Source organism: Molossus molossus, unplaced genomic scaffold (genome assembly GCF_014108415.1).
Source record: "Molossus molossus isolate mMolMol1 unplaced genomic scaffold, mMolMol1.p scaffold_m16_p_10, whole genome shotgun sequence".
NCBI classification, from domain to species: domain Eukaryota; kingdom Metazoa; phylum Chordata; class Mammalia; order Chiroptera; family Molossidae; genus Molossus; species Molossus molossus.
In genome coordinates this window covers 89207738-89496095 of record NW_023425345.1, presented here as the reverse complement: position 1 = coordinate 89496095, position 288358 = coordinate 89207738, and the positions used below count along the sequence as shown (strand labels likewise).

The following is a 288358-nucleotide window of genomic DNA, read 5'->3' as shown; positions in this document are numbered from 1 at the left end:
CCTCCTCCCAATCCCCTACCCTCCCCACCCCGCCCCATTCCCAGCATTGTTGTCCATGTCCATTGGTTACACATCCATGCATATAAGTTCTGTGGTTTATCTCTTCCTTCCTCCCCCACCCCCTTTTCTGAGGTTTGCTAGTCTGTACCCTATTTCTACGTCTCCAGGTTTATTTTGTTCATCAGTTTGTTTTGTTATTTAAAAAGAGTAATGGGCCCTGGCCGGTTTGGCTCAGCGGTTCGAGCGTCAGCCTGCGGTCCAGAGAGACCTGGGTTCGGTTTCCGCTAAGGGCACGTACCTCTGTTGCGGTTTGTCCCCAGCCCTGGTTGGTCGTGTGGGTGGCAGCCACTCGATGTGTCCCTTTCATATTGATGTTTCTCTCTCTCTCTCTCTTCTTCTCCCTCCCTCCCACTCTATCTGAACAAAAAATGGAAAAATGTCCTCAGGTGAGGATTAAATAAATAAATAAATAAATAAATAAAATAAAAAGAGTAATGGACTCTGGAAAAAAGGGACCAGGTTAAGAAGTTGCAGGACAGGATACGTTATTGTAAAGTCTTAACTTCTTCATTTTTCCCATGTTAAGTACTAATTAATAAATGTTTTAATGTTAAAATAAGTGCGGGGGGGGGGTGGATAATTGATCTGTCTTTAAAGGAAATGTTTCAGAATGTCAAAGCCTTCTCAAATAGTCAGGAATCAGCCCGTGGAAACTTCTGGAAACTGACATTCTGTAACATCCCTACTCAGACTACAAGAGGAGAAAAAGTTTCTCCATCGGTGGAGCCCGTGGACTCCTAGACAGGTGGAGCCCCCCCCACCCCCCACCGCTGAATGCCCTCCCAGCACCTCCACCGGTGGCCCACCTTCAGCACGTCTTTGCATTGTCTTGACATGACCTCGCCAAGTGGAGTAGTTGGACAGGACTTGAATGTTTTGGTTTGTTCTCTGCCCAGCTCCTTATTCAACATTAACCCTGCTTTCCTGGAATACTACACTTAGTCTTATCTCTAATTCAAAGAATTAAGAAAACAATATCTCCATATCTTTAAGACCATGATATTTGTTTTACATGTGAGTCATAGTTTTTACTGTTTTTTGGGGTTTTTTTTTGTTTTTTAACGCATTTTACCGATAAGACAAGCAGACACCTTGATACTGAAGGTGTGCAGAGGGCACATTTCCAGGGCTGAATTAGGGGAAATCAAAAACTTCAAGCTGTGTTTGTTTTTCTCCACCAAGTGAAACTAGAGGTGATTTAAGCCATGCATGGAGATCAGGATGCAAGACAGAACCTGTGGAACAGATAAGAAAGAGAATCCCCCAGTCCTCTTGCCAGCCGCCCCAATGGTGTTACAACATTAGCATTCAGCTCCAAGGTGGCCACACGGGTCCTTTTCCCACCTCCACATTCCTGTCTCCATCTCCTCTTTCCCACATTCCTCTGCCACAGCAATCCTAGGTCTGTAGTACTGAGTGTTCAGTGTGTGTGTGTGTGTGTGTGCGCGCGCGCGCGTGCGTGTGTGTGTGTGTGTGTGTGTGTGTGTGTGTGTGTGAAGGAACCTGATGCTGGAAGATGTAAGGGAAGAAATGAAAGGGATGCGAAGTTTTCAGGCTGCAGACATACTGGAGCCATGTGGAGAATGACATGCAGTCACATTTGAAAGGCAAGCTGCCCGGCACTTCAGCATATCACTGACTCATCTCTGGGAATTCCCAGAGGTGTCTTATATGTGTTTATGACCAGTCCCTCTTCCTCTCCTCTGGTTCTCTCATCAAGATGTTTGCTTCTTTGGCTCAATTAACACCTATAAAATGGAAGTGGTAATTACCCCATCATTCTGTTCCTTCGTTCCTCCCTACTGAACACTCAGTATCTTTCAGACCTAGGATTGGGCATGACAGAGGGATGTGGAAAAGAGGGGATGGTCACGCTCCTCTGGGGGTACAATGGTTGCAGTCACTGAGCATGTCAGGAAATAAGCTCCAGCAAACCAAGGCATTATGGTCACTATCACAGTGTAGTCCTCCAGGATGAACATGGGTAGCATCAGCAAGCCTGTGGGTAGAGTCCACCATTTCTGGGGCTGTGTCTTATTTGTCTCTGTATTGCTAAAGTTCAGTACAGTTGCTGGCAAAATACGTGTTGTGAGATGAGGGAGCATTCAATGCCGAATAATAACAACAGTAATTAGCATTTCTTGAGCATGTGCCATGGGGCTATACCATATAATTACTTAACACATTTACTCTTCCCAACAATCCTCTAAGGCTGGCACTATTATCCTTTCCATGTTAGGCATGAGGAAACTAAGCCTCAGAGAAGTTAAGTAACTCGCCCAAGGTTTCAGTGTGTGTCAGTGATGCCAGCGGACCTGGGCTGGCCGACGGGAGCTCATGCATGGAGCCCTCTGCTGCACCCTGGGACGGAGTATCTGCATTGCAGTGTCTGCATTGCAGGGTGGCTGTGAGCAGGACCGGTGCTGTGCGGGATGGAGCACACAGTCGGCCCTCTGTCCTGTCCCCAGGGAAGGCAGTGTGCCTGGCTGAGGGCTCAGGCTGCCTTGCCCAAGGTGAGGGCCCGGCTCCATAACCGACACTGTCCAGAAACAGATCATGGTTGCTGAAGACAGGCTGGAGCGAGAGGAGAAGGAATTCCGGTTTGAGACAGAAGAGGAAAAACAGCAATAAAATGAGAAATCACAGCTTTGCAGGCAATGGAATATATTTCTCAGAGATTAAAATGTCACAAGGAGTACACGTCAGTTCCAGAACTTGGAAAATGGTTTTTCCATCATAATTACTCCTCACCACCAATACAGAGGACTATTTCCCTTCCTGGGGAGGAACTTGCCCCACTCACTGTCTGTCAAACCTTCTGCAAACCTCAAAAATTGCCTCTTATGTATTCCTAGTTTAACAATGGCCTATGCCAAAGGGCACTTACCATGTACTAGCAACCTAGAGCTTATTACTCCTTCAATAACCCTCTGCGATCCGCACCATCCATTCCAGCCTCACCTTACAGACCAGGACATGAGGCACAGAGGTGGTGGTAACATGCCTGTCTTCATGTAGCTAGTAAGAGGAGAACCAGGAGTTGAGCCCAGTTCACCTGTTCAGGAGTGTAATTTTTTTTTTTATCCTCACCTAAGGACATTTTTGCACTTATCCTCAAATAGAGCAGGAGGAAGAGAGGGCGGAAGAGAGAGATTGATGTGAGAGATAATGCATCAACTGGCTGCCGCCAGAGATAAACTGCAACCGAGGTACGTGCCCTTAGCGGGAACCAAACCTAGGACTCAGTTAGGGCCGATGCTCTAACCACTGAGCGTCCAGCCAGGGCCAGGAGTGTAATCTTAATCACTCCTTGAAACTTCCTCTTCAAGCCCAATTCTGTTCATGGGAAAGTGGGAAATAATGCAAATCCTCCCAGAAAAATCTGGCGAGTCTTCCTGTTTTCTTTCACATTGAGGCACAAGGGGAGCCAACATCTGAGGCATTGAGGGTGGACCCAGGAGTGTCCAACCCCCAATTTCCACCCAGACAGCTATTTTTAATTTTTATTTAATTTTATTTTAAAAAATATATTTGTTTTGATTTTTTTTAGACAGAAAGGAAGGGAAAGAGAAATAGAAACATGGATGTGAGAAAGAAACATTGATCGGCTGCCTCCTGCACGCCCCCTACTGGAGACTGAGCCCACGACCCAGGCCCTGACCAGGAATCAAACCAGGACCTCTCAGTCCATGGGGTGATGCTCAATCCACTGAGCCACGCCAGCTGGGCCAGACAGCTATTTTTTTTTTTAATCAAGTCTAGTAGCGGGGGGGAGCAGGGGTACTAGAAGAAATACCTTAAAACTGATTTTAGCCTGTAAGTATCAGCAAGTCTTAAAGATATTTTTTTTAAGACTGGGAAAGAAAGAACATTTTAAATAAAAATTCAATATCAGAGCATTCATTTCTCAGATTTCTAAATAACAAATGAACACATTATTTATTCTGGGTAGTTATATTCATTGTTTGTTTGTTTGAGGAAGAAGAAGGTGGGCGAGGACCAGGAGGTATGCCAGGAGAACATGGGGAAAGAAAAGAAGGCCCGCTGTCCCATCCACCAGCTTCCCAAAGCTCCTTGGGGTCGCCAGGAAGACTTGGGGCGGGGGGGAGGGGGTGTCAAGTACAAGGAAGATGGCCTGTGCCTGAAACCACCGAATGAAGGCTCCCGTGAGGACCGCCTCCCTCCCTGACAAACAAGGCAGCTGCTTTCTTCCTTTTCTTATTCATTTTTTTTTTTTTTTTTTATCCTCACCCGAGGACATTTTTCCATTTTTTGTTCAGGTAGAGTGGGAGGGAGAGAGAGGAACAGAGAGAGAGAGATAAACATCGATGTGAAAGGAACACATCGAGTGGCTGCCACCCGCACAACTGACCAGGGCCGGGGACAAACTGCAACCGAGATACATGCCCTTAGCGGGAACCGAACCCGGGTCTCTCTGGACCGCAGGCAGATGCTCTAACCACTGAGCCAAACCGGCCAGGGCTCTTGTTCTTTTTGAAACAAAATTACACATGTAGATGAGGTGGAGAACAGTACAAAGAATTATTTTTCCTAAACCATTTGATAGTAAGTTGCCAGTCTGATGGCCCATCACTCCCGAATGCTTTAATGTACAAGTCCTACAGCCAAGGGCATTGTCCCGGGTAACTACAGTCCACGCAGCAGAACCAGGAAACACACACTGATACACCACTGCGGTCTCGTCCCCAGACCCCGTCAGAGAACGCCAGTCCTCTCAGCCAGGCCCTTCACCCCAGAACCATGCTGTCCGCAGCCGACTTACAGCCGGTGGTCTCTCTCTTGTCTCTTTCAGTTGGAATCATCTCCAAGTATTTTCCTGCTTTTCGCCACCCTAATTCTGCAGAGTTCAAGGCCCCAGATGGGGCTCAGCGGGAGGGGAGGGCAGAGTACAGACAGACCAGAGCGGTTGGCTTTCTTAGGGTCCATGAATAGCTTGCTTGGGGGATCCCCCCTAGGACCATATGAAGCAATTCAAACCAAAAGAACGGCATCTGTATACCACGGGCCCAAACCCCTCAGGTCTGATTTGGTGGGGAACAGATGCAAAGGGTCATGCTGACCTTAAGCAAAAATGGACTAGGTATTCCACCACGAGAAAGACCTACTGGGGGAGGGAGAGGAACTCCCATCGGTGCAGGCAGATGGGAGCCGGCCGATGGAGCAGGCAGCCCTCCGGCAGAGGGGAGAGGAAGCTGCTGCACAGCCCTCCCAGCCCTGTCCAGGTTAAGGTCTCTGTGGTGAGTGTGCACAGCCAGCTGTTCCGATTTGCTGCTGTGGTGGAAGAATCTGAAAAGTGCTTTGACCACAGATGAGGACCTGTTTTCCTTCTGTGTGTGATAAAGAGAAGGCCCCGGGGATGTTGGGAAAGAAAGGAGGAAAAGGCATTAAAAAGGGAAATCTCAGGGAACTCAGCCAGGCATTTGGAAACCCTGCTCTCCTCTGCCACCGTATTGACAAAGGCGAGGATCCTGCATGTGCGCTGTGATTCGGGCACTGAAAAGCCGGTGCCCCAGACAACTTTCGGGTGTCCTGAAGCAGCCAAGGAAGCAGGCCTTCCTCTTCCGCGGGGCCCACCTCTGCTTCCCCCACTCCCTCCTCCGCCTCCCACTCCCTTCACCCCCAAAGCAATTAGCCAAGATTTCAGCAGACTGAACGTCATGAAGAGCTGGAGGCCCCCACGCAACTGTTTCTTGTGTAAAATACACAGATCATAAAACTCACCCTTTCCGTACAGTCGGTGCAGTAAGTACATCCACATTGCTGGCCACCATCGCCACCATCCCTCTCCAGAACTTTTTTTAGTTTGCAAAACTGAAACTCTATACCCATTCGACACTAGCTCCTCAACCCTCCCTTCCGCAGCCCCTGCAAACTACCCTTTCCTTTTCTGTCTCTATGAGTTTGATTACTTTAGATTTGTCATCTGAGTGGAACCAAAGAGCATTTGTGTTGTTTGTGGCTGGCTTGTTTCACATAGCAGAATGTTGTCAAGGTTCACCTGCATTGCCCGGTGGTGTGGCTCAGTGGTTGAGCGTCGACCCAAGCACCAAGAGGTCGCCAGTTCGATTCCCGGTCAGGGCACATGCCTGGGTTGTGGGCCCGATCCCCAGTGCGGGGCATGCAGGAGGCGGCCAGTCCATGTTCTCTCTCATCGTTTCTCTCTCTCTCCTTCTCCCTTCCTCTCTAAAATCAATAAAGAAAAAAAAAAAGATTCACCTGTGTTGTAGCCTGTGCTAGAATTTCCTTCCTTTTTCGGGCTGAATGCCCCCTAAGCCCTGATGAGTGATGTAACTGTCTTAGTCTGCTATGGCTGCCGAAACAAAACCCCTCAGACTGGTGGCTTCAACAACAGGCACCGACTTTCTCAGTCTGCAGGCTGGATGTGCAAGACGAAGGTGGCAACAGGATTGGTTCCTTCTGAGGTCTGTCTCCTGGGCTGGCGGGTGCTGCCTTCGCGGGTCCTCACATGGCCCCTCCTCTGTGTGCGGCGTCCCAGGATCCTAACGACCTCCTATAGAAGCGCCACTCAGATTGTGTTACGGCCCAACTGAATAGCCCCGTTTTAACTTAATCGCCTCTCTAAAGGCCCTGTCTCCGAATACGGTCACATTCTGAGGTACTGGGGTTAGGGCTTGAACATATGCATTTTAGAGGGACACCCCTCTGCCTGTAATAGTGACCTTCCTGAGAAACAGAGTCCTCAGCTGTATGAAAGTCGCCATGGCCACCTTGTAGGGCTGGTCCCGCCATGCCCCTGCAGCACCCGCCAGGGCACCGGAGCCGCCACTCACCAGGGATCAGCTGGCATCACTAAAGCCTGCAAGGAGCCTTCCAGCACTGGTTGGGGCTCACCTGACCACGTGGATTGCTTCTTGCATCTTGAATTGGTGGGGGCTGGGGCAGCCAGAGGAAGGAGCCCCGGGATTGCATCACTGCGGGAAAGGGGTGTTGGGGAGGCCAACACAGACTACAACAGCTCAACTCTCCTGCCCCAACCTGGGACTTCAGGGCTGCCTTATTTTCCTGGTGGACAATTATAACGGTTACAATTGACTGAGGGTGTTCCAGGCACTGAACTAGGCACTCAGTAGAAGTTGTCTCATTTAATCCTCGGGTAGCGACTATTATTATCCCCACTGCTCAGATGAGAAAACTGAGGCCCGGAGAGTGTCAGTAACTTGTCGGGTCACACGGACGCCGAGTGCTGGAGTCAGCATTCACACCCAGCAGGTCCGCATGCTGAGTCCAAGGGCTTCTGATAACTGACATAAAAATTCTGCGTGCACCTGAATGAGACTAATAAAAAGTACTTATATCACAAGAGGGTATGGGCAGAGGATAGGATGCTGACTGTTTTTCTTTCATTTAAAATTTTCCACATCCTCAATAGTGTCTTTGAAATTCACTATTTTTCATTGAAATCATCCTAAGAAAAGACTTTGGGTGCTGGGGTGCTCCTCTCCCAGGGAATGAAAGAAAAGCGCACACACTGCCTCTCGGGAACAGCAGCACAGACAGCTGTCCTGTCCTGGCTGTCCTCACCTGGGACTGTACGAGCAAGCACCCACCTGCCCGCTTACAGCCCCATCAGGAATAGATTCTCCTTAGCATTTTAATAATAGATTTTCCTTATAATTATTTTTTTCTTATAATTTTCTCCTTCTCTCTCTTTATTCATTTCTTTTTTTTCCCCTTTGTTTTTAAAGACACTCATCATTGAGTTTGTATCCATTTGTCCTCGGAGTATGTGTGTTGCAAGCTCCGGGTCACCCAAGGTCCGAACAGGGCAATCGGTATCTTGGGTTTGAAGAGTTCTGGGAAGAATCGCTGAGGGTTGGGTTGTTTTGTTGGTTTTCCTGAGCTGTAGGATATTTTATTCTCAAAGCAGTAAGAAAACCCTAACCTCACCACACCCACCTTTGCAAGCCAAGTTCTACGTTGTCTAAGAAATTAGTCAAGTCCTTATAAGGACAGTAGGAAAATTCCTCCCTCTGCAAATTGTTTAACTTTCTGGCTTCCATTGAAAAAACAAAAACAAAAACATCTTTTACATAAATTCTGACTTCTTTGCCCTAAACCTTGGACAGATTTTGATCTTATATGATCATATTCATAAGAGATGTGTAATATCAGAAGTAATTAAGAATCCTCCATACTCTTTCAACACGACACCCAATCTTAATTTTTTTTTTAATCCTCACCAGAGGACATTTTTTTATTTTTTGTTCAGATAGAGTGGGAAGGAGAGAGAGGAAGAGAGAGAGAGAGAAACATCAATGTGAAAGGAACACATCGAGGGATTGCCACCCACACGACCCAACCAGGGCCGGGGACAAACTGCAACCGAGGCACATGCGGGAACCAAACCCAGGTCTCTCCAGACCGCAGGCTGATGCTCTAACCGCTGAGCCAAACCGGCCAGGGCCCAATCTTACTTTTTCAGTTCCACATAGAGCTCACTGATGTCTCCAACTCACGCGTGAAACCTACTGGTTTCACAGCTGGTTACACAGCGCCTTCTCCGAAAGGTGGACCTTGACACCTTGCATCAGGTGACTGCTACGCGGAGCCAAAGCATCTGATGGGCACCAGCCCTCAGGAGACTGGGAGGTGGCCTGAACTGAGAGTGGGCCCCAGTCAGGAAGCTGCTTATTAGACGGCAAACATTTGATCAGACCATCTGGAATGGAAGACACAGAGCACATAACCACAGAACCAGAGGCAGGAAGAGGGACACTGGAAAGAGAGAGAAGTATAAACAGAAGGAGGCTTGAGCGAGGAAGAATTGTGGAATAAAGAACAGTGGTTTCTCCTCTTCAGAGGAGACCAGACCCTGGTCACCAGAGTTGCTATGGTTCCCGGCAGAGTTTTCTAATTCTCCATGAGGCCCGAATGTACAGCTGCTGAGATGGTTTCCTTTGCTAACTCGCTGAACATATGTGCATCTCAATCAAAAACCCTGGTCTCTTGAGGTACCCTCAAGTGTGCCATGATTTGGGGTTTTGTTTAGTTTTGCAACGGAAAAGAGTCCAACACCGTAGTCTAAAAATGAATTTTATACTCTTCTCTCCTGAACCTACTCTTTCTACCTTCTTTTGGAATCATTATCCCTGCTCTTTGATTTCTCCCAATACCTTACTAGACTTTGTCGATCCATTTCCCAGGTCCTATCAATTCTACCTCCACAAGACAGCTTCAAATCATCAGGGTTGGTGAATATTCCTCCCTCGCAGCACCCCCTCCCACTCTTAGCACACATCAGCGACTGAGCACTACATTCTTTCCCACTTGCCTGATATAGCTCTAGTCTTTGAATGCTTATTATATATATCAGGAATTGTGCTAAGCATTGTGCATGCCTTATCTCACTTAATTCTCATAAAAACCCTGTGAAACGTATATGATTGGTTTTTCCACTGTACAGGTGAGAAAACTGAGATTCAGAGAGCTAGGAGCCTGGCCCCCCCTTTCCTGCAGTCCTCCAGACTTTTTCTGTGGCCTCCCATGAACAGAGCCTAGCGGAGTCTGTTGGCAGGGCAGCAAGGAGACGCAGTGTGCAGGTATCTGCCCCCTTGTGATGCAGAGCAAAGCAGAAGGGCCAGGGTTGGATCTGAGACCCAACAGAAGTACTGGTGAGAAACCTCTTCTGATTTTGTAGCCAAAAGGAATCGGTCTGACTCTGAAAGCCGATAGCATTTGATCCAGAAATTTCCTCTGTGCTTCACACTGTTTATCGTACAGTTATATATTCGTATTTGTATGTAATATATATTTGCATGTCTTTTCTCCTTTGGACTATAGCCTCTGGAGGTCTATTGGGTAAGACACAAGTGAATCATTGTCACTCCTATCCTAAGGCCTAGCCCCATGCTTTGCCCAATAAATATTTATAGAACGATGAGTGAATCATATGCAGTGTCTGTGCTTCTTCAGACTGAGATGTGTGGCGTGTGTCGAGGGTACGCCAAGTCACAGGGCAAACACCTTACACTTCCCCGGGAAGCCAAGTCACAGCGTGGCAAGTGATTTTCATATGAAAACAAAAACATTAGGTCAAACTTAAAACATACGTGTTTTGCTTTTCTTTTTAAAAACAAATTTTTTTTTCCTTTATTAATTTTTAGAGAGAGGAAGTGAGAAGGAGAGAGAGAGAGAGAGAGAGAGAGAGAGAGAGAGAAACATCGATGAGAGAGAACATCGACTGGCCGCCTCCTGCATGCCCCCCACTGGGGATCGGGCCCACAACCTGGGCGTGTGTCCTGACCGGGAATCGAACCGGCGACCTCTTGGTACATGGGTCGATGCTCAACCACTGAGCCACACCGGCCGGACAACATATTTTCCTTTTAGAGAAAATAATTACTTCCAAAAATGCTAAGCTCTTCATGTATTCATTTTCCCCTGTCATTCTTTTCTTGCGGCAAGTGCTGGCCGAGCATTTTCTATATGTGCTGCTCTAGACAGACAGGACCCCTGCCTTCAGGGACCTTCCAGTCCCGAGCGGACACCCACAGACGTCTACGAAGGACCCGGGAGCCAATGCTGCAGGCCACGTGGGCCAAACATTCCTGGCTGCGCCCTCAGCTGTGCCCGTCACGCAGTAGCAGCCCCAGACAGCACCTGCACAGAGACCTGCAGGGCGCCCGGGAAACCGCGTTACACAACCGGCCGCGGCTGTTGGGCAGTGAGACACTAAATCATTTAGGTTGATACATTGTTACAAAACAATGTAAAACAAGATGCTCCATAGGCAAAGCCAGTGTAGGTCAGTCAGTCCAGGAGCAGGACCGGCTCCGTGGGTGTGCAGTCCCACAGGCCCGCTCAGAAGAGGTCCCATGCTTGGTTTAATGCTTGCTTGTCACCATCGTGACATTCTTAATAATTTTATCTGTGAATTAGGAAGTCAGAAGAGACGTGGGACATGCAGGCGGGCGAGCAGAGGAGCTGTGCCGGGTGTTCATGTACGTACGGCCGCTCAAGCCCACAGGCGTGGCAGCTGACCCGCCCACAGGTGAGCCTGTGCGCCCAGGGGCTGTCCAGAGCCCGACGGGGCTCAGAGGGACAGCCCCACCCGGGTCCCAGGGCCAGACTGGTTGATGGCAACAGCGCACAGCAGATTTTTTTTCCTCCGGCACTATGCCTGCCTCCCTTTCTACTTGCTCCTTCTCTCTTTTCCCTTTCTTGCTACCCTTCTCTTTCCCCGCCTTCCTCCTCTCTCAGCTGCTATGGTCTTTCACCCATGTTAAATCTGTGTTGATGTTCCCTGTTATTAACAACAAGGTCAATTTACGCCCCAAATAGTGTCGCCAGATTTAACAAATAAAAACACAGGTCAATTTGAATTTCAGATAAATGGCAAATCACTTTTGAGATATACTTATACTCCCCCAAATTATCTGTTGGTTTCCTGACCTTTAAGTTTACCTGGCATTTGATATTGTGCCTGGCAGCCCCAACCCCAACTAACCGGAGCTCAGTGTGGGCCTCGGATATCTGTCCTGTCAGTCAGTCAGTAGCTTTTGGAAATAAAAAGATGTCCCATACCTACTCAATGATAAACTCCTTAACTCTATTATTTTTAAAAGGTGAGTAACCAATATCCCCTGAATGGCCCAGACTGCGGTTTTGGTCTCCTGCTTTCATAGAATGTACATCCTCTAGGGCTTCCCTTCAAGGTCGCTGGTCTCAGGACATCCCCAGCTCGGCCACCGCGGTCCACCGGCAGCTGGGAGAGGGCTGTCGTTCGGAGAGCAGAGGGCCCGGAGTGGTCACGTCTCGACAGCTACGTCAGGCCTCTGAAGGACATGGTTTCTTCTGCTTGGGGATGGGGGAAGGAGAGTGAATGACAGGACTTTCTTTCAATGTCACATCTCCGCCTCTCGTATTGACTACACCATCAGAGTGACTGGGGGGGGGGGGCAGGAAATAGTCCCCCTTTCGATGCTCCTCTGGTGACTTTGGGAATGAGGCTCACAAGAGGAGTGATAGTCAGTGACTCCAGGTGGCACCGAGGTCGGTCACTGCTGACAGTTCATTCCTGGCCTCCCAGCCCTACGCCTTCCTGTCTGCCGGTGTCTGGACAAACACAGCCAGCAGGTAAAGGTCGCGGAGATGCATGAAGTCAGCAGGGCCTAGGGCCTTCCGGAAGGTGTGACCCTCCCCCCTCCGCACGGGGAACATTTTCAATGACTCCGGAAGCTGCTGGCCCCCAAGGCCAGCGAGCACAGAGCCCCTTCCCCAGGGTGCGAGGGGCCTGCAGCCGGCCTGCGGCTCCCCAGTGGCGTGGTCCAGGCCAGGCTTTCCGCTCTCCCGGCTGGAGGCCTGCCATCCTTACTGAGTGTATTTCCAAGAAAGCAGTTGACAGGCTTGGCAGTGCTATTCCTGGAAATGTTCAATAGGCCATCTTCTGGCAGGGCCGCCACTGACGGCCGGTCGGAAGGGGAGACCACGTGCTCAGTGCCACCTCCTCCCAGGCCTGCTCCGGGTGCCTCTGGGCAGCCACCACGGGAGTACCGCAGGCTGCGGCTGCGGCTGCGGGGCTGCGGGGCTGCGAGCCTCCGTGGGACTCGCCTCCTCCTGGCAGGGAGGCTGCCGGCCTCCTGCTAACTGCAGAGTGGCGTCCTGCAACCATAAACCTTCAAACACACTGCCACTGATGCGCTGCGTGTCCCACAGTAAACTCTGCAGGGGACACTTGGCCACTGCTGAAGGACATTCTAGACAGCGGCCTGCAATCCTGTGGCTGCCAGGGGAGAGGGGCCAAGGCTGTCGCTGGGCAGAGGAGCTGGAGGTAACTCTCAGAGGTTAGAATTTCTCCGCGACGCGGAGGAAGCTGGAAAGTGTGGACCAGGGTTTCTCAGCCTCAGCACGATTGACATCGAGGGCCGATGACTCTCTGTTGGGGGCTGTACTGTGGGATGTTTAGCAGCACCCTTAGCCTCCACCCACTAGGTGCCATTAGGCCCTCCTTCAGCACCTCCTTCAGCACTTGTGACAACCCAAAACACCCCCAGACACTGCCAAATGTCCCCTGGAAGGCAAAGTCGCCCTTGGTTACAGGAAAGGAGATGGGGACCTTTCATGGTGATGCCAGGGAAAGACAAAAGCTCAGAATTTGGTCTCCAGTTGAGCTGGGTAATGCCAGGCAAGTCGCAGGATCCTTGGGCCTCAGCTTCCTCATCTCTAAAATGGAAGGCGGAGAAGGGCACACGAAGGGCGTGTGGGGGTCAGCTGAGGTCATACACGGTGTGCACTCCAAGAGGTATTAAAGGGTCACATTATACAACGTAGAAGATTGTCTGATGCTTCGCTCCTTCCATACCTCAAAGGGCCTGGCTCCCCTTGCAAGGGGAAAACAGCTGAATATTTGTCAAATCCCCAAGGCTCTCAAATCAAAACGAACAGTGCTTTAGAAAGCTTTTCTTTTCATTTACTTTTTCTTCTGAATTCAAACAACATTACGCTGTGGCAGTCTGAGGTTAACGAACATGTCCTTGAAGGAGGTTTTGTATATTTTCTTTTATCAACACGTGAGAAATGGTGTCCCTCCAGTGGAGAAACACACACACACACACACAAACAGAAAGTAAGGAAAGGGGAGGGTCCCTCTATTTACTTCACAAAATTAGTATCTAATTCTTTATAATTTGTAACAACTGATGAATGAACGGTCACAGCCCTGTAGAAAGACACTGTCGCTTTAAAGGAGCGTTGCTGTTGTATAATTCTCTGGCTCAGTTCACCCTGATGGCTTTCAAGGAACTGTAAAGAAATCTTTAAAGGCTAATATTTCTCCCGTTCATACTGGCAGGAAAACATACAGGAAATGAGTAACCTGGGAGCCCTTGAAGGTAAAAAGTGAAGGGCTGAGTCCTTGAGGACAAGGTTACATGTGTTCCCGCCGCCCCCAAATGTCGGGGTCCTTGTGAAGATCCAGGCAGCCACGGCCCTTCCTTTGCAGCTGTGCTCCTTGGAAGATCTAAGGCCCCCTTTGCTTTGGGAAACAGGATGCTGATTAATCAAAGAAAACAAAAACAGCTTCATTTTCCATAATGGGTTCATCGCAGGGCTTTTCTAGGAAAAAGCTTGATCAGGCTGTTCCTTCAATTTCCCTCAAGGCTAACACGGAGGGAGGGGCTGGGAGGTGCATGAGGAGGTCCATGGCCTCGTGACTTTGGAGGGTCTCGGTGAAGCAGAATAACCAAAGGAGCCAGGACGCAGACTCGGGGACAGAAGGGTAGCCTGTGGCTATGTGGTCTTCAGTATGTCCCCAGCGTCTCTGAGTTCTGGTTCTTGTTTGTAAAGTGGGCTTGATATGGGCCCCAACTGCCTCACAGGGGTTGCTGGGGCCCAATAAGACCTCGCTTAGAAAACATTTGATGACCCATCGCCGATGGCGTCCTCGAAACGTGTAACAGGCAGTGTAATAACGAAGCTGGACACGGTAGTAGGTGGGGATATGGGACGGTCTGGAGAGGGGAAGGGAGAAAAGGCAGCAGAGGAAAAGGGTGGAGGGATGGGGCGAGGAGCCCAGAGTCTGGATTCTGACCTGGATTCAAGTTTCAGCTCAGTTATTACCAACTGGCAGAGCCTCGGCCCTTTGCAGTTTCTCTGAGCTGCAGTCTTCTCGGTCTCAAAATGGGAATAGTGGCTGACCATGAAGTACTGCACAGTGCACAGCCAGTCTGGACACCTCCCACCACCACACACTCACTCATTCACACACATTCACACGTGCACACACATTCACACGTGCACACTCATTCACACACATTCACACATGCACACTCATTCACACACATTCACACGCGCACACACTCATTCACACGTGCACACTCATTCACACGCACACACACTCATTCACACTCACACATATACCCCACACACACTCACCTCCCTGCATTCCCACATCCCCACCTCCAACCTCTCCCATGAAGAGAAAAGAAAAAGGAGAGAAACAGGAGAGGCAGGAAGAACATAAGTCCAGTTTGAACGAAGCAAAAGGGAGGATTGAGGGGAAAGAGAGGAAGGAGGAGGAAAAGGAAGAGGAGAAAGCAGAGGTGCAGAGCTCAGGGAGCCGGTCAGATCTCGCTTCCTGGGACACATCCGTGGAGAGAATCAAGCTCAATGATGTATTGAAAATGTATCTGTGATGACACACATAGCTCTGATTCCTGTATTACCTGCTGTAGAATATTCTAGAACATGACTCCACTTGTGTGGCCATTCTGCCAAGGGTGGACATTTAAGTTGTTTTCAGGGGGCTTCAGTGGCGTTGGTAATGTTTTATTTTTGAAGTCGGGTGGGAGGTATGGAGATATTCAGTCTAGAGGACTCTGTTTTCTGTGTCTGGAACAGTCAAGCTCATCTACTGGTGCAGCCAAACTTCCAGGCCTTGCCCTTGCGTTCAAAGGCAGAGGGGATTTCTGAGAGTGGACCAGGCAATCCACATGAAGGGTCTGCCCAGCGCCACCCTGCCTCACAGGGGGACAGCGCCCCTAGGGGCTCTGCCTGCCCTGGGGAGCAAAAGTCCAGCCACATTGAGCCTCAGCGCAGGCTTGGGGCGCCTGGCACACACCCACTACCTGAGGGTTAGGCCCCAGAGGCAGTTCCAGACCCAGAGTTAGGATTTCAAGGAAGCCTTGGATAAAAGATGCTTCAGGGAGCCCTGGCCGGTTTGGCTCAGCGGTTAGAGCATCAATCTGCAGTCCAGAGAGACCCGGGCTCGGTTCCCACTAAGGGCATGTACCTCGGTTGCAGTTTGTCCTCAGGGCCCTGCGGGAGTCGGCCATTCGTTGTGTCCTGTTTTTTGTTTTGTTTTGTTTTTTGTTTTTGGTGCGTACCCCTAGCGGGAACTGAACCCGGGACTCTGGTCCACAGGCCGACACTCCAACCGCTGAGCCAAACCAGAAAGGGCTCGATGTGTCCTTTTCATGTTGATGTTTCTCTTTCTCTTCCTCCCAATCTATCTGAACAAAAAATGGAAAAATATCCTCGACTGAGGATTTAAAAAAAAAAAGATGCTTCAGGAAAAGTCGTTTTCTCCTTGACTAGCTGAGCTCCTCAGAGTCAAGTCTCAGGAGCTTCCATAATTAGAAGGAAAGCTGTTTGTAAGCTTGGGGAGCCCCAGGTCCAAGTGGATACCCTGGAGGCCAGTCCGTGCATCTTCTTACTACAGAACAGGGTAAAGAAGCCAAGCCTGGCCTGTGTGGCTCAGTGGTTGAGCGGCGACCCACGCACCAAGAGGTCGCCGGTTTGATTCCCCGTCAGGGCACATGCCCAGGTTGTGGGCCCCATCCCTGGTGAGAGGCATGCAAGGGGCAGCCAATCAATGTTCTCTCTCATCAATGTTTTATCTCTCCCTCCCTCTCACTTCCTCTCTCTCTAAAATCAAAAAAGAAAAAAAAAATTTTTTTAAATGAGGCCGAAAGAATAAATCTTCTGGAAACGGTTCTTATTTGCCTCTGGGGTATGTCACTCCTCCGCCCCCCCCCCCCAGTAGATGTCTTAGAGGCTGTTTGCTGCGGCTATAATCAAAATCAGTCTGCATTCCCGGCATCCACCTGCTCTGTGGGTGGTCGTGAGGCTAAGCTCTGGCCTTGAACAGTGGGCCTGCTGCGCGGACCATCCACCAATCCATCCCAGGGCCTGGGGTTAGGGCAGGGACCAGGGTGAGGCGAACAGGCACTCACATTGGGCACAAAGTTTAAGAGCCACCCCCCCAAATTCAGTAATTGAGATAAGTAATATTCTAATGCTCTGTTTAAAAAAATAAAAAGTAGCCCTGGCCGGTTTGGCTCAGCAGTTAGAGCATCGGCCTGCGGTCCAGAGAGATCCGGGTTCGGTTCCCGCTAAGGGCACATACCTGGGTTGCAGTTTGTCCCCGGCCCTGGTTGGTCGTGCAGGTGGCAGCAACTCGATGTGTCCCTTTCACGTCGATGTTTCTCTCTCTTTCTTTCTCTCTCTCATTCTATCTGAATAAAAAATGGAAAAATGTCCTCAGGTGAGGATAAAAAAATAATAATAAAAAAAATAAAAAGTAATGCCAAAAATGTTCATGATGAACAAAATAGCAATATTTCAAATAAAGACAGGGCCCATGGAGAAGCCCCAAGTTGAGTGCAGTTGGGAAGTGAAGCCTCGTACCATCTCCACAGGTCAGGGACGAGGATGCGCTCACCATCCAGAGACACACCTCTACCCACAGCAGGGTGGCACAATCCCATCCCCACCAAACACAGCGGCCCCGCAGGCCCCTGCCCAGGGACGCAGGTGCCACCCCGGGCCCCTTCCTCCTCCAGGCTGCTCAGCCCAGCCCCATCCATCACGGACCACAGACATGTTGAGTCAGGCACACGCCATGTGACTACCCCAGAGGGTCCCACCTGCCTGCTGGAGGACATGTTATTTCAATCCTACAAAGTGGTTTTTCTCTATATTCATTACTTGCCAACATTTAAACATTGGGGATGTTCGTAGAAAAATCCAATTCTAGCCTGTCTTTAAAAATCCAGATCTCCAGCTGATCTCGAAGAATCCGAATGTTTGGCAACCGAGGAAACAACAATAATAATTCCCGTTTATTGAGCATGCGCTCAGTGATGAGCACAATGAGCAATACTTGATTCTCTTCTTTTAACCCTCACAGCAATGCTGTACTCATGACCCCCTCTTACAGATGATGGATCTGAGGCTCAGAAAACTTTTTTTAAATTTATTTTTCTTTATTGATTTTAGAGAGGGTGGAAGGGAGAGGGAGAGAGATAGAAACATTGATGAGAGAACATCGACTGGCCGCCTCCTGCATGCCCCCACTGGGGATTTGGTCCACAACCTGGGCATGTGTCCTTTGACAAAAATCGAACCAGCGACCGCCTGGTGCAAGGGTCGACACTCAACCCGTGAGCCACACTGGCCAGGCGAGGCTTAGAAAACTTAACCGTGTTCAGAATAACACAGCTAATAAGTGGCTTGGCCAGAGTCAAACCCGGGGAGTTGAACACCGCGGTCTGCGCTCTCACACTTCTGCATCTTCCGCCGTCCTGGGGGCGCGGACTAAGTTACTGGTTTTCCAAAGTGGTCCCAGAAGCCCCAAAGCCTCTGGGTGAGTAAGAAGGGGTGGGATCGCCCCTCCTCCCAGCCTCCTGCCTCTACCAGAGAAGTTTTGTGTTGTCCACCCCCCCACCCTCCCCCCCCGCATTTCATATATCAGAGTCCTGTTCAAACTTTGTTTTGGAGAAGGAATCCCACTGCTCAGAAACAAAAATGGAACAAAGCCACAAGCCCAGGGGGTGTCCTTTCATGTCCTCTCCAGGGTACTGTATTTCCTGGATGGGCAGAACTCCCTCCTGCTCCCATTCCCAACTTACCAGACAGCGCCCTGACTTCATCACTTCTGGCTGTACCTCTGAGCATGCGGGTGCCGGTCGGACCGCCTCTTACAACGGAGACCGGCCAAGTGTCCAGAGGTTTGGGAGCGGCGGAGCCAGGCTCTCTCCCCAGACCTGCTGGGGGTTCACAGGGAAACTGCGTGACACTGTGCTCGGCCGCCAGGGGTGGGCCAGCCGAGGGCGGGGAGGGCGATGGGTGAGGGTGGAGGAGCCAACAGCCACTGCGCCTGGAAGATGGGTTGTCCCCTTGCTTCTCTTGTGAAGTCTTTTACGGGTCATCACACATTTTCGGCCCTGTCATGGCTGCCTGGGTTCTTGAGGGTCGGGAAGGACGGTCTCAGAGGCTGGATAGTGCAGTGGAAAGAGCACTGGGCAGGATCCTGAGCTGAGCCCGGTCACTGCTCCGCGCTCCGTGGCCTTGGGCACATGTAAAAAGTGCACTGCGTCTCTACGTACCTTGCCCGACAGTCCGGGGACAAAGGGAGATGTGAGAATGCACTTCCTGTTTGAATCACGTGCACGAGGTCGGACAAGTACAAACCGAGAAGCACACGCTCCCCAACCCTCTTTGAAGGCCGGCCTGCTGGGTCAGCCTTTCCAACGTGATTTCAGCCTTGGCTTCGACTGCCAGCGGCTTGCGGGCGACTCCCAGATCCATAACCTGTTCAGATCTCTTTCCTGAGATGCTTGCTCCGTACTGGAAGGCACATCTCACTCGGATTCTCACTCACTCGCCAGCAACTTCCAAAAGGGGACTCCTCAGCGTCTCTCTGAAAGCTGCCCCTTGGGAAGTGTTCTGTCCTTCAGGAGCTGACTTTCTCCTCCCCACATGCCAGAAACCCGGGTGCCTCGGGAGCTGCTCCCCTCCCCCATTCCTCCAGGTTACAGGATCTACCCCTTCAGGAGCTCTCCAGTCTGTCTCCAGCTCCAGTGGTGTAGCCCTGGGCCACCCCCACCCCCCCGAATGATGCCAACTGCCACCTATTGGTCATCCTGCTTCCTTGTCCCCCATCCCATGTCTCACGCTCCAAGTCATGAAATAGATTCTTCCGAAACACATATATGCAGAACGATGGTCTTTCTAAAACACAAGTGAGATCATCTTATCCTCATGCTCAAATTCCTGCAGCGGTTTCCCATTTTCTCAGCGTAAGGCCCTAACTCTTCACACGGTATGCAAGGCGAGCCCCTGCCCGTCTCTCCAGCCATCGCTACTCTCAACAGGCCCGCCAAACTGCATCTCCTCCAGTTCCCAAACAGTCCTTTCTCTCCCCTCCACTCCCGCGCGTGTGTTCTTCCACCTGCTGAGAGAGTATACCTGCTTGATGGTTCGTCTAGTGTGTCAGCTTGACTGGGCTGAGGGACGCCCAGATCGCTGGTAAAACATTAGCTCTGGGTGTGTATCTCTGCGAGGGTATCCCTGAAAGAGATCATCGTTTGAACCAGGAGACAGTAAAGACCGCGTCACCCATGCAGGTGGGCATCCTCCAATCAGCTGAAGGCCTGAATAGAACAAAACGGTGAAGGAAGGGCACATTTGCTGTCTGCTGAGCTGCGACATCCGTCTTTGAACCGGACTCACCCCACTGGCTCCCTGGTTACCAGGCCTTTGGACTCAGACTGAATAACACCACTGGCTTTCCCGGTCCTCACGGGACTTCTCAGCCTCCATGACCGTGTGAGCCAGTTCCTATAATAAGCCTCCTCATCTATATCTCTCCATATTTCCTATCGGCTCTGTTTCTCTGTAGAACCCTGACTAATACACTCCCACGAACTCATATTCATCCCTGGGCCTCAGCTGAGATAGCACTTTATCCAGCCCTGACTGTCCCAACCGAGTCAGATGCTCCTCCGTTGCTGTACCATGGGCTCCTTGTCCTGTCTTCATTTTAGCTCCTGCCCTAAGGTGCACATGTGAATTCCTTGTTGACTTAACTGCTTTGCCTATCAGGCTGCAGCTTCATGAAAGTCAGCACTTATCCTGTTTACCCTTGTATCCCCTGGACCTAGTCATAGCCAGGCACATAGTATGTGCTCAATACATTTTATTTTTTCTGATTGCAGCGATCAGACTACAAGTGTGTGAGTTGACGTTTAGCAGAAACGTTGAGAATGACTACCCGGAAAGAGCGTGCTTGCTAAGGAAAATATTTCTGTCAGATACGCAAGTCAGACTGTGCTCTAACAATACTGAGAACTGACTACTAACCCCTTGGCAATTTGTTTCCTAGAAGTGCACATAGTTTGGAGTTTGTATAAGTTGTGAAACAAAATCTCTTTCTATGTATTTGAGAACTTTCTGAGTTTCCCTTAATTTCTTTTTGCCAGACTGACATGGCTTCAAACCCTTGTTTACATCCTCTGTATTTTGCTATGACTTCCCCTACCATCCACTCATTAAAAGCCCCAGTATTAGAATCTTCCCCTGATGACAATGTCTGAAAAAGAGCTGTCATTAAAAGTATGTCCATGGTATCCTGGTTGGTGTGGTTCAGTTGGTTGGGCATCAACCTGTGCACCAAAAGGTTGCCAGTTCGATTCCACATCAGGGCACATGCCCAGGTTTTGGGCTTGATCCCCATTAGGGGGCGTGCAGGAGGCAGCTGATTGATGTTTCTCTCTCACATTGATGTTCCTCTCTCCTCTTCTCCTTTCCTCTCTCTCCAAAAAAAAAAAACAAAAAACTTAAACAAAAAAGTGTATCTGTGGTTGTCAAGAGGTAAGAGAAGTGTGAGGCGAGGCTTTTACTTTTCATTCTTCTTTCTTTTTTTTTTTTATGCTCACCAGAGGACATTTTTCCATTTTTTGTTCAGATAGAGTGGAAGGGAGAGAGAGAGAGAGAAACATCGACATGAAAGGGACACATTGAGTGGCTGCCACCCGCATGACCAACTCGGGCCAGGGACAAACTGCAACCAAGGTACGTGACCTTAGTAGGAACCGAACCCGGGTCCCTCTGGACGCAGGCTGATGCTCTGACCGCTGAGCCAAACCGGCCAGGGCTTACTTTTCATTCTTAATCAATGTTTTGATCTCCTTTTTGCCCAAAGTTTCCAAACTGTGGACAATTGGTTAAGCTATTTTAATTATTGATTTCCCAACACATTTTCACACATAGGTAAATGATAAATTCAAAATGTATTGCCCCCCTCCGTGGTGGGGGACTGCAAAAAGTGAAAAGATCTGAATTCAAATCTTAACTACCATTTATAAGCTTGTGACCTTGGTAGACCTACCCTCTCTGAACTTCAGCTTTCTCCTCTGCAAAGTAAGAATGACCCCAACGTCTCACCGTACACTCTGTCTTGAGCATGAAAGCTCTGTAGAAACGTTAATGTCCTTCCCAAGTACTTCTGCTGTTAGTTCTACTGCTGACCATGCAATGGCCCCTACGGAATCTCTGCAGGTTGAAATGATTTTCTCTGATAATAAATGTCCTCTGTTAGCAGGAACCACCGTCAGCCAGTCCCAATGTCCACACTAACCCCAGCAGCTAAAGCTTTTAAGACTCACATTAAATGATGGAATTGTTTGCGTTCTCCCATCCACAGCAGTGCTCATAGACTCTTCTCATTCCTGTGGCCTTGGGGAAGGGAAGAACCTCATCTCACATAGAAAACGGAGTCACTGACCTCTCTCAATACTTGAACCCTAGCTCCAGAATCCAGGACCACCATTAGTGAAAACGAAGTCAAGCAAAGAGGGATGGGGAATGCAATTCAGTGGTGAAGGGCTCAAACTCTGGAGGCAGAAAAATATAAGAAGCTAGGTGTAAAGCCCTGGTAGCTCAGCTGATTGGACCAAAAGGTTGCAGTTCGATCCCTGGTCAGGGAGTGCATGGAAGGCAACCAATTGATGTTTCTTTCTCATATCGATGTTTCCCTCTCTCTTTCTTCCCCTCCCTCTAAAATCAATAAAAACATATCCTCGAGTGAGGATTTAAAATAATAATAATAATAATGATAAGCAAGGTATATAGCCATCTTAGTTTGGCAGTTGGACATCTAATAGATTGAGATGTCCAAACACTGAGTCCTTACCGTTTCCCGGCACCTGGACCTTATGGAGTCTTCACAGCTAATAAATATTTCCTTTCATCCTTACCACCATCCTACACACTAGCAAATGTTATTATACCCATTTCTCAGATGGAGAAACTGAAGAGAGTGCCTAGACTGCATCCGCCTACACAGCATGGGCAGAGCCGTGACCTCGGGCTTCTAGTTCTAAGACAGTGTATTCCCTACCACATTCTCTTGCCTTTCATACAGTTGGGGAAGAGGAAGGTTCCAGTCAATTTTAGAGGCGGGCATATACCCAAAAACCTCTTTCCTGTGCCACAGAGGCAAAGCATCAAACTGGGGTTGAAAAAAAGCCTAGACCCCATGCCCAACCATTAGCTCCTGGGACCCATACAGTCTACTGACAGAACAGGTGGCTACACATGGTTCCAAGTCTCCTCCCATGTTCTATTCCTTTATAACTAACTGTGTGTCTTGGGTTATTTTAAACTGATAAGAACAGATACTAGATCTTAACCAAAAGGCCGAGAAGCAATGTGTCTTTGGTTATTTTAACATATAACCCAAATACCTGTGACATAGGAGAAATGCTTCTTTAAAAAAAAAAAAATTGGAGTTCATCACAAGTTCAGCAGCAATGATAGCATTTGACTCAATGGGACCACTACGGCTGAATTTAAAAGTTGGGGTTTTTCATTCATGACTTCTTGGAAATAGTCCTCACTAGAGTTTGGTCAACTTTTCCCTATTTTACTTCTCTGAAAAACAAAGATGACGATACTTCTGTACAGGATAAAAGGAATTTTCAACTCCTTCCCCTCTGTCATCTTGCCTCTTCCTAGCCTCCCTGCCCCATCCCAAGGGCAGAGGAGTTGCTAATCTAGTTGGACAGACCCTGTAACGCGTGCAGAGCTGCTGTCCCTAGGAATGGTTCTCTGCCTTTTCCCACATGCAGGAGAGGCAAGTGGGCTCAGCCCTGACTCTCCACCTCCTCTGTGCGGCTTCGGGAGATCTGTCGAATTACTAGTCAGCTTATTTTCTTTGCAGTTTTGACATCGTTCTCCCATGCACCCTTCTAGGGGGTACAAAGATCCCAAGATTTAAATGCAGGAAGAAGTAAGAGGTTCTGTGGAGGCCTCAAGGCCCAAGTCATATGCTCTGATTCTTTTTCAATAATGGGGGTGTTAAGTGGTGGCTCAGTTAAGAAAAGGTAGTCTTGTCTTATTTGACACACGCCTTCCGCCTGTTTCTTTCTAGAGAACTGTGGTAATCGGTCTCCAAGACAGTCCCCAAGGAGCCCCCACCCCTGGTATTCACACCTTTTTGTAAGCCCTCTCACACGGTACCTGGAGTGATCAGTGTGACCCATAGACGTGGTGCACGGGATGCTCCGTAAGTCCCGGGCCGAGTGAAACGCTGCGGCTCCTGTCTCAGCTGCTCTCCCCGGTCATTGGCTCTGGGGAGAGCCAGCTGCCCTGTCGTGAGAAGCCCTGTGCAGCGGCCGCTGCGATCCCTTCCGAGAACTAACCCTTCCTCTTCTCTGTGTTTACCGAAGCTAAATAATATTCATATTAATATTATATTCTACATGTCAAAGCGTAGGGTTTGAAATTTCAGTGGAAGCCAAATGCTACAATCTATGCTTGATTTCATCATCATTTAAGATCACTGTGTGTGAAAATTAAAGACAAGTCTAAGAAATTTCTTGAACTCAAATTAGGGTTTCTATTCTTTCTCCATACCTGTCCTTACAATTTTAGTTCTATTGTGTACCATAGAGTAAATCCCTTCTTCAAAATGGAGAATTTAATGTTTTTCACTTCTTTGACTATATATGTAATTAAATTATAGCCAATGTTTATCAAATGACACTTAATTAAGATGAATGTTTTGGACCACAGATGTATTAATTCCAAGTCTCTTACTGTTGTTGACATTTGGGTCTGTTTCTACTCAGTTACACAGAGGCTGAGATTGGCAGACGTTAACTCCACAGACGGAGTAGACCTCTGAGAAGCAGGAGGGAGGAGCGCAGGACAGTCTGACATTCTGTGTGTTTCCTAAATCTGGATTCTCAGAACTGCGGTGACGTTGAGCCAAAGGGCCGGGATATCTGCTCCGATCTTTCTGTGTATCCCTTCTCCTCCCCTCAAAGATAAAGCAGGCTCCGAAGTTAATCCGTTGGCTTATACGTAGGTACTGAAAAGCTCAACATTTTTGACCTAGAAAGAGGCCACATTTATTTTAAAGATGATTAAGAAGAAAAATGGGAGAGTTGCCAGAAGAAATAGGTATGAATAGACACCATATTCATGATGCATCTAAAAAAGTTCTCAAAAGACTCAAACCTCTAGATACAAATTTAGGTAAGTGTGTATGTAAGTGTGTGTGCATATGTGTATATATTAAATTATACATATATACAAATATTATACATGGACATGTTTTTTAAAGCATCCACATCTTTGGTATAGGGAACAGTGTTCTCATCTCTTCCTGGGATAATCTCCCAAGGAGCCACTTTGTCAGAGCACAGAGTTCTGGGGATCAGTCTCAGGGGCAACTTTATGTAACACATATTGGCTACAATACAAGACTGAAACCAAACGCCCAAATTGTGACCCAGTAAGACAAACAGCCTTCCCTCCCGCACACGCCAGCGTCTGCGTGTGTGGGGTGGAAGGACTATGACTCTGGTAGTGAGACAACCAATTCTTTCGAAAATCTTCATCCCCTCCCTCTTCCTAGACGAGTCTGGCATTTAGATGTGCAACAAACAAAAAGAAGAGAAAAATATTTTTTCTTGGAATCCGCAAAAGACCAATTCCCTTTCTTCTTCTTCTTCTTCTTCTTCTTCTTCTTCTTCTTCTTCTTCTTTTTTTTTTTTTTGAGTGCCGCAGAACCCAGGAAAACAGGACACGTCTCTAAAAAGCTCTGAGATTGTTAGCCACGACCTCTGTGATGTTAAAGAGAACAGCCACAGAAATACTGTTCCTTCCAAAAAAGTGCTGCCTGAATCTTTTTTCACTTCCTTTTTCCGAGGATGATTTGGGCTTTATTAAACAATCACCAGAGGCAAGACCTCCTTTGCTTTGGGAAAATAGGCCAATGGAGGTGTGATTGACTTTGTCACCTTGAGGTGGTCACAGAGGTGTAAGAGGTCGACCACGCAGCTACTGATTAAAAATGTTAATCATCTAAAGAAACGTGCAGGAATGATGTCTTTACCTTCTTAGAACTGGGAGTTGGCTTCCTGGGACCTTGTCTCCTACCTGCAGCTCAGAAGAGGAATTGCTAAATATTCTACTAGGTTTTTGCCAACTGAGGGTGTCTGTCCTCACTGAGAACAAGAAATTGAGGACCATTTCTGAGAAGGCAGCCTAACACTCAGTTCGGATCTAACAAAAAAAAAAGTGTACTTAAACCAGTGGGGGAGAGGGAACTTATGAACAAGGACCAACTAGAATTGATATTGATTCTGAAAATAGGGTTTTCTGTTAAAGCTACAAGAACAATTGAAAGGTATAAAAAGATTTTTTGGTTCCAAAGGCAGTCCGAAGACTTCATCTGTCTGGTTGGTCTCCAGACATCAGTGAGGGAAGCAAATTTTGTGTAGAGTGTGAGCAGAAGCATGGCCGGCAGGAAGAGGGACAATGTGTGGGGGGCGATGAGGGGTCCAAACGCTCTTCTGTTCCTAAGCTCCCCAAGTGGCACTTTCTCAACCCCATTTTAGAGTCACAGTTGTGGAGGTGACCATGGAGGGTGTTAGAAGAAGCGGAATGAAAAAGCAAGACGCAACGTTTCTCACCCCTAGGCTTGCTTCCCAATGTTGGACTCAGATGAGAACTCTGCCATTTCTTCCCTCACTCTTCAAAGAGATGCCAGTTCCAGAGGCAGAGCCCGTGTAGGAGGAACTGTACTCGAAGCCTTACTGTGGGGCAGCAAGAAAGAAAATCTAAAGACCAAAGAGGAAAAAGAAAAAAGAAAAAGAAAAAAAAAGATGGTGAAAATGAAGACTCCGAAAAGGAGGAAACTCCCTAAAAGATGGAAACTAAGAAAAAATTCAAACTTTCGCCACATGATTGAAGATCACGTTTCCTGGGCTGGAAATGAGGTATTGGTGAGGCTCTATGGCCCAGCTCCCTTTGAAACCTCAGTCCGGTGGTGGCCAGCGCTGCCCCTCGCCCCGGGCAGAGGGGAGGGGAGGTGCGGCACCTCGGCGGGGCGAGCAGGGCAGAGGCGGGGGGAGGCGCGGCACCTCGGCGGGGCGAGCAGGGCAGAGGCGGGGGGAGGTGCGGCACCTCGGCGGGGCGAGCAGTGCTGAGGCCCGCGTCCTCGCTGTCGCTCGCTGCTTTCTGTCCCATCGCGGCTCCTGCCCCATCCGACTGCCGCTGTGGCTTCGTGAGTCCCTGTCTACACACGTGCATGGAAAGGACCTGAAGAAGACAAAGAAAGATGAGGAATCTGAAACCAGAAAGCAGCAGGAGGCGACAGTGAGGAGGAGCCGGACAGTGAGGAAAGGATGAGGAGGACAGTGGGACCAGGACGTCAGGGGGCTGCTCGGGAGGATGGCCCTGCCCCTCAGCGAGTGGTGGACACGGCCCGGCCCGCGCTGGTGGGAATGGGAATGGTTTTGAACTGATCACAGAAGAGGAACTGGAGCAGCAAACACAGAACCGTGAAGAGGAGGAAGATGACAGTGATGGAGAAATGAATTTTCACACGAGAAATCATAATCTACCTAATTTGGGGACTGAAAAGGTACAAGACAGTGGTTCTCAACCTGTGGGTCGTGACCCCTTTGGGGGTCGAACGACCCTTTCACAGGGCTCGCCTAAGACATAACAGGAGCAAAATTGCAGTTATGAAGTAGCAACGAAAATAATTTTATGGTTGGGGGTCACCACAACCTGAGGAACTGTATTAAAGGGTCGCGGCGTTAGGAAGGTTGAGAACCGCTGGAACAAGAGGTTGGATTTTCCAGGTTGGCTGATCGTCATGACGCACACCTGACATTTGTAGCATTCTTTACATCCATCTACTCAATCGTATTTGACAGCCAAGGACTATTCAGTTCTTCGTTTCATAGAATACTATTACTGGTACAGTCAAAAGCCATTCATCAGTTTTATCTGTTTGATAATTTTACAGTAAGTAGGTCTCATTAATTTTGATAGTTGTCAAAGATGCACTTTCCACAATGACATTTAGATTAATGGCATTTTTGATAGCTGTGTGGCTTTTTACTATTCAATGAATCAAAATAACTAAAAGGGATAAAAAAAGAACCACCAACATTTCAGATTATGTATGTAGCCATTTTACAGTTTCTTTGAGATGAAATGTTTAAACTCATTGCTTTTGGTAGTTAAGCTTTTGTTGAGTATAAAAGTATACCAGGAAATGTCTAAGATTCTGAGTTAACAGGGTTCAAAAGCATTTTGTGGAAGCAAGCCAACTAGGAATACTGCAGCAGCACATGTAGTTTAGCTACAGATTCTCCTTTTCCAACTGGGGAGATGGGAACTGGTCTGCAGGTCTGACTCCGAGGAAGGTGGTCATCCCCAGCAGAGAGTGAGCCCCGCTGGTGGAGGGTGATGGCTCTTCTTCCCATTTCCTTGTCGGAAAGCAAAATGTATTCTGCGTGTAATTTACACATACACATTTTATTTTCATTGTTACTTATTATTTAGACATTGTCTTAACACTTAAATCGGTAAAATTAAAACCATTTAAGGGTATGTTTTTAGAGAAATGGAAGTTTCAATGACCCCCAGAACACCTGTGATCTTTCTATAGCAGTTTCTGGTTTTGTGCCAACATCCCATGTATCTGAATGAGTTAAAACGATCCCTATTAAATAAGAACAGACCTAAAGTAGCTGCTTGTGCACATTAATGTTTGTTTTGATTTATTTTAAATCTCTGCATTCAGAAGTGGGGTACTGTATTATCAGACCAGAAGGCAGTGCTAGGAAAGATAATTTACTGTTCTGAAATATTAATTTAAAATAAAGAACAAAATAAAATTATATATATACACATATATATGTGTGTGTGTATATACATATATGTATATGTGTGTGTATACATGTGTGTGTGTGTGTGTGTGTGTGTGTGTGTGTGTGTGTATATATATATATATATTTTTTTTTTTTTTTTTTCCATGAGTTAAATTGTTGTTTTGCTGAAAAGCAGGTCTGGGATGTCCTGCCCCTCCCCAGGTTACTCACCATTTCTGATGAACCATCTTTAGTCATTCTTCATTCTTATGTGTATGATGTGTCTCTTATCTGAGTGTTTTAAGATTTTTTTGGTCCATCCTCAGTTTTCAGCCATTTGACAATGATGTGATTTGATATAGATTCTTTTTGTTTTTTTCTGCCTGTGATTTACTGGGCTTGTTAGATGTATGGATTGATATTAGTGATCAAATTGGAAACATGTCAGCCAAACTTCCTTAAATATTCTTTGTTCCATTAATGCTCCCCTCCACTTCTGAATGAGACATGTCAGAATGCTTAGTCTCCTATAGGTTATTAGGGCACGGTTCTTTTTTTTTCCCTTTTCTTTTCAGTTTGGTGATCTTTGTTGACTTTTCTTCTCTTTGCCATCTTCAAACTATATTAATCCCATCCGATATTTCATCAGATAAAGTATTTTTTATTTCAGGTATTGTATTTTTCATTTTATCATTACTGTATGGTTCTTTTTAAACCATTTTCATGTCTTTCCTGAACTCCTCATATTTTCAAACATTCTATCCATGTTTTTCCTGTAAATTATTTACAGGAAAAGTTACAATAGTAACTTTAAAGTCCTTAAATGCTAATACCAACATCTGTCTTGTCTATGGGTCTCGTTTTTCTTTGTGTGTTTGGTAGCTTTTATTGCAAACTGGACATTGTAAATGATACATTGTGAAAAATCTAAATTCTGTTATCTTCCTCTGATGAGTACTGGCTTTTGTTCAAGAAGGCAGCTAAATTTCTTGTGGATAACCTTAATCACTTGCAAGCTTGTTTCTAGTTTTCTCTAGGCTAGTTATATTTTATTTTTTGCCTTTAGTCTGGGATGTGGCTCAGAGTCCTGGGATGTGGTCCTTATATCTAAGGCATGATGCTTCTGGCATATCATAGGAATGAAAGAGATGTTTGTTATCTCAAGCCCCTCTAATTTTGTAGATTTCAACTTCAAATTCTATCTCCCCAGCACCAGGCAGCTGCTGAAATCTCTGCTCAGCTCGTCCAGCCACCCAGCTGTTGTTTTCTGCTATGCTCCTTGGAGTCTTGCCCTGTGCATTTGCAGTTAAAGCGCTAGCCAAGGTTTTGAGAAGATTTTGTACATAGATCTGGGGGCTCCCCCCTTTTAGTCCTAACCTTCTGGGACTTCCCTGCCCCCCTTCAATTCCCAGTTGCTCTGGCAGTTTTGTACACTGGCCTCTCACTTTTTATTTAGTTCAATAGTTCAATAAGTCTATGCTCTGCTGACCAGTGAATGACTGCAGGGGAAGCCAGACAAAGGGGACTGTATCTCCTCCAGTCTGTACCAGCTCTCGGTCCTTCTCCAGTGCCTGGAAGCACATATGTAAACAGAGTTTAAAAGTATTATCAGTGAGAGGTTTAGGCTGATACACACTACTCTGCCAGTACTTGAAGCTGGAAGCCTTATATTTTTAAAAACATAAATGAGATATATATTTATTTATAACTTTTTATTAAACATAAAGGAGATATATATTTATTTATAACTATTTATTTATTTATTTATAGCTATATATTTTATTTTATAACTTTTTTTTTGAGAGAGAGAGAGAGAGAGAGAGATCGATGTGGGAGGGAAACATTGATCAGTTGCCTCCTGCGTGAGCCCTGACGGGGATCGAACCCTCAACCTAAGTGTGTGCCCTGACCGGGGATCGAACCTGCAATCCTTTGGTGCTTGGGATGATGTTCCAACAGACAGAGCCACCTGGCCTGGGCTATTTTATAGCATTTAAAAAAATTGAACAACATATTTTAGATATTGTTCTGTGTCCATATATATCATTCGGCTGTATTTCTTTTGTCTGACATATCGTGCTGCAAGTATTCAACCATAAGGCTAAATAACAAGGATAAACTCTTCAATGGAGCTAAGACGTATGAGTTAGACCTCTTTCAGTGTTCTTTAAAAGATTCTAAATTACTTTATTTTGAATACAACTCCTTATGAAAAATAGACCACAAATTACTAGTTATATTTGGGTCTGTGGCATCATGAATTTCAACAATCCTCTCTGAATGTGCATTTTGTTTTTCTTCAGTTTTCTCTATTATGAGCAATGATATAATGAACACAATGCACATTAAATTCTTGGTCTTTCCTATTAAATTATTATCCTGGGAGTGGAATTGCTGAATTAAAGTAAATTCACATTTAACATTTTCACATATAGCTTCCAATTACTCTCCAATAAAAGCTATACAAATACGTACTCTCCAACAGTATATGAGAATCCTTATTTTTTCATCATTTTAAACAACACTGGGTATTATTAATCTTTTAACTCTTGCCCATAAGCATAGACCGTGCATTTGACATCCCATAACAGGGGAATATCCAGCCCTCTTTTGCTGTTCTTACTTAATCTTGATTCTGAGCTTTCGCCCTTCCAATTGCCCAACACTGGGTCTCAGTCTTGCCCGCCCTTTGAATAGGACAATGAGTGCTGGCTTCGGGGCTCCCCTCAGGAACAATCTGGATCCTACCTCCAGGCAGAGCCCCCCAGAAACAATCTGGCTCCGCCCCCCCCCCGACATGCTTCCCTGCCATGCTGACAGAACACCTGGCCCAGAGCTTTGCCCCTACTGTCACTACACTGTGAGTATCCCTTCCCCACAATCTGCTCATTCCCTCCCAGCCCCCCACTCACTGCCACAAGTTACCTCATTCCTCCACATTTAAAGTAGTTTTCTTTGTGCAAATTAAGGTCACTGCAATTTCATTTGAACCTGCAACAATTTTGTTAACTTTGTCCATAGGAAATGCTCTAACATGCCTCCGAAATTACTGCTGTAGCTTTTTTACCTTCCTCACTCAAAAAGGGAAACATTAAGAGAGCAAATGACAGACTGGAACACTTTCTCTCCCTCTCTCTCTCTCTCTCATTGTTGAAAGTATTACAGATAGATGTCCCCCTTTTTCCCCAGTGACCCCCCTCTTTCCCGCTCCCACCCCTCTCCTGCCTTCCCCAGCCTAATGTCCATGTCGGTTGGTTGTGCATACGTGCATATAAGCTCTCTGGTTTATCTCTTCCCACCCCCACCCCCCCATCCCTCTGAGGTGTGTCAGTCTGTTCCCTACTTCCATGACTCTGGACATCTTTTGTGTAACAGCTTATTTTGTTTATTATGTTCCACAAATAAGTGAGATCATGTGGTACTTGTCTTTCCTTGACTGGTTTATTTCACTCAGTGTAATACTCTCCAGGTCCCTCCATGTCCTCTCAAAGGATAAGAGATGTTTCTTACCGCTGCATAGTACTCCATTGTGTATATGTACCACAGCTTTTTTATCCATTCATCTACTGATGGGCACTTGGGCTGTTTCCAGATCTTAGCTATTGTAAATAGTGCTTCTATGAATATAGGGGTGCATATATTTTTCTTGATTGGTGTTTCAGTCTCCTTAGGATAGTCCTAGAAGTGGGATCACTGGGTCAAATGACAGACTGGACCACTTTCTCAGCAAAACATGTGAAGGAGGAGTCAAGTTCACTTTGAAGATAGAGACTGAAACATATGTGTGTGCCTGTATTTTCTCTGGATTCCCACTAACTTACACAAAGGATTATTTTTTAAAGATATAAATCCAAGAAGGAAAAGGGAATTGGAGAGAAAATAATAGCTACAAAGGGTTGCAAGGTAGAAAGCAGAAGGAGGAAAGACAACTGATTTAGCCAAGCCAGGAAAGCTATGTCCTCAGTGAGCAAGCTAAAAAGGACCCCATTTTTTGCCCTGGCCGGTTTGGTTCAGCGGTTAGAGCGTCGGCCTGCGGTCCGGAGAGACCCAGGTTCGGTTCCCGCTAAGGGCACGTACCTCGGTTGCAGTTTGTCCCTGGCCCTGGTTGGGTCATGCAGGTGGCAGCCACTCGATGTGTCCCTTTCACATCGATGTTTCTCTCTCTCTCTCTCTGTTCCTCTCTCTCCCTCCCACTCTACCTGAACAAAAAATGGAAAAATGTCCTCAGGTGAGGATAAAAAAAAAAAAAAAAAAATTTAAAAGGACCCCATTTTCCAATATTGAGGCCCAAAGTCTCAAGAATTAGAAGTGTCAGGGGTTTATGATTTGGTGAGAAAGAGGACAGAAGTCTAAGGGGCAGCCAAAGAATTTCCTCTTCCTTATTTTGTACAACCAGATGGCTAACTTTCCTTTGATGTCAGCAGAAAATGGGGACTCGTATTTTGGAGAGAGTGAAAGCAGATCTTTGAGATGGAGACATACAGATAGTAATGGTTTTGAAAACAGGAGGATTAAGTACGAAATACCCAGACCCTCCCCTACAGTTCCCCGCCCTTTTCCATTACTTGGTTCCCAGAATACTGTGCAGGATATTAGAAGATTCTTCTCTGAAAAAATATCTGACAGCCCAAAGAAAAGACCTAAGGAGAAGGACATTAGGGCTATCCAGCTAAACGCCCAGCCTTACCTCCCTACAGGTGATTAGGTGGGCTTCCAGTCCCATCTCCAGCACAGAGTTGCCATGAAGCTTTTTAGTGCCCCCATTTTAAATATAAATGAACATCCAAGGATCACCAGACATTTGAAGAAATTCTCAAACATTAAAGACAGAGATTAAGAACAGCTGAAATTAATTTGGAGAAAACAGAAATTAGATAAGAAAATGAAAGATGTCAGAGAGCTAAAAGAATATATAGTAAACATGAAGCAATAGGATGCTGTTTTAAAAGAAACATTCATAAGACAAAAAATTTAGAAAATTTAAAAATGGCATAAATTAAAACTCCAGTTAAAAGGTAGGAAAAGTCCTGGCCAGTGTGGCTCAGTGGATAGAGCATTGGCCCTTGGACCGAAAGGTCATGGGTTCAATTCCAGATCAAGGGCATAATACCTGGGCTGCAGGTTTGATCCCAGGACTAGTCTGGGCGAGTTCAGGAGGCAACCTATCAATGTGCTTCTCTCACACTGATGTTCCTCTCTCTCTCTCTCTTTCCCTCCCTCCCTCCTTCCACTCTCTCTAGAAAAAAAAATCAATGGGAAAAATATCTTCTGATGCAATTAACAACAATAACAAACAAAAAAAGTAGAAAAAAATTGGATAAGACCTTCCAAAGAATAACAAAATGACAGAAAATTAGGAGAGAAAAAATAAGAAGTTTCAAAGACTGAGCCAGGAAGTCAAATATCCAAACAATATGAGTCATAGGAAGAAGAAATAGTAAAAGGACAATGGAGGAAATTAAATCACTAAAATATAATAATTCAACAAAATGTCTTAGAACTGAAAGCCATTGTCATTTAAAAAGGGACCATCAATGTCCAGCAAAATTAATCAAAACATATCATTGTTTTAAATTTAAGAAAATTGGAGATTTTCTAAGAAAAATAATCCCCAAATCTCTAGAGAGTGAAAAACTGGTTAGAATCTCGCAGAAAAACCAGAATGGCTTCAATCTTCTCAACAGCAACCCTGGAAACTAGAAAAAGTTCTGCCGAAAAAGGAATTTTATAGAATTTTACATAACCGAGTAAAAATTAAAGTAAATAAAAATAACAAGTGAAAATTAAAAAATATAAAGCCTTTCACATGTACAAATTCACAATAAACATACCCACTGTTCAGCGTTCCCAAGATGCAACTGGATGAGCTGCTCCAGAAAAACAGGAGTAAAACCAGAAGAAAGACACGGGATCCAGGACAAAGAGGGTCCAACTCGGGGGCAGTGAAGGAAACGCCCTGGGCGCTGTGGAAGGGAAATCTCAGGGCACTGGCCATGCTGCAGGACTCAGGACAACGAGCCTCGGCTGCCGGGAGTCAGAAGACAGAGGAGCCCAAGAGGATGAAGTTGATAGAATGCCCAGTGTGCATGAACATTTGGAGAGGAGATTTAACTCCTGAGGGAGATTTCAAAAATCAATTAGTGATTAATACATAGATTATAAACAAACAAGGTAAATAACTCCAGGTAAAACCAAAAGCTCTGTAAGGAAAGGTCATCATAGGCCAACATTTATATTAATCAATCCAACCAAAATTATGGTATAAATATTGGGAGAATAAGTTCATGTAGGGGAACAGTATTAATGGCAGGTGAGATGATTCCATTGTGACTCCACAGTGAGAGGCAGGAAATAAACCCCACAGCCTGACACATCAGTGACTAAGCAGTTCCACTCCTACACATGTACCCAAGACAATTGGAAACATATGTGCACACAAAAGCTCATACATAAATGTTTGTAGCAGCTTTCTTCATGATAGTCAAAAAAGTAAAAACCAATTGTTTACCAACTGTTGAATGAATAAACAAAATATAATGCATATATCCATACACTGAAACATCATTCAACTCTAAAAATGAAGTCCTGATATGTACCTAGATGAAGTCTGACAACATTATTCTAGGTGAAGAAGCCAGACCCAAAGGCCTCAAACGGTATGATCCCATTATATAGAATGTCCATCATAGGCAATTCCATGAAGACAGTAAGTAGATTAGCAGTTTGGGGGACCGGAGAGAGAAAGAATGGAGAGTAACTGCTAATAGGTATGGGGTTTCTTTTGGAGTCATGAAAATGTTCTAAAATTAGATAGTGGTGATCGTCTAAGTAGTGGTTGATAACTCTACAAATTTACTAAAAAAGACACTGAATTTTACAATTATTTAAAAGGATGAATTTTATGGTACATGAATGATATCTCAATATAACTGTCATAAAAGTCATCAACGGATGGCAGCCATTCGGAGATATGGTGAATCCCAAATGAAACAGCTCAATAAATTAAAAGTAGTTTCTACGGTGGGGTTTTCAATGAGGGGAGTAGGCCATCATGGGACTGATGTTCTTTGCAATCAGTCTTAGAAGACGGTTTGATTCTTTATAGAATGGCATTACTTTGATGAATGTAATAATTAAAGAACAAGTGACTGAAGACCATGTAGAAAGATTTGGATGTTCCAGCCGACACCTGGCAGCTGATCAAGGTGCTTGTAAAGTCTGGGCCATGTGACTTGTCCTTAACATGATTGTTGTCCCTTCAGGGTGGCAGTTTCTCCCTTGACTTCCTGATGTGTCCATTGAACTTGGCCACAGTGGACACAGCTGCACTGAGCAAGGTCCGTGTCTTGTCACCATAGCCCCCTCACTGCCTTGCACAGCACTGGATGCATTGGCTTGAAAACCTTATAAATCAGTGAATATAGGAAACAATGTTCTTACACTGAGTCCCATAGGCAAATTAGAGGCCAATGAAATAACATATGATACCACGTCTTAGACACTGGGTCCTGGCTGGCAGGGCCCAGGACAGCATATACTGCCTGAATCCGGTGAAGGGCCAGGGCACAAGAAAGGGCTCCTCACTGCTAGTCCTGTAGAATTGGCACAATAAATTTTCAGTCATGTTTCCAGGCTTCAAGCTGTCGCATATCATGCCAACCTCTTCCTGCCCCCGTGTCCACAGTCATTGGCTAGCATTTGTAAAAGAAATAGTCTTTTGTAGCTTTTACCCTGTCGACTTTGGCTGTAGTTCATAGAACCAACGGGCATTCCTGAAAGGTGGCATCTTGGAGAAAAGGACCCGAAAGCAAAATAAATGGTTCAATCGAGCCACCAAAATGAAAGGCTCAGAGAAGAAGGACCTCCAGGACCGGCTGAGGCAGTGAGGCCTGGCTGGGAAGGCAGCGTCCGCACGGGGGCCCGGAACGCCCAGGCGAGGCCCGGCCTCCCTTCAGCCTGCTGTCTTGCCCCACTGATCCTGTTCGTCCTGGGGCTTGTCGAAGGCTGTAACTTCTCACTCGACGGTCAGCTCCATGTGGACAGGATCAATACCGGTTTTGTTCGTTATGAGAGCCCTCCCCCATGCTTGGCACAGAAGAGGTAGTACAAAAATCGGTTGTGAAATGAACGAATACATGAATCAGGTAAGAGCAGGAAAGTTTGAGCTGGCAAAGTGAGATGGAGAGGCCGGAGAAAAAAGAGGACCCCGTGGTGCTTGATGTGGGACTCCGCGGACAGGGAGGGAAGAGCTTCTCACAGGTGCCGACTGTGCTTGGAGACTCGGCAGTTAGAACACACCTACAGGTGGCTTTGCACCTGAACCATTCGCTATGAATCTTGACTATTTGGGCCATTATTGCCCAAGCAAGCCCTGTCATACGAGGGAGGCCCTTATGGTTGTGTTATCATCATAATTAGCTGGGGTATCTGGGCAGCTTCACACACCCCAGGGAACCAATGGTCCATTCCCAGCAAATCACTGGGGGAAGGGATCAAACAAAGGGGGAGATGGGCATAGGCATAGTAAAGTTGGGGTGACAAAGTTGTCTAGACTGGCAAAAAGATCGCTAGCTAGGAGGGTAAACCCCATCAGAAAAGCAAAATCTTGGAAGGGTAAAATCCCAAGACAAAGATTCCCTTCTCTCTTCGTGTGCTCGCTTGCCTTCTGATTCCCCCTAACTTTCTCTTCCCATGACCCGCACTTGTCCCCAAGGTACCCCTAAGCAGCTGCATGGCCCGTGGTCACGCGGACCCCACACGCAACGGCCTGCAGCTGAAACACAAGCTAAGCCAGCCAGGTGCTGGACTGGAGTGGACTTGAATACGGAGCAGAGACTCTGGGCAGTGGCCTTTACTCTGGTCCTGCTGGAGACAAGACTGGACTTCTCCCATGGTGACAGTGATGGACCTTGGAGGGGACCCCATTCATTTTACATCATCAAAAAGCTTTCCATGAAACCCCATCCTCTGGTGGGGGCCTCGGGAAATTCTTTTCCCCATGGCACCCCAAGAACTCCACTTCCATAATAATAGTCAGAGATCTATTTAGCCCATAGACAATGGTCTGGAAAGGGAAATCATCAGATTTTTACTTAAGAGCCCAAGCTTCCGGATGACTAACAGTGACCTCATATAATCTTTGCCGGAATTAACAACTTCAGACGGTAGGCCATTTCTCAATACAGTGAGCGACTTAACGAAGTCCGCTGTCTGGAAGGCAGGACGCAGTCACAGTCATCCATAAAGGGCAGAGGTTATCCCTCAGAGGGTGGAGGAGGCGGGTGACATTTCACTTTGAAAATAGTTTTGGAGTCTGCTTTGGGGTGGGGATAGAGAGCAAAGAGGATTCTCCAGTGAGGTCATGAAGGAGCTCTGATTTCGTTTGGCTAAATGAAGTCAGGATGCTCCCCAGAACACTCAGCTACAGAGACAGCCGCTCAGTCCTGCCCTCGTAATGGTGGGAGAAAGAACATCTAAACCATGTATCTAAAATCAGCGTTGTCGGAAACAGGACCTGGACCCCCGCTCGGAGAAAGGGAGCAGGCCTGTTCTCCCCGAGAATCCGGCTTTTCCTACGCTTTTGCACATGCGAAAGGCTATCAGGAGAAGGTTATGAATGGAGCCCTTTTCCTTCAGCCAGTAAGACAAACACCCCATTCAAAACCCTGTGCGCACAGACGTCTCAGCCGGGATTAGCCTGGCTTGGACGAACTCCCAGGGGTCAATAACCTCAACCTCACTTTGCCGTGCTCGTGCACATGCCTCTTCGGCTGGTGGCAAGCAGGAGCTATTAAAGATCATCTGTTTCGGTGACTTTCAACCTGTGTGCCACAAGAATTTTAAAAACATGCCATCCCTGACTATGTTGTCAGGGGCACTGACCTCTTTTCCCTTAGACTGTCAAATAAAAAAAATAAAAACGACGACAGCCAACACAACGATAGCCATTTGGTGTGAATCAATCAAAATTATATATTTTTTGTCAGATCAGCAAAAAATATATTTTTGGCATGCCACAGAATGTTAGTGATTTGTTCATGTGTGCCATGAGATGGAAAAGGTTAAAAACTGCTGATCTATTTCATGGCCGTCACTCTCATCCCTGTGATAACGAGGAGAAAGATGCTGAGGGCAGAAAGCTGAGGGTGGGCTGGAAACACGGTCCCAGCTGACACCCACTCAGAGTCCTGGCAGCACCTCCGGGGACCACTCTGCTGGGCCTGCGCTCGAATGTCTCTGCTGGACGTTTCCGTGAACGGCCTTGGCTGTGTCGGCCCAGCGGCGTGAGCATCAGATTTCTTTCCTGTGAAATAAGGGAAACAAGGCCGGGACCCTGGCTCCTAAGGTTGTCAGAAGATTAAAGGACATGACATGACACACCTGCAACCACCTTCCAAGCACCTGGCTCCTCACAGGCGCGCTCAGTGCGGCCCCCGGCGCCCCTCCCGGGTCCCGCAGGCTCGCGGCAGCTGAGCTCATGTTCCTGTGGAGCGAGTGGCTGAGGCGGGCAGGGACCGTTACCAGCACAGGTTCGAGCACTGCCTTAAGTAACTACCGAGATGCAATCTCTGTGCAGCATGTAACAGAGGAGGGCGTGTCACCCGAGGTGACCTGTTGGGAAGAGCTCTTTCCGTGCTGAGACCTGCAGCCGGACCCCCGCCCCGGCCTGGGCGGTTCTGTCTCAGCACCTGCTGCCGCCCTGGGGACAGCTGCACATCGGGGATGGAGTGGGAGGCTGCAGCCCAGCACCTGCTGATTCGCTCTTTCAGCAAATACCAAGACCTCAGTACAAGACAGGCCCCGCTCACCCGTCGTCAAATGTTCCCGTAACATTTAGACCGCGCCGGACACTGTTCCACGCACTTTCAAATAGTCTCTTATTGGCTCCTCATGACAGTGCTGTGAGGTTGCGACTATCATCCCATTTCAGAGGTCAGGACACCGAGGCACAGGGAAGTCACAGAACCCGCCCAAGTGATCTGTGCACAAGACTTTTCTGACTGGGTGACAGCAGTGTGGACAGTGCTCCGCGTTTGTCTCGTGGTGGTGTCACTCATTTGCGGAGACTTGCACGAACCGTGAGGCGTGTGCCAGCCTCGTGTGGGGACAGGGTGGGGCACAAGGCGCGGGTCTGCCCTCATGGAGCCACAGTCCTGGGACGCAAATGCCAAGGAAGCCTCACTCTGTCCTCCAACATTGCAGCCGGCAGAGACGGCTCGCTGGGGTCGAGGATGCTGCACGTAAAACAGATGACCTTCGGGGACATGAGACCTGAGGGCTTTGCCCTCATAAGGGCCACACTAAGGAGCCTCTCAGGCACCCTTGTTAGACCTTCATAGTCCCGAAGAGAAAGTGTGTGAGGCTGATGTTCCCACTGAAAACCCAGCAGGGTGTGTGGCCGTGAGGACCCACGGGTCCCAAACTTCACCTGTACATCACTAACGAAGACTATTTTATAGAAGTTAGGTCTTTATGCTTATGCATGGTTTAAAATATAGAAATAACAATACTGACCCATTATTGGAAACATACTGTTGCTTAGAGTACAGGAAAATTTGTGAGTTAATTCAAAGAAAAATATCAAACTCATGATGGCACAGATCTGGGAAATTATCAAAAAGGTACTCAGATGAGTGGAGTCTGGGAAACGGTGGTTCCCACTGGGCTCTGGCACCTTGGCCGGGGCTGCTATGCTTCATGTAGGACAACTGCCCACACCCAGCCCCAGCCCACCACACCGCGGGGGTGCCACTCACCCCTCCCCTGCATGATGACGCCCCTCCCCCCAGTACACCAAAAATGCCTCTAAACATTTCCCAAATGCCACATGGTGAAGGGCCGGGGGGGTTGGACCGCTCCTGGTTGGGAACTATCTCCAGGGCTGGCTGTCGGCCCTACTGGAAAAACAAACAAGCTATTTTCAGATCACTTTTTAAACAGAAAAAAGGGAAGATGAAAGTCAGGTTCAATTACCCCGTGGCTGAGTTCAGGAGGCACAAGAGTAAGGAAGTGAGAACCCAGAGAGAAGACAGCAAAGATATAGAAAGTCCTGGCCACAATGAGGGCAGAAAAGTCCTGAGGCGCCCGGCAGGGACTTCCTGGCTGAGGGCTGCTGTTATGGGACAAGACCAGTTCCTTCCTGCTTGTCTGACAGGTGCCACCTGGCATCTGACAATGACCAGAGAGAGCGCCCCCTGCCTGCCGAAGAACAGGCAATACAGCCTATCGCTCGAACCGATGCAGGGTGATGCCAGGGAGATATTTTGCAAGGATCCGAGCATCATGTGATGGAAAGTGTAGCGGATTCATTGCCATGAAAAGAAGGCAAAGAAGATCCCAGAAAACAAGTCTCTTTCCAAGGGACCCGGAATGTGCTGCTTCCAGGGAGCGTGAATGGTGAGAAGACGAGAATAAATGAAGGCTGTTTGTGCACCACCCGCATGCCATTCATGCCCTTTAATGATCTCGGTTATTTCTGGTACCTCTGAGTCATTCGTTTTCCCAGCACACGCAAAGGTTGAGCGTCCTCTGCCGCATTGTGTCCATAGAACAAATCTTTGCAAAGAAGTTAATAGGTGCTGTCATGGAAAATAGTTTCCAATGTCAAATAAGTTTGGGAAATACTGCACATCTATCTCCGCTTCGGAGACTCACAGTGCACCCTGGCACCTCGGAGGTGTTGAGATCTCTGCCATTCCCTTGGTAACCTCAAAGGTGAAAGCCAAACTCCTGGACGAGTTTTTTTTTTTTCTTTATTGATTTTAGAGACAGAGGAAGGGAGAGGGAGAGAGAGATAGAAACATCGATGAGCTAGAACATCAATTGGCCGCCTCCTGGGGATCGGGCCCACAACCTGGGCATGTGCCCTGACCGGGAATAGAACCGGCGACCTCCTGGTGCCTGGGTCGACGCTCAGCCACTGAGCCACACTGGCCAGGCTGGACTAGTTTTAAAACTTGCTCCATTCGACCCAGTCGATGTGATTTCTGGGAAGGCAAGCTCATCCCAACTGTTCCCAGTATCTCTCGTATCTACCCCACTTCTGGGCTTTCTCTCATCTTCCTCTTTCCTCCAGAAACACCCTTTGCCAGCCTTTCCCCCTACTCTGTACTTGTCACGCCCAGAGCAAGGTTCACGTCCCCACAGTGAACTTCCTTTTTACTGTGGGCGTTCTCAGAACTCTACCTGTACCAGGCGGTGTCAGGTCACTGTGAGAACACCCACGCTGCCTTGGGGTTGCCGTCTCGGTGCGTGACATGTGCAGTTTGGAAGCAGCTTTACTTCTTTTACAGCGTCTTAGGGGAGCCCGTTACTGCATTATGGATGTTAAGGCCTTATACAAAAACACTTCTTAGCCCGGCCGGTGTGGCTCAGCGGTTGAGCATCGACCCAGGCACCAAGAGGTCGCCGGTTTGGTTTCCGGTCAGGGCACATGCCCAGGCTGTGGGTCTGATCCCCAGTGGGGGCATGCAGGAGGCGGCCAGTCAGTGTTCTCTCTCATCACTGTTTCTATCTCCCTCTCCCTTTCTCTCTCTCTAAAAATCAATAAAGAAAAAAATATTTAAAAAGAAACAAACAAACAAAAAAAAACAAAAACACTTCTTGATCCATATCCTGGTGTATGTGCCAGTGTCTGGCGTTGCTCCCTTATAAAACCTCTCAGGCTCTCTGTGTCTCTGAACTGGCAACCCGGGGTGGTGATCAGCATGTGTATTCACATATTCTATGTTTAATTACTCTGATGTGTCTCAAATTAAATGAAATATCTGCTACAGCAGATTCTATCTAAAACTTTATAATGCTGGCAGTATTCAAAGTCAAGGAATGCACTTTCTAGAAATGGAATTTGACTTTTTACCTGCATGAATATTAACAGTATATTTTTATTCCAAGTATATTCCCTCCCTTGCCGCCACCACCTCAAAACCTGCCTTTCCCATGGTCCTTCTTATATCAGTTGATAGCGATGCCATCCTTCCACTTGTTTAAGACAAAACTCTTGGTGTTTCATCGTCGTTTGTTTTTTGTTTTTGTTTCTTTTTTAACTTTACCTCCAATCCATCAGCTAATTCCTTTGGTTCTACCTCCAAAGCATATTCACAAGCCGGCCACGGCTTACCACCTTCGGCCACAGGTTGTGTTCCCTCGGAAGCTGGTTCCGAAATGGAGTGAGGTGGGCAGGAGGATTATCAGGGAGTGGACGGCGTGGACTGTGATGCAGCCACAGCGGAAGGCCTGAGCTTACTCCGCAAGGCGCTCTGAGCTGGGCTGGCCCGTAGAGATTGTTCTGAGCTGAGGTGAGAGGCTAGGTCTCCATACCCCTCACCAACTGGTCCCTGGATACAGGTTGCCCTGAACAGGGGCAATCCCGCTGGGCAAGACAGCTGTCTTCAGAGGAGGCCCTTTGTGAAGAGGGCTGGCAGCCACAGCCATTGGCTGGAGGCCTCCCAGGTGCTGGAGGAGTGCGGCTTTCGTCCCTGGAGGCAGCCGAGCCGCACATCGCACACCCTTGGCCATGGCCGTCTCCATCCAAGCCCCCGTCCTCTCCAGACTAGTGCAGAGACCTCCACACTGCTTCCCTGCCCGCCCTCCTACAACGTTAGCCGGAGTGACCCTTTGCAAGCAGAAGCGAAACGTCAAGCCTCTGCTGAAAACCACCTAGTAGCTTCCCATTCACCCTGAGTAAAAGCCAAAGTCATTGAATGACCTCAGCCCCTCCCCTCAGCCCCTCCCCTCAGCCCTCCTGCTCGTCCTCTTGCCCACTGCGGGGCACTCTGACCTCTGCCCCATCCCTTGAGAACACTGGGCAAGTTCCCATCTGGGACCTTCACGTTTCACTCTTCCCTCCGCCCAGCGTGCTCCCTGGGGCCTCCGCATGGCTCTCTCTCAGCTCCTTCAGGTTTTCCCTCATTCCTTACTGCGGGCGACTGAAGCCTTCCTGACGACCTCCAACAGCACCGCCCCTCCCCTGCTCCCTCCCTCCCTTTGCCACACGCCCTTCTCCACAGCAAGGAGCTCCACGGGGGGGAGGTTTGGACTGTTACACTGACTGCTGCATTTCTAGTACCGATATCCATGCCTGGCACATAGCAGGTGCTCAAAAAACAATCAAACAAACAAAAAAACATGTTGAATGAATTGATGTGTTACAGAGAGAGTTTCCATGATTGGTCCAAATGGAAAATTGTTCACGGGCTCGCTAGGTCTCTAGGGAAATCATAACAGCTTTGTTTCATTTCCTTTCCTTAGGCTTTGGACATAAAGACCATTCATTTTTCTTTATCTAAATTAAATGAAGAGATAGTTTAAGTATCTTTTATAGAACAGGCAGTCAAGATGCCAGAATTGTGACTTCATCTCATACTGAACCTTACAAAAGTCACTTCTTTCAATGCGCGTTAGGCTTTTAAAAGTCAAAAAAGGGTATGACTTTTTGACAATGTTAAATTTTATCTGAGCCCTGTGCTCCCTGAAAGCAGTTTGGGTTAAGAAATCCCCTCACCCTTTCGTATTCCGAGAAGAGCTCACCGCCACAGGGGGCAGCCCGGCCTCCCCATATTCTGAGGTAAGACCACCTCCATCCTTCCTCGTGTCCCCAGGAGACTTGTGCATGATCCCTTGTTTACTTGCCTCTATAAAACTCAGGCTTCCTTCCTTTGCTTTGAGACATTCCCCATTAATAAATGTTCTCCCTATTGCAACAGTCTGAATAAAATTATATCCATAATTGACTGGTGCATTTCATCTTTCACACTTTCATGAAGAGGGAGCTGGTGTGGATGGGTTTATTTTTGGCCTCCAAGATAATGTCCGTTGGAAAATCTGCATCTAACAATAGCAAGTGACAAAAGAACTCTTGATAACAGACGACTGGCAGCCAAAGGGTCCCCTCCCTCAGCAGAAAGCCAGCACGGAGCTCAGTTTCGGAACAGGGAATAATTACTACTTCCAGAGGCTGACAGAAACTTGACTGGCGCAGATGGTTGGACAAAAAGGTACTGCTGGAAATAATTTCCCAGGATATAAAATAGAAGTGGCTGTATATAATTTCTCCCTGAAATCAATTATTCTCAGTGTATCGGGCACAAAAGTCTCCGTCCTTTCTAGGATCTAGGATCGCTGGTTCCAAAGAGCTGGGTGGAGGCAGCATACTCCTAGGAGCTAGGTGGTCACACTTTGCATGTCTACAAGCTCTTACCCTCCCAAGAGCTGGGTCCAGGAGGGACCCGGCCGGCCCTCCAACAGGGTAGGAGATTTGCGACTCACCATACAAAGATCAGGGTTTAGACAAAGGGTTTCATCTTTATTCCACTACCTAGTTAGCCCTTTATACCAGGATTTACATCCCAGTGCAATCCAAAAGAAACACTTAGTTCTATTCTGTTGGACGCAAAACCTCCAAATACTCTAGAAAACCAAAAAAATGACCAGTCAAGCCTAGATGCCAGGGGCCCAGTTTTAAAACCTACAGACAGGTTTCTTGGGGGAGTGAACTGGATTTAGGAATACTCACAATCTCCTAAAGATCATATGCCAAATGTTTTGTGTGTGCGCGTGTTTGTGTGTGTATACATTTTTCTAAAGAATAGTTCCACAGCCCTTTCACATTATTAAAGGAATACATACCCCTTGGATGGATAAGAACCACTATCTGTTACAGATATCTTGGGCCTTCAAAGGAATATTCCCTAGACAGATCTTCCTCATCCTTGGCATGACACCACCAGGAGAACCAAGTTCACCAGCAGCCTATGAACGGGCTTCCTTACTTCATGTGTAGGTACTCAGTCTTCTCCTAGGATCAGCAGTAAGTCAACAAGGCACACCAAGGACCTTGGTATCTGCAAAGCTCTGATTAAATCAATCCATCTCCTAGATGCTGACGAGAGGGAGGGCATATGCCACCAAGGGAAAGACTAGTAATGCTTTAATCGAATCTAACCCATCTAATATAGTCTCAGTGTGTTTGGGCTGCTGTAACAAAAAGCCACAGGCTGGGCAGCCTATAAACAATACAAACTTATTGTTCACAGTTCTGGAGGCTGGTTCAAGATCAAGGCACCAGCATGGTCACACTCTGGTGAAGGCCCTCTTCTGGCTCATAGCTGAAGCCCCCTTGCTGTGTCCTCACATAGTAGTAGGGGCTAGGGAGCTCTTGGGGGTCTTCATGAGAGCTCTACCCTCATGATCAGATCATCCCCCCAAGACCCATCTCCTAATACCTTCACCTTTAGAGGTTAGGATTTCACCATATGAATTTTGGGAGGACAAAAACATTCAGGCTATTGCGGATATTTTCCACAAATATTCTCCATTTATTAAGAATATAATTTGACACTCAGAACAGCACTGGCTAGAGATGGAACTTGAAAATGAAATGGAAACATGTGAGTGATTTGAAGATGTTAGGCCTTTTTTTTCTTTTATTTTTAAGTACTCAAATGTGGATTTCATGGTCTACTTTTTGAATTAATAGTAGCTTTCAGAATTATTGTCATATATTTTGCATAAGTTCAACAAGCGAGACTTAATAGGTTCACTGAACTGTGTCTTTGTAACACTTTAATTTCCCTATATAAACAGTAAATGTCAACAAGATAGACATCCCTGTTCTTTTGAGCTCCGTTTACAGTTCCAAGAAATAAACAGGCAGTTATTGCATTAAAAACATTTCCTGTATGCCAACAACATCTATTTTAATCTGTGGGGTGATTGGAGGAAGAACTAAGAGCTAGGGGATGCAAAATATGACTGGCATCTGAATCCTGAAACCTGATCTGATCCCCCTGTGGAGGGATGGACCTCATGCTTTTCTCAACATTGCTGCTGTCTTGACGTACAGAATGGGATAATATTGGCCACTTGGTCTACCAATAAGATTCTCTTAGTTTCTAAATTGCTTTGAGACAGTATCTTGGAGGCACTTTGTATACCCACAGCAAGAAGTGCCATTTGTCAAATTGGATGTAAAATAAATTAAGTAGAATTCTTGTGTCCATACGCATTAATGTCCCCCAAAGGGACCAACATACTAACTTGGGCAGAACTTACAAAGGTCAGTTAATATCACCTCCTGTGTGGCCAACTTAATTGCTCCCTCCTCTGTGCTGGCCAAACAGTATCATAATTGCTGGGTGTCATGTTTTTCTCCCCAACAGGCTGATATCCTATAAGACAGACACGATGTCACCCTGGCCGGTGTAGCTCAGTTGGGGTGAGCATCTTCCCAAGCACTGAGAGGTCACCAGTTCGATTCTGGGTCAGGGCGCATGCCCAGATTGCAGGTCTGATCCTCAGCAGGGGGCGTGCAGGAGGCAGCCGATCGATGTTTCTCTCTCCCTCCCTCTCCCTTCCACTCTCTCTAAAAAGTAAAAATAAAAAATAAACATATTGAAGACAGAGACTATGTCTTATTTATCTTTGTATTTCTGGTAGTTCCCACAAATTGGTAGCTTGCTGATTGTTTTGCAATCAGCAAGAATTTGTTCGTTGACTGTAGGGATTTTTCTTTCATGACCAGAATCCCATCCCTATTCTTAATATGCTTTGAAGTGTGTCTACCAGTTCATATTCCTTATCTTTAGAGTCCTGGTAAAAGCACTGAAGGACCATGCACTTCATATTTCTGTATCCCAACAGACAGCGCAAGAAGGTGATTCTGGCCCCCACACTTCTCCAGGCCCTGATAGCGGGAAGAATACTAGAGAAACTCTGATAGCTAAAATAATTCAGCTCACCCTGGCCGGTTTGGCTCAGCGGTTGGAACATCGGCCTGCGGTCCAGAGAGACCCGGGTTCGGTTCCCGCTAAGGGCACCTACCTCGGTTGCAGTTTGTCCCCGGCCCTGGTTGGTCATGCGGGTGGCAGCCACTCGATGTGTCCCTTTCACGTGGATGTTTCTCTCTCTCTTCCTCCCACTCTATCTGAACAAAAAATGGAAACATGTCCTTGGGTGAGGATAAAAAATAATAATAATTCAGCTGAACGACACAAACACTCTTCTGTGCCGAGCACTGTTCTAAGCTTTTATCTTGCAGGCTCCTCCATGTACCCATAGGCGGGTAGCAATACTGTACACATCTTACCAGTGAGGAGGCTGGGAGACAAGGATGGGTAATTGCCCGAGGGAGGGAGGCTCTGTGAGGGTCCCTATGTCTCCCCCCTCTGAAGAAGGCAGAATGAATCACTTCTCCTCCATGTCCCACGGACTTACTCAGGACTCGGGCATGGACCTCACTGCACCGTGCGTACACTGCATGTCAGACCCCTTGGCCAAGCAGGGAGTTTCTGGAGGACTGGGATTGTGTATTTATTGGTCATTGTTTTGCCTCCCCACTTAGCAGAGTGACTGACTCACAGTAGCTTCTCAACAAGTGTCTTCTGAAAGACTGGATGAGGGGAGTCTCTTCCTAAAACTACCACTGCCGGGGACCTGCCCGGAGAGAGCGGTGAAGACGGCCCATCCCGCTGCCTCGGCTGTTAGTGTGTGTGTCTCCACAGCGGGCCACTGAAGTCTGGTGGGAACAACTGGCATTTAAAACAAACCCCTTATATTTTGCTTGAGTAAAAGTCGTTTTTAAAATAAGTTTTTAAAAGTTTTAGAAACTCAAGGCAGTTTTTAAAAATATGTGTAACTGGAAAGCGGGTGATTCCACTTCAAGGTGATGCTAAGCCCCTTCGAGGCTGTGTGCCCAGGCCACAGGTGTGCGTGCGTGTGGGCTGAGCAGGACACGCAGCAGGCAGAGGAGCGGGTGAGCGTTCTGCAGTGACTGGGACACTGTCGCGCTGGAATGGCCCTGCCCATTACTTTAGTGTGATGAAGGGATCCAGGTTAGCCAAACTTTGCTTTTCAATGAAGCCCAGAAAGCTCAGTTTTCAAATATTGGCTGTGGGAGATTGCAAAAAATGGACCCACGTTCTTGGGTAGAGCCCGCCCACACTGACTCTGGGCTGGCCTTGGGACTCGCTTTGGTCAATAGGATATTAGCAAACAGGGATGCAAGAAGGGGCCTGAAATGTGCTTGCACTTTGGGGCTTGACTCCCTGCTGCCCACTGGGACCCTTATCCCCACCGTGGCCGTGAAAAAAGTGGGGCAAACTTTAAGAGCAGAGGTGTGTGACCTACAGACCTCTGTTGCCCCAGGCAACAACACGCCACTTGCCAGGCAAGTGAGCGAGGCCATCCAGCTCACCCAGCCGCAGCCAGCCCGCCTCGGATTCAGGAGAGCGTCGGACAGTCCGGCGGAGTCGTCCTGGGGCACAGCCGTCCAGCCCAACCCCAGAATTGTGAGCTAAGTTTTAAGCCCATACATGTCGGGGTGGTTGCTATACAATAAAAGTAGCTGATAACAACCTTTAAGTATGTTTTGAGCTGAACAAAAGAGGAATCCAGTTCACTGTAACCTCTGGTGAATGTACAGATTCAACAACAAGGACTTCTCTTACGTGACTTTATCATAGTGAAAAAGCAGAGACTACCTGAAGATCCACGTAACAGACCAGGGAAGCTGCTAGCAAGCACTGGTACATGCAGATCTTGAAAAGGCACCGCTGAAAACAATGGTGCAGAGCTGCAGCCACACAAGCCTATCAGATTTGGTGGGCCACCTATCTGGACGGACAGGGACACCTTTACTGTCCCCGGAGCACACCCCTCATGGAATCCGGACACTGAGCTGAGTGGATTACCCAGCGCAGCGGGGTGGGGGGGTGTTGCTGTAAGGAAGAGATAAAAAGCTCAGAAAAGCCCAGAGTATTTACAGGAACGTGCTCAACTTTGCTTTTTGAGGATAAAGAGCGCACAGTGGGGGCAGTAAACAGCTCTCCGCTCAAGTGATGACAGGTTGTAAAGCGGGATCAGGCTAACACGCTTTCACGTGAAAGCCATTGTTACACTTCGCAGCGAGCGTCTTCTCATTTCTTCAAACACACTGCCAAAACTTACAGGACGTGAAAGAGTTCTCCAGCCCGGCCGGTGTGGCTCAGTGGTTGAGTGTCACCCCACGGACTGAGAGGTCGCCAGTTCGATTCCCAGTCAGGGTATGTGCCCAGGTTGCTGGTTCGATCCTCACTGGGGGGCATGCAGGAGGCAGCCCATGGGTGTTTCTCTCTCACTTTGATGTTTCTGTCTCTCTTCCTCTCTCTCTAAAATAGTCATTAACGCCCTGGCCGGTTTGGCTCAGCGGTTAGAGCATCCGCCTGCAGTCCGGAGAGCCCCGGTTCGGTTCCCGCTAAGGGCATGTACCTCGGTTGCAGTTTGTCCCCGGCCCTGGTTGGTCATGCAGGTGGCAGCCACTCGATGTGTCCCTTCGCATCGATGTTTCCCTCTCTCTCTCTCTTCCTCTCTCTCCCTCCCGCTCTATCTGTGCAAAAAATGGAAAAATGTCCTCGGGTGAGGATTGAAAAAAAAAAAAAAGTCATTAACAAAAAAGAAAAAAAGAAAAAGTTCTCCAAACACAAAGGATGTGACAATCACTGGTAAAAGAAAGTCTTTACTGATGAGAAAGGACATGTTATAAAACAGCATGTATGACAGAATCTAGCTGTTGCTGTAAAGGCAGACGCGGGCTCAGGAAGTAATTGGAGCAGAGACCTTACTGGGCTGCGACAGTGGTTATCTCTGGATGGCAGTAGGGGTAGCTCTTCTCTTTTTCTTCTTGCTTATCGGTATTTTTTCAAACTGCTTTAGTACTATTTTTGCAGTGAGAAACTTCAGTGAAAGGTATCATTTTTAAAAAGTTTGGGGGTGCCTGGAGCCACACCCATGCAGCAAGAGGTTGCTGGTTTGATTCTGGGTCAGGGCACATGCCCAGGTTGTGGGCCTGATCCCCAGTGGGGGGCGTGCAGGAGGCGGCAATTGATGTTCTCATTCATTCTCTCTCTCCCTCTTCCTTCCTCTCTCTCTAAAATCAATAAAGAAAAAAAAAAACAGCTTGGGGGCATACCCATACATGTGTACACACATGAGTATGTACACACACACACACACACACACCAAATAGAAGCAAGACTTTTCTTTCATCTTTTTGGCCAGCGCCTGCAAACGCTCGGCCACGTCGTTGCATTCATTCGGGATTGTGCTGGGAGAAGGCGACCTCCAGACCTGAGGGTCCTCCTCTGTACAAACCCACATGGACTCCTTGCCCGCACAACGCCCACCTGATTGTCTAGGGAGGTGGTCTGATGTCGGGTAGCAGCCCCCTTTGCGGCCAGAGGCAGAAATGAGGCCATGATCTGGGTGCTCTGGCCTCCCATCTGCAAACCTTCTGCAAGAACGTGAGCAGTCCAACCAGGTGCAGCTGCCTCATGACACTGCAGACACCCTGCTCCTCCAGGGCAGCAAGTCCGGGCTCTCCAGGGGCCCTGGCAGCCCAGCCCGGGGGGCCTTCGTCATGACTTGTCCTTCACTACTGACAGAGCGCAGAAGTGTCTTTGTACATGACAGATTCCGTACACATGGCAGGAAGATGGCCCAGCTAATCGTCTGACTCACTCCTAAAATGCCAGCTGGGCAGACACAGCAGAACCCAGCTATACTCTCCCATCCACAAATGTGAGAGCAAAAGCCAACGCAACTCTCTGTTAGCAAACCCAGGAGGACGAATAGCAACGTAAGAAGCCCTTGGCTGGAAAAGATGAGCCGGGCACTGACGATGCCCTAGCAGCATAGTCTACCACTGCACACGCGACGGGGCCAAAAGGAGGAGTATTTTACAAGATAATGAATGAATGGCTGGGTTACGAAATGGAAAATTAGAGCTGATGAACCCAGTCGACCATTCTTCTGAACTGCTTGTTGAACTGTGAGACAACTGATCTTTGTTAGTAAAGGAAATATGGTTGCCAAACATCCAAAAGGATGTTATCAACACGCCACTGTCATTTTTTGAGCACCCACTTCATGACCAAGTCCACTCCTCTGTGCACTTGACCTCAGCATGGAGAGAGAGAAAAAGTTTAATTCCCCCCCTTAGAAAGATGTAGAGTTAGTTAGGTTAGGATTAAAAAATAGGTTCTCCAACTATTCAGAAATCAGATTGCAAATTGGGGATGTTCACCTGTCCCTCTCCTGATCGGACCCATTATAGATCTAATAAAATCACATCACATTTCATTTATTTATTTATTTATTTATTTATTTATTTATTTATCTTTCTTTATTGATTTGAGAGAGAGAAGAAGGGAGAGGGAGAGATAGATAGAAACATCGATGAGAGAGAACATTGACTGGCTGCCTCCTGCATGCCCCCCACTGGGGATCGGGCCCACAACCTGGGCATGTGTCCTGACCGGGAATCGAACTAGAAATCTCTTGGTGCCTGGGTCGACGCTCAGCCACTGAGCCACACCAGTCGCTCACATCATATTTTAGAGCTTGGCAAGAGCCAGGGGATAGCACTTCCTCCCACAGCGAGCTCAGCTTTAGCCACCTGCAGCTTTGTCTGTGAGCCGCATCCAGGTTCAGCCTTACTGCTACCATTTCCCAAGAGGCGCCATGGACAGGCAGGACCAGATGAGCCCTCAGCAGACATCATTCCCTCTATCATCCCACACGTCTTGGAGGTGGGGGCAATCATGTCCTCATTAAGCAAATGAGGAAACAGTGGCTTAGAGAAGCGAAGTGATGTATCGGAGGCGATGCTGCTGGCAGGAACAGAGCGGACGCAGAGCTTCTCAGTGGGCGTGTACGAGGGGAGGAGAAGCCGCGGAGCCGGTGGGAAGGCGCGCGGGGCGGCGCCCCAAAGCACACATTCCAGCTCATCGCCCAGGCCAATCCCTTAAGTCCCCTGTAGACGGAGGCTCACCTCTCTTGCCCGACTACTTTCTAGGATTTTTGTGAGGCCCAAATGAGATCCCATATATGAAAAGCCTTGAAAACAGTAAAGCATTTGACAAATAACATGCATTATTAATAAAAGAACAGAAGTCTAAATCACACTCCTTAACAGCATAACACTTCAAACGTTAAAGCTTCAGTGGAAAGATTACAACCCGTGTCCCCAAACTAAATCCTTTAAATAAATGGTACAGGGTTTTCTTAAGCAATCTTTTAAAGATGAAGGGCTCAGATATACATGCTGGTACTTGAGCTGGTCTTGGTGGGAGCTTTAGTGTCTTAGATCTAATGCAGACACCCTGCCTGAGCTATTTATCTTGACTGAAGAAAGTAACCATCTTCCTGTTGCTATCAATTCTGTTCCAAAGAAACGACTACTGTAAATGTATACCCTTAATCTATGCAATACGAGAATGAGAAAAAACAACACTTTCCCTTGAAAGGGCCACATTATATACAGTAATTCACTTTTATTATCGTCATCATTATTAACGGCCAAGTGCACAGTTCAGTTCCCAGGCAACGTAAACACGGGTGTTTCACGTACAGGACCCCTGCATGCGACATGGTAACACAGCATAGCTCGTATGCTTTACCAGTCTAGTGAAAAGTAATCATGTGATTAAAACCCAAACAATTAAAACAATGCAATCTTCGAGCAATAAACACAATGAATTTTCAAGCCAATGTGGGAGAGTTGAGTACTCCGGCTTTTCAGGTAATGTCAAGTGGAAATCCTGTTTTCTCCTTTCATCTAAGGCTCATTAAAAAGAAATCATACACTCCCCCCACCCCCCAAAAAAACCCACCGAAAAAACACTACCTGCCCAGGCACATGTGACTGGGACGCACTCCCCAGAGGGTTGATGGAGGGACCATCATTCCAGCATGTGCTGAAGGACTGAGGGGTCCCCCTCCACGGCCTGGAGGCCCCTTTGCAAGCTCTGGAAGGTGGCCTGCTTCCCGTAGCGCTGCCTCCAGCGGACGAAGGCCTCCACCATCTGCGACTGCACGTTGTGCGGGTGGTTGGCCTTACAGCGGTAGACGTCCGTCTGGGACAGCCCCAGGGACAGCACCATGGGCTCCCACTCGGGGCCCAGTCTCTGGGCCAGCTGGCTGATCTGCCGGTCTGATGGGGAGCTGTTGAGGACGTGTGCAGGGATTCCAGTGATCCGGTCGGCTGCGGAGGAAAAGCACACCACAGTGAGAAGGGCGAGCAAACACGTCACAATGGAGCAAAACGTATAAACGCGGGGAGAACGACGCACACTCCCGAATGTCAGGGGCCCACGTCTCCTAGTCTTGTAGGGGGCTGCTCAGTACAAAGCCCTAGACAGGCGCGTAAGAAACACCATTCGGCATCTATGAAAATTCAGCATTTATTACAGAAAATTTGAAAACAAGAAAACAAAAATAACTAGAAATCCCACCAGAGAAACCAATTGATAATTTGATCTATTCCGTTCAGTCCTCTCTCTAGAAAACACACATTTAGGATCACGTGGCACGTACTGCTTTGCACCACGTTCACTCCCACCTCTGGCCAGAGGGGCCAGGCAGGGTTCCCGAGGACGGTGCGGTGCGCGTGCCTGCTCGGGCCCCAGTTCCCTCTAGCCTGGCCAGGGGGTGCCGGGTGACGCTGCGTCCTGCAGGACTGGTGAGTGCCGGTGGGGGACACGCTAAACAGAGCAGCTACTCTCTCCAGGCAAACGTGAACATCACCACGAACCATTGCCGTTTCTAACAGAGGAGGAGCCAAGAGGCCTGCGGAGAAAAAATAAGCCTGAGAGGCCACAAGGCAGCAGGTGGAGAGAAGAGCCAAGTTCGCTGTTCCAGTACAGGCCCAGGAGGAGGGGGAGCACCCCGGCAGAGTCCAGAGCAGGGAGAGAAAGCATGTGCCGACAGGGGCAATGAGAGAACCTGAGCCTGCCGTCCTAAACTGGATCCCAGTCTCTGGGAGGCCAGTCTGCTGAGGAAGTCCAGCCGTAGTGAGTGACTGTACATGTTCCCAGCATATCCAGTGAGAAGTGCCATCGGTTACACAGGCCTCCCAGAGGAAGGAGGTTCAAGCTAAGCCTGGAACAAGGGAAGGAGCCCCGTGAAGGGGAAGGAAAGGCATGGGTGTAGCCTGGGCAGAAAGAACTGCATGTGCAAAAGTCCTGAGGTAGGAGAACATGGCCCATTCAAGACAGTGAAAGAAGTTCCCTGTGCAGAGATGGAGGACTCCAGATCCCTACATTTGAGCGCTGGTGCTGGTTAGGCCAGGACTAGAAGCGAGGTCTTCGTAGTCCTGGTGCAGACATCTGCCTGATGGCACACTGACTGTACTTTCTGTCACCAGCATCACAGGTCCGTCCCACCTCACACTCACCAGCTCACTGTTTTGATTTATGAATTCAATAAGAAGACAAAAGGTATCTTACTAGAGTAGCTAATGTTTTCCATTCACACGCCTTTGGCAGTTGCCAATACCTTAGGCATGAATTGCAAAATTATTGTCAAAGCCACTTTCTGGTATTTAGCAAGATTGCCATTATTTTTTAAATCACTATGAAGCCATGAGAACAATAATACTACAGACTAATATTTTATATTAACAGTAATAACTTTATAGCTTTTATAAAAAATAGTGGCTCATTAAACAATTTAAGCAATACAAAAAAGTACAGTACAAAGAAGAAAACAAATCATCCAATATCCCACCATTGTATTTACAGTTTTTGAACATAATTTTGGACATATCTTTATGCACATATACTATTAGAAGAATAATATAACAGCTTTTTTTCTAAGAGTTATTTAATTTTGTTTGAATATAACAGAACTAAAAGGAAAAGACTAAATGGCTTTCTGACATGCAGTTAAAATACACACACACACACACACAAGAATCAATGCTGAGAAAAAAATGTATGAAAATTTAAGAGATACATTGCATGTTTCAACATTAAGCTCTGCAACGAACATTATATCTTTCCTCTCCCTTTCCTCACACCTCTTTATTTTTGTTGCTTACAACGCTTTTATTTTGCCAGGTGCATAACATTTACATGCTTCTGTAACACTGAAATACACCCTTCCCCAGTTGTTTAGTCTTAAAACTAATGGTTTGAATGTTCACCCATATCTTGTTGTTGTTGTTACTGTTATTTTAAAACCATGGAATTTCTATTGCGTCTGTTCTTTTGATTTGAGTCCTAGTGTCAATTTCATCATAGGGTGGTGTTTCTGAGGAAATGATCATGGTTACTATATTCCTTGAGTTCTTTTTTTTTGTATTTATTGATTTTAGAGGAAGAGGAAGGGAGAGGGAGAGAGAGATTGAAACATCGATGAGAGAGAGATAGAAACGTCAATGAGAGAGAACATCGATTGGCTGCCTCCTGCACGCCCCCCCTGGGGACTGGGCCCACAACCTGGGCATGTGCCCTGACTGGGAATTGAACCAGTGACCTCTTAGTGCATGGGTCAACGCTCAACCACGAACCACATTAGCCTGGCTTCCTTGAGTTCTTTCAAATCAAGACTGCTTATTGCCTTCACTGCTAAATAACAACTTCATATTTATTTAAATTTTTCATATTGTATTATTTTAATATAATACTTTCAAATTATGAATACAATTGTATAGATTTTAATAATTTTAGTCCTCTTACAAGTTTGTAGTCCTTGCTCCTATTTCATGGCAGAGAATGTTGGTGTGGAGAATTCTGATACCAACTGGATATCCTCGTTTTATATAACTTGCTTTCTCTACCTGGAGTTTACAGTACTAAAGTTTTAGACCAGGGCATGGCTTGGTCATTTTCTCTCTGTTTTTCCAGGCATGTGGCATGACTTTGTGACCAACGATTTAGTTCTTCCTTTCAGAAAACCTTCTTGTGTTATATCTTTGCGTTCTTCTCCTGCCCGGTATGCCCGTGGCTTTGCCTCCCTGCAGGGCTGTCCTTCTGGCTCTCACGCCGTGACTCCCTGCGACGTGTGCCTGCCTCTCCCCGTGCCGCTCGTGTGACTGCCCACGATGCCTGTTCTTCTTTTCCTTTTCTGGTGCAAATCGTGTATTGTGTTTTCGTTCTCAATTTATCTTCTTGGCTCTTCAATCAGTCTTTTACAAATCCCATTTCACCTCACACCCATTAAGTAGTTACTATAAAAATAAAAACAGAATATGGCGGAGTCGGAAAAGGCTGTGCTGGCTTCCTATCATGACCGCATCAAAATGACAACTAAGGTACAGAAAAACCATGCGTGGCAACCAGCCGAAGATGAGCTGAACAGAAGTCCCATAACTACGGACACAAAGAAGCAGCCACATTGAGACTAACAGGAGGGGTGGAGAGGCGAAACGAGCTGGCTCCACAGCTATGGTGTGGTGGTTTAGGGACAGGAGGGAATCTTGGCTGCAAAGATTGCTCCAAAAGGAATGAGGGAGTCCCACGCAAGGCTCCCCAGCCCAGGGTTCCAGTGCTGGGACGAGAAGTCCCCGTAACCTCTGGATATGAAAATCAGCAGCGATTGCAGCTGAGTGAGACCAAGGGTTTCTGGAGTCCCAGGTGTTCCTCTTAAAGGGCCTGTACATGGCCCTGGCCGGTTTGGCTCAGCAGTTATTAGAGCATCGGCCCCCAGACCAACGCGCCCTGGGTTTAATTCCAGCCAAGGGCACGTACCTCAGTTGCAGTTCGTCCCCGGCCCTGGTCGGGGTCATGCAGGAGGCAATCAGTCGATGTGTCTCTCTCGCATCGATGTTTCTCTCTCTCATCGATGTTTCTCTCTCTCGGTCCCCCTCTCCCCCCTCTCCCTCCCTCCTAATCTGTCTAAGGATAAATGGAAAAATATCCTTGGGTGAGGATGAAAAAAGAGGGCCTGTACATGAACTTACTAGCACTAAGACCCAGCACTGGGAGAGCAGCTGGAAAGATGCCAAGGACATAAGGGGAGAAAATGAATTGTCTGGCTTCAGGGTGAGGGCTGGAGGGGCAGCTTTTCCCCAACAGAAATGCTGGCAGGTGCCATCGTTGCTGTGTTGAGCCCTCCCACAACAATCTGTAGGCACAGGTGGGCGACAGGTTTGAATCTCCATCAACATGGCACGCACCATTTGCCCTTCCCTGAAGATTCCCTGAGACCCTGTCCCATGCAACCCATGGGCCTGCCCAAGCTGCTTCAAGTAGCTTTTCCATACAAATGGCCAGTCTCGTTGTACGCTATGGATTTTCCCAAAATCTTTCAAAGGTTCACAAATCCCAAATAATCAGTGTCTGGCATCAGTGTGCCCTATACCTTCCTATGTGACTCTATGCCTACCACTAGTGGCAGCTGGCCTCGGTTTGCAGTTTAGCTGTCCCAGGAATGTCTAAGCACACCACAAATAACAACCATCTACAGATAACTCTGTAGCTCCAATCAACTAGCCCCAGGCTGGGCACAGGCAGTGGCTGAAGTAGCCTGCACCAGAGCCCCTCCCCAGAGGCCCAGAACAAACATACCCAGTGGCCGGCTTCAGACCACGCCAGAATACCACCCAGTTAGCTGCACATGTGACACGCGCAAAGAGTGGACTCAGCAAGCACAGAGCCCCACTAAAACGAGTCAGGCTCCATGGGGTTAGTCCCACCGCACAACAGCTCATCCAGTGTAGTTACAGCCATTCCTCACAGCAAATCAGCCTGAGGATCAATTCCTTCCACTGACATGCCAACAGAAATCAAGGCTCAACTATAACAGGAGGGCACACACAACCCACACAAGGAACACCCTTGAAACACCTGGCTCAAGTGACCAGGGAGACTGTGCTACTGGGCTCTATGGGACATCTATTGTATAAGATCAATCTACGAAGATGAGAGACAGAGCAGATCTACCTAATACATAAAAACAAACAGAGGGGTCCGGCCAGTGTGGCTTAGTGGTTGAGCATTGACCCATGTACCAAGAGGTCACCAGTTCGATTCCCAGTCAGGGCACATGCCCAGGTTGTGGGCCAAACCTCCAAAGGGGGACATGCAGGAGGTGGCCAATGAATGTTCCCTCTTATCAGTGTTTCTATCTATCTATCCCTCTCCCTTCCTCTCTCTCTAAAATAAAGAAAAACAACAACAACAATAAACAAACACAGGAAATCAGCCAAAATAAAGAGACAAAGAAACACATCCCAAATAAAAGAACGGGACAAAACTTCAGAAAAGAACTAAACAAAATGAATACAAGCAATCGACCAGACACAGAGTTCAAAATAATGGTTATAAGGATGCTCAAAAAACTTAGGGGGGCCCAACCAGTGTGGCTTAGTGGTTGAGCATCGACCCATGCACCAAGAGGTTGCCAGTTTGATTCCTGCTCAGGGCACATACCCAGGTTGTGGGCCCCATCCCCAATGGAGGGCATGTAGGAGGCAGCCAATCGATATTCTCTCTCATCGATGTTTCTATCTCTCTCTCCCTCTCCCTTCCTGTCTCAAATCAATAAAGAAAATAAAAAAATTTTTTTAAACTTAGGGGAAGAGAAAATGAACTCAACTGAAACTTTAACAAAGAGATAGAAAACATAAAAATAATGGCAGAAAACATAAAATAACCACTAATATATGAAGAATACAGTAAATGAAATAAGGAATACTATAGAGGAAATATGTAGTAGAGTAGATGAAGCAGAGGACTAAATCAGCAGTTTGGAAGACACACTAACAGAAAACACCCAAACAGAACAGTGAAAAGAAAAAACATTTAAAAATGAGGACAGTTTAAGTGATTGCTGGGACAACTTCAAGTATACCAACATTTGTATCATAGAGATACCAGAAGGAGCAAAGAAAGAGAACAAGAGATTGAAAACCTTTTTGAAGAAATAATGACAGTACAGGGGGATCACTTTGCAAAGTATATAATTGTCTAACCACTTCGCTGTACATCTGAAACAAATATAAAATAATATTGAATATAAACTGCAATTAAAAATAAAATTTAAGCCCTGGCTGGTGTGGCTCAGTTGTTCAACATCATCTGTGCACCAAAAGGTCACTAGTTGGATTCCCAGTCAAGGGCACATGCTTGGGTTGTAGGCTCATCACTGGTGGGGGCTGTGCAGGAGGCAGCCAATTAATGTTGTGCTCCCAGATCGATGTTTCCCTCCCCACCTCCCTTTCTCTCTCTCTCAAAATCAATAAACTAAAATAAATAAATAAATAAATAATAAAAGTAGATTTAAAAAAAGAAATAATGATGAAAAACTTCTCTAACCTGGCAAAGGAAATAAATATACAAGCCCAGCAAGCACAGAGTCCCAAACAGGATGAACCCAAAGAGGTCCACACCAAGATACCTCATAATTAAAATGCCAAAGGTTAAAGACAAGGAGATGTTCTTAAAAGCAACAAGAGAAAAGCAGTTAGTTACCTACGAGGAAGCTCCCATAGACTGTCCGTTGATTTTGCAATAGAAACTTACCAGGCCAGAAGGGATTAGCATGAAATATTCAAAGTGATAAAAATCAAGGACCCACAACCAAGATAACTCTATCCAGAAAAGCTATCATTTATAATTGAAGGACAGATAAAGAGCTTCCCAGATAAGAGAAAGCTAATCGAGTTCATCACCACCAAACCAGTATTACAAGAAATGTTAAAATAACTTCTTTAAGAAGGGAAAGACAGATCCAAAATATGATAATAAAATGGCAATAACTACATATCTATCAACAATTACTTTAAATGTAAATGGATTAAATGTTTCAATCAAAAGATATATGGTGGCTAAATAGATAAGTAAACAAGACCCTCATATATACTGTCTACAAGAGACTCACTTCAGGTCAAAAGACACACACAGACTGAAAGTAAAGGGATGGAAAAAGATATTTCATGAAAATGGAAACAAACAAAAAATCCAGGGTAGCAATACTTAAACAAATAGACTTTAAAACAAAGAATGACCCATCAAGTCTACTTCTGAGTATTTATCCAAAGAAACCCAAAAGACTAATTAAAAAAGACATTTGCATCCCTGTTTTCATTGCAACATTATTTACAATAGCCAAGATATGAAAGCAACCTAAGTGTCCATCAATAAACAAATGGGTATATACAATGGAATATTACTTAGCCATAAAAAAGAACAAAATCTTGCCATTTGCAACAACATGGATGGACTTAGAATCAGACAGAAAAACACAAATACCATATGATTTCACGGATATGTGGAATCTAAAAAGACAAAATAAATAGACAAACAAAACAGAAACAAACTCATAGTTACAGAAGATATTTTGATGGTTGCCAGATGGGAGAGGGGTTGGGGAGATGAGAGTAAAGGGAAAGGGATTAAGATGTACAAATTGCCAGTTACAAAAACAGTCACAGAGATATAAGGTAGAGCATGGGAAACACAGCCAATAACATTGTAATAACTATGAATGGTGTCAGATGGGAACCAGACTTCTCAGGATGATCACTTTGTAAGTTATATAAATGTCTAATTGCTATGCTGTACACCTGAAACTAATATAATATCGTATGTCATATTTTTTAAAAAACAGATGTGAAGATGTGGGGAAACTGGAACCTCTGTGCACTGTTGGTAGAAGTGTAAAATGGTACAGCTGCTGTGGAATACAGTTTGGTGGTTAAATTAAAATGGACTTACTGTACAATCCAGCCACTCAACTTTGGGTTATATACCTAAAAGAACTGAACACAATAACTCAAAGAGCTCTTTGTATATCTATTTCAGAGCGGCATTGTTCACAATAGCCAAGAAGTGAAAGAAACTCAAGCATCTATCAAGGAAATGATGAATAAATAAAACGTGGTATATTATACATTAGAATGTTGTGCAGCCATAAAAAGGAAAAAAATTCTGACCCACGGTACAACATGTATGAACCTTGAGGATATTAAGCTAAGTGAAATCAGCCAGTCACACAAGGACACATACTCTCTGACCCCTTCATGAGATACTAGAGTTGTCAAATTCATTGAGATAGAAAGAAGAATGCTGGTTGTCAGGAGCTGGGGGAGGGAGACACGGGCGTTGTTTTAATAATACAGTTTCAGTTTCACAAGATGAAGAGTTCTGGAGGTTGGTTGTATGACAATGTAAATGTACTTAACACTCCTGAACTGTACACTTAAAAATAGAAAAGAGGGCACATTTTATGCTATGTATATTTTACCACAATTAAAATAAAAATTTAAAAAGAATCTCATTGTTTCATCATAACTATATTGAGTTTTTATTTCTACTGAATTGATACTGAGTTCTTCTATGGCATGAAATACTTGTGAAGTTGTTTTCTTGAACTGGGTTTCCTCTCACACTAGGTTGGTGATGTTTATTTGTTTTGCAAGCCGTGTTCCTTTGCTTCATTCCTCTGCTGCATTTTCATAGTTGACATGACACTTAACTTCATCTCATGCATACTTAATGTGGGTATAATTTCCGTCCCAAACTTGTTTGCTCTCTTATAGTAAGTGGGTGTATCCTTGACACTCTGCTCACTTCATAGGGGACCAGTTGTCTTTCTCCCTTGAGCTGCAATTTGATGTTGGCTGTTGCTCTCTGCCATAGAGGAGAGCTAGGAGTCACTACGCCTGTCTTTGTTGTCCTGTGTTCCGCTGTCTTCTGGAATTAAATATCTTATACCAGATCCCGCTCTGCTTAGCAGGGCGCACTCACTCCTATAGCCTCTTTCCTGTAAGTCGTCGTGGACACTAAGAGATGCGTAGCCTGCTCCGGGTTGCCTTCCTGCCCGGGTGAGGGTGATTCCTAACGTTTACAGAGGTTGCTACTCACCTCTTCAGCCGCATTCTTTCCAAACTGATCTGTAACAGTAGGAACCCTCGCCTTCCTTTCCCAGTATTGCTTCTGCGGGGTCCGGGTGGGGTGTTTCCTTCACTACCTCGCTCTTTTCAAAGTATATGGACGAAAGCTGTGATTGGGGTTTTTTGTTTGTTGTTTTGGTTGCTGCTGGTGAATGTTTTTCTTTTAACTGCTTTTTGGTTCAGCTCATTGGGTGTTGGGGAGGGAGCATCTGTAATTCTACACTCTGTCATCATTCTGACTCCTGGCCAACTATTAATGCAACATATGTTTTCAGCCAATTAGTTGGAAGTAAGGAGAGTATTTGCTCTCATTCCTCTGCACTTACAGGGTCACATATTCCTTGTGAATACTTCCACATAACTGGGAGGTGGCTGGGGCAAAGATAACTGGCACATAAACACACCCACGCCAAGCGCAAATCAGGTCCTCCAAGGCGAGCTTACACACATACGGAGACAGTAACAGCTGTTTATGCTGTCTGACCTCTATCTGGGAAAGTGTCCTCATGAGGCCCTTCCAGCTTGTGAATTCTGCTGAATACAAGGTTCCTTAAAAACGAAAGTCCCAAGGCTTTAGTGTCAACTTCCAAGGGTATACTACATAAAATCAGGTCAAGCTATAAATTAATCACTGTGACCGTCTGGCCACTGTTTCTCAAAGCCGGATGTGCATACCGCTTGGTGGTATGCGAGACGATGTCAGCTGGTGCACGGGTGGACATTCTGTATGAGAACAGTCATGTGTCTATTTTTAACACAATCAGAAAAGTATAAATAGCACTTCAAACTTATGATTGCAAGGATTAAGATAAGTATAAAAAGTAAATGTAAAAAGCAGATGTAGAATGACAAAACAGTAAACAGAAAAGTAAATTTTTAAAAAGGATTAAATTAGCGGCACAAAGATATGGCAAAAATTGTACAAGTAGAACCCAAATGGTTGCAGTTTGGGAAGCCTGGTGTTTCCCGACAGTGGCACCACTGGCATTTCGGCAGGACACCCCATTGTAGGGCTGCCCCAGCGCACTCAGTCCTTGGCGTCACTGACCTGCCCCTACTAAGTGCTAGTAACAGCCCCAGCCCAGCCTCAGCACACATGTCCACACACCCTGGGGTGAGGCAGTACTACCTCTGGTTAAGAACCATCAGACACTGACATAAGAATGTTCAACCAATTTTTAAAATTCTACGCAAGGAGTTAAATCCTTTTATACTGACAAAATGTTCTCCCTTAATCTTTCATGCAACCCTTTAATCACATTGCTAGTGAAGTTAAAACTCACCTATTTCAAAAGGATGCACACTCTCTGACAAACTCATCTCATTTATACTCTCCTACCCCGTCTCCTCACTTACTCCCTCATCTCCATACCCCCTCCCTTTGTGGTCGTTACATGAATGAAACCAGCATACTGTACCCTTCTCCAACCATCTCTTCCTCCTCCACTCATACCTATCAAGCTGCTCTGGCCACAGACCTAAAAGTCTCCTTTCTAACTCCAACTGCACTTAGAGTCAAGTCTAAAAGATTGACACAAGGTTTCTGTTTCTTAAAGACACTGCTGTCCCCCAAGCTCCTTAGGGGCAGAGGCTTCTACTTCAGTGCTTGTGGACCTTTTGCTTCTCACTGAGTACAAAATAGAACACAACAATATACTTTTTCAGTAACTGATCCTATTTTTAAAACAGAAAGTTCCTCCAACTCCAGTTTTCAAATCTCTGAGGGGTCCATCTTGGGTGGATGCAGGTTTTCCGAGTGAAGGAGAGTCCACAAACCCAGCATCCTGTGGACCTCCCTGTTTTACCCTGTACCCTAAGACATGTGGCTAACTTAATGGTGCCCTGAGAAGAGCAACTACACAGTGTCCAAGAGCACAGTTCAAAGGCTGAAGACCATGGAGTGAAAGAGGCACATCAGACATGTAAACAGCCACGAGGAAAGTCAGATAAATCTGTAGTTCGGGGGTCGAGAAAAACAGAAAGATTTTTAACTACAAAACTCCTCTTTAACTTCAGTTATTTTGTGATATGACTGGAGATGTTGTAAGCATATATGAATTCTTTGTAAGAGTGACTCAGTTGGACATGGGGTAGCACTTTTAGAGATTATACATGTTCCTTTTGGAGAGCCTGGTAATACACCAGCCTCCCCAGCTCATTGCTGCAGCGAGCCGCTGTCACTGATGGAAGTGTCATATGCTTCAGGTTTGCTGGGCCAAAATCACGCTACCTGATATCAAACTATACTACACGGCCACAGTAATCAAAACAGCATGGTACTGGCATAAAAAGAGACATATAGATCAATGGAACAGAATAGACCAGAAATAAACCCACACCTTTATAGTCAATTAATATTAGACAAAGGAGGCAAGAACATACAATGGGGGTAAAGATAGTGTATTCAAGCCCTGGCTGGTTTGGCTCAGCGGTTAGAGCGTCGGCCTGCGGTCCTGAGAGACCCGGGTTCGGTTCCTGCTAAGGGCACGTATCTCGGTTGCAGTTTGTCCCCGGCCCTGGTTGGGTCGTGTGGGTAGCAGCCACTTGATGTGTTCCTTTCACATCAATGTTTTTCTCTCTCTCTCTCTCTGTTCCTCTCTCCCCCTCCCACTCTACCTGAACAAAAAATGGAAAAATGTCCTCGGGTGAGGATAAAAAAAAAAAAGATAGTGTATTCAATAAATGGTGTTGGGGAAACTGGACAGATATGTGCAAAACAATGAAACTAGACCACTTTTTTACACCAGAATACACACAAATAAATTTAGAATGGATTAAAGACTTAATGCTAGACTTGAAACCATAAAAATCTTAGAAGAAAACAGGCAGTAAAATCTCAGACATTTCTCATAGCAATATTTTTTTTTCTGATATATCTCCTCAGGCAAGAGAAACAAAAGAAAAAAATAAACAAATGGGGACTACATCAAACTTAAAAGCTTTTGCACAGCAAAGGAAACCATCAACAAAATGAAAAGACAACCCACTGAATGGGAGGATATATTTGCCCATGATACATCTGATAAGGGGTTAATTTCCAAAATATACAAGGAACTTACACAACTCAACACCAAGAAGACAACCAACCAAATTAAAAATGGGCAAAGGACTTGAACAGACACATGACCAAAAAGGACATACAGATGGCCAATAGATGTATGAAAAGGGGCTCAATGTCACACCTCATCAGAGAAATTCACATTAAAACCACAATGAGATATCACTTCACACCTGTCAGAATGGCTGTCATCAATAAATCAACAAACAAGGATTGGTGAGGATGTGGAGAAAAGGGAACCCTTGTGCTCTGTTGGTGGGAATACAGATTGGTACAGCCACTGTGGAAAGCAGTATGGAGTTACTTCTAAAAGTAATAATGGAACTGCTGAATGACCCAGTGACTCCACTTCAATATTTATCAGAAGAAACCCCAAACACTAAATCAAAAAGACACATGCATCCCTGTGTTCCCTGCCCCATTATTTACAATAGCCAAGTTGTGGAAGCAACCTAAGCATCCATCAATAGAAGAATGGATAAAGAAGATGTGGTGCATATATACAATGGGATATGACTCAGACATAAAAATAAAAGAATGAATTCTTGTCATCTGTAATGACACGGATGAACCTGGAGGGTATTATAATAGCTAAGTGAAATAAGTCAAACAGAGAAAGACAAATGCCATATGATTTCACTTCTATTTAGAATCTAAGAAACAAAATAAATAGACAAACAAAACAGAAACAAACATAGATACAGAGAGCAGTCTGACGGTTGCCAGAGGGAGGGGTGTTGGTGGGATAGATGAAAAAGGAGAAGGGATTAAGAAGTACAAATTCGTAGTTACATTTTGTGCTTGGGTGGGATGTTATTGTTATAACCTAAAGATGACAATTCTTGTAATGACAATTAAAATACCATAATGGGGAAAGGAGAGGCTTTCTCCAAACTGGGAAAACTAGCTAATTATATGGAGAAAAATAAAACTGAACTTTTACATCACACCATAAACAGTGGCAGATTCCATGTGGGTAAAGGCCCAAGTAAAAGAGTTAAAACTATAAAGTTAATGGAAAACAATGTAGGAGTATCTTTATGACCTGCAATGAGAATACTTTTTAAAATAACAGCCAAAAGATTATTATTTTTACATTAAAATGAAAGATTTCTGTTCAGCAAAGGAGACCATGATCCAAGCTGACAGAGCTGAACTGGAAAAGATAAGTGTTAATGCCATTTAGACGGTGTAAGGTACTCCTGAAACCAACAGGAAGAGGTATGAACCTCCACAGGAAACAGGGGCATGACTAGATGATCAAAATGAAAGACAATGCAAAAGCAAGCACATGAAGAGATGCTCAAATACAGAAATCTAATCAAAAGGAAAACAATAAGAAAGCACTTGATGTGCATAGAAATCCGGACAATACCAAACCTGGGCTGAAAGGTGGAAATGTACAGGACTTTGTTCACTGCTGGGGGAATGAAGACTGGACAGGCATTCTGGAGAGCAAGCTCAGTGTGGGTAGAACTGAATATAGTTTACAATCTTGTACATGTACCCAAGAAAACTTCTGAAAAATACCCATAAGGTCGTCCATGCAAAGTTACATTTTTTGTGTTAGCAAATGTACATACACCTTATAACTCAGTCCTGATTGTGGTTTATATGTCCCAGAAAAATTCTCAAACAGATCCATGAGGGGTCATGCGCGAGGTTGTTTATATCAGGGGAGAAAGGAGCTGGAAACGATCTAAGAGCGTACTACCAGGGGAACAGATAGATAAATAATGTGAAGCAGCACACAGGGAATAGCACGCTGCCTTAAAAGAAGATTCCCTAAATCAAAAATGTAAGAGAAAGAATGAAATCGATAGCAAAGAAAAAATTTTAATTTTAATATACGTTCAAAGCAACACCATTGACAAAATCACACACAAATGAAAGAGCGTCTACCAGACAGAATAGCTGGTAACAGGAGGAAAGGAAGGGGGTGGGGGGGTGGCTGCCAGCTGAGAAAACGGATCTGACGCACCACCGCCCAGGGCCCACATTCAACCTTGGCCCCTGAGCGCAAGGTTGGCAGAGAAATCCCTTTGGCTCAGGAACTGGCTGCCTGGAAATGGAAAAAAAAAAAAAAAAACACCTTGAAAAGAAAACTAATTAGAACCCCTTGTTCTGATAGATAATCACAGAGAACACTCTGGGTCTCTCAGAGAGGTGGAGAAATAAGCTGTTTGGTTCTTCTCAAACCGATTTCCAGGATGATGAAGTGACAGCCTACTCCAAACAACAAGGCCATGTTGTAAAATACACGTAAATCCTACTTACTGTAATGGAAAACTTGATTTGACTATCAAGTCCACGGAAGGTCAGCAACAAAAATGTTAGCTATAATTGAGTTCTCACTGAATTAAAAGGTCGGAGGTAGGGTGGACGTAGTTCTGGGCTGGGAATTAGCAGGCTTGGGGACTATCTAAATTTGAACTTGCCCCCAGCTAGACATGTACCCTGAGGTAAGTCGTTAGCCTCTCCTAGACTGTTTCCTCAGTTCTGAATGGTAAAGCCAGATAACTTCTGAAGCCTCGTTTACATAAAACGTTATTCTACCTTTTTCAAATGCAATTTTATTTTCTACAGATCTTATGTTTTTTGACTTCTCATTACTCAACCATTATTCATTTCTTGTTGCATCACTTTATATATATATATATATATTCTAAGATAAAACCAAGACTTCTGGTATTGTAATGTTTTTTTTGGGTTTTTTGCTTATTTATTTCTGCTTTTCAAAGATCACTCATAGAAACGTATCCTTCCATAGTAAAAAAACGGTGAAGTGAATATTGGCATGGTACATTTTTTCAAAACAGTCTGAAAAGTTTTGAAGTTCAAGTTGCTGGGCCATTCATTTTCTCACATACTCTCACACACCTGACCAGACTCCACAACTTGTCATTCCTCCCGCTGCCTGAGTACGCCGGCCAGCCTGGGACGCGAGGGCCTTACACTAGCAAATGCTGTTCTGCTGACTCCCTGCACTAAACACGACTGCCCTGTCCTCAGTCACCGCTCTCATCCCACTCTGTGACTGCCCCTGGTCTACATGTCACCCTCGAACACATGTATTTTCTGGCGTGCTGTATTTTTGCTGACTGCCCCCCCTCCCCTCCACACGTCCTCCCATTCCTGTGAGAATATAAGCTACTCACAGGCAGGGAGTTTTGTCAGTTTTGTTCAATGATGTGTCCCAGGCACCAAGAATAGTACCCACCACATAGTCAGCACTCACTACTTGTATGGATGCTATTGGATAAACAAACAAATTAAAAGACAGGATCCATTACAATTACAATATATTCACTTAGCTCTGCTCTCCGGTGCCACAGTGTTACCAGGGGCTCCCACTTTTAGTTTATTAGTACTTAAAACCCATAACCTTGGAATGGATAGAAAACAAAAGGGAGGGTGGCAACTCCATAACAGCAACTCCTTAACAGTCAGGGTTAAAGGTAGGCAGCTACCCACTTTCAGTGCTCAACTGGGCAACACTGAACTCCTCCCTCCCATATCCATGTTTAATTTGAAGAGAGTTAAAAACACAGACTGACCCCGAGATGGCTTCCGGATGAATCTGGCAAAGAAAGGCCTGATCCCAGAGTCTCAATCCCCCCCGATGAACAGAGGTCATAAAAAGAAGCCAACCAAAAAGATGGCAGGGCCACCTTCCAATTCCTGTCTCCCTGAAGCTGTATAAATACTCAGTAAAATTCCACTCTGATACCCCAAATCTTGAGAGGAATAACGAAGTAAGTGAGATTTCTTATGACTTTTTCTCCTCTGACTTGAGTAGACTGGGAGGTGACTGCTACCTGGAGGGATGGGCGATCACAAATGTAAACAGTGAGGATAGCCTCTCCCTGGCAGAAGTGATGAGACCTTTCACATGGTGTCAGGGCACAGGTGTCACAACATGGCCCACACAGGACCAACTCCGCCGAGTGCACTCCTCTGCCCTGACTCCTCCACTGACATGTGCCCTTTAAGTTTAAGAAAGGGGACAGAACAGGAAATACCCCATCCTCAGGGGGCCACAGATGAGTAAGAAGGGTGTCAACGAGAAATCAGCCCAGTGTATCAGAGCACCAGAGGCTGAACACAGCTGCCCAGACACGAGCAAGATGGAATGAAATGGCATGGCACTTTCTAAGTCACTAGGAATAAGCGATTTAAAAAGGGAACATTATGTGGGGGGGGATAACAAAAAAAACCCACAATCCCCAAGGATTTAGGGAAAGTACTTTGTAATAGAACAACTTAAAAGCATACTAGAAACATAAATACAGTAAAACAAGAACTTAACAATGAGATAATCAATTAATGCTTGTCATACTAAAATGATACATTTAAGGCCAAAAGAGCAGCCTCATGAAACAAATAAATAAATTAAAAACACCAAGGAATAAAATTAACATGATTCAAAATAAAATTATTTTCAAAGGCTTGAGGTAATCAGAGATAGAAGGCAGAATTTAAAGTAATTAGAGAAAAATGATAGAGATAAATACAGCCCATTAAAAAGTTAATAATGTGGAAACCTAGCCCACAGCATTCAAAGATCTAACACAAGAAAATATCCCTAAAATAAATAAGCATCAAATCTCTAATTTGAAAGAGCATGCTCTGTTTTAGTGAAAAATGATAATGGAATATAAACTGTGAGACATATTCTGGTTAAATAATTGAATTTCCCATTCCAAAAATTAATTCTTTAAGCAGAAAAAGCAAGTTGCTTCAAGTAGGAGAAAGTCAAGTTTTTCAACCGTACTTTACATGCAAAATAATGAAGCAATTCCCCCAAGATTCTAAGGGGAATAAAGCATAGACTCTGAATATTATTCCAAGCCAAGGTGACTTTCAAACACAAAAGTAATTGGTAGATATTCTTAAACATGAAAACAACTCAAGCATCCACTGTTCTGAGCCCTCCTTTAAAGGCTCTGACAATCTAGTCGGTGCAATGAATAAAATAAAAAATCATCAGTGGCACACCCAGGGTGGGTAAGGGAAAACAGTTTGCTTCAGATACAGGCAATAAAGGATTCATTGTTGGCAGAGAATTTTAAAATAGAAAGAAAACCACTAAAAATAAGTCTGCTCTTCCTATCACCATGTACCAACAATTCTAAGCATTGCAAATGATGTTTAAAATATCCTTCCTTTCTGGAGCGGAATGCCCCCCCACCAGACAGTCTCCCCAAGCCCCATGACCTACTTGTTGATATCAGTAATAGGAAAGCCACAGTAAAAAAGATCATGAGTGGACATTACCTTTATTTACAACAAAACTAATTTTAAACAACAGAACATAATGTTATATATCTTGATTATATGAAAATAATAACACAACTACTCAAAATCAAGGCTGGATTATAGAACAGAATGTAAATATTATACACCTTGACTGTGTGAAAATAACAGTGGCACTAACCAGAATCCAGAGGGAAGAAAGGAAGGAGAGAGAGAATGCCTATGATCTCATTTATCACGGCAGGGCAGAAATCAGCAGGGTCTGAAATGGAGATGGCAGCCGTCAGCATAGACTAAGTGATCTATGGCAGGAAGCAAGCCCCAAATCTCAGTGCGGAACAGAACGAGAGTTCTCTCTCCCGTGCCGCCCCTGCAGGCCCACATGGCTCTTCGGGGCAGCACCTCCAGGAGCTGGTCCTGCATTCTATGCCAGGTTAGCTTCTCCGCACTTCCACGAGCGTCTCACCAAGACAGGAAAAGAAAGGGTGAGGGATGGGAGATCTGGCAATTACATTCACCATAAGTGACACTGGTCACTTCTGCTTGCATTTTGTGGCTAAAGCGGGTCACAAGGTCACACCTAACTTGAAGGGAGCGAGGAAATAACCTTCCCCTCTACCCCAGAAGGGAGGCAGAACTGGGTGAGCAGCAATGATGTCAACTGAGAGACAGAGTTGGAGAAAAAGAAAAACCAAAAACACCAAGTTCTTTATTATCTCTTTTCTTAACCTCAGAAGGAAAAATCAAGTCACATTTCTTACTGTGAAAATAAGTTTATTCAAAATTCAGTGATTTCTTGATTTTCATTTTCTTTTTCCCACATCAAATTCAGATCAAATTAAATGTAATGGTTTTTAAATTTAAAAATTATCATGTATCATGATCCAACATTTATGAGTGTTTCTGTCCATCCAACCATCTGTCCGTCCATTGAGAACATCTACAAATACATTTAGAGATGTCCAAGATTCACTTAATGAGACTTATTTCTAAATGATAGGATTTGTAATCTTTTTCTTTTTGCTTTTCTGTATTCCTTGGATTCTCTATAATGAGATGGATCATTTTCATAAACACAGTAATTATTAGAATATGAAAGAATTGGAAATAATACTTGACTGTGTATTACTGAGCCTTAAAAGCACTGGATGGTAAAAAAAAGCAGCCAGATTTTACATCGCTGTGGGAAAGGAAGGGGGTTAAAAGAGGAGACCGTGTGATATTTCACGATCATTGTACACTGTTTGAAATTACAAAGTGGGTAAGTGCTGATAGCCTCAGGACTTGCAGCTGGTTTCAATAAGCTGTATAAAGGACATACATTTCCATTTTTACCAATTTAAGAAGGCTTTCATATCTTATTCAGAATAGTTCATGAGGTCACTCCTACCAAATCAAATATTCAGTTGTTTATGGCGTTTAATAGAAGTGCTCTATGGAAAAAGAATTGGCTTTTCTATTAAAAAAGAAAAACAAAACAAAACAAAAGGAACATTAAATACAAAGCTACAATCAATAAATTGAAGGGGAAAAAAATAACTTACAATCAAAGTCAACATCCATTAGGCCAGTGGGAACAGTACTGAGGGCCCACAGCACTTTGCACGGCCCATGAAAATATTTTAATTTTGTTTAAAATCAGAAGAAAAATGAATCTTAGGTTAAAGAAAATGTTTGAATGCATAATATATATTCATCTTCATACCAACTTGGTCATAAGCTGCAGTTTTTAGTAGTTTTCTAATGCAGGACCCACAAAGGCACCAGTACCTCCAGCCCATAAAAGTCATTATGTGGCTAGTTCTAATATTTGTAAGTCACAAATTCATTGCCAGATGGCAAAAATTACTTAGTTAATTGAAACATGTACTTGAAAACTACCTTTTGAAATTAAAATCAGTGCAGTTACTGATAGACAACAGCCCGAAGTGCCTTGCCAATTACTCAGAGTGCACAGGTGACTGGTGTTAATTTTCAATGTAAACGACAACTCTGTTTTACAGGCCACCAGTAAACAACGTTAAAAATTCCTTCATATAGAAGATGTTATACGGATATAAAGTTTTGGGTGTTCTCCTTTTCTAAATAGTAACAAGAACTCTCTCTTTTTAGTTAATCCTTACCCGAGGATATTTTCCATTGATTTTTAGGTAGAGTGGAAGCGAGAGGGGGAGAGAGAGAAACATCGATGTAAGAGAGACACATAGACTGGTGGCCTCCTGCATGACCCGGACCAGGGCCGGGGATCAAACCTGAAACCCAGGTTCATGCCCTGACCAGGAATCAAATCCTCGACCCTTCGGTCCGTGGGCCGATGCTCTAACCACTGAACAAACTGGCCAAGGTGGAACAAGAACTCTTTAATCACATTATTTCCAACAAATAATTGTTCTCCAAATTTTCAAAATTAAAACAATGTATAACTATTTTAGTCTTCAAGATCGAATACATAAATTTTTAAACTGATGACAAAGAAAACAAGTAGCCCTCTGTTCCCTTGATACTACCTTTGCTGCTGCTTCCTGGACAGTACAGAGTGAAGGGAGAATTTGTTCAAGAAACTTCAATTGCATATTAAAATTATAAAAGAACAGCTATGATCCATTTAAGTTTTATAAGCCCTAAACCTGCTTAGAAGACGTATAAGGCTATCATTAAGGAGTGGTTGCAGGCATCAGAAGTACATTCCTTTGCCCTGGCCAGTTTGGCTCAGCGGTTAGAGTGTCAGCTCAGACAGAAGGATGGTTCATGCATTTGATTCCCAGTCAAGGTCAGGTACCTGGATTGAAGGTTTGATCCCTGGCCCCAGTCAGGGTCATTTGGGAGGCAACCAATTGCTGTGTCCCTCTCACGTTAATGCTTCTCTCCCTCTCTCTCTCTCCCTTCCTCCCTTCCACTCTATCTAAAAAAAAAAAAACAATGGAAAAATATCCTTGGGTGAGGATTAACAACAACAAAAAAGTGCATTCCTTTGATGGAGTTCAGCTGGGTTGAATAGCTTCGCAATAAGACCAAAGAAATGAAAAAGGAAGAAAGTCACATAAATTTGCCAAGCAAAATCTTTCAAAGCTATGATACAACAATAACCTGAAAAATAAAACTTGTAGTCCTCTTATCAGCAACTTAAGGAGAGAGACAAAAGGCAGGGTATGCTTTTTAATTTGCTGCCTTCCCACAACTGGAAGGGACCATGAATGTGGTGACTGACATAATCAAGAATCAAAATAATGTGGACAGACTGGTGAAATAATATTAAAAGATCTAATTTGTTTAGGAATAAATATTACATCCTACCAAGCCTAAAAATCAATCATGAAGACACAGACTATTTTCAACTTGCCTTAAATGCACTTTAGGAGAATGGGCTTAAACTGTTTAATTATTATGTTTTAATTTAATATGTTTAATTTGATCACAAATGCAATATGGGAAAAAAAAAACTTGCCAAAAAACCCCCTCAAAGAACAAAAAACAAAAACCCTGAGTGTAATCTTAGTCCCAAATACGTAAGTTTGGAATCAGAAACAAGGGAGATGACTGTCTCACAGAATTTGCATTTGTCAGAGAAACTCCTTCCAAATCGACGCCCTGATTGCACACTGCATGGACCGAGGCAGGCAAAGCCTGAATGCAGGGTCTGCCCAGAGATGTCAACCTGCAAGCATGTGTGAACTCGGTACAAAAGCATCTGGCATCTACCACGGCGAACTATGAGCTCTAGCAAGACTGGGACTGTGTCTATCTTGTTCATAGCAAGGACCTAGCACATGCCTGGTACATCACAGCTCCCAAGAAATATCTTCTAAGACTTTAGTTTTAAAAAGTATGGAGCAGTTGCATTTTCTGCAGGGAATGCATTCAGAAGGTCACATAATGCGAGACTGACCTCGCCAAGCACAGCAGCCCTGCCGTGTAGCAAGAGCTCAGCTCAGTGGAGAATTCCACGTGGCTTTAGAATTTTGTAATTCTTGGCAAAATGTTGATTTTCTAGGATTTGCATTATTTCAAATGTTCCTAAACTGAGGCTTCAATAATACATTTTATCCATTATTTCAAATATGCCTAATTTCACATAAAATGCACTGGCATTCTGAGGATAGGTTCATTAATTCAGCAAATATTAACTGAGACCTACTATGTTGCTAGGTATTTGTTAGTGCTAATGATATAGCAGTGGGCAAATTTAGCTATTTATGTATATTGTTTGTGGTTTGTCTAAAGCACCTCCATAGAATTTAGGACTTGAAAATTCTACAATTACCAATGAAGGGAATAAAATTAGAGGAATTAAAGTTACTTGTTCACTCTCACAATTAATTGGTGATGGAGGTTGGTAGACACTGGTCTGCAGAGGCCTGTCCTAGAAGGTATTCAGTGCCCACTTCTAGTTGCCAGGAAGCAGCTAAAGTTAACAATAAGGAGGCACATTTATGAAAGGATCTCATAAATAACATAGGATCATCATTACTAAATATTCTGTTAATTTTATTAACATTCTCAAAAATAAAAATTTTTCCAGACTATGGTTTTCTACGTTTTTTAAATAAAAATTTCTTTTAAAAATATACGTTTTTATGCCCTGCTGGTTTGGCTCAGCGGTTGGAGCATCGGCCCACAGACCAGAGAGTCTTGGGTTCGGTTCCCGCTAAGGGCGTGTACCTTGGTTGCAGTGTGTCCCTGGCCCCGGTTAGGATCATGTGGGTGGCGGCCAATCGATGTGTCTCTCTCATGTCGATGTTTCTCTCTCTCTTCCTCCTTCTCTCCCTCCCACTCTATCTGAAGATAAATGCAGAAATGTCCGTAGGTGAGGGGGGAAAAAAAAAAAAAATATATATATATGTGTATATATATGTGTGTGTATATATATATATATATATATATATATATATATATAAAATACATTTTATTTTGCTCAGCATAATACTCTCAACACTAAAGATAAAAAAATATAGTCTTTCCAGTAAAAAAAAAAATGTTTTAGAAGCATGTGCATGTACATGTGTGAGAAACTGAAAGTTTAAGAAAATAAAAAATATTTACATTTACTATATGCTAACCTATTTTATTTTATTTTATTTTATTTTATTTTATTTTATTATTTTATTTTATTTTATTTTAATCCTGATTAGGAGCCACTAACTTGACTTCATGTTCCACTACCTGGTAGCAACCAGAGGTCAGACAAACACTGTTCTAGTGTACATTTGGATGGCGAATTACTACTCTACATTCAATAATTAGCTCGCAGGTCACCTCTCTGGAGAAGCCTTCCAGGACTCCTCCAAGCATGAGTAACCAGACCTTCCTTACAGCCTGAAATCAGGGGCAGTGAGGATTCAGGGAAGGAGCAGATCAGGAGAGAACAGGAGCTGGCCCTAGACTGGCTTCTAGGCCCCCCTGGAGCAGGAGTCCCTGGAGCACAGGGGCACAGAAGGTCTCCCCAACCTTCCTCCCCAACCAATCACACACTGAACTCAATAAGCAATTGCTGAAATCAACCTTTAGGGAGCTGATGAAAGAGCTGACCCTGAAAGCAAACGAAAGAACCATCCATCAGGCGGCACACTGATACCAATGGACTGAATTTGGCCCACAGATGTGTTTCATTTGGCCTGTGCAGTTCAGAAATCTACAGAGACGGCATTTGAAAATTGGGAGTTTTCACAAATTTCCAGATTTGTGGCTTTGCTTGTCAGCTCACAAGCGCCATCCTCATTTTGGTTACCCCCAACGTCCTCCCTCTCCCACAAGGCACGTGGAAGCCCAGTTGCTGGGCTGCTTTTCCATGTCCAGGCCCTCTCGGCCCTACAGGTGTTTGATTTGTGATTCTGTACCAAGCAATGGGAGAAAATAATATATACTACAACAGTCTAACACCTGGTGAATGAGCCTCCAGGCGTCTGGGGGAAGGAAGACAACACTGCAAAAAGGACCCTTCTTACTCAAGAAAGCACAGACCCTTCCGAGTACGTGTGATCTTTTCCCAGGGGTGAAAGGCTTCCTGAGAGAACTCTGTACTCTCTTCCTCTCTCTGGGAGGAGATGGGGAGGAAAGGGGGAGGTGGTGGTGAAATCATAAGAAATAAGGACCAGCATTAGAACATTTTATTTTTCCTGTATCCTTTGGCATTGAATAACACCATTTTGCACAGGTGGGTTTTGAATAAACTTGGAAGCGAGGCTGTGGAAAATTTTTTAAAGCTGTATTGGCCTCAGAAATTCCAGCTGTTCAGATATAAAAGTGATGTTTGAATACCTTCCTTCCATGAACACATCCTCATGAAAACCCAAAAACTTTCAATCAAAATCATTTTCAATCAAAATCCCATATTTTTAAAATCGAAATTGACAAGCGAATTCTAAAATTTATAAGGAAATGTGCAGGAACTAGAAGAGCCAAAATCATTTTGGAAAAAAACAACAACAAAGTTGGAGAAATTGCACTGCCTTTTTTCAAGACTTATTCTAAAGCTAAAGAAATGAAGATAGTGTGATATTAGTAAAATGAGAGACAAACAGATCAATGGAACAGAAATAAAGTTCAGAAATAGATCTACACTGATATGGAAAAGTAATTTTTGACCAAGGTGCATAGGCAGTTCAGTAGGGAAAGAATAGTCTTTCCAATAAATGATGCTGAAAACACTGGCTACCCATATGCATACATAAAAAAGAGAACTTCAATCCATACCTCACACCACACACAAAACTGAACTCAAAATATGCAGACCCAAATAAAATACCCCAAACTACAAAACTACTAAAAGAAAACAAAGACAAAAACATTTGCAATCTCAGGCAAAGTTTTCTTAGAAGTAACACCAAAAGTATAGTCCACAAAAGAACAAATTAATAAACTGATGTCATCAAAATATAAAACTTCTGCTCTTTGAAAGACAATGTTAGGAGAAAAGACAAACTAAAGACTACAAGAAAGTATTTTCAAATCACATATCTTATAAAGGACTTATGTACAGTATATACAAATATTTATCAAAACTTAATAAGAAAACAAACAGCTGAATTTAAAAATTGCATAGGTTTGAAGTCATTTCAATTGATAAAATATGCAGATGGCAAATGAACACATGAAAAGATGCCCAACATCATTAGTCAACAGAGATTTAAATACAAATTAAAACCACAAGGAGACACCACTATACACCTATTAGAATTGTAAAAATTAAGAAGACTGATACACAGTGCTGACAAGGATGAGGAGAAACTGAAACTCTCAAACATGTTGGTGGGAAAGTAACCACTATTGAAAACAGTTCGGCAGTCTCTTAAGAAGTCAAACATTGCCCTGGCCGGTTTGGCTCCGTGGTTAGAGCGTCAGCCCTCGGACCTCAGGGTCTCGGGCTCAGGGTTGTGTAGGAGGCGACCAATTGATGTGTCTCTCTCACATCGATGTCTCTCCCCCCACCCCACCCCCCGCTTCCACTCTATCTAAAAATCAATGGAAAAATATCCACGGGTGGGGATTAGCAGCAACAACAACAACAAGTTAAACATGCATCTACTACACAATCCAGCTATTCTACTCCTACTTACACGCCAAAAAGAAAAAAAAAGCTTATGACTCAGATGTGAATGTTCACAGCAACTTTATTTGTAATAGCCAGCAACACAGGTGTTCATCAACAGGTGGACAGAAAAACAAACTGTGGTGTACCTTCTAATGAAACACTGTTCTGGAATAAATAGGAATGAAATATCAGTACACATTTCAATGTGAATCAATCTAAAAATAGTGTTTCTATAAAATTCTAGGGACAGACATTAATGTATAACGACAGAAAGCAGATCCATGTTTGCCTGGGGATGGGGATGACAAGAAGAAGGAATTACAAAGGGGGACTGGGAGACTTTGGGGGGTGATAGATATGTTCATTATTTGACTGTAGTGATGGTTTCATGGGTATACGTGTTGAAATATATCTTATTGTACTCTACGAATATGTGCGATTTACTGCTCACCAATTCTACCTCCATAAAGTGCTTTAAAAAACAAAAACAAAAAACAGCACTCAGCCATGCTGTCCTTTTCTGTCCCCTGACCCATGTCACTGTGTTAGGTCCTCTTTCCTAGACTTTCCCACAGACCTGCATGCTGGCCCCATTGCAATACACTTGCAATATAGTATAGTTTTCAGCTAATTACTAAGTGGAGCCATACGAAACTGCCAATGTTCTGCCATTTCTAATCTTAAAAATGGCAATTTCACATGGCTCAACCTAACCACTTGCTTGTCTCCTGTACCCGACAGTGTGCTTTCTGAGGTCTGAGAAGGCCTGGCCCAGTGATGTCTGCCGAGCGAAGGTGCTGCCGCTTTCTGCTGGGTCATCTGAGAAAGGCTCTGGGGCCCTGCCTTCAAGCCCCATCCCTTTCCTCCACTGAAAATCACCCACGGGCCCTGCACTAGAAAACCTTTTTGCATAATCTTAACACTGCCCCTGTGAAAGGATCTTTTAAAGCAACAGAAACACATCCCTAGGCTGCTAGAAGCAGAGGATGTAGCTTTGAAAATGTAAAAAGTGTTCAACATTTAAAGCAACCATAAATCAAAGTAAAACTCTGGTTCTGGACATCTCTCCGAGGAAAAATTCCAGAGGCTGCAGGACTTTAAAATATCATGTGCTTTGGCCCCCCGCCTTGGCTGCTTCCCCCTAGAACAACAAAGAGAAGCATGCCAGCTATTACAGACAGTCTCGTTATATAATGCAGTTAATCTCACATACTCTTCCCTGTGGGACCCAACCCAAGTTTCACAGTGGTCTATTTTATTTAGCATTGATAGTTTTATTCGTTTCTTGTTAAAGAGATCTTTCCACAAAATTGGCTGCTCTCTCGGCTTGGCTTGAGGAGGAGGAATATCTGAATTAAAAATCTGTGCAACAGATGGACCTCAGTTACAAAGAACATCTCTGGCTTCAGAAGCTCCTCAGAGAGGCAGGTGTCAAGCCTGTTACGGAGTTCCTGGCTTTCAGATTTTCCTGAAGACACTTTTGGCCTTCCATTTACGTACTTTGTAGGCAGAACAAAAAAATAAAAGCAAAGAGCTCCATAAATACAGGCTGGATTCTGGGGATGTATTTGCCTGACTTTTTGTTCATTTAAAAGGAACGGTACTTTAATCACGGGGAAACAATGCCATTAGGCAGATTTAGGAGGAGGGAGAGAAGGGCACGTCACATTGCTGACAGACCCACCCTCCTGACTCGGGGGTCCCAGGCAATGGAGGTCAGAGAGGGATGCACTGGACACCCTGTTTGCCCGCGGCTCTTTACGAGGAAGGGCCGAGAAAGGGCCGCCTCCTGTTCCTCACCCTAGCCTTAGCAGCCCCTTTGACGCTTACACCAGCTTCAAACACGGCCCTGTCTGGTTTCAGAGAGTTCTCATTTGAGTGTTCCCTCCTTGTATCACTTTAAAACAAGTGGAAGGGAAGACAAAAGCAACACTTTTATTCCTAAAGCCATCACCATGAAGTAGGTCTTATCCTATTCTTCTTATAAAGAGGACAGTGATAATAGGAGATGTTGAATGACTGGCCTCAAATCACTCAGCCTGAGGAGGGACAACTGCCCGGTTTCGAACCCAGGTCTGTCTGGCTCCAGAGTCTGTGCTTCCCTGATGCGTCCCCCTATGCTCATGAATGACTGCGTTGTCTGTGTCTCTGAGTGCTGAGATGAGTGTTGACAAATCCTCCTGAGAAAGAAGAGGGTTACTGGACAGTGATTTCACGCTGGTTCAAATATAGTTCCCCACTGCACAGCGCCAGAGCTGGAGGGGCCGGAGCCAAGGAGGACAGAGAGCGCCTGCAGAAAATAATTTAGTCATTGTACAGCCCGAGGACCCTGGAGGGAGGCCGCCCGGGCCAAACAGTGTGCCGCGAGGTGTACTTGAGTAAATAACACTAGGAACAAAACCTTATTTTCACGATTGCTTTAAAACAAGCCCCTTATAAATCCATGCCTGCAAAGTCTACCTGGCTGAAAAGATAATGTGACCAATTTAACTGACAAAAAAATATGGGTGGGTCCAAAGGGACACCTCCTGTAACATGCTTCCATGTCCCACCAAAGGTCCTACTTTGTCTAGGGGCAGCTTTGACTTCCCGCTGATCGGTCACGTTCCATGGACAGAACAGTCATCACCCCCAACCCCACCATGTGTAGGAGATGCAGACACCACAACCAGCATCTAAAAGGCTGTAACTGAAGCTGCGACTTCCGAGAGTGAGCACCTTCAAGAACACCACTCACAGAAGGCGAGGGTTTTAGTTTCAGCTGTGATAGGTCATTTACAGTCTTCGTCAGTGTTAACACAGTTGTTCATAAGTCATCTGAACTCTGACCAATACATTCAGAGTCATATTTTTTTTTAATTTCCTTCTCCAGCATTAAGAAGAAAAAGCCCCAAACGACAGAAAACCGCATGTAATGTTCTTTTAGCCTACTTACTGGCAGCATTGTGTGTGTGTGTCCCAAAGAGCATGGAAGCAGCTTTTATGGTTAGAAAATTGAAGTGCTATCAAACCCAGGAAATTATAGGGATGAACAACAAAACAGCTTATCTACACAGGCCCCATCTGCTTTTGGTTTTGTGTTTTGCACAATCAATTACTGGAAGCCTTGGAAAGTATGCCGAGACACTGAAAATGAAACCTGGGCTGTATCATAACAGTGACCTGGAGTGGAAGTAATGCTGCCATAGGGCTTGTACCAAAACCCAGACTCAGAGGACAGCTTCCAGGAACCATCGGGGCGGGGCATCACAAACAAAAACACAGCACTCATCACACTGGAGCCAGTGCTTTGGAACACGGTAAAAGCGAATTCCCACTCACCGGGGAAACGCCGTGTACTTCCTTGAGTTCGCCACGGCGCAGGGTGTTCACTGCAGAGAGCAGTGTTTGCTCCAAGCTGCTGGGATGTTGGACTCTGCTGTTTGACAATTTCCCAGATTTGTGCAGCTGGGTTTTATGATGGGAGCCCGTTAGAGTGTGGTCTCTTTGGGCCACTCCAGTCCAACAGCCTTCCTTCTTTGTCCTCTGACCATTCCCGACCCCACACCCCACGTCATTACCTACATCTAGGCTCTCCCTGCGCTCCCCTTGAAATCATTATCTCCACGTCTGCGTGAGCCACAGGCAAGGAAAAATACCTCACTTAAATTTTTTTTATTGATTGATTGATTTGAGAGAGAGAATCATCAACCTGTTGTTCCACTTATTTATGCATTCGTTGATTGATTCAGAACCCGAAACCTTGGGGGATCGGGACTACATTCCCACCAACTGAGCTACCCAGCCAGGGCAAAAGACCTCACTTTTAAAAACACAATGTTTGCCAAAGACAAGAATAGCAATGAATTTGTATTTTAAACGAATAAAGTGAATGCCTGAACTATTGTAACGAAGGAATATTCTTTAGCTGAAAGAACTTGGTGGCAGGAAATTCTTAAAGGAAAAAGAAAAAAAGCTTTCTATTCCGGTTGATCCAATCAACTAATAAAAATATATCATCAGTGGAAATAATTTTAGTCTGAATTTTGAAAATTACTTTTGTCTAAGCAGCAGTTCTCAACCTGTGAGTCGCAACCCCTTTGGGGGGTCAAACGACCCTTTCACAGGGGTCGCCTAAGACCTAACAGTAGCAAAATTACAATTATGAAGTAGCAACAAAAGTAATTTTATGGTTGGGAGCCACCACAACATGAGGAACTGTATTAAAGAGTCGTGGCATTAGGAAGGTTGAGAACCACTGGAGGGAAAGGGAGTGGAGGGGAATGGCATTAGTTACTGATCCATTACATATTTTTTTTGGTATACACTTTAAGGGAGCAAAGCAGGTAAAAGCCCCAGGGATTCTAGAAATAAAATCAACAATGTGAACCTTGGTTTATTTGCATAAATCACCATATTCATTAGTCTGCCATCAAAAGATGACAATCTATGAAATCATAAACCTGATTCCCATTGTTGAGCAATGACTTAGAGAGTTGAAAGAGAGAATCTGATTGCAACATCCATGTCTAGAGGAAAATCGTTCCCTTACTGATAAAGTATTCAAATTACATTGGCTTAATCATAAGAGTTAATATATGCAGAAGTTGTTAGATACACTTGAATACAGACAAAAGAAGTGCTATTAGGTATCATTAAACATTTTTAGATTCTAATGGGAAACAAAAAAAAGAGAATAATACAATAGTGACAAAGCCCAAAAGGGGAATGCAGGTAGCACCAAGCTCACTCCCATGGCTTGTGTTTGGGAACCTGTCCTGTCACTCAGTCCTTTTCCCTCATCAACAGCCTGCTTTTCTACAGCTAATAAAGAAGGAGCCCGGAAACGCCATGAGGCTGAGGTCCAGAGTCCTGATTCACGACTCTGAGCCGTCTTGTCTCTCATCTGCTTGGCAGTGATAAGCTGAGGTACAAGGAGGATGGAGTATCTGGGAGGAGCCGGGTAGCTGTCGAGGCTAATTTCCCTATGGCCTAAGGTGGCCTCCTCTCAAGAACACAGGAAGACTTTTTCCTTCTGACTCAAGGCTCTGAGGCTGCGTTTCATTCCAGTTTCTCTTGATTAGTCAAAGCCTTTGTTTGCCAAGGTAAATTGCAAATTTCCCTCTTTGCAGTGATTGATCTACACACGGTAATTGTCAGGGTGTGATAGGGGGAACAGGTCACCAAGCCCAAAGACTTGCTCTTCAGTCCTTTTCCTGCACTGACTCATTGCTGTCTACACCTCAGTTTCTACATCCCTGAAAAGGTGACAACCCAGCCGACTCCCCACTTTTCTGCAACACGATAAGGTTTATTTTCCACGCCATTTTCAATCCTATTTCTCCTCTTTCCTTATTTGGGCTAGAGGCTCATGCAGAGTGGGTGATATTCAGAGAACACCATCTTGGTCCTCCAAACCGTATGTTCTAATTTTCATGTGGCCACCGATAGAAGCAAAACGACCAAAGGGCACACTAGCTGGCAAGCACAGCAGGGAGAAGACTTAGCCGAGGTGCACAGTGTGTCTCCTTCCAGTCTTCAACTGAGAGCAGCTGTGAGTCAGTAGAGATCGCAGAAGCCGGGAGATGGTTCATGATCCACCTTTCTAGCCTCCGCTTCCTCACGTGTAAAATGAAGGGGTAGGCCGAGCTTAAGAGCTACACATGCAAATGTCTGCTGGCCCGGTGGGAAACATACATGGGTATAAATCTGAAGTGGAGGGCGGGGAGCAGCTGCTGCTTAGCGCCTGCCCCATCGCCCTAGGAGGAGGGTGGCCCAACATCACCACGTCTGCTTCAAGAAGAAGCCAAAAATCTATATTTTAGGTGAAGCCTTGATTTTAAACAGTGTCAACTCATTTGAAATTCTTTTTTTTTTTTTTAATCCTCATCCGAGGACCTTTTTCCATTTTTTACTCAGATAGAGCAGGAAGGAGAGAGAGGAAGAGAGAGAAACATCGATGTGAAAGAGACACATCGAGTGGCCGCCACCCACACGACCCAACCAGGGCCGGGGACAAACTGCAGCCAAGGTACGTGCCCTTAGCGGGAACCGAACCCGGGTCTCTGTGGACCGCAGGCCGACGCTCTAACCGCTGAGCCAAACCGGCCAGGGCCATTTGAAATTCTTAAAATGCTGTGTGAGGCAAACAAAATGTGGCTGCAGCCCTTCGGTGTTCAGGCCGTGGCCTCGGCTCCAGGAGGACTGATAGTCTGCATAGGACTAATACTCTATGATCTACCTTGGGTTCTAGTTTTTATAGCAAAATCTCCTACCTTATTAATGGCTATAAATATAATTAACATGATGGATATCAATATGTCACTGTAGATGGAGCTCAAATTTGATTTGGAGCCGAAGGGCAAAAGAAGCCATAACAGGCTGGGGGTAGGGTAATACTGAAGAGAAGTGTGGCATGGTCCAATTTACGTTTTAATAAAATCACTCTGACTGCTGTTGGAAGAATGAACTAGAAAGAAGGGTCAGTGCATATGGTTGAGCAGGTGCTGAAGTACAAGGGCACCAGCCAAGTGAGCAAGTGAGGGGTGAACTCTGGCCTTGGGTCTTCTTGTGACGGTCCGGCCCCACCTGCATCTTCCCAGAAGAGCAGTATACTTTTCCTATACCACGGCGCCCAGTAGGCTTTCTGGTCGTGGGGCAGAGGTAACCCTCATGTGAGGACATTTTTCATTGATTTTTGATACAGTGGAAGAGAGGGAGGCATTGGAGAGAGAGAGAGAGAAACATTGATATGAGAGAGACACATCAATTGGTTGCCTCCCGCACGACCCTGACCAGGGCTGGGGATTGAATCTGCAACCCAACAATCTGATGAACAAAACAGACCCAGAAACATAGAAGTAGGGTACAGACTGACAAATCTCAGAAGAGAGGGTCAGGTGGGAGGGAAGAAATAAAGCACAGAACTTATATGCATGTATGCGTAACCATGGACATAGGCAACAATGCTGGGGACAGGACAGGGAGGGAGGGATCAGGAGGAGGGTGTCAATGGGGGGAAAAGAAGAAACATCTGTAACAAAAATAAATTAATAAAAAAATTAAAAATTAAAAAAGAAAGAAACCACAACCCAGGTACCGGCCCTTGACTGGTAAACGAACCTGTGACCCTTTGGTCCTTGGCTGACCCTCTAACCACTGAGCCAAACCGGTCAGGGCTGGTTCCCTGTTTTTAAGGTTCCCTGGTGGGTAAGTTTAATATTAAAAGAGGCTAATCTATTTATTGAGGTAGATGTTCCACTGATCCCACTTTGGTTACTCGGTAGAACCCACTACCTGCTCCCTGCCTTCTTGTGCATAGTTGCAAATACATATTTAGTGTGTACAAGCGCTCACCATGTATTAACCTGCTCAGTTCTCACAACCGTATGAAACAGGTATCATCCTCACTTTGTTAAGTTAGGAGGCATGGAGAAGCGAAACAACCTGCCCGAGTCCACTTGGGTCCTAGTGCCTTCATCAGAATTTGAACTCAGGCAATCTGACTTCTAACCACCACAAAGTCCCACTGCCTCTTTAAACGTCGGAGACGTTGTCATGGCTTCTCTTACATCTTCCTCTTCCACACTAAGTACCTGGCTCCTCACTTGAACAGGCTTCTAGATCCTTCATTTGTTTTATTTTCCTCACAGGAACTGGTTTCTAGGCACTCCACCCCACCCTCGCTAACTTTATTTTCCAGCTCTTGAACCACCAACGTCTGTTGGCTTGGACCATGTGCATGAATGAGTCTTCTCTTCATGATGAAGGGCAGGATTTGGGCCCTGTGTTTATTCCTTCTGAATCCTTTACAGAGCTGCCAAGCGTGCACACACAGAGGGAGCTCTCACACGCAGGGCCAGGCCAGTCACACGTGGGTCTGCCCACAGGGATAACCGGGTCAGCTGGGAGCACACTGTTATGTGTGACAGCCCTAATTAAGAGAAAAGGCCTTCCTTATCTGGTGGCTACGAATGTAAACATAATGAACTGGCTAACTGTTCCTCTGCCAGCACTGTGTCCAGGTCCCAGCATCGAAGCTAGAGGCACCTTTCTTGGCCACAGCATGAGCTCTGACGGCCCCTGTGTATGACATGGCTGTTCTGGGGCTGGACCACCTTTCACTGTGTATTTGATCCTGCTTTGTCTCCTTGGGGTATCTTTCTGGGGCAGGGTTGTTGCCCCCTTCAAGACAGTGGGGCAGAGCTCCCCTTCATCTCTCCCTGTTCCCCGGGGCCTGGGAGGAGTCAGAGAATACGCACCATCTGCTCCTTGCCAGGGGCCTGAGAACACTCCTTCCTGCTGTCACTAGGTAGCTCCTGGCTTAACCCCCTCCTTTGGCACATCCTCTCCCTGGAGAGGACAGACCTTCTGGCTCAGCAGCCCGGGTATGCCCCTCTCACAGCTGGCTGCGGTTACTCCTGCTGCCTAGGTTTGTCCCACCTCCTGCCCCCGAACGTGTCAAGAAAACACTGGCCCAGGAGAGGAGCCTAACCAGAAGACAGTTACCTGGCCTTCGGGGCAGGTCCATCCCTGTTCAGGAGATGGAGGCCTCAGACGATCTAACTTATGAAAAAAGTTTGCCTCCGGGAAAGGTGCTCAAAGGCGAGGTGGTGGGGGCGCCTAGAAAAGAGGCTGACCTTTTTCCCTCGGCGCCTTGTAATAACGTCCTCTTCAGCTATAAATACGTAATTCTACAACAATAATCTCACTCCCCTAGTTCTCAGGTGTGTTAAACAACCTTCTTATAAAAGTCTGGCTCCTCACACAATGTTTTCTGTGTGCAGAAAAATATGCTGACCTGCAAACATAAATATTTCTGTCCTCTGTAAAAAATAACATAAATAGAGTCATTTTCAAAGGGGGTTCGAGCTGCCTCTGGAGATTTCTCCAACCCAGAGGAACTGCCTCGCACATCCTATGCCTTTGAGCGGGGCCTAGGGCAACACTGTGTCCCAAAGAACTGTTTGCAAGGACAAAAGAATGCAGATATGATGACTATTGGCCTGAAATTTAAACACTGCTCAGAATTGTGCTAGCGTATCTGCACCAATAGTGATGCCTTCCTGGTATAGATATACTTGTTCCCCTTCCCTTTCTCATAAATACCCCTTGCCTTTGTCTCCTAGAACACTATTTGGGCTTCCGCCTGGATCAGTGCTTCTAGAATAGTTATTATTTTTATCTCAAACAAATGCTTGTTGCCTCTCATTTTGGCCTTTATGCTTAGGTTAACACCTCTTAGGAGGAATTTTTCTTTCAACACATTAATGAACAGGAATTCTAATTTATACATCAGTCTCTTATACAATTGGTTATCATGAATCAGTTTCTCCATATCCTCTCCCAGTCTCCCCTGCTCTGGGTCTGAGAATCCTTTGAACTGCAAAGCTGAGAAGCAGACCTAGAAAGAAGGGGCCCTGGCAAGGCACTGCCCCTCTGCAAGGCCCTGTCTCAGTGGCCAGACAGCCCCTTCTGGTCTTGGGAAGCAGCTTTTCTTCCCATGAAAGGCTAAGGCTGCAGCTCCCCGTTCTGGATCCCCAGCAGATGACAGGCAAACTGGATCCCTGATTGGTTGTATAATGTAAAGTTAAATCTCACACTTCCTCTGAGCTTCCAGAGGAAGGAATCTGAGCCATCAGATGGAAACCAGTTTAGAAGTCTGAGGGCCACAGACAGCGGTTTAGAAACCTCCAACCTTTTTCCTGATGAGCTGCTCCTCACTGACCTGAAGCACGCATGTGATGGAGACATGAGGAACGCAGGGAGAGCTTCATGAAAAAGAAGGATGAATAAGAAGGGGCGGGCAGGTTTCTGCCAAGAACAAAAAATCTGCCATGTAACCATGAAGAATGGAATGATGATAGCTACTGGGACTCTCTTGCCGCTATTTCCTTTTGTGGAAAATAAGGACAAATGTGGCATCTTCCTCAAAGTGTTATTCTACTGATTCAATAGGGCATGTGTGCAAAGCACTTTGCCCAGCCAGTCTCCATATTCTCTGCCCCCATCCAGCCTCCACACCACACACACACCCCAGAACACAGCTCTTGGGCATTTTGAAAACATATTTCAAATACTTCTGAGCCACTGCGGGGAGACCTGGCCAGAATTTGTGTCCCTTAAAGGACCAGATCCGAGGCTCTGCTGGACTAACAGGGAAGAACCTTGGAAAGTCACCTGGTCCAATCCCCTTTGCGCATGCATTCCGTAAATGAGCTAAAGGAGATGGTGAGGGTCAAGTGAGAAGAAGGAAGATTTAAACAACAGTACATTTGTGAAGTCCGATAGGAGGGTTCTAGAGTACCGAGCCCTTGTGTCCCTGGCACTTGGCCACTTCTCCAAATCTGGACCTCTCATTCCCGGTCATCGGTGCCCCTTCTGGGGCTGGCACCAGTGCGAGTAAGACTCAGCAAAAGCCCTCCTGTATTCTGAAAGCCTTTGGCGCGAGTGCAGGGAGTGGGCAGGTGATGGTAAAGGTCACCTGCTGCGCCCACATCCCCAACAGCGTCATTTCAGAGGGACAGAGGTATCCTAGACTGGGAATCACTGAGTGTAACGAGAGAAGCTATGGACAGGCGAACCGGGTAGAGACAGAAAAAGGGCTGAAAGCCATTCTGGTGGCCACCAGCCTCCTATGAATTGCAGTGTGCTGTACATATGAAGTACCCAGCAAATTTTGAAAAATCTGTATAAAAAAAAAGTGTAAAATAGCTCATTAATAATTATTAGCTGTTCTTCTCGTGTTGCACTGATAATACTTTGAATATACTGGATTAAATAAAATATATTAAACTAACTGTACATGCTCTTTTTAGTTTTTTTTAAATGCAGCTGCTAGAAACATTGAGACTCCATACATGGCTCACATGTTAGATGGAACTGCTGTAGACCAGCTCTCTGTGCTCTTCCTTCTCACCACCGCTGTGCTCACGGCCAGTTCCTAGCCTTCACACGACTGAGCGGTGATGCAGGCAGGGAAAGCTAACTAGCCACCCTGGGCCTTTGTTACTCTGAAAAAGAAAGTAGGGAGTAAACTAAAATCATGCTCTTTTTGGTGGTGGTATGCTCCCCACCCACCCAATGGTCACAGCCAGAAACATGTCTGGCCTTAGAAGGCCAGGCCCCTTCCTCCCTCAGGCCCCCAGAGTACCAGGCACAGAAAATCAGTGCTCAGGGCCATGGTGGGTTCTAGATGCGGCTGAGCTGCTAATCAGCTATGGGATTTTCTGGGTTCATTTCTTGGCACATATCTCATCTTGGCTACCAGACTGGAGACTCCTTGAAACGGGGATCATATTTGTGTCCATGGTACCCAGCATGTACCCACACCCTTAGGACAGAGTCAATAAATACCTGCTGCATGCAGACCATGAAAGACTTAATGAGCTTCAGTTTACTCATCTGTGAAGACATGAGACTAGTTTCACAGGCTGATAGAATGTTTTTATCCTCACCTGAGGATATGTTTATTGATTTGAGAGAGAAAGGAAGTGAAAGAGAGAGAGAGAGAGATTGTGTGGTTGCTTCCCGTACGCACCACTACCAGGGATGGTACCCCGAAAACTAGGTGTGTGCCCTGACCAGGAATCGAACCTGCAGCCTTTTGGTGTATGACATAATGCTCCAACCAACTAAGCCACCCAGCCAGAGCAATGTTCATAGAATTTTAAAGTTAAAAGAAACCTTAGGATCACCTGGTCAAGTAGTTTGCAATCCAATCAGATACAATGCATTGGTATAACATTTTATGGTACTCTATTTACTAATCTGGTATAAAGTAATATAACCTACCTATACACATATTTTTACGTTAATAAAATGTACAAACTGTAATACAAAGGAGAAATAGAAGGAACATCTACAAAACAATATGTATTTCGATACTTAATTACTCTGCACATCCATTCTGAAGGGCAATGAAGCCCGACACACACACCTACAGATTCACCACGAATGCGGTCGCTACAGCACAGACTGTTCAAGGTGTTGTCGGCGACTCAGCCATCACTAGTGTTTGCTGCTGGTGACATGATTTTCCCGAAATGAGGAAAGTTCTGAACAAAACAAACATAATCTTACCTCGATGTATACATATTCCTAGGCAATTCAGTGCATATTTTTCAATGTGTTAAAAATACTATATCTTTATAAGTAAAACAAAGTTGGTTTCTTTGAATATCCGGCAGGACATAAAATCCATGCAGGTTATGGGACAAGTCTCTGAGGGATTATCCAGAATGTTCTTTAGCAGCTCTGCCCAGGCCCATCGAACGTCACCAGCACTCCATCCCCAAGCGCTGTGACATAGAAAAAGCACCCCCACCGACGGCTAACAGCACCCAAAGGGGTGATTCCAACTTCTGTAGAGAACCCTTGACAGGACAAACCTTTTACTCAGTGGCGTAATTTGAATTTGGTGTCGGGGAGGGGACACGGATCTTAGATATAGTAAGTTTTGACTTTCAATTTTGAAGAAGAAGTTGTATATGGACACTATACAAAATGAATGGAACCACTAACTTAGGTTTCACAATTTATGTGGCTGATTTCATGCATCCTTGCTGGTTCTGTCATGTTTCGAATTATAACAATGACCGGAGATGCTCTGCCTGTGTCCTTAACTGCCGAGGAGGCCCAGGGCTCGGAGTGTCAGGGGGCTGAGGGGCACGCAGGCCTCTGGCTGCCAGCTGCGTGTTTTCAGGCTTGTTCCTCTGGCGCGCTCAGAAGTTTCTAGGACGTCACAGCAGAAGTTGTACTAGTTGCAACACTTCCGACTCCAGCTGCAGTGTTTACTTTCGGTCATTACTGCTTACATAGGATTCTAGGATTCACGATGAGGGTAGGTTACATATTTAAATCCCTCAAACCACTTAAATGACTGTTGGACTGGCCTCCTATTGGCTAATCCCATTTGTAGCTTGTTTACTTTGAGGGGAATGTGGACTCGATTCATTTCATTCCAAACTTGCATAAACAGAAGGTGAAGTCAGCCCCTCTTGCCTCCACCCCCAAACTGCGTATCTCAGGATGGGGAGTCCGGCCAGTTCTTCAGAGGATTCGCCTTGCCACACTTGCAGCAGTGTGTGGGCTCAGAGGGGACAACCTGCTCACGCCAGGAAACCAGACCCCATTTGAACGACAGTAGTTATGGGAAAACAGTATGTCTACAGCCAGCACCAAAGTATGGTTTGCACTTTACGGCGGGCGTTGCCTCAGCAGAGAATCGGTGGGCAGCGGATCCACCTCACATGACCACCAGGCTCTGACAACCAAGTCCACAGGTGCCCTTGTTTTCCCTCACCTGTCTGTCCCCCTCCATTTCAGCATTTCCTCTGGCTCCAAGACAACTTCTTTTCTGTGACACCTCAGCAGACAGGGGGAAAGGGTGGTTCTGGACCCTAATCTACTCCCAGATTCCTCATAAACACTTTTTTCTTTTTTCCCCCAACTTACATTCTTTCCCTTTTCTAGGTGGCTCTAAGCTCATCCTGCCCCGTCCCTGGCTCAGCTCCCTGCCCTTCCTCAGGCCAGAGGTTGCCCAGTGTCCACAAAACCCAGGCCAAGCCTACATCAAGCCAGAAACTGCTCCTTCTTGCTGGCACTTGGACCACTGAAATCCTCTTGGCTTTAAGATAATCTGTCAGACAGATCCCAGTACATGAGCCAGAGACCTCAATCTAACATGTTGTCGAGGTGGGACAAAAGAAAGCAACTACACTGCTCATTAATTTCTCCAGTGGGCATGGATAATGTGGACGTGAGAGAGGGTGGACAGGCACAGGTGTGTGAAGGAAAAAGGAAAGGAAAGTGAGAGGAAGTTTCTGTCCCAACTTCCTCTGATTACTTGTAATCCTGTCTCTGAAATGAGCCAAGAAAAGCTGCCAAGAAAGAGGTAGAGGATCAGAACAAAAATGTACCATTTAGTTTTCAGGGCTCTGTAGAAGCCCTAAGACTATTTACGTTCCCAACACCTTCTGCACTGTCGTGTTGGATTTAAGTCCCTGGGATTTGGCCACTGGGAACATTTTTCCATGGCTAGACTCCTAGGGTCTAGTGAAAAAGGGAAAGTCATTCTGACACACTCAGTTCCGGTTATAGGATAGGTGTTAGCTCTTCCTGAATGATACAGTCCCCTTTACTCTAGCAGATGTTGGCAGTTTCCTGTGTACCATTTTAATGTTTTCTGATGCAAAGCATTTATAATTTAAATGTGTCACTTAAATTTATATTTCCTGATTTTTCTTCCCACATTAATTTGAACCATACCAAAAAAAAAAACTTATACAAAAGAAGAGAAACTTTATGCAGGACAAATAAGGAGATTGCATTTGGACAATTCTTGATTACAGTTAGCACTTTACATAACAATACAGGATATGGTGAAAATCAACTCAAGATGCCGTATATTGCAACTGCAACACAACTAACCAAATCCAGGCCCACATTTTACAACAACTGTAAATCATGGACTAAAATGAAACTCAATGAAACCAATGCTTGAGCCAGAGTTGTCTTTCCTTGAATTTAGCAAGAAACTACTATTAACTTTGCATAGGAGAGACAGCAGGGGAGAAAATATTTATTTCTTTGATCCAATCCATGGTAAAAAAGAATAGCTAATTCTCATTTGGTAACCAGCTGGATTTTTAAATAGTAATATCACTTTTAATTAAAATTGATACATCTAGTTGAAATAAACTGTGTCTGAATAACATTATTGGAACTTAGAGTAAGAATTAAAACAATAATCTCTATCATTTATTAGAGCCTAGCATGAACTGGTAGTTGATTGGGTAGTTTATGTACATCATGCTATTTGATTTTTTGAGAAAACTTTGTTTATTAAAGTTCATAGTTTACATTAGGCATCACTCTTTGTATTATATATTCTGTGGATTTTGATTAATACATAATGCTATGTATCCACCATTTCAGTATCATACAAAATAGTTTCACTAATCTAAAAATCCCCTGTGATTTTAAGCAGCACTGTTTTTTTGTTGTTGTTGTTGTTTTGTTATCCTCACCTGAGGACATTTTTCAATTTTTTGTTCAGATAGAGTTGGAGGGAGAGAGAGGAAGAGAGAGAGAGAGAGAGAGCGCGCGAAAGATCAACGTAAAAGGGACACATCGAGTGGCTGCCACCCGCACGACCCAACCAGGGCCGGGGACAAACTGCAACCGAGGTATGTGCCCTTAGTGGGAACCGAACCCGGGTCTCTCTGGACCGCAGGCCAACACTCTACCGCTGAGCCAAACTGGCCAGGGCAAAAATCCCCTGTGATTTAATATCCATTCCTCAACCTCTCGCCCCAAAACCCTGGAAATCACAGAACTTTTCACTGCACCCGTGGTCTTGCCTTCTCCAGTGTGCCATACAGTTGGAATCACACAGTATGTAGCCTTTTCAGACTGGCTTCCTTTACTTAGCAATATGCATTTAAGGTTCCTCCATGTCTTCTCACGACTTAATGGTTCGTTTCTTTTTATTGCCGCATAATAAATATTTCATCACGTGGATATACCAGTTATTTATCCTTTCAATTATTGAAGTGCATCTTGGTTGCTTCCAGCATTTGGCAATTATGAATAAAGCTACTAGAATCATCCACGTGCAGGTTTTTGTAAGGACTTAAGTTTACAACTCATCATCTAGGTGAGGACTGCTGGATCCTGTGGTGAGACTATATTTTAGTTTTTTAAGCAGGTACTCACTATCTTTCAAAGTGGCTGTACTATTTGCCTTATCATTTAATCTTTTTTTAAATATATTTTTATTGATTTTTAGAGAGAGAGAGAGGAAGAGGAAGAGAGAGAAAAAGATCGATGTGACCATTGATTGGCTACCTCCTGCACGCCACCTATAGGGCTCTTAATATTTTAACAGCACTTCAACGTATATTTTACATTGAGAAATGTAACCTGAGACTCCAAAAGGTTAAATAACTTGCCCAAATTACAACTTGGGTTGGTCTGGCTTTAGAGCTAGTGATCTTTCTACTAAACTACCCTGTCTCTCTGAGCAAACCAACAGTCAGCTGGGCAGGGTCCTTCAAGGGTGTGTATGTACATAGCCAGTCAATCTCCACTGTATGTATTAATGTCCCTGTCCTGAGTCTAAGGCCAGACATCAGGAAATATCCTGTTGTACAAACCTTATAACTTTCCGCCTTCCCCTGAACCAGAGTAACACTCCCCTTCTCCTGGGCCCCAGCTCCAGGGAGGCCTACAAGGCCCAGGGAATATAGCAGACGACAGGCATTAGAGGTATACGCCTCAATACAACTCTACCTGTTGTTTGCTAACATTATACTTTGCACTGTCATCCCCAAAAAGCACTTTCAGTACTGCAAAGATCATACTAACCAAAAGCCCCAGTATTGGTCACTGGCTGCCACTTGTGAGTTGTTTTATTAGGAATTGTTTAACATATCTATCATAGGCTCACAGATGGAGGCTAACTAAGGGATTTAGTCACTTAAAATGTTTCCAGATTTTTAGCTCCAGGCAGGGGAGTTCTGTATTGCACTTGTGAGGGGTGACCTGAAATAGCTCTTATTATCAACCAGGGCAGAAATCCAAATACCCTTGTACCTCAGTTAACTAATCATCACAGCATAAAGCACAGGTGCTAGGGAGGAGTGACAGGCAGTGATGGCTGGAAGGAGTGGGGGGCATGACTCACCGATAAGAATGGGCTGGAGGCCCAGCCCTGTCACTCAGTACAACCTTGAGGTGTGATCTAGAAACCATTCCACCATCCGGAAGGGGGAATATTTGCCCCATAATAATATACTTATCAGATATTTTGTATTCTGCAAAGGGTCTAGTGAAATTCCCTGTTCTTAAAGCATATCCGTTCTTTCTCTCTCCTCTCCTTTCAACAATTTCAGCGACATTAGTCAAAACAGCTTTCAAACCAGGAGCAGACTGTCCTACTTCAACAGGAAACACAACTTGGTAAAGCCTGTAGGAATAGCTTCAAAAGCTTGAGAAGATGCGTGATACTTGTTCTCATGGATAATACAATTTAGTTCATTTAGGGAGTGTGCTTTACATAGAAATTTGGACTACCATAGAAGCATCACCCTTTGTAGATGGTCATCTCTTTTAAAAGTTTATACAAGTTTTCAGCTGTTGTATGAGGTTGTAGGAGACTATTTCTTTGGCACTCACTTGTACAAGTGGCTAGATTTCTATCAGAAAGGACACAGGTTGAGGGAAGGGATGAGAATGCTAAATATAAAAACAGGTTAATTCATGGAAATCTTATGCTCATGTCTTTATTTGTCAAAAGAGGGCTATGGATTTAGTTCATATTACATTCCTATTTCCATCTATGTAGGAAAGGAAAAGAGAGCTGTAAATCAACTATGCCAAAATGCGTACTCCTTCTTTATTCATTCAATAATCAAAAATCCTTACTGTAATTACAAGATAGTTGCTGACCTTGAGAAAGAAGATACCTACCAAGAAGGGCTCCTGGTGACTAACTGGGTTCAAATTTATAAACAGAGCCTAGCAGCCGTTTCTGAACAGTGACCTCTCATGCAAGCCGCACATCAGAGAGAAGCCTGCACTGCACTACCTGCCTCCAGCACTGAACTGCCCACACTGTGTTCCTACTGTCTGGACCGACCCTTATAAAGGAGTTCCTGGAGTCCTATTTCAACCAGTAGGCCTGAGATGGCCCCTGTCCGATTGGAGCTGTGCAGTCATATCCTTATTAGCATCTTCACTGACCAATCTGAGCAGCTCCATTCCAAACAATCAGGATGGTGCTTTTTGAACCAATCAAACTGTGAGGTTTGGAGTTCTCATTTATATGAGGAAAGACCAATCAAGGTTCAAGCGTGGGGACTTCTTTCTGCATAATTCAGCTCCCCTCTAACTCCAGGAGCACACTTTCCCTTTCCCTTGAAGGCTGAAGACTGGATTTCCCCTGCTGGGGCTGCAATACCAAAGCTATCTCTCAGGACCAGAGCGGAGCGGAGCAGAAGGTGCGACCAGAGTGGAGTGGACCAGACTGGGCCAGAACAGAGCTGTCTAACCAGAGAGCAGCCTCACCCAAGGGTTGCCTCACAACCATGCTCTTCCACCACTGAGCTGTAATACACCACTGAGCCGTTCCAAAGCTGAGCTGTATCACACTTCAGCTGTTTGCACTGAATAGTTTTCTTCTTCACTGCACCCCAAATCAGAGATTCCTGTTGGCATTGAGTAGGCTCCGACAATCATTTGACATAGTAAAAATTGTAAGGGCTGTGAGTTGTACACACTGGACCTTGTGATCTATAAAGTGAAACCACACAGGACCTGCAAAGTCATGGGTCTGGCATTCAAGTTTCTTTGTCATTATAAAGTGACAAAAGGAAGGAATTTTGTGATTATCCAATATGATTGCTCACCTCCCCTAATTAATATAAAGGAAATGGAAACCAATAGGTTTAAACAATTTTCCCAAGGTTGCAGTGTTAACTTATCACAAAGATGGACTAGAACCCAAATATCTCCACCTGTTAATCCAGTATTCTTTCCAATACACCCACTGAGGCAGACCACTCCACTGGGTACCAGCAGTATACAAGGCAACAGGATAAACACAGTGCATTTTCCTGAAGGGTTGATTTTATTGTGATAAACGTTTTTATATAAAACATATATAAACATATTATAAAAGTCAAAATTCACAAAAATGTTTAAGAGAAAAGAAGGCTTCACGAAGATTTTGTGCTTGAGATGAGCTATTGCAGTTTACCGTTCCAGACCCTCCTAAGAACATGGTCAGGCTGAGGTAGAGGTCCTTTAGAAAAACCCTGGAGAAGCATTGGGGTATTGATGGTGTTTAGCTATTTAACAGCATTGGTTCACTCTGAAGTGACCAGGGTCTAGATGTGTATTAACTAAAGTCACAAAGAGCTGGATTGATAAAACACAGAGCAGACCAAAATACTGTCACTTGTCAATACCTTCTAGTCTCACTGGCCTCCTTAAGAAATGGTAGGGACGGTGTTGGATTAAAGGGGAGATGGATAATTTCAAGAGATAATAAAATTTTTAAAATCTACTTCAACATCACGATGTTACTTTCCCAGTGAACTGAATACTTACACTGGTCAATCAGGACACCCTCTCTCCCCCTTAAGACTACACTTCTTGAATAGTCTGTCTTTGCTATTTCCAATTTTTTCCTTCCCTTCCTCATGAACATAGGGCAGAAATGAATGAATGGTTGATAAAAATGGCAAGATTGCCCTGGCCAGTTTGGCTCAGCGGTTAGAGCGTCGGCCTGCGGTCTGGAGAGACCCGGGTTCGGTTCCCGCTAAGGGCACGTACTTCGGTTGCAGTTTGTCCCCGGCCCTGGTTGGTCGTGCGGGCGGCAGCCACTCGATGTGTCCCTTCACGTCGATGTTTCTCTCTCTCTCTCCCTTCCTCTCTCTCCCTCCCACTCTATCTGTACAGAAATGGAAAAATATCCTCGGGTGAGGATAAAAAAAAAAAAAAAATGGCAAGATTAATTTATAAATAAAATAACTTGAATTATATTAGATCTATTTTTAATTTCTTTCTGAGTTTTGTGAACTAACCTAGTTGCATGATGAAATTGGAAAATAGTCATGTCACTGTTAACACTGAAGTTTTTTTTTTTTAAATCCTCACTTGAGTATATGTTTGTTTGTTTTTATTGATTTGAGAGAGAGAGAGAAAGGGAGAGGGAGAAAACATCATGTGAGAGAAACATCAATCAGTTGCCTCCCCCATTCACATGGACCAGGATTGAACCCACAACCTGGGTGTGTGTCCTGACAGGGAATCGAACCCATGACCCTTCAGCACACAGAACAATGCTCCGACCTACTAAGCCACACCAGCCAGGACTGTTTTTTTTTCAATCTGAGCTTTTAAAATGTTGTTTCTAAAATATGTGACTATAGCCCGTTTAGTGCCTAAATACTGAACAGGTGATATGCTCAGCCCTAAAGACTGCACGCTGTCTTGTATCCAATTCAGAACATATTTTTAGACATAACTAAGTATTTCTTTATTTCATCTTCATTTTATTGAAAGATGACAACAGACTTCAAAAGTTTCTGGGACCTGTTCTACTAAAAACACTGAAGCTATTTAGGAAGTGTTCTATTATACAGACTGGGAGTAAACAGCTCCTATGTTGGTGTCTTACTTCTTCATTTTGCACCTATACCGTTAAGCCAGGGTGACCAGCTCACACGTTTATACTCAAAGGTCACTAAAGGCAAGAGTCAGGCTGAGTTGCAGAGCACCCCCAGTCCTCACTTTCTCTAGCTCCGGATCCGCCTAGTCCATTCCAGTTTTCACCACGTCCAGCCTCAGGGCTTCTGCTCTCTGTGCTTTTGAATGAGTTGGTTTCCCCATCTTGGCCCCCTGTGTCCTCTAAAGGACTATGGCTGTGTTCAAACCCGTGGTTCTTTGGGCTCCAGGCTGTTCTGAATGGGCTATATCACTCTGGCTCCTGAGACCCAACCGACCATCTGTACTCCTGCTTCTCCCGAGGAGGAACGCGGGCTCCAGAAACGACCTTTCCCAAACTGACACAAATCGAAGAGCATGTTGAATAATTCTTATTGCCTTCATCATTGGCTAGTAATCATATTTTTAAGATGGTGGGAATCATCAAATTTATGCCAAAATATTCTACAGTAAAAACTGAAGTTGCGAAATCCAACTTGAATGACTCCAATAAAACTATTTCAGAAAACTTTCAAGTTTCCAAACTTCTAAATATTAAAGTTACTAAAAGCAACAGGGGAAAAACAAAGATTTAGCCACTGGCTTCTTGGAATATCACACTTCGATGGAAAAAATAAGTTCGACCACTATCAATTAGTTTAAATACCTACTTTCCCAAGGGCAAACCATTTTTCAGATCGTCTACTTATTAAACCATGACTTAATCTCATGTTTTTTTGTGTTGGTCAGAACTCTTTGGTATAACTTGATTTTCAATTTCATTCCTGTTACCAGAGCTAAGAAAATGCAATTTTGCTATATTTAATCCAGTCCAGAAAATGAAAAGATACTCTTTTACCCTTTCTTCCTGAATTTTACAAACAACACCACGGTAAAAACTGAATCCCAGTCCAACATAGACAGTATTTCTGCTACCTGTCTTTACATCTCGTCTCCGTAATGCAGTCCTCGCAGCTTTCAAACGTATGGCTTAAATAGCCTTTTAAAAAAACTAAAATGTTTGATACGTTTAGTATACGTAGTATCTCTATGTTAAAATAAGTACAAAAGGTTATAAAAAAGATTCAAGAAAATGAGATTCATAAAATGATAAACTAATCAGAAATCTGAAGAATGAAAAAAACATGATTATTCAAATAAAACGAATGGCACAGTTGAAGCAGAAAATCTATGAGCTGGAGGATTACCAAAGGATTCTCCTTCCATTCTGGCAGAAGGCAGTTCAAAATGACGAGGACGGACAGTATGAAAGAAAAGCTGAGAGATGGAGAATAGATTCAGAAGTTCTAATACCCATCTAACAGAAATTAGAAGAGGAAGGAAAGAAAGGAAGACAGAAAATAGACGATGGAATACTATTTTTAAAATTCTCTGACTTGGCCCGGCCGATGTGGCTCGGTGGACTGAGCATTGTCCCATGGACTAAGAGGTCCCAGTTTGATTCCTGGTCAGGGCACATGCCGAGATTGCAGGCTCAATTCCCAGCAGGAAGCGGCCAATCGATGTATCTCTCACATTAATGTTTCTATTTCTCTCTCCCTTCCTCTCTCTCTAAAAAATCAATAAAAAAAAAATATATATATATTTTTTTATCCTCACCCGAGGACATTTTTGCAGTTTTTGTTCAGACAGAGCGGGAGGGAGAGAGAGGAAGAGAGAGAGAGAGAGAAACATCGATGTGAAGGGACACATCGAGTGGTTGCCACCCACACGACCAACCAGGGCCGGGGACAAACTGCAACCGAGGTAAGTGCCCTTAGCGGGAACCGAACCCAGGTCTCTCTGCACCGCAGGCCGACGCTCCAACCGCTGAGCCAAACCGGCCAGGGCAATAAAAAATATTTTTAAAATATTTTTTAAAAATTCTCTGACTTGGAAGAAAGTTATGAGTCTTTAGATTAAAGAGTCCCATCAAGTAGTGAACACTCTCTTCCTAAAAACCTCAATACTCATTGGAGACAGACTGCCATGATCTCTTTAATCATCATGAGCTCCAGCCTCTATCTCCCTCTTCCCAAGAGCAAGACCAGCAGTACCAAGATATCAAATTGCCAGTATTCCCAGTGCCAGAACACCTCCAACAGCATGTGAGATCAACTTCCCCAAAGTTTTGACTCTTCCTAAGCATTCAACAAATGTTAGCTGCCATTGTTATCATCATCATCATCATCATCATCATCACCACCATGTTATCATAATTACCATCATCATCCATATCCATGACTTCAGATGCCACTCACTCATTTGCTAATGACTCAAATTTAAATCTTCAGGTAAGGTCTGTTACCTGAATTTCATGTATTTAACTATGTATTTGACATTCTCACTGGAATGAAAGACAAAAACCCCAAATTTAAAATAACCAAACAGGACTTATTCCTCTTTCCCTGCTCTTCACCCCAAATCTATTTCTTAACAAATGCCCCTGCCCAGCCTTCAGCATATGGGGACATGATAGATAACCATTTTCTCAGGTTAAAACTTGCTTGGTTCCTCATTTTCCCTCATTTCTAATTAATCAAAAAGACCTACTGGATCTACTACCAAAATACATACAGTGATCCAACCATAGCTCACAGTCTATGCTGCTAGTACCCTAATTTAAAATAGTAAATTCTTCAGGATGTTGTTATTAGCACTTATGTTAAGGATATTCAACCTTTGTCATTTGTATTACAAATATTTCTTCCTAATTTGTCTATTTTTACTTTGCTTAAAGTTGTTTTACTGAAAAGATGCTTTAGATATTTATATAATTAAATTATTATTTTCCTTTTATGGCTTCTGGGTTTTGTCCCATGCTTATAAAGATTTTTTCCTTACCAAAACTATAAATGTATATTTACATTTTCTTCTTAGTTCTTTGATGGCTTCATGTTTGTCTTTGATCCTTCTAGAACTTTCTAATGATATAACATTAAAAGTTGAGCTAGTCAAGCTTCTTCCTCTTCTCTAGTCAACTCTGGCAATTGATATTTTCCTAGAAATATCCATTTCATCTAGGTTTTCATATTCTTTGCATAAAGCTATACATAGAAGAATCTATATCTCTCATTATGTCTCATTTTTCATTCCTAAAATTCTTTACTTTTGTTCTTACTTCTTTTACATGATAAAATTTGCCAAAGGCTTATTTGTCTTTTTTAAGAACTAGCTTTTGGTTTTACTGTCCAAGTTTACTAATTATTTTGTAGCCATTCAATTAATTGCTGCTTATGTTGTTTTTAATTCTCTTCCATCTACCATTTTAGGATTTATTTCCTTGGACCTTTAGTTTTGGGTTTTCCTAGCCTCCTGAATTGAATACTGAGTTCATTTATGTTCTATTTGTCTTCTTCTCTAAATAATTGTATTTAAGGTTGTAAAATTTTCTCTCTGTACTAACTTCAGTGGCTGAATCTCCTCAGGGTTTAATAGGTAGTTCTCTTACTGTGGTTCTATAATTTCAGGTTTTATTTTTGCACATCTTCACTCTCCTTTAATAATTTTAAATTTTTAATTATTTTGTATTATAAGTAGACATGTGGCCTGTATGATTTCTGCTTTAGAAATTGGTTGTGGTTTTCTTTGCCATCAGGTTGTAAAATTAAGCTCTCAATTCCCAAAGTGGTTTACCAGGCAAAGGGAAATCTAACAATTTCTCCCTGCATCTATATGCCTTTACTATTATTTTGTATTTTGATGCAGTATTATTAGGTTCACAATGTACCTCTTTTTTTTTAAATTATATCTTTTTTGTTGAATGTATTACAGATATTCCTCTTTTTCCCCCATTGACCCCTTCCTCCTCTCTCCCGCCCCCCCCCCTCTTTTTTTCCACACTGTTGTCTGTGTCCATTGGTTATGCATATATGCATATAAGTTCTTTGGTTTATTTCTTCCCAACCCCCAACCCCCTTCCCTTTGAGGTTTGTCAGTCTAGCAACCAATTTGTACTTCTTAATCTCTTCACCTTTTTCACCCATTCCCCCATCTCCCCTCCCATCGGGCAACCAACAAAATGTTCTCTGTATCTATGAGAATGTTTCTGTTCTGCTCATTCATTTTATTTGTAGATTCAACTGTTGATAGCTATGTATACATTACCATTTTGTTTGTTCATATTTTTTTTATCTTTTTCTTCAAGAAGACCCTTCAACATTTTATATAATAATGGTTTGGTGGTGATGAACTCCTTTAGTATTTCCTTGTCTGGGAAACTCTTTATATGGCCATCGATTCTAAATGACAGCTTTGCAGGATAGAGTAATCTTGGTTGTAGGTTCTTGCTTTTCATCACTCTGAATATTTCTTGCCACTCCCTTCTGGCCTGCAAAGTTTCTTTTGAGAAATCAGCTGACAGTCTAATGGGAGCGCCTTTGTAGGTAACTAGCTGCTTTTCTCTTGCTGCTTTTAAGATTCTCTCTTTGTCTTGAACCTTTTGCATTTTGATGATGATGTGTCTTGGTGTGGGCCTCTTGGGGTTCATCTTGTTTGGGACGCTCTGTGCTTCCTGGACTTGTATGTCTGTTTCCTTCCCCAAGTTAGGAAAGTTTTCTGCCATTATTGTTTCAAACAGGTTTTCGATTTCTTGTTCTCGCTCTTCTCCTTTGGGCACGCTTCCCCAAAATGCGAATGTTGGCATGCTTGAAGTTGTCCCAGAGGCTCCTTACACTATCCTCATTTTTTTGGATTCTTTTTTCTTTTTGCTGTTCTGATTGGGCATTTTTCGCTTCCTTATATTCCAAATCGATGGTTTGCTTCTTGGATATATGTACTCTACTATTGAATCTGTGTAAATTATTCTTTATTTCAGTTAGTGCCTCCTTCATTTCTGACTGTGCATCCTTCATTTCTGACTGGTCCTTTTTTATGCTCTTGAGGCCCTCACTAAGTTCACTAAGTTCATTGAGCATCCTTATAAGCAGTATTTTGAACTCAGCATCCATTAGGTTGCTTATCTCCATTTCACTTAGTTTTTTTCCTGGGGTTTTGTTCTGTTCTTTCATTTGGAACCTGTTTCTTTGTCTCCTCATTTTGGCTGCCTCCCTGTGTTTGTTTCAGTGTATTACTTAACGAGAGGTATGGGAATAGCTGAAACCAGATGCTGCTTGTTTGAAAGAATTTAGGAAAACCTGAAGCAGGATCCAAGACCGACCAATCCTATGGTTAAGCAAGTGGCAACAGCTTGGGTGGGCTAGAAAGTTGGGTGGGGTGGGGCGGGGCCTCAGGGAGTCAGCAGGGTGGGGCTACCAGTGTGAGCCAGGTTGCTGGAGTCCCAGATATGGCGCCTGTCTGCCACCCCAGGGAAGGGCTCACTCAAGGAACAAAGGCCTCTGACAGCACGTTTGTTCAGGAGAAGCCCCCTCTCAAGTCCTCGCTCCAGTGCCAAACAGCTCAATTCTTCCCTGTATGTCTCTGGCGCCCCTCGAGCTGCCTCCCCTCCAAGCTTAGAGGGAGAGAGTCCGATAAGTCCGTGCGCGGGCCCTTTAAGGAGCTGCCTGGGGCTCCAGCCACCTCAGCCTCCCTGAGCCTCTGTTCCCGCTGGTTTTTCCAGCCAGGAGTTATGGGGACTTCTCTTCCTGGCACTGGAACCCTGAGCGGGTGCCTGATGTGGGACAGGGACCCCTCAGTCCTCAGGGAGGACCTTCCCAGCCGAGGTGTCCTCCTGATTTTTGTCCACCACATGTGGGTGTGGGACCAGCCCCTCGCGCCTCCGCCCCTCCTACCAGTCTGGATGTGGCTGCTGCTTTAATTCCGTAGTTGTAGGACTTCCATTCAGCTTGATTTCAGGTGGTTTTGTATGATGGTTGTTCTGTAGTTTAGTTGTAACTTTGATGTGGCTGTGGGAGGAGGCAATACCGCGTTTACCTAGCCGCCATCTGGACCGAAGTCCACAATGTACCTCTTAGCTCTTCCATGTATACTGTATATTTTATCAACATGAAATATCACTGTTGTATTTGATACTTTCAACTTGAACTCTCGTTTGTCTTTTCCTAATATTGTTATACTTGCTACCTATTTCTTCCAATTCTTTATTATTATTACTATTAAATTTTGCTTAATTTTAATTGCAATTTTAGGTTTATAACAAAACTGAGAGTAAGGTATAAAGATTTCTCATATACCCCCTGCCCCGACACATGGCACAGCCTCCCCATTATCAGTAGCACTCACCAAAATTATACATTTTTTATCAAGGGCGAACATACTTCAACACATCACAGTCACCCAAAGTTCATATTACACCTTAGGGTTCACTCCTATGCGTTTGGACAAAAGTGTAACATGTATTCATCTTTATAATACCATACAGAGTGTTTTCATTGCCCTAAAATCCTCTGTCCTTTGTCCAGTCATCTCTCTCTACTCCACCATCCCTAGCAACCAATGATATTTTTATTGTCTCCATTATTTTGCCTTTTCCAGAATGTCATATGGTTGGAGTTATAGTGTGTAACCTTTTCAAACTGGCTTCTTTCACTGACTAATATGCATTTAAGTTTCCTTAATGTCGCTTCATGGCTTGATAGCTCATTCTTTTTAGCACTAAATCATATTCCAGTGTCTGGAATATAAAACACGGTTCACCCATTCACCTACGGCAGGACATCCTGGTTGCTTCCAATATTTGGCAACTATGAATATAGCGGCTATAAAACATCTGTGTGCAGTTTCTGCATAGAGCAGTATTTTATTTTTTAACCTTTCTTTGTAATTTTGTTTTAGGTAGTTCTCTTATAAACTACTGCAATTTTATTGGGGGTGGAAAATGGGAGGAATCTCCAACCAGACAGCTTCCATCTTTGAAAAGGGGAATTAATTCCATTCGTTTACATGTTCTTGCTCACTCCTCAAAGTTTTCCACGTGCCATATTTTCTTGTCACTTTTTTCTTTTTTCCTTATTTTCAGTGAAATGGTTAAGTTTATTTTTTCACTCCTTTGAAAGTTACATATTCTATTTTTATTCTACTGATAAATTTAAATTAGAACTTTTAATACATAGTTAGAGTATATTTATACATTCTACTGAGCAAAACAATATCTGTGGGATGCCTTATTTTCTGCTCTCTCCTTTGCCTCTCCTTACCCCATTCCTAATACTTCTCTGTTCTGAAAATCACGTACAATTTAAGCTCCAGGTATTGTTTTAAGTGTGTAAAATTCACTTTTTAAAGTACAAATAAAAGAATAAAAATTCTTCCTCTGCTTTCCCCCAATCTTTAATCCCAAACCTGCTCCACTTACAGCCTTCCCCTTCTTGACTGATGCAATCCTCCTTCCAATTACTCAGGCCAAAACTGTGGACTTGTATTTGTCTCTTCTCTTTCTCTCATATCCCATTCAATCTGACAAGAGATCATGCTGGCTTGACCTTCAAAATACCTCCAGAATCCTATCATTTCTCACCACCTGCACTATTAGCACCTGGTCCAAACCACCTTCACCCTGCACCAGGATGGACCGGCCTCCAAAAGGGCTCCCTATTCCACTCTCACTGCAGAGCATCTGTTCCCTATATGGCAGCCAGAGTGAGCCTGTTGAAACCTAAGTTAGCTCGAAACCCTACAGTGGTTCCCCGTTTTGTTCAGAAGGAAAGTAGAATCCTCCCAATGGCCTACAAGGCCTAGATGGCCTGTCCTCTGGTAACACCTCTGGGCTCCTGTCCTAACCCTGATCCCTACTTACTCTGCTCTCGCTACATTCGTGCTGTTCTTTACATGTGTGTCAGCCACATGTCCAGCGTAGGGCCTCTGCCCCAGCTGTCTCCCTTACAGTCACGTCATTCGAGTCTAATTCACAGTCACCGGCTCAGCAATGCCTACCCCAACCGCCATGATTAAATTTCCTGTCCCCATACTATCTGTTTTCATGAGAGTGTTCTACACCTTTTCTTTCTATATAACTCTCACCACCTTCTAACGTACCATACACTTTACTTGTTTATCATGCCTATTGTCCAGTGTCTGTCCCCTCTCACCCCATTAGAATGTAAGATTCCCAGGCAAAGAGCTTTGCCTGTTTTCCAATGTAAACCAAGAGCCTAAATAGTGCCTGGTATATAGCAGGCATCCAATAAGTATTTGCTAATTTTAAATGTGCTGATTGACTTTTATGTGGATAGCTATAGGTCATAACTGAAATGCCACTTCCTCTGAGATGCCATTTCTGACCAGCCAAGCTGAAGTGGCCATTCCAGTCCTATCACTCAGGTGACTTTCAACATAACATTTATCCCTATCTCACATGCTCTCACAGGCTCATTTATTTTTTCTGTCTCCCCATCTCCCTGCTCCCCAATTTCACAAATGTAAAACTTAATCTGTCTTCATTACCAGAGTATCTCTGGTACCCAGGACAATGCCTGGCACATACTCAATAAATGTGTCAGATCCCAAGCTGGCTGGAGGGCTGTACCTGTTTCTACATCCAGCAGCCAGAAGGGCTGAGGCCATCAGTAACCTGAGCCTGCTACTCTGGGAGAAGCTCTGCCTCTTGTATCACCTTCTGTCGGAGGTAACTGCCTGCACCTGAGGGAGCCTCAGCCTCCTTCAAATCAACCTGACCCACAGCATCTAAATTGTTCTAAACGGAACATCCTCATTCTTTCCCTCCATCTGTCTTACCCACCCTTTCCATGTTCCTCCTCCTACAAAGTACTCACTGGGTCCATGAGCTATTCCAACAGTCATCACGTGAACTTCCAAAGGCACAGCTTTAGGAAGATGAGTTCCTATACGCTCAGCTTCCTTATGTACGCTTTTCTGAAACTGCTTGAGAGATTTGGGGCATTAGTGATATTCTTTCTCCCACTCTACAAAAAAAAAAAAGTTGCACTATTCATATTGCTCAAATCTTACTATGGTGTGCTGTCCTAAATGATTCTAAATGTTAGTTTGGAAAAACCCCATACCTTTCTGTCACTCTCTGTCCTGTATATAGGTCTGCAAGGATGAGCTTGGTCAATATGGGAAATTCTAAATTCACAATAAAGTAACATATTAATAATGTGGATTACTTTTAAAGTAAGTGCAATCTTACAAAAACAAACACAAAAAAACCCTGGAGTCACCAGATTTTTCAAGATGTTCTGGATAAAGCCTATATGCAAGTTTTTTATTGATTTCTTTCAGATTTAATGCTATTCAGTAAAGTCATTAAAACCAATATTATCAAATCATGTCACGAAATATTTCATTTCACACAAATCAGTCTTCACCTTCTTTCAACTTATAACATGCAATGTTTTCTACCTCCTATTTTTTAAATGAGGAAGTATCTCATCTAAAACAATCCTTTTGTATTGTTCAGACTGACAGACCTCAGGGGGTGGTGCAGGGAGGATGGCTGAGATGAACCAAAGAACTTGTATGCATGTATGTGCAACCAATGGACATAAACAACAATGCGGGGGGGGGGGCAGGATGGGGAAGAGGGGGTGTAGAGGGGAGAAAGGAGAAACATCTGTAACAAAAATAAATTAATAAAAATGGAAAAAATAAAACAATCCTTTTGAGGGTAGCATCTGGCAAAAAGTTGGAAGCCCACTGATCTACACATTTGCTCACCAGGCGAAGCTTCCCCTTTGTGAAGTTGAGCTGAAAATGAATTCTCTGGAACCAGCAATACTCCATCGAGTAGGAACTCTAGCTTTCTGACACACGTCAGCACCCTTCTCTGACTTCCAGCATTTAAGCGAAATATTTACTTCACATTTCATCTGGGATCGGAGAGAGTATCAAATGACTGTCTTCAAGCACTACCCGTGATTTAAAGAAACAACCCGGCCTCCGTGGTGGAACTTTCGGCAGTCCAAAGTCTGCCCTCGACCTCTTCTGAGCATCACCCGCCCCACCCCGGGACGAAGGGCGCAGCGCGTTGCAGTCCCAGCATTTCTCAGCGAGGAGCCAGAGGGCCTGGGCTGTGGGAGAACAGAAGAGGAGCGAGGAGGGGCTCGTTCACTGAACAGAGGACACTTGCTTAGTTTCCAAACCATCAGAGAAACAAAGAATGGCAGAGCCACCACTTTTGTTTTTTAAAAAGGTCACCTGTTTGATGGTAACTCACATTTTCAGTCACTGAAAGAAAGCAGAAGTATGCCTGGAAATTTTCCCAGGGCAAAAAAAAAAAAAAGTCGAAATACCCAACCCGCTCATTACCAGCATGCCGCCATCACCCACATCGAAGGACACAACTCGGGCACATTGGTTTTTCCTTCATCAGGCCTGAGAAGCCTCCGCATCGTTCAAGGGCTTACTGTACTCTGCCCAGCCGCGCATCTCTGGGCAATTTACAGAAGAACTGAGTCCTATACAGCATTATGATGACCTGTGTTCTCCTCTGTCCCTCTGACAGAAACGTCACCGTGAGGGCACTTGCTACACGTTGTTCTGTGTCCAAGAAGCAGGCTGTTGCCCAGGGTACCAAGGTTGGGCGGCAAGCAGTGGGAACTGGTTTTAATGTTCTAATTTCATATAACAAATGAATGTGAATTTCTAGCAATCTTGCTAATATATATTTCTTCACAGAACTTGGGGGGGGTTCTTACATTAGTTAGCTGGGTTTTACACACACACACACACACATACACACAACACTGTGGGGGTGTTTTGTTTTGTTTTTTACTAAGTGACTCAATGTACTGGATAGGAGAAAAGGGCAAACAGGCTCTGGGGACTAGCTCAGTAAAAGGGAAATTGACTATAAAATAATCTAAAATCTAATAAATTTTTAATAAATATAAATTTATTAAAATAAATCAATAAAATTTTTTAATAAAAATAAGTTATTTAGACTGTATATACCCCTTCAAGGTATTTCCTATACTGTAGTGATTTCCCATTTCTTGTTACTTTACTTATATAACATACATGTTAAGAAAAAAAATGACCGAGAAATATCTTTTGGACTCCAGCTGACTTCTGTGCAAGGCTGAAATCTGTATTTCAGGAGTCCATATATGGTAAGAGAGAAAACCGCAAATGGCTATGATCAAAGATGACATGATTTGATCTTCAGAATCCCATTAGAGCTACAGCAAGGAAATCACTCGAGGTTTAAGAATATTTAGCACACAAAGATAACTGCAGCCTGACTCAGAAGCGACTTCATGAACTCTTCCCAGGCCTTGACACAAAGCAACTTGAATGTATTCTAAGAAATCCTGAAAGCCGGAGCTGTTTTACTTGGCTTACTCTTCCCCTTAACTACCATTTATTAACTCTTGCCACCTTTGTGCGACCGGTATTATTAATCACCTTTTAGAGTTCTGGAAAGTTAAGGACCAGGGAGGTTAATGCAAGGTCAAACACCAGATCTTCCCCAACTGAGATGAGATCTGAATCTGTGAGGCTTTTATTCAGTGTTTGGTCCCTAATTATGCATTTCCTTCCCTCCTCCTCTCATTCTCCACTCTCCTCAGCCCAGCCATGAGGTTTTCTTTTCCAACTATTTTGTTTGTTGTGGATTAGAAGGGTGACACCCTAATTGAGAGATGAAGCAGCTTGCCACATTTCAACAGTATGGGAGGGGTGGTGATTTAGAAGGAAACAAAATCTCAATTGTGTCGCTGGCCCAAGGGCCTGCCCACAGCATCCAGGCTCGCCCTAATGAACGCACCACGACGCCAGCAGACACCGGGCTCATTGCCGTGTCCCCTGCTTCTCTGCTTCCGGCGGATCTCACATGGTCTGGAACCTTCAACTCTTGCCAGATGAAAACTGAAGAGTTCCCTTCAGATGTAGCTGGTCTACACCTGGCTATATAATTCCAACGTTCAGACACTTGGGATTACACACATGACTGACTAAATGTTGACATGTTTCCCTTGTATGTGTAGCATTATCTCAACAGCCTTGAGAGATTTCAGCTACTGAGGAACATCCTCATTGACATCATTCATGTCAAATGGATTAAACACACAAATTTCCAGAGATCGATTCTAGGCATTAAGGACCTTTAAATGTGTCCATTGTAATACACACACACACACACACACACACACACACGCACACGCACACACACGGGGTGGGCAAAAGTAGGCTTACAGTTATAATACAATAATTAATACCTAATAATACAAGAATAAACTCTGTGTTTCACGTACTCACAACTGTAAACCTACATTTGCCAACCCCTGTATATTTAAATAAGTGCTTTTTGTGAAACGCTGTTGATACATAGCAAATGACCACAAGCAATCATTTGAAACAACATTCCCTTATCTCGTGGTTTCTGGCCTAACATTTGTGCAGATCAGAAGCTGGACGTGGGTCTCACAGAGCTCAAATCGAGGCATCGCTGAGGCTGCGTTTCTGTCTGGGCGCTCCAGGAGGGATTCTGTCCCCTTGCCTCTGCAGCTTCTGGAGACGGCTGCCATCCTTGGCTCGTGCCCCTTCCTTCCCGCATCTTCAAAGATGGCAACAGTGGCTCAAATCCTCACAGCATCTCTCTCTGACCCACTTCTCTGCCTCCCTTTTCCATGTTCCTTCATGTCAAAATCAGGTCCATTAATCACATCTGCAACGTCCCTTTTGCCATAAAAGGTAACATATTGCCAGGTCCTGGAGATTAAGGCATGTACTACTTCTTTGGGGGCAGTGGGGACATTATTCTGCCTACCACAATGAGTTCCTGTTTTGTTTCATTTATTTTCCATTTCAACTGGAAGTAATCTGAGATTTCTGCTTCTCAGAATGCCTGGAGAGACAGGTCTCCTGAGCTAAGACTTGCTAACAGCTTATTGGCAAGGAAAGGCACTTCCAGTTTTTTGGATGGTTTCAGATGCTTACTGCCAAAAGGTGGATGTGGAATGGCTTTAAGACGGAAACTGTGTCTGTTAAGGTAGGTTCAAATACAGTAGATATTTCTTTTCTTGCTCACAAACAAGACTGGGCAGGAGAACAGATTGGAGAGGTGGGCCTCCTCCATGCATTACAGATGGGACTGCCTAGATTTACGCACCTTCTGATGATGTGACGCATTTGCTCACCAAGTAAAGAGACACGGCCCCAAGTGCTGCGGCACAGGTTGCTGGGGTGCAGCGGTTTACCAGCCTGCTGCAAAGCCTCTGTTCCTACAGCTCAGAGACTCTGATTTGGCCTTTTCTTGGTATGTAATTCCAATTCACCTACTTAAATAAATGAAACCTCCCAAGTATTTTTCTCAGTAATCCAGAACGAAACAGTCATTATTTCATACCTTTAATTTGTTCTCATGATCCAAAGTCAAAGACTCAATTTATTAAGTAACTTAAGAAATTAAAAATGTACTCTGTAAAATGTCTCGCATTGGAAAATTTCACTGCAAAGGAAAATAGCAGCCTAGAGAGGCTCGCCGTGAAATGCTGTGATCTTTCTAACTGAAGATTATGGGTCAGGACCGGCTGGGGAAGGAAGGGGGTGGGGGGGAACAACAGGGTACTTCCTATGTAGAAAGGGTCAACAATACTCCAAAAAATGTTTGGTTGCAAGATACCAAACATTTGGTCCTGGAGTCAGGAGTCAGGAATCCATTAGAAGATGATCCCAAATCAAGTTATATTAATTTGTTAGTTAATGTTCAAATAAAAATACCTAGTTCTCCTAGAACTCTTGCATCCCCTGGGTTCTTAGGCTTCAGTCTGAGAAAGAATTATCTAGTTCAGCCCTGCCTGGTTTGGCTCAGCGGTTAGAGCATTGGCCTGCAGACCAGAGAGGCCCAGGTTCGGTTCCACTAAGGGCACGTACCCCGGTTGCAGTTTATCCCTGGCCCCAGTTGAGGTTGTGGGGGTGGCGACCAGTCAATGTGTCTCTCTCACATCGATGTTTCTCTCTCTCTCCCTCCCATTCTATCTAAAGATAAACGCATAAAAAAATTATCTAGTTCAAATCCCTCATTTTAGCATAAGGAAACCCAAACACAGACTGGTAGGAATACATGCTCCCTCTCCACCTCTCGCCCTCTCGCTCACCCCCTCTCTCAGAGCCTGTTCCTGGACTCCCTCTCTCTTCCACAGGCTGGAGGAAGGTAGGGCTCCGAGGGCCAGAGAGCCCAGCTAAAAGGCCTGGGGTGGGTGGCAGCTGGCTCAGAGCTTTCTCAGGGCCACAGAGAGAAAGTCCTTGGCCTAGATGCATCTGTCCTGCTATCTGAGAGCTAAGTAGGGGCGCGTCTAGAACAGAAGGGCTTGCAAAACGTCAGCCCCATGGTCCAGTGGAGCCTGTAGCAATATCACAGTCATAGTAGCAGCTGCGGCCTAGCAGCTATTGAGGATCTGAGCTCTCAGTCTCTTCCAATCTTAAAGAGGATGGTTAAGAGCCCAGCCTCTGGTGTCCAGATACTGACTGTCACCTACCAGCTGAGTGGCTCTGAGCAAGTCTCTTGACCTCTCTGCCTCAGTGTCTTCCCCTGTAATGTATGTAATGCTCAGAACAGCGGCTGACATAGCTGCTGTTATCATTCCGTTCGTCTTACTTCTTACTGTGCCCCTTCACTTACCCTTCATTCCAGGAAAACTCAAAAAAATGAAACATCCCCCCTTCTAGTCTACCTCTCCTTGTGTCCCCAGCATCCTTCATTCAGCAAATATTCTTGGGGAGCCACAAGCACATACAAGGCATTTTCCTACCTTCAAGAAGGGTATAATCTCAAAGAAAAATACATACAACCAATCACAAATCATGTGTCAACTGTAAAAACTAAGGAATGTACAAAGTGCTATAGGACCAGGGAGGAGAAAGCCATTGAGGGGTCTCAGGCAACGTTAAGGAGAGGTAAGGGAGGCGATGCCTTACGTGAGGCTTAAATAATGTGGCGATTGTTTCTGATCTTGAGTAAAACTTCACCTGTTCCCTGAACAAATTACGCAAAGCCTGAAAGATGCTACTAGAATGGGAAAATAAACACAGCTGATTCATAGGGTGCTGGGATGGTGGGCGCAATCCTGTAAGCTGCTTAAAGGCAGGGACCACCACCTATTGAACTTTTATTCATGCAGCTGGACACTGACCACCTGTCTGCCAGACATTTGAGCCTCGCTTGGCTGAACATGTTCCTTTTTTTTTTACTTTTAACATTGCTCTTGGTACACAGTGCTGTGTTGTTACAATGTTCTTTGTGCAATGAAGAATTTTTTTAATAGAACTGTAGACATATAAACACACCAAGTACAAATAAAATATATCAGTAGCTGAGCTACCTATTACAGTGGTGTCAAAATTCTTTTGACAAAATTATGCCAGGTATGGTCTAGATGTAAATCATGTGTTAGCTGGGCACTCACTATCCTTCAAGATGGAGAAAAAAGAGGCTCAACCCTCCACCCCCCAACTCTATACCTTCTGGGAACCCAAAGCCCTTCCAGGTGTTTTTTCAGTGGGATTCTGTTCTCGGGGCCCCCTTTACTTCCTGGACTCCTGATCCCAGAAGTGCTGTCTCCACACTGCACTGCATCTCCAAGCTCACCCCAGAAATCCACTCTCTTCCGGGCACGCATTAGCAGAGCAGACTTCACAGAGTAGTTGGGGGACCACAAGGAACAGCTGCAAGATCCTTCCTCCAGCCTCCCCCTCCTTTTGCTCTTGCATGTATTCCCCTCACTCTGTGCACAACCAATAAAAGCTCCAGGTAGCTTTTCCGACACCAGGCCTTCGGGGCCTCACATCCTTCCTCAAGCCCTCATCAAGGTGTTTTCCCCAAGACTGTTGCCTTCATAAAGCATACTTGATACCAGATGTCTGGATCGTCGCATTTCCCTTTTCCCCAGCTCCTAACTTTATACGTAAGAGGAGGGCCGGTCCCAGTGGAAGCAGCAGCTGTGGCTGTGGCCAGTGCGAGGAGCAGAGATGGTACCAGGAGAGTCATGTGACCTTGGGCCTAAGCTGCTCGTGAGCACAGTAGACATGCCAAGGGGGGAAGAAAGCTTTGTTAAAGGGCTGGAGTTCCAATGGAGCAGAGGGGGCTAAGAACCAGCAAAATAAAAATTATTAATGACAAGGAAACCCAATTAACCCTAGGGCCTTAGGAAACAGGGGCAGATCTAGGCAGGAGCTACATCATTAAGGAGCTTGAATTTTCTTCTAAGTACAGTAGGAAGCCAATGGAGGAATGTAAGTAGGCGAGTAACATTTATGTTTGAAAAGACCTCTCGCCCTGGCCAGTTTGGCTCAGCAGTTAGAGCGTCGGCCTGCGGTATGGAGGTGAAAAGACCTCTCTGGATACTGTCTCCAATGGACTGCAGGGCAAACAAAGAGGCAGAGAAGGGTTAGGCAGCAATATCAAAGTCCAGCCAGAGATGTCAGAGGTTTGGCCTGGGGTGGTAGCAGAGGAGATGACAGAAACAGATGAATTTGGGTAAATTTGGAGATATTTCAATAGGTCATCCTGTATGTAGGCAGTGAGTGGGGGAAAGCAATCATGGTGATACGTAGGTTTGAGGCTCAAGCAATTGGGTGCATAATGGGGTTATTTACTGAGAGGGGGACATAGTGAGGGGCAGGTCTGATGAGAAAGTAATAGTGAGATTGAGTTCTGATGTGGGTACATTAAACCTGAGGAGCCTTTCAGATATTCAGATCTGGAAGTAAGGGTTAAAGATGTAAATTGGCAAAGAGAAGATATGTAAAGCAAGAGAAACGGATGTCTAAGGATCAAGCATTTCTAGTAGCCAGAGATGAGAAGGAGGAGAAATAACCAGTGAGGTGTAGAAAAAGGAAGCGTGGTTGACATCAGCCAAGAAATTATTCCAAGAAAGTAAAAAGTGACCTATTATGTCAAATGTTGCTGAAAGTTAAGTAACATGAGAAAAAAATAATTAACCACCATTAACCTCCTTATAGGGCAAAGGGGAGGTCAGTGGAGCCTTGACAGAGGTACTTTCAGTGGACCGGTGGGGCTGAAAGCCAAGTGAAGTGGGCTGAACAGACAGTGGGGGGTGAGGAAGTAGAAGTGGGGTACAGAGAGTTCTTTCTGGAAGCTCTCCAATGAAAGCAGAGCGGAGGAATGAAGTATGATAGGAGTCAAGAAATGCTTTTTGTTGTCTTTGCCAATGTTTTATTTGCAAAGATATAGAAAAGTGGGGAGAATAGTAGAGAGAGAGAAATGTTTTACTTCTTGGAGGAGATACTGATACTCAATAATCACTGGTAATAAAGTGATTTTTTTTTTTCTTTTGGGGGAGGGTTTAAATATTCTTCATAAGAAATTCATATCTTGTCAAAATTTGGGACCTAGAAAGTCAATTCCTAAGAACAGGGGCAAAACTGAGGGCTGATTATACTTAAACCTAGAGAACCACATTGGTTTTCCAATTTTCCATAAGCTTAGATTTTTCTAGCACAAGCATCCCTTGCCCAAAGAATAATCAGTGGATTAAATCACAATTTCTGACTCACTACAAACAGGATTTTATGGAATTTCCATCAAGAACATATAAAACTGGATTCCTTAGGGTTTTCTATATATAATACTATGTTATCAGTAAATAGTGACAGTTTCATGTCTTCTTTTCCAATTTTAATGCCTTTTATTTCTTTCCTGACTAATTCATCTGGCTAGGACTTCCGATACTATACTGAGCAATGGGGCAGGAGTGGGCGCCCTTGTCTTACACCTGACCTTAGAGGAGAGGCTTTCTGCTCCTCACCACTGCACACTATGTTAGCTGAGGGCTTACCATGTATGGACCCTTGTGATGTTGAGGCTTGTTCTCTCTATACCTACTTTGTTAAGAGTTTTTATAATAAATAGATGTTGAATTTTTTTTATCCTCACGAGAGGACATTTTTCCATTTTTTGTTCAGATAGAGTGAGAGCGGGAGAGAAAGAGAGAAACATTGACGTGAAAGGGACACATCGAGTGGTTGCCACCCTCACGACCCAACCAGGGTGGGGACAAGCTGCAACTGAGGTACATGCCCTTAGCGGGAACCGAACCCGGGTCTCTCTGGACCGCAGGCTGATGCTCTAACCGCTGAGCCAAACCGGCCAGGGATAGATGTTGAATTTTATCAAATTCTTAGTCACTTAAAATTGTACAATTAATAATAAAATCCTATAAAGTTTCAGAATATAACATCAATACACAAAACTTTGTTGTGTTTCTATACAATAATAATGAACTACCAGAAAAGAATTAAAGAAAACAATACCATTTACAATTGCATCAAAATGAATAAAATACCTAGGAATAAATTTGATCAAGGAAATAAAAGACCTGTCTTTTATAATGTCTTAAAAACTATAAGACATTAATAAAAAAAAAAAAAAAACTGAAGAAGACACAAGTAGATGAAAAGATATTCCATGATCATGGATTGGAAGAATCGATATTGTTTAAATAATCTACAGATTCAATGCATTCCCTATAAAAATTCCAATGGTATTTTTTTTTAAGAAAGAGAACAAATGATACTAAAATTTGTATGGAACCACAAACACCCTAAACAGACAAAGCATTCTTGAGGCAGTAAAACAAAGCTGGAGGCATAAGGCTCCCTGATTTAAAACTATATTACAAAGCTCTAGCAATTAAACAATATGGTATTGGCATAAAACCAGACACACAAATGAATAAAAAAAGACAAGAGAGCCAAGAAATAAACCCATACATATATGGTTGATTAATTTATGACAAAGAGCCAAGAACACACAATGAGAAAAGGACAGTCTCTTTAAGAAATGGTGCTGGCTAAACTGAACAGCCACATGCAAAAGAATAAAAGTCAACCACTATCTTATACCATACACAACAATGAACTCAAAACAGATTAAAGACTTACATGAAATACCTAAAACCATAAAAGTCCTAGAAGAAAAGATAGGTGGCAAGCTTCTTGACATAGGTCTTAGTGAAGATTTCTAAAATCTGACACCAAAAGCAAAAGCACCTAAAACAATAATAAATAAGTGGGACTACATCATACTAAAAAGCTTCTGTACAGAAAAGGAAACCATCAACAAAATAAAAAGGCAGACTAAATGGGAGAAAATATCTTCAAAGCATATATCTGATAAGGGGGTTAATATGCAAAATATATAAAGAACTCATATAATTCAATAGCAAATAACAATCTGATTTAAAAATGAGCAGAAGATCTGAATAGACTTTTTTTCCACAAAAGATATAGAAATGGCCAACAAGTACATTAAAAGATGTTCAACATCATTACTCATCAGAGACATAAATGCAAATCAAAACCACAGTGAGATATCAGCTCACACCTGTTTAGAATGGTGGGTATCAACAAGGTAATAACCAACAAGTGTTAGCGAGGATGCGGAGAAAAGGAAACCTTCCTGTACTCTTGGTGGGAATGTAAATTGGTGGAAAACAGTATAGAGGTTCCTGAAGAAAATTAAAACACTCATTCAAAAAGATATATGCACCCCCATGTTCATTGCAGCATTATTTACAATAGCCAAGAAATGGAAACAAACTAAATGCCTATTGATGAATGAATAAATTATATACACAGTGGAATATTATTCAGCCATAAAAAAAAATGAAATGTTGCATTTGTGATAGCATGGATAAACCCTGAGGGCATTATGCTACATGAAATAAGCCAGAGAAAGACAAATACCATATGATCTCTCTTATATATAGAATCCAAAACGAAACAAAAGCAAATCTAAGCTCATAGATACAGAGGACAGACTGGTGGTTGCCAGGGTCGGGGACAAGGAGTGAGAGAAATGAGTGGACGGTTTGTTTTTTAGTTTAAATAAGTTGTTTAAATTTAAATAAATAACATATAAACATATAAAGCTGTCAATATTCAAATTATAAAGTCTACACCAGGAAAATACAAATAAAATAAAAATTCAAGACCAGTGAAAATATCAACACTGGAATGCAGACTATGCTTGTTACAGTGAAGCTTCAAGTTTACCTCTTAGTTTCTTGGGGCCAAAAAGAAGAAGGAATAGCATCCATCACAGTTATCAGAAAGGATAATACATATACTCTTCCTACCACAGAAGCAAAGTCTTCCTGCAGCTGGGTTCCACAAGATGCTTTTCAAATGGGTTATAACTGCATGGCCTTCAGTAACAGAGCAGACAACATCCTCGACTTTGGGATCTCAGGCCAACGCCCACACTGTTTAGGAGTTTCCACAAAATTCCATGAAGTGACAAGCTCCCCTAAGGGGTAGGGGTGGGGATGGGGCTTGTGTTCAATGTACAGAAGCAACATATGCTACAATTTTCTGAAACCTCATCTACTACCTTGATTATAGCTTAAACAAACTTCTAAAGAGTTCAGACTGCTTTTACATATTGTGAGAACTCATTAGAGGGCCTAAAACAAAATTTGTGGAGGAAGAGAAAAATACACCTGGGACTACATTTGGTTTTTCTTTCTAGAATGTTATTTTCTGCAGTAAACATCTCTCTTCCAAAATTCCCTCCTTCCAGAATAATGAAACTATATAATTTTAACAATTTTATTGAGGTATATTCCACATACAATAAATGCATATATTTTAAGCATGGAATTTGATACAATTTGACATATATACATATTCGTGAAATAATCACCACCACCAAGATAAATAATACACGAATCCACCATTTCCAAGTCTCTGACTGCACCTTTGGCATCCCTCCTTCCTGCCACGCCCCACCTCCTCATCCTGGGCAACCATTCATCTGCTTTCAAATTTTAAAGCTACATGATTAAAAAATAATTTTAAACAAAACCTAAAGTCTATACTTAACATCATTGTTTTGCATGTATTCCCTAGGCATTCCCTGTATCTGCTAAACTAACCCTATGTTCTATCTCTAAAATTATAAACTATTGAAGTCGAATACAGTCTCTTTTGGTTCCTCCATGTCCTTACAGAGCCTGCTGTATCAAACAGGCATGCACGGCCCACCCAGGAAAGATGGACTGAACACCTTTCCCTTGAAGCTTCAGCTGCCAGGTAATCTTCTGGAGATAAACTAGTCACATTCTGAAAATAAGTGATTGCACCGGGCACTTCTTAGTCTCTGCTTGGGGAGAAACACAAACGTCGCCTCTAAGAAAACAACTTGGGCATCTCTGGGAAATAAGAAGATTCTGTCAGTCAACACAGGAAGTAGGAAAGAGAGACTTGGCAGGGCGGGGGGCGGGGCCAGCACCGGTCTCTGATCTTGACAAGCTAGGCTAGTGAAGATATGCAAACAGCCCACAGAAGGAAGAAGAGCGAAGAGCTGTAAAACAAGTGCTGAGGAACTCCAAGGGCAAGAGAGATGCTTCCACCTCAGAGCAGCTGTGGCTTCCCGATCAGAAGGTCAGTGAAGGCAACAAGGACTAACAGCCACTGTTCCCAAAGTGCTTTCGCATGCCCAGGGTCCTGCATTGCCCACCAGGCTGGGACTAAAACAGCGTTACTGCTCCCCCTTGGAAGGGCAGATGGTCAATAAGGAGAGGGGAGCTGAGGCTGGAAAGTGTCTTTTGAATCCAGAGCCACTGTTGTCTCTTCTTCCCTAGAGAAGGTCCTCAAGAAGTGATGGAATCTGACAACCTCAGAGCCTCCTTCTAGAATCAAGAATGTCACTCTAGCCCTGGCCAGTTTTGCTCAGTGGTTAGAGTGTTGGATTCCTAGTCAAGGGCACGTACCTGGGTTGGGTTGCTGGTTCAATCCCAGCCCTAGTCAGGGTGGTGCAGGAGGCAGCCAATCAATGTATCTCTCACATGGATGTCTCTCTCTCTCTCTCTCTCTCTCTCTCTCTCTCTCTCTCTCTCTCTCCTTCTCCCTTTCTCCCTCTTCCCTCCCTTTTACTCTATCTAAAAAAAAATCAGTGGAAAAATATCCTCAAGTGAGGATTAACAACAATGACACATTTGGTAAAGACATGCTCTGAGATCTACACTTGGACCTTGTGGAGACACATATGACGAGCAGGCATTGTAGCAGAGGTGTGTTTTCTCAAGAGTGTACATACGTTCCAATGGGCATCGATGAACCACATTTCAAATGCTCTACATAGGCTTGCTACTTCATGGAACTCCAAATGGCCCTTTAAGGAAAGAGTAGGGTAATGACAAGACTACCATTTATTACACTCCAGTAACTTGGTGAGTAAGTTTGTATTCTTGCCTATCAGGCTTCCTTGAGGTGCAACATGTTCGTCCCATCAGAGTGCCAGATCATGCCTGGCATACAGTAGTCCTCAAGAGATGTTTGTGGGATGGAAGAAGGAGGGCAACAGGCCCCACCACAAAACTCTAATGTTAAACATTCTGATGGAAAGTGTATTTGTCTCTATATTATGGTAGAAGAATCACAGTCAACAGTGAGGCAAACCTTTCCAGTTCAGATCGTTTTAAAGAACTTTGTATAAACATGTATTTCTTTCCATTAAAATCTTCTGAGAGTGGATCTAATTTGTTTTATTTTCTTAGAGGAAATCTGTCCCTGAGCTTGACAGAACATCATAACATTTCCAAGTAAAAACAAACAACTGGTTTACCAAGAGGCAAGTGCAGGGCTCTTTAAGCAGACCTACTACAACACTAGATGGATGAGTACCCTCCCTTCAAAGCAATCCTGCTAAGAAGCTATAAATATATCCAGTGATACTGGTTTCAAACCAAAAAATTTGAATGACTCTTTTGGAACTGCCTTTATCTCTATAATCAGTTTATGTGACATGCAAGGAAACCTGTTATATTCCTTTATGGTCTTGGCTTGTTTTTAACCAAAAATTACGCTAACCAGTTTGATCACTATCTATGTGGCAGACTTAGTGGGGAACAGTTCTTGGCCAGTCCCTCACATCAAATCCACATTCTAAGAATGAATACCAAAAGTGTAAAAAATCTTTAGCAAAATGTGCCAAGGGCTCTAAAGGCAAATTCCTAAGAGAGATTTCAAAGATATTTTGAACAATGGCAACATTATTGGAAGGTGTGTGCACCTCTCAAGGTGAATTCACACATAATTCTGCACAAACTGTACTCTACAGAGGTGAGACAGGCTTGTACGTAACAATTCCATCATGTCTTAGTCATCACATGTTACTTCCCTGGCATAGTTCTCTACACATAGTAGGGCATCTACATTTCCCTTGTGAATAATCAAACTATGGAATAATCATCACAAGGCCTTTAGCCACTAGACTTTTTACCTACAGTCTTTTGTTTCCTTATTGTCAAAGGTGGTTTTCGACAGTAACTGATCTATTGGATTGTACTGCCTCCTATATCCACTGGCAAACAGAAAATGTATCCCTCCAAATCTCTTAAAGATAAAATCTTTAAACCCTGAAATGTAAGCTGAAGAGATTTCAGAACCTGTGAAAAAGCACTGGCATCTACCATTCTTTTCTAAATTTTGAGCAACTGCCATCAAGATAAAAATAAAAAAATTATGGAAGACATATTGTCATGGCCAAGGTGATGGTATCATTTAGAATGTGCCTACTATGTATTCAGTACCATGTTGTATGTACTCTTTAGGAAACCCAACAAAGGAGGTACTACCATTCTTATCTCTAAGATCACGGAAACTTGAAACTTTGTGAAGTTGAATATAGCAGCACAAGCTTACATATTTATTAGAGGGCAGAGCTAAGGGTCAAACTCAGGTTTGTCAAAATCTAAATTCCGGTCCTTTACCTCTAAAACATGGAGTGTATGGCAGAACAGTGATTTCATAAAAATAAAATGACTTGCCAACATTTAAAAATACGGGCTTTTCCATGACATACAGATTTGTTTCACCCCACACCAAACTCACTTCACTCATATGGCTACACAGACCAGGCAGATGCTGCATTTGAGTCTGCAACCATTCCTACCCCCTGCTGCCTCTCCAATACTTTCTTTAAGGCAAAAACCGAAACTAGCATTCTACTTGCCCCATCTTATCTGGACCTCCCACAGGAACTTGGGATATCACACCACTTTGACGAAGTAGAAGAGAATCAATGAGACCAAATGTAAGCCCTTTAAATAAACTCTAAGGCGAAAATGTTAAGCGGTTGTCTCATGGTCACAAGCTATAGGACTTGATCTCAAGTGACCTTATTCTTGTCTGCTTTGCTGCCCAGCTTCTCACTGGTAGCCAAATGTGTCTGAGTTAATGACCTGTGAAATGAGATATCAATATTCCTCCAAAATTCCCCTTGAAATAACTGTCATGAGCTTGCATTTCTAATGAACAATGCTAGTACTATCAAGACTTCAAATCTATTTTCTTTCATTCATCAAAGGTCTCCCATGAAAAAGCTCTCTGCTTTGCGGACCTGAATAGACACCTCTCCACAAAGGACACACAAATGGCCCAAAGACATATGAAAAAAATGCTCAACATCACTAATCATCAGAGAGATGCAAATTAAATGACTATGAGGTATCACCTCACACCTGTCAGAATGGCTGCCATCAACAAATCATCAAACAAGTGCTGGCCAGGGTGTGGAGAAAAGGGGACTCTAGTGCACTGCTGGTGGGAATGTAGACTGATGCAGCCACTGTGGAAAACAATGTGGTGTTTCCGCAAAAAATTAAAAATAGAATTAATTGCCTTTTGACTCAGTGATCCCACTTCTAGGAATATACCCTAAGAAGCCTGAAACACCAATCAGAAAGAATATATGTACCTTTATGTTCATAGCAGTACTATTTACAATTGCTAAGCTCTGGAAACAGCCCAAGTGTCCATTAGTAGAAGAGTGGATAAAAAAGCTGTGGTACATATACACAATGGAGTACTATGCAGCTGTAAGAAAGACAGATCTCTTACCCTTTGAGACAACATGGCAGGACCTGGAGAGTATTATGCTAAGCAAAATAAGTCAATCAGAAAAAGACAAATATCACGTGATCTCACTTATTTGTGGAATATAATGAACAAAATAAGCTGATGAACAAAACAGACCCAGAGACACGGAAGTAAGGAACAGACTGACAAACCTCAGAGGGAAGGGGGGTTGGAGGGTGGGAAGAGATAAACCACAGAACTTATTTGCACATACGCATAATCAATGGACACAGACAACAGTACTGTGACGGTGGTGGGGATTGGAGAAGGGAGGAGGGTGTTAATGGGGAAAAGGGAGAAATATCTGTAACAAAAATAGATTACTTTAAAAAAAAAAAAGAACAACCACCCCTCCGCCTTTACAGATCTGCTCCTTGACCACTCTTTCCTGCTCTGCCAGGAGTGCCCGCGGCAGCTGTGGTCAGACAATGAAAGGTGAAAGAAGCTATGAAAAACCCCCAGAGGAGTACCTGTAACTTCTTACCCGCAGGTCAGGGATCTGGACCGTGAGAAAGATGATATACCAGTGAGTGATTTACAGGTTGTATAGACCAGTGGGTGACTCATGCCTACTCCCCTCTGGAGAAAACACAATTATTATTATTATTATTATTATTTTTATCCTCACCCGAGGACATTTTTCTATTTTTTATTCAGATAGGGTGGGAGGGAGAGAGAGGAAGAGAGAGAGAGAGTGAAACATTGACATGAAAGGGACAAATGAAGTGGCTGTCTTCCGCACGACCCAACCAAGGCCGGGGACAAACTGCAACCGAGGTACATGCCCTTAGCGAGAACCGACCCCGGGTCGCTCTGGACTGCAGGCCGATGCTCTAACTGCTGAGCTAAACCGGCCGGGGCACAATTTTTATTTTTAATTCTGATGGTAGTCAGAGAAAATCCATTTGAATCATTCTTAACTATTACATAAATACTAAAGCATATTCCAATCATGTCAACTAGCAGTTTCTCCTCCTTACTCCCAAAGGAAGTTTATCAAATTTAAATTTTAAAACTTTCTTTCTTTGATCAGGAAAAGAAACTAAAGAAAGGGCTTGACAATTGCAAGTTACTTTTAGAGGTGTCTGTATCATAGGCATTATCAGATATACTACTTCAGTTCCCTTTTTTTTTTTTAGAAAAAGAAAAACACCATGTACGCTTTCCAGTGTTTCTATATGTGGCTGAAGCCAAAAACATCATTTGTGAAAATGTCCTTCTTTTAAGGAAAGGAAACCACATTAATAATGATTTGGGTCCAGCCGGTGTGGCTCAGTGGTTGTGCGTTGACTCATGCACCAAGGGGTTACTGGTTTGATTCCCAGTCAGAGCACACGCCCAGGTTGTGGGCCAAATCCCCAGTGGGGGGCATGCAGGAGGTGGCTGATCGATGTTCTCTCTTATCGATGTTTCTATCTCTTTCTCCCTCTCACTTCCTCTCTCTCTAAAATCAATTTTAAAAAAAAAATGTTTTTTTAATGATTTGGGCCTGAAGAGGTTTTAGGATTTCAAAATAAGTAGGTGCTGTGCTTTTCTCAAAATTTGAAAAGGAACAGGGAGCTCCTTATTAAGCAAGACCGATTTTTATCTATTTATACCAAAATGATATTTCTTTGCCATTTGTTTTCATTTCATTTCTGACCTAATTTCTTTCTGACAGTCTTCAATGACTATCCTCCATTCTCATGTCCTTTAACTGTCGTGCAAGGTAGCCAGGTCCCCCCACTGGACAGAAAATCACTCTGGGACTCTGTGTTCTACTGTCAGCTCTGAGGACCTCAGTTCAGCCCCTGGCGGTGCTATATCACCCTCTTTTTCCCTTTCAACTTGCCCCAGACATCTGTGAAACTGGAGAACGGAGGCCGGGCACATAACAAAGGTTTTGAGGTGCTCTGAAAGACCACAGAGGGGCATGCCACGCCGTGTGGATTGCTGGGCGTGTGCATCTGAGACTCCACCATAGTTACAGCACAAAGGCTCCAGACTCAGAAGCCCGGAGTTCAGAGCCCAGCTCTGCCACTTCCTGAGTGCGCAACCCAGGGCAAGTCACTTACCCTCTCTGTGCTCCAGCCCGCTCAGCTAGGAAATGGGATTGCTGAGAGGGCTAAAGGTAAGGAATTAGGTATTTAAAGGGCTGAGCATAGCTGCTGGCATACAGTAAGCCTCAATCAATATTAACTACATTTACTATTTGTTCCTTTTTTTGCCCTCACTGGCATATTGTGAGTCTGAGTAAAATTTTGTCATTCAGCTTGAATACATTTAGTGTCTTGATTCTTAAAGGAAACAACAATGTCAGACCCATTAGTATAATTTTCTAAGATCCAGTCAGACATTTCTAGGGCATAAATCATCACGTGGGACCAGCCAGGAAGTGCTGCACTGCAGGTGTTTTAGAAAGTCACACCAAATCTTGTAAAGCAGAGGGTATGATTCATGCAAGCCCTGCAGCAGTAAATCAGCCATGGGGCTTGCTGTCATTCCCTGACTGATAGCTGCTATTTCTTCCTTCTGGAGCCGCACACATCACAGACGACAGTGACATGGTTGCACATGCCCACAGGCACACATGGGTTTTGTAAATGCCAAAATAATTTCTCAAGAAAGTAAAGGAAATAATGGCCCTGGGGGAAGTTCAGTGTTTTATTTATTTGTTTGTTTTGCTGGTCTTAAAAGATTCTTTATTGTGATAGTCCTAAAATTATTTTCCTAACACATGAAAAATGAAATCAGCCATTTTCCTTGGGCCTCCATTTCTAGTAAAAAGATGATCAGCCCTGGTTGGTGTGGCTTGTTGGTTGGGTGTCGTCGCCATGCACCCAAGAGATTCGATTCCTGGTCAGGGCACATGCCCAGGTTGCAGGCTTGATCCCAGTGAGGGGTGTGCACGAGGCAGCCGATCTATGTTAGGCTCTCACATCAATGTTTCTCTCTTCTTCCTTCCTCTCTCTCTAAAAATCAATAAACTATTCTTTTAAAAAAAAATTTTTTTTAAAAAGATCAAATATATGCTGTCAAAGAACAAGCATAAATAAATGTTATTTGTGGCTTAAAGTTACAATTTATAGAGTTGTACTTTTTCGTGAATATGAAGACAGTTGCTACACATTTCACTCTCATCACCGCTTTGCCTTGGATTACGTCTTTCTAATGATGATAAGAAAGAGATTCTGCATCTTTCTCAGACACATAACAAAGATTATATAAAGAGGGCACTCCACTTAATGTATTCTTATTTACTCATTGTTTAAAATTTATCCATAAACAAAATTTTAAAAATTATAAAATGGAAGTACTACTACTGGGAAGCAGCTGAACACAATGTGTAAGAACTCAGAACTGGTGACAGGCAGACGCACCAGTGGGCAGGACGGTGTCCCTCTGACTGCAGCTTCCTCATCTGCAGTGAGAACAGCACGAGTCTACCTCAGAAGACCGGTAGCACCAGAACACTGCCTGGTGCAAACTGTGGCTCAATAAACAATTTCTAAAGAAATGGAAGGAATGTAAAAAGGAAGAGAGGGAAGAAAAAAGGGAGTGAGTAGCCATGACTCTCCCTGCGTTATACAAATAGTAGCTATAATCCAGGCCTTTTGCTAGGATTCTGCCCCTAAAACAGCACTTCTTTTTTATTATGTAAATTTCCCATATTCAATAAAGTAGGGAGAAAAGTATAAACAACCCCGTGAACACATCACCAAACCTCAACAATGATGACATTTTACCATTCTGATTTCAGCAATTTCCCTAAACACACTTTGATTCTTTTGACAGAGTATTTTTAAAGAAAACTTCAGGCATCACAGCAATTAAACAGTAAGTGCTTCTAATAGGAAAGGACTTTTAAAAAAATATCACAACACCATTATCAAAATCAATAAAATAATTTCTCAATGACATGTAATAAACAGAGTGTTTCGTTTTCTCCTATTGTTTAAAAAAAAGAAAGGCATTTTTAAAGTTCTTATATTCAAATCAAGCTCCAAACAAGGTTCATACAGTGCATTTGGGTTCTGGGTCTCTAAAGTCTTTTAACTTGTAAGGGTTCCTCCTCCCTACTCTTTCCCCATAACATTTCTTTGCTGAATAAACCAGCTCATTTGTTTTGTAGACCTTCTCGCATTCAGGACCTGGCTGATTTGCATGTGCTTGCGGTGGTATTGAACATGTACCCCTACCTTCTATATTTCCTGTAAACTGGTCATCAGATATGGAAGTCTACTGAGATTCTGGTTTACATTTCTGGGGAGGGGATGTGGGCAAGAAGACTTCCCAGGTGGAGCTGTTTCTTTTCTATCAGATCACATCAAGAGGAATATAATGTTCCATTGTCCCATTGTTAGTGATGTGGAGTCTGATCAGTGGGTTCAAGGGTGGTTCTCCATCATGAAGCTCTAATTTCACCTAAATTTTAGCACCCACTAGTGATTGTTGCCTCGCTCCATTATTTTATGAGATATTGCAAAATAATGGTTTCCTATTTCTGGCATCTTTCTGCACTTATTAGCTGCAATTCTCTGTAAAGACCTTACCCTGAAGCACAGGCGACATTTGTGTGTTTTCACTCACAAAAACATACAAATACATTTGTATTTTCCTTTCTTTCTTATGCTGTAAGTAGCATACTTTATAAATACTTTTTTCAATTTTACTTTTCTCACTTAACAATAGATCCTGAAGATTATTACTTCATGGCAAAATGCAGAGATTTTCCTGATTCTTTCTTACAACTGTGTGGTATTCCTCTTTATGATGTACCATATGGTTATTTAACCATTTCTGTATTGATGGATATTTAGAAAGTTTCCAGTATTCAGCGATTACAAGCAATGTTGTAACAACTTGTTTATATTATTTTGAATTTTTGGCACAACATTTAAATGAACTTTTCAGTCCTCTCATAAGTTAAACATGCCACCTTAAAAATGATATTTTTGCCCAGCTGGTGTGGCTCAGTGGTTGAGCGTTGACCCATGCACCAAGAGGTCACTGGTTCGATTCCTGGTCAGGGCACATGCCCAGGTTGTGGGCCGATCCCCAGTGGGGGGCATGTAGGAGGTGGTCAATCGATGGTCTGTCTCATCCATGTTTCCATCTCTCCCTACCTCTCCCTTCCTCTCTCTCTAAAATCAATAAAGAAAACAAAATGATATTTTCAATACATTATACTTAATTAAAAAGAAGTTAAAACCCTAAGTACAATATAGTGTTGAATGGGTTTTTTTCAGTGTGATGCAATACATACCTGGATTGTGCTCAGTCTCCTGGAGTGTGACATGACAAATGTGAATTTCCAATCCCAACCCTGGACATTCTGCACAGTCACATGTGAGACTTCCTGATCCAGTGGGGACAGCAGTGTACTGACTCGCAAGACTGATGCCTGCGTTTAGTCACAAGATCTGAACCAACACAATCAGCTCTGGTTTCTTTCTTTTAAGATTTTTTTATTGATTTTTAGAGTGAAAGGGAGAGAGAGAAAGAAACATTAATGTGAAGATGAGACATCAGTGAGCTGCCTCCTGCACATCCTCCACTGGGGATCGAGCCTGCAACCGAGGCGTGTGCCCTGACTGGGAATTGAACCAACGACCTTTCCGTGCATGGTGATGATGCCAACCAACTGGGCCACACCGGCCAGGGCTCAGCTCTGGTTTCTTTGGGAAACATTCCTTGTATAGTGGAGATAATCAATACCTTCCCTACCAACTTCACAGGATTGCTGGGAAGTTCAAATTCAGTTAAGTATAAGAAAACAATTTGGAAAATAAAGTGAAATTTGAATGTTAACATCTAGCAATAGGAAGGCATCTGCTAAATCAATATCACTACCTTCACCATTAACAAATATCCTGCCCCTACCTTCAATCTTAAAGACAAAAATAAGGGCCTACCTTTCATCCTTAGATGTCTGAGTTCCTTCCTTGATTCATTTTTGAAGATTTGTGTAAAAGAAACTGGCTAGTCAGAATCCAAATCACACAGTGCTCTTTAGGAATACCCACCTCCGTCTAGGACACCAAAGGCAGTCATGACGAGGATTCGGTCCAACACAGCAAGAAAACATAGCTCAAGGCCACTAAGAGTCTGTCTCTGATTAACTTTATACAAAGGTGGAAAACACTTGACGCTTCAGGAATCATTGCCAGTAATGAGACACACAAAGAAAGAAAGGCCAACCCACCATAAATGTCCTAAAGAAGAATTTGTTCTGCCATAATCTGGTGCGTAGTGTACTTTCAGTCTGGTTCTGTGAAGCCAATAAATCCAGACAGGTTCAGGTTCTGTTTATTTTTTAAATGACAGGCAAAACTACTATAATTTTTGTCATCTTTCTAAAATAGAAGACTAGGCACACTATTCCGAGGCGTTTTTTTCTTAAGGTTCCAGAACAGTTCCTGCCGTTTGATTGTGAAAAGCATCCCTCTGCTACAGGCTTGAAGTACAAGGTGTGCCAAACGATATGCAGGGGTGAACATGAATGGGAGAGGGGGTGGCTGGACAGGGGACACAGCTTCAGTCAACATTCAGTGAGGGTTCCCAGAAAGTCAGTAAGATGAAAAAGCTGTAGATAACCTTTCAACTGCTGTCTCTGAGTGAAGCATTAGCATCCATTTCCAGAATGCCGGTTACGGGGATAATTAAATTTGAATCACCTCTTCTCTGCATGGAGAATATCAAGAATTGGCCATTCACAGAGGGCAGGTGACACTGGGAGAGGTGCCTGTGAAATCAGAGCCTCTATTCTCCATGAGCTGTGGGCTCAGAACGGGCACAAACAGAAAACACCCTTTTCTAAATGAATGCTGACCTTCCAGACACGGTCAGACACTGAGTGAACTGGAATCACAGCTCTTCCCAGACGGGCCTCGAGGCCCTGTGTGGTCGGTGAGGTTGCATGCTCTGAGGGGAAATGCTCACCCTCTCACTCTTAGTAAGAAGGCTCTCATGAAGCAGAGGGGGTTTTTGAAGGCTCTTACATCTCTGTAAAGGAGGCCAACCGACGGAGGTGGAGAGGGAGGCTCGGCCCAGCCCAGGCAGTGGCATGGAGGTGGAAGATGAGGCCAGGCGCGGGGGTGGACAGTGGGTTTGCTGCACAGACTAGAGACACGGGCAGAAAGTGGGAGGCCAGGGCAGGGGGAGGCGGAATGAACGGGAAGCGAAAGATCAGAAAAACCCAACCTCCAGATGAGTCTTAAACTAGGAGTGAGGCTCTTGGCCTTTATTCAAAATAATACTCAACATTCACTGAGGGTTTTACTGTGGGCTTTTATGTGAACTAAATCAATAATTCTGTAATGTTGGCACTATTCCTTCTCATCTTCGCTTTTCAGGTAAGAAACACTGAAACCCAGGGGTAACTTATCCAAGGTCACGCAGCAGAAGTCAGGATTTGAACCCTGGCGTTCTGACTCTAGTGCCCACGATTTCACCAGCCCTCGGTGCCGTCTCTCCAGAAGGAAAGAGGGAGTTCCCGGAGAACACACTGGGGGAGAAGGGCACCACTGGCCTGGCAGAAAGACGAATTCTTCCATAGTGCTCAGACCTGCTCTGGGAAGAAACAGGAGAGACAAAAACTAAGCTATGATAAGTGAAGTGGGAAATGGCCTGTTTTTGACCAAAAGGTTAACTAGGGCTGAAAACTGGGGTCATTAGATAACATGAGCACAAATCAGTATTCTTTGGAAAGTGATAAGCCAAGGATCTGCCCCAATCTGTGTTTTGGGTGAGGGAATAGCAGGTGAGGAGAGACAGGATGACACAGAGAAATAAAAGAGCAAAGACGAGGCACAGTCCAGGGGAGCCGCATGGTGTCACAGAAGAGATGTGAGATCTGGAACCAGGGACGCTGGGGACAAACCTTGGCGCTGACAGTTTATTTCTATGTAACAATGTGGACCGTAGCTCTGTGTCTTTGTTTCTATACCGGTGGAGTAACAAAGCTGAACAGAAAGCAGTGTGCACTCTTACATGCACAGTATACGCAAAAGCACCACCACAGCGCTGGCACATGTGAGGTTGTCCAAAAATAATGACTCCAAAAAACCACATGCCAGCTGCAGCTTCTTAGGGTGGGGAGACTGGCAGGAAGGACCCCAAACTAGCAGAAAAGGTCACCTGGTCGCCCGCGGTGACCGGGGTCTGCACGCTCGCCGGCCCGTGCACAGCAGGGCGTCAGCGTCTGCAAGGCTCATCCTACCTCCCGAAGGAGCCTCCACTCCACAGCAGAAAGAGCACACCTGTTCATTCATTCCTCCTTTTGTTCCTTCAACAAACATGTGTTTCAGCCACAGAGCTTGGCTAGGAAGTCTGCACCAATGAGGACATGTGGGGGAGGGGCCATCATGTCTAGAAACTTCGAGGTCGTCAGCCTAGTGGCTCCAGGTGGCAGTAGGATCTAAGTGCAGTGAAAGAATGACTAGGACAGCCTCCATAATCACCCTCAATGACTTTATACTCAGTCTACTAGGAAAGACACACATGGATACATTTTGTTTTTCCATTATTTATTTTAGAGAAAGAGGAAGGGAGAGGGAGAGAGAGAAACATGGATGAGAGAGAACATCGAATGGCCACCTCCTGCATGCCCCCCACTGGGGATCTGGCCCACAACCTGGGCATGTGTCCTGATGGGAATCGAACCCACGACCTCTTGGTGCATGGGTCATTGCTCAACCACTGAGCCACACCGGCTGGACCATGAATACATTTTTACAACTCAGACTAATCACTGCTATGAAGTGCTTTGGAGCAGGGATGCAAAAGAGACAAAATACTATAAAAGATTTCATAACTATTTATACCATCATAATCAATGTCCCACAATTCCTACAGTCAGGTAAGACCATCTGCTGGTTACTCCAACATTACTCTTTCTGCAAGTGATTCAACAGCAATTGGATTTTATCAGGCCCTTGTTTGTTTTGTTAAGCACCAAGTGTGCACTGATCATCATAAAACTATTCCCATTATGTTTTTCAAGTGCTGATGTTGCCACAGAATTGACCCAAAGTCTGGTCCTGAAGACCCGCTATAACTCCTGACAATGTTCTGTTTCAACAAGAAAATACAATCCTGTTAATCCCATTACTTTCAGTATTTCTTTTTTTTTTTTTATCCTCACCAGAGGACATTTTTGCATTTATCTTCAGATAGAGCGGGAGGGAGGGAGGGAGGGAGGGAGGGAGAGAGAGAGAGAGAGAGAGAAACATCGATATGAGAGACAATCGAGTGGTTGCCACCCACACGACCCCAACCCCCCAATCAAGCCGGGGACAAACTGCAACTGAGGTACGTGCCCTTAGTGGGAACTGAACCCGGGACTCTCCAGTCTGCAGGCTGATGCTCCAACTGCTGAGCCAAACCAGCCAGGGAGACTTTCCGTATTTCTTCATTACAGTGGGGAAATTACCTATTTTCAAAGAACCACACCTTGTTTTCAAAAAGTGAATACTGACTGCAGTTCTTTATCCCGGCAAAAAGCTCACAAGCATTGCTTCCTACCTACAAGATTAATTCCATTTTATTTCAAACGTCTGCAAAGTTTTAGTCTCAGCAGTCATGTTATGTGCAAACAGGTACCTAACCAAAACTTGGTTTTTCTTCTTTGAAGATCAATAAAAAGAAAACCACTTAGAATAGTGCTATTGTAAGAGCCAAGCAAACAGTGGTGGTAACCAGTCATTTCACTGTGACAAAGCAAAGGGTCCCTAAAATAGACCCATTGTCCCACCACCCATCCCCTTTGAATAACCAAGGCAGCAATTACTCTTCAGAACTTGAGATGGCACAGCTTTTTCTTGGATAATAATGGTACCACAACAAAACAGTCTTTGATTTCCAAGATTTTGACAGTACCAAGGGCTATCCTATTTCTGACCATGTATGAAACAGAAATGTCTGCAATAATAGAATCTTAGAGTCAGAAGGTCATCTTCTCTATCATCCCATCCAATGTATGAATTCCCTCTTTATATGTCTAACAGATACAATCTCTATTTGAACTTATCAATTATTAGAAAGCACTTCATTATATTAATGTGAAATGTCTCTATTTGTATCTTCAAATTACTACTCCTACTTTAATCTATCAGACATGACATATACCATGTCTAATTTCTCCTCAGATCTCAAAAGCTAAAGCATAAATAAGGATTAAAGCCCAAAACAATTAAGACTATGCCTAACTCCTTTAATGAACTTCAAAGTCACCAAGTGGACATGAATTATATGTGTTCTAGGATGCTGAATGAACAGACAGATATGCAGTGTATAAAGAATACAAAGGGGACTCAAAGAAAAGATAAACAATCCTGTTCAGATTTTGAAAAAAATGGAAGGGTTTGATTCCCTAAATCACAGATCAATGAACTTGTGTATCCCTGGCAAAGATCAAGAACAAATTATAGCATTTCCCAAACTATGCTATCATGAAATGACACCTATTAACTCTTCCAGCACCTTTAGAGTTCTCTGGCAAACAGCTTGAGGAATGGTGACTCAGATCGTTCATAAGCACGTAGAAGGCAATAAATAACCTGAACCACCAGGGGTTTCCCAAGAACAATTCAGCCAAAAATCTGCATTTCCTTTTTTTTTTTTTTTTTATAGAGTTGCTATGTGGTTAGACTAGGGAATGCCACCTGCCATAAACACACAAGGTATTTTAAAGTCAACAGAGCCTGTCTGTCTAAAGTAGTTCAACCAAACATGAATCTGCCAACTGAGCCTAGATTAATTCAACTTGTTTATAAGCCATGTGGAATCATCTTTCAAATGATAGGGGTACCACTTAAGTAGCAGAGTTTAATTTGGGATGCTTTGTGAACCTAGGCTGTCTGCTAAGGACCCTTCCTTCCACGTGCTTACAGAACATAATCTCAAGTGCCGAAGGACCGACGTCGAGCTCTTTACTCTAGATAGTCCAAGGCGAACCTTCAGAAAAGAAATCAAGGCAGTTTTTGTCTGTTTTTCTTTTCATTTTGATATTACATTTTCCTTGTTTTCCCTGCAGTTACACACTCGGACTCTTCAATAACATGCACTTTGTTTGTTTATGTGTCTTACAACATAATTTAAGCTGAAAGACATAACCCTGTTTAAAATAGCTAGGTGCTGACAGGCATGGGAGTCAGGGTGTTCAGTCAAAAGAGTCCGACTTAGCCTCAGAGGGAAGGGCGGTGAAGGGGAGGGAAGAGATAAACCAAAGAACTTATACGCATATATGCATAACCAATGGACACAGACAACAGTACCCAGTACTGTGAAGGGGGGAGGAGGGTGTCAATGGGAGAAAAAGGAGGGGCATCAGTAATAAAAAATTAATTAATTATAAATAATAATAAAGTAATCAATAAATTATAGCGCGCGCGCACACACACACACACACACAAAAGGAGTCAGACTTTGAAGCAAGTCAGGCCAGGAGCTTAGTCTTAGCTCATTACTTACTGGCTACATAACTTGAGGTTTGTTATTAAATCTTCCTAAGCCTGAGTGTTCTGCCTGTGAAACGGGGTTGATAGCAATAATATCGACCACGCACAGCTGTCGTGAGCACTAGGGGAGAAGTAACTAAATTTTCTTTCCTAGTGCTCAGTCCCAAGTAGAAACTGAACAAATTGTACTTGCGACTATTATCATCACCAATCTTGTGCGCTTCAATTTATTCTTATCCATGTGTCTGTTACACATTCTAGCTTGAAGATCACTCTCTTTGATAGAGAAAGAGACGCCAAATAGTTGAGTAGGTCTGGTTTTCATCATGTTAATGTTACTCCGTTGGCCCCAGGCACTGAGTGTAGCCTTTACTTGTTCTTGTTTAGAACACAGCTTTAAGGAGTCCTCTGCTGTTGTCTTTAGCATTCTCCCAGCCTCCACTGGGTCTGAACTGTGAGTTTTGCAGGTGTTTTCTTACAGGTGTTAGGCCCCTTCTGAATTTGTCCTTGAGCATGCGCTTGCCTTTCCATCTTCTGTACGTGTTCTCTTAATATCCAGTCCATCGAACGCTTCCTTGTTCTTAATTATTCCCTCCCATTTTCTTCCTAATCAAAAATATATATAATTTTGCTGTAAGAATTTTTTTTTTCCTTTCTTTCTCCCCTTCTCTCTTCTTGTACTGTCTTCTCTTTCCAAGTCTCTGGACATTGAAAAATACCTACCCTTTCTCTAAAATATATATTCTAAAGTCACTGTTACTATATGATTATGCCCAACGTCCCTTTCTTTTGCAGTTATAAAAACAATACTGTCATGGTTACTCCCTCCCGAGGTTTTAGTCAATTCTACTTTGACAAACAGTGTGTCTAGTTGATAAGAACTAAATTCAGAGCAGTATTTCCATTTTATTGTTTCCTCAATCTGTGGTTTAAAAAAACAGAAAATGACACAAAGGCTTTTGTTTTTCACGGATTAAAACATGTATCCGACATTGAAAAAGTTCAAGTCCTCATCAATGACTCAATCTTGGCTTGTGGCAATTTTTACATTCAGCAGAGTCTAAATGTGTGCGATATCATCAACCAGCAAAGTCAGACTCTTACTTTCTTTTTTTTTCTTTTTTCTTTTATTGACTTTAGAGAGAGAGAAAGTGAGAGGGAGAGAGAGATAGAAACATCGATGAGGGAGAACATCGATTGGCCGCCTCCTGCATGCCCGCCACTGGGGATCAGGCCCACAACCTGGGCGTGTGTCTCAACCCGGAATCACACCAGTGACCTCTTGATACATGGGTCGACGCTCAACCGCTGAGCCACATCCACCAGACTCTTACTCACTTTCTACACTAACCTAGAGGAGATGTTCAAGCACAATGAAAATGTTTGGTCTCCACTCCCAGAGAACAAGCTGTGCTTTGGAGTGAAGTCATGACAGTTCAGTCCCCATGTCTAAGGGAGCTGCAAAGGACAACAGTTTACAGCCCCAACTCGGTAAGTGGAGGGAACACCTTGTTCTTACATTCTGTTTTGTTTGATTTGGGTTTTTTTAAAAAAATTTTTAAATGAGATATAATTGACACAAACTCTCTTACATTCTTGAGTCCTCCCGCGAATTCATTGCTACTTCCAAACTTCTAACACAAAAAGAAATTCTAATACAGGCATAACCGATGACCTTTAAAATGTACTTAAGAGAACCCAACAAGTAAAACAAACCAAAACCAAACAAAAACCCAGGGTGGCTATATGGGGTGGTTAAGATTTAGCTAATAGCCAAAAATAAAGGACAATTTTAATTATCTTTCAATTTAATCTGTTAAATTTTTATTCTTCGTTCATTGAATGTGAGGGAATTCCACAAGAAAGGGTTTGCATTTCAGCAATCAGCTAAACATACTGAAGTTTTCACAGAGGCCTAGATAGTGACATATTCAAAGTAAAATCTCTACATCTGGTAAGTGTAACTGAGTTTAATTACGCTCTAGTTAACCACAGGCCTTAGACTAAGAATAGCGATACATATAAAAGAAGATCCTCCAGTTGTTATTCAGCGGGTGGGCATGAGCCAGAATCACTCCCTTCCTTTTCCTCACGCTCTGAATCATCAACCAAATATTCTCTCAATGCTAAAAGTTCTTTAGCAAGTTAAAGTAAAAGCAGAGAAATCATTACCTCTTAGAAAGGTTTCAAAGTAGGTGAGATTCCTGTTTATATCTTACTCAAGCACAAAGACTAACATCGTCTATTCTTAACTGAAGTTTTCGGAGAATAATACATATGCAGGGTAGTAAATCAAATACAGTGACAAAGAAAAAGACTTCTACCTGAACAAAATAATTTTGCCATTCGGTCAATTCAGATGAACACATGAGCTGTCCTTGGTCGCCAAAGTAAACTGTTGGAGTATGATGATTGCTGGGGGCAGGTGGGGTGGGGGCATATGAAGGAGGGTGTAAGGGGGGATAAATGGTGATGGACAAAGACTTGACTTGGTGTGGTGGTGTTCAGATGATGTGTTGTAGAATCGTGCACCTGAAATAATTCTGAGACACTGTCATCAAGAAGGTTTTGGATGTTACAGTTTGATCTGCTCTATACTACAGAGCAGGATTGTGGGGAATGAGAGGCAGTCAACAGCTCGCTCAAAAAGCCACAATCACTAGGAAAACTGGACTCTTGCAAAAAGGTGTGCAGATTCCCTTTAACTTTCTCTATTGACTGCAAGACTAACCCTCTTTCCCGTGAGCTAAATTTTATCAATCAGTGCAACTCAGAGTCCACTTATGAACATAACTTCCTTTCCAACATTCTTATCATAATATTCACTAGCAAACACATTCCAAAAGAACAGTCACTTCCACTATGTGCAAAAGTTTAATTGCTGAATTTAAAACTGACTACTTGCTCTTATTCACAAACGAGGGCTTCATTGTTCTTTGTGACCCTAGGTCTTTCTTCCATTCTTGACTCAGCAGCTGAGCTCAGCTTCCTCTCTCTGACCTTCCTTTTCCAAATGCTAGAGCACAGCAGGCATTTCTAGGTCAGCAAAGGAAACTATTACTGCCTTCCAGAACAGTACCTTCTGTGTATTCGAAGGACTAAACAAGGACAAGGAGTCAGTAATCCAGTGTACTAACCCCCATGCTCACCCTGACTAGGGCATGGCATTAACTGCCTCTTGCCTCCATTTGGCTAGGAGGGCAAAAGCCCACCATCCACCTCTGGAGCTGGCTGTCATCAACCACGAGACCTAGAGGAATGCCGTCCACATCCAAATCCCCTGCCACATTGCGGTGGCACTGTCTTCCTGCCTGTCCCCCAGCCCACGATCATGGCCATCCTTTCTATCCCATTCCACGCTTTCCTTAACTACTATTCTATTCAACAGTTTTATTGACATAATTCACATACCATAAAATTCACCCATTTAAAGTGTTCAATTCCATGGTTTTTATTATACTCACAGAGTTGTGCAACTATCACCACAATCTACTTTTAGAGCATTTCATCAGCCCAAAGGAAATCCTGTACCTGCCATGGCCAGTTTGGCTCTGTGGTTAGGGCATCAGCTCACAGACCAAAGAGTCACGGGTTCAATTCCATTCAAGGGCACATACCTTGGTTGCAGTTCAGTCCCCAGCCCTCGTCAGGGTTGTGCAGAAAGCAACCAGTCGATGTATCTCTCTCTCCCTCTCCCTCTCCCTCCCACTCTACCAATAAATGAAAAAAATATATATCCTCGGGTGAGGATATCTCCCCTCCCCTTACCTCTCAGCCCTAAGCAACTACTAATATACTTTCTGTCTCTATGAATTTGCCTATTCTGGATATTTCATATAAATATGTGTGGTATTTTTGACTGGCTTTTTTCACTTAGCATAATGCTTTCAAGGTTCATCCAGGTTATAGCTTGTATTAATAATTCATTCCTTTTATTGCTGAATAATATACTCTCATATGTGTGAATTCAGAGAAGAAAGATTTGTTTGATGCTAAGCCAGTGAAGGAATTTATCTGCCGTGAAAGACTCCCCATGGTCAACTGAGGGCCAAAATTTTACAAATAATAAGAGGCTGGAGGCCATTTGCTAGCAGGGGCTTCCCGCGTGCTTCGTACACCAGGAAGAACCGGAGACTGAACTCTAGGCTTCCCCACCACCCCCTGCTCATTTCTGCCATCTGAATCCACTGCAGTGAGGGGGTTCCTGGCTTGTCTTTTGACCAATGGACTAAGACCTGCCCTGTCCCATCTGTACTGCTCCACAACAATCAATCAGGACGCATAATGCCAACCAATCAAAACTGTGCCACTCAGACCAATGAGAAGTGTAGAATTTCGATACCTCATGAACACAAAACGGGCCTAATTGGCAACCTGGGTAGAAACGTTCGCTATAAAAGGTAACCTCCCGTTTTTCTCAGCAGAGCACAAAAATAGGTTGCTACCTGAATCTCTGTCTTCCTGGCTGCAGCTCCTTTTGTTCAAATAAATGCTTTTATATAAAATGAACTTTATAGCCCAGCTGGTGTGGCTCAGTGGTTGAATATCAACCCATGCACCAAGAGGTCGCCAGTTCAATTCCCGGTCAGGGCAATGCCCAGGTTGTGGGCCCTATCCCTAGTGAGGGGCATGCAAGAGGCAGCCAGTCAATGTTCTCTCTTATCAATGTTTCTATCTCTTTCTCCCTTTCCTTTCCTCTCTCTCTAAAATCAATAGAGAGAAAAATTTTTTTTAAGTAAATAAACAAATACATGTACTCTGACCTAGAAACTCCACTGCATGTTTCTCCAAATAACACCACAAGTTTACAGACAGCTACAAGGACATTCACCATAGCAGAGTGTGTAATAAATAGCAAAGGACTAAGAAGGTAAACTTAAAGATTGTTCAATAAGAATCACATAGAAGCAGTATAGAGACAACTATTCTGTTGATTAAAAATAATAAGGTAGAACTGTATAGTAGTATGAAAAGCTATCCCACATGTTAATCAAAGAAAGCAAGTTACGGAAAAATGCATATATTAAATGAGTCTTTTATTAAAAAGGATATATCTGTGGCCCTGGCCAGTGTTGCTCAATGGTTAGAGTTTTGGCCCATGCACCAAAGGGTCGTGGGCTCAACTCCCATACCTGGGTTGCAGGTTCAATCCCCAGCCCTGCTCGGGGCACATGCAGGAGGCAACCAATTGATATGTCTCACATCGATGTTTCTCTCTCTTTCTCCTTCCCTCCCTCCCTTCAACTCTCTCTAAAAATAAATGGAAAAATATCCTTGTATGACGATTAACAACTAAAAAACAGGATATATCTGTGTATGCATGTAAGTCCAAATGAAATGTCTACAAAGATACTTTTTAAAAAATGAGTATTGTCTAGCCGGTGTGGCTCATTGGTTGAGCACTGACCCATGCACCAAGAGGTTGCTGGTTCGATTCCTGGTCAGGACACATGCCCAGGTTGTGGGCCCGATCCCCAGTGGGGGCCATGCAGGAGGAGGCCAATTGATGTTCTCTCTCATTGATGTTTCTATCTCTCTCTCCCTCTCACTTCCTCTTTCTCTAAAATCAATAAAGAAAAAAATGATTTAAAAAAATGAGTATTAAAGGTTTAGGGAGAGAGGGACAATCACTTTACATTCACTTTTTTTTTTTTTTGTACAACTACAATTGTTACTGGAAGAATGCTTTTCGAATTTAAAATGTATATTTTAAAACAATATAAATTCTCATGACACTGTACTGTGAATATGTTATGGGAAGGCGTGAGAAAATGAATTGCCAAGGAGAGAAGAGACACACCAAAGAGGAACCAGGGTGCTGAAAACAAACACCTCAGGCTTCCTAACCAAACCCGGGCCGCCCTGATTCTAACCTCCAAAATCCGAAGCATCATAGTACTTGACCCCAGCCAAGCAGTGTGGCTGTGGGAGAAGGACACACACCAGACAAACCTGACACCTGGGAGGCCAACTCCCAAGCATTTCTGACAACCCTACATATCCAGGCTCTAATAGTACCTCTCAGAGAAAACATTCTGAAAATCAAGCCCCCAAGTCCAAACCTGAATCAACGCCCATGCGTCCCCCACAGTGTGTGCCCCTCTTGCCCTGCCTCTGAGTTTCCTGGTGTCTCATGCATCCTACTCCTGCCTCCACAAATTCTTTTAGGGTTAGTACCTAACCAAAAAGTATGTAAAGCCCATTGGGCCTCGAAGGATGGTGTCTTGATCACTGCTGCATCCACATCATCTTATATACTTTGTCACATCTAGAAGGGGGCAAAGTCGCTTAAACACATGAGTGGGTGAGTGAAATTGAATTCTCATTGTTGGTCCCAAATGAGAGGCTGGGGCACCTTCAGGAGCTCAAACTACCCTAACATACCAAATTCCTCCTTCCAAAGAAAACTGAAGTCTACAGACCTACAATGACCAGAATAAGTTATTTTAAACTCCCATTTTTACATACCAAAAGGCAAGGGCAATCTATGGCAGAAAAAATAATAACAATAATGTTTCAGATAAGTAAACACAGAATAAACAGCAGTCCTTGGGGGAAGCAGATTTGGGTTCTACGGTCCGGCCACTAATAGCTGGAAGACTTGCACAGGTCACTAAGTTCCCTGGGGCCCTCAGGCTCCTCTTCCATAAAAAGATGGGGGTAAAACTTGATCACTTCTATGTACCCTATCAGCTCTAACACTAAAGGAAAAAGGAAAAGGAACAAAAAATCCATTCATTTTTTTTTCTTTCTTTCATTTACTCAACAAATATTACCGGATGCTAGGAGCAGAGGACCATGTGTTCACCAAACAAATCCATTCGCTTTCCTCCTGAGACACACACTTCCCAGGCTCACTTGAAAATAGTAGGCACGTCTATGGACCTGAGTTCTGGCCGGTAGGATATTAGTAGAGTGATGTGCACCATCTCGAGCCTGGCCCATATGCCACCTGTGCAAGCCACATGCTCACACTCTTCCCTCACCTGTCAGCCACAGACAGATGATCTACTAAGGGTTTCAAGGCCCTAGAGAATGGCAGGGTCACTGGATGAAAGAAGTCGGGGTCACCGCATGTCTGCATGCAGCGGAGCCCTCCTCCCCACAGAGGAAATAACCTAAGTTAAAACACTAGAATTTGGAGGTTCTTTGTTATAGCCGATAGCTTACACGGACTGTGCAATACTCTAGACACCCTTAACACTCCCAACAACCTGAGTGGTAGCTATTACTATTCATATTTTACTGATGAAGAAACTGAGTCTCAGAGAAGGGAAGTAAGTTGCTCAAGTCACATAGCTTCAAAGTGGCACAGGCAAGATCTGAAACTATGAATATCTAACTTCAAAGTTAATCTTTATTCTTTTTTTTTTTTTTATTGATTTTTAGAGAGAGAGAGGAAGGGAGTGAGACCGGGAGAGGGGTGGGGGGAGAGAATGAGAGAGAAAGAAGGAAGGAAGGAAGGAAGGAAGGAAGGAAGGAAGGAAGGAAGGAAGGAAGGAAGGAAGGAAGGAAGGAAGGAAGGAAGGAAGGAAGGAAGATCTATTTGTTGTTCCACTTATTGATTCATTCATTGGTTGCTTCTTATATGTTCCCTGATGGGAGATTGAATCCATGACCTCGGCATATTGGGACAACACTCTAGCCAAATGAGCTAACCAGCCAGGGCCCATCTGTTTTATTCTTGACCACAAAATTGCTAGCAAAGCCCCTCTGCACCCCCTCCTTGCTCCTGGATACCTTTACTTGTCACTAGCAGTTTCCGCTGGTGCTGCTCCTGCAGAAACTTATTACTGAGAAGCAGTGCAAGGTATGGCATCTAGAAACCTTCAGCAAAGGAAGACTGAAACCCAGCTTGGCTACAATCAAGTTGTTCTTGATCTGACTCAATTAGCCTGTGAACAGTAGAAGATTAAAGCTCCCACTAAGACCAAATCATCAGAAATATCAATAACATGCTCTAGAAAATAATCAGGAGGTGACTATACCATTTTAATTTTCCCTTAAGAGTCAGCCTGATATCATTAAGAGTGACATTTAAATGCTAATCGAAAAAGCAGTGTTCCCAAGTCTCAAGATAAGTATTTGCATGTTAATTAATTCTGAGGATAAGAAAACCAGCTTCTAATATGAGGTGTCAAAAGGAGGTCAGTTCCTTTGCAGAGGAAGATAAAAGGCTGTGACAGAGACATAATTAAATTACCTGACTTTAAGAGATTTTAGAAAAAGCTATGCTTTGCAATGCAAGTTTATATTGCCTCTTTGTAAAGAGTAGGTTTTAATGAAAGGATCAAAATATAGATTTTTCAACATCAATGCCCTTTTAATGCAGTGCCCTCATCACAGATCCAAATGGCATTTACAGAATGATGGCTAATGAGCTCACAAAGGCTGTCGATATTGCAGACAGACGCTCAGTGCCATAGAAGCCAATATACTACAAACACATCGAATTGTCATAAAGAACATCAGCTTGACATTTTTTTTTCCTTACCTGAGGACATTTTTCCATTTTTTGTTCAGATAGAGTAGGAGGGAGAGAGAGGAAAAAAGAGAGAGAAACATCACCATGAAAGGGACACATCAAGTGGCTGCCACCCACACGACCAACCAGGACTGGGGACAAACTGCAACCAAGGTACATGCCCTTAGTGGGAACCGAACCCGGGTCTCTCTGGACCACAGGTTAATGCTCTAACAGCTTAGCAAACCAGCCAGGGCTCAACTTGATTTTTTTAAATCAACAAACCATTTCTTTTTAAAGGAGTCATGCAAGTTAGTACAAGCCCACATACCGAAGACTCAGATGTTAGGCCGAATAGTTTATAAATTAGGTTACCTCAAAAGATGATAATTTTAACAGAGTACACACTCAGTTTGCTATACTTATACTATACTGATTAGCATTATCAGTTGTATTGTATAACTTCTCTTTGCAATCCTTTTTTTCATATACGATCTCATGTTAGCACTGAGACATCAAATATAAATGTGCTCCCTGTACAGATGAGGAATTAAGGCTCAGAGAGAGTATGTGTATTCACCAAGAGCACAGAGGTAAGACAGATGGGGCCAGGTCTAGACCCAGGCTTCTGGCTCTAATCTCAATGTTCTTCCCATTCTATTATATTATCTTTCTTCTATTGTATTGAGTTGACTATAGTCCCTGCTACCAAGCACGTTATTGCTCTGATATTACTAAATATGTAAGTGATGTAAATATTGGGGGAATACCACAATCTGCATAGGCTAAACAGGGTTCCTTTTCCACTCTTCTGCAAAGGCCCACTCTAGTATCAGAGCGTAACAAACATTAACACTGTAACACTGGTTAATTCATTTATTGTACAGATTAATATTTTGTAAATATGTAAGAAGAATTTCTATCTGTGATATATAAAGAGCACTGCCTAATATAAGAAAAGATAAAAACACTGAAAGAAAAGAAGCAAACAGGCTATTCACAAAATAACTACAAGTAGCCAAATGAAACCTTGCTCAATCTAACTAGCAATAAAAATGAAAATTGAAAGAACGATGAGTTCTTTTTTTTCCCCATCAAATTGAAAAATACTAAAAATAAATCACTAATTCTCCAGGTTGGCCAGAGTGGAATCTATTATAACTGTAGTTGGTAAGAGTTAAAAATTATATAATTTGTAGGGAAAGATAAAAGTACATGCTGTATGACCCAGAAATTCCAATTTTAGGAGTTAATTTTAAGGAGACAGAAAGATACTAAAAAAATGTATATGTAAATGTTCATAATCGTACTGTTTATAACAATAAAAAATACAGCAACAATCTAAGTTCACAACATATGTTTTTAATTAAACAAATTTGAATATGTTACCACAAAATTCTATAGCCATTGAAAAGAATTATGTTAAAGCCAAATAATTAAAATGTAAGCATTGAGCAAGTTGAAGATGACCCAAATGGGAAGATATTCCACGCACATGAACTGAAAGGCTCCATAATGCAAAGACGCTAATTCCATAGATTTGATTGTCAAAGCAACTGATCTATAGATCTAAAGCAATTTTTTCTTTTTTTATCCTCACCCGAGGACATTTTGGCATTTATCTTCAGATAGAGTGGGAGGGAGAGAGGAAGGGAGAGAGAGAGAGAGAAACATCAATGTGAGAGAGGCACATTGACCAGTTGCCACCTGCACGACCCCAACCGGGACTGGGGACAAACCATAACCAAGGTACGTGTCCTTAGTGGGAACCAGACCCGGCTCTTTCTGGTCCGCGGGCCGACGCTCTGACTGCTGGGCCATACTGGCCAGGGCAGATCCAAAGCAATCTTGATCAAAATCCCTGTAAATTCGAGTGTGTCTCTCTGTATATTTGTGGAAATAGACAAGCGGATTTTAAGCTTTAGTTGAAAATGCAGAGCCAAAGAATGTCATGAGAAATTAGTACAAAGAAGACAGTCTTGCCCTGGATGGTTAGAGCATTGGCCTGTGGTCCAGAGAGACCCGGGTTCGGTTCCCGTTAAGGGCGCATCCCTCAGTTGCAGTTTGTCCCCAGCCCTGGTTGGTCGAGCGAGTGGCAGCACTCCATGTGTCCCTTTCATGTCGCTGTTTCTCTCTTTCTCTCTCTTCCTCTCTCTCCCTCCCACTCTATCTGAACAAAAAATGTCCTCGGGTGAGGATAAAAAAAAAAAAGACGACAGTCTTCAGTTCTTCAGTTTACTACGCTACAGTAATCAAAGCATATATTAGCACAAGGGAAATATACCAATGAAAGAGAACTGAACTGTGCATGTATGGATACTTGAATTATGAAAAAGGTGGTAGCACTGATAAGCAATGGGGAATAGATGGTCTTTTTGATAAATTCTTTTTGATCAACTGGATACCAATGTGGAATAAAATGAAATTTAACTCTAACTGCTCACCGAACACATAAATTGATTCCATGTGAACTTTAGATCTAACTATGAAGGTAAAACAATAAAGGTGATGGCCCTGGCCTGTTTGGTTCAGTGGTTAGAGTGTCAGCCCAAAGGTTTCAGGTTCAATCCCCAGTGAAGGGCGTGTACCTGGGTTTCGGGTTCAATCCCTGGTCCCAGTGGGTGTCGTGCAGGAGGCAACCAATCGATACATCTCTCACATTGATGTCTCTCTCTGTCTCTCCCTCTCTCCTCTCTCTTCCACTCTATCTAAACAGCAATAGAAAAATATCCTCGGGTGAGCATTAAAAAAAAGAAAAAAAAGAAAGTTGATGGTAGATAACATAGGAGTATATCTTCATGTCCTTGATTTCTTACACAGGACTCAAAACACACTAATAATGAAGGGAAAATTGTTAACTTGAATTACATTAAAATCAAGAACTTATATTAACTAACCTCTATTAAAAGAGTAACAAAAGCAAAAGAGTGGGAGAAGATATTTTAACACTAATAACTAACAAAAGAACTCATATCTAGAATATATGAAGTATAAGCAAATAAAAAAAAGTTTGCCCTGGCTGGCTTGACTCAGCAGTTAGAATGTTGGCCTGAGGACCAGAGAGTCCCAGGTTTGGTTCCCGCTAAGGGCACGTGCCTCGGTTGTGGTTTGTCCCCAACCCCAGTTGGGGTCATGTAGGTGGCAGCCACTCAATGTGTTTCTCTCACGTTGATGTTTCTCTCTCTCTCTTCGCCCCCTCTCTCCCTCCCACTCTGTCTGGAGATAAAAGCAAAAATGTCCTCGGGTGAGGATTAAAAAAAAAAAAATGAAAAAGTTTGATAATTCCATTGAAATTATTTCTAGAGACTCAAACAATCACTTCAAACCCCACCACCACCCAAGATACCCCAATGGTAAATAAATATATGAAAAAGTTCAATCTTATTAGTCACCAGGAAAATGCAAATGAAAATCTCAAGATACTACCACACACCTACCAGATTAGATAAAATCAATAAAACTGACAATAAAAAGTATTGTCAAAGATGTAGAGCAAAAGAAACACTTAAACATTTGATGATAGGGTGTAAATTGGTGCAACTAACTTTAATCTCAAGTTGAACATATCTTATGACCCACCAATTCCATCCCTAGGCATATAAACTTACACATATAAAATTAAAACCTGCTTATGTACACCAAAAGCCATGTAGAAGAATGTTCACAGAAACATTTTCATCAGTAGCTATCAACAACACAATAAGTAAATATTTTGGCCTGTTCTTTCAATTAAAAAATATTCAGCAATGACAATGAATGAATAAATAATACATGTTAAAAACATGGATGAATCTCACAAACAAGTGTTGAGTAAAAAAGTTAAAAACTAAAAATTATGTGCACTTCTTTTGCATAGTTTTAAAATAGACTACAGTATTAAAAGTCAAAACAACAGTTCTCTCTGATGAGGAAGAAGAGATCATGGGGGGGTTCTAGAATACTGGAAATGTTTTTCTGTTTCTTTTCTTAATATGTTTTCATTGATTATTTTTCTAGAGAGAAAGAGAGAGAAGAAGAAGGCAGAGGGAGGGAGGGAGAGAGAGAGAGAGAGAGAAACATTGAAACATCAATCAGTTGCCTCCTACAGGCACCCTGACTAGGGATCGAACCTGAAACTGGGTGTGTGCCCTGACTGAGAATGGAAACATTCAGTACACAGGATGATGCTCAATCAACTGAGCCACACCGGCCAGGACTGGAAATGTTTATCTTAACCTGGGTGTTGGTTACATGGACATGTTTGCTTTGTGTTCATTCACTAAGCTGTACACGTAAAATCTGTGCACTTTTCTCAGAGGGAAGGGGTGGGGCGGGAAGAGATTAACCAAAAAACTTATATACATATATGAATAACCCATGGACACAGACAATAGTGTGATGAAGGCCTGGATTTAGGGGGCAGGAGTGGGAGGAGGGGGGTTATTGGGGGATAAAAGGAGGGACATCTATAATACTTTCAACAATAAAGATAAATTAAAAATAACAATAAATTAAAAATAATAAAATAAAATGATTTATGTACTTTTCTGAACATGTTATATTGCTATGAAATATGTTAATCTGGCCTGGCTGGTATGGCTCAGTGGTTGAGCATCCACTCATGTACCAAGAGATCGCAGGTTTGATTCCCAGTCAAGGCACATGCCCAGGTTGTGGGCCTGATCCCCAGTGGGGGGCATGCAAGAGGTGTTCTCTCAATCAATGTTCTCTCTCATCGATGTTTCTATTTCTCTCCCTCTCCTTTCCTCTCTCTCTAAAATCAACAGAGAAAAATTATGTTAAAAAATATGTTAATCTGTATTTATCGGCTTAGAAATATGTCCATGATGTGTTAAGTTAAAAAAAAAAAGTAGCTTAGCAAATAATATAATTCTCCTTTTCAGATATAAAGAGTAGAAGCATCCTTATATGATGCATCTAGAATCTGAAGCTAATTGCTTAATTTCAAAGGCTTGTGAAAGTGAGCATCCATAACAACTGCTTCCAAAAACATTTCATTTTTAACACAACAACACGAGTATTTGCTTAACAGAATTCCACATCTTTCCTAGATAAATCATATCTTTAATCCTTCCTCTCTATTTTTAGTTTTAGTATTACTAACATAGAATAAAAATTTAAACACACTTGTGAAGCAACATGAATGTGAAATCCTTTGTGACTTTTAACATTTCTTTCTCAGTCTCTTACAGTTATTCCACCTACTTTAAATTCCAGAGCAATTGTTCTAGAAATTTATCTTGATCATATTTTGCTAAGACGTTCAACCTAATTTTCAACGAAAAATCAGCTCTATTTTTATACTCACATTTCATTGGTTTGTGTAATATTTAATTAGATTACATAATTACAATAATAAGTTCTACTGGCATAAATAGAGCTAAGGAAAAAATACAGATGGCTCTTAGCAAGCACACAATTTGGGTATACTAAAGAGAAACTTGTTAGCAGAACACAGTTATCCTAAGAGCACTTCCAATATATACACTTAATGCTTTGCATAAGAAACATGAAATGATATACTCCAAAATCTTAATAGTGGTTTATCTTGATTAGAGGTGTTTCTGGTAGTGTTTAATTCAATTTGCTTGTATGTATTCCTTCAGAGGACTTATACTCATATATTTTTTAATGTCACAAGTAGCTAGTTATAAGACTACTCTAAGACATACTCTTAAAGAATAGTGGGAGTTAGGGGAAGTAAAGTGATACTGTTGTAATAACCTGGTTATTAATTAACAGAAAAGGGGAGACTAAATAATATAGACCTGCCATTTATACAGCTTTGCCAGAAAGCTGCAGTTTAACATTCTCCAAGTCTGTTCCCCAAAGACTGATGGGGGAAAGGACAGGACAGAGGCGATTTAATGAATGCTATTCAGGTCTGGATGACATAGGAAGATGCTTACCTGTCGATCACACCTGGAAACAGTAAATTGGCCAGAACAGGCATGGCCACTGCAAGGATCTGAAATCTCGGATACTTAACTCCTAAACAAAGGGAGTTGCTCTCTTGGCCTCTTGGCCCTCTCTCGCTCTTTCTGCTCACTTCTGATGCCTGGCTTGCGGGGCTCTCACATGCCCTACATTCGCCCACATGGCCCACAGCCATGTGGGACCCACACAATGGACTGATGAACGGTGCGTGACTAGCCTGATGCTCTGCTGAACTTAACTCCACCATGGAACAGAAACTCTGCACACTGGTTTTGCTTCTGGCTCTACTTGGGACTAAAACAAATGGGACTTTAGAACCCCAGAGATTTAATTCCATGCAAATAAAGCTATTTACCACATCTTAATCTCTTGGGGGGGCCTCTAGAAATGCTTATTCCAGCAGCACCCCCAAGAACCCCACTCCCACTAGCAACAGAGAAAAGCAACCCACACATACTCTGATAACAAAAGGACATGAACCCTTCCTCCTCTAAGAGAGTGTGAAATGTGATTAAGGCTTTTAAATCAAACAGATCAGGATTGAAATCCCAGCTCTGTCATTTACTAGCTGTACATCCTTGGACATGTCTCCTCTTTCTTTCTGCGACATGGGGCCAATACCACCTACTGCAAACAGTTGCTATGAGAATTAATGTGATAATGTAGGATCAAAAGTCTAAGCGCAGTATCTCACACATCGTAAGCCTCAATAAATATTAACTTAAAAAATAAAAACAAGAGAGAGGGACCAAAAAGGCAACCTAGAAGGCCCCTAAACTTCCCTCCTCCATGGACTCACTGAATGCATAGCTACACAAAGAGCAATTCCCTCTGAGAAAAATCCAGAAACTAGCTGAGTGACTCCTACACATGGGCAAATGAGAAAATACCCACATTGAAATGGGCAGGAAAGGCTGAGACACACTCACCATAAACCACATCCCCAGCATTGTGCCATACAATCAGCCCTCACTTTCTCCCTGAGAAATGAAGTGTTTGGACCACACTTATAATGCCCAACTTTTAAGATTCCCCCTGAAGGGGCAAGACCCCCAAAACTTAGCTCTGAAAGCCAATGGGGGTTTGCGTCCATGAGGCCCACGAGACTAGCAAACAAAGAATCAGTTCTTAATAGGCACATGAGCACTCGCCAAGGTTTTCCCTCAAGGGCTCAGTGCAGAGGGAGCAGGCAAAAACTCCCATCTTCCAGTCTTTACCTAGAAGGGGTTTGAGTGCATACTTTTACAAGCTGCTGCCTGAAGGTCCAACTTCTAATTTGGCAGGCATCTAAGGGATGGCTGTGATCCATCCCAGAGCCTTGAAAAGCTGGCAGGCATTTCCCCCCCTTTCTCCTTCTGGTCTGCTCCAACAACAAAACCAGGTCACTAGCATCTGTCTGGAAGGAGCTTATACACATGTCTGACACCCCAGCTTTTGTGGCTGCCACCTGAGAGATGACCCCCAGATTGCCTAGTTCTGATAGCCAACAGGGCTTGCATTCACGAATCTCACATGACTATAGCAAACAAGCAGTTTTTAACAGGCACAAATGAGTACTCACTGAAACTATACCCCCAGGGCTCAGTGCAGTGGGAGCAGGCAAGAATGCAAATCTCCTAGTTTTTACTGCAAGAGGTTTAACTGCATACTCTATAAGCTGCTGCCTGAGGATTTGACTTCTAATTAGCATACATATCGGGGCTGACTGCAATCCTCCCTGGAGCCCAAAAGAACCAGTGGGAACTTCCTCCTCCTTCTCCCTCTGGCTCACTCCAACAATAAAACCAAGTCACTAGTATCTCCCTGGAAGGAATTTCACCACACATCTAATGCCCCAACTTTAATGGTGGACTTGCTGGACAGCCCCCAGATCACAAAGTTTTGACAGACATTAGGGCTTGCATGCTTCCCTGGCGGAGTGGGGGAGGATGGACATCTAAATGCAAAAAACCTCAAAAGTACCAAATAAGGTGAATCTAAAAAGACCTATACAAAGACACATAATAATAAATTGTCAAAAATTAAAGACAAAGAAAGAATCCTAAAAGCAGCAAGAGAATAGCAACTTGTTTCATACAAGAGAACCTAAGACTTTTAGCAGATACTGCAGCAGAAACTTTGCAGGCCAGAGTGAGTGGAATGATATTCAAAGTGCTAAAAGAAAAAAAGAAAAAAACAAAATGCCAGCTAATAATATTCTACCCAGCAAAGCTGTCCTTTGGAATTGAAGAAGAAATAAAGACTTCTTCAGACAAACAAAAGCCAAAGGAGTTCATCATCACTAGACTATTTTTAAAAGAAATATTAACAGATGTTCTTCAAGCTGAAACAAAAGGATGCTAATTAATAGCAGGAAAACTGCCTGGCTAATGTGACTAAGTGGTTGAGCATCAGCCCATGCACCAAGAGGTTGCCAGTTCAATTCCTGGTCAAGGCACATGCCCAGGTTGTGGGCCCAATTCCCAGTAGGGGGCATGCAGGAGGTAGCCAACTGATGTTCTCTCTCATCGATCTTTCTATCTTTCTCTTCCTCTCCCTCTCTAAAATCAATAAAGAAAAAAAAATTTTTAAATAACAGGAAAACATAAAAGTATAAAACTCACTGATAAAGGTAAAGAGCTAGTTAAATTCAGAGTACTCTAAAGTTGTAAAGTGGATAAGTCACTTATAACTCTAGTATAAAGCTCAAAAGACAAAATTATTAGAGGTAACTATAAGTACAATAATTTGTTAATAGATATATAATATAAAAATATGTGACATCAGCCTGGCTGGTGTGGCTCAGTGGATTGAGTGTCGTCCCATGAACTGAGAGGTCCCAGTTCAATTCCTAGTCAGGGCACATGTCCATGTTGCAGCCTCAATACCTGGTGGGGGGCAATGCAGGAGGCAGTCAATCAATGTTTCCCTCTCACATCAATGTTTCTTTGTCTCTGTCCCTTCCTCTCTAAAAAAAAATCAACAAAAACATTTAATAAATATATATATGTGACATCAAATTGTGGGGAAAGGGGAGTGTAAAAATATAAAGCTTTTATATGCATTTGAAGTTAAATTGTTGTCAGCTTAAAATAGACTGTTATAAGATGTTTTATATTAGTTCATGGTAACCACAAAGCAAAAGCCTACAGTAGATACACAAAAGATAAAAAAAAAAAGAAAAGAAATAAACCTAAGCATACCAAAACAGAAAATCATCAAATCAGAAAGAAAGAAAGAAAGAAAGAAAGAAAGAAAGAAAGAAAGAAAAGAAAACTATAAAATAGCCAGAAAACAATTTTTTAATTAATTAATTTATTTCTTTTTGTTACAGATGTTTCTCCTTTTTTCCCCACTGATTCCCCCTCCCCCTCCCTCCCCGCCCTGTCCCCCCCAGCTTTGTGGTTCATGTCCATTGTTCATGCATACATGCATATAAGTTCTGTGGTTTGGCAAAAGGAAGTCTATACCTATTTATAATTACTTTAATGTAAATGGGCTCAATTATCCAAACAAAAGACACAGAGTGGCCACATGGATTAAAAAAGGAGAGAGAGACAATCATATGCTACCTATAAGAGACTCACATTAGCTTTAAGGACACACATAAATAAGTGATGGGACAGGAAAAGATATTTCATGCAAATAGATTAGCTATAATTATAGCAGGCAAAATAAACTTTAAGCCAAAAATTATAAAAGACAAAGAAGGTCACCATATAATGACAAAGGGTTCAATTCATTAAAAGGATATAACAATGATGAATATTTATGCACCCAACATGGAAGCACCTAAAGTATCTGAAGTGAGAAATGTATAGCAATACAATAATAGTAGGAGACTCAATACCCTATTTTCAACAATATGACCATCCAGATAAAATATCACTAAGAAAATATTGGACTTAAACTACATGTTAGACCAGTACGGTCTAACAGACATAAAAGAACATTCAATCCAATAGAATAGAATACATATTCTTCTCAAGTGCTCATGGAACATTCACCAAGATAAATCATATGTCAAGCTACAAAACAGGTCTCAATACATTTAAGAAGATTGAAATCTTTCATCTTTTCTGTTACAGTGGTATGAAACCAGAAATCAATTACGAAAATAATACAAAACCCAAAATACATAAATATGTGGAGATTAAATAACATGCTCCTGAACAACCAATGGATCAAAGAAGAAATCAAATGCAAAACAAAGATCAGAAGAAAAAAAATTATATAGAGACTACAGAGAAAACCTAAAAAACAAACAGACAAAAAGCAATGAAACTAAGAGCTGGTATTTGAAAGATAAACAAAATTGAAAAAACATGGTTTTTGAAAAGATAAAATTGACAAGCCTTTAGTTAGATTAACTAAGAAAAAAAAGAGAAGACTGAAGTGAATAAAATTAGAAATGAAAAAGGAAACATTACAACTGATAACATAAAAACAGGAAGGATCATTAAGAAACAACTCTAGCCCTGGCCGGTTTGGCTCAGCGGTTGGAGCGTCGGCCTGCGGTACAGAGAGACCCGGGTTCAGTTCCCGCTAAGGGCACGTACCTTGGTTGCAGTTTGTCCCCGGCCCTGGTTGGTCATGCGGGTGGCAACCAGTCGATGTATCCCTTCACATCGATGTTTCTCTCTCTCTCTCTTCCTCTCTCTCCCTCCCGCTCTGTCTGAACAAAAAAATGCAGAAATGTCCTCAGGTGAGGATAAAAAAAAAAGAAAAGAAACAACTCTAACAATTATATGGCAACTAATTAGATTACCTAGAACAATGGCTAAATTCCTAGGAACATGCACCTACTAAGATTGAATCATAGAAAAACTAAACAGCCCTGGACAGTTTGGCTCAGTGGTTAGAGCATCAGCCTGCTGTCCACAGAAAAACTAGACAGACCAATTACTAGTAAAGGGATTGAATCAGTAATCACAAACCTGCCAACAAAGAAAAGTCCAGTACTGGATGGTTTTACTAGTAAATTCTATCAAACACTCAAAGAAAAATTAATACCAATCCTTCTCAAACTCTTCTCAAAAACAGAAGAGGAGGGAACACTTCTGAACTCATTTTATGAGGCAACAATTACTCTGATACCAAAGCCATATAAGGACTTTACAAGAAAAGGCAATTACAGGCCAACATCCCTGATGAACATAAATGTAAAAAAACAATAAAATATTAGAAATATAAAAAACTGAATTCATCAGTACATAAAAGGACCACATACCATGATCAAGTGAGATTTATTCCTGGGATGCAAGGATGTTTCAATCTATGTAAATCAACAAATGTGATATACCACATTAATAAAACAAAGCATAAAATTACAGGAGCATCTCAATAGATACCAAAAAAGTATTTGACAAAATTCAACATCCCTTCATGATACAAACTCTCAACAAACTGAGTATAAAAGCATGTACCTCAACATAATAAAAGCCATATATGACAAGTCCACCGCTAACATATTCAAAAATAAAAAGCTGAAAGCTTTTCCTCTAAGGTCAGGAATAAGCAAGGGTAACCACTATCTCCAAATTTACTTAACATAGTGCTGAAAGTCCTAGCCAGAGCGATTAGAAAAGAAAAAGAGATAAAAAGCATTCAAATCAGATAATAATAAGTAAAATTGTCTGTTTACACCTGACATATTGTATATATGAAATCTGAGCACTCCACCCAAAAAAAACTGTTAGAGTAAATGAATTAATCAAAGTTGCAGGATAAAAAAAAAAATCAATATACAAAAATCAGTTGCATTTCTATACACTAACAACTACTAGAAAGAGGAATTTAGAAGAAAATCCCTCTTAAAACAGTATTAAAAAGAATAAAATACATAGGAATACATTTAACCAAAGAGGTAAAAGATGTGAAAACTGTAAGACTTTAATGAAAGAAATTGAAAAGACACAAATAAATGAAAAGATATTGTATATTCATGGATTTGAGGAATTAATATTGTTGAAAGTTCCATACCACCCAAAGCAATCTAAGAATCAATGCAATCTCTATCAAAATTCCAATGGCATTTTTTACAGAAATAAAAAAAAAAAGCAATCCTAAAATTTGTATGGAATCACAAAAGACCCTGAATAGCCAAAGCAATCTTGAGAAAAAAGAAAAAAGCTGGAGGCATCACATTTCCTGATTTTGACCTATATTACAAAGCTACAGTAATCAAAATAGTATGGTATTGAGATAAAAACAGACACATAGATCAGTGGAACAGCCCACAAATAAACTCATTCATATATGGTCAATTTATTTTTGACAAAGTAGCCAAGAATACATAATGCAGAAAGGATAATCTCTTCAATAAATAATGCTAGGAAATCTGGACAACTACATGCCAAAATATGAAACTGTATGCCTATGTTACAGCATACAAAAATATCAACTCAAAATGGATTAAACACTTGAACATAGGACCCAAAACTCTTAGAAGAAAACATAGTGGGTAAGGTACTTAACACTGAATTTGGCAATATTTTTTTATTTGACATGGCAAGCAAAGGCAATAAAAGCAAATATAAACAAGTACACCATACTAAAAAGTTTCTACACAGCCCTGGCCAGTTTGGCTCAGCGGTTAGAGCGTCCGCCTGCGGTCTGGAGAGACCCGGGTACGGTTCCGCTAAGGGCACGTACTTCGGTTGCAGTTTGTCCCCGGCCCTGGTTGGTCGTGCGGGTGGCAGCCACTCGATGTGTCCCTTCACATTGATGTTTCTCTCTCTCTCTCCCTTCCTCTCTCTCCCTCCCACTCTATCTGTACAAAAAATGGAAAAATATCCTCGGGTGAGGATAAAAAAAAAAAAAAAGTTTCTACACAGAAAAGGGAAACATCAACCAAATGGAAAAGCAACTACCACATGGGAGAAAATATTTGCAAACTATCCAATAAGGAGTTAATATCTGAAATATACGAGGAACTCACAAAACTCAATAATAAGACAAACCAAATACCCCAATTAAAAATAGGCAAAAACCTTCCATAGACATTTTTCCAATGAAGGCATGCAAATGGCCAACATGTACAAGAAAAGGTGCTCAACATCACTAATCATCAGCAAAATGCAAATCAAAACCACAATGAGATATCACCTACCTGTTCAGATGTCTATTATCAAACAAACACGAGTTAACAAACACTGGTGAGAATGTAGATAAAAGGAAACACTTGTGCACTGCTGGTGGGAATGCAAACTGGTGCAGCCACTATAGAAAAAAATATGAGGTTCCTCAAGAAATTAAAAATAAAGTACCATATGATTCGGTAATCCCACTTCTGGATATATACCTGAAGGAAATGAAATCACTGTGTTGAAAGGATATCTACACTCCCACGTTTATTGCAATACTATTCGCAATAGTGAAGGTATGAAAACAACTTAAGTGTTTATTGAGAGAGAATGAATAAATAGAATGTGAGATATATATATATTATTTTATATTATTCAGCCTCACAAAAAAGGAAACCCCGTCATATGCACCAACATGGATGAATCTGAAGAGCATTATGCTACATGAAATAAGTCAGGCAGAGAAAGACAAATACTGCATGATATCACTTATATGTGGAATCTGAAAAAAAAAGTCATACTCATTGAAACAGAGAGTGGAATGGTGGTTGCCAGGGGCTGGGGGTGGGAGGAAAGGGGAAAAGTTGGTAAAAGAATAGAAACTTTAAATTATAAAATAAATAAAGTCTGAGGATCTAATGTATAACAGTGACTATAGTGATATTATTATATTGTATAATTGAAATTTGATTTGCTAAGAAAGTAAAACTTAAGTGTTCTGACAAGAAAGAAAGAAAAAACAGAATTAAAAGAATAAAAAATCTTAAATTATTCTCAGTAATCATTTTGTTGGTATAAGTGTTAGTATTGTTACATTGAGACTATTATATGTATATGTTGTGGAATAAAGTAAATGAATTATTTTTTTAAATGAGTCTTGGCTGGTTTGGCTCAATGGTTAGAGCGTCATCCCGCAGACTAAAGAGTCGTGGGTTCGATTCCAGTCAAGGGCATGTACCTCAGTTGTAGTTCAATCCCCTGCCCTGGTTGGGGTTATGCGGGAGGCAACCAATTGGTGCCTCTCACATCAATGGTTTTCTCTCTCCTCTCTCTCTCCCTCCCTCCCTCCCACTCTATCTGAAAGTCAATAGGAAAATATCCTTGGGTGAGGATTTAAAAAAAGAAAACAGGAAACAAAACAAATGCATGCATGATATAACAAAATAAATACAAGGCAACATAGCACAGTCTACTGGGAATACGCGGAGGAAACACACAGTGAGGTATGCAGGATCTAAGGGAGATGAGGTTAATCAGGGAAGAGGCTCCAGACAGGGCTTAAAGGAAGTGAAGAAGAGGAACCAACAGTTTAATATCCACCCAATCTCTGGAAGAGAAAGGATATGAAGTAATCATAGTAAATTGGTTGAGACCTTCTGCATATAGCCAGAGCTTGGAACACATATAGAGAGACCCTAAGAAACCAGAGGCTTTGCAAATGTGAGGTTTAGTATTTCGGAGAGCATAGGCAACTGGCTTTCTGCCCAGGACTAGACAGAAAAGGCTCTGGTCTCTGGCTGGGTACAAGGGAGCGAATCATGGAAATGTGCCCAAGCCCATTATGTATCTGCCGCTTGCAATCACAAGTCCTGATGCACAGATCTCTAAGTTGAGCCAGCTGTCTTCAGGGAGTCCCCACAGGGACATGTCATTCCTTTCATCAACCAATCTTCCTCTACAACGTTCCAGGCACTGTTCTGGGCACTAGCAAGAGAGGGAGGAATAAAACAAGTTTACTGCCCTCATGGAGCTTCTATTCTAATCTAGAGGATCTGACTCAGCAAAGGATAGTGGATGCCACTTGCACTTAGAGTATTTGTCTCTAAGAAGAGGGAATAGCTAAGAAAGAGACATGACCACCTTCACCAGGACCAGCTGCACACTGAAGTTAGTTTTAACCTTGACCAAAGGTAGAATAAGAACTAAAAAGAAGCACTAGGAGCTCTACCAGTTTAACAAAGGGACTGTAGAACAGCAGCCAGAAAAAAGTCCCAGAGCGGACAGAGGCAGTTGACCATTCAAATCAGATGATACAGCCCACTGGTCAGCTCCAAAAATGTGCATTGTCAAAGGTGACAATTGGGAGTCAAAACTCCATGCACATTTTTGTCTAAATCATGTGCAACAAAAGTCATTGTGATGGAGGAGGGATGAGGAGAAGATGCAGCTTGGCAATAAGCGTGGCCCCAGAATCTTAAGATTCATTAAGGAAGACTTAGGATAAAAGAGTTTCAAAAATTACCAGAAACTTAGAGAATTAAAAAAAATTTTTTAAATATGTTTTTATTGATTTCTTAGAGAGAGATAAAAATATCAGTTGGCTGCCTCCTGCACACCCCCTACGGGGGATCAAGCCTGTAACCTGGGCATGTGCCCTGACCGGGAATTGAACCAGGACCCCTCAGTCCATGGGGAGACGCTTGTACTGAGCCACACAGGCTGGGCAGTAACAAGGCTTCTTTAAGCTGTCAGAAAAGATGAAGGAGGACAAGTTCAACAGGCAGGAGTTTGGAATTTGCTATAAGAAAATTCAAACACAGCCCTGGCCAGTTTGGCTCAGCAGTTAGAGTGTCAGCCTGCGGACGGGAGAGTCCTAAGTTGTTCCCGCTAAGGACATGTACCTCGGTTGCAGTTTGTCCCTGGCCCTAGTTGGGGTCATGTGGGTGGCAGCCACTTGATGTGTCTCTCTCACATCGAAGTTTCTCTCTCTCTCTTCCTCCCCTTCTCTCTCTCCCACTCTATCTGAAGATAAATGCAAAAAAGTCCTTTGGTGAGGATAAAAAAAAAAGAAAAGAAAATTCATATACAAATAATTGTAAAATCTACACAAATGTTCCTCAGAAGGCAATAAACTACTTTTCCAAGAAATGTCCACGTCAATCACTTTCAAAATGTTTGTTAGTGGTTCTCAAACCATGCCTCTGAGGGTAACAGTTGGAAGTCTGTATCTGGACCCAGATAGTCTTCTGAAATCATACATAGCAGTCTTTTACTAATTCACAGAAGAGAAGTTAAGAAATAAAACATTCTCAATGTAAGGTGTTTTTCACTTTTTTTTTTTCTTAAACCTATGGCACTAATTAATGATTTCCCTAAAGAATGCCAGAGGGAGACAGGGAACAAAGAACAAATACATTTTACTGGGAAAAGATAACAGCCGATCATGCTTAGTCCAACATCTTTTTTGTTTTCCGTTCACATGTGTGATCAGAGCTGTGCTTTTCATATTGCGAACCTCCAGCAGCACCCTAGGAGAGCACACCCGGGAGGCCCTTCATCCCTCCCCCCCTCCTCCCAAAGAGGCCTCCCCTCCGCAGCACAGCTGCACTGTGGATGCACTGCAGCAGGGAACACTGGTATGTGCTGGGAAAAGCACTGTTCCAGGAATCAGATGACCTGAGGTAAACTTCCTGGATCCCAGTTTCCTCGTTCCTACACGGAGATAATATTGCCGGCTCCTCACAGAGGGCTAAATGAGACATGCATTTTAAACAGCAGTGTCAACTAAAAAGTGCTACACAAATATAAGGCATTATTATTTTTACTATTATCATTCATTGGGACCTTCCTTAAAAAATGAATAGAACCCCAGTAATCCGCTCTTGACCTCTTGAATAATTGTACAAAAAAAGCCCTTTGCTCCCTGAGCAGTAGACATTTTGTGCTAAAATGTTTATTTATTTTCAAGCATATCAAGCTCACAATCTAATCAATAATTTCAAAAATATTGATCCCTTTTTGCTCTCTGGATTGGACCGAGACTACATCTTATATTTTCAATTGATAACCACACACAAGATTTAAAATATCCATTCAGCCATATCTCAATTTCTGACTTGAGGAAATTTATTGGTCCCTTAAGTTCACTTCTCCACAGGGATTTCTTTCCCAAATAATTCAAAATTGGATGGGTGCCTTTCATTTATATGAGGCATTAGTCCTCTTCACCACGTTTACACAAGGGTGAATTATATAAAGACCTCACACGTAAAATTGCATCAAATAATTATTATATGGCTCAGTTGGCTGGAGCTTCGTCCCATACACCAAAAGGTGATGGGTTTGATTTCTGATCAGGGCACATACCCAAGTTGTGGGTTCAATCCCAGTTGGCGTGCATGTGGGAGGCAACCAATTGATGTTTCTTTCTCACATCAATGTTTCTCTCTCTCTTCCTCTCTAAAATCTATATATTTTGCCCTGGCCGGTTAGGCTCAGCAGTTGGAGCATTGGCTTGCAGACCAGAGAGTCCTGGGTTCGGTTCCCGCTAGGGGCACATACTAAAATAAATAAATAAATAAAAATAAAATCTATATATTTTTTTAAATTATTAGAAGAAATAAGGTTAATTTTTACATACTACAATGATCTCTATCCAACTCCCTGTAGACAATAATAATAACAATAATAAATAAAAAGAACTCTACAATTAGGAAGAAAATTGTTCGAAGCATACCACAGGCTCTTTCCTAGCAGGAAGATGAACTTCCTGAGCAACTAGACTCTTATACCCTCCTCCCATGAAAAATTAAAATAAAATATAAAAAGGGAAAGAGCATGAAGAAATGTGGTATTTAAAACTCTGAGATGACTTGATATTTATTAAAATCCATTGATAAAGGAAAGACTAAGAAGTGTCTCCTCTCAATGCCGCTTGTCACCTGAGAACACCACCATCCAACCAGAAACTCCAAAGTCACTCTTAGCCCCACCTCGTCCTCGGCACAGGCCTTGTTCTCCCCTCTCCCTAACATCTCCAGAGTGCGCTCACGGCCAGCATCCCCACGCATTTCACCACTCACGGGGGCTGTGGTAAGAGCCTGCACACAGGTCTCCCCGCCTCCAGTCTTGTCATTTTCAAGTCACTGTTCATGGAGCAGCCAGACTGATTGTTCCTAAGCCCAAAACCTGATCATGTCTGACCCCCCAATTAAAATAACTCCCCAGGTAAGAAATCCTAAATCTGTAATGTAGTTCACAAGACCTTTCCAAATCAGAGCCCGGCAAAGTCTTCAGCATCATCTCTCAACCCTGGTTGGCCCCTCACATTCTGCCCCCTAACTTTTCTGAAATCCTTAACATTCCCTGGACAGGTCATACTTGCTCTCTGCTCCTGGGCTGTGGAAATGATGGAGGAACCTAAAGAAATGGGGCTCCTCTCTCTCACTGAACAAGAAGGCCACGAGTAAGCGGCAGGTGCCCCTGGTTCCCAGCCAGTGTATCTGCTGTTCCCTCAGCCTCTCCTTCAAGGCCCCAGGTGAAAGCCACAGACACTGCAATCATATTCTAGGCAAGAAGAAAGTAGGAAGGGAAACTAGAAAGTGGGGTGGGACTAATACAAGTAATAACAACAGCCAAGAGTACGTTTACTTTGAACTAAACACTGTTTTAAGTGCTTTATACTCATTAAATTCATTTAAAGCTTTGAGGCAGACATTCTGTTCTATTCCTCATTTTGAGGGTTTACCCAGGTCCCCATGACTAGTGAGTGGAAGATGCAGGATTCAAACTCAGAGGGCACGTTCTTTAACCAGACATTCTCAGCCTCCCAAAAACAAACACAAACGGCCTGTCAAATATCTGCTAAACAGGAGCTGTGGCCCCAGCCTCAGGGGTAATTCACCACCCTGACAACACACAGAGCCTCTGCCTTCAGGTTTAAGCTACCATCCTCTCTTGCCCAGACCTCTCCTGGGACCTCCGAACTGGTCACCCTGATGACACCCTTTACCTTTGTCCAGCTAACCCTTCACACTACACACAGCCTCAAAGTGATCTGTTAAAGAATGATAACCTGATTATATCACTCCGCTCCAAGGCTTTCCAGGACAATCAAAATAAATCCAAACTCACAGGATAGTTGCCTGGGGAGCTTTTAAAAATGCTGATGACGCCTTGGCTGGTTTGGCTCAGCAGTTAGATCGCGGGCCTGCAGACCAAAGCGTCTCCGTGTCGATTCCAGTCAAGGGCATGTATCTCCGATGCAGTTCGCATCTGGCCCTGGTCAGGGTCATGCAGGTGGCAACCAATCAATGTGTCTCTCTCACATCGCTGTTTCTCTCCTCTCTTTCTCACACATACACTCTATCTGAAGATAAACAGAAAAATATCCTCAGGTGAGGATTTTTTTAAAAAAAGCTGATGCCGTGGTAATTACCAGAAGGAAAGGAGAGGGCGGGGAGGTAGAAGAGGGTATGGGGGGATACATGGTGATGGAAAGAGACTTGACTTGGGGTGGTGAACACACAATACAATATACAGATGATATATTATAGAATTGTACACCTGAAACCTGGATAATTTTATTAACCAATGTCACCCCAAGAAATTCAATAAATAAATAAAAATGCTGCTGCCTGGGTGCCACCAGAGATCCTGATTTAAGGGGTCTGGGGTGTGGCCTGGCGGGCTAGAGGACCGAACCGAACCAGAGCTGAGGACACTGCCAGCCTGCCCAGTTCATCCCAGCGCGACTCACCTCGCTCACTGGAGCCCGGCCACAGCGGCCTTCTCTCCCTTCCTCACGTGTCTCCAGCTCACGCCTGCCTTACAGCCTTTCGTGTACGCTCATCTGTGTGAACCCCTTGATCTTCACCCAGGTTCCAGCTCCAATGCCACGTCCTCGGGGAGGCTTTCTTGACCTTGGTGAAAGTTGCTTCCCGCTGTGCATGATATCCCTAAATTGTCACTAAAGCAACTGGTAGAAAGCAGTGAGACATGGAGAAGTAAGAGCCCCTCACACTCACCCAGGATAAACAGTGCCTACAATAGTGCTGGTGCTCAGTGGATGTTTGTCGCATTAATGAATGAACGAAGCAAAGAAGACGCAAACCCTTAAACATGAGCCCCTACTGAAGAGCCCCCACTATACCAGGCTCTGGGGTGGTACCATGTGAGTGGTAAGCTACGAAATGCCAGTTACATGGGGCGGGGCGAATTATATGAAGTGTCTAACGCCTCAGACATCTTATTTTCTACAAACAGACAATGCAAACTGCTAATCTAACTCATTTTTCTACGAAGCAAAAGCAAGAACGAGGAAGACTTCTTATGGCAAGTAAAAAAACATGCCTAAATAAAATAAACAATGAGCCTTCTATATCTATTAGCCAAACTCCCAAAAGTATGGCCTGGCATTCAAGACCCTATATCATCAGGCAGAAAGGTACATGTTCCTCTCCTTATGTACACTCTCCTCCCCAGTCATACCAAGATGGCCCTTTTCCAACCTTGCCTTATGCTTCCCAGCCTCCGTTCTTCGATCATCCTGCTTCTTGCTCTAGAATGACCTTCTCTCCAAATCTCTGCTTGTCAAAGTTCCAACCATTCTTAAAAGCCCAGATAAAATGTCACCATGTTTTATAACACACTTTCTAATTCCATAACTTCCCAATACTCCATTTTCCCCTATAGTGGAGATTTTATTGTGATTTCCATGCTTCTGGTCTGGCTTCATAAAATGTATTCTCTACACATCAAAAAAGTTTGGACTTCTAAAACCAAAATCCTAGCAAGACACTCCCTTTCAGGGTATTCCCACTGCACCTAAAACACAACCCCAAATCCTTATGGTCCCAGGCCCACCTCCCTCTTGGACCCTATCTTGGACACTCTTACCTTGCTAGCTCCACCCATCCTAACCTCCTCCCACTTATGCAGAGGGGCCCACACCTTCCCTCAGGGCGTTTGCACCCACCATTCCCTCTGACCAGGAAACTCTTCTCTTGGCTCTCCCCAGAACTGGCTTCCTCCAATCCTTCAGGTGTCTCCTGAAACAGCCCTCCTTGAGGCGCCTTCCCGGTCTACTCAACGAAGGCAGCTTACCCCTTCACTCTGTCACTGCAGAGAGAAACCTTCCTTCCTAGCCCCTGTCACAACCTGTAACTACTCACTATTTATATGGGCGTTTCCTGTCTCTCCATTAGCATGCCAGCTCCTGGGAGGTGGTGACCATACTTGCATTATCACCATTATTATAGTGTCCCCTCAGTTCCTGGTGAATGAATGAATGAATGAATGAATGAATGAATGAATGAATGAAAAATGTCATGTCTAATTCTTGGTCTCCACAGCAGATGAACTCATTTTTCTCAGAACCCCCATGAAACTTTGTTTTCTACTTCTAGTAATATTCTCATGGAGTGCTGTAATTCTTTGTGAATTTGTCATCAAACAAGCTAAATTTGTCTAAAATCGTCTCAGAACCACATTAAGCTAAAAAAAAAAAAAGAATAGCAGCCCAGGGCCAGATAGCTCAGTTGGTTGAAGCATTGTCCTATACCAAAAAGGTTTCAGGTTCAATTCCTGGTCAGGGCACATAGCTAGGTTGCAGGTTCAATCCCCAATTGGGATGCTTTGGGGAGGCAACTGATTGATGGTTGTTTCACATCAATGTGTGTATCTCTCTCTCTCTCCCTCTCTCTCTCTCCCTCCCTGTCTGTCTTTCTCCTTTCCTCTCTCTCCACAATCAATAAGAACATATCCTCTGGTGAGGATTTTTTTAAAATGGCCCTAACTGGTTTGGCTCAGAGGTCAGAGCCAAACTGGGTTTGATTCCCGGTCAAGGACAGGTACCTGGGTTGCAGGTTCAATCCGCGGCCCCGCTCAGGACTGTGCGGGAGGCGAACAACTGATGTGCCTCTCTCACATCAATGTCACTCTTTCCTTCCCTCTCCCTTCCAATCTGTTCGAAAGTCAAAAGAAAAATATCCTCCAGTGAGGATTAATAACAATAACGAAAAAGGAGAATCAGGAAAAAAAAAAAAAAGAAGAAAGAAAGAGAAAACAGAGGAGAGGGGGAAATGGGAAAGAAATCATAAGAAAGAGATAAGAAAGGAAGGAGTGAATCTAGAGGAAACATGAATGTCAAAAAAATTTCTTCATAATTGATTAATAACACAGAGATTAGTAAGGCAATGGTTTTCTCCTAATTAATTTTTGGGCCAACCTTTCTCTATTTTTTCCTTATGCCCTGTTCCGTCTTCTTTTCATTTCAATGGAACACCCTCCCCATACTCTTGTGTTGTTTTTTACCTTGGGGCCCAGATGGACAAGTAACTAGTATTCTCCACTCCTTTGGGGGGTGGGTTAGTCCATTATATCTACAGCAGACTGACCTTGAAAACCCAACACGGGGAGCTGCTACTCCTCGGCATCATAAGGGAGTAACTCACAGGGCAGTCAACTCCAGATCAAAGTTTATTTTGAAAAGAAAAGACTACCCACAATTTCCATTCCTGGAGATCAAGTCAACAGTCTTTGTTGTTCTCGCCTTTGCCTTTGGTCACTTCCATCTGTGTTGAGTTGAGCTGTGTGTTTTCCTGTAGTTTTTCTTTTTCTGGGATCAGACTAAGTAGGGTGCCTGTGAATGTACCATATCAAAGGGGTTTTTCAATCAGTTCATAAGAGAGAGCGTCTTGGTGTACAAGCTCCTTCCGCGGGTACAGGAGGAGGGGTGGGAGTAAACTGGGCAGTGGGGCAAAGGAAAAGGAAGAACGAGATGGGGAAAGGCTCTCACTGGGCAAAGCGCACGTTGAAAACAGAAATGACTTCGACATAGCCAAACAGGACCCTCTGGGGACTAAAATGAAAGGTGAAGAACTCCAGAGTTCAAAATAATGGAATTAATTTTCATCCAAAGAACTAGAGAAACTTTGTTCCTTTACCAAGTACCTAAGCAAGGAAAGATGGAAGAAGTTAGTAATTTTCAGAAAAGCTAAGTGAAGGTTTTAATATTATTCAGTCATCTATGCAACTCTTTTTATCTGTAGTAATTTTACTCTAATTGGTAACAGATTTTTTTTCCTCTTTTTATGCCATACTCCCCATTCCTCTCTGAGGCAAATTATATCAATAACTAGTATTTCTGTGTGTTTTTTCCCATTCCGGTTACATCATGTGCAATTGAAGTAAGCATATTTATAACAAAACATGTTGTGTAACACAATACACTTCTCCACTTTGCTGGTCCTTAAACTTAAAAATTAATGAACACTCTACACTCCCACAAAACTAAGTGCCTTTGTATTTCAAATTCTTAGTAAAATGTTTCTTAGCCCTTGAATTCCTGGAAACATGTAAGGATAGTTCAGAAGAAACAAGGTACCGCAAAAAAAAAAAAAAACACACACACACACACAACAAATAATGGCTGCAAAATGATTATGAGAACTTATTTGATTTCATAAGAGTCAGCTGTGAATACTTCCAGCCTCAAGGTTCCAAACTTTTCTTTCTTATAAGATTCAACACCTGAGGTCAAACTGCATACACCCAGGATCTTAATGAGGGCTTCAAATGTAAATTGACATAAAGTCATATCAAGTTAAAAGCTAACAAACCTAAAATTAATGATAAAATATTTATCATGTAACTCAAACTAATAACAAATCAAACAAATTGAATAATGCCGAGTGTATTACTTTCCACTACATTTAAAACTTGGAAACACTGAGATGATCTTATTTTATTCAAAGCTGCCATAAATTATAAAGACTCACAAATTTTAACTCAAAGAAATGAGTGAAATAATGTTATATTCCCTAATGGCCTATGAGAAATATGTAATTATTGATTTGGAGATTTGTGTATTTCCTTAAAAATTGTCAAGTTTCTATAACAAGCCCCCCAAATTATTTGTTTGATAAATAACATAATAAAGATAGCAAGGGGAGGGTGGTGGGGAATCTCATGTTCATTGCTAAACATGTGTTCTGATAAATCTTCACAACCATATTCTAGATTCTAATCTCAAACATTTGTATTGCTTGCCCACAGGGTGGGGACTGGTTTTCATTCTCTATTTGGTAATATATTTTTTGAAGCAAATCCAACCACAGTAATAATAGTAGCAATGAGGATAAACTCATACATGTAATTCCTTAGCAAAAAAACAAATGCAGGATGTGGATACACATCACTACCCTCTAACAACAGGAGCAACGAACCATAATCTACCAGGCCCAGCACCTGGCCCCGGGGCTCTGCCTGCATCACGTACTCTGAGCCCAACCGCCCTTCACTAACGTACCACTGCCACGCTCGCCCAGGCCACCATCCCCCTTCACTTCAACAACTGTCATGGCCTCCTGACTGGCCTTCTAGCTCCCTTCTTGGTCGCCTACAATCCATCTGTCCATTCCAAGGAATCGTCAATGGTGGGCTAAGAAAAGTGGCCCCCCAAATTAGCATATTGTTAGTAGTGATATTCTCCTCTCTTCAAAATTTAGAACAGAAAAACTACAGGTCACTAAGGCCACGTGTCTGATGAACCCAACCTTTTAGAGCACGGCTGGGACCGGAGATGGGAGGGATGAGAAAGGAGATTCACGGCTATCCCCAAGTCCATACCTTCAAGTTCCCTCGTATTTTAGCCAAACGCAAGCCATCCGTTTTTCTCTACAGAACCAGAGAGAATATGTTGCTAGGGACTAAAAGCTCCTGAGGCAGGCACGTGGGAAGCATTAGACAGAAAACTGCACTTGGGAATGCACCTGGAAAGCGTCAGCGAAGCCGCGCTTTCCCTCCACTGGAGTTCCGTGGAAACAAAGCCCCGGGAAAATGGTCATGGTCACACTTGCCAAGTCAAGACGCTTTCAAGAGTTCCTCAAGTACAGTGCAGGCAGTTACTTGCCTGCCCTCAATCTCAACCCTCAGAAGGCTAAGCTTTCCTACGTTGTTTCTCCACTACCTCCTTCAGAGTCAGGAGCCTGTGTGCGCTGTGTGTGGTCATGGGGTGTTCGGAAGCTGCTGCTTGGTGCCACACGGTTTTGAATAGTACTTCTGAGCTCAGTCTGTACCAGCTTAATAGTAACTGTAGTTTTTAAAGCAAATGCAAAGATATTCTGTTGTCAATGGAAACTGAGCAAAACAGTAGATATGGGACACTTTTTAAAAACGTCGTTAGTTTGTAAGTAAAAGAATCTAAGTTTTAAGTTTTAAAATGTTAAGCCTTAAAAATTATTTGTTTTAAGCCCTGGCCGGTTTGGCTCAGCGGCTAGAGCGTCGGCCTGCGGTCCAGAGAGACCCTGGTTCGGTTCCCGCTAAGGGCATGTACTTCAGTTGCAGTTTGTCCCCGGCCCTGGTTGGGGCGTGTGGGTGGCAGCCACTCGATGTGTCCCTTTCACGTCGATGTTTCTCTCTCTCTCCCTCCTGCTCTGTCTGAATAAAAAATGAAAAAATGTCCTCGGTGAGGATTAAAAAAAAAAATTGTTTTAAAATGTGTTAGTCCTTTGGTGACAGCCAGCCTGCAAAATGACCTAGTGTTTCTTGCACACCCCTGTATAGCCCTCCTAACCCACCCCACCCAAGGTGGCCTGTGTAACCAATAGGATGTTACTGCTATGATGGAGGAGTGTGACTTCCAAGACTAAGTCATAAAAGATACTGTGGCTCCCACCTGCTCCTTAGGAAAGCCAGCCTCTGTGCCGGGAGGACACTCAAGCAGCTCACAGAAGGGCCCAAAAGGGAAGGAAGTGAGACCTGCCAACAACCAGCACCACATGAGTTGCTGTGTGGGTCTCAGCCTACTGACAGTGACGCTATCAGCTAGGAATGTCTGGGCCCCCATATGACTGTGGTGAGCCCCCGAGGACATTGCCCAGACTGATGCCAATGCCGTGGCTGGACTGGCCCTTGCGGTTCTTATTATGATTGCAGGATGCACTTCAGCAAACCATCAGGGAACTCCCAGAAACATTTATTACTCACAGGTCCTGGAAGGTACATCGCATCCCTGAGAGCCACACAGCAAGGTCATGGAGAGAGAAAGAGAGGAAGGGAAGGAGAGAGGGAGGGAGGGAAAGGAAGTGAGGACCTGGGATTCTGTCTTTATTAGGGTCTGGGGGGGTGGGAAGGAAGTTGCCTAGGGTTTTACAGATTGACCCTTTATTGGTGAATTTAAAGAATCTGGGCAGGAATTAGGGCGTGGGAAGGGAGAAGCAGGGTCACTGAGGTGGTCAGTTATCTAGGTTACCCAGGGCTTTCTAAAAAGGGAAGTTCATGGGTGGGGGTTGGATGGCCTGATTCCTTATATAGTTGTTTTGCTACTAGCTGTATTATAGACTCAAAAATATGTTTATTCAAGATGGATATCTTTGATATGGATGCTTTGGGAATCAAAAGCTTAACGCCAGCCACTAGATTACAATCAGAAATCTTAATTCTAGGCCCTTGCATGGCAAGTACACCATCTTAGAGGCAGATCCCCCAGCTCCGCACTAGCCTGCAGACGGCTCCAGCCCCAGCTGACATCTTGAAATGTCATGAGAGACCCCAAGACAGAGCTATTCATCTAAGGTACTTCCAAATCCCGACCAAGAGAAACTGTGTGAGATAAACGCTTACTGCTTTAAGCTGCTAGCTTTGGGGGTAGTTATGGAGCAATACATAATTAACATAAAACTTGACATTGTTAAGGTGCTAGCTGAAAAATAAACCACTAGATGTTAACTATCAGCAAGTACGTACATTTGAAGAAACAATACAGACAAACTGGTGGCTAACAGCATGGACTCTGGATCAAAGCTATGCTCCACACTGTGGGACCCAAGACAAGTTCTTCATCTACACAATTTTGTAAAGGGAACATAGAATAGTGCTGCTTTATAAGGTGTTGTGAAAACTCAGTTAATCCTAGTAATGAACACTGACAGCAACACAGTAAATGCTCTATAAATGCCAGCTATTACAATGTAGGAACAAATAAGCAAGGGATCCTTTATAAGAGGGGAAATGACAGTAAAATTGATTGGAAAAACACACTCATTTGGCCGTTGGCTCTTTTGGTGGGGAGGGGGGTTCTGCCACATGTTGGGAAAGAGAGAGGGACACAGAGACCAAAAAAGGGAGATAAGACTTGGATTAATAAGTCTTAAGAACATCTGGCCACAGTAAAGTAGGGTGACCATATAATTTATCATAAAAACAGGAATATTTCTGGGAGTGAAAAGTAGCCCTATTAAGAATAGTATTGAAAAACAGGACCGTTCCTAGCAAACCAGGTATATAAACACCCTTCCATGACTACAGTGTGAAAAACACTGCTGAAGTTGAGAATAAAGCTCTGGAAAGGAGATTCAAATTCCAGAGCCATCCTGAGAGCAGCAAAGATAAGGGTTCAGCGCCAAGTGCATGATGCGTTATACAAAAACCCTGACTCGGGTCAGTACGAGGATTCCTTTAAGCAGTGATCAAAAAGTTAACAATTTACCAAAAAGTGCTAAATGAATATTTGAGTTCCTTAGTTTTTCTCTTAATGTGTCATCTTTCCAAATATAATATGAATCTTCCTTTTCTTAAGCTTTTAATGGGGCAGATGAATGCAAATGTAGGTCTCAGTTAATAGTGACTTTCATTGAACTTAAGGCATCAGCCTGCCCTCACTGTAGATAAAGTATCTTTGAGGGAACAAACACCACCCAGCACTGAACTTTCAAATGTGATCGGTGAGATTTTTGTGATCTGTACTTAGTGACTTGCTACGCTGTTGGTCTTTATGGTAAACAGCTCCTATAATTATGTTCATGCTTTTTTTATAAAGTCAAAAAAACAAGATTTGTATTTCTGGAAGGTCTCTCAGGTTTACTTACTTATTCACTTATTTATTTATTTTTCCCACCATACACGGAAGAGTATGATAAATACAGGCCTGTTCCGGGTTCAGTGAGAGCCTTCCCTGAGACGGGCGAAAATTCACGAAGACTGTTCATACTGAAAGGACAGGTGCCCTCAGAGAACCCCCTAAATTAAAGTATTGGTTTTCTGTAAGTGATATTTTTACTTCTGTATATAATTGCCCTTATTGTGACATCTATGATGTTTCCATGCAGAAATTATATGGTAGCACATAATTAGGTAATTTGGACAGTGACATAGACATGCATGTCTCAGGAGTTTCCTTAACATGAATGTCAAAACGTCATTTTAAAAGGTTAAAAAGATAATGCACACACAAATATATAATGAGCACCTGTTTAAGACCTGTGACTCATGAGGAAAACAGCAAAGTAGCAAAGAGGTTGATATAGTAGATTACATACAAAACTACTTAGTATTCTATAAGGCAATACAACATAAGTTTTGGGGTTATCTTTCCTGCGTGCAAGAAATCAACTGCTTCATAACAATTTTCTGCAAGTTAACTTCTAACTTTAACAGAGTGGGAATACTAATTAATAGCAAATAGTAAGTAAGACAAAGTTACATTTTCTAGATAATCAGAGGACACTTAGGTCTTGTTAGACAATGCTCTATTATGACTTTGAAGATTATACCTTCATTTTGTTATTACCAATATTCAAATCACTTTTCTTAATATAAATAAAAGTCTCATTCAGTTGTCCATAATGATAACAACTATACATCTCTCTCTCTCTGAAAAATCCACCTAATTAAAAAGCCAGCCAGAGGCTGGATCTGGTGTCGAAGCTGTATTCAAGTCCCTTTCCACACTCCTTACGCCCTCTGTTAGGGTCCTATGTCAAACACTGACGTTAGGTTCTGAAGTGGCCCTGCTTAGACAACAGCCTGTTTAAAGGCATAAACATAACATATATATCTTCATATTCATCACAAAGCCCAGAAGATCTTCCTCCTCAACTTTATTGATTCATATTTTAAAAAGCTTCACTGGGTACTTATATGTACAAGGAGCTGTGTTTGGTTTGCTATGCTGAACTGAGTTCAGTAAAGGAAATCTGCATAGCCAAGAGAGAATGCCCCAAAGGTCCTTTTAGAAATGCACACACACACAAATCTATGACGATTGCAAAACTGAGGGAGGAAAACAGAAAGGATTAGAAGAGATGGCATGCCAATGCTGGTAGCAAAGGATGGGTGTGTTGAAAGATAAACAGAAGAAATCCAGAGCAGGAAACAAATAAACAGGTAATAGGAGAGTTGCTCAGTACTAAAGAGGGGACTGGTCATGTATTCTTTCACCAGAAAAGCTAAATTCATGATGACGGTTCACTGGATTTGAAGAAAAAATCTAAATAATAACGGGAGTCAAGTGACTGAAAAGCATTTCATTTGAGTGGAAAACAGGAGAACACTGGGATATTACCAAAGGAGCCTAGCACTCTGCCCATTTTTAATATTGCGTGATGTCCACTTGTGAGGCAAAGTGGACTCTTAGGCAAACCATGGCCCCCAACGCCCACCCCCACCTTGCTCTTAAAAACCTTCGGGGCTTCTTGTTCTTTGAATGAAGTTCACACTACTCCTGTCCACAGCTGACAAAGGCTCAGCGAGATCTAGCCCCAACCTGCCTTTTCCTCCACCCCTGATCCTCTCCCCTTTGCTCCTGAAGTTGCAGCAAAACAGCTTCTGACAGGTCCGAGGACACACCAAGCTCCTCCCCATCACAGGTCCTTTGGACTCACTGGGCTCTCTAGATCTCCTGGTGTGGCTAACTCCTACTGATCATTCAGGTCTCACCTTCAATATCATCTCCTTGGACAGACTTTCCCCGGTCACCCCGTCTCGGGAGCCTCACCCACACCCACCCACCAGCACCCTGTTATTTTGTTTCCTTTTTTTTTTTGGCCCCGTGATCTCACTTTTTTTTTTCATGTTAAAGCATTTAAATTCTTTTAACTCATCTTTATTGTTGAATGTATTACAGATGTCCCCCCTTTTTCTCCCCATTGACCCCCGCCTCCCCAATCCCGCCCCCCTCCTGCCTTCCCCACACTATTGTCAGTGTCCATTGGTTATTCACATATGCATAGAAGTTTTTTGGTTTATCTCATCCTGCCCTCCCTCCCCCCTTCCCTTTGAGGTTCATCAGTTTAGCAACCAATTTGTACTACTTAATTCCTTCATCTTTTTTCACCCACCCCCCCAGCCCCCACCCATCTAGCAAGCAACAAACAGTTCTCTGTATCTAGGAATATAATTTTCTAATACAGTATCCTGATTTGTTTCCATGACAGGAGAGATCTTGTCTGTGTCACGAAACCATTATCTCCTCAGCACAGTGCCAGGCACACACTAAGCACTTAATATTATTGAAGGAATACATGCAGTCACTATGAAGAGCCAGCTAGCCACCACACTGGGCCCAAGGAAATCCCTAGAACAGCTGTGAAGTTTGTGGCGGCTTCAGAAAGAGGCTTACTGTGACTCCCGGCAGGCCCTGGCCAGTGGGCAGCTTCGGCCTTCACGGCTGCCAACTGCTTCAGGTAAAGCCCAAAATATGGCAGGTTCCAGCCTAACTCCCAGAAAAGCCTGAAAATCGTTCTTTCTTCCAGAAACACTCAAGCCCTAGGGTTTACCAAAGCTAAGATGGGGCCCCAAAGGGACCATATACAAATACCCACACTGGGAGGCCCTCGTGCCTTTGCAGACCACTTCTCCCTGCAGCTGTCCCACTCATCACCTGAGAAGCTTCTCCCCAGCCCCTTACAGACACCCGGCATCTCCACCGGGTCCTGGCCCCATGCTTCTTGCCAGTTCAAGGGAAGAAGGACGGATTTACCGAAGATGTGGGGGGGACAATGCTGAAGGACAGACACTACCGTTTACAGAACACCCACTCTGTGTGAGGCACTTATGCGTAACATCACATTGACCTCAGAATCTAAAGTCTTCTCAACCTCCCAAGGGAGCAGATCAATTTTTTTTTTTTTTCTATTTTACAAGTTGAGCAAACTGCCTGAGGTCACTCAGCTAGAAGGTAGCAGAGGTAAGATCTAGATCTAGGTTTAACTCTTTTAAAAACTATATTATTTTTGGCACTATCTACTGTCTTTACAGGCAGTTTTGGGGAAAGGGTGGGAGCAGAGGGGAAGAAAAATGTCACACTGATATCGTGCTCCCTGCCCTAACACTAGAAGGGGAAAAAAAAAAATAAGAAAAAAGGAAGAAAAAAAAAAAAAAAGAGTAGAGAAATGAATAATAGGAGACAGGGACACATGCGACACCCCCAAACCTGGCTCACAATTCCTACCAGTCTTCTGCCCTTGGCCTTGCACCTTCACAAGCACATGTCTGACAAGAGCCCCTTCCTGGGTCACAGGACGGCACTTCCGCTGTGACTCCAGCCTGATGGAAACATGTCGCTCTTGTGGCAACAGTGAGGACTTACTGGCTTCCCTAATTGGAATTTAACACATTTTCCCATAAAATAACATTATATTGTGGTTAGAATTTATAATATCAGTGCTTTTTTAAAAATTTTTTTAAAGTATAATAAAGATCCACTCACTTGAAACCCAAAATGCTTTAAAAACCAAAACTTTTTTCATAACTCGTTTGGCAGCAAAACCTGACCTGACCTGAACTCATTTGGCCTGAATTCATTTGGCGACAAAACCCGACCTGAACTGACATGAGGCTATTTATAGTTTTTATTTATCCCACTGAGTGTGAATATTCATCAGTTTCACTGCAGAAGTATTAATGGGTTTGATTATAGGATCCTGCCCCAGACCACACTGCAGTGCTATGTAATAACTGCTATATGTACAATGTTATCCTCCTCCAAAAAAGAAAAAAAAAAAATCCAAAGTCAGCAACATCTGGCCTGAAAAGTTTTGAATACAGAATTGTACATCCGCATTTATTCAGATTTAAACTCTTTGAACCTGGGGTTCATCGCAAGTCTGAAGTTAGGTCTTCAACATCATTTCTTTGGGAAAATATATTTTTAATTTCAAACAAGCAACTTATAAATGAACTTTTGGAACACCACTAATTCATGGGTTGGAAACTACATAAAAGTATAAATTAAAAAAATTCTTCATGATAAAAAGATTCCATCCTGCAAAAAAAAGTGATGGGATTCAGTTCCCATTCCCACGGAACCTTCAGGGAAGTCTTCAGCTTCTGAAAAGAATGGCCGGTCTTCCTCGAGCTCCCTGTACACCGAGGAGAGTGCTGGAATTTCAGCACACAGACTAAGGAAAAGAGAAGTAACACTGGGAGTCCTGTTAACTGCTTCCGTTCTGTCATTCTATTCATTTATATTTTTGCCAGAAGTATGTTTTCATGCCTTTTAGTGTAATTCAGAGTTAACCTTTCTAGCAGAAGGAAAGCATCGTGTGCTCTTTTCAACATGAGATGAGTTTAAGGGAAAACCCCAGCCTTACAATCATCTTACAGACATGAGGAATCTTGAAGCTTTTATCTTTCTCCAATTTTGTTTTGGCTGCTAGAAAACCCAGAGCAAAAGGTACAGCCTAGTTCTAACACCTGTATAGAATTTCATACTATATATTCTTTGCACTAAACCTACCCATACCAGCCTTGTTATTTTTCTCCTGACCTTGTTTTCTTTTTTGTCTCATTTCTTCATCTATTTATTTTACGTGGTGATGGTAATAGTGGTGGTGGTGGGTGTGTATGTATGTGTAAATTTTGTTAAAATCTTTTTGTAAAAAAGTGGAGCATGGATAGATAAATAAATAAGCAATTGTACACTGAATAATGGACTGGCATGAATCCATTTACTTCCTGTTATAAACACGTACATGGATTTTTGAGCCATAATTAAAACCTTCTATACTGAATGCCCATGACCATCATTCACAACATGCAAATAACTGTAAATTAGGGAAAGCAAAAGAAGCACCTTACTATGTTCTGTTTCAAGTATATACAGTCACGGCAAGATGTGTGGTTCAGATCTGACCGTCATGCTGCCCCGAGGGCGGAGGAGACCACGTTTCCAGTCTCAGCCCATGTGCTGCCGCTCCCTCTGCCCCACATCTCCAGACCAGCAGCTACTTCCCCAGAGCACCACATCTGGGTCAGAGATTGTGACATCCCACTTCTTGCACCAGGCCCTCCTACTTGCTAGAGTTACTGGAAGACTATGGAGCAAATGAGAGACAATGGGGAAGTCCCAAAGAGTATTCATAAAACTTCCCTGAAAGCTAAACACTTTCTGTTCTACTGCTACATCTGGTGATTGTCCTGTAATTTTCTTTTCAGTAGTTCCAAAGCACTAGAGTTTTCCCATGTATGATCTATGCTTCTGAATAACTGCCCGGATAAATTTCCTGAAGAAAAAAAAATAGAATTTAAGGTAATCAAGATTCATAAATAGTAAATAGGATTCATTATGTAAGCCTGCCCTCCACCTGCCCCTAGCTGCAAGAACCATGTAGCTCTATAAGTAAGAAGGGGGTTTACATGTGCCCTACAACCAAGAAGTTGCATACTCAAGGACATTTTAGATATGAGTAAGTGGCAGCTACGTCAGGGGACCTCATTTCTTATCCAAAATTGGACTATAGAAAAATTTAATCTGAATATATCACAAACTCTCCAAGGCTAAAAAGAGACTGCAGAGAAAAACCATTGTTCTAAAAATGCAGTTGTTAGTATCATATATAGTATGGTATAAACTGACTTCTTCTGCTCTCCTATTATGATGCCAAAGCAAAACAAAACAAGATTAGGGAAGATTTTGCAATGTAGACGTTTGTTTTTAAATCAAACAATGTATAGATAAATGTTTGTTGTTTTATTAAACTTCTAAAAAGTTCTTTATAAGTAATATTTGATGTTACCTGGTCTTTTTCAATTTAATTTTACCTTGCAAAGTTTCGAGAATTAAGATACTTCAAATCTCTTTAAAATGATGGATTATGACCATTGCCACCACAGAAAAACTATACCAAAAAGGTGTGGTAAGCAGAATCCAAAGATTCTCATCCCCCTAGCTATTCAACTGAGCACTAAACCTAAGTACTGCTGTGAAGGTGAAGGACTTGGCGGTGTAATTAAGGTTACTAACCAGATGACTTTAAAGAGATTATCCTGGATTGTCATGGGGGCTCAAGGTAATCACATGAGCAGCAGGGAAAAAAAAAAAAAACAGAAAGGGAAGGCAGGGACATTCAAAGCACAAGGGTTCCACACACCACTGTTGACTTGGAAGGAAGAAGAGGGCCACGAATTAAGGAAGGGGAGCTGAGGAAGACCCCGAGCTGATAAGGGGCAAGGAAGCAGGACCTCAGTCCTGCAACCACACAGCAATGAATCCTGCCAATGAGTCTGAAAGTGGATTCTTTCCCCAGGACCTCCAGATAAGAATTCAGGCTTAATGAGGGGAGATAAACCAAAGAACTTATATACTTATATGTATAGCCCATGGACACAGACAACAATGTGGTGAAGGCCTTGCGAGGGGGGGGGTGTTTAGGGGCTGGGTGTTTGGGGGTATAGGGGGGAGGGGGAAAATGGGGGACATCTGTAATACTGTCAACAATAAAAATATATATATTTAACAAAAATATAAAATAAGAAAAAGAACCCAGGCCCAGTGCGATACCTTGACATGGGCCTTATGAGGGAGGCCCTGAGCAGAAAACCCAGAAGAGCCATGTTGTGCCCAAACTTCTAGCCCCAGAAATGGTGAGACGATAAATAAATGTTGTAAGCCACTAACTTTGTGGTAATTTGTTATAGCAGCAACAGAAAACTAATACCAAGGTAAAGCAAAAAAGAACCAAAAGATTAGCACTTCTGAGTCTGTTAAACTCAATTATCTTTATTTAATGATTTCAGCTAAAACACAGAATATTACATAGAAACAGAAAATTAGAATATAGTGAAATCATTGAAGGGATTTTTAAAATAAAAAATGTGGTGCCAATATAACATGTTATTGCTTAATCTCAAGGACTACCTTGAAATGGGAACTTCCGCCATTGTTCCTAAGTTCAAAAGAAGGTTCATAAGGCATAAAGCAAGAATTTGGAAACTAAAAGGTGGTTGTCATTACTATGAATCTAATTTCTTATTTTATCATGGTCTTCAAGTATACAACACACTCACAAAAATATATGAATAAGAATAATTTTAACTTGGGGGGTAAACACACAATATACAAATGATGTATTATGTAGAATTGTGTACCTGAAACCTGTATAATTTTATTAACCAATGTCAACCTAATAAACTAAATTTTTAAAAAAAGAATAATTTTAGCCCTGGCCCGTTTGGCTAAGCGGTAGAGGGTGGGCCTGCAGTCCAGAGAGACCTGGGTTCGGTTCCCGCTAAGGGCACGTACCTCGGTTGCGGTTTGTCCCCGGCCCTGGTTGGGTCGTGTGAGTGGCAACCCTCGATTTGTCCTTTTCACGTTGATGTTTCTTTCTCTCTCTTTCCCTCCCCACTCTATCTGAACAAAAAATGGGAAAATGTCCTCGGGTGAGGATTAAAAAAAAAAAGAAGAAGAAGAATTTTAGATTTTTATTATTTAAGAAAGAACAAAAATCATGAGGGGCAATTACACAGAGAATTTAATTTAACATAAGGACTAACATTGTAACACTTAGAGCTTTCCATCAATGCAATGGACCGCCTTAAAAAGCAGTCAGACCCTGGCTGGCATGGCTCAGTTGGTTGGAGCATCGTCCAGTATACCAAAAGACTGTGGGTTTGATTCCCAGTCAAGGTGTTGCAAGAGAAATGAGTGAGTCCATTTCTCCGTGGGTCCATTTCTCCGTCACTAGTAGAAAAGGGGTTCTTGTGATATCTTGAGAAAAGGAATTTTCTAAGACTCTCATGGGAGAATGAATGGTTTTTATTCTTGTAGAGTTATATCCCTGGGATTCTAAAGTTTCAGTTCCCTTAACCCAGTTCTGGAAGACATGCAGCTGGGGTGTCAGGAGAGCTAGAAGCAGGGCCAGTGTCCAGAGTTGAGTCTGATGTAGTAGCATCAGGCATCAGACTAGTCACAGTCCATTAGCCCATTGTGTGGGTCCTACATGGCCATGAGACATGTAGGCGAATGCAGAGGAATGCTCCCCCTGCAACAAGAAAGCTAGGAGCACAGGCAAGCAAGGTGGGTAGCTTTCTTTGTTCAGGAATTTCAACACATCAGATTTCTTGCCCTTGCAGTGGCCACACCTATTCTGGCCAATTACCTGTTCCTAGGTGTGATTGACAGGTAAGCATTTTCCCATGTCACTCAAAGCTTACTGGGCATGCCTCTAAACCGCCTTTGTCCAGTCCCTTTCCCCAACCATCTGCAAGAAACAGACCTGGAAAGTGTTAACTGCAGCTTCCTGGCAAAGATGGATAAAAGGCATGCCTATATTATCTGGTCTCCCCTTTATTTCTTTCCTGTTATTTAATAACCAGGTTATTAAAATGGTATCAAGGGCACATATCCAGGTTGCGGGTTCAATCCCCAGTCAGGGTGCATACAGGAGACAATCAATCCATGTTTCTCTCTCACATCGATGTCTCTCTCTCTCTCCTGCTCTCTTTCTCTCTCTCTTTCTCTCTCTCTCTCTCTCTCTCTCTCAATAAAAGGCATATCCCTAGGTGAGAATTTTTTTTTAATTAAAAAAAAAAAAGAAAGTCAGAAATGTTATAAAGGAGATTCTTACAATTCCAAGAAAAATTGGCCTAAATGACCACACTATATTCCAACTCCAAAATTGTGATTCTATCAACTCAGTAACGGTGTTATACTGCCTGCTACAAGAACACTGGCATTATCAGAGTGCTCGTTAAATTACTATTATTCTACATGCCACGTGAACTCATTAAACTTTAACATTAGGTAAGCAGGGCGATTTTCACAGCAACATAAATTATTAGCAGTCTAACTTTCTAAATAGGAATAATATAGACGAATATACAAAAACAAAATTATTTTAAAGAGCAGCCTTTATTTTTTTATTCTGCAGAATTCCTTTTCAAACATGAAGTTGGGATGTACCCTTCTGGTTGTGAGGTAGAAGATGAGAATGGGAGACAGAGCTGGCTAACGCCCTGATGAAGAGAGACTCGGAACACAACCCGTAAATGGTGTTGAGCCGCAGATACCTGGCTCTGGCTCTACTAGTACCAGTTGCCCCTTCAAAACAAAATCGGGGTAACCTGCTCATCACACAATAACAAGCAATTTCCCGGCAACCTGTGATTGTTCATTTACAGAAGATGGGCGGCAGGCTATTGTAAGGAATGCCAAGTTGCCTGGTATTATCTTTCCTAAACACAAATGCGAGTGTTTATGCAAGATTCACGTTTCACTCAGGTTCGTGTTTGGTTTGGTTTGTTTCCTTGAGACTGGCTGAGTTTCACTGGTTTTGGTGGAGTGAGAACGAGCCAATCACTTCATATTTACCTTTCACTAAGGCCAAATTGGACAAAGGCAAATAAACACGTCTTTCAAGTATACCTCTGTCACCCGGGCGCCGCCTTTGCGCAATGTTCGGGGGAGCAGGAAACTGCCCTGGGGGCCGCAGGGTGACTTGCGGCCTCCGAGACCGGCCGCGCAGCCCCGCCAAGCGCCCGCAGCCAGGCTCCGTGCTTATCTGCTGTTCGCACAGCGCCACCGCACTCAGCAGCGGTTCCTAGAGAAGGGATTCTGAGAAAACAGAAAGGGCCCAGTTCCCTAGAAACATTAAATTAACACAAGGGATCTGGATACGAAACAGCAGATGCCCGAAAGCTTTCCCCTTGACTGCTTCCTGCCTTCTTGGAAAATCTTTGCATTAAAATAGATTGGATTACCCAGCACTGCCAGATGCTACTCGAGAACTATATTTTGGGCTAACATGAAGGCAAAGTTTGCCATCTCTTGAAAAGATTTTTCTCTCTGAGGTGGTTTGAATAGTGCCTTTGGGTTGTAGATATCAGCAAGGACCCAAAGCTGAAGCTTTTTGCATTACAATACAGAACTTTCCATAACATTGACTTGCAAATTAGATGGCATGGAAAGTAGAAAGGTGGCCATGGAATGAGTGGTAAGAGTTCAGAATCAGAGCCTCCTGTCTCTGGAAACTGCAAAGAGCACAGTCCAGACCTCTTACTTTACAAAGGAGAAAATAACATGTTTTATTTCTAAGGCTATTTACCTTGACCGCAGCTGTAAGAACACAAAGGAGTAACACTAGCGAACAGCATTTTCAGAGAGTCAAAAACAGAAGCAGAAAGGCTCTGAGTAATATTTTACCGGCCTCTTTCTAAACCCCAATGATCCTATCTGCATATTAATCACATATTATATAATTTGTAAATTCAAACCAAGATTAAAAACCACACACCTTGAGAACAGCCAGCCTTAAGTACAGAATGCATTACACATTCACGTTATCTTTACTTTCATATTTAAACATTTCAGATAGCTGAGATTAAGAGCCAAGGCTTCCTATGAAATAGGCTTTTACAGAGGAAATAAAGATTTTACTGCAATCCCACCTTCCTTGATATTTTAATTTTTTTCTTGATAAATTTTAAGGCAGGACTCCATAACCCTTAGCCACTATTTTACATGCCATGCTTTCTAGTAAATCAGACAGTAACCTGCAGTCCAAAAAGGATTCTATATTTATCTTAAGTTTGGGAGTACGAGATGGGGAGAAGTATATTACAAGATATTCTCAACAAAAATAAAATTAAAGATCTTTGCCTAAGCATGAAAGCAATGAATCTCATTTTAATGTAGGCAGTCAGACAAAATCATTTCATCTGTAATAAAGCAAGTATACAGCTCCATGAGAATAGCAGCCCTGAGTATTTCTGTTTTAACAACTCAGGGAATACACAAAAATCTATCTTTCCTCTCACATATATGAAAAAATAAAGGGCAACTTCATAGTAACTTAAAGGCTTTCTAACTTAATGTTTGGATTCATGGAAAAGCAAGTAAAATTTTTAAGTGTTTATAAGAAAGCAAAGAAAAATGCTGCAAAAATTATTTGGCTGACAGGCCATGCAGAAAGCCAGAAACTTTGCAGGACTACTCACCAAACTACAGAGCTATTTTAAAACCGAAAGTCAACTTTTAACAGGTATTAAGTATTTTATACAACAAAATTATCAAATCTATATACTTTTTTTGATATCACAAATAGATTTATTCCTAATTGTTAGGGAAAGACTATAGTTACAAAAAAAAAAAAATAACCAAACAGCTGTGACAAGAATAACTATCCACACAATATTATTAGTTGGTTTTTTAAAAAATGACTAGAGAATTTCAAAATGATTATGAATGATCAAGTATGACTCCTATATTTTCTAGGTAAGCGCTGAGTTAAGAATATGGCTTTCATAGAAATATATTCCATTCCATCTTATTTTCATGTATTAATCACAGTAACATCAAACAATCTACAAACAAAAATGAATTGAATCAGAAAGCTTATTTTTAAAAGTTTTATTTAAAAAAAAAAAACCTTCGGTAAATCACACATCAGGGAAGATTAACTGATTTAAAAATCCACCTCCAAATTATTTTTTGAAAAAAGAGTCTTCATGCCATAGAAAAATGTCGGTAGGTTTAATCTTCGGAATTCCTTTCACATAGCTAATGGGTATCTCATTTCTGGGGTTTCTCCAAACCTAACTAAAGTATTAAAGAAAAAGAAAAATATTTAGATGTTGATAAAAAAAAAAAGTTATTCTAATTTCCTACTTCAATATCTAATTTCAGCTTTTCGAAGTTAAATATCTAGCTAAGTGCCTGCTCTGCCTCGGTAGATTTTTTTTTTTTTAATTCTACTAAACAGATGAGGTTACTTACTACCAGTTAAAACTCTGAATTCAAATGTCATATGCTCTGTTATAAAAGTGTGCACAGCGTTAGTTAAATATACTTTCCCTTCTATATATTTTTGTATCTTTGGCCAAGTAAAGCTTTTGTTTAGAATTTGTATCCTAAAATAAAATTTTTTTTTTTTATCCCATAAAAATCAGTTAACTTCTAAAGGTAGAGGCTTCAAAATAAATGATTCAAGTGTTTTAATAAGGGCCTTCTTATCACTAAAAAAGGTGATTGGTAATAAAAAAAAAAAAAAGGAAATTGAAGGCATATTTTGACAATAAATCAAAAGAAAGTTATAATTAGTAGCCTCCACAACAATTATTAATGTTTATCTATAAAGTACCGGTCTTTGTAGTAATTCAAAAGTACAAGCTCGGTTTCTTTCCTTAATAAATGAAAAATAATTATCTGTTGTTGTTTTTTTCTATTTTTAAAATGAGAACAGCTATTTTAAAAACAGAAGACAATTTCCAGGATCTTTTCTGTTCTCCATTTCAAAACAACAAGTTTTATTTTTATTTCTCTTTTTTAATTCAATGATGCTGTCAGAGCTCTGAGAACCAAGATAATAGAAACCACCAACTGTAGGAGACAGCCTTGAAGCTTTCGATTATATTTTCCTAGAAAGATTTATATGATATTGATATTTAATCTTATTAGCTTTTTAAAAAAATAAGTCCTCATTGCCAATAAAAGCTAGATAATCTAAAACTCAGTAGTTGAGACAAATTTAACCCACTGTCATATCCTAAAATCAAGGTAACTTAATAAAACCTAAATAACACATTATTTTAGATTTTAAATAATATATGCGGTATACTTTGAATATACATGTCCTATTAAGATGAGTGGGCACCAACCTCAAATGTGTGCTGGAAATAAGCAGGGCATATGTTTTTAAAGAAGAGACTATATTTCCACTGCTCGGAGTCTTCGCATTTGGGTGTAGGAGAGGCATGGAAAGAAAGGATGTCATAGCCAGCCTGGTTCTCTACTGGGGTACCTGACTATCCCATTGGCACCACACTTGTTACTATGTCCTGACTACTGTCCAAGTTAATCAAAAGAGCTCAGCTCAAGTGTCTTGACGGTCCAATACCTACGTATTTTACTGTGAGAAGAAGGGAAAACCCAAAAACTATAAAAGTCCCTATTCCCAAACCCCCCGTATCCTTTCAAAATCACACTTGACTAATGTAAGTTTGTATGATGCAGAAAGAAACCACCAGTAACCTAAATGATTTCCCGGTAAGACACATTTTAAAGCCAAGGAGAAGACACTTTTTTTCTTTCTTTCTTTCCTTTTTGTTTTCCTTTTTCTTTTTTTAAGCCAGACTCTATGACATATTAATGATTTTATTCTGTTTGAATCTTGTCCCTGTTTGTTATTTTCTGGAAAGAAACAAGATTTCTGTTGTTTATGAAGATAAAACAGGAGGTTGGCGCTTTATGGACAAAAAAGAATAACCAAAGGTTATAGTGACGTAAGTTTTAGTTTGGCTGAGTCCTGATGTTTTCCTTTGCAGGGAGGTGGAACTGAGGGTAGGTGAGGCAGGTGTGAGGAACCCAGTGTTTTCTTAAAGGAGAGGACTTTCACTTCATGCCCGGGGATCCTAGTTCTAAGAACGGGCCTGCTCTGCCAGCCCTTCTGGGTAGACTTCATAGCAGAGTCGGCAGACTCTATTCTCTAGGAAGACTGAAGTTGGCAAGTGTATCCCATGGAAGATTCCACAAAAGGCTAAATTAGGATGAGGTTGTCAACAGGCTTCAGAGAGGCAGAGTTCCAGGCCCCATCCCCCAGGCCGAACGGGGCTGCTTCAGGTCCTTGTCCCCACACTCTGACACTTTTGGCCTCTCCGCTCTCCTTCAGCTTCCCACCCCACTCTTCTGCCAGCCCTCCGTTTTTCCTCTAACCGTGCAAAAAAAAATGAGCAGCGCTGTTGTTTTGCTCCAACTGACAAAACAGCTAGGAAACAGCAGAAGAACATGACTGCCCTTTTCAAAAAGGCCATGTGATCACCCTATTTAAATCCAGCTCTTACAGTAAAAATGAAGAGAGGGAGCTGTTTATGAAACTCTCCTGCTTGCCTTCATAATACTCTCATCTCCTCCCCTCTCAGCTTCTTAAATGCCCAAATGAAATTATATAATGAGCTTTATTTTCTCACTCTGAAATTCTTCCTTAGTCCAAATTGCTAATGCGGCAGGTTCCAACTGCCTAAATTCCCCACACAACACCCCGTTCCATAAAAAGCATGCATCTGCAAGCACAGCAGTCCTGCTCCAGTTCTCAGAACTATAAACTGGCTACCCAGTCCCTGGGCCTGGGCGCGCCGTGCAGCAAGCAACATGGACGGTTTCAAGTTATACAGTATCCAAGGTTCCACTTCACTCCCAGGCAGCCAAGAGTGGACAAAGGAGAGGCCACCCTCCATTTTTCTCTGACTCTTACACTGATTCCCAAGGAACTGCCTCTGTTCCAAAAGAAACCACCCTCCCAGGGGGAAAGGGTGACACAGAATCTGTGCTGCTTGTTACGAAGGCACTCGTTGCACAATGAGGGAGGGGAGTCTCTAGTCAGGTGACTTGAAAACTGTATATACCGGAATAGCAAATACAGAAAAAGGCAAAGTTTGAGTCCTTTCTTTTAGATTAATTAATATAATGTCAATGTTTACATAATAGTTGCTGACCTTTTGTTGTTGTTAATCCTCACCTGAGGATATTTTTTCCATTGACATTTAGAGAGAGTGGAAGGGAAGGAGGGAGGGAAAGGAGGGAGGGATTTGAGAGAAGCACAGTGATCGGTACTTGCCTTTGACCTGGAATCAAACCCGAGACCCTTCGGTGTGAAAGCCAACCCTCTCTAACTGCTGAGCCACACCAGCCAGGGCACAGTCATTGCCTTTCATCTGACATATGCAGTATATGTCTTTCCTCCGACAAAAGTACTACCCAAACCATACTAAGCAGATGTGGGTGCCTCGTTTTGATTTTTAAGACTCCAAAGAAGAGATTTCATAGCCTACCTTGGCATCGCCAGACTTTGCAAGAGCCTTTGTACTTAACAATCTACAACATATTCCTTGGAGTTCCCCGCACACGTCATGACAGCCCACGTCTTCCAGTCTCCCCATGGACTGATTCTTCTGCTAGAACCTCTCCAACCTGTGCACACAGCAAGCTCTAACTTACTCTTCAGCATGTGCCACTACCCGCAGCTGGCCAGACCTGTCATCACTGCCGGCCTCACTGCTTGTACGGGCACCTACCCTGCGCCCATCACACAGTGCCATGTTTGTTCATGTGTCTGTCTCCCCGGCGGGACTCACATTCCTTTAGGAACTAAGTGTTTTTGTATCTCCTGTGCCTTATATAGTTTACACCTCAAAATAGGTGCTATCCAAGAGAACTAAAGTGACGTGGCTATAAAATGAGTTCTAGTTTTTAACCATAGTAAGCCTGGCACAAGGCTCACGGAGATCCTGTTGGGTGGTCCTAAGTCGGTCACGCTATATTCCAAAAGCATTTGTTCCTTCTCTGTCCTCAGAGGGGAAGAAAAGCTGGCCAAACTTCTCTGTCCTCGGTATCATATTCAGATGAGGGTGGCGGCTGGGGGACTAGAGAATAACTGGCCTACCCAGTCACATCCTGAAAGAAATCAGTGTGGATCTCAAGGAAATCAGATCTATCCAAATTTAACATGCCCTCTGTTTGCCTATCATCACTATTTGAATTGGCATTGATGGAAATAATAGAGAGAATCTACTGTGAAGAACAGAACAAAACTAGTAGAAATAATCAGAAGAAGAGCTGGAGTTAGGTGATATTTGTAAGTAAAGATGGGAAAAACATAAATGATGGAGGTCAAACAGAAAGTTTTAAATATAAGGACTTTAAAATCATTTTGGTCTCTCTTTTTTAGTAATAGACTGACCACAGACAAGAATAATAGGAACATTACCCCCCGATTCCTACACAACGTACTGCACTACTGTTTAAACACCCCAGCGTCAAGCTTGCTTTGATAAACACAAGTGCTATGTACTGATTCACGCCATAGTCCTGTTGCCATGATTCTGCTCTGAAGTTCTCTTTCTCTAACAATTTATGCACCATATTCCTTAAAAGTCTTTCTGGAAATAGATCAAAGGGAGAGAGGCAGGAAAAAGGGGAGCTAACATCTCCTGAGGACCTCTTACATGTGACTGGTGCTTACTGAGTACTTTCTATACATCTATGTACCACCCTCCCAAGCCCACTTGATAGGCATAATTATTCTCATTTTCAATCCTGTTTTAAACCTAGGTATCGCCCTGGCCGGTTTGGCTCAGCGGTTAGAGCGTCAGCCTGTGGTCCTGAGAGACCCGGGTTCGGTTCCCGCTAAGGGCATGTATCTTGGTTGCAGTTTGTCCCCGGCTCTGGTCAGTCATGCGGGTGGCAGCCACTCGATGTGTCCCTTCACATCGATGTTTCTCTCTCTCTCTCTCTGTTCCTCTCTCTCCCTCCCACTCTACCTGAACAAAAAATGGAAAAATGTCCTCGGGTGAGGATAAAAAATAAAAATAAACCTAGGTATCTCTGGTCCTAAATCCAGTATCCTTTCCATAAGTCATACTATTCCTATTTCTAATATCAGCATTAAGAACACAAGAAGTCATCTTCAAGGTAATTGGTACATCATTCATTCATTCAATATTTACTCAGCAGCTACTATGAGCCAGGCATAGTGTTCTCTTTGAGGATATAAACAAGTTCTGGTACTTGACTTCAATCTGCTCACAGTTTGATGGGAAAGAGATACAAAAATAAATATGTTGGTTTATTTTCTGATCCCCCGGGTTGTGTTGGGTTTTGTTTTCCCCCTTTGTCACTTTTTGCAGCCATTTTACTAACTTTCCAAATCTTAGCTGTTGCTTTTCCATTCGTTATTTAGATATCAGTAAAATATGGCAGACCTACACCTTTTCATAAGCTGTCTTCATCGCTACAAGCACATTCTAGAGGGAAGTGAAATAAGATAAACCACAGCATTTCAATCTGCTCATGCCACTCTTGGTTCTGTGCTGCTGGATTGTTCATTCATTCATCTAGTCACATATTTTTCTTTTATAAAATCTAATGTAAGGTCCTAGCTGGGGACACAGTAGTGGGAATGAGATACCCAGGGTCCCTGCCCTCAGGAGAATTACCCTCTAACCACTCTAAGAGGGAGGAAGGTGGTAAATGCCCATGGATTGGGACAGCCATGCTCGAAGGACAGCCATAGGGTGCTGTAAGAAGTTGTACATGGCACAGGGTGCAGACCTTGGCTGGGGGGTGGTGAGCAAGGCCTCCCTTCACAAGAGGCAGTGAAGCTGAGATCTATGGATTGTGTGAAGCCTGGTGGAGGTGGGCGTGGAGGGACAGGAAGGGGAGCAGAGAGGAGCATTCCAAGCAGAGGGAACAGCATATGGAAAGTCCTGAAGATGGAAAGAACAACGCTTCTGAGGTGAGGAAAGAAGTCAAGATCGTCTAAAGACAGGTGGTAAGAGGAAGAGTGTCTCTTATCCCAAGATAAAGCTGGGATGATGCCAGGCACTGCAGCCTACACTGTGGGTTTCAGATCGTACCCAGAAAGTAATGTGAATGTACTCAAAGGTTACCCCAGGCCCACTGGACTCATTTAATAGTCTGTCCAATTCCCTTGGCAATCTGAGACTGATGTATTTAAAAAAAAAATACAACAGTGTAAAAAAGTATTTTGATAATGGAAAACATATTTAGAATACAAAGCAGAGTATCATAAAAGAAAAGGGACTAAATTAAGAATGAAAAACAATGGGTTCTATTCATAGCACTATTATCCTGGGTAGGTTATTTAATCTCAAAATATCTCCGTTTCCTTATCCATCAAATAAAAATACTAAAAAATAAAAATAAAAAAAAATCAAAATCCACATACTTGTAAAAAGCCAGTGAGGTAACACAGTTGAAAATGCTTTGAATCTCTAAAATACAAGCTCCTTGAGGCAAGGATTTTACCTGTTTTGTTCACTGCTATACCTGTACCTAGGGGATAGATGGAAAGAAGGGAAGGATGGAGGGAGGGGCAGGTGGACCAATGGGCCGCATCAAGCACCTCACTGTACAAATATGAAGCAAGATGCAGTATGCGCGGACAAAGGCCCACCTAGGAAGGCAGCCTCCGCAGGGGAACTGGGGAGCACAACATCACAGGAGTCTGCAGCCAGCACAGGAGCAGAGCCCGTGACATCCATTTCCTCAGTGTAGTAAGTGAAGGGGTGACTGGGACAAGTCCTTCACACTTCTTCTTCCTAAGAGACTGGTCCCCGACATGCACCCCAAAGCCAGGCTCTATGTACATCCTTCTCTACTAATATAATCCATCACTTCAGATTTTTATTTTTTTATTTTACTAAATGTACTAGTATGATCAAGTCTTATATAATTTTGTAAATTTTCTTACATTGCATTGTCTTGGATGTATGTACCCAATTTCTTAAAGAATCACAACTAAAGGTAAAAAAGATCAGGGGGAAATATAAAAAGCCTTAAGATGTGTTTTGATATTTGTGAGCTTTATAGCATTGATAGCAGCCACTTGTTGAATACCTACTTTGTTCCAAACATAGAGTTTGACACTTACCTTGTTATCTCTGATCCTCACATCTGACAAGGTACATATTACTGACTCCACTCCACAGATGAGAAATTTAAGTCTCAAAGTATAAGTGGCTAGCCCAAGATTATGGGGTTATTAAGCCAGGGTTCAAATCTGAGCCTGTTAAACTATACTGCACACATTCTTTCCATTATATCACATATGATTATTAAAATATTCTAAAAGAGTTAAACTATATACAGTTATGAGTATGCAAAACACGGTTTGTTCTTGTATTATTTATTAATTATTATATTATTTTCCATACGAACAATTGTAAACCTACTTTTGCCCCACCCTGCATGAGAATAAGAGAAACCTGAGCATTTACTATATGCCAGATACTATACAAAAATCATCTCATTTAATGCTCTCAACAACCCTGTAAGGTTGGTACTTTTGAGATGAAGAAACTGTAAGTTAGAGAGACTGGGAAACTTTCCAAAGGTCAAAAAACTCTTCAGTGGTAGAGCCTGAATTTTAACCCAGGTCTGCCTGACTCCAAAATGCACCCTCTTAACTGCTGTATAAGAATTCCACTATTCAGCCCTGGCCGGTTTGGCTCAGCGGTTAGAGCGTCCACCTGCGGTCCGGAGAGACCCGGGTTCGGTTCCTGCTAAGGGCGTGTACCTCGGTTGCGGTTTGTCCCCAGCCCCGGTTGGTCGTGCGGGTGGCAGCCACTCGATGTGTCCCTTTCACATCGATGTTTCCCTCTCTCTCTGTTCCTCTCTCTCCCTCCCACACTGTCTGTACAAAAAATGGAAAAATGTCCTCGGATGAGGATTAAAAAAAAAAAAAAAAAGAATTCCACTATTCAAATATGATCAGTGTAACATGTACACCTTTGAAAGAGACTGTCAAAACAGAAGAACAGGGTCAATAAACCATTCTAAAGATCATTCAAAACAACAACTGCATTAAGACTGCCTCCAAGAGCCCATTACTAACCACTTTCTTGGCACCTGGCACCTTGTTCTGTGGCTCCAAATGGCCTTTAAAACTATCTATTTCTTAAACTACTAGTTCAATCAAATAGAACTCATATCTCTGCATCCAAGTCTTCAGTCACCACCAAAATGTATACACGTTACTTTGTCCACAGTTCTCATCATTAAACAATGTGGAGTGGTTAGGAAGGTGTTCAAAGTCACCATGCAAATTGCTCACGTGCCATATAAAATACTAGTTTTCACAGTTTCATAATAAATTCTAGGTTATATCAAGGCTTTTAAGGTATTCCCAACATGACTGTCTCGCTATCAGAAATAATACTTTTCTAAACCAGGAGTTTCCTTGGGCAGGACTACTCAGCTATATTTGTTAAGACGACTTTTAAACATTCCATTTGTTATTAAGAGGGCATTGGTCCAATAAGGTAACCTGACCTTGCTGATGAATGATTGGGCAAACATGAATAGGACTTCCTTATATCTACTGAAAAGTTTACTCACATCAATTTCACATTGGCTGGATTTGTAAACCAAATAGCTGGCAAACTATGACTTTAAGCGCAATCAGTGAAAAAGAAGCCTGGCAATTCTTAGAAAAATAAGTGGGAAATCATGTGTACGTGTGAACTCATGCCTATGTCAACTCTCAAAGAGTACAATGGAAATACAGGAGGTACCTAAATACTCCCTAACAAAAGCAAAGTAAGTATGCAAACCTGGATGAAATCTCAAATTTTGTGTTTAATCTTCAAGTTGAGATGTTCCATCAGTATGGGAAAATTATAATAGGTATTTTTTTTTAAAGATTAAGTCATTCTTCTTTTTCTTTCTTCGTCTTTATTGATTTTTAGAGGGAGACGGGGAGAGAGAGACAGAAACATCGATGAGCCCTGGCTGGTTAGAACGTTGGCCCGCAGATCAGAGAGTCCTGGGTTCGGTTCCCACTAAGGGCACACGCCTCGGTTATAGTTTGTCTCTGGCCCAGGTTGGGGTCATGTGGGTGGCAGCCACTTGATGTGTCTCTCTCACATCGATGTTTCTCTCTCTCTTTTCCTCCCTCTCTCCCTCCCGCTCTATCTGAAGATAGATGCAAAAGTGTCCTTGGGTGAGGACTAAAATAAAAGAAAAAGAAAAAAAAGCATCTATGAGAGAGAACATGGATGGCTGCCTCCTGCATGCCCCCCATTGGGGATCGGGCCCACAACCTGAGCATGTGCCCTGACCGGGAATCGAACCGGCGACTTCTTGGTGCATGGGTCGACGCTCAACCACTGAACCACACTGGCCAGGCTATAATACGTATTTTTAAATACTTTTTAAAAATCAGAGTGTATATGTACACTAAAATTAAGTCAATAAATACTGCAGGAAAATATAAAGGAGAACGTAAATCACTTATAATTACACCACTGTCAACACCGTGTCGGACTCTTTTCCTGGCGCATACGGGTATATAAACACTTTGAGTTTCTCAATTATAGGGTTGTACCACATGTACTGTTTTGCAACCTGCCTTTGTTTTGTTTTATTTTTCCATCCAGTAATAAATCAGGAACAATAATTAAAAATTCATAAATATGGCTCAACATGTTCAGTTCTCCATAACTGATTTAACCACTTTTTCATTGATGGACAAGTAAGGTTCTTTCAACCTTGTGCTTTTATAAACAATATTAAATTAAACATCCTAGTACATATGAGTACTTGTCAAATTAGTCCTTTCAGACAAATTCCTAGAAGTAGAAATACTGTGTCAAAGGATATGGCTTTTGATACATATTGCCAAATGCCTTCCAGAAAAATCATGCCAATTGACACTCCCACCAACAACAGAAGAGAGAGCAGGCTTCTCCACACCCTGACCTTCCTTCCGTAGCAGTGAGTATTCTTTCCAAATTGTTGCCAATCTGACAGACAAAACGGTAACTTTAGGTCACTTTCATCTGCATTTGCTTTTCAGTAAGTATATTGATAGAGAGGGAGTGAGTCAGTCTGCTGAAGAGCTACAGCTTTGGAGGCAGTCCTGGGTTACAAACCCTAGTAAACGAGTGACTTAGGACATCCTGCCCTAACTCCCTAAATTGAACTCTCCTCATGGCAAATAATTACACCTGCCTCAGTATCTTCTTTCTTTTTTTTTACAATATATGTTTATTGATATTTAGAGAGAGAGAAAGGGAGTAGGAGAAAGAGATCGAAACATGGATGTGAGAGAGAACCATCAATCAATTGCCTCCTGCACGTCCCCCACTAGGGATCAGGCCCACAACCTGGGCATGTGCCTTGACTGGGAATTGAACCAGTGACCTCTTGCTGCATGGGGCCGACACTCAACCACTGAGCCACACGGGCTGGGCTGCCTCAGTATTTTCTCAAGCAGTAAAGGTAAACTCGTAGCCCAGGGCATGGCACACAAACAACACTCAGTGAACTGCTAGTTGTAGTCATAATTGTAGTCAGAGTCGTGGTGGTATTGGCAGCCACTTCCACTCTATGCCTGCAAACTGCCTTTTCATATCCTCGGTCCATTTTGTGCTGGAAAATTCATCTTTTGTTTATTAATCTGTAAGAGCTCAATATAAATTATGGGTAACAATTCTTTGGCTGCTCTATATGTTGCCAACATTTGTCCAACATTGGCTTTAATTTTTAAAGTTATTTTGGGTATTTATTATATAGAAGTTAATTCCCTTTCCTTTTTTTTTTTTTAAACTCTTCAGTTTCTGCCATTGATATCATGCTTATAAAGACCTTCACTACCACATGATTATAAATAAAAACTGGGAATATAATTTATTCTATTACTTTCACAGAGTCTTTAATTTTTTAATAGTAAAATCTTTAATCAGAAATAATTTTGCTATAAAGTAAAATTTAACTTTATCTTTTCTCTCTTAAATGCTATTTTGTAATCCCAACACCTCTCAGAAATTCTTTCATCATCTATTCACTTGATATAAAAAAAAGTTTATAATTTTTACCTGAGATTCTTAAATCATAAGGCTCTGAAAACAAATACTTTTTTATTCGGTTGTTTGTTTTTAAAGTTTGGTACTAAAATTCATTTGATGGCAAAGCCTAACCTGAGCTAATGTTGAGGCTATTTCTAATTTTTATGTATTCCACTTGTATCATTATTAATGTTCTGGTGTGGAAAAAACCATGAATTTGACTATGAGATGTTACTAAAAATTCCGAATTCTGAAAAATGGCTGGCCCCCAACATTTCAAATAAGGGATTGTAAACCTGTACTAGGTTTCTATATAAACTCAAACCTGAATTTATTTTATTTTGTTTTTAATTTTTATTGATTTTTTAGAGAGAAAGAAAGGGAGAGACAGAAACATGGATGTGAAAGAGATACATCAATTGTCTGCCTCCTACATGCCCCCTACTGGAGAGCAAACCCAAAACCTGGGCATGTGCCTGACCAGAAATAAAACCCGGACCTTTCAGTCCATGGGATGATTGCTGTTCAACCCACTGAACCACAATGGCCGGGCTCAAACCTGCTTTTAGACTCCCTATTGTAGCTATGTCATTCTAATTTCTTTTATTCTGCTAATACAATTAATATAATAAATGACATTGACTTTTGAATGCTGAACCAATCTTGAATTTCTGGGATAAACTCCACTTGGTAATAATGCATTATCCTTTTTCTGTTTTGCTAGATTCAACTTGTTAGTATTTTGTTAAGAACTTCTGCATCTATGTTAATAAAGTATATAATTTATTCCTATGTCTGTCAAAGTTACACTGGCCTCTATTTTCTAAGTTTATATGCTCTTTTGTTTTTTATTTACTATATTTTATAATGTAAATATAGCCTCAATATTTTTATTCTTCACTAGTCTCAAACAATACTTTTCTGAACTTTAAAATTACCTTATCAAATTCCATACAATTATCCATCCCACTGCAATTTTTGTCTGACTTGCATCAAATTTTAGATGTATGTGGACAAAAGTGATATTGATATATTTACTATATTGACACTTCTCATCAATAAACATGATATGTTTCTCTATTCAAGTATTCTTTTATGTGCCTCAGGTAAGTTTGAAAGCCTTCTTCATATATGTCCTGCCCAATTCCTATATATTTTATAATCTCCTTTATTTTTCAACCCTATTCATATCTATGCTGCCATGTTTCATTAGTTCTGATTACCGACTGTGGATAACCGGTATAACTTTTTCTTTGGAAGGGATGGAGGACCATGTGGAAGAAAGCAGCTGAGCATCACTACCTCATCCACTTAATAAACATCTATGGAACACATGTACTAGGCACTGAATATTCAAATAGTGATAAGACACTATCCCTATCTTCAAGGGTTCACAATCTAGAGAGGGAAATAAGCAGGGAAACAGACACGCATAACATATCAAGGTAAGTTCTGTATTAGAGGAGAGCCCAGGAGAACAACACAAAGCCCGCCTCCAGGAGTACGGTACTGTCAGGAAAAATTTCGTCAACAACTGACCCCTAATCCCTGTGGTGGGTACCAATTTCTCCCTTGAACATGCCTGGCAATGAGTAGGTACATCTAGAGGCTACATTAAGTCCTCCAGACCCAACGAATGCCATTAATATAGAGCTGAGTGGGCCCTGTCTTTCATGTCTGAACATGGCAACAAATCCATTGGATCTGATGGCTTCTCCCATTGGCTCAGCTATCCTGGCTGCCTGTCGCTGAGCAAAAGACTGGGCACTTTTCCCATCTCCCCTGTCCTCGATAACTTCAGAAAAAGGCCGTCAGGGTCAAGTAGAGTCATTACAGCCTCAGTTACTAATGGGGCCTGGCTCTCGATCCCTTAAATCCCATACAGTGCTATCACTTATTTCCACACAGCGACATTACTTTAGGGGAGAAAATGGTTCCATTTCATGCCTAAAATGGTAACAAAGCAAAACTGCTGTGTTTCTCCTGGATAGTGACAGGTTCTGGTACCCAAATAAGCAGACCTAGCAAAACCCTGAGGTTCTCTGCTTAAATAAACTACCTATCCTTCCTCCTCGGTTCAATATTAACTGTGGAATCATTGCACAACTATAATCTTTTCAGAGTGACCACAGGAAGCTGTGTATGGAGGAAGGGACAAGAATACACAGTCACTTGTGTTATTCCTGAAGAGACCCCAGGGATCTGTCCAGTTATTCAAAAGCACATCTGGAAAGAATTCACCTGTCATGAACCCTATTTGCTCAACAGCAAAACAAGTGAAAGCACTACAAAATGCTCAATCATAGTGATCTTCTCAACTGCTGGGGCTCTAAGTTTTCCCACCTGAGCATCATAAATGAGACAAACTGCATAATAAGAGTTGTTACTGAAAGATGCAATCACAAAATAAAAGACCTTTCAAAATCTGAGTATAGTTGCTAATTATCCAGGAATGGCATATAAAGAACAATTCCAAGGTTCCTGCTTCTTCGTGTTATTGTGAAACTGGGATGGCCAAAGATTACACTTGTAGTTACAACAGATCTTCCAGTGTCTTTGCCAACAACTCTATTCCTTCCTGTCAACGAGGGTGATGGAGTGCGCCGTCCTGTTTACCATTTCAGTCTCAAATGCTACAATTCACAAAGTTGCTACCTGTGACATGATAACAGTCACAGCAGGGAAAAAAATAGCAACTTGCAGTAGTCCTTTAAGCTTTGATTGTCATGGCATGTATTTACCCCAATAAGAATTTTGCCTAATAAGGAATGCATCCCTCCAAAAAGAGTACTAGTAAAGCCTGGGTCTCTAATATAAAAAGCAAGCCTTGAGAAAAATCAATTATATGTAGTTAAATATAAAAATCAAATATATGTAGTTAAATGTAAAATTCTACATTTATGGTTCCCAATAAATAATGCACGATCTCAAATAAATAAGCCCAACAAAGTTGAGAGTCGTTAAGTATGTATTTGTTACCAGTTTAAGAACATTAACCACAAAAACAATTAGAGCTACAAACTTTGCAAACGTTCAGATGAACTCAGTAGGAAAATCACAGGTGTTAGAGTCAGCCCTGGGTTTTAATAACAGCACTCTGATGTTTCTGAGTCAGGAGAAACAGGTATTATGAAGCCCAGCAATGGGTACGACAGAGGAGGCACTCCTCCACACAGCTAGTTCCCTGTCCAAATTCTCTGCACATTAACTGGTAAAAATACATGTCCGCAGCTTCCTGACCCCTGCTGTTTAACATAAATTCTTTCGGTTACAGCACACCAACCTCATTTTGCATTACAGTACTCCATAAGACAGTTGTCCTCTTCAGCAAAATTTGAATTTCTTATGCATTTCCAACCTTGCATTTTCATGCTCTTATGACCACTAACATACCACCACCACCATCATTTCCCAAAGTAGTTCACAAGGAGGGTGCAATGGATGAGTGGGGCAAGGTACAGGGGGGTGGGAACCTTGAGTCTTTAAAGGCAGTAGTGGCATCTGGTTCTATTTCTATTTTTTTTAATTAACCAACAATGTTTTCTTCTTCAAAGCAAGACATGCAACTGCATACCTAAGGAGTATGTGCAGCAGCCGATGACAACCAGATCAGCTGAATGTTGCCAGTAATGGGTCACAGAGAATACCGAAAGGGAAATACAACACGCTAATGGAGAGATGAACATAAAAATAAGTCTGTTCCTTACCAGATACTCATTACATTCATATATTCAGAATCCCTTTGTAGTAAAACAAATGTCCAAACATATAGTAAAAAGATGCAAGATTAGTAGCAATTCTAACCTACATTCCTTATCATTTGGGAGAAACATGCTCTCCTTGCCAATGAATTTAGAGATTGGAAAGGGGGCAAAGTGAGAAGTCTTACTCCTACCCTACAAGCAATTACTGTAAGAATCAAAGGATGAACTTCTTTGATCCTCAGTTTTTTTTCATCTCTAAAAAAGAAGGTATTGTTTAACAAAACTCAACCTAGAAAACAATCATTAGTAGCAGCTAAAACCACTTGGTGAAAGAATTCTTTTTTTTTTTAATAAAAAAGGGGGAATTGGATGTTTTCTCTTGACTCCAAATACTTGAATTTGACTTGAGAGTAAAGCCTTCAGTCACATCTAAGACTACCTATGGCAGACCCTGTTCTTTGGGCTAAGAACCCAAAACACAACCGCTGTCCCCAACCTCCACCTCCTGTACTGTCTCCATTCCAGACACCAGAAGAGCAAACATTCCCTTTACAGCCCCCCTTGGAATGGGCCTGTGACAGTTCTGGCCTCTGAAACAAAAGAGGGGGTGTGCTGGGTATTTCCGGGAAGACTACTGTTTTTCCTGATGAAAGTGATAGTCTCACCCGGCCGGTGTGGCGCAGTGGTTGAGCATCGGCCCAGGCAACAAAAGGTCATCGGCTCGATTCCCGGTCAGGACACATGCCCAGCTTGTGGGCCAAGTCCCCCGTGGGTGGCATGCAGGAGGCGGCCAATCAATGTTCTCTCTCATCCATGTTTCTCTCTGTCTCTCTCCTTCCCTCTCTCTCTAAAATCAATAAAGATAAAAAATTGTTTAAAGAAAAGAGAAAGTGATAGCCTCTTTGCCCTGATCTCCCAGCCTTTCAGACAGAGTTGGTAGCTGCAGCCATCTTGCTACCACAAGAAAATGAAAAGCCAAGAGAACTGAGGAGACTCTCACCCTGATGCCTTAGAGCCAATGAACACCACCAGATGCAGCCGCCCTCCAGACTTGTTATATGATCAAAATAAACCTCGACTTAGTTTGCCATTGTCAGTTTGTTTTCTGTGTTCTGTTTGTTTTTTCCACTTGTTGCCAAGCGCATTCCTAACTGATACACTGCTCACCAGATTCCCTAGGCTTAGAGAAGCAAACATCTTTCTGAAACCAGGAATGCAACAAAGCTCTTCAACTGAAAAATATTCATATGACAGGTTGGAGAAAAAAAAGTGAAGTAAACTTCAGAATCCATTTATCTCATGTTGTATTAAATCAGCCCTCTGCCTGTTTCCATTTCAGGATCAGAGTCGCAGGACTGGAATTTTAAACACCTGAACTCTCTCACCCTACATAGGCAGCTGTCTAGCCTCTGCCTGAATTATGTTTAATGAAGAGGAATTGACTAGCTCTAGAGAGAACCCATACTATCTTTGGACAACAATTTTAGAAAGGTCTTTCTTATATTAACCTGACATTTCTATCTGTCTGACTTCCTCTGAGAAATACAGAAAAGAGAGCCCCTCTTTAATGGATGAGAGCCATCCAAATGGCTGAAGGCAGCTGTCATGTCACCTCATCTGCACAGTGATGTTCACCAGTTCCTTCACCCTCTCCTCCTCCTGAGAGAGGCAACAGGTTCTAACGCTGCACTATCCAATAATGCTGGCCAAATGTATAATTTTAAATTTTCTAGTGGCGTAGCGGCCACATTTTTTAAAAGGTGAAATTAATTTTCAAAAGACATTTTATGTAACCTAATATATTGAAAACTACTAGTTCAACAAACACTCAAACTAAAATAAATAATGATGAGATATTTGACATTTTTTGTACCAAGTCTCTGGAATCCACGATGCATTTTCCACGTCAGGACATATCCATTTGGAGTAGTCACATTTTCATTGTCCAACAGCCACATGTGGTAGAAGCTACTATTCTGGACAGCCCAGGTCTAATGGAACAATCTATGCTGTTTTCTACAGAGGGACAACAGGTAGTGTTTAGCTAATCAGATAAATTGGCAAAATAGCATACTGCTAAGTTTCTCAACCTAGAGTACGGCGCAGACCTGTTTCAGAGGAAGGCGAGGAGATTACATCTCATGGACCTCTGAGACTATGTCCTTGAATTTCCAGGAGTCAGTTCCCCAACTAAGAAACTGTCTTCAAAAACAGGGCAGTTTTTTTTTTAAGTTTATCCTCAAAATAAAAACATATCAACCCATTTTATACATGAGAAAGTTGAGAAACAGAGAGGTTCAGTGCTAGAAAAAACAGAACAGAGAAATTGTGAGAGTTTCCTGGTGCACTACTATAGTCTGGAGGTCAGAAAAGGTCCCTCCGAAGTCATGTGGGCTGGGCCTTGAATGAAGAACCAATCACACGCAGACCCAGGGGCAGAGTGTTCCAGAGAGAGCGAGCAGCAAATGTAAAGGCCCTAGGACAGGATGAACCAGGCAGAATGAAATGGGGGAATGGGGGTGGTTGGCTAGGAACAGAAAGAAGTAAAATAAATAAAATGAAGCAGAAACATAAAGAGGAAGGAGACAGCAGTAGGAGGTAAAGTTGGAGAGATGAGAGCAGGAGTCAATATATGGTAATGATGAGTCTGTATTTTATTGTAAGTACAATGAAAATCCACTGGAGTATTTTTAGCTGGAGAATGACATGATCTGATACACATTTTTAAAAGATCCCTCTGGGTGCTGTGAGGAAATGAACTGTAGGAAGAAAGAAGGGAATCAGAGAAAACAAGACAGAGAAGATGGAAGCCAACAGCAGCTGAGTAGTTCTACCTTCCCTCTGCCATCTGTTAACATTATAATATCAGCCCAGAGCAACAGGCTTGTTTCCTGTTGATTCCTGGCCTGGGCTTACCTACCCTGCTGATGGAGTCACTTGCTCTAGGTTACTCTGAGAACCAAAGAAGAGTCCAGGACCACCCTTCAGATCCTTCAACTTCTGATTCCAACCTCCCGTCAAACAAGGGGAACATGTACAATAATTCAAAGGCAAGGAAAGCAGAAAACAAGGTCAACACGATCAGTGATCATCTTCAGTTGCTATTCAACTAAGCCCAAAATGTACATAGCACATCTGTCTATAACCAATTCACCATTCAAAATCATAGGGTTCAAATAATACTTGAAGTTCTGGGAGTTAACTAACAATGCTGTATTTCTCACTGAAAAAATTATACCAATGAATATTTAAGCATTCTGGGTAGACTATCTGTAAACACTAATTTCTAATTCCTCCCACCCACTTATGTACCTGCCACCTAGTCCATCAAGAAGTCAAGTTCATTTACAATAGCTAAGATCTGGAAACAGCCCAAGTGTCCATCAGTAGACAAATAGATAAAAAAGCTGTGGTACACATACACAATGGAGTACTATGCAGTTGTAAAAAAGAAAGATCTCTTATCCTTTGAGACAACATGGAGGGATCTGGAGAGTATTATCCTAAGCGAAACAAGCCAAGCAGAAAAAGACAAATACCACATGATCTCAATTATTTGTAGAATATAATGAACATAACAGTCTGAGGAATAGGGTAGACCCAGAGACGTGGAAGTACAGTACAAACTGACAACCCTTAGAAGAGGGGCTGGTGCGGGGAGGGAAAAGATAAACCGCAAAACTTACATGCATGTACACATAACCAATGGACATGGACAACAAAGCCGGGGATGGGGGTGGGGGGGTGGGGAGGAGAGTGTCAATGGGGAAAAAAAGGAGAAACATCTGTAACAAAAATAAAAAATTTTAAAAAAGTAGTCAAGTTCACTTCTCCTCCTTTGTACATGGCCTGGCCTCGTGACTCCCTCTGACCAACCCAGTGGAGAAGTTACGCTGTGCCAGTTCCAGATCTAGAAAGAAGTGGTGCCTTTCATACTCACACGCTTGGAACAGAGCCACCATGCTATAAAGAGGCTGGTCTAGATACTGGAACAAAGATCCCCGCCTATAGCCAACAGAAGATATGTGAGTGAAGCTTTCTTGGTCATTCCAGTCCCAGCCAAGCTCTGAAACTCAAAGCATCTGCTATATTAGTGATACCAGTCAACACCACATGGAACAGAAGAACTACTCTGTTGTCCCAGCCAACCCACAAAATTGTGGGAAATAATAAACTGTTGTTTTTAAGCCACTAAATTTGGGGGATAGTATGCTATGCGGCAATAGATAACTTAAACAAAAATGTGTGAGGTGTTGATTCTACAGACGCTGTGTAAACATGAATGCAATAGGAGGAAGCTAAACATATCAAACCAATCAGAAAAATCCACTGATGAGGATACTTCACTATTGTTTAGTTTCTTTGGGAATTTAGCATTGTCTCTTCTGATTTCTCAGCATATGATGTATTTATTTTACATTAGTAGCTGAGTACTCTGTTTTCTCATATACAATTAAATTTAACACATTTTTAGTAAGAATCTCTTATGTACTACATGGATAAATAAAAGATAAACTAGACTCAGACTCTGACCTCTAAAAGTTTATATTCAAGGGAAAGAAATACATGTACACACATACTTCCAGTTGGAGAAGAATGTGCTTATGTGATCATCAAATCATGTAAATATTAAGGACAATGGAGGAAAGGGAATGTGGAATTTCAATCGGTCAAGACAAAAAGCAGACTATTCCAGATAGAAATATGAACAAGAGCAAAGACAAAGAAGTGGTACAATACAGAGTGTTTTTCAAAAATAACAGGTTCTCCTACAGCTGAGACCAGACATGACCCAGCTATTCTAGTCTGAATGAATCACTCCCTATGTAAGTCCTATAATAATGCCTATCACATGGAGCTACAAAGAGGGTGGTTTGAAGGACTCAGGTTGTAAAACGAGGGCCCTGATGTCAGGGTGTCGAAACAGATAAACTATAAATGCATCATGTACACTTTTGCTTCTCTTTTACTCTACCTTGCAAGCAGTCAGCAACCAGCAACGTTATCTGTTCTCTACTTTGCTAAATCCTTCTCTTGTTTTAAGGTTCTACATTCACTAATTTATTCATTCAATCATCTTTTATTGCGTACCAGCTATTTGGTAGATACTACTGTAGGTGATGACGATGAGCAAGGCAGATAATAGTCCTTCCTTCATAGGTAGAAAGTAGATAGAGTGAGTGGTCAGAGAAGGCTTGAGAAAGGCATGTTGGACCAGAGACCTGTTGAAGTGAGAAAGCAAGCCATGGGAACATCTGGGGGGAAGCATTCCAGGAAGAGGAGGAAACAAGTGCAAAGGTCCTGAAATACCTGCATATTCAAAGAAGGAGGCCAGTAAGTGAGGAACAGGAGGGAGAAAAGGGGATCAGAGGAGAAGCAGATATCCAGGTCACACAGGTAATGGCCAGTACCTTGAACTTTATGTTTTCAGTGTGATGAAAAGCCTTTCTCCTTACACCCTTTCCCAGCCCAGATCTAGCCCCAACAGCCTCTACTGATCACTTCTTATACACATATCACCGATACTTTTATTTGCCACGCAGTCTACATTCCATAGATTTCTACTCATCTTTTGTTGTTGTTGTTGTTCAGACAGAGTGGGAGGGAGAGGAAGAGAGAGAAACATCAATGTGAAAGGGATACATCGAGTGGCCACCTCCCGCACGACCCAACCAGGGTGGGGACAAACTGCAACCGAGGAACGTGCCCTTAGCGGGAACCAAACCCTGGTCTCTCTGGACCACAGGCCAATGCTCTAACCGCTGAGCCAAACCGGCCAGGGCTCATCTTTTTTTTTTTATCCTCACCCAAAGACATTTTTGCATTTATCTTCAGATAGAGCAGGAGGGAGAGAGGGAAGAAGAGAGAGAGAGAAACATCAATGTGAGTGAGATACATCGAGTGGGCGCCACTCACATGACCCCAAATGGGGCCGGGGACAAACCGCAACTGAGGTACATATCCCTAGCGGGAATCAAACCCAGGCCTCTCTGGTCCACGGGCCAATGCTCTAACCGCTGGGCCAAACTGGCCAGGGCTCTACTCATCTTTATGCATTATTCCTATTTCCTCAACTATGTCTCAAGACATAAGGCAAGAATTCTGTCTTACTCTCTCTTGCATTCCCAGGTTCTGGCATCTAAATGGTGCCCAATAGATCTTTTTGCAAGATGATAATGATGACGCAATCCTTTAGTGTCCTTCCAGCTGTAAGATCTATGGTTCCTTTGAACTCTTTCAACAAATTAGTTTGCACAATGACTTCAGAGGACTGACATGTTTCTAGATATTTTGAGATTACAATCATGCCACTTTTAGAGTTCCCATCCATCAAATGACTGGGAAGAATTACATCAGCGTTTTTGTTTAAATGAAGGTTGTGCCACTTGGAAGGGGTCCCCTCTTACATGAAACATACATATTAGTATCTGTACTTTAAGCCACTTGAACCTCAGGAGAGGCATAAATTGCTATTAAATAAATGCTATCCTGATGTGATCACATTGTTCACCAATAAAAATGGCCTCAAATTCTTTGCTGTTTCTCCCAGTGAAAGGTGGAGAATAATTCCCCCCACCCCCACCCCGAGCCTGGGTTAATCATAATAACTTATTTGAAAAGTGGGGTTCTGGGACTTATGAAGCTGTGTCATAAGAAGCCTGAGCCTTAAAGTTTCTACCCGCACCTTTTGGGCATGGTCCTCTAGAAGCCCAGCTGCCGTGATGTGAGAGCAAAAGCTCACATGGAGAGATCATCTCAGTGCTCAGACAAAAAGGCCCAGCTGAGCACCTTGACGAGAACCAGCAGCAACTGTCAGCCATCTCAGCCCAGGTACCAGAAAGGAGAGTAAAGAAGCAATCTTAAGTCTGGCTGGTGGGCTCAGTGGTTGAGCATCAATCCATGCACCAAAGGGTCGCCAGTTCAATTCCTGGTCAGGACACATGTCCAGGTTGTGGGCCCGATCCCCAGTGGGAGGCATGCAGGAGGACAATCAATGTTCTCTCTCATCGATGTTTCTCTCTCTCTCTCTCCCCCTATCTCTTCCTCTCTCTCTAAAATCAATAAAGGAAAAAAAAAAATTTTTTTTAAAGCAATTTTAGAAGTGGATCATCCAGCCCCAACTGCCTCAGCTAACATCAGGTGGATCAGAGACAAACCACCCAGCTGTTTTTCCTGAATTCCTAACCCACAAAATCATGAGCAACATAAAACAGTTGTTTTAATCCGCCAAGTTTTGGGGTAGTCTCTTATACAGGAATAGATTTTTTAATTTTTAAAAAATCATCATGCACCATCACAACTCACACAAGTGCCTCTCGCCTAATCATTTATAAAAATGAAAGATACACAAAGTCCATGGTTTGAGCGTGTCCAGTGACTGCTCTGCCTAGAGATTTGATTCATAGGACATGAGGAAGACAGGTAACTTCGAATGAGTACCATGAATCAATCTTACTATAAAATTGCAGGCCAAGAAAAGTCACCTGAAATATATCCAATGCAAAAGCTACAGCACCCATTTGTATTATACAAGGGATGGGGCTCTGGCTGGTTTGGCTCAGCAGTTAGAGCATTGGCCTGCCAAATGAAAGGTTGCAGGTTCGATTCCCAATCCAGGGCACGTATCTGGGTTGCCGGTTCAATCCCCAGCCCTGGTTGGGGTGGTGTGGGAGGCAACCAATTAATGTGTCTCTCTCACATGGATGTTTTTTTCATACTCTCTCCCTCCCTCCCAATCTATCTAAAAATCAATGGAAAAATATCCTTGGGTGAGGATTAACAACAACAACAAAAAACATGGATAGGACTTAAAACAAATAAAATGTACAGGTGTGGCTCAGTTGGTTGGGCGTTGTCTTTCACACTGAGGGGTTGCTGGTTCAATTCCTGGTCAAGGCACATGCTCAGGTCTCAGACTCGATCTCTGATGGAGGACACGCAAGAGGCAGCTGATGGATGTTTCACTCTCACATAGATGTTTCTCTCTCTCCCCCTCTCTCTTCCTCTCTCTTTAGAAATCAGTAAAATATCTTTTTTTTTTTTTTGTCCTCACCCGAGGACATTTTTCCATTTTTTGTTCGGACAGAGTAGGAAGGAGAGAGAGGTAGAGAGAGAGAGAAACATCAACGTGAAAGGGACACATCAAGTGGCTGCTTCCCACAGGACCCAACCGGGCCGGGGACAAACCACAACCGAGGTACACGCCCTTAGCGGGAGCCGAAACCAGGACTCTCTGAACCGCAGGCCGATGCTCCAACTGCTGAGCCAAACTGGCCAGGGCAGTAAAAGATCTTTATTTTTAAAAAAAGAAATAAAATGTACAATTCCATCATAAGGATAAAAAGATCCAACTGCTAAGCAATAATTGAATGCAACAGTAGGAATTTCTGAAATTATTCTCAATCAGGTGCTACTAGAATGGAAAACAGTCAATTGTAAATGGTCCTCTCCTTTCGAAGGTCCTTTTGTCTGTACAAATGAGTTCTATTATGAAAACAAAAGCCACCCAATATGTGCCAGCATTTTACTCTCACCAGTGTGAATATCACTTCTCCCAACAACAGTCACTTCAGACCCTGCAACTGAAAGGCTTCTGGAAAAGCTACCTGCTCATTTACACCCTTCCTACTTCCCCTTCTCCCTCCTTACCTTCTTCAAGTCCTGTTTGGCTCTCCAAAAAAAAAAAAAAAAACAGAACCATTAAGTAGACCCGAGGATGTGGAGAGGGGTAACACAGAACAAAAGTTAGTAGCAAATCCTTTAAAGCATCGTTTTTGGGTTTTGTTTTGTTTTTCATATAAACTACTACTTTGAAGTATGTCTCATCATATTCCATCACTCTCATTTTTCTTTTCTTTTTTTAATCCTCACCTGAGGACATTTTTTCATTTTTTGTTCAGACAGAGTGGGAGGGAGAGAGAGGAAGAGAGAGAGAGAGAAACATCGATGTGAAAGGGACACATCGAGTGGCTGCCACCCGCACGACCAACCAGGGCCGGGGACAAACCGCAACCAAGATACGTGCCCTTAGCAGGAACTGAACCCGGGTCTCTCTGGACCTCAGGCCAATGCTCTAACCGCTGAGCCAAATCAGCCAGGGCTCATCTTTCATGGTATGCATTCATACTCACCATTGGTACACCATTTTTATTTATTTATTTATTTTTATTATTTTTTATCCTCACCTGAGGACATTTTTCCATTTTTTTGTACAGATAGAGTGGGAGGGAGAGAGAGGGAGAGAGAGAGAGAGAGAGAGAAACATCGACGTGAAAGGGACACATCGAGTGGCTGCCACCCGCACGACCAACCAGGGCCGGGGACAAACCGCAACCGAGGTACATGCCCCTAGCGGGAACCGAACCCGGGTCTCTCCGGACCACAGGCCGACGCTCTAACCGCTGAGCCAAACCGGCCAGGGCGGTACACCATTTTTAAAAATCAACAAAAGAAAATCAATTCTTAAGAAAATACCTTAAAAGCTAGGGGCATAAAAATGTGAAGATGATAAAATGCTTTTAAGGGAAAATATCATCTTCTAGCTTTATAAGTAAATTATTTGTTTGAAAATTAATTCATTAGCAGTAACAACAATAAAATCATAACAAAAAGAATCAAAAGGTCAACTTTATATCACTGGGTAAATGTATTTTTCAAAAGAAAATTCCCAAATTTAATTAGAGAAATGTATTAACCTTTGATGAGAATATTGCATGAAAGACTAAACATTTCTTTCACACAGAAACCACTCTTTAAGCAGCAGTAAATCATTAACTCAGCAAACCCACATCGAAAAACAGATGTACTGATATTCTTACACTGCATCATATTTCTAAAACTGCTTATAAGGCACAGTAGCTGGTAATGCCATCAAAAGTAAATATAATGACATCTTGGTTATGTGGCTTTGACAATCAATAAAACGAAAGTTAGCAGGAATTTAAGAAGTGAAGCACAAGACATAAATTGTGTTCTTTTCATTTAAGTGAGAACATTAGCAGCTCCGTGCCTTCCAGATCTCGAAGGCATTGCTTACACGTTAAATCCAAATTCAAAAAAAAATAAATGTGTTTAGGATAATAATGAAAGCTGGTCTGACTAAATGTCAAACCACAATGACACTAAGTCTCTTGTTTCTTCTGTAGGACTAAGAAAGTCAAACCCAGCTCATGGTCTTCTCCTAGCAGAAGCACAATTAGTGGATGCTTTTCAGTTACCTCTTTAAAATCACCATGGTGGTCTAACATGTTCAGGCAGACAGGAGACTGCTAACAGGTCCCAGGGGACTTACCTTTCCTATCTGAAATGGTCCTGCCTCAGAAAAAGACCTTTTATTAATACATGGCTACATAAAAGGGAACCTGTAGCATATAGGAATTTAATCAGAATCATCTCAGAGCCCCAAACATGGAAAGAATTTAATAATTTCAAACATCAAATTATTTCATTTAATCAAGTAATTTTTTCAATTTCAGAAACCTCTGTGAATACCTGGTCCATTAATGCATCTACTCAATAAATAATTATTGATGCCTTCAATGAAGCAGTCACTGTCCTAGGCTCCAAGGATCCAGGGTGAACCAGGTGGTCAAGGCAGCCCTACTTCTCAAGTCTAAGGAGGGTAACTCCCTGGTCAAGTAACAAACAAGTCCAATCAAGTGCAGAGGACAGTTTCAGATAGTGTTAACTTCTGTGGAGGAAATAAAAGAGGATACTATAACAGAAAGTGACTTGGGAAATACCTAATTTGGACTGACTGGGTAGGCCTCACTAAAGAGACCTGACCCCTAGTTACCAGAGGGAGCAGGACACACCAGACCAATGGAACAGCTAGATAAAGGCTGCAGGTAGGGACTGACCTCACTGACTGGAGTGACAAAGGGGGCCTGTGTGGCTGGAGCCGCGAGGGACAGGGTGGTAAATGTGACCAGAGCAGTTACAGAGCTTTGGCGAGGAGTTCTGGTTTTATTCTCAGCATGGTGGGAAGCCATCGGAGGAGGGTTCACTAAGAGGAATAACACAGCCTGGTTTGTGTTTTTAATGGTCTGGCTGCTGTGCGGGAAAATGGATTGTAGAGAGAGTACATGTGGAGGCTATTGCCGTGATCCTGGCAAACGATGGAGAAAAGCAGCCAGATCTGGGAAATATTTTAGGAGGCTTGCTAATGGAATAAATGTTGGAGAGAAGGGTTGGTGCGGCAAAAGATGAAAGCAAGGACAATTCCTAGGTTTCTGGCTGGAACAATGGGCCATCAAGACTTCAGTTCTGTTTAGTTTAGCACCCTCATTTCTTCTTAGAAATAGAAGCATCCTAATCCAGAAGTCTTTTAATTACAAGTATTAAATTGAGATTTCCAGAATAAATAATTTGCAGTTTTACTGTTACTAATTATTCATACAAAGGCTCAATATAATTTCAAGATAAGTATGCATTAGAAATCAAATGCATATGCAAATCTACACATGTGATAGGATTTGATATAACTACCCACACACAACACAGAGTACATGTATAAAATATCCCAATAAGGTCTGTATTTGAGTTAATATTATTGTATCAATGTCAATTTCCTGTTTTTGACAAGGTACTGTGGTTATGTCAGATATCATTGAGGGGAGCTGAGCAAATGGTACCTGAGAACTCTCTGTACTTTTTTAACTTCTTAAGTTATTTGAAAGTAAAATTATTTAAAAACAAAACAAATCTATTTGCCCAAGGACACAGAACCATTGGGAAAAAGGCAATATTTGAGCCTAGATCAACTGATGTCTAGTTCTTTTAACTATACCACACGTTTTATTCAAATTAAAAGAACCTTAAGAAAAAGCACCCCTTAATTTGCACATGTTTTCTTTAGTGAATAAAGAGAACCTGTGTTTTTTTCCCTTTTGAAGTTGGTAAGAACCTTGACTGGATTACTTCTCTGCTGTCAAGAAAACAGTCAGCATGCTGTCAGCAACCTTTGAGCAAAAATCTGCATTTGGTCAGCTCTGGAAGTCTACAGTAGGTGTGAAACACTGTTCTAAAACAATTTAGATGTCTATGCTTTCATGGAAGAAAAAACCGAAATTATTTGGGCCATCTGTGAAATGAACCAGAATGGAGTTTACCAAATCTGAATGGCCTAGAGTGCCGTGGCCTCAAGACAGACGATTTTATCCTATTTATCCAGGGCCACTGCTCTCGTGACCCTGCAAAGAACTATCAGGAATGCCAAAAGACCAATTCCCATTTGCAGGCCTAACACAGCACCTATAAGGTGCACTTGCCTAAAAGAGTTGTGGGTTTTGGTTTGTTTGTTTGTTTTTTAGGGTGTCGAGAAGAAACGAAAAACACAGATTCAAGGTGGTGGTGAGGCAGGAGTAAGAAGCCAGGAAAATTCCTTGGCAAGTAGAATGTGGAAATTGAGACAAATAGTTGATTCAAACTGGCCCGATCCAGCACCCTGACTCACCTGCCTCCTTCTCCCTTGCACAACCACTCCCTTAACCATTACCCTCTCAAGACTGTGAGGTTCTGATCTCATCAAATAATCTTAGGAAGAGAGCCTCAGATCTGTTGACCACAGAGACAGAGTTTGGGTGAAACTAGAGATAACATCTAGGCTCAGTTAATCCCTGGCTGGCATCAGGACCAGATGCGATGACTAGTGACCCCCTACCCTAGCACCGACCCATCAGTAGAGACCAGGACCTTGACCCTCTAAGCTCATTTTGATCAGTCAGCATCATAAAGAGCACACCTGGAAAGCTGATGAATATTCTATTAAAATCCTTCCCAGGACCTCCTCTAAAGTCCCCCTTTTAGAAAACAGATTAAAACCCTTAAGACAAAGGACCCAGTACATGCCCATGCCTTCCTTCTTCAGCCCTGTATCTTTGATTTCTTTCTCCTAAACGCTAATCGCCCTTCTTAAGCCTCTGTAATTTGTTCCTTGAGTCCCCACAGCCCAACTGGCTCACTTCAGCCTCTGTGACTTTCTTTCTAGAAGGCCAAGGCAGCTCTCGGAGCAGGCTGCTCAAATCTTCTCTTCGGGTGTCCTGCTAAATAAACATCCTCTTGTGCTAGAGTTCTTGGCTCTGAATTCTTTTTTTGCTGAACTGAAGGACTGAGGTTGCTGAACCAAGGTCCAACATCAATGCTAACACTGGGACAGTGTGAATAAGGCACTAAGAAGCCTGGAAGCAGGAAGACCCTGAAAAAGGAATCAAAGAACAGGCTGAGATACTTTCTCCTCAGAAGGGAAACTGCAGAGCTGAGTGTCTTCACGTCATGCAGAGACATAGTCAAATGCCACCTAGGAAATAGGATTCTCAGTTTGCCCCCAAGCTTATCACTATGAGGGCTACCAGCAGAATCAACCTGAAGCCAATTCAGGATGGCTTTTCTTAGTTAAGATAAGAAGTGAAATGAAAGTCTCTATCTTAACAAAAATCTGGAGAAATCTGGAAGATATGGGGCAGTTAATGAAGTCAGCCCTGAAAACAGGAGTTGGAGGGATGTTTTTCTCTCTCCCTCGGCCGGTTTCTTCACACTAAAGGCTCATTCCGCTACCTATCAAGCCCAAATCCAATGCCTAGACATCAATCAATATCATCTATCAACTCATTTCATCTCTACTTGTCTCTCCTTCCTCTTTCTTTTTAAACACAATTCATTTGAGCCAAACAATCTATTTGCTGTCCTTCCCCTCATGAAACTCACTCATTCAAGAACCTACTTCGTAAAGACACATGCATAACTCAGAAAACAAAATGACGTGGATGAGAATACTGACGACAGGCGGAAGATCTGGATTTAGTGGGGAAAACTCATTCCATTTTCCATAATGGTTTAACATTCAGCAAGGTATCCTGAGAAGATGTCTAGGAGAAAGTACTTAGCATCTCCTCTGTCTGGACTAGCCTCTTTCCTAATGATCAATGACTACCTCCCTCAAAAACTCAGTCACCCTAGAAGCACTCCCTACTTTACCCATCTCCCCATTAAGATCATTCCTTCATGCTGCATGCTCTGCTGAAACTCCATTCACTGGTATTTCTTTATAGCTGTTGTCAAATGTTAAGAAATTCATATGCATGTCTCCCTCTCTGCCCATGTAGACTACAAACTCCTTGAAAGAGGAGGGCTCTACCTTCTATTTCTGGTGTAATCCTTTTGATGCCTTTTAGAGCCCACAGCACTTGGTGAACACTCAAAAGGTATTGTTAAGAAAGGCCTGAGGGGATTGAGAAACCCCCATCCAGCCACACTTCTGAAGAACAGACAGAAAGAGCACAATAGCTATATTGGGGAGGGGGGGAAGGTTTTTACCCTTGCTTGGCATTACTTGTCAAGAGGTTTGAGTTTCGATGATAAATTATTTCCTTCAAAGAAGGTGAAAACAAAGACAAGATTGGGGGTGGGGAAGAGCCTGTAAAAAGTATACAAAATACCTTATGGATGGGAACAAAAAGCAAACACTCATGGCTACAAACCTTGCTGAACTTTTTTTTTGTGGCTAATACTCAAATGCTAACATTATCTCATTGTCCCAATACTTAAAAATCTTGAGACTAAACCATGAGGAAACTGTAATTAAATCCTCCTGAGAGTGTGCAGAGTACAAAGGAATTTTGTCTGTTTGGTTTACCTAATCTTTTTCTCTTATGTACAATTTTAAAAATGAAAGAAAAGGTTCAAAGGCCCTGGTATGATAAACCTCTTCTGGCAAACTCAAATTCAAAAAGAAATGGCAAAAATAACATTCTTTCATAGGAAAACAATTTTAGAACTAAGCATTCGGTTTAATCTAGCACTCTGTTAAGCACTAAGAAAAGAAAGGTAAACAAAGCTGATTCCTGCCCAGAAAAGTATTTTCTGGCCTTGCTCACTTTTTATAGGAAGAGCGTCCAGACTTTCTCTGTAAAGGGCTACACAGTAAATATTTTTTAGGCTCTGTAGGATATAAGGTCTCATTGCAACTACTCAACTCTGCTGGTAGGTACTGTGTGAAAGCAGCCACAGAAAACATGTAAACAAATAAGCATGGCCACGGTCCAATAAAACTTATTTACAGACATTGAAATGTGAATTTCATATAATTTTCACATCATGAAATAGTCTTCTTTCATTTTGCTTTTGGTTCAACCCTTTAAAACTAAAAACTGCCCTGGCCAGTTTGGCTCAGCATTTAGAGCGTCAGCCCACAGACCAAAGGGTCGTGGGTTCAGTTCCCAGCAGGACCATGTACCTAGGTTGCAGGTTTGATCCTTGGCCCCAGTTGGGATCGTACGGGAAGGGGAAGCAGCCAATTAGTGTGTCTCTCTCACATTGATATTTCTCTCTATCTCTCTCTCTCTCCTCCTCCCCCTCTCCCTCCTTCCCATACACTGTCTAAAAATCAATGGAAAAATATCCTCGGGTGAGGATTACAAAACAAAACAAAAATGTAAAAACCATTTTTAACTCACAGGCCATATAAAAACAGGCCATGGACTGGATTTGACCCACAAGGAATTGTCCCCTGCTTTAGACCAAAGGCAAGGTGGCAACAAAAATAGTCAAAATAACTTAGAAATCATTCAGATTGTTTCTGAAAGGAGAAGGCTGTTGGGGAAGAAGAGAATAACGAAAGAAGAAGGTAAATAAAAGAGGAAGAAGGGGTGTCCATGAGATATTAAGAAAACTACCGTCTGTGAGAGGAGAAACCCAATCAAAAGAAGTGAAAACTCGGGAGGGGATTAAAAAAAGAAGCAGTGGACCGAGTCTCTAGAGGCTTTGTGGGAAGTAAATGGGGCTGTAGCTCCGGGGATGGCATGTAGATTAAACCAAAAATGCAGATTTGCAGGAGGGCCCAGAATTTAAAAATCAAGGCTACCATGTGCACAAAAGTATTCTTTTAGCAGGCAAGTACAGTCTGGTGTTCAAAGACTGTTGGGGTATGTGCATGTTGGAGGGGGTGATATTCATTTTGCTTTTGTTTTGCACAATGTTTCTGGGAATATCAGTTCAATCCTCAAAGTCTCAAATCTTTAGCCTTAGAATCTCATCTCTTTAAAATGATTTGGCCCTGGACAGAGCTGGGTTTCAAGGGTTCCAATTGCTGTACCCACTCCAATACCTAACCTGCACCTCCACAACTGGAATTTTCAGCAATAAGAAAGGTAAGAAACACCTTCCCATGTGAGATTTCATTATTATAATGGTTACTACTAGTACTGATAAAATTAATTAGTAACTAGACAGGTTAGCAATTGCCTTGCATAGAGACCAGAACCAACTGTTTTAAGTTTGAATGGCTAATGGCTGGCATTTGACAAACACTAAACAGCAAACAGTAAGAAATGCCAAAAAAAAAAAAAAAAAAAAAATTCACTTTCATGGAGGGTCAAGAAGTAAGGGCTATTCAGGAAAAGCTGAAAAATATGATAATGTTTTTAAAAATTAGTGATAATAGCGTTATGAGTTGAATTGTGCCTCCCCAAAATTCACATGTTGAAGCCCTAACCCCCAGTACCTTGGAATGTGACTATATTGGGAGATGGAGTCTTTAAAGAAGTAGTTAAGTTAAAACAAGGCCATGAGGGTAGCCCTAACCAAATCTGATTGGCATCCTTAAAAAAGGAGATTAGGACACATGAAGAGACACCAGGGATGCACACACCCAGAAGGATGACCACGTGAAAAAGCAGCAGGTTGGTGGCCACCTGCAAGCCAAGGAGGTCTCAGAAGAAACCAAACCAATGACACTTTGATCTTGAACTTCCAGTCTCCAGAACTGTGAGAAAATAAACTGCTGTGGTTTAAGCCACCTAGTCTTGTTTATTTTATTATATTTTATTATAGCAACCCTAGCAAACTAATATAAATAGTTAAGGTGCTTGGAGATTAAAAGAAAGGTGAGGAGAGCAAATAAGGTCACCACAGATTCCACCATTTATTGGCCCCTCTAGGTATCTGGTGATGTGCTAGGTTCTAAATATATAAGGATAAAAAAAATAAGTTCTTGCCCTAAACAAACTCAAAGTCTACTTAAGGACGATCTTCTACCATAATGTGATGTGCACAGCAACACAAATAGGCTCTTGGTGCTTTGGAAACACAGGAATTTTTCAGCCAACTATGAGGGGTCATGCAAAGCTTCAAGAAAGAATCAATGCCTGGGCTAAATTTTTTAAAACAAAAAACAACAAATTCTGACTTTAGAAAAATAATGTTTCCTTCTGATTATTAGAGTAGGGGGATATACAGGGTATCCCAAAAGGACATATACAGGGTGTCTGTAGATTCTATCACATTTTGAAAATGAAATTTATTTTAATAAACACTGGCTTTATAATTCCACTTTTTTTGTGTGCATACATTGTGTTGGGACACCCTATGTTATTTGAGCTGGAGAAAATAAATTGAGGAGGAGGTGGTTGGACGTGAGAGATGCGGCGTTTTATTTTGGCCATGTTGGGTTAAGGAACAGAGGATCACAGTGAAGGTATCTATCTGGGCTGGAGATAAAGATTTAGAGGCAGTTGGCAGTGCGGTGGTCGCCAAGCCAGGGGTGCAGATGGGCCTTGCCCAAGAAGAATGGCGCCAGTGAGATGATAAGGATTTAACACGGCTTGGGAGAAGTCCAGCATTTAAAAGGCAAGCAGCGTAAGAAGCAGCTGAGAAACAGAGGACAGAGAGACAGGAAGAAAAACATGGCCAAGAAAAGAGGCAACACCAAGAATGCAAGAGAAAGTGGCCCAGTGTCAGGTGCTGCCAAGATGGCAAGTGGCGATCTGAAAAATGCCCATGGACATAACCAAAGGTCACTGGTGACCTCTGCAAAAACAGCTGTAAGGGGCAGATGTCAAATGACCACAGCTTGGGAAGTAAATCACTGTATTTTTGTGGGAGGGCATTCATGAAAACCCAAGGAAATAAAAGTTCCTAGAGTCAGCTTCTGAGATTGAAGAGAGGGGAAGAGTCAGAAGACATGGATACAGTTGCAACAAAAATGGTGGGCGTGGCAGGGAGGCTTCTATTCTGTCCTTCCAATCCTCCGGGAGCTGCCTGAACACAAAGGGGAAAGGCAAGAGGTGAGGCGAGGGAGAAAAACTGGCATTTATCGACTACCCAGGGGTAACAGCTAATATTAAAAATACTACCTACACTTACACAGCACTTGATGTTTTAAAAGATTCGTTCACATATCCTTTCATTTAACTTTAATAACTGTCCTTGGAAATGAGCAAGAGGCAGCTCTATTTTATAAATGAAAAAATTAAAATTTAAAGAAAAAACAATATAATCCACCTGAGGTCAAAGAGCAGATAAAGGTAGATGCAGAACTTCATCCTTAACCTAGACCCATAACTCCAAAGGCTTACCAAATATTTTCACTGAAGGAAATGCTGCACTGTATGGTTCTAGGCTGAGTCTCAGCTTTCTCATCTGCAAAATGGGAACAGTAATTATAGCTACCTTATACTATTGACAAATGTAAAGCACTTAAAGGGTCTGGCTCCCAATGAGTTGCTCAGTAAATGTGAGTCATTATTAACCTACATTCAAAGAGAATAACCTATACATCAACCATATACCCTGTGTATCCTGTTTTGGTGAATTTGAATAGCTGTCTAAACCAGAAATCTGACTGTCAGCCTAGAATCCTCCTTCTCCCTCAGCCCAGAGCTCAGTAGGGTGCTGAGTCCTTTTAACTCAGTGCTGTTCACCCTTATTTCATTATTGTCTCCCTAGAAAGCCTTTTTAGACATTTTCCCCCTAATTGCATCCCCTCTCATTAAATTTTAAAACCCTAACATATCTGTTTGTTATTTTAGCCCTTTGGAAGGCCACAAACAATTGTAATAGCTAAGATTTTTATACCATCCCCCCAACCCCAGAACTAATTTTGGCCCCCATGGGCCCATATCCCCTGAAAATTCATATACCAACCCTTCCTCCAAAATCTCTCTCAGTCCTGTTCCCCTTTTCTCTGTCCTCAGTGCCAGTGCCTTATCCTGACAACGTTTCATCTGAATTATTCCAACAGCTTCCTAATCGGGCTCCTTCATTCATTTAGGCCAGCTCCCCACCCACATACCACCACAGGGAGCTTTCTAAATGCAAGTCTGTTCATGTCAATCCCTTTCTCAAAATTCATCAGTTGTGTCTATTACCTGCTAGACCTTTACAGGGCACTGAAGGCCCCCGATGAGCAGGCCTGAACTCCCAGCCTCCGCAGCTGTCGCCCCCCACCACCATGCACACCGCGCCCCCATGTCTTGGCACTTCGTTACCTCTGCCTAGAATGCCCTTCCCTTTTGCCTTCCGCATGAGCTCCTACTTACCCTTCAACACTCAACATAGGGTACACGCAGGCTCTTTAAGCCTGACTATACTGTCTTGCCACAGGCCAGGAGGAGCCATCACCGTTCCTTTCACACACCTCTCTGTGTCACACTCTTCAGTCAAATCGCGCGTTAATGAGGAAAACCAACCTTCGGTGAACGTTGAATATGTGCCAGACTTTGTTGTAAGCACCTCACATATATCATCTCATTTATTTGGTACACCTTTGGGGGCAGGGATTACACCTTATTAGTGTCTGCCCTGTTTAGCTCCTGGCACACAGCAAACATTAAGTACATGCTAGCAGGAAGCAGTTTTAGAGTTTCATGTACTGTGCTCTTTCCACTGACGTATCTGTCACGGCCTCCTACCTCCTACAGTGCTTTACGGTATCTACCCTGGTAATAAGTGAGGAGGATGGGACATGATTATTCTACCAAAGGTTTAACAGTTCCTTTGAAATACACTCTGATTAAGTGAAAAGGGTCATTAGAAATGCCTTTCTAAGTGCACGGGGGGAAAAAAAAAATCTAATCTACTATCCAGAATACTTACATTTTTCTAAATATTGTCTATTCAAAAGATATAAATTTATTTTTAAATGGCACAGGTAAAGGCTCAATTACCTACAGTCTAACTGCTTAGGAAAAACAATAAAAACAAAAGATTTAGAATCGTAATATTTAAAAGCCTACAAACAGGAGATATTGAAAAAAATCAGGTTACATAATAATCTAGTGAAACACTTTGAAATAGAATACTCTTAGAAAGATAAACAGGGAAAAAAAAAAAAAAAACAGCAGTGAAAAATGTTCCTCATAGTTCCTAAGAGTCATTTGGAGAAGGTCATTTAAGTCCAATGCTCCCCACCCCCACCTCTGCAAACTGAAATAGCAACTCGCCTTGGAAACTGCAACTAGCCTTGGTAATAATTTGAAAAGACTACTTCAAATTGATTCAGAAAAATTTACTCTCTGAAGAAAAATAAAATAAATATATATTTTGTACACATACATATAATCTTGTAAATTTTAATATTTATTTGGCTTTGCATAAGAAATTCTATATTTAAGTGTTAGTATCAAGTAAATAATAATTTTATGAAAATGACTGAAGTTTGGAAAAGAGAGGGCTTCAAAAACAGAATTTCCTATGGTAAAAACCCAAATATTGCATTTCATTATTCATTTATTTTGAATCATGATTATCTCAGGGCAATAAAATTATAAGGGATTTCCATTTTCTTGATACCTTTCTAGAGCCTTTTTTTAAAAAAACAATAAATATGGCCCTGGCCGGTTTGGCTCAGCAGTTGGAGTGTCAGCCTGCAAACCAGAGTCCTGGGTTTAATTCCCGCTAGGCCCTAGCGGCTAGGGGCACATACCAAAAATAAATAAATAAATAAACATGCATTGCTTTTACATTCAGAAAAATAGAGCTATTTCACTTTGGTAAAAAACCATTTTTAGCCCTGGCCAGTTTGGCTCAGTGGTTAGAGCATCAGCCTGAGGTCCAGAGGGACCTGGGTTCGGTTCCCACTAAGGGCACATAGCTCAGTTGCAGTTTGTCCCCAGCCCTGGTTGGTCGTGCGGGTGGCAGCCACTCAATGTGTCCCTTTCACGTTGATGTCTCTCTCTCTCTCTCTTCCTCTCTCTCCCTCCCACTCTATCTGAACAACAACAACAAAAAAAACATATTTTTAATTAAACTAATAACAAACATTTGTTATTAATTTACAAGTCACTTTCATATATGGCAGCTAATTTCCCATTTATAACAACAAATATATTTTTAAAACCACTGCATCTGATAAGTGCTATAAGGCCCCCAAAATTATTTGACACACCTCCCAAGGGAATGTGAGAACTCTATCTCCTGTCTTTGAATCTGAGTCTTTAGACAGCTTAACCAAAAGAATATAATGAAAGTTAACACAGTGCCATTGTCCAGGCCTAGACCTTAAGAAACGCAGCTTCCACTTCCTGCCTTTTGAAACTCAACCACCATATGGTGAGGAAAACCCAGCCACAAGCAGAAAGGCCTAGGTGGAGGGCTACTAACGAGCAGTACCAATTTACCACAAATGTGAGTGACCCATCTAGGAAATGGACCTTCCAGCTCCAGTTAGTTAAGTCATTTCAACTGACACCAGGTAGAGCAGAAATGACCTGTTTCTTCTGAGCCCTGCCCCAATCACACATTCATGAGTAAAATAAATGACTGTTATTTGAAGCCATTAAGTTTTGAAGTAGCTTGTTATACAACAAAAGATAACCCAAATTCCATATTGTATTATATGTATTTGCCTCTACCTTTCCCCGAGTACTGCTGAAACTCTATGACAGTATGGCTGTTTTCATGTTCACCTTTATCGTCATTCCTTCATTCATTCAATAAACATGTGAAGACTAACACATACCTAGCACTATGCTAAACAGGTTCCACAGGTATAGAGATAAAAAGTCTCTGCCTTAAAGAAGATTACAGTCTAGTTGCAGAGACAAACAATAGACAATAACAACCATACTCTCAGAGCCTTAGAGAATAGCCAGCAATGGCAGATAATCAAGAAATGTTGGCTGAATGAATGAATGAATGAATGAGGTTCCCAGAACTACTTTGGGAATCATGTACTATCATCATTTTATAGATAAGGTGCTCCAATTAGCAATGTATTACTTCTCAGCTCTAAGTTCATCCTCTTCCCCTACTTAGTGATACTAGGGCAGACCCTACAAACAGTTCCCTTCCGCCATGGTTCAGTGTTGGTTTCATCAACAGAGGGACACTGCAAGGCCATAGCAGAGGAAGAGGCTTTCACTCTGGTCTGGGATGTGTTATGCCCTCTGAAGTGGACAGCCACAGCCAGTGGCATTTGAAAAACCCAGTGGTGCTCACTCTCCAGGGCATTTCTCTGCCACTCAGCAGAAAGCTTTCTGAAGCTCAGCTGGCTTCCACCTACATTCCCTACCAAGTTTCTCCACCAGGTAGGCTACTCTCACAGACCAGCTCCAGCCCGCACCCTCTAGCAAGTTTACTGCACATTCCTGAGGCAATCACTTCATTTTCAAGGAGGTCTTGGAGATGGGAAGGGGCCCCTTGCAAGCTCCCAGTGCCTCACCCTGCACTCTGTCTCCTTCAGCCCTAGAGAAAAGCAGCTTCTTCCCTTCGCTATTTCCATATTCCTTAGAGACCTTTTACCCCTTTAGTAGTTGAACACAGCTAACTCTTTTTGCTAGTTAATAATTCGTTATGTTCATTTTTTCTTCAAATTACTGTGTAGTTTTTGCCTCCGGGATGGATCTTGACTGGCATAGGAAGGAATAAAAGGGCCCAGACAAATATGAGAGGCCTGAAAAAAGCACATTTGCCCACAGCACCATCAAATGACCGATTTAAGAATGAAAAGAAAGGGAAAGGAGAAACATTTAGAGACTCAAAGAACAAAAGCTGCCATCTCAAAATCCTTATTTTGTCTAATCATATTTCTTAGAAAACATTTATCTTTTTTGGTACTTTTTGTTTTTATCTCCCATTTGGTAAACTTAAAAAAAAAAAATCACAATGGACATGTTGGCTAAATGTGAGAACCCAAGCAAGAAAGGGTCAGAAAAGAAAGAAGCTATAGCTGGCCCAGGTGACTCCGATCAGAACCAAGAACTGGTATTAGGGATGGGGTAGCCAGTGAAACAGCATGGAATGGAGGACAGACTGTCCATGTTCAAACCTCAGCTCTGCTGCTACCTGAGTTATGTCACCTTGGGCAGTTTAGCTAATACCCTCATCAGTAAAGTGAAAATGATAATGATAGTACTTACCTCAAAGAGCTATGAGGATAAAGTGAATTTATTTACGTGAAGCCCTCAGCCAGAACCCAATTCAAATTCTCTCTCACCTCCTCTCTAACATTCTCAATCCATTTTCCCCAATATCTTCTCATTTTGAAAAGGTTTAAGAAGACCTAGCTTGCTCCAAAAATAGCTCTCCTGTATTTTTCCTACGACCTCTGGCCTGCAATCTGGGCTTTGCGGTATTAAGATGCAGAACTTCGCCTTCCTTAGAGAGCTGTCATTTCTTTTCAGACCCGCAAGTGTGAAACCTGTTCAATATAAAATAATGGGGTGATACAGTCTAGTGACATCTCTTAGCCGCTTTCACCGCTTCCTTGTGGAACTGTCCCTTCCCCGCTCTAAGTCACGGGTGTCAGAAAAGAAGGGTTCGTGACTGCACTTAGGCCAGTTGGACTGCATCTTGAGAGAAGGCAGTGCAGGAACTCAAGTGGAGATGATCACTGATGGCTAGAGAGCCCCCGAGTTGCCTCGTTCCTGCCCTTACTGAGCCCTACAATTTTAGGAATTCTTTCAAAGTTGTGATCTACCCAGTATACACTTAAAAAAGAAATGTCTATACATTTGCTTATGTTAGCAAGAAGTCTACACTTGAACCAGAGTTCTGCTAGCAGACTGACTGACATTCCTTAGTTTCCATATCTGTAAAGTGGGGTCTCTCAGGCCCCTCCAGCTCTAACCTTTTACAGTTCTAACAGCAAGACAAGTCCAGCAGCTGTGCCCTGCTGGCTCTGGAATTCTCTGTAACAACTTTACCATCACCACTCAGCGCCCCTATACCTTACCTACAAATGGGACAGAGAGATGTTTTCAAAGCCTTATTTTTAGGTATAAAACCTCAAGCCTCTCGTCTGCCACTTAATACATCTCAGAGGTATTATTTTGGTAACAGCGTTACCAGCCTCTCTGCTATGGTGCTGAGCATAAATAGAACACGAACATTTCCAGGAATTGTCAACTTGGCACTTCTTATACAGAGTTAAGATTTCTTTTATAACATTAACAAAAATAAAGTCTGGGACTAAAACCTGCCCTAAACTTCTTCTAGAAGTTACATTTCCTTCTCAATTAAACTTTACGGTTTGGAAAAGTACAATGTACCCCTTTTTTTTCCTCGAGGAATAGAAGTCCTCCAAAGAATCATATACCGCTCAAACCAAAAAACAAGTATAAACACAGCTGCCTATTAAAATTAAGTAAAGGCAAACATTCCTGCAGCTAGCTACGGCAGCAGCCTACAAGTCTGAACTATACCCACAAAAAGAGAAAGCTACCTTGCTAAGTGTACGGTTAAACTCTGAGGCTGCACCACCAGAAAAGCTGGTTATTGGAAGTGCTGGCTTCTGATAGCAGGACTTAAGAGCTGCAAAAGTGAGGCCTGATTCCAGCACCAGCAAAGCCGACACACTGTCTCCTGATCACAGCCAAGAAAATTTAGTCTTTTTTTACTCTCAAGGTAGCAACCCAGGGGCTCTCTTGACCCCATATGACCTCACATTCGACCTTACCAGCCAAAAAAATGAATCAAGTAAGAAATGGGGGAGAGAGAGAGAGACCAACCAGGAATTCGTCTTCTGACAACAGGCAGGAAAGAGAAAGAAAAGCCCCCAGTGCTGTGTGCTGGGAGACAGAGTGGGGGAGGGAAGAAGAATGGGGGCTGGTAAATGATGGGCTTTGGAGTAACTACAGGTTATCAGAATGAGGAAGAAGAGAAAAGCGAATTTTGAGAATGTGTTTTTATAAGCTATGTAATATCAAGCTTCAAAGTCTAAGTGTCTGGATTCCACACTGTATGACCTTGAGCAAATGACTTAACATCTGTGCTTCCATGTTCTTAACTGTGCGATAAGGGTAATAATACCTGCCTCATCAAGTCACTGTCAGGATTACATGAATTAATAAATGCCAAGGGCCTAGAACAGTGCCTGGCACAGAGTGAACCCCCAATAAATATTATTATTATTTTACTGATATTATTTTAGGTTCTGTGTGAGACACAGAAAAAAAATTTCATTTTTAATTACCAGATGTCTGACCAACCCACAGACAGACTAGGCCAGTCCCAGTCTTCCCTACTGGCCATTTGTCTCTCTCCTCCTCTCATCCAGCCGTCCTCGAGCTATCCAGATCTGAGCGCAGCATCTGCCTCGTTCTCCATTGGCAGGTTCTGTCTCCGTTTGGACACGGCACAGAGTATTGCGGGTGGTTTTTGATCACCAAACAATGAAAAGAGGCAATGAAAATAATTCCTCCAAATCCAAATTCACCAGCTAATTCAAAGCCCTCCAATCAAATTCGTTCTATGTACATCTAGCCTATGTATTCCCATAGAGTTTTAATGGATTTTAAGGTTGATGTCTGAGTGACACCTATATGGGGTCTAAGATTCTGGAACATTCTTAAGCAACAATATTCAAGATATTTAGAGAATTTAAAACATCTGTGATTGTACATTTCAAACAAACTATATATCCTACATCTCTATTCCTAAACCGCCCTTCTACTTCCTCCCCACAAAACAAGAACAGTTCTTCAAGCAAGTACATAGCTGTGGGAGGCCCATACTTGGGGAGCAATAAGTGAGAAAGAAGCCATGCACCTAATCAGCTGGTCAGAGAACAAGATGCTCAACCCTGGTTTTACTTTAAAATAACCTAGTAGGACCCTGGCCAGTTTGGTTCAGCAGTTAGAGCACTGGCCTGTGGACTGAAGGGTCTCAGGTTCAATTCTTGGTCAAGGGCATGTGTTTGAGTCCCAGGTTTGATCCCCAGGCCCAATCTGGGTCCTGTGGGAGGCAACCAATAGATGTCTCCCCACCCTCTCCCCACCCCCTGGCCTTCCACTCTCTCTAAAAGTCAATGGAAAAATATCCTCGAGTGAGGATTAACAAAATAAAAAACCTTGTAGGGCATTTGTGCAGGTAAGTGTGTGTGTGTGTGTGTCTCTAATACCACTGTCCAGACCCAACCTTCAGATCTGGGTATGAACAGGCCTGGGTGAAGTCTGGAGATCAATAGTTTCTTTAAAAGCCAGAGTTGAAGCTAAATCAACCCTGATGGTCGATAAAGTGACTGATGTAGCCAGAAGACCCATACAGCCACAGGAGGGAGAAAAAAATGTCACAGTGAGAATTTCTAAGAGCAAAGAACAATAAATCCACTTTTTAAAATGAAATGGACGCATCCCTGCTGGGGAGAGACCTGTCACATGGTCTGCTATTCCTAGAAAGAGCTGCAATTAGCTGCCAACAGATGCATTATTTCATCAGTCCCATAAATACTCGATAAAACTCTTCCGCTCTTCCTTTATGTCAGCCTTGCGGGAGGGAGGAGGGGGTCTTCTAATGAAAAATTACAGTATGAACTATCCAAACTTTCTTTTAAGTGATTAAAATCAGCATGAATAAAAATAATATTCTAGTAAAATCTTATCCCAAAATACCTCTAAAAGCCCTCAAAAATTATCTTCTTAAAATGAAAACAAAGCATTAGTACAATTTTTTAAAAAGCTAATTTCAACTATTAACAATACTGCAAATTACAATTCCATTTCAAACCCAGTGGGGAGCTAAGACTGCACAGCAGAAAAGGTCCTAAAACAAGGTCCTAAAAGGCCTGGATTCCAGTCCTGGCAAAAAATAAGTAGCTATGTGATCATGGCTAAGTGTTGACTTAATCTCCCTAGGACTTGGTTTTCTCAGAAAAATTAGATGATCTGTACGTCCCTCCCAGTCTAAAAGCCTGAAATACCAGGATATGTCTTCATTTGCTGACTTAGTTACATTATCAAATTAATGTGTTTACAATTTAGACAACCTAAAAGTAAGTCATCCTGGCACTTGTACTAATAAATTTAACCAGTTCCCAGCCACTGAGCATAAACTGAATAAGCTAAACAGTGACGTGCCTTGAATATGGCACTCTCTTCTATCCACACTAGAGCTAGCGTCTTCCCCTGTGCCAGCCAGGCAATGATTCCTGCCCCAAACTCCACTCACTCTTTGTAAATGAGAAAATACATGAAAAGCATCTTCATGCTTTGGGCCATATCCTCATATCATTATTATTTTCTCAGTGTTTTTCTTTATGTGTTTTTTAACTTAAATAAAAGCAGTGTGTTATTTTTTTTAAATATGTTTTTATTGATTTGAGAGAGAGAGTAAGAGTCAGTAAGAGAGACAGAGAGAAACACTGATGCGAGAGAGAAACATCAATTGGTTGCCTCCTGTACACACCCTAATCGGGGATTGAATTTGCAGCCTGGGTATGTGCCCTGACCAGTAATCAAACCCATGACCTTTCAGTGCATGGGACGATGCTCAACCAACTGAGCCACACTAGCCAGGGGAAAGCAATGTCTTTTTTAAAGGAAGTTCATAAATAGAAAGCAGTTTTACTTGCCATAAATGGAAGCAAAACGGTAAATGGATACAAGAAAAAAGAGCAAAACAACTAGATTCACACTAAATACTGCTGTCCACAGAAGCCTTTAAGCATGAGGACCTTTTTCTGCCTGTTAAAAAGAAAAACTAGCAAGTATCAAGTGAGATATTTCAGAAATACTTGTACCAAACAGAGGCTTTTACCTGGTTTCAGTACTGAAACAGAAAAAGAAATCTCTCGCTATGTGCTTCAATCCCATTCCGCATGTCATTGAAAATCATCTTAAGAGCCACCCAAGATCACAGCTGTGCACACACCTCACATTTTGGGAAGCAACAAATGGTTACGACCGTGCTTGTGCTGACGTGCACTGTGATGTGTCTCTCCATGAGAAGGGCTCTTATCCCAGATGGGCCTGGGCTCCAGCCACACTGTCACCTGGGGCTCCACTGTCTGAACTGCTCCTCGTCCTGGATCCACTCTGTCGGAGAATTTAGGTCTCTGCTGAACATCCCCTCACCAGAGAGCCTATCCTGATCACCTCTAATAATATGCTAAGCCCTTCCTCACCAGCACAAATGCTGTTTTTCTTCGTAGCACTATCATCACCTGATATACAGTCATGCATTGCTTAACACCCGGGATACATTCTGAGAAACGCACTGCTGGGTGATTTCGTCATGGCATGAACATCACAGAATGAGTGCACTCACACAAACCCAGACGGTCCAGCCTACTGCACACCTAGGCCGCGTAGTATAGCCTATAGCTCCCAGGCTACAAGCCTATACAGCATGCTACTGTACAACCAACACGAGATTTAACCACGTACAAAAGAAATGTGATGAAGACATGGTAAACACGAGATGAATGAGACTGCTGACAGCGTAACACAGCACACTGTTGTACAGCACAGTTTTTTTAATAAGGAGAAAGAGTACATGCTAAAGGAATGCTAAAAATTATAGTATGATAAATACATAAACCAGTAACATAGTTATTTACTGTCAAGTATTATGGACTGTACATAACTGTATGTGCTGTTCTTTTCTAGAACAGGCAGTGCAGTAGGTTTGCTTACACCAGCATCACCACCACCACCTAAGTGAATAGCTCTATGACATTATGTCGGCTACAGCATCACTAGGCAATAGGAATTCTTCAGCTCCTTTACAAACGTATGAAACCACCGTCATATATGCAGTCAGTCGTTGGCCAAAAGGTTGTTATGTGGCACATGATTGTATTATTTATTCATTTGTTTTTTTTTTTTATTTTGTTTTTTTTTATTTTTTTTAATTTTTTTAAATTTTTTGGGAATTAGCATCCTGTTTTCTTTTTTTCTTTTTGGTTCAGATAGAGCGGGAGGGAGAGAGAGAGAGAGAGAGAGAGAGAGAGAGAGAGAGAGAGAAACATCAATGTGAAGGGACACATCGAGTGGCTGCCACCCGCACGACCAACCAGGGCCGGGGACAAACTGCAACTGAGGTACATGCCCTTAGCGGGAACCGAACCCGGGTCTCTCTGTACCGCAGGCCAACGCTCCAACCGCTGAGCCAAACCGGCCAGGGCTATTTATTCATTTGTTTGGTGTCTGTCCCCATCAGACTGTAGAATACAGTGAGCTCATAAGAGTAGGGACTTTGGATGTCCCTATTCTCCCCCTTGACCCCCTCTTCCCCAATCCCGTCCTTTAAAAATAAATAAATAAATAGTATTTTTTTTTTTAAAAGAGTAGGGGCTTTGTTTACTATAATACCCCTGGTACCTAATGTCTGGCACATGATCAATACTCATTATTTGTTGAATGAACAAATGAATCCCCTCAGTTGATCCAGAGGTCCTTCACATGTGTCTATTACCTAGTACCTGATACCTAGCTGGTCCTCGGGAAAATGTGATAATCATGCTGGGGATATACAGAAATCTAGGCTCTCTGTAGACTCCACCCTTACCACAAGAAGAGGTCTTGCTGTGGATGTTCACCCACCATTCCCTCTTTAGTACACAGAATGCCACAAAGTAAACTGTACTTAGCCACAGAAGTGCCTAGAGAGAGACCACAAGTTAGATAAACTGAGATCAACACTGAACTTATATGCAGAGTATGGTCAAGTCATGATATGACTAGCAAATCGCAGGCTAGACAGCTCTCTATCAAACCTGTTACAATGCCCAAAACTTTTGCCATTATTGTTCAGTAACTTCAGATGCATCAAGTATGCATGGAAGAGCCAGAGTACGTCTCGAGACAGTGGTCAATGTGGCTGTACATGGTCAGACAACACCAGCTGAGCCCTGGAGCAGGTAAGTGGAGGAGAAACAGGCCAGCCAGCATGTCACTCCAGTGAGGGAATCTAAGGAGTCCAGGGCACAGGGTCCATGGCGAGGACCAGCTCAAACTCAGGCAAGGTTGAAGCAAATGTCAGCCCAGGACAGCCACTCCATCCGCTAGAGAGTTGAGGCATCTGATGTTAACATGGAAGGCACAGAGCTGTGTTCCAAGACAGCCCTGCCAGTGGCTAAGAAAACATGAAGGAGGAAGCTAGTTTAGAGAGGAGGAAAATAAATAAATAACGCCCCAGCCTAAGGGAAGCCTGGGGTTAAAGGTGGGGTTGTCGGGCTGACTGTTAAATGAGAATCATGACAGAGACCCAGTCCCACAGCCAGCACCAACACAACGGAACAGGAAGTCCCGGGGCCCAGCAGTCATTCCCACCATCACCAGTGAGACTGGGGCTGCCCATGACCCTCCTTCCCAGATCCAGGCTAGCTCAGGCTCTGGAGTGAGCGTGTCAGTGCAGACAGAGCCCATGAGTAGTGGGAAGGCAGACGGGCAGGCACATGTTGCCTTCACCCAAATTTAGCATTATCCTCATCGCCTAAATGACCTGACAGGAGCCAGAGCCGATTTCCAGCTGATCTAGCGTCTACTCTGTGACCCTGGCCAGTAAGGGACACACTGTCAAGTGTTCCTTCCATGGTGCCAAGCTGGATGATGTCATTTTATTGCCAGAATTCCTCTTTTAAAATATAAGAGTCCTTATAGGGTGAAAAAAAAAAACACAAATTCAATTTTCCATTAACGTCTTAGAGTTTTATTAACAGAGGTAGGGAGGCCAGTCCTCGAGGCAGATTCTGAGAGAATCAAAGGTTTAAATCCAGAACATAAATGAAAAGAACTAACCAAATAAGGCCTTTGAGGCAGCTCAAAATTTACAAGTGAAACACAAAAATTCAACTAACAAACAAAGGGAAAACCAAGAATCTCTGAGAAGATCAAAACAAGAAAACTTTTTAATAAAATAAAATCAGCCCATTCTTGGAGAAAGACCCACCTCTTGGCCACAGAGAAAGCACTTCCTCCCAAGAGGAGACCACCAAATCTACACAAATTAATAATTACAACCGAATTGTTGTGAGAGGTCAGAAGAGGCTGATGTACATACATACATGTACAAGCATCACATTTTCCTACAGTCTGGTTCTTCAAAATTCAAAAATGCCTTATAAAAATTTAAATAGACTATTTAAAAGCTTATTAAAATTACTCTATTACAACACTGAAGACACACTGAGGTCCTGGGAAATAGGCCTCTGGGCCCACTCACATTTTTTACAGGGACATTAAATTGAAGGCTCTTCAACTCTGATTTTTTTCCCTAGAACTTTCACACACACAAAAGTTTCAATTAAGTCCCAATTTAATTTTAGAATTAAAATGCTGCCATCAAATTAATTAATTTAAACATAAAGTTAAAGATGTCAAATAAAAGAAGACTGTTAACTAACAACTCCTTTAAAATAATATCATTTCTTCCATCCCTTATATATATTTATGGCATAGTGAATTTTCTATAGTGTATGTAGATTTTGAAAGTGATTATGAAATCGAAAACTATAAAGTGAAGGAGGGAATGATAAACTCCAATTCAGCATTTATCAGTGGGTGGGGGTTGGGATGAGTGAAGATTGGGGAGGAGCACCCAGGGGTCCTCAAAGGCAATGGTAATATCTTTTTTTAATTGAGTGATGGGGAAACAGATTTTCACTGCACCATTACTCTCCATACCTTACTTATGTTTTGTAATCTTACTTGAAATATTCAATAATTAACAATAACTATTTAAAAAGTGAGTATGGCCCTGGCCGGTTTGGCTCAGCAATTAGAGCGTTGGCCTGCGGTCTGGAGAGACCCGGGTTCAGTTCCCACTAAGGGCACGTACCTCGGCTGCAGTTTGTCCCCAGCCCTGATTGGGTTGTGTGGGTGGCAACCACTTGATGTGTCCCTTTCACATCGATGTTTCTCTCTCTCTCTCTCCCTCCCACTCTATCTGAACAAAAGGTCGAAAAATGTCCTTGGGTGAGGATAAATAAAAAAGAAAATAAAAGAAAAAAAGTAAAAAGTGAGTATATACTTATCATTGTAGAAAATACATAGAGACGTATGTAAATCAAACTCTCTTCAGAATGTTTTTCAGTAGCAGTGTTACTCAGCAAGAAAACAACAATGCAGTAGCTAACCTATCATCACATTTGACCATTTCCACATCACTAACAAACTAACATTATTTTCCTAAACCTCAACACATATACGATAGATCTTTTTCCCTACTCTATACTCTCCATACTGTTTTGTTCTGTTTACTTTTAAAACAAAAACAAAAACAGTTTTCCCCTAACTTCTCTGTAACTTTCTCCATTTAGTAAAAAAAAAAAAAAAAAACCACGTAATTTTTTCTTGTTCTCTGAATGAATCTGAAGAAATGACAATGAGGTCATACCTCTATTAAAAACATACAACAGTACTATTTACATCACCCAAAACGAGTATAAAATTAAAGTAAATATTTTGGTAGGAACAGGCTTTCAGTCTACATGTTTTGTTGTTTCCAACTATGTGTTGCCAAGAGGACCTTCTAAGTCAAATGCCAGGAAACGACACTGGATACCCTAATATTTCTTTTAACATCTCCCCAGTTCTGATATTTATTCTGCTTTCAATAAAGTGGTCGAAATGTCTTAGATACTTTAATCTGGCTTTGTTCACACACCTGTAGTATTTAATTTGGTAAGGACAATCCAAGTTGAAAATTCCTGTGGTCTTCAAAGCTCAGCTACTTTCAGTGCTTCAAAAAGCATAAGATATGTGTTTATATTTGCCTGTAATTTGGCCATGCAAAGAAATGAAAATATTTTTTTCTATTTCCACTGGGATTTTACTAGGCATTCCTAAGTTAACTGGTTATCTAATGTTGATCAGATATTCAGACATACATCATTAATAAAAATAGAAAAATTAATCATGAGCACTTAATAAATGTGGTCTGAAAAAATCATTCAAATATGAGGTCCATGAGGCAAAAACAATAAAAGTAGTCTTTCATTACTGACTGGTATTTGCTTTTATAACCAGATATGCTGGTATTTTTAAAACAGCAACAACAAAGTCTAAGGACCACCGTCTTGGAGAAGTTCTATTACTGCTATCAAAAGCTCCAGAGAATGTTGATTTCCTAACTGTTAAAAATCTGCAGGTCAACTTTCAATTTTTTTCTTTTGTCAGTTCAGTTCTCTGCTCCTCAATTTTTGTAAAAACTGTAAATCATGGGAGCTGTTGAGCGGGAAAAAATATCTCCTATCACATCTTCCTGCGACAAGCCAGGTTAATGGCATTAGGACAGTTTCTCTTTCCCACAGCTTCCAACTTTCCTTAATCAAAATGAGAGCCTCCACAACCTACCACCCTTTTAAGTTAAATATTCTGGGTGTCTGAACAAAATCAAATTAAAAAGGATGCCTTTAAATCAATAACCTTTAAAAACAAATTAAGCCAGCGTGCCACACCATCCCTTTCGGCCCTGTGGGGCAGCCAGGGAACAGGTGCGAGGCCTGCCTTCCTAGAGGCCAGCTCCTCCTTCATGAACCTGACCTTTTCCAGCAGGCAGCTCTGGCACCCCACGAAGCCGTCATCAGGAGGCCGAATGCTGCTTTCCCATCTGCACTTTCCAAATGGTTCCTGACGCCAAGGGCTGAGATATGACCTGGCTCTCAGATGAGAATATGCCTCCCAAGTGACTTACCAAGTTTCCCTGGAAACATTTCTAAGTATATTCTCTGAGCTCCCGCCTCACCCTCTCAGTCATGGTTCATTCTTCCTTTCTTCCCCGCACTTCCTAATTTCATGTCCTCATCCCATCCCTGTAAAGCTAGATGTCTTCAGTCCAAACTCCTTACCCACTTAAAGGAACTGCTGATCCCCTCCCGGCCTAAAACCCCAACTTCCGATCCAAAGGCCACAGTTCAACAATTCTGGAGCAGGTTTGAAGTGATCATTTTGAGACCTACCTGCAGGCAGCTCAGTTACGGCTTCTTCTCTTGCCTTCTCCAGCTTCTCCCTTACCCAGGGAAATTCCTGCAGGGAATCTAGGAATGCATCAAATGCTTTAGGACCTCTGGAAGGAAGGATATCCAGCAGCAGCATTGTTTTCCGGAGGCCTGTAGTTTGAGCTTTGATTTCTTGAACATGGTTTTCCGTCAAGACCCCTTCCTGGTAAAGATACTGAAGAACCAGTCCCTCCACCAGTACCTCTGCACCCAGCTCCAGGCGAAGAGAGCGAAGCACTTGCTTGTCTCTAGCCTCCATTTCCCCCTGGGAAGACACAAAGTTGTAGCTCAGATTACAGGCGTACTGAGGAGCCCCCAAAGCTACTGCCCGGCAATGTAAGCTCCTTAAGGAAATGGACATCTTCGAACCTTAGCAGAGTGCCTAGCCATGTGTTAAATAACATGGCCATTAAGCCAAACTTAATTAACTTCAAGTGTTTCCCAACATAATGAATGAACAACACTGAACATGAATCCTCTTTTCTGTTTTTGCTTTCCAAACAAGGGGGTCCTAGCTCAGTTCCTCCTCCTATTAAGAGATTTGGGGGAAAGTAGGGCAGAGACCCTGCTTAAAAAGTAACTTGTATCCGAGTATTACAGAGTAACATTTCATTTTAACATAGTTGAGAAGAAACCGTGGTTTTATTTTAACATGGCCTTCAGCGGAGCTGTCCCACCACCGCGGAACCTGCCAGTATGCAAGCAGGTGCCTCTGGACATGGGCACTGGCAGAACCTGGACGGCGATGGGCGCGGGGACCAGAAACCACCAGGTTCCAGTGCGTTTAAGGATCTCTTACCCTAGAAGGAAAGGCTTATACGCCATCCCCTTCGAGAAAAACACTGCAGTGTTTGTGTCCAATCTACGGTAAAACTTCCTCCAAGCAGCGTGCATCGCCATCGCGACACTGCTGAGACTGCACGTGCAAGGGACAGTCGGTGGGATTTTTTATTTATTTATTTATTTCAAAGGAAAACGTCCACAGTGCCAGCCCTGGTCAGCAGCCGCGCACTGCTGGACGGCACACTGCCAGACCGCCGCACCCGACAGAGGGGACGTCGTGGGAGCGGGGCCACCCGGAGGGCCCGGGCAGTCCAGGCCGGCAGGTGGGCAGCGCGTGGGCACTCGGGCCGCCTGCGCCCGCCGGCACGTCTGTGGGTTCCCTGCTGCTCCAGCCGAAGCCCCGCGACCAGGAGGGGCGACGACAGGTTTTTCCGGAAGACCTGCCCCTCTACACAGCGGGGGCTGGGAATGACCTTCACAGCGGACAGAGGGGAGAGCGGGGTCCCGGGCACCCCCACCGCCCCCCAAACCGGTCCGGCTCGGGTCGCCGCGGGCGGGTAGGAGGGCGGGGGAGCCGCCCCGCCCCCGCCCCAGGCCGCAGACGCCGCAGAGCGGGGCCTCCGAGAGCGGATGGATCGGGCTCCTGGTTTCCTGTTACTTACGTCTGCAAACACGTATCTTAAATAAATAAATAAATAAAACTGCAACCGGTATCCAGACTGTCAGGGAACCTGTACCATAAGCACCATCTTTATTGAAGGCGAAAACTGAGAACAGGAAGTGTCGTCGCCATGTTTGTTGAGGGCAAAGACAGGAAGTGCTGTAGCCATCTTTATTAGGGGCTCAAGTGTCGGGCTGAAGGCTTTTCCGCCATATTTGCTGTGGGTAAACAATCTAGCCACCTGGAGATGAAAAGGAAGTAGCATCACTTAGGGGAGTTATCTAAGGGAAAAAATAATTGGGTAACTGCATTTTTAGCACAGTTACTCCACCAGGGCCTTGCACACAATTGAAATAATAGATGGTCAGGTCTCAAAAGTCATTTTATCAGTGAGGCCTTACATGACCACTCTATTTAAAATGGCAACATCCATCTCCTGCACTCCCATCTTCTTTTCCAACTTTATTTTCATCTGTAGCACTATCACTATCTTACTAAAACTTCTGCCTAATCATTTATTTCTCATCTGTTTCCCTCCAGATGAAATACAAGATCATTTCTTTTTTTTTTTTAATTTGTTTTCTTTATTGATTTGAGACAGAGAAAGGGAGAGGGGGAGGGAGAGAGAGATAGAAAAATCATGTGAGAGAACATCAATTGGCCGCCTCCTGCATGCCCCCCACTGGGGATTGGGCCTACAACCTGGGCATATGCTCTGCCTGGGAATCAAACTGGCGACCTCTTGGTGCATGGATTGATGATCAACCAGTGAGCCACACCAGCTGGGCAAGATCATTTCTTTATATCACAAGTTTCTTGCCATAAAGCTTTTACAAGTCAATCAGTCAGGATTCAGCTGCAGTAATCAGCTAGCTACTCTAGACAGAAGGGGATTTGTCTGGGTGATTTGGGGACATTCACAATCATTGGAAGGCTGAGGAAGGTCTAGCATCCAAGCATAACCCCCTAAACAACACTGACAAATTGGCTCATGGCCACAATCAGGAAGAGAGAGTCAGGATTACTACTACCCAACAGTTGCAGTCTTCTCAACACTGACAGAGTAAGTGACTGGACAATGGAACACTGCTGCAGAAGAACCAAGGTCTCCACAGCTGTATTTACCAGCAGCATCAAAACAGAGCATGCAGATCTTACTTTGATGTATGCAATTGGTGAATGAATTCATATGCAGAACATGAACAAGCAATGGTGTCTGGGACATGTAGTTCACAGTTTTCCAGGTTCAGAAGCACAGAAAAGTATGCTAAAAAGAAAGAGGGGCTGATACTGGGGGCAGATCTGCTGAATTCACCACATTTTTTATTTGGAAGCCAAGACAAATGCATGATCCAAATATAAAGAGATATAAGAATGTCAAACTGAGGGTTCTTCTTCAAATTCCTTTATGAAATGAGGCAGTCAGTCAATAAGTACATTTATTGATTCTCTTTTAAATCAATTGGATGGTATATACAAAATGTTGTATGGCCCAGCCAGTGTAGCTCAGGACTGAGCATCGTCCCATGGACTGAGAGGTCCCAATAAGATTCCCAGTCAGGGCACATGCCCAGTTGAGGGCTCGATCCCTAGTAGGGGATTTGTAGGAGGCAGCGGATAGATGTTACTCTCTCTCACATCGATTATTCTATCTCTCTCCCCGTTCCTCTCTCTCTAAAAAAAACCAATAAAAAGATATGTTAAAAAACCTTAAGTATCATTATTTCCACAGAGGTTTTCACAACCAAATGCCTCTAGTGGAAGATGAAAATATCTTTGTAAGCAGATTAATGGAGAACAATTCTAAATCTCACTCCTCAAAACCTTCTGATTTTTGTAATCAGTTTAAAAGGTTGTTATACCAATCTACCATTTTACTGTATCAGTAGTAACATTTTTACATGGTGGCAGGTATTAATTTTATAACCAGCATTCTACATATGTGAAGAGTGTGAAATCAAAGTGGTCAGTTGTCTTAGTCAAAATTTCACAGTTAATACATAGCAAAACCTGAATTCTAACCAGTTCTCTCTAGTTTCATGCTCTTTCCAGTACACAGTACACCACATAGCCCTGTATGGTGAAGAATTTATTGTTCTAATGACAGCCCAAAATATTGGCAAATCACTCTGGTGTCACCTCCCACTCTTGATACTGGTAATTTCCATGTACTCTCTTCACTCTCTCCCTCTTCTTTTGTTCTGGAATTGCTATCTTTTCTTGGGAGAGATTTTCTTTCTGTGTGTGGACAAGTATTAGCAACATTCTCTATCTTCATAGAGATAACGTGCAGGCCTTACATGACCTGCGATACAGCCAATAGCTGAAGTTACTGGCTTTTGGAGGAGAAAAAATGTGTATTTTTTCTTTCTTTCTTTCTTTCTTTTTTAATCCTCACCTGAGGACATTTTTTATTTTTTTGTTCAGATAGAGTGGGAGGGAGAGAGAGAGAGAAAGAGAAACATCATCGTGAAAGGTACACATCGAGTGGCTGCCACCCACACGACCCAACCAGGACCAGGGACAAACTGCAACCAAGGTACATGACCTTAGCGGGAACCGAACATGAGTCTCTCTGGACCACAGGCCAATGCTCTAATTGCTGAGCCAAACCAACCAGGGCAAAATGTGTATTTTTTCTAACCACAAAGTAAACTTTGATAATTTTTAAACATATAGTAAATTAAAACAAATAGCGCGCGCGCACACACACACAAACTACATAGTTTTAGCCTGGCTGGTGTGTCAGCATCAACCCATGCACCAAGGGGTCACTGGTTCGTTTCCCAGTCAGGGCACATGCCCAGGTTGTGGGTTTGATTCCCAGTTGAGAGCATGCAGGAGGCAGCCAATCAGTGTTCTCTCTCATCGATGTTTCTATCTCTCCCTCTTCCCTTCCTCTCTCTCTAAAAATCAATAAAGAAAAAAACTACGTAGTTTAAAACACTTGTCTTTCTTTGGTTAATTTTTCCATTTATTTTTAGATAGAGTAGAAAGGAGGGAGGGAGAGAGAGAGAAAAAAAAACATCAGTGTGGTTGCCTCCCACATGACTCTGACCGGGACCAATGATCTAACCTGCAACCCAGGTACATGCCCTTGACCGGGAATCGAACCTGAGACCCTTCAGTCATGTGGGCTGATGCTCTAACTGCTAAGCCAATCCAGCCGGGGCTAAAACACTTTCTAATGACTTGTTGTATTTGGTATATGTGCTGCCAAAGCGAGCACAACTTGTTGTATTTGGAAAGGCTTTAGATCTCCTAGGAACAAGGAGACATTGATGATGACATCCAGGGGAAGGTGAAAAGCCAACAGTGAGTTTCATGAGAATTCACAGAACAGAAGAAAAGAGAATGAGAGACAGCATGAGAAGAATTAGTGCAGGAGGTAAGGGGAGTCCTTATAGTGAACAACCCGAGAGGTTAGCATTCAAGATCTGGATCAAATTCATAAGGTGAAGCCCTTCATCATCAAAATCCTCTTCCTATAGCAAATTTATATGAGCATCCATGCTGCCTCCTAAGTGACTAGGCTAGCTCTCTGATTGATTAGCCAACTGCCATCAATCAGCCTATCGGAGGACCACCACCCTTTCTAGTATACAATGATACTTCTGAGCAGCACATGGAAGGTTCAGCTTCACATATATAAACACCTAAGTCCAACAGGCCCGAAGGAATCCAAAACAGATCAAAATCACTATCACAGGTGGTTCCGCCTCCACTCGTCCAGTCCTTCTCTGTAGGCTAGAACTGTGCCCCCACAGGGGATTAAGCACCTGTTGCCCAGTGATAACCAATACATTTTCAGGAAGAACAGATATCTTCTCTTTTATCCCTCCCCTACCATGTTTACTTGCATCAAGATATACCCACTGTGAGTTTGCAAAAGAAAGAGTCACAAGGGTAGGAGAACAAGTGTAGTAATATTTTTGTCTTTCCATTTGATCTTCGGCTTTGCAACCTTCAAAACAAAAACCAAAGGAGTAGGATATTTTTGGTTTTTTCTGCTTCACAGATGTGGAAATTAAGCCATGGAGAAAAACAGATTCATTTCCAGCATACTTGAAGCAGTTATAGAAATAGGTAATGAATTAAGTCACAAAGAAGCTTCAATAAATTCCAAAAAATAGCATTCAAACTATGTGCTCTACCATTTCACAATGAAATTAGAAATTTTAACAAAATGAAAGCTTCCCATAAATCCCATAAGTTTGAAAGCTAAATAAATCAACTCTTAAACTTTTGAGAGAAGAAAAAGTCACACACACTTCTATTGGTACAGACATATAGAAAACAGTATGGAGATTCCTCAAAAATTGAAAAATAGAATTATCATATGATGCAGCAATCCCACTTCTGGGTGTAGATTCAAAAAAAAAAAAAAATCAATGTCTCAAAGAGATATCTACATCCCATGTTCATTGCAGCATTATACACAACACCTGAACCTAAGTGTCTCTCAGTGGATGAATGGAGATAAATACGTATAATTCAGCCTTTTTTAAAAAGAAAATCACACCTATTAGAATGGCCCAAATCCAGAACTCTGACAACACCAAATGCTGACAAGGCTGTGCAGCACAGGAACTCTTCATTGCTCTGGGAATGCAAAATGTTACAGCCACTTGGAAAGACAGTTTGGCAGTTTCTTATAAAACTAAATATACTCTTATCATATGACCTAGCAGTCATGCTCCTTGGTATTTACCCAAAGGAGTTGAAAACGTATGTCCAATCAAAAGCCTGAACACGTGTGTTCATAGCAGCTTTTTTTATAAATGCCAAATCTTGGAAGCAAACAAGATGTCTTTCAGTAGATAAATGTATAAATATACTGTGGTACATCCAGACAACAGAATAGTATTCATCCCTAAAAATAAATGAGTTGTCAAGCATGAAAAGACATAGAGAAAATGTAAATGAATATTACTAAGTGAAAGAAGTCATTATGAAAAGGCTGTATACTGCATGATCCCAACTATGTGACATTCTGGAAAAAATAAAACTATGGAGACAGTAGAAAAATCAGTCACTGCCTGGAGTTGGGGGTGATGAATAGATGGAGAGGGTACAGAGGAATTTTTTAGCAGAGTGAAAATACTCTGTGTAATACCATAATGATGGATACTTATCATTATACATTTCTCCAAATCCACAGAACACACAACACCAAGAGTGAACCCTAAGGATATTTATGAACTTGGGTGATTACGATGTGCTAATGTACGTTCATTATTATAACAAATGTATCATTCTGGTGAGGAATTTTGATAATAGGGGATGTTGTGAATGTGTGGGGCAGAGGGTATACGGAAAAGCTCTATGCCTTCCCCTCAGTTTTACTATGCACCTTACAACTGCTCTAAAAAAAAGTCTTAACTGCCCTGGCAGGTGTCCTCAGTGGTTAGAGCATCAGTCCATGCACTGAAGGGTCTCGGGTTCGATTCCAAGGCATGTGCGGGAGGCAACCAATTGATGTGTGGCTCTCTCCCCCTCTCCCCCTCCCTCCCTTCTACTCTCTCTAAGAGACAACAGAAAAAAATATCCTCGGGTGAGGATTAACAACAAGTCTTAACTAAAAAACAAAATAAAAAGAAAATCCTCTCAGACACTACAACATGGATGAACATGGAGGACATTATGCTAAGTGAAATAAGCCAGACACAGAAATACAAATACTGCATGATCTCACTTACATGTGAAATCTAAAAAAGTCAGACTCATAGAAACAGAGAATATAATAATGGTGGTTGCCAAGGCCTGGGGGTGGGGTGAATGGGGAGTTGTTGATCAACGTGTACAAAGTTTCAGCTATGCAGTATGAATAAGTTCTGGAGACTTAATGTTCAGTATAGTGACTATCATTCATAATGCTACATTGTATATTTCAAATTTGCTAAGAACGTAGATCTTAAATGTTCTAGACACCACAAAAAAGGTAACTCTGTGAGGTGATGGATATGTTAATAAGCTTGATTGTGGTAATCATTTCACAAATATGTACATATATCAAAGCATCACCTTGTACACCATAAATATATACAATTTCATTTGTCAATTATACTTCAGTAACGCTGAGGACTAAAAACATACTTCCAACCAACAGAGTACGGAAAGAAAGAAAAACTTTATAGCAGAGAAACCCAGCAGGCACCACCTGAATCAAGTGATCAAGGTTAACATCACCAGAAATGCCATGTTGATATCATGTGTCCCAATCTGATGTGACAAGAAGGGCATCACCTCTACGATGTTCTTCCCCAAAATTCATCATCTCTGTATTTTCATGAGAAAACGTCAGACAAACCCAAATTGAGGGACCTTCCACAAACTATCTGCCAATTACTATTCAACAGTGTCAAGGCCTTGAAAGACAAGGAAAGACTGAGAAACTGTCACAGATTGGAGGAGACTAAGGAGACATGACAACTAAAGGAAGAGAAGGTGGGGTGGGGAGGTGGGGGTAGGAAAGGAAGATGGTGAAGGTCTTGCTCATTGTCAGGAAGCTATGAAGACTTACAGACTGTGCCCAGCGGTGTGGCTCAGTGGACTGAGCATCGCTCCATGGACTGAGAGGTCCTGGTTCCATTCCCGGTCAGGGCACGTGCCCGGGTTGCAGACTTGATCCCCAGTAGGAGGCGTGCAGGAGGCAGCTGGTCGATGTTTCTCTCTCACATTAGCGTTTCTATCTCTCTCTCCCTTCATCTCTCTCTAAAAAATCAATAAAAACATATTAAAAAAAAAAAAACTATCAATAAGTCTAATTGACAACATCTCCTAACCCAATCTCATCTCTCCGTCCTAACCACCACTACCCTCATCTAAATCACTACCTTATCTTGCTTGGACTGCAGAACTTCGTTCTCCTTTTTCATTTAGTGGACATGTTAAATGTCACCTCCCTAGAGAAGCCTCCCCTCAACACCTGACCTAAAATGCTCCCCAGAGTCTATCACATTGCCTTGTTTTACTTTTTCCCTAGCATTTATCACTACCAGTTAACTTTCATATTTATCTATTTGTTTGCTTATTGGAAAGGAGAGTATTTTCTGTCTCTCTCCATTAAAATGCATGTCCATGCCCTGGCCAGTTTGGCTCAGTGGTGAGAGCGTCGGCCTGCAGTCCCGAGAAACCCGGATTCGGTTCCCACTAAGGGCACGTACCTTGGTTGCAGTTTCTCCCCAGCCCTGGTTGGGTTGTGCGGGTGGCAGCCACTCGATATCTCTCTTTCACATCAATGTTTCTCTCTCTCTCTTCCTCTCTCTCCCTCCCACTCTCTCTGAACAAAAAATGGAAAAATGTCCTCAGGTGAGGATTTAAAAAAAAAAATGCATGTCCATAAGAACAGGGACCTTTGCTGTCTCGTTGGCTGCTCTATTTCCAATATCTATAAGAGAGTCTGACATATAATAGGTGCTCAACAAACAGTTATTGAATTAAGACATCAATAAGTCAACTAGTAAACAAGACAAACACATTTGAACATGAAGAATAAGCAGAATGTAGAACAACACAGGTTTTTAGGTAAAGTAGCATTCATTGAGACCCAATTTCAAGTATCCAGCATCCTTTAACAGCTTGAATTCTAATTTTTTAAGCCCACAATTATTGAACATTTACTACATGTCAGGAACTGTGGACATTCTTTACGCATATCATCTCATTTAGTTCTATTCAATCTTTGCACAGCCTTATGAAGTAGGCACAGCTAGCAAAGTGGCGGAATCAGAATTCAAATACAAGTTTTATCCCAAAGTCCTAAGTCCTAACTACTGCCCTGTGGATACTATGCTCCCTTTAGATTGTCCAGTTCCGACCTGATCGGTTTGGCTCAGCAGTTGGAGCATCGGCCTGCGGACCAGAGAGTCCTGGGTTCAGTTCCCGCTAGGGGCACACACCAAAAAAAAAAAAAAAGATTCTCCAGTTGCCCCAGAAACACATTCACCCAGGAGAGCAAGGTCTGGGTAGCTTAGCCTTAACCTGGGACTCCCAGCTCTCTCCTGGCAGGTGGCAGGATGGTGCACTCTGGGAGCACACACACGGAGGTCAAGGCTTAGCTACGCGAGAACATTCTTCCTACGACACACGTCCTGCAAGCAGAGCGAGAGGTTATTCAAACAGCATTTCCCAGGCTAGTTCATTATTAAATGTCTGACCTTCTGCTGAACCTATACAATGATTATAACATGCTTTCTAAGATTCAGGTCTCCAAAATTAAACATGTCTTTACTGCACAGAAGGGCTGAGTTCTTATATAGACAAAGTGAGCTAGTGCATGTGGAACCTCCTTGAAAAAAATACAAGCTATTTCGCAGAACATGGATTATCATACAATCACAGAATTCACGAAATGGGAAGGAGCTGAGGAATGGCTCCTTATTTCACAAAAGTAAAACAGGAGGCATGAGAGGCAAAGTGGCCAATGGCTAGTAGAATGAAATCACATCGTTTACCAAATTTATTCCTCAATATGTAACTGAACAATGGCTTTTTCGGTCATTTTGCCTGCATTAATACACAGGATTTTTTTTTTTTATCCTCACCCGAGGACACTTTTGCATTTATCTTCAGATAGAGCAGGAGGGGAGAGAGGGGAAGAGAAAGAGAGAGAAACATCGATGTGAGAGAGATACATCAAGTAGTTGCCACTTACAAAACCCCAATAGGGGCCAGGCACAAACTGCAACCGAGGCACGTGCCCTTAGCAGGAACCAAACTCAAGTCTCTCTGGTCCGCAGGCCAATGCTGTAACCGCTGAGCCAAAACGGCCAGGGCAGGATTTCTTTTTTTTTTTTTTTCACCATTTTTATTTTTGTTAATCCTCACCCGAGGATATTTTCCCATTGATTTTTATAAGTAGAGTGGAAGAGAAGGAGGGAGGAAGAGAAACACATCAGTTGGCTGCCTCCCACATGATCCTGACCAGGGTCGGGGATCAAACCACAACCCAGGTACATGCCCTTGACTGGAAATGGAACTCGAGACCCTTTGGTCCATGGGCCGATGTTCTAACCACTGAGCAAACCCACCAAGGCTGTGTGATTTCAACCTTTCAAAACGATGCCAAATTTATATTTATGTGCACATACTTTTTTCTAGACTTTATGTTTTATTTTGTTAAAACTTTTCAGGTTATTCCAGCCGGTATGGCTCTGTGGTTGAGCATCGACCCATGCACCAAGAGGTCACCAGTTCGATTCCTGGTCAGGACACATGCCCAGGTTGTGGGCCAGATCCCCAGTGGGAGGCATGCAGAGGCGGCCAATCGATGTTCTCTCTCATCTATGTTTCTATCTCTCTTACCTTCGCATTTCCTCTCTCTCAAAAAATCAATAAAGGAAAAATAAAAATAAATAAAAAAACTTTTCAGGTTACCAATCTCCTATGTCATAATCAATGGACATTATTTCATCTTAAGGTCTCTGGGGAGAAACACACACGCACACACACACACCACTATATATTCTCAATAAATGAGCTCTTCAAGAATTGTCACAGATGCCACTGGTGGAAGGTGTTTATAGATGGCTCCAGTATCAGCAAGAAGTATCCAGTATTCTTCAAGAAGGCCACCTTGAAGAATCTCCTCCATTACAAACACTTCTTTCTGAGATCAAAATGGTACGATAGCCCCAACTGGATGGCTCAGCTGGTTGGGACGTCGTCCCATACACCAAAAAGGTTGCGGGTTCCATACTGGTCAAGGCATCGTTGCGGGGGACAGGGGGGTGCTATTGTTTCTCTCTCACATGGATGTTTCTCTCTTACCAATGATTCTCTCTCTCTCTCTTTCTGAAAGAATGAGTAAACATATCTTCAGGGAGTATCTTTTTTAATGCAAAAATAAAAAGAAAATGGTACAACAGTTTAACAGTGGTTCAAGATGTGCCACTGGTGCCCAACTGAGCTTCTCTTCCACTGCCCACTTTTGTATCTCATGCAGCGACCCTGGTCCTCTAAGTTCTCAACCTTTAACGAGCATCAGATCACCAGTGGTTGGTGAGAGCTGAGCATCTGGCCCTGCCCCCAGAGGTTCTGACTCGGCCAGCATGGGATGGAGCTCTGGAACTGGCATCTCGAACAGGTTCCCAGGCGATGCTGTCTGGGGTCCATTGTTTCCCATTTACACAAATACAGAAATAAATCTGATAAACACATTTTCATCAAGATTAACCAGTATTGAATTTACTTGAGATGGAGTTTTATAATCCTGGGTTAAACCTAGAACACAGGGATTGGTGATTTTTAATCCAGATGCCAGCCCCACACCTTCTACCAAAAATGAATATCCGAAGCTTATTGTTGAACTCTTTTGTTCAGAGAACAGAACTGTGACCTACTGTCAGAGACTCCCATGAATATTAGTTATCAACTGCTGATTAGTGCTTTGAAAAATAATGAGTGTCATTGTTGCAGGTATGATTCTATTAAGCATTTTCCATTTAGTAATTCATCCTCGTGAACAAAGAAGAGTGTGACTCCCGTGCAGTCCAGACCTGGTTCTGTTGCTTAGCGATGGGCTTCTCGTACCATTACAGTATTGTGTTTTCCTCTTCAAGAAGGGACAGTGTGCCACAGGTGCTTTTTAACTTTTCCAAATGCTCCAGTAGAGGATTCATATGCATTTTTAGTTAATCTGGCAGACTAAACATTCTCAAAGTGAGAAGCTTTCTTTTAGGATGTTTTTATTTTTTTATTATTATTATTATTTTTTATCCTCACCCGAGGACATTTGTCCATTTTTTGTTCAGATAGAGTGGGAGGGAGAGAGAGAGAGAGAAACATCAACGTGAAAGGGACACATCGAGTGGCTGCCACCCGCATGACCAACCAGGGCGGGGACAAACTGCAACAGAGGTACATGCCCTTAGCGGGAACTGAACCCAGTTCTCTCGGGACCGCAGGCCGATGCTCTAACCGCTGAGCCAAACTTGCCAGGGTTAGGATGTTTTTAAATGCACTGTTTTCTTTCTTTAAAGTGAAGCTCCATGATTCACAATCACTGGATTCACTTCTGGAAGAGATTTGTCTTTCTGACAAAGAGCCATCAATCACTCAATACATATTGTCGAGTGCTTCATCCATGTTCAGCTGTGGGCTGGACCAGTGGTAGATTCTAAAGACATGGAAAAGAAAATCTGAGGACACATTTGTACACTGGTAAGGCTTAGGTATTATTAGGTGTCTCCTTCGTCAGATCTATGATACATAAGAAAGATACAATTAACATAGAAGAAATTCTAGCAAACTACCTAAGACAATATGCAATTAGCTACTAAATTACAAAGCACTCCACCAAAAGCCTATTTAAGAATTCAGAGAGGTAGAAATGAATAAGAAGTGGCATTTATCCAGTGCTTCCTATATGCTAAGAACCTCAGTTGCATTATCTCTTTTAATTGTCACAACAGTCCTTCGAAGTCAGAATTAGCATTACCCTCGGTTTCAGGTGAGGACACTAAGGCTTGAAGGTTAATGAGCTTTCGAGTAAACAAACCTAGGTCTGGGTTAATAAGGGAGTGCCTAAGACCCACCCATCACGCTGCCCTTTTCCCTGGTGTCTCTCTGCATTATTCATAAGCGCAGGGCCTAATTCCAGGCTGCGTGTTCCTCAGGGAAAAGACCTAAGATTTGATCCGTGCCTATTAACTTGCGTGAATACTACCCGTTCAGCTAAGAGGAAATCCTCTGAAACAAAGGTAAAGGAAGCAGGACTTGTTTTTATATTATTTTTGAATGAGTTCTGCAGAATGATATATGATTTGCATAGAACAATGTTGGCCTATAAAAATACACCCCGTGTTTTCATAATAGCAGAACCAGATCAACCTCCCCGATTTGAATTGCGCAATGTCTCTGTTCAAACAACCATTCCCCTTAGTTACATTAATAACACCTGGGCCTATTTTGATGACCCTTTTCTGATTCATCTATTGCTTGAACTTTATCTCTAGCCCTGTCTTAAAGTACCTCAGACTTCCCAAATAACAATATATAATTTCACCCCCAACACTCTGTCCCATCCCCCCCACACACACTTATTAAAACACACAAGATAAGTAGTTGTGTTTTCCAGGAAGCTTTTATATGTGTATTTTTTGTTGTTGCTAATTCTCACCCAAGGATATTTTTTCTGTTGATTCTTAGAGAGAGTGAAAGAGAGGGAAGGGGGGAAGAGGGAGAAACATCAATGTGAAAGAGACACATGAATTGGTTGCCTCCTGAATGTGCCCTGACTGAGCCGGGGATCAAACCTGCAACCCAGGTAAGTGCCCTTGACCAGCAATCGACCCCATGACCCTTCAGTGTGTGGGCTGATGCTCTAACCATTGAGCCACACCAGCCAGGGCTCCAGGAGGCTTTTAAAATGAAAGGCTGCCTATATCTCCTTATTGCCAGACTTGGAGTAAGGGGGATTATCAGGACTAAAGCCGAACTTCAGGCCCACAACTTGTCAATTATCATAAAACATCTCTGAAAATGTTGTAGAAAGTACAAGTAACAAAGCATAAATGGTTATTATTTATACTAGTGACTGAGCCATGGGTGGGGAATGAGGAGTCCTGGGTTCTAGAACTGTTTCTGCCCAAGTCTCATGGCTTTCACAGTATAAAATATGAGAACCAAGAATGAAAAACATCTGACACCATCCAGCACTGTCTAAGATACAATGAAATGAGAACGCTCATATGCACCCAATGAAATTTTTCTGTGTAAAAAGGAAACAATCAACAGACTTAAAAAGCAACCCACGGGATGGGAGAAACATTTGCACACCATAAGGGGTTAATATCCAGAATACATAAAAAACTCCTAATACTCAACAACAAAATAAATAAATAGCCCAGTTAAAAAATGGGCACAGTGCCCATCAGTAGAGGAGTGGATAAAAAAGCGGTGGTACCTTTACACAGTGGAACACTGCGTGACTATAAAAAAGAAGGAACTCTTACCCTTTTCAACAGCATGATGGACCTGGAGAGTAGCATGATAAGCAAAATAAGCCAATCAGAGAAAGACAAACCATACGATTTCACTAATACGTGGAATCTAATGAACGAAATAAACTGACAAACAAAATGAAACCGGAAGCATGGACACATGGAACAGACCAGCCGGTGCCCAGGAGGAGGGTGTTGGTGACTGGATAAAGGAGGCTAAGGGTTAGCTGAAGAACATGTATGCATACCCCATGGACATGGACAATAGTGGGGTGAAGGCCAAGGAGGGGCAATGGGTGGGTGGAGGTGGGCAAAGGGGAGAGGGGACTGGGAGAATACCTGCAATAGTGTTAACATTAAAAAATTTTAATAATAAAAAATGGGCAAAAGACTTGAACAGACATTTCTCCAAATAAGACATACAAATGACCAACAAGAAGTATAAACTGATCATTACAAAGAGTCATGGGGACGTAAAGTACAGCGTAGGGAGTATAGTCAATAATATTGTAATAACTAGGGATGGTGCCAGGTGGGTGCTGGAGATATCAGGGGGAACATTGTGTAAGCATATGGTTGTCTAACCACTACGCTGTACACCTGAAACTAACACAAAATAATATTGAAATGTAAACTGTAATTAAAAACTAGAAGTTAAAACAAAACAGTAAAGCTCAAGTTGAACGTTTTTATAAAGCTTATGCAAAAATGTTCAAGGTCACTCATCATGAAGAAAATACAGATCTAAACCACAGTGTAATATCACCTCATACCCATTAGGATGGCAATTACCCAAAAAGATTTTTTTTTAAAAGAAAAGAAACTAGCAAGTGCTGGTGAGGATGTGGAAAAATCCGAGACATTGTGCACCATCGATGAGAAGGTAAAATGGTGCAGCTACTGTGGAAAACAGTATGGAGGTTCCTCAATAAAGTAAAAATAGAACTATCACGTGACCCACCGATCTCGCTTCTGAGTGCAGGGCCAATGGAATGGAGAACAGGATCTCACAGAGACTCGGGCACACCCATGTGTATTGCAGCGCTATTCACGGTAGCTGAGAGGGGGAAGCTACCAAATGTCCATTGACAGCTGAATGGATAAACAGCATGTGGCATTTATGTAGTATCATATTATTCAGCCTTAAAAAGAGAGGAAATCCCCTCACCTGCTATAACATGGAGGAACTTTGAGGATGTTATGCTAAGTGAAATAAGCCAGTCATAGAAGGACGGATACTACATGATCCCACATACATGAGTCAAATTAGTCAAATGCATAGAAACAGAAAGCAGAATGTGGTTACCAGGAAGGGAAAATGGGGTGCTCTTATTTACTGGATATAGAGTTTTAGTTTGAGTGGATATAGAGTTTTAGTTTTGCAAGATGAAAAGTCCTACGGGTCTGTTGCACAACAATGTGCACATAATTACTATGACTGCGTCACACATCTCAAAATGGTGAAATCAGTACATTTTACGGTGTGTGTGTTTCACCACAATCATAACTTTTACAAAGCTTGATCCGTGAAAGAAAAACTGATGATGGACTTTATTAAAATGAAAAGGCCTTTAACTGCGGACCTAGTGTTTTGTTATGCAAATTAAGTGGAAGTGAAGAAGTCATTCCTGTAAACCGCATGGAGGTGCCTGGCACGGAGGGAACCGTGAGACCCAGTGGTTGTTACTTGACTTTGTTACTGTCGGGCTCACACTGCAGTTTGTGTTCAAGGGATAAAGCAATTTGCTAGGTTGGAACAACACCTTCCTGAAATGTACAGTCCCTCCAGAAAAAGTGGGGGAAGAACCTATCTGAGGAAACCTCGAAATCACAAATACTGTGATGTGCATTTAAAAAGTACATATAACGATTCCATATATACATACTTACCTGTGCAGCAAGTATTCCAAAATATGTATGGTGATATGCATCAATTTCAGGATACATATTACTTCTGGATAGAAAAAACTAAAGGGATGAAAGATAGAACTTAAGCTGTAACTATTGCATTTTTCTTGCAAAAACTAAAAAAAAAAAGAGTGAGGGCAGAGATCTAAAACAAAGTGTGTATTACATTTGGGTGGTAGATATACAGAAGTCTGTCACAGTGTTTTCTGTATGTTTAACATGTTTCATAATTTCCACTCTAACATTAGGGTGTTAATATTAATTTTCACATGCATTTGTATTACTTGGTAAAACTCCAGTGTCACCCCTCTTGAGAGCCTTCCTGGAATCCTCTGGAAGTCTCACTTCCTGGGTGCCCACAGCACTTTGTTCAGGTCCCTGTTATCAGTTATTTTTTTACAACTCAGGTGTAAACAGATTCTCAATTGCAGTGACAGGCACTTACCTTTGTATCCTATTCAAAGTTTAAGGCTAAGGTGGCCCTATTAGTATATACTTAACAAATTCTTATGCAATAATGAAGCCAAATTACATATTCCATGGTTGCTAATGAACTATTATATGATTGCTAATGAAAAGGAGGAAAGAAATTAACACAGAGAAAGGTATAGTCATGGGGAAATTCACCTGAGAAAGCTAATTAGTTTCTCCAGTTCTCGAAAGTCTAGATCTCACTCAGTCTGCTCAAGTTGCCGTAACAAATACCAGACTGGGTACCTCGAACAACTGGCATTTCTCACAAGTCTGGAGGCTGGGAAGTCCAAGATCGAGGTGCTGTCTAATTTTGTTCCTGGTGAAATTTCCCTTCCTGGCTGCCTTTCATTGTGTCTTCACATGACAGAGACAATTCCGGCGTCTCTTCCTCTTCTTATAAGAGCACCCATCCCAACATGAGGCCCCACCTTCAGGACCTAACCTAACCCTAATTATCTCCCAAAGACCCCATCTCTAAATACCATCACAATGGATGTTAGGGATTCGACATGTGAAGGGAGGGGATGCAAACATTCAGTTCCAGACTTCCAGTCAGATGGCGGGTAGGTAAATGCCGTATCGCCTCCTCCCACAACCACATCAAAGTTACAACTAAACTACAGAACAACCATCATTCAAAACCACCTGAAATCCAGCTGAATGGAAGTCCTACAACTACAATTAAAGCAGCAGCCACATCCAGACTGGTAGGAGGGGCGGAGGGGACGGGCTGGTCCCACACCCACGTGAGGCGGATAAAAATCAGGAGGACACCTCGGCTGGGAAGGTCCTCCCTGAGGACTGAGGGGTCCCTGTCCCACATCAGACGCCCCGCTCAGGGTTCCAGTGCCAGGAAGAGAATCCCCATAACTTCTGGCTGGAAAAACCAGCGGGAACTGAGGCTCAGGGAGGCTGAAGTGGCTGGAGCCCCAGGCAGCTCCTTAAAGGGCCCGCGCAAGGACTTATCGGACTCTCTCCCTCTGAGCTTGGAGGGGAGGCAGCTCGAGGGGCACCAGAGACATACAGGGAAGAACTGAGCTGTTTGGCACTGGAGCGAGGGCTGGAGAGGGGGCTTCCTCAGGGACAAACGTGCTGTCAGAGGCCTTTGTTCCTTTGGTGAGCCCTTCCCTGGGGCGGCAGACAGTCGCCATATCTGGGACTCCAGCAACCTGGCTCACACTGGTAGCCCCGCCCTGCTGACTCCCTGAGGCCCCGCCCCACCCAACTTTCAGGCCCACCCAAGCTGTTGCCACTTGCTTAACCATAGGATTGGCCTGTCTTGGATCCTGCTTCAAGTTTTCCTAAATTCTTTCAAACAAGCAGCATCTGGTATCAGATAGCCCCAAACCTCTCATTAAGTAATACACAGAAACAAACACAGGGAGGCAGCCAAAATGAGGAGACAAAGAAACAGGTCCCAAATGAAAGAACAGAACAAAACCCCAAGAAAAGAACTAAGCGAAATGAAGATAAGCAACCTAATGGATGCTGAGTTCAAAATACTGCTTATAAGGATACTCAATGAACATAGTGAGGGCCTCCAGAGCATAAAAAAGGACCATCAGAAATGATGGATGCACAGTCAGAAATGAAGGAGGCATTAACTGAAATAAAAAATAATTTACACAGATTCAATAGTAGAGTACATATATCCAAGAAGCAAACCATCGATTTGGAATATAAGGAAGCAAAAAACACCCAATCAGAACAGCAAAAAGAGAAAAGAATCCAAAAAAATGAGGATAGTGTAAGGAGCCTGTGGGACAACCTCAAGCGTGCCAACATTCGCATCTTGCGGGTGCCAGAAGGAGAAGAGAGAGAACAAGAAATTGAAAACCTCTTTGAAACAATAATGGCAGAAAACTTTCCTACCTTGGTGAAGGAAACAGACATACAAGTCCAGGAAGCACAGAGAGTCCCAAACAACATGAACCCCAAGAGGCCCACACCAAGACACATCATCATCAAAATGCAAAAGGTTCAAGACAAAGAGAGAATCTTAAAAGCAGCAAAAGAAAAGCAGTTAGTTACCTACAAGGGAGTTCCCATAAGGCTGTCAGCTGATTTCTCAAAAGAAACTTTGCAGGCCAGAAGGGAGTGGCAAGAAATATTCAGAGTGATGAAAAGCAAGAACCTACAACCAAGATTACTCTATCCTGCAAAGCTGTCATTTAGAATCGATGGCCATATAAAGAGTTTCCCAGACAAGAAAAAGTTAAAGGAGTTCATCACCACCAAACCGTTATTATATGAAATGATGAAGGGTCTTCTTGAAGAAAAAGATAAAATATATGAACAAACAAAATGGCAATGAATACCTATCTATCGACAATGGAATCTACAAACAAAATGAACAGGCAGAACAGAAACATTCTCATAGATACAGAGAACATTTTGTTGGTTGCCAGATGGGAGGGGGGTTAGGGGAATGGGTGAAAAAGGTGAAGGGATTAAGAAGTACAAATTCATTGCTAGACTGACAAACCTCAAAGGGAAAGGGGTTGGGGGTTGGGAAGAAATAAACCAAAGAACTTATATGCATAACCAATGGACAACAGTGTGGGAAAAGGCGGGAAGGGGGCGGGAGTGAGGAGGAGGGGATCAATGGGGGAAAAATGAGGAACATCTGTAATACATTCAACAATAAAGATTTTAAAAAATAAAATAAAATAGAGTAAAAAAAAAATTCAGTTCCAAACATCAGTTCAAACTTAGTACTCTACCTGTGAACATTATTACAAAGTGACAGGCAAGACTTGGGCTCTGGGGACGACTACCCACGCTCAGAGACATGTCTAGGCGAGGCAGGGCGAGGACATCTCTGGCATAATCGTACGGCCTTTTTCTTACCTGCACATTTCTGTAATCTCTTCACACATACCTCAGAGCCGATGTGTTTTAACACTTAATGCTTCAAAATTTTCATCAGCTTGTCATTGATTGCTCTCATGTCTAGATGATGGGGGATTATAGATTTTGGAGTCTCAACGCTAGAATTTCATAATCAATTACACAGCCCTTGAATGGTCCACATCTCCATGCAAACATCAGTTCAATGTTTAGTTATTGGAAAATCTCAGCAAAGCAAAGAAAGAGAAATTTGGTGCATTCATTCCCTTTGGATAAAAAACAAAAAGCCATCCATAAGCATAAACTGTTAGAGTTAGATAAATTATTGTAAACTTCAATTTAATAGCATTGTCAATAATTACAAATCAAAATAACCGTTTCACATGAAGGTTGGTTATGTTAACATAAGCAAGCAGGTTGTTGGTTATTGATGGACCAAAGGGTGCACAATTATTCATTATCTTGGAGATGATGCTGATTCATCACCATCCTGATGTACATTAATAACCACATAAGAAGGAGACCTGTTTCATTTATTTAAGGTTTCATAGAAGGCAGGTCTTAACTTTTGTCCCTAAAAATAAAAAAGATTTTTTTTTTTCATTTTTAATCATGGAATAAAAAACTGTGCACTTTCCTAATTAGAATTTTAAGCTCCTGGATTTGTAAGACAAACTTCCAAGGCTTCTACTATCAAAAGAAGCTTTCAAGGAACCCCCCAGTCCCCATACACACACACTGATTCAATTCCCATAAAATTCAGGGTATAAATCGATGACTCACCATAGTAGTTCTTCAGCAATGGACTGATATTTCTTGCTTCTGCTCCCCAGAGTGCTGTATGTAACTCTAGCCCTAAGAGACCATGACAATTTCTCCTAATTGCAAATTCATTCTCATAAAACTGGATGAGACTTATAAGAGGACACATTAGCAATTAGCATAAGAATCACTGTAAAGGTGAACCATCTTGTAACTAATATGTGGGTTGCTTTTTTTCTCCAGGTGATGAATTTTTTTCTCCACAGCCCATCAAAGCTCTTTCAGCTTAAATACAGCTTGTGTTGTAATCATCACGGTACAAGTGATTTAAAAGCTAGCCAATGGACAATACATTGAATTAATAGAAATGTAAGTTGAGTTTTGGACATGACTGCCTGACCTGTCATGGGAAAGTCTCTTATTCTGTCCCTGGCTACCTTAAGTCAAACCACACCATTTCCCAGCCTCTCGAGGCCTGTTGCACTGTGAATCCCTCTCCCACCTAATTTTACGTATTACTACAAAACACACACCATACCATGTGCAAACACATACATATGTAGGTGTTCATTCATCACAGGCCCTTATTTTGGGCTGACTAAATGTCAGACACATGCTTGGGATATGTAGTGCTTAGAAAATAAAACACAGTCACTTTTGAAAGGATGTGTATGTTTGTGTGATATATGAAATAGTACGCAGCAAAATCACCAAAGAAATACAATGACTAGTAAATATTTGAAAAATTGTTGACGCTCATCAGTAATCTAAGAAATAGAAAGATGACAATAAGGAACTGTTTGTCACCTGTCAAATTAGAAAAGGCTTTTAAACATGTGAATATCCTATAGGAAGTATGAAAGGAATTTGTTTTGACTACTCGTAAGTCATCCTTAATTAACAAAAGGCTATTTTTGAGGCATTCGATGTGACAGGATACATCTGGATGGTCTAAAGCAATCACGTAGTCTCGATACCCATGTCAGTACCCAGTTTATGCATTGCATATGATGCAACTCTGTCCATAAGGCATAAGGGGAAATTTTCAGAAAGGGGGAGGGGCTCCTGGGAAGATTTTCCTCTTTCTTAAGGGAACCAAGACAGTAAATGTTGCTTTCTTGCCTTTGGACCGTGTTTGCATACTCTTGGCCTAGCAACTCTATTTCCAGGTCTTTATCTTAAAGAAATAATCAGCCTTGCTGGTGTGGTTCAGTGAATTAAGCATCATCCCATGCACTAAGAGGTCACCGGTTTGATCCTTGGTCAGGGCACATGCCTGGGTTTCAGGCTCAATCCCCAGTAGGGGACTGGCAGGAGACAGCCAACCAATGTTTCTCCCCCACATCAATGTTTCCACCTCTCTCTCCCTCTCCCTTTCCTTCTCTCTAAAACAAAACATATTTTAAAAAAGAACCAGAGATATGCAAAAATTTACATCCAGTAAAAAATAAAGTAGAAACAATCATAAACATCCAACAATAAATATGGTTAAATAAATTATGGGGTATCTGTAAACTATAACATACTCATTAAAAATTATATTGTAAAAAACAAACAATTAGATTTAAAAATGGTCAGAGGACCTGAAAAGACACTTTTCCAAGGAAGACATACAGATGGCCAACAGACATACATGCCCAACATCACTAGTTATAAGGTTTGCATTTGTAAACCAAAATCACAATGAGATACTACCTCATACTTGTTAAATAGCTATTATCAATAAGACAAGAAATAACAGGTGTTGGAGAGGATGTGGATAAAAGGAAACCCTGGTATGCAAATTGGTGCAGCCACTACGGAAAACAGTATGGAGGTTCCTTAAACAATTAAGAATAGAGCTTTCAAATATTACCCAGCAATCCATCTTCTGGGTATCTACCCCCAAAATTTAAAAGCACTTATTTGTAAAGATATAGAAATAACATATCCTATGTTCATTGCAGCATTATTCATGGTGGCCAAGACATTGAAACAACTTAAGTGTCCTTGAGCCGATGATTGGTAAATAAGATGTGGTACATAAATACAATGGAATACTACTCAGCCATAAAAAGATCAAATATTGCCATTTGCAACCACATGGAGGGACTGTTAAAAATTGAATATATTGGGATGACATCAGTTCACAAAATCTTACAGGTTTCAAGCGAACAAGTCAACAAAACATCATCTGCACACTGTATTGTGCGCCCATCATCCCAAGCAAAGTCTCTTTCCATCACCATTTTCCCGCTTTGCTCACCTCCTTCTACCCCACACCCCCTTTCCCTCTGGCTGTCACCAAACTGTTGTCTGTGTCTATGTGTTTTCTCTCTTAATCCCTTCATCTTTGTTCACCCAGTGCCCACCCCTTTCCCTCTGGCCTCTGTCGATCTGTTCTATGTAACATGGATGACTCTTGAGAGTAAGTGACAAGTTAGATGGGAAAGGACAAGAATTGTATGATTTAACTCATATTTAGGATATAAAACAAAAAGTAACAAATAAATAAAACAAACTCATAGATACAGACGACAAAATGGTGGTTACCAGAAGGGAAAGGGGGGTGGGGGAGGATGAAGAGGGAAAAGAGACCAGACAGGAGACTAGACTTTGTGTTGTGGGCACACAGAGTATGCAGATGTTGTATTATACATCTGTACTCCTGAAATTTATACAATGTTATTAACCTATGTTACTCTAATGAATTTAATTTTTAAACATTATATTGCAGATGAATAAGAAAGTCTTCATGACATTGTTAAAAGACAAAAGCAGGTACAAAACCAAAAATTTGAGATAATTATATGTATATGTATGTGTGTGTTATGCATAGTGTGTGTGTGTGTGTGTGTGTGTGTGTGTGTGTGTATTCAGTACATATATTCCTCCTGGAGTGTGGGATAATGAGCTATTTCTTTGTGTTATGTGTGCTTACTTGGGTGTTCTGAAGTTTGTAGCATTAACTCTTGCAATTAGAGGGAAAAGTGCTATTTTTTTTTTAAAGTATATTTAGGTGTTATAATAGAACATGGAGGAGGTATCAGTAGTCTAACCCTAACTGTGGGTGTGTTCGTCCCAGAAGGGGCACCAGAGCTGAGTCCTGAGATCAGCTGGGATTATTTCTCATGAGGAGACAGAGACATTCCAGGCTGAAGGGAAAACATCTACTAAAAACTGAGGCTTTAGAGAACATGATCCTTTCAGGGAAACGCTCGTGGTTTCATATGGTTGGAGGTTAGAGGGGGGAGCACGTGAGAGGAGGAGATGGGGCAGGAAGAGCTGCTCACAAAGGGCCTTGGGTGTCACGCTCAGAACCTAAACTTTGATCTTTTTGAGAGTAGGATCTAACAATGATACAGAGAGCTATTTACATGGGAAAGCAGACATTTCTGTGGCTACTTTTTGTCTTGTGATATTCATTCATTGCCTTTCGGAGAATCAGAGTCCTATCCCTGACTACCATCTGTGGCAGCACCATCCCGATGTCACCTAATGCACGTTCCCGTACCACACGTGAAGTGCAATGGACAAGAAAATGATTCCCACCCCTGGCCTGCTGCAGATAACCATTCCCTCCTTCCCCAGATGATGTTAGGTTGTATCCCCACTCAAGTTAGCTCGGGTAGGATTCCACTGTTTACAACCCAAGAAAAAGATAACAAATAATTAAAACACTTTTCAGATTATAAAGAATTTCGACCACTCACGATCTCATTTAATTTTTACATTAAGCCTGTGGGATAGACCTTATTATCAGATATCTGCAGTAGGTCAGGGGCAGGAATCATTATCTATGGTCATCACTTGTAGTATGGCCCACAGGCCAGACTATGCAGCTTCTAACCCAGGGCCTCCCAACACTGGGTGGGCAATATTATTACATGAAATCCATAAAGTTTGAGGGCAATTGGGAAAGGCTACCCAGTCCCAAAAGGTAATTATTGTCTGATGATGAAAACGCCAAAGCCATCCTTAGAGATTCATTCTTTTGGAGGCATATAAGAAGAAAAGTATGTCTCTCCTCTTCCCACGTTCCTCTTTCAAAAATGTTAACAGCATGTATGAAACACTGTGGTAAACATGTTTTGGGTTGGCTGCCAAGAACTACTTTTCTGGAAATTTCTCCACCTCCTTATTCTCACAAATATCACATATTGATTGATTCAGGGATTGGCAACCCATACTAACTGGACTTAACCCAGTTCTCTCAAAGGGATTTGAAATCTAAAATAAGCATTTTTAGCTGCAATCAAGCTGTTCCCTTGAATGGAGGAGACATGGGCCTGGTCGCAGTTGCTGGTGGCCATTTTCCACCATGATCAGTAAGAAGGTAGAGGAGCATGGTGAACAGAAAGAAAGATAAATGGTGCAGACAACGGGCAGAAGTAGACTCATGACATTGTGCATTAGAGCAGACTAAGTACTGCAAGAAACAATCCCAAATCTCGGTGACGTAACAGAGTACAAGTTTATCTCTTGCTCACACAAAGTCCAATGCTCATGTCCTTGGCTGGGCAGCCCTCTAGTAGTGACTCAGGGGACACGTGCCTCTCCTCTCATCTCGTGTCTCCAGAGTCTTGTGGTTTCAAGATTCCCCTGACAGCGTGCCACCCCATCCCATCCCAGAACTGAAGAGAGAGAACATGAAAAATCATACAGGAGCCTGGCTGGTGTGGCTCAGTTGTTGAGCATCAACCCATGCACCAAGAGGTCACCGGTTCGATTCCTGGTCAGGGCACATGCCCAGGTTGTGGGCCTGATCCCCAGTGTGGGGCATGCAGGGGGCGGCGAGTTGATGTTCTCTATCATTGATGTTTCTCTCCCTCTCTCTCCCTGTCTCTTCCTTTCTCTCTAAAATGAATAAAGAAAAAAAAAATTTTAAATCATACAGGACACTTGGTAGCCAGGCCTAGAAGAGGGATATATCACTTCTTTCCATAATCTATTGGCCAGAACTCAGTCACATAGTTCCCCCTAGATGCAGGAAGGACTGGGAAATACAACTTCACTTTGTGTCCGTGCAGAAGAGCAGAACCAGATATTGGTAGGCATTAGAAGGATCTGCTATACATGGAGAAAGAGAACTTCTTGGTTTCCCATAACCTTTTCATCTTACCTTACCTGATACTTGGTTGGTCAAACCCAACATCCCTACTCAGGTTAGCTCAGGTCGGTTTCTGCTATTTACAACCCAAGGAAAAGTTTCAGACTGACAAACCTCAGAGGAGGGGGATGGCGATGGGGATGGATGAGATAAACCAAAAAACATATATGCATGTATGCGTAACCAATGGACACAGACAGCAATGCTGGGGGCGGGGGGATGGGATCAGGAGGAGGGTGTCTAGGAGGGAAAAAGGACAAACATCTGTAACAAAAATAAATTAATAAAAATTGCAAAAATAAAGAGTAGCAAATAAGACACTTTGCAAATTATAAAGCATTTTGACCACTCATGATCTAATTTCATGTTTACATCAAGCCTGTGGGATAGATATTATTATCATTCTTATTTTGTTGATGAAGAAACAGCCTCAGAGAAATTATATCAATTGCCTAAGTCTCATAGCAACAAGTACAGCCAGGGCGGGAATTAAATCCTTCAGACTCCAAAGCTGAGCTCTCTTTCCACTTCATTGTGTGTAAAAACCTCTGGGAGGGAGGAAATTGCACTCTTAACCCCTTACTGCGAGCGGTTTTATCAGATTACTTGCACTCGGGAGGAAGGTGATTGATAGCTCGAAGCCACTAACTCTCAAGAGAGGAAGTGGATGGAAATGAAATAAAGGATGCAGAGAGGAAACCTCAGACACACCAGACACTTCGTTTTCTTCCCCATTTTGCAGATGCTGTCATTGGAACTCAGAAAAAAAATCTGATCAAAGTCAAAAGGGTAGGAATTCTCGTCCTACGGACACCTGCCTTTTGTGTTTGACTTTGGCATATGCTCCAGACTGTGTCACAAAAATATGCAGAAAGCCCTGAAGGAAAGCAAGACAAATGGCAAAGACCTTGAGTCACAGCACCAAGGGGAGAGGCACAGGATTCTCCCAGCCTGGGCGAGAACAAGGATGGAGGGGAACTGTAAAGCCACCTTTGTGCACAGTAAATGATGAGATAGCTCTGGAATGACAGTGAACAGCTGCTTGGTTTCCTCGGAGCTAACAGCTGCCACCTATGCTGGGCTTTCTCCACCACCAGCTCCTTTGACATCCAGCCTAACAGAATTGATGATCGAGGTTCTCCAGTGAAGCCTGTGCCGGAGGGAAAGGTCTTTGAATGCTGCTGGAGCAGCAGGGGGACGTGCCAGGTAGGAACAACCTTGACAAAATAAAGATGACAGGAAATGCTCAGAGCAAACTGGTAACGGTATGGGGAGAGGTCTTAAGGCAGCGGTTCCACAAGTCTTTGCAGAAATTTTCACCGGTCCCAGAGGTCCCCGATAAAAACAGAAAAAGGACAATGTAGCAAGTTTTTCTTTCTAAATGCATTCCACTTAAACAACTGCCCTTTTTTTTTTTTTTGCAAGATTACTTCCTTCCTTGCTTTGATGTTCAAGTGTTCTTTTAAGAAATGATCCTAGAAAATGGTATTCTTTTTTTTTTTTCCTGGCAAAATAAAATGTTGGTAACATTTCAGTCCTTAAGCTTTCTGTTTTCTTTTTTATTGGTCCATGAAACTTAAAAGTCGTGTACGCATTCAAAGGACTGAATCTCTTTAAGAATCATTCACAAAGGAATAAAGAGAAAAAGAAAAATACTTAGGAAGCACCCACATATATTGGAAGGATAAATTCAAGGACAAATCAATGCTTAGAAGGAGAATAAATAATAGTGTCTTTGAGAAAAGTCATAATACCAAATAGAAAAGAATTAGCTAGTCCGTTTCTATTCGCCTTAGGCATCTGAATTCCCAGTGCTCTTTAAAGATGGGTATAAAAGGGAGTGAATGGTCCATCCCAGCTTTGACCTTTAGTCACAATTATCTCTAAGACAGAAAATGCAACTGACGTGAAAAACTAGGAGGCTGTTAAATTTTTCAGAATGGATTACAAAATACTAGCCAGAAACCAGCTGCAAAGATTTGGCAACATAACAAATCCCAATATTCGCAGGAGTACAGAGAGAGCTAACCGGAGCAGCTGTTTTGCAAACGTGCAAAAGGAGGGTTAACAAAAAAAAACCGGCCAAATAGTTCAATTGCACCATGTAATTCTTAGAATAAATGCTATAAATGTTTTTATACAAAGGGATCTACCTCTGTGTGGATCTGCCTTATACTCTAGGACAGAGCACGTGACAAAATGAGGCAGTCTGGGAAAGGAAAAGGCTTGGACTAAAGTGCAAAGCAACCGGGTGAATGAGTGAGGCGTCTTCTCTTGGGCTGGCTGTCCTTGAAGTTCAGATACCCATGCACCAATTCCACTGCACATTGTGCCCCTAACTTGCAATAATAATGTAAAGAAACGTAGCTGCGATATGAGTAGAAAAATAATTGCAGCTAGAATGTCAAGACATTCACATTCCCTGCAAACCACAGCACTGATTCTTTTGCGCCATGTTTTTAACTTTCCAGTGGAAATAGAAATGATCGAGGAGTGTTTGGGAGAAGAAACTAACATTATTGAACACCTAGCATGGTCCAGACACGGTGCTTGAAACCCTCAACATGTTATCTCATACACTTCCGATAACAACATCTTGAGGTTAATATTATGGCCTCGCTTTCCGAGGCTCAACTGCAATAAGACGCTTACTCAGATTTTGAGAGCTAAGTGTTAAAAGTCAAGCATGTGTTTTTACCACTGCTCTCAACCTGCAGATACTCTCTCTGCCTGGAGGCAGAATGAACGGTTACAAAAAACCGAGATAAAGACAATTTGTGCCCTGCCAGTGTGGTTCACAGGTTGAGTGTCAACCCAGGCACCAAGAGGTCGTCGGTTTGATTCCCGGTCAGGGCACATGCCCAGGTTGTGGGCCCGATATCCAGTGGGGGGCATGCAGGAGGCGGCCAATCGATGTTGTCTGGCATTGATATTTCTCTCTCTCTCTCTCCCTCTCCCTCTCTAAAAACAAATATAGAAAAATAATTTTTTAAGAAGTTGAAAGAGAAAGGAGTGCAAATATAGCACAATAATAACACAAAAGGGAGAAGAGAAAAAAAGAGCTATGTAGGAATAAAGCTCCTATATCTCACTGTAATTAAGTTTGAATAAAACTGAAGGCTATTCTGATAAGCTAAGGTATATTTGGTAAGACCTAGGGCAACAACTAAAAAAACAAAACAAAACAAAAAAACGCAGTGAAAAAAACAAAACAAAACAAAACAAAAACAAAAGAAATTAAAATGTTATATTAGAAAATACTAATTTAATGCAAAAGAAAGCAGCAAAAGAGACTAGAGGAACGAAGAAGACATGGGGGGGGAGTAAAATGGCAGATATAAATCCAACTATTTCAATAATAACAGTAAATGTGAATGGATTAAACAACCCAATTAAAAAGAAGATAAAACAAGATTTAAACATATGCTGTCTATAAGAGACACACCTTAGATTCAAATATACAAATAGGTTGAAAATAAAATGATAGAAAAAGATATATCATGTGAATGGCAGCCATAAGAAAGCTAGAGTGTCTATACTAATATCAGACAAAATAGATTTTAAAGATAAAAGACATTTTATAATGATAACAAGTTCAATTAATTAATAATATATAATAATTATAAACATATCTCTGCACTCAACAACAGAGCCCCAAATACATGAAGCAAATAATGACAGCATTTGCCTGGCCAGTGTGGCTCAGTGGATTGAGAGGTGGCCCATGGACTGAGAGGTCCCAGTTCGATTCCTAGTCGGGGCACATGCCCAGGTTTCAGGCTCAAACCCCAATAGAGGGCGTGCAGGAGGGAGCCAATTGATGTTTCTCTCTCACATCAATGTTTTTATCACTCTCTCTAAAAAAAAATCAATTAAAACATATATTTTTTAAATGACAGAATTGAAAGAAGAAACAGACAATTCAACAATAATAGTTGGTGACTTCAGTCTCCTACTTTTAATAATTGATTGAACTAGGCATGTGATCAACAAGGAAATGGAAGACTTGAACAACACTATAAATCAACTATATCGAAACAAACATGTATGGAGCACTTGATTTAACCACAGCAGAATACACATTCTTCTCAAGGGCACAATGAAACATTCTCCGGGATAGATGCTATATTAGCCTCAATAAAGGTAAATAGAGTTCAAGTCATACATAATGAAATGAAGTTAGAAACTCATAACAGACAATTCACAAATGCGTGGCAATTAAACTACACATTTCTAAATAACAAGTGAGTCAAAGAAAAAAATTCACAAGGGAAATTAGAAAATATTTTGAGATGAATGAAAATGAAAGTCCAGCATTTGGATACTTATGAGATGCAGTGAAAGCAGTACTTACAGGGGAATTTATAGCTGTAAACCCTTGAAATTGAAAAAGGGAAGAAAAAAAATCCCTGAACTATAATCTGACTTTACATCTTAAGACACTGAAAAAAGAAAAGCAAACTAAACCCAAACCAAGTAGAAGCAGGAAAATAATTAAGATCACAGTAGAAATTAATGAAATAAAGAAAAGAAAAACAATAGAGAAAATCAATGAAACCAAAAATTGGGTCTTTGAAAATATCAACAACATTGACCAACATTTAGATAGACTGACCAAGAGGAAAACAGAGACGGCCCAAATTACCAATATTAGGAGTGGAAAAGGGACATTACTTCCAACATTAGAAAAATAAAAAGAATTATTAGGAAATACTATGCCAACAAATTAGTCAACTTAGATGAAATGGACAAATTTCTACAGACACAAATTATTGAGAGTAATTCAAAAAGAAATAGAAAATCTGAACAGTCCTATAACAAGTAAGAGACTGAATTTGTGTATTAATCGTGACTTTTTATTTTCTGTGTTTCTGATGCTTTGACATCCAGAGCCTTTGTGGACCCTGGAGAGACTGCACCTTCCAGGGTTTGCCAGTTCCTACAAATTACCTGTGATTGAACCTTTCATGTGCAAACTAACAAATTCAAAGGCCACACCCCACCTCTCCTATCAAATTTTTGTAATCTGGACCACTATTCCCCTGCCCTAATTAATCATCCCAAGTCTGGGTGCAGGCAACTAGGCATAACCCCTGTGCCCCATTGCCTGATGAAATTATTCAAATTAGCCCATTTGAAACCTGCATACACTGCCTTCCAGAGGGAAAAAGTAAAAAATAAAAAGGTTCTTGCCAACATTTTTCCTTGCTCCCTGCTCCCTTTGCCTTCTGACTAACCCTGTTATTTCCCCATGTGTGTGGAAACTTGGGAACTATGAGTAATAAACTATCTTTTCAATAGCAATCATCTCCAGATCTAACGGCCTCATCCAACCTGAATAATAACAAAACCTATGTTTTATAATGATGAATAATTTAAAAGCTGCCCAGAGAAGACCCCTTAGGCGCAGAGAGCTTCACGGGTGAATTTTTACAGATATTTTTAAAAGAATTAATACTAATTCTTTACAAAAAAATAGAATAGGAGGGGACACTTCCCAACTCATTTTATGAGGTCAGTATGACCCTGAAACCAAAACCAGACGAGGATATTAACAACAAAAGAGAACTACAGACCAACATCTCTTATGAACATAGAGGCCAGAATGCAGAAAAGCACTTGACAAAATCCTTCATGAATAAAAGAACAAAACAAAACATTCCATGAACTAGGAGTAGAAAGAAACTTTCTGAATTCGATAAAAAGGGCATCTATGAAAAAGCCACAGCTAATATCATACTTAATGGTGAAAGACTGAATTCTTTCTCCGTAAGACTAAGAACAAGACAAGGATGTCTACTGTCACCATTGTATTCAAAATTTGACTGTAGTGAGCTGGCAATTAGGCAAAAAAGGAAATAAAAAGCATTCGGGTGGGAAAGGAAGTAGTACAACTATCTCTATTTACAGATGACATGATCTTTTATATAGAAAATCCTAAGAAATCCACTAAAAAACTATTGGCACTAAAAAAATCAGTTCCTCAAGGTTGTAAGATACCAGATCAATGTATTAAAGTCAGTTGTATTTCTATAGACCTACAATGAGCAATCTGAAAATGAAATTAAGAAAAAGATTTCATTTGTACTCACATCAAAAAGAATAAAATGCTCTGGAATAAATTTAACAAAAGAAGTGCAAAGTACACACACTGAAAGTTATAAAATATTGCTAAAAGACCCAAATAAATGGAAAGTCATCCCATGTTTATTGACTGAAAGACTTAAATTGTTACAAGGGTGACATTTTTTTCATTTGATCCACAGATTCAATGCAATCCCTTTCAAAATTCTAGCTGGCCTCATTGCAGAAATTGACAAACTGACTCTAAAACTCATATGAAAATTCAAGAGACCCAGAGTAGCCAAAATAATCTTGAAATAGAGAATGAAGTTAGAAAAAGTCATACTTTCCAATTACAAAACTTAGTACAAAGCTACAATAAGTAAGACAGTGTGGTATTGGCCCAAGGACAGATATATAGATCCACAGAAAAAAAAAACTGTGAGTCAGGAATAAATCTTCACATTTACAGTCAACTGATTTTCAACTAGGGTACTCAAATAAGTGAATGGAGGAAGAATAATTTCTTCAATAAATGGTACTGGAACAACTAGATAGCCACATAAATGAAGTAAGACATCTGTCTAACATCATTCACAAAAATTAATTGAAAACAGATCAAAAGCCTCTTAAATGGAAGAGCTAAAACTATAAAACTCTTAGAAAAAAATATAGGTGGAGAGCTTCGTGATCTTGGGTTACGCAATGATTTCTTAGAAATGACACCAAAAGCACAGCAACAAAAGAAAAATAAAGTGGACGTCATCGAAACTGAAAGCACTGTGCTTCAAAGGACGCTATCAAGACAGCGAAAAAAAGAAAAATACCCATAGAAAGAAAGAAAATGTTTGCAATTCATGTATCTGAGAAAGGAATTATATCTGAAATATACACAAAATATGTTTAAAACTCCATTATAAAAAAGATAACTAAACCAATTACAAATAGGCTGAAAATCTGAAGAGGCATTTTTCTAAGGAGAATATATAAATGGTAAATAAGCAAATGAAAAGATGCTCAAATATATTAGCCATCAAGGCAATGCAAAACAAAACCGCAGTGAGATACCACTTCAAACCCCTAAGACAGCTATAATAAAAAAGACAATAATAAGTGTCAGTGAGGACATGGGGCATGTAGAACCCTGATACCATTGCTGATAGGAATGTAAAACAATGCAGCTACTTTGGAAAAAAAAAAGTCTAAATGTTTCTAAAAAGGTTAAACATAAAGTCAACATATAACCCAGGAATTCTAATCCTAGGTATATATTCAAAAGAAATGAAACGCGTGTGTCCCCACAGAAAGCTGTCCACAGATATTCACAGCAATATTGTTCCTAATAACCAAAAAGTGGAAACACCCAAATGTCCATCAACTAATGAACAGATTTAAATAAAAAGTGGTATATTCATACTAGGGAATATTATTCAGCCATAAAAAAGGAATGATGTACTGACCTATTATACAACATTGGATGAATCTTGAAAATATTCTAAAGCCCGGCCAGTGTGGCTCAGTGGCTGAGCATTAACCCATGCACCAAGAGGTCGCTGGTTCGATTCCCAGTCAGGACACATGCCCAGGTTGTGGGTCTGATCCCCAGTGGGGGGCATGCACGAGGCGGCCAATCGATGTTCTCTCTCATCAATGTTTCTATCTCTCCCTCTCCCTTCTTCTCTCTCTAACATCAATAATAAAGAAATTTTTTTTTTTTTTAAAGAAAGAAAATATTCTAAGTGACAGAAACGAGACACAAAGGGCTGTAGACCTGGGTACCGTAGGACTCCGTTCACATGAAGTACACAGAATAGGCAAGTCTATAGAGGCAGCGTGTAGATGAGTGGTTGCCTGGGGATGGCCATGATGGTCGAGAGTGTGTGCTGTAATAGAGGTGCATACAAGTGATGGTGGTGGATCCAAAGTTCTGGTGGAATTTGGAGAGGTGAGAAGGCCAGAGTGGTTAATAATAATGCATGCGTTGGATGTTGAAAGATAAGTAGGAGTACTCTGGTAGACGGGGTGGAGAAGGGCATTCTAGGAAGAGAACAGTGTGTTCAGAAGCTGTGATGTGTAAAACATTGAGCCTGCCTGGTAATTGTGTGATTAGTTAGGTATGCCCGGACTGCAGGGTGTGTAGGAAGGTGGGAGTGGGGATGGAGGAAAGTCAACAAGATAAGGCAGCAGAAGTGTGCTTGCTAATGAGTCAGGATCTAGCATGATCTGCAGAGGTAGGTCTGCATTCAACAAAGGTCGACATTACCTTAAGAAGCTTTCAAGGAGTACATTGTTACAACAAAATGGCAACTGTAGAATAAACAGAAAGAGGCTCCTTTTACTTTAAATACTCCCCAGTAAGACTGAAACGATCTCAGGCAGTAAGAAGCAAGCCTTTGGTTGAACAGTCTAATAGCTGGGCTGTGTTCCTTGTGGTGTCCCTTGGTCCCTCCCCCTTCTATTGTCTCTTTCATCGGGTCTTCTTCTCTTAGTTACTATGCACCTGATGTTTTCAGGGCTTTTTAAAAACAATAAAATAGGGTTGCACAACTGGCTCTGTTAGTCTCATTACCGACTGATTTCAGACACAGGGTTTCATGCCAGAGCAGTTGAAGGTAGCAAAGCAACCGATTTAATGGGCAAAATAGTAAGGATACGGCATTCTTTTTCATCAAGGAATTCTTAAGCTTTGTAGGGCTGAAACCTGAATTTATCACTCTTGGCTGGAACTTGGTTAAATATTAAATAATCAGACTTTTATTTCAACTGTATGAACTAAGAAACGAAAATATGCCCTGAGAAAGTAGAAATGCACTATTATATGACTAAGTAGAAACTTTTTTAGCATCCTATATTATGTGCGTGTGAGAGAGAGACATCAACAAAAAATAAATTAAAGAACTGGTAAGGGCCCTGTCTGGGTAGCTCAGATGGTTAAAGCATGGTCCCCCATACACCAAGGTTTAGGGTTCGATCCCCAGTCAGGGCACATACAAGAATCAACCAACGAATGCGTAAATAAGTAGAACAACAAATCGATGCGTGTGCTTTTTTCTCGATCTCTCATTTCCTCTCTCTCTCTCTCTAAATTCAATAAGTAAAAGAAAAGAGAAGAAAGAACTAGTAAGAGTACATGAGTCACTGAGAATGTTTAAAACTATTTGGCTCCCCCAGGAGACAGCCAGATAGTCAGGGAATGATTCAGCAGGGGGAAGAACCAGTATGTGCAAATGCCAACCGTGAAGAGATCTGAAAGAGAAATCAGACGTGGGGAAAACTGGGACCTGCACTTGCTGCTGAGAGTTTTAAAAAAAAAATTATCTCACGGAATTAGTGAAGCCCTGGGCTTCAACCTTCTTGTTCTAAAGGTAACTCATATTATATAATTGAAAAAGAACAATAAGAAGCACCAGCCACTATCATTGCTAATCCGAGAAGATTCTTTCCACCAAGACACCTCTTGCTCGGGCTTGATTTAGCGTACTATCTTTTTTTTTTTTTTTTTTTTAATCCTTACCTGAGGATATGTTTTCATTGATTTCTTTTAGATAGAGTGGAAGGGAAGGGGAGAGAGAGAGAGAGAGAGAAACATCTATGTGAGAGAGACATCAATTGGTTACCTTCCGCACCACCCTGACTGAGGCTAGAGATGGAACCTGCAACCCAGGTACATGCCCTTGACCAGGAATCAAACTTGTGACCCTTTGGTCCAAGGGCCGACACTCTAACTGTTGAGCCAAACCAGCCAGGGCTGGGGTTCTAGCTTGAGTATGGAATCAGAAGCAGCTTTACTTACATAGCTACTACTTTCTACAGCTTTCCTCCCTTGGTTTATGGACTGGCATGCAAGCCCTGTTAAGAAGTTCCAACAATTTTTGATGCTGGCAACATTTACAATGGACATGTTCTGCTCTTATTAAAAAAAATAAAACAAACAAAAATAATACCCTCTGGAGTTGTTTGGGAGCTGAGCACCTAGAAGGTCGTGTCCACATCCCTGTAAACATCTGATCTGTCATCTTACATGTAGCCCTGAAGACGCCATAAATACTGCTTGGTGCTGGTGATCATACAACTGGAGTAAATATAGCAATTTAATTTCAAACTCTAAAATCAAAGTCATCATGCCACTTTGAACCTGTGTTAAGGCTCCTTTGTAAAGAACTCAAAGTGATTTTTTTAAAAAAATCTGCCTACATTTTCATGCCTCAAACCTCCCACAAGACACAGAATTTGTAGCTATCATTTGTTGAATGCTTACTATGTGGCAGACATGCTAAGCATTTATCAGTTGTATCTCTTTAGGAATATCGTGTTTTCTCTAAGACGTCAGTATGTGTAAAATGGGAAATCACAGAGTTGGTTGCCCGCAGGTAGCTAAATAAGAAGGGGGAGCCGAGTGTAAGCATTTGGACAGTTACTGGGTGAGATGTACCTGGCATTCGCGGTGTCCTGCTCACTGGCCTGTCCTGCTCACTGGAGGCACCAGGAAGTGGGAGACCTGCTTTCCTAGGCTCCCCAGCAGCTAGAACTGGTCTTGGCCACTTGTGAGCTCAATGGAAGTGAGCTAGGCATCTTTTCAAAGGCATTCCTTTATTAGAAAACAAGACCGTCCGGCCGGTGTGGCTCAGTGGTTGAGCGTTGACCCATGCACCAAGAGGTCGCTGGTTCGATTCCCGGTCAGGGCACATGCCCAGGTTGTGGGCCCGATCCCCAGTGGGGGGCATGCGGGAGGCGGCCAATCCATGTTCTCTCTCATTGATGTCTCTGTCTCTCTCTCCCTCTCCTTTCCTTTCTCTCTAAAACCAATAAAGGGAAAAAAATTTTTTTAAAGAAAAAGGAAGGGAGACCAGCAGGAGGACAAGCTGGCCTTTCCTGGACAGGCGTTTGTCTGTCCGTGTGTGACTTGTGAGCCTTTTGGAGACATTGGTAGAAAGCAGGGGAACTTCGCCGCCGACATGCCGAGGATGTCGGAGAGGAAAACTAGAAAACATCGGCGGTGGCACGGCAGCCGCGCTTGACAACGTGTTTGTGCCACTGTATTCGCCCTGCACTGTCCCCTACCTCGGCCTTCTCAACTACTAGCTGGGTTTTCTGTCACTCACCACTGAAGTCACCCCGCTGTAGCCCGCGTGCGGCGAGGTGCCTTCCTCATCGGAAGAAGTCAGCAGCTCTTAGCTCCCTCTGCTTGCTGCCAGATGAGGGCTTTTCAAGAAGAGCCAGGAGTCCAGATTTTTATATAAAACTCCAGATTCTAAAATGTTCACTCAGATTAAAGAAATATGTGCAGGGCAGGACACATCTGGAGGCCAAGTTCAGCCCACAGGCTGATAATCTTCCATCGCTCATCTATCTCAGACACACAGCTGTTGTGAGAACTAAACGAAATGAGTTTAAAATCGGATCAGTAATAGGAATAGCAAACACTCTCTGAGCCCTTAATATATGCCAGGCACCATTCTGCTTGTTTTCCCAATCTAGTCCCCATATGTAACCAGGTCTTACAACAACCTTATGGGGAGGGTTATTTATTACTTTCACTTTGCAGATAAAGATAGTAAGAAAAAAGAGAAGTTACATTTGCCTGGTAACACATCATGACAAAATGGAGCAGGGATTTGAACCCAGATTCAGGTAATCTGGCTTCAGGTTTCACTACTCTTAATCAATGCACTGTGCTTATGTAACATACAATATAAATTTCTAACAATAGATACACATGCAGTCCATAAAAGTTCCCTTCTCACATCCTCTACCAAACGTTGAGGCAACTTCAGGGGTAGCATTTGGGATTTGCCGATTCTGAAGAGAACAGTTTGCTACTTTAGATACTGATGCAAGTTGTCATTTCGGCTTGGCACCTCAAAAGCTGCTATAATATCCAGACGGGTTATCGGTATCATAATAAGTGGAATCTACATGGTTTTGGCTCAAAGATGGAACAGCTGTGACGACATCTGTGCTCAGCTTCTTAGCCACCAAACAACAGGGCTGAGCTGAAGACAGTGAAGTTACATCTTTAGAGAAGGCCACCAACATCCTGTGGTGACTGCTACCGTGGTGAGTCCTGGGCCCTGTGGACTGGATGATGGATGGATGATGGACTGGCTGCCCAAAGATTTTCATACCTCTGCATGGAGCAGGAGACATTGTTATTTTGACTTTTCTCTTAGAGTCAATCCTAAAATGAATTACAAAATAAACTAGAGTCTCAATGCTAAATGCATTTAGTGTAATTAACAACTGTGGTGTTTAATCAGTCTTAATTAAACATTCACTAAAAATGGGCTCTTACAGAGATGTTTCCATTGAGAGAAAGGCAATTCTAAAGATGTTCATAACAACATTGAAATGGGGGCTGGGGGGAGGGGGGAGGGAAAGCCACGCACCTACATAGCCAGCAATAGAAAAGTACATTTTGGTACATCCATAGAATTGACTACTAGACAGCCACTGAACACATCGGTTACAAAGACTGTGTAATGGAAAAAGAGTCAATATTAAATGAGAAAAGGATACAACTTTTTATATAGCGTATGCAAAAATGCAACATTTAAGTAAATTTTTCTTAAACAACAAAAATCATTGAACATGACTCATGTAATATAGGTAAATAGACAAACCAACACATACTATTGATTACCTACTAAGTGTTATAAATGCAAAGTATCGACAAGAAACAAACAGAAGTTCCTGTTTCCAAGAGCTTCCAAAATAGTTATGAGATGAGATGCTCTCAAATAATTACTTTATAAAGAAATTAGATGGGTCCTGGCCGGTTTGGCTCAGCCATTAGAGTGTCGGCCCGCGGACCGATGAGTCTCGGGTTCGATTCCAGTCAAGGGCACGTACCTTGGTTGTGGTTTGTCCCTGGTCCTGATGGGGTCAGGCAGAAGGCAAGCAGTTGATGTGGTTCTATCTCTCTCTCTCTCTTTCCCTCCCTCCCACTCTATCTGACAATAAGTAGAAAAATATCCTCGGGTGAGGAATTTTAAAAAATAAGAAAATAAAAAAATCAGATGGTACATGAACGACCTATAGCAGTTGCTGTAATATTCAGAGTAGAGAAAGGTGCCCCCTCACTGTGCTGATCCAGGGCAGGCGGTGAAGAGGAGGAGCGGGAGCCGAGCCAGGGGTTTGCTGGGTTGTCGGCAGGACAGAGGGCATTCCAGGTAGGAAGGGATGCAGAACGTGGGCTGCTGTAGGTATGGAAACGTGACAGCTATGTTTTGGTTTTTTTTGGTATGTGCCCCTAGCAGGAACTGAACCCGGGACTCCCCGGTCCGCAGGCCAATGCTCCAACCACTGAGCCAAACCTGCCAGGGCTTGACAGGTATGTTTAATGTGAAAGAGTGTTAAAAAGTCAGGACCTGAGTGGGAATCCTGGCTCTATGATTTTTCCTGAATGAGATATGGTATCCTCAGATTCTTCAAGCATATGTGGGGAGAACAATGTATCTCATTGGATTTCTATGTGGATTTAAACAAGATCATTTATATCAGATGCCTGGCCCACAGTAGGAACTTACTCAATGTTCATTCTTTTTATATCCCTTCTCTTTCTCTTCAGCTTTCTTCGTTCATTCCTTTATTCAGTCAGTCCGTCAGTCATCCATGGATTCATTCAACCGGCACGTGTTGAGCACCTACCACGTACCTGGCACGGGGCTGGTTCTTGTCTACTTGTTCCCACCCAGTGTTCCACGCCGCCCCCTTCCCTGCCCGGTTCTGTGCCCCAGGAGGCGACTACCACGGGCTGCACCTCCCAGGCTCCTTGCTCGGAGGCCTCCAGTTGGCTTTGGCCAGGAAACGCTGGCAGGAAATCTGAGGGGAGGAGGAGAAAGAAGTTGGGTAGTTTAATTCCTTCTGCATGTCTTCCCTGACTTGTCATGGGTGTGGTGGGCAGTGCTTCTCCCATAGTACAACTTGCACTGCACTATGCGTGGCACACAGGCCTGGGGTGGGGCTGCTTTCCCTGGGGACTTCCCAGGCCTATTGATCCTCTTCACCCTGCCCGCTTTCTGTACATGGTCTCTTCGTTAAATTCCGGTCCGCTAACCTTTTGTTTGACTATGCCGTCTGCTGCTCACTGGGACACTTACAGATATAACTGGCCAAGGCAGACAAGTCCTTGCCATCGTGGGACCTACACTCTAGTAAACAATCATATAAACAAAACAGCCATGAGTACTATGAACAAAAGAAAGTAAGGTGATGGGATAAAGAATGGCTGGGAAAAGCTACTTGAGGGAATGACATTTGAACTAAGACCTAAAGGCTGAGGGGGAGCCAGCAACCCAAAGATCTGGGACACCCCCTAGTTCAGGCAGAAGTGCATGCGTAACGGCTTTAAGGCGAGGACAAGTACGGGGTGTTGAAGGAAGGAAAAGAATCCGGTGGGGCTGGAACTTGGTGAGCTGGGTGGGAGGGTGGTGGGGGATGGTCAGAGGGGCAGGAGAGTTCCAGTCGATGCTGAGTGTGGTGGGCCATGGAGAGGGATCTGACTTTAAGACAAAGACTATTTGGAAGTCTTTAAAGGGCTTTAGGTTGGGGAGTAATTTGAGCCAATTTTGAATCTAGTCTTCTTTGTGGGCAATGGATTATACATCAGGCAAGAGTGGAAGGTTATTGCCAAGGTCCAGGCAGAGTCACTGGGGGCTTGAACTAAAGTGTTGGTAACGGAAGTGGAGAGATATGAATAGATTCGAGATCCACTGACACTATGATTCTGAGGTATCATAATTCTTCAGTGTTTTCTAACCAGTGTCCTAGACTCCTGAAGGATGGTGAGCAATCTACTATATTCTTAAAATATACTTTCATTTTGATGGTTATATATTTCAAAATTATTATGAACATATTCTGGATCATCTGTATGCCAACCTTATAACAGAACAGTGTTATCACATAATTTCAGTGGTCCCCCATTTCATTGTGTGCCTAAGACCTCAATAGCGCCAAATGATTGTCAACAACGACAGCATTGCACATCATTTAAAGTCTTTTATTGAAAGAGCACACATACAGAAGAGTACACCACTCGTAAGCACATAGCTCAATACATTGTCACAAACTGAGCATCTCCACATAGCCAGCACACAGTCCAAGGACCCCACACTCCAGGAGCCCCTCTCAGATTCTCTAAGTCATGGCCACCTCAACCCCCAATTTTCCCATTATCCAGATTGCTTACACAATAGTTTCGTTTTGCTTGTTTTTGAACTCTATATGCATGGAGAGATGAGAGGAAGCTGACCTCTAAAAATCCTATCCTGGTGTGTCAGCAGAATGGGATTCCCACTGGGGACAGGCCTCAGCTTCAGTTCATGCTCCCTGGGCACTGTGGTGAAGATCTGCTCTCTGAAAGTAGGAGCCGAACTGTGCCTGCAGTGTGCAGCGCTCTTGTTAGCACATCACAGTGATACCGTGGTTTGCCTGGACCCCCATCAGTAGGCATGAGCGGTGCTGGGTATGCTGGCCGGTTCTTTACCGTGGCTGTGGCCACTCTGCAGATACTTTCCCACAGCGTAGGTGAGTCATGAGACCTTAAGAAACAATTTTTAACATTTTTGTCCTCGCTTTTCCGGTCTGCGCCCCAGCAACTTTCCCAGGTCCAGACTGGAAGGTGTTCTCATTCATCTGGAGGAAAAGTCCAGCTGAATCTGCTGCTAGTTACATGTACACCCCCATCCCCACCCACCAGTCCTTATTTATTAGACGGCCAGGCAAATTTTGGTTTTAATGTACTCTCTTGTTTACTTCAGTTCTAACCCCTCCCATTACCCCAGTGACCTCATGCCTCCCACTGGTCCCCAGAGTCCCCTTCTGGAAGCACATACCCCTCCCCATCAGAACATAGCCCTCTGGTCTCCATTGTCTCCCAGTTCTGCTTTCTGTTATGTGACAATGGGTGGCATCAGGTTAATCAGAGGAATGCCCAGTGTGGTTTAGTACAAAGAACGCTGCATCTGGGAGTTATGAGGCCTGGTTCGAGTTCTAACATTATATCAATTAGGTTAATTAGTTGAAAGTGACAGAATTCGACTTGAGCACAAAAGAAACAAAAAAGAATCCAGTAATTAATGAGTTCCTGCGGGGTCAGCATTCAGACACCGTTGCATCCGCGTCTGCAGTGAGGACACGGGACAGACTCACTCTCGCTGTCTCTGGGCACCGCTCTTCGTGGCTCTCTGTCCATGGCGACAAGAGGACGACCAACAGTCCCATCCTCTCAGCAACCCCGACAGGGCTCATGAGCTTCTCCATTCCAACATCCTGAAATCGAGTCTCGTTAGCTTGGACTGGCCTCCCGGGAACACATACATGCCCTGATGCTCTGATTGGCCAGGCATAGTCCACGTGCTCCTTGGGATTTGGGAGTGAAGTCAGCACCACTCAAAAGGTGAGGACTCAGAGTGGGAAGGACTGGTTCCCCAAAGGGACTGAGGGAGGCAGACGCAATAGGTGTCCTCTGCAGCCATTAACCGATCACAAGAGCTTGACAGATCTTTCCCCCATTCGGCCTGGACTCTCACCCGCAGAAGGAGAGGGGCAGACCCTGTAACCTCTAAGATTCCTTCTACCTTAGCACTACCTAACTTCTTGTGAGAATGCTATGCAGTGTTTTCACCATTCAGAGAACAATGTCTTAATCCAATTGAAATGGGGAAAAATAGAGACATAACCACCTATATAAAATAAGCCATGTGGGAGGGGCAAGTCCCACCATAGGTACAGACCTTCCCCCACTCACTCTGCAGGGCCCCTGCCTAGTGACCCCATAGAGAAGCTGGAGAGGGAGAAGTAGAATCTGAGTCAGCCATTTACTGAGGAATTCAACCCACAATTACTATGCACTTCATCCAAAGCAGTCCCCCTTATGTGTAGTTTCAGTCACCTGCTATCAACCACGGGCTGAAAATATTAAATGGGAAATTCCAGAAATAAGCAATTCACAAGTTTCAGTTGCACGCCGTTCTGAGTAGCGTGATGAAATCTCATGCGTTCCCACTCCGTCCCACCCAAAGCATGAATCATCCGTTTGTCCAGCGTGCCCAGGCTGTCTACTCCCTACCTGCTAGTCCATAGCCGTCTTGGGTGTCAAATCAACCGTCATGCTATCGCAGTGCTGATATTCAAGACACCCTTATTGTACTTAATAATGGCCCTAAAACACAGGGGTGGTGATGCTGATCATTCTGATATGCCCCCAGAGAAGCTGCAAAGTGCTTCTTTTAAGAGAACAGGTAAGTGTGTATAGGGAAAAACATTGTATATAGAGTTTGATGCTATCCGCAGTTTCAGACATCCACTGGGGGTCTTGGAACATATCCCCTGTGGATAATGGGGGCCACAGTATCCCGAGCACTGGACTGGACTCTGGGAATGGTGAGGAAAGCGGAGAAAGAGCATTCACAATGCACCTCGCTGGGGCATGCTCAGGACACTGCAATTCGTTCCACGTGGCTGTCATGTGGAGTTTAAATGGGACGACCTGAAGAGGCAAGGCCAGGCCTGGTTGGGACTGGGAGTACCAAAGCAGGAAGACGATCTTACCCCAGAGGCACCGGTGCCATTGAAGGATTTCAGGCAGGAGAGTAACACGGTATCACGTGCGCCAAAGATCGACCAGTATTGTGTGGGGTCAGAGAGCGCCAGGCTGACCGCTGTCTCACAAAGTCTATAATCATACCATCCTAATGATAGAGGAAGGACTTCGTGCACAGTCTCTGTCTGCTGGCTTCTGTCATTTTGGTGAGGTGTGTCTGTTTGTCGAAACTTCACCTCGTTCCACATGAAATATAAAACTCACTCTCCAGAAAAATACCTGCACCTGGGACAAAGACTTTGAAAAAGCACACCCCTGTTCCCAAAACACTTACAGGTGATCTATAAGTCTCTGCTGAAAACTTCACCACACCTCACACCCGATTAAAAAACAACTCAAGATCTCTGTGGCCCCTGGCCCCAAGGATTTAACAACATTGCCTTTGAAGGGGCAGACCCAGGACCCTCTGCTGGCTGCTCCAGAAGCTTCATCACGCCGCCTTCTGCAGACGGGAAAAGTCCTCTGTTTTACAGGAAATTGCTTTACATAAAGGAAGTCGTGGATCCCTGCACATCCGATTCTGAGGCTAGGAGGTTATTCCTGATGGAGTAAAACCTCAGAGCAGGGATGAATCTGAACACCAGGGCTGCCTTGTACAGAAGAGAAAAAAGGAAATGTATGGATTGAGCTGTGAAAATCACAGCGACCTGATCAACCTAAAACCCCGGTCGAGAGAACAGATGGCTTCCCAAATCTGTTATGAATTAATGAAAAAATGGCTGGTTTACAAAGTGTGACATTCTCCGTCCACTACAAGGACAGTCCATTTTAATCACCTGCGCTAAAGGGGACCTTTGCCAAGTAGCATGCAAAATGAGGAATAATTTGGCTTTGAAGTGCATGCTATTTTTTTTATACCAGCTTTAACTTTCAAGCTCTGTTTCACTGAAGATTAAGTGGCAATGATAGTGACAATGACAATTTCTCCATAGAACCTGTTGCAATTTTGAAAGCTTGTTCCTATCAGTTGTCTCATTTGAGCTTCTCAAAACCCAGCTCTGTGAGTTGCTCTGCAAATGCCCACCTTACAGACGGGGGCTGAGGCTCAGAGACACTTCGCAGAGACTAAAACCACAGACCTGAGTCTCAAACTCAATCTTCTAACTGGAGTCCGGTCTTTTTTTCCTAGGAGCCCAAAACCAAACCAAACCACTGGATTACAGAAAGTAAAGCATTGACTGCCTTGGCTTCACATGAGGGTGAGAAATTAATAACAAAGAGGCCATTTTTCACGTGGACTCAAAATGTGAGTTCTCATTTTTTTTCTATTTATACAACAGCTTTGTTGTTTTAAAAGGCCCCTTCTTCTCAAAGTGAGAAAATACCTTCTGACTACCACGCAATAGGCAGAGCCTTCAGCCACTGATTTTCTCTGTGCCTTGGCATTGCCCTTGCTCACTGGGCACTCCGGGGGCTCCTGACAGAAAGGAAAGCTACGACCACTGAATCAGCTTGTAAACTCATCTAGTGCCCCCCGGTGTGGCTCAGTGGTTGAGCGTCGGCCCATGGTCGCCCCAAGAGGTCGCAGATTCAATTCCCGGTCACGGCACATGCCCAGGTTGTGGGCACGATCCCCAGTGGGGGGCATGCAGGAGGCGGCCAATTGATGTTGACTCTCATCAATGTTTCTATCTCTCTCTCTCCCTTCCTTTCTCTCTAAAATCAATGAAGGGGAAAAAAAAATGTTTAAAGGCTCTGAGAATACATACAAGTGGCAAAAGCAATAAAATCTCTGTCTTTATTGATAGTACCCTAGTACAAGTCTGCTCCCCAGGAAGCTGACTCTGAGACAGAGATAAGAATGCATGAATTCTATTAGAGAATCCTTTTAAGATTAACACTCTGAAGATTAACACCCAAGGGAGGCAGGGAAGTAGCAGAAATGAACAAGATGCAAAGTAGGAAGCAGGCTCAAGGGAAGCCTGGGTCAGTGCTACAAGAGGTCCTGAAGGTGGGTTGAGCTTTAAGAGCTGCCCCCAGGTGAGTCAGAAGGCCAGGTAGTCACACACACACACACACCCATGAAGATCAATCATTGGAAGGGGAGGCGGCCTTGTGGGAGCAGCTCAAGGCCAAGGGTGCTGGCAGCTGAGGGCCACACTCCTAGCAGCTGAAGCAGTAACAGCCCTCAGTGCTGAAGGCAGATCTGAGCAGCTCATCAGAGCCTACAGCACATGTGGTCTGGTGGAGGCAGTAGACAACCATAAAACCATCACAGAAAAAAATGTGTAGTGGCGCTGTGATTGGTGCTACAAAGGAGAAGTACATGATACCCTAAAAAGAAAAAAAAAGTGCAATCTAGATGGCGCGGAGGGGCTGGGTTTCAGGCAGTGGCAGCAAAGCCCGGGCTGGGAGGGAGTGGGAGCGGAAATAGCTTGGAGAGCTTCTCTGAATGTGATATGGGCTGGCTGTGGCTGAGTCCTCGCCACATGGCAGGTTCCGCGTCGGCATTTTAAATGCAACCTCCAGTTCGACTTCACAACAACCCTGTGAGGTAGGGCTGCTCCCCAGGCAACGTCTAGCATCTCTTGAGATCAAAGAACAACATTCACTGGAGCCAGAAATGATAGCTCTGATGGGCACCGAGTCAAAAGTACAATCAGTTGATGGGAGCTGAGGTCAAACCAACCAGTTCTGTGAGCAGGGAGAGGAGTTGTAAGAAAGCAGAGAAGCAAGCTGAACTGGAACTCCTTGTGGAAAATGAAAAAGAAAAGCAGCCGATGTAAACTGAATACCAAAGCAAGTTTTATCAAATTTACACATAATAGCATTGATCATCGGAACAAAATTCGATAAAATGCATTACAATGATTTGGGCTTATCCCTACATTCATTTAGCAATGCTGCATTTGGGGAGCACCTCGGAAATCAAGGACACTGTGCTGAAACAGAGTCAGAATGAAATAGCTCTCAAGGCGGCCAATAACATATTGTAATGAAAGGGGATTTTAAAAATACTTTTTGGCAAGCAGTACGTAGCTCTGGTTTCTGTATCTGATGGTACAGCATTTGCTGTACTAAGGCAATTTGCAAAGCAGCAATCACATCTTGATGATTTATTTCTTAATTAGAAAAGATATAAATATAAGCAAAATTTGCACAGCAGAGGTCCCCACTGGGGTCTCTGCTGTGTCCAGGGCTGATCTATGGTAATGATTGGCCAGAAGCCCAATTCTTCTGGGGCACCAGGGTACCTCCCCGGGGGGAACTCATCCCAGAGTGTGGGGGCTAATGACCTCAGAGGTCTGTGGTTTACAGATGCAGGAGAGAGAAAGGCCGTGTTGCTGTCAGACCTGGGTTTGAGTCACTCTCTAGCTATGTGATTTCAAACACATTACTAATCCCCTGCTAAGCTTCCGTTCTCTTGTCTATAAAATGGAGTAATAGCACCAGCCTCACAGGGCTGTGAGAACCCCTGTGAAGTTTGAAAAATTGAGTGACTCTCAGCATTTAAAATCGGAACACATAACACAGGCATGAGTATCAGAAAGTGCTCAGACAGCGCTGCCCAAGTGTGGGCGTCCGATTAGTTGCAGCACCTGGAAGCTAAAATGGACCTGCCCTAAAACTCAGTGATTCTTCTGGGAGTTTATTCGAAGAAACCCAAAATACTAACTTGAAAGAATATACCTATCTCTATGTTCATTGCAGCATTATTTACAATCACCAAGATCTGGGAACAGCCCACGTGTCCGTCAGTAGATGAGTGGGTACAAAGGCTATGGTACATTACACAATGGAATACTACCCAGCTGTAAGAGGGAAGGAAATTTTACCCTTTGTGACAGCACAGAGGGACCTGGAGAACATTATGCTAAGTGAAATAAGCCAGTCAGAGAAAGACAAGCACCATGTGATTTCACTCATGTGTGGAATCTAATGAACATGCTGAACTAGCAAGCAAAACAGAGACAGACTCATAGGTAGAGAGCAGGCAGACAGCCGGGGGAGGGGGAGGGCGGAACATGGAGAGACTGAGCAAAAAGAAAGAACTCACGGCCATGGACAACAGTGTGGTGATTGCGGAGGTGGCTGTATGGAGGTGACAGAGGGATAAAGGCGATGAAAAAAATAATAAAATAACTAAAAAAAAAAAAAACAGAAAAGAAATACAGATTCTCAGGCCCATTCTAGACCTATTCAGAATCTCTGGCTTGGGGAGTCAGGAATCTGGGTCCCGCAATTCTCTAGGCACAGTGACCAAGGTTTGCCTGGGGTTGAGAAGAGTCTCTGGATGAGGGCCTTTCAGTGCTAAGACTGGAAAGTCCAGGGCAATCTGAAATGAGTTCGTTACCCTAACTCTACAGGATTTTTTAAAATCTTTATTGTTGAAAGTATTATAGACGTCCCCCATTTTCCCCCACTGATCCCCTCCTCCCCACTCCCACCCCCTCCTGCCTTGCCCACACTGTTGTCTGTGCTCACTGGTGATGCATATATGCACAGAAGTTCTTTGGTTTATCTCTTCCTGCCGCCTCCACATGATTCTTATGTGTACTTCAGTCTGAAAACCACTGCTTTAACATATGAATGTGTATTTTTAAATTACTATAACATGATGGGTAACATGTTTGAGGGTTCCACTAGAGGCGTCTGCGAATTCCTGGGGAACAGCTGTGAATGACCGCATTAAGATAAGCTGATATTGCCCTGGCCGGTTTGGCTCAGCGGTTAGAGCGTCAGCCTGCAGTACAGAGAGACCTGGGTTCGGTTCCTGCTAAGGGCACGTACCTCGGTTGCAGTTTATCCCCGGCCCTGGATGAGTCGTGCGGGTGGCAGCCACTGGATGTGTCCCTTTCACGGCAATGTTTCTGTCTCTCTCTCTCTCTCTCTCTCTCTCTCTCTCTCTCTCCCTCCCTCTCTCCCACTCTATCTGAACAAAAAATGGAAAAATATCCTCGGGTGAGAATAAAAAATAAGATAAGCCGATATTTACTGAGCATCCTTTGCAGATCAAACATTTGGAGAGAAGCTCTCTACTGTACCTCTTTAATCTCACAGCATTTTCTGGGAGGTAGGCATTTGAATTCACATCTAGAAAACTGAGATTTAAAGAAATTAGAAACCTGCCAATAGGATCACCGATTACGCCCAAGGGCTTGGGGTTCAAGGATGTCACTTTCCAGAGTCTGTGTTGGTTCCATTAAACTCGTGGTTCCCCAAGAATGGGAGCTTCTCACCAGGGAATGAGAGATGACTTACTGTGGCAGAGGAGCTGACTTTAGCATTAAACAAGACATCACACTGTAAGAAATAGTACTCAGAATTGCCAATGTTTATATCATCTGTACTGTATGCCAGGCACTGCGGCCCCATTGCAATGCCTAGTGTGTCCCCAGACACACTTGGAAGAGGTCTAGCTCTAGGGCAGAAGGCCCAAGTGGAAATATCATAATAGCGAATGTACCCATGTTAATTCATTTAATCCTCCTAACAGCCCAGCAAAGGGACTCTCTGAGGCTCGGAGAGGTTAAGAAACGTGCACAAGGTCACTCAGTCAGAGAGGCTGAGTAAAGCCAGGCAGGCTGTCTTCAGTGTCAGCACTTTTAATCACCACGTGCTTACAAACAGTGACGTAGATGGGGAGCCTTGAGGGTCAGGTCTAGGCCTCACTGTGCCACTAACTAGTTATATGTCCTTGAGCAAGTCACATTTTCTTCTTAGGTCTTATTTTCTTCATCTGTGACTAAGGGACTTCATAGGAGTCTATTATGATGATTGTCCCAAGGTCAAGAGAATAACAAAGAAGAGAGTGTGCTTCTGTGTACAGGATATAATGGCCTCATGTGTGGAGCCCGGGTAGCCAGAGATACTGAGATAATACTTGGTATCATAATCACCATCATAGACATTATTCGTAATTCTTACAAACAACTCTGAAAGGTAAGCATGTGTGGTAAACATCTATTGTTTAGTCTGCCTGGCATCTCTCCATTTTCTGCAAAAAAACAACCTACCTCCTCTTGAGGAAGGACCCCTCTACCAACTGCAATGTGTGATTCTGAGGTTTCAATCACAGGAAACCACCTGCCCTTCCCAAAGCTGATTGGTCCAAGGTTCAGCATGAGATCCGAGTCAAGCCAATTAGATCCTTCCCAGGATTTTTCAAACGGGATCACAGGGAAGAGAGAGGTGATCCCTCTCTGGTGGAGAAGCTGTGAAACATGAAGTCATGTTTCCCACCACCAAGAAGCCATCCTTAAGAACTAAAGTCTTTGCACATAAAAACAAGCAGAGGCCCTGGCCGGTTTGGCTCAGCGGTTAGAGCGTCGGCCTGCGGTCCAGAGAGACCCGGGTTCGGTTCCCACTAAGGGCATGTACCTCGGTTGCAGTTTGTCCCCGGCCCTGGTTGGGTTGTGTGGGTGGCGTCGATGTTTCTCTCTCTTCCTCTTCCTCCCTCCTGCTCTATCTGAACAAAAAATAAAAAAATGTCCTCGGGTGAGGATAAAAAAAAAAAAGAAAAGAAACAAGCAGAGAACAGAAATGGAAGTGGCAGACCCTGGTTCCAGCTGTCACTGGAATCCAGCTATACCCCTCTCTTCCTGGGCTTACAGGAGGTAAGGCCCTCTGGTTAATTCCCAGTCATGTCATTTAAGTTACTTACACCCACTGAGTTCATGTGAGTTAGATATCTATCATGTGCGGATACAGTACCAACATTATTCTCCTTCTCCTTTCTCAGTTTCAGACAGACTACCTGCGAGGGGATGCCATCCTGGGAATGCCCGTCTAGTCCGTCTGACTCCAGAGTCGGGAGGGCTCTTTCCAGCACCAGCCAGCCCCTCCCTACTTGATAAGACACCTGGAAGACAGGGCCTTTTTACCTGGTCTGGTGCCTTATTGCAAAAATCATGATGGGAGTCGGCTAAACATTGATTGGGTTCCACAAGAAAGAAGCTCCTTGTTCCCCTGATGCTACCCAGAATCTCCAAAGAGAAGGTAAATAGGAAAGACTCTGAATAGAGAGGCGTTGCTGGCTGCCGGACGGTGTGCAGTAGATGGGTAAGCTCTGGAGAGGCCTCCCCTGTAGGACTTCATGGTTAGATTTAGCTGGTTGGCAGGGAAGACCCAACAAAAAAACACAAGGGCACTTTGGACTTAGGGATTTGCCCATGGCCGAGGACCTGTAAGAGAGTGAGAATAAGCCCTACTCAACTGTTCAGAGGGAACCCAGCCCACGCTACCCAAAGCATCCCATTTTCTGTTAGTTATATTCACACCCAGGCCTCCAGACTTCCGATCCAAAGCTCTTTCCACTAACTTAAATTGCCTTTTGTATTACTACCCTTCCAGATATTGCAAAACGTTGCTTAAACTGTAACAGTAGTCGTCAAGTGGAAGTATTGCTTAACCAAGACCTAGCTAAGAAAAGAGAAAAAGAAATTTGACATTTGAAGGCGTTCTTGATTTTTTAAAAAAATCCTGTAGCATCACCACCAATTTCATTCATTAAGCACCTGAAACTTTACTTAGAATGGGACAGTGCAGAGAAACCACTTATAAATTCATTTATCAAAACATCTCTATGAACCCTCTACAATATGTAGACACTAGGTCCTGGGGACAGAGTGACAAGCAGCCAGACGTGCTCCCTGCTCTCACGGAGCCTGCAGACTAGCAGGAGAGACAGGTGTGAAATAAACACGAACATGCAAAATTATAAATGAGAATAAGGATTAAAAAGGGAGAGAAAAAGAAGAGGGAGCTAATTTATAAAGGGAAGGGTTGGGGAGATAGGGAACGGGATTTCCAGCCTGGGTTAGACAATATTAATGCATCTCTGGATAGACAAACTCAAAGATTCACATCTTTGCAAAAAGACTGAGTACATTTGGGGCATGGTGACTGAAGGGCTGCAGTCATGTGTTTAGCCCTGTGGTCTCAGAAAAGAAACCTTCACTTTTAGGTCTCCCAAGAGCTCCTTCACCAATGGCTCATTCCAGCAACAAGAGCAGTTTCCCAGAGGTCCTAACCACTGCCCTGTGGAGCTATATTGGAGCCTGAGACAAAGGGAAAATGTGCACTTCTGTAAACGCTCGTCAAAATATCCCTCACACACCCTGGCCGGTGTGGCTCTGTTGGTTGAGTGCTGTACTCTGCACCTCACCGAAAGGTTGCCGGTTTGATTCCTGGTCAGGGTACATGCCCAGGTTGCAGGTTCAGTCCCTGGTCAGGGTGTGTATGGGAGGCAACCTATCAATATTTCTCTCTCTCACATCAATGTTTCTCTCTCTTTCTTTCTTCTCTCTCTCTCTCTCCCTCTAAAATCATTCTTTAAAAACCAAGACAGATAAATTTAAAAAGAAAAAGAAAACAAAATATCCCCAACACATTCGGAAGTGAGAAAAAAGCTCTATAATCAAACGACATATATAAATATAGAACAATATATAAAGCTTCATACTGCCCAAGCTGTTTGTATACATTGTTAAGCCTCATAAACCTGTCTGGCAGGGTATTTGAAGACCTCAGGGGCCAGGAATCTGGGGCTGAATGGAAATGGCTGTTCCCATCACTCAACAATGCAATGTGGCAACACCAACCACAGCCTGCCTTTATTTAAAATTTTGATATTTGCTCATCCAGATTTTTTCATTTTTAAAATTTTACATTAAAATATTGTTTATCTTGACTACTAAGGGGTTTTTTTGGTTTGTTTTGTTTTTGGCACCCCTGTGAATTTTGCTGCCAGCAGTGAGTGACCCACTCACCTTACCCTAATCCTGACCCTGGTCCTGAACCATGATTTGAACTTGTAACATTTCCAAAGTGAAGATCTGTAACAGGTATGATTGTGGGCCTTTTAATCCAGCATGAGCTTGAATAATGTCAGATGTGAACTTTCAGGAAACAGGTTTCCCTTTTGCAATTTTGTTTTCAGCACATGCCAGATCTTAGAAATTGTGATCTGGGTGGAAGAAAAGGGTCATTCTCCTGCCAAATTTTGTTGCATGTAACATGCTGGTGGTTGGATGCGTTGTAGAAAAGTAACATCTGGTTTCAATGCTACATTTTTCTCCTTAAAATAAAATTGTTTCTAGAAATTTTGCTACTTTTTATTTAATAATTTGGAAACAGTCCACAGTCTCATTATTGGGCTCAGAAAAAGATGTTAGAACATATATTTTATGAAAGCATTTCCTTCTTATTACAAAGATCTTTGAGGCACATTTTCTAGTCTAACCAGAATCTAGGTATAATCTGAGTCAAACTAAAGAATGACATTTTCTTGGTCTGAGTCCCCAGTTCTGATTGGGCAACACCCAAATGTACTGCCCATTGCTCAATAAATGTCACAGAATTTCATGAACAAAATTCACTGTGTGCTTGCTTTCAAAGTAAATCCAGTGCCTTCCTGGATACCTGCTAAATGGTGTGATGAAACCAAGAACACAGTGCTGAGGTGTGGCAGTCCCAGCCCAGATCCTAATATTAGAACTTCTTGCCAGGCTGGTGTGGCTCACTGGTTGAGCATCGACCCAGGTACCAAGAGGTCGCTGGTTCGATTCCCGGTCAGGGCACATGCCCAGGTTGTGGGCCCAATCCCCAGTGGGGGGCACACAGGAGGCGGCCAATCGATGTTCTCTCTCATTGATGTTTCTCTCTCTGTCTCTCTCTCTCTCTCTCCATTTTCCTCTCTACAATCAATAAAGAAAAAAAAATTTAAAAAAAACTTAGCAAACTAGATACACATGAAATAAATAAATAAAGGAAAGCCATGCCCAGATCCACAAAGTACTAGCTGTATGACCTTTAGCAAGTAATTTAATCTCTTTTTTTGGTGTTAAAAGGGCCAATTTGGGCTTGACTCCTAGCGTTGTAAAGTTCAACAGAAACTATCCACTTGTGACACAGACTTCTTATGCACCACCCCCATATCCAACTCTTCTTATACTATAGACTTGGAAACCCCAACTTTTATAGCTGCCATGCATGTTTGTGCAGAATACATTTCCCAGTTTCCCTTGCAGCCAGATGTGCTCACGTGGTTCAGTTCTGGCCAAGGAAATACGAGCAACAACTAGTGATGGAGAGCCAGGAGCCATCCTAGACTATGAGTACTGTATAAAGGCAATACCCGAGGAATGGCAGAGAAACAAGGTAAAAGAAGCTTGGATCCTTGACTCCTGTGGAGCCATCATATCAGCCATAGACTGCATATATCCAGATGGTTATGTGAGTGATAAGTAAATTCTATCTTGCTTAAACCTCTGTTATGTTGGGCTTCTGTTATGGCAGGTAAACCTATATCCTAACTAATATCTCATGTAGAGTATTTTCAAGTGACTGACACATTATAAAGCATGCAATAAATGTCAGCTATAATGATGATGTTGATGGTTATAAATTCTATCTCTAGTACCCCTTAGAAGAGCATCAGACAATCAGAATAAAATTAAGAACATACACTTTTAAATACATTTTACTTTCTCTCTTTTACTCCAGTCTCTGCCTCTAGTAATATTCATGCAAAGGACATCTACCCATGATTGATCATGTAATTCCTTTTTATTAATTCTAAATGCGTGTGGGGGGTACATTTCTAAGGGACTAGCTTCTACTCGAAAAGTCAGATCATCTCATCCTATGCTTTATACTAAAAACCTCCAAGAATCAACAAGCAACATTTTTCATATTCACTACAGATGATTTTTAAAAATGAAACACTATAGAAGTGGTTGAAGCTCCTGGCCTCATCCATTCAATTTCCAACAGGTTAGTCCTTTGGAAGTGGTTGAGTATCCTCCCATTGTGTATTTGACTTAATAAGTATATGTATGCATAAGAGACATATAATACAGCTTTAGACAACCTTTAATTTTACATATATTGGCTGTACACTGCATATAACACTTGGCAACTTAGGAGACTATTAGAAGCAATGCCACAACAAGCATCCTTGTAATGTGTTGGGGAGCAGCGGTGGTGTCCATTATTCTCCACGCTATTTGCATATCTGAAATACAGTATAAGCACAAGTTTAAATAAGTAGGAGAATTTAAAAGAACTCCTCAGAAGCTGTGCTGACTGAAACATCACCAAGACCACTCTGACCGCGGATTGGAGGGGGGCAGGGCACTGATAGGTGTTTCCTACACATTTTACCCTACATGTATGAGCAATCAACTTAAAAAACATACAAACCCCACATGTAAAAATTCTGATCTTGCCCTGGCCGGTTTGGCTCAGCGGTTAGAGCGTTGACCTGCGGTCCGGAGAGACCCGGGTTCGGTTCCCACTAAAGGCACGTACCTTGGTTGCAGTTTGTCCCCAGCCCTGGTTGGGTTGTGTGGGTGGCAACCACTCGATGTGTCGCTTTCATGTCGATGTTTCTTTCTCTCTCTCTCTCTCTCTCTCTCTCTCTCTCTCTCTCTCTCTCCCTCTAACTCTATCTGAACAAAATATCAAAAAATGTCCTCGGGTGAGGATAAAAAAAAAAAAAAAATTCTGAACTTACCCAGCAGATATGGGAATAGGTGACTAGTCACTTTACAAATCTAAATCTTTCTAAAATGCCCACCACAGTTTTTTTCTTAAAATACTCAAGATATATTTGATGGGCATAACTGTACCTATAAAATAATATATCTGACAAAATGACTTCTTTATTATAGTCAGTATAGTTCATTTTAATGGCTGATTAATAAAATTCCTGCAAACATAAAAACATCAGATTAGGGAAAAAAATGAATCATTTCTTCTTGGTCTGAGGAATAAAAATGCAGATTATTGGGGTATCAATTTTTTATTTTAATTTTTTTCTTTATTGATTTTTTAGAGAGAGAGGAAGGGAGAGGGAGAGTGAGATAGAAACATTGATGAGAGAGAACATCGAATGGCTGCCTCCTGCATGCCCCCTACTGGGGATTTGGCCCACAATCTGAGCATGTGCCCTGACTGGGAATCAAACCTGTGACCTCTTGGTGCGTGGGTCGATGCTCAACCACTGAGCCACACTGGCCGGGCTAAACGGGCATTTCCCCATACTTCATTTATATATGGCCAATCCATGCGAAGATAGCATCTACTTCTCACATACTCCCCACCATTAGAGGAGTAACTGCAACAAGAAGTTAACGTTTTGAGAATCTTGGTGTTCAGAAGAATAAAAAGAAAAGAATGTTTGAAAACTGGCCCTCTTCACAGTCATATCCCCCTAAGGCCATGTTTGAGCCCAACTGCCCCACCTCCCAGACAGGAGCTGACCAATGGGGTTGCTGACCTGAGCTGGGCTGAGTCAATGACATTCTCTGACTCAGAATTTGGTCTTGAGGTGCAGAGTCAGGGTCTTCTGGTCACATAAGCTGAGGACAGATGACACTGAGTTGTGAGGTAGCCATGCACATTGAAGCAGATAGAGCTGGTCCATAGAAAACAGGAAGAGGAAAGGGGAGGATGAGAAGCAGGGACAAGGAGCCCTGGGTCCCAGAGAGAAGTTGCCTGGAAGGACAGCTGCCCTGAGTCAAAGGCATTCTGATCTCTCCCAAAGCCCTGACACTTGTCATCCGTGGATTCCGTGAGATAACCTTGTATCCTTAGAGCACACCCCTGTCCTATTTACATGATCTCATGGATGTATGTATACAATTGGCCCTTGAACAGCATGGGCGTTAGGAGCACAGGCTCTCCCCACTCCCACTCCCCCACACAGTTGAAATTCATGTATAACTTTTGGCTCCCCCAAAACTCAACTATTAATAGCCTATTGTGGAAGGCAGGAGGGGGGAAGAATTGGGGCGGAGAGGGTCAAAGGGGAAAAAAAGGAGGGACATCTGTAATACATTCAACAATAAAGATGAGTTTAAAAACAATAGCCTATTGCTGACTGGAAGCCTTACCGATAATATAACACATATTTTGTATCTTCTATGTATTACCTACTATATTTTTACAGTAAATTAAGCTAGAAAAAAGAAAACGTTATTAAGAAAATCTTAAGGAAAAGAAAACACAGTTACAGTACTGTATATATTTATTGAAAAAAATAATTGGTGTATAAGTGGACCCATGCTGTGCAAACCCATATTGTTCAAGGGTCAACAGTATACATAAATATGATTACTCTTTTTTTTTTTTTTTTTTTTTTTGCTTAAGCTAGTTTGAAGTAGGTTTCTGTTACTTGCAAACAAAAGAGTATTGACTTTTTTTTAATGGAAATTTTTTTTTCTTTATTGATTTTAGAGAGAGAGGAAGGGAGAGGGAGAGAGAGAGAGAGAAACATCGATGAGAGAGAACATCGATTGGCCGCCTCCTGCATGCCCCACACTGGGGTTGGGCCCACAACCTGGGCATGTGCCCCGACTGGGAATCGAACTGGCGACCTCTTGGTGCATGGGTCGATGCTCAACCACTGAGCAACACAAGCCGGGCAAGAGTTTTGACTCTTAACTCCTCCCAGTGCAGGCATTCTATGAGGCCTCCACCCACCACACCAGCTCGCCACATAATTAGTGGAGCTTTTAGACACTCAGACCCATTGAAGACTCACCAGGAAATGGCCTGTACCACAATGTTTTCCCTCCGAGAGCTATCAAATTAGGAACGAGCATATTGTCTCCATGTGGGTGTTCCCTGGACTTCTATTTGGCAACCAAGCCATCACTTATTGTTTCCCCATATGCCATTTACATGAGATCAACAGATTTAAGTCAGAAATTTTCCAGGTGCAGCTACTCTGATAATTATGCCAGTCATCTCAGAAAACACAGGATCCTGAACTTGATTTTTCTGTTAAAGCAATCAACAGCGAGCAGGCGGCCACATTTCTGGTTCCACCCCGGAGCTTGCTCATACTTTGATGGTTTATTGGCCATTTTAAGACTGTATTCTACACAACTACTGGGCGCCCTTCAAATTGTCGAGCAGTCATCCCAAATACCACTGTGTTGGAAAAATACCTTGGGTTTCTCTGTGAAAAGAGAACATAATGAGAAGAACACAGTAATTTGTAAATCCAATGGCTTAATAAAATATTACAACAATAAGAAAATTATATTTAATATCTCCCATATGAATGGACATAATCTCTTAATTATTTAACTTGAATTCAATTACCAACTAAAATCCTTTGAGAAACCTGGACCAGCCCGGTCGGTGTGGCTCAGTGGTTGAGCGTCGATCCATGCACCAAGAGGTCACAGGTTTGATTCCCCATCAGGACACATGCCCAGGTTGTGGGCCCGATCCCCAGTGCATGGCACGCAGGAGGCAGCCAATCAATGTTCTCTCTCATCAATGTTTGTATCTTTCTCTTCCTCTCCCTCTAAAATCAACAAAGAAAAAAGAGAAAGAAACCTGCACCAGATCCCAGGTAATAAACATCCAACCACAGGTGCCATGACGGAATGTGGAAAGACAGGAATAAAAAGTGGTCAAACACATGGACTGTAGCATCAGGCTGAACTGACTTGGGTTCAGGACTAGGCTCTGCTTCTGACGGGCTATGTGACTTGATGCAGGTGGCCTAACCTTTATGAATCTTGGTTTCTTCATCTGAAAAATAGAGATCATGGCAATGACTACACCACACGAGGATGAAACGAGATGATGCATATAGAGCACGTAGATCGGCGCCTGTACATAGTGACCCCGGGTAAACGTTGGTGGTGACTGTTCTTGTCGCCGTTGCTGTGCTTGTGATCATGGTGTGGCCTGTTAAGCTGAAGGCTGCTGGGACTCAAAGGTCTGG

At 42.7% G+C, this 288358-nt stretch overlaps 1 protein-coding gene across 1 annotated transcript; it reads right to left on the bottom strand.

Moving 5' to 3' along the window:
* Window positions 1-52794: 52794 nt before the first annotated feature.
* CRADD (CASP2 and RIPK1 domain containing adaptor with death domain) lies at window positions 52795-232091 on the bottom strand. The gene is made up of 3 exons (XM_036250795.1): window positions 231976-232091; window positions 230492-230795; window positions 52795-53511 (listed from the first exon to the last, which is right to left on the bottom strand). Exons 2-3 carry the CDS (start codon window positions 230787-230789, stop codon window positions 53210-53212), a joined length of 600 nt encoding a protein of 199 aa, XP_036106688.1. The 5' UTR covers window positions 230790-230795; window positions 231976-232091; the 3' UTR covers window positions 52795-53209.
* Between the last annotated feature and the right edge of the window lie 56267 nt (window positions 232092-288358).

Coding starts and splice junctions, on each gene's coding strand:
- CRADD (XM_036250795.1), bottom strand. CDS start 230,789: ATGGAGGCTAGAGACAAGCAAGTGCTTCGCTCTCTTCGCCTGGAGCTG. Junction 53,512..230,491: donor CGTAACTGAGCTGCCTGCAG/GTAGGTCTCAAA, acceptor TTTCCTCCGCAG/CCGACCGGATCACTGGAATC.